The sequence below is a fragment of the Panthera leo genome, chromosome E3 (assembly GCF_018350215.1).
Source record: "Panthera leo isolate Ple1 chromosome E3, P.leo_Ple1_pat1.1, whole genome shotgun sequence".
Lineage (NCBI taxonomy): Eukaryota > Metazoa > Chordata > Mammalia > Carnivora > Felidae > Panthera > Panthera leo.
This window is the reverse complement of record NC_056694.1, coordinates 29,023,188-29,311,545: the sequence shown is the minus strand read 5'-3', so window position 1 is coordinate 29,311,545 and position 288,358 is coordinate 29,023,188. Positions and strand designations below refer to the sequence as shown.

The window sequence follows — 288,358 nt, the reverse complement described above, 5'->3', positions numbered from 1 at the left end:
GCCAGACGGGCTCACGAGGCCTCGGAGGCTGGCTTAGCGCATTTGGGCTGCTATAACCCAAACACCACAAACTTGGAGGCTTATCAACAATTTAATCTATTTCTCACAATTCTGGAGGCTGCGAAGTCCAAGATCAAGGTGCTGGCCATTTTGATGTCTGGTGAGGGCCAGCTTCCTGGTTCACAGACGGCCATCTTCTCGCTGTGTCCTCACATGGTAAAGGGACAAGGGAACTGTCCGGGGCCTCTTTTCTCAGGGCACAGTCCCTTCACGAGGGCTCTACCCTTGTACCTAGTCACCTCCTGAAGAGCCCACCTCCTAATAGTATGACATTGGGGGTTAGGATTCAACATACAAATTTTCAGGGGACACATTCAGGCTATAGGGGGAAAAAAAAGGAAATTTCTCCACATGTGCTGGGAGAAATAGCAAGTTTTGAGCAGAAGAGGAACATGATTTTATTTCGATTTTACTAAATACTTCTGTTGGACAGACAATACATCAAGGAGAGGTCATGGGAGAGGGTGATGTGAGACAAGAGAGGAAGCCAGCAGGGACATGTCACAAAGCAAGTTACTGCTGCTTGAGCAACCAGGGCTCAATCCCACCGAGGAACCTGGGGAGATGGTGTTGAACATACACCTGGGAGGTGAGGGAGCTGGGGTATTTATACACCAGATCTCTCCAATCACTGGTTGAGGGCCACGTGTCACTGCCCAGAGCAGTGACAAAATACCTCATCATCTCCCCATATGCTTTCTATCCACAGCTAGACATTTCCAACCATTCTTTATATCAGCCAAGTTCTAATTAAGCTCACCCAGCGGTGAGCACGTTGGCCTGGCTCATCTACGCGACCCAGCCCTCTTGGTGCCATAAACGTTCGACACCATTTGCCGAGGCTCTGGAGAGAAACGGAACCCGACCACCACCACCACCAGGGCTGAGCCCACCTCACTGCTTCACCTGGGGCTGTCACCTGTGGGCATGGCCCTCCGTGGCCAGACTGTGGACCCTGGGATCTCATGGTGGGGTGGGGGCAGGGAGAGAGGGACGTCCTGCCTCCCAGACCCACACCGGCATCTGAAAGCTCTTCTCTGGAGCAAGGGCAAGGGAAGGAGGGTGTTGTGCATTGTGGCTTCTCTCCTCCTGGCCGCATGAATGCTGACCGAGGCTAAGTGGAGCAGGGAGGCCTCAGTCAAACACCAACGGCCACCCCGTTCCTTCCGTGTGCAGGCCAGCCTCGCCACCCGACAGATAGTACAGATATATAGGTGCTCCCGCCCACCCCTCCTCGCAGACCCCAGCTCCAACCTTGACCTCTGCCCTTGGCTCTGCCTGCAGCTGTGTCCCGGGCTCTCCACGGGGCTGGTGCTTCTGTCCTTCCGGGCTGGGCTCAGGCGGGACCTGCTCAGAGAGGTCTGGGGGGACCGACCTCAGGCTGGCCCCTCACCCGTCACCCACTGTGCCATTTTCACAGCGTGTTGCTCTCTCTGAAACGACCGTGAAGTGCGTCCTCACGTGTTCCTCTAAGCCACGAGATGGACCTTGCAGAGCGTCCCCCGGGAGCACAGAGACTCCCTGGGCCTTCCCACTGTACCGTCCCTGAACTTGGCACAGTAGCTGGCATGCAGCCCGTGCTGGCAGTTACGGTCACCGAAAGAAAGGCCACCCCACAGCCCATTTGAAGAGGGGGCCAGGGGCTTAGGGCATGACCTCCAGGTCACTAGGTCGCAGTGTCCCTGCCACAACGACAACCCCTTTGCCGGGTGCTGGGATATCCCAGTGGCCTCACCACTCCCGCTATCACCCAGCAGCCTCCTCCCCAGAAAGCAGAGGAGGGGTGACCCTGGTGAAGAAAAGGTGAGGGGCGCTAGAAAAGAGCCACACGTGCCCCTTTCCCAGGCAGCCAAGGACAATCAAGGCCATCAGGGTCACCGGGCCATCGTGGAAAGGCTGAAGACCACCCCAGCTGGCCTGTGATAGGAAGTGGCCACCTTCTGCGGCTCTAGGCACCTCCGGCCAGCTTCTCGGTGGCTGCTGCCCGACCCACAGCCGAGTGACTGACCAGGCCGTCCCGGCTCAAGCCAGTCGCCTGCCCTCCCGGCCTGCACACGGCTGCTCCTGTCACCCACCCATGCGATCATCGGTTGTTCATTGACTGTCTGATGTCAGCCGTGTGCGACACCGCGGCAGGGGGATGCGGTGGTGAGCAGAGGAGGCCCGGGATCCCAGCCACCATGGTTGTGGGAGACCGAATAATGGCTTCCCCAGCATGGCCACACCCTAATCCCCAGAACGGGTGCCTGTAACCTCACCAGAAGTGGGGACGTGGCAGGTGTGGCGAAATTCGAGATCTTGAGATGGGGAGAGTCAGCTGGGTTATGTGGGTGGGCCCCGCCCACTCACAAGTTCTTGTAGGCGGGAGGCAGGAGGGCCGGAGGCCAAGAGATGTGAGGACAGAAGCAGAGGTCAGAGGGGAGAGAAGATGCTTACAGTGCTGGCCTCAGAGATGCAGGAAGGGGCCGCAAGCCAAGGGGTGCGGCCGCCTCTAGAGCCTGGAAAAGGCAGGCAAACGGACACAGGAAGAACACAGCCCCGAGGCCCCAGGTTAGACTTCAGACCTCCACAACGGCAAGGGTACTACAAATGGCATCGTTTGAACTCCCTCATCTGTGGTAATTTGTTACAAAGGCCAGAGGGAGCGAAGGCAGGGGTCTAGCAGAGGGAGGTGCTCAGCTCGTGGATCCTACTAGGACCAGCTACGCGATTTGCAGGGGGCTCGGTGCAGAAGACAACGCGGGCCCCGGTTTGAGACTCAGTAAGCATTTCAAAATGGCGCCAGCAGAGCATTCGGCCAAGGCTGGGGCCCTTCTGAGCGAGGCCCGGTGGGTGGCACAGACCACCCTGAATCCCACAAAGAACTAATGCATGACATGGTGGGCTCAGGCCAAGAGGCAAAAGGACAGGGGTCCCTGAGAGTGTGTGACAGTGGATGGGGCCCCGAGACCTCTGGCAAAGGCCAGGGGGTGGGGAAGGGTCTGGTTCCATGCTTCTTCACCCAGAGACAGCAGCTCCCTCCGTGAGGAACACCTTTTCTCCTCCAGGACTCGACATTTCCCCTCCACCCACCCCCGTTCAGGACACCTATCCTTGACTCCCTCGACTCAGCACCTCGCGTCCCTGATTAACTAGAGTATTTTGCCCCCCCCGTCAATGTTAATGCCTGTAAACACACTTTCTTACGGAAGAATTTTGGATCGACGGAGGAACTGCAAAGACACAACTGCCAGGCCTTCGCCCAGCCTCCCCGAACCTAACGTCTGGCAGAACCACGGTACTTTTGTCAAAACTAAGATATCGACATTAGTACGTGACTATTAACTACACCCCAGACTTTATCCAGACTTCCCGTTTTTCGCACCAATGTCTTTTTTCTCTTGCAGGACCCAATCCGGGGCGCCACATGGCATTTGGCTCCCCACCCCTACCCTAAAAATTAGTACCTCGGTGTTATGACGTGCCAGCCCCTGTCCCTAGCATTTCATATGCTCGGCCTCCGTGAATTGTCATAATTATCGCCGCCCCCGTCTTGCAGATGGGGGAACTGAGGTTGATGTTAAGGAAGGAGACGGCCTCGGGCACTCCCACCGAATCTGGTTGCTATCTCACCATCTCAAACCCCGACCGTGTTACCTACCATGCCCCTGCCCTAGTCCAGAGCTTCCCAAATTCGAGTCGCGTTTTTCCCTCCTATACTTTCTTTGCATTTTTTTTTTTTTAAAGCCAACTTACTTTTTAAACACCAAACGACAGGGACACCTGGGTGACTCCATGGGTTAAGTGTCTGGCTTTTTGTTTGGGCTCAGGTCTCAGGTCATGATCTCACAATCAGTGAGTTTGAGCCCCGTGTTGGGCTCTGTGCTGACAGCATGGAGCCTGCTTGGGATTCTCTCTCCCTCTCTCTCAGCCCCTTCCTCTCTCAAAAAAAAAAAAAAAAAGAAAGAAAGAAAGAAAAGAAAAGAAAAGAAAAGAAAAGAAAAGAAAAGAAAGGAAAGGAAAAAGAAAAAGAAAAAGATCTCTCAAAAAAAAAAAAGAAAGGAAAGGAAAAAGAAAAAGAAAAAGATCTCTCAAAAAAAAAAAAAGGAAGGAAAGGAAAAAGAAAAAGAAAAAGAAAAAAGAAACATTAAAAAAATAGAAAATAAAAACCAAATGACATTCTTTTTTTTTTTTAATGTTTGTTTTTTTGAGAGAGAGTGCGAGTGGGAGAGGGACAGAGAGGGAAGGGGACAGAGGATCTGAAGCGCCTGTGTGCTGACAGACTGACAGCAGTGAGCCCAACAAGGGGCTCAAACTCACAAACTGGGAGATCATGACCTGAGCCAAAGTCAGACGCTCAACTGACTGAGCCACCCAGGCGTCCCAGAAACCAAGTAACATTCTGAAAGTGTTTGCCACACATCTATCACTGCAGAAAGCAACTACTGGCCGTAAGTAGAAGATAACTGTGCAAGCAGAGACGATCAAGAGGAAGCGATGTGGGGCACCCGGGTGGCTCAGTCAGTTAAGCAACTGACTCTTGATTTTGGCTAAGGTCACGATCTCACAGTTCATGAGTTCGAGCCCTGCGTCGGGCTCTGTGCTGACACAGGAGACTCTGCTTGGGATTCTCTGTCTCCCTCTCTCTGCCCCTCCCCTGCTCATGCTGTGTCTCTCTCTCAAAATAAACAAATTAAGAAAAAAAAAAAAAAAAAAAAGAAGAATGGAAGCGATATTATATATCCCAGCAGATGGGATGACTGCTCTGGACGACTGAAACCTCAGCAAGGGACTTCCCCTGCTGAGTGACCCGGGGATAGAGGACCCTCCCTGCTCCCACCCCGATCAGACTCTGTGCTCAATGGAAACCTGGCCAGTAAACCTAGGCGAGTCCACAAAGCACATGGCACTGAGGACGGGACCCGGCAGAAGTAAACACTCAATAGCCGCACTTATTAAGCGCCTACTGCATACCAAACACTGTGTGCTGTCTCACCGAGTCGGTCCCGTTTATCAGCCCTGTTTTACAGGCGAGGAAAGTGAGGCTCAGAAAGGTTACAGAGCTACCTATGGACACACAGGAGTGAAGAGATTTGATTGATTCTACATGCCACGTCCTGCCCTTTCTACCTTCGAACCCTCTCTCTAATCAGGTGCCTCAAGTCTCCTGCCAGCATAAGTGGAGTGAGTTGCTGGGTTAAACACCCACCTCCTCCAGGCCCAGGGCCAGGTAGCTGACACTGTGGCATGTGAGCCTTGGGACAACCCTGAGCAGAGGTGCTTTCCCAGTTAACAGATTGGGCGACCGAAGGTCAGAGATGATGGGTATGCTGCCCAAGAGAAGAAAGAAAGTGGTGCGACCAGGACTCCACCCCAGACCAGCTGGACCCCCCTGGCCCCCGACCCCCGAGCAAGAGGCCTTAGCTGCCCATCTGGTGCTCTTGGGACGTACAAAAACCCAGGACATTCAAGAAAGAGATGCCAAGAGTCAGATGACCCCGGCAGCATGAAGCACAGGGAACTGTGGGCAAACCAGGGCCAGAAAATATATCTTCCTTCCCAAAGGTCAATTAGGGAGTGATATCTGACTTGACAAAGGTTTTCAAGCATGAGCTGGCGTTTGAGGGTGAATATCTGCGTGGCTTTTCAAAACACGAGCACTTTCTGGACCTGTGCGGCTTTGGGTTCCAAAGGCTTAGGCCAGGGTGGGGCCAATTACAGCACACTGTACTTTTCTTTCTTTCTTTCTTTCTTTCTTTCTTTCTTTCTTTCTTTTGTCTCTTTCTTTCTTTCTTTGTCTCTTTCTTTCTTTCCTTCCTTCCTTCTTTCTTTCCTTTCTCTCTTTGTCTCTTTCTCTTTCTTTCTTTCTTTCTTTCTTTCTTTCTTTCAGCGTGGTAACATTTCATATAACATGAAATCTACCCTCTCCGACAAATTTCTCAGTGCACAAGACACTACTGTTAACTCCAGGCACAGTGTCGTAGAGATCTCCAGAACGTTCTCAACTGGCATGACCGAAACTTTATATACCCATTGAAGAAGAACTCCCCATTCCCGCTGCCCCCAGGCCCTGGCAACCACCCTCTGACTCTCTGCATCTGGGAGCTGGACTACTTTTGATGCCTCAGGGAAGTACCATCACACGGTGTTTGTCTTTCTGTGACCGGCTTGTGCTGCTTTGCCTACTGCCTTCCAGGCGCATTCAGGCCACGTGTGGCCGAACTTCCTTCTTTTTGTAAGGCTGCATAGTATCCCATTTGCAGGTCTCGACCACATTGTCTTGATCTATCCCTCTGTCACTTAGGGCGTTTCCACATCCTGGCTGCTGTGCCTGGTGCCTGCTTTCCAGCCCAGAAGTGGCATTACTGGATCATCTGGTAGTTCTTTTTTTTTTTTTTTAAGGTTTATTTATTTTTGAGAGAGAGACAGAGCACGAGCAGGGGAGGAGCAGAGAGAGAGACACACAGAATCCTATGCAGGCTCCAGGCCCTGAGCCGTCAGCACAGAGCCCGACACGGGGCTCGAACTCACGGACCGCAAGATCACGACCTGAGCCGAAGTCGGTCGCTCAACCGACTGGGCCACCCAGGCGTAGTTCTATTTTTAATATTTTGAGGAGACTCCACAGCATTTCAAGAGCAGGCACACCATTTTACATTCCCACCAGCAGGTGTACAAGGGTCACAATTTCTCCGTTTCCTCCCCAACACTTGTTTTGGTTTGGTTTGCTTTCGTTGGGTTAGTTTGTTTGTTTGTTTGTTTGTTTTTTTATAATAGCCATCCTAATGGGTGCAAGGTGATACCTCACTGGTTTTGATTTGCACTTCCCTGACGATGAGGGATGTCGAACATGTTTTCATGCACCTGTTGGCCAGCTGTGACTTCTCTGGAGAAAGGTCTATTCGAGTCCACTGCCCATTTTCTGACTGGGTGGTTGGTTGCTTTGCTATTGAGCTACAGGAATTTTTCCTCATATATTTTGGATGTCAACCCTGATCAGTATGTGGCGTGCAGCTACTTTCTCCTGCTCCCTAGGCTGCCTGTCCAGTCTGTTGATTATTTTCAAGACTAGCGCAGCAAAAGAAACAAAGCTTTCAAATATTTTTAGATCAGAAACATTTTTTGAAATAGAAGGGATGGAACGTTGTGTAAGGTTAAGGTGTACCATACGTTAATACATTTAGATATTGCAACATGAGTACTACTGTGGCATCAGCTAACATCTTTCTCACGTCGCGTATTTATCATTTCTTTTTTGCAGCGATGCAAATAAAGTTGTATTGGAACACAGTCACGGCCATTTGCTTGACATCCTCTCTGTGGCTGCTTTTGACCTACAGCGGCAGAGTGGAGTCATTGCTACAGCGACCAGACAGCCTGCAAAGCTTGAAATATTTACTCTCTGGCACTTTATGGATGCTTTGCCAACTCCTGTCCTAGCCCTCAGGGGCTTCGGCGAATTGAGGCCAGGGTACCACCCTTGCGCCAAGAACATGCTGGAAGCCAATAGGGTAAAGATTACACTGAGGAGGGAAAGAAGGGAGGAAGGGAACACCATTCTGATTCTTGAGTGTTAGACTTCTAGAGGGGAAAAAAGAGGACCCTGAACACAGGGTCCTGTCCCGAGCAGTCCCAAATTCCGGAACCTCAAGGGGTTCCTGATATCCCCACACATCACCTGTTTCTGTCAGGGCCTTTGGACCACAGCGTCAACTCTGCAAGGCAGGTTAGTCCTGAAAAAGCCAAGTGGAACATCTCCACCAGCCTGACCAGATGGAGGCTTAAACAGAAATGAAACGAATTTACAGAAAATCTGAGTTCCAACATATCTGAGTCCGGAGCTGTGTCCTACACAGCCACCCAAGTTCACCTTATCGAAAGAGCAATTGTGGGCGCCTGGGTGGCTCAGTCGGTTAAGCATCTGACTTGGGCTCAGGTCATGATCTCACGGTTCATGAGTTCAAGTCCCACGCTGGGCTCTGTGCTGACAGCTCAGGGCCTGGAGCCTGCTTCGAATTGTGTGTCTCCCCCTCTCTCTGCCCCTCCCCTGCTTTTGTGCACGCCCTCTCTCTCTCTCAAAATAATAAACATTAAAAAAAGAAAAAAAAGCAATTGTGACAGAAGTCACGTTGACTCATATTTCAGGAATGTCTCCACTGAGTAAAGGCCGACCGACACACAACACACACACAAACGAGATCCCCTGGTCCCTCCGGAGCAACCGCCAGCCTCAGCTCACCAGGAGGAGGCGGGAAGGTTATCATCCCCATTTCACAGGTGAACAAAGGGATGCACAGGGGCTGTTTATTCAGTGAAACCACCCCCTAAAGCCATGGTTCTATTGAACCTTCTAGAAAAAAGCTCTCCCTGGGAAGTGGGAGAGCCCGCAAACTGCTCGAGTCTGGATGCTTCGTAGGCAACTGCTTGACTTGGGGGAGGTGGCGTCCCTCTCGGCTGGTGCTGTGGACTACACTTGGGGTTCCTCATTCTTAGGGTTTCCAGAAAGTGGAGCCAGAGGTTCAGGCAGCGCAGGAGGCCGGAGCTGGCCCCAAGGGGGACTCCCCATTCCGTGTCCTCATGCACAGCGCCAGCAATCTGAGGCTCACACATTTTACATCAACCCTCTTCCCCCCAGGTCCCCAGCGGATGCACGCTGAGGACTCAAGCCTACCAGAGCCCTCCCCCCCTTGCTGCCTGCGTGGGGATGGAAGGGGGAGGGCGGGGAGAGACCCCACTGTTGCTTAATGAGCAGCTCCCACGAGGCCAGGGCCCCCGCAATGGAGGACAGACAGCCACCAGACTGACAGAAGAAGGCTCACAGCGGCCCCGGGATTCACATCCTGCCACCTGGGTCCCAGTCCAGATGGCCACACTTTCAGGAAGACCACGGACGCTCACTCTTGCTGCTTGCCTACTTCGCGCCAGGCGCTGGACACAGTTGATCTCATTCAATTCTCTCAACGGCCCAAAGTTGGAGCTGTTATGACCCCTGTTTCACTGATGGAGGAACTGAAACAGAGAGGTTGAGTAACTTGCCCAAGGTCACACTGCTCTGAGGGCCTGAAATGACATTCAGAGTGACACTCACGCCAAAGCTGCTGCTTTAAGACAGCCTTTGTTTTACAGAGGCTACATTTTCCCTCAATTTGGAATTTTGAAAAGTAGGAAATTCACATGGGTCCAAAAAAGAAAGAAGGCCTCAAACAAATCTCTGTCCCCTCTCCTCCCCAAGTCCCCATGTTTCACCCCCCACCTCCGTAAGTAACACTTAGTCATTCAGTGGGTAGCTGCAGTTTCTTTATGTAAATAGAAGCTAATACAAATATAGACCCATCTTTCCCTTTTAATGCAAAGAGGCGTGTATATGCTGTATGCTGTTTGAACCTTGCTTTACTCGCCTAATAAAGCTTAGAGATGGTTCTTCACTGTTCTTTACAGCGGCCGAGTACAGTATCCCGTGATGTGGATTCTGCCAGTTTCTTTAATCAGCTCCTTACTGATGTGGGTTTAGGCTGTTTTCAACCTTTCACTTTTATAAACAATGTTGCAAAGGATAACCTTGTACATAAATCACGTCCCACGAGCCTAAGTTTATCTGCAGGATTGCTGCTGGGCTGCAGCCCAGCTGGGGCAGAGGGTTTCTGCATTTGCCACTAGGACAGACATTGCCAAAGGAGACCGAGCCCCAAACACAGTGGGCTCCCATCCCCAAAACCCCGGGGAGCCAAACCCTGGGTGGGGCACGAGACCTGGTGAAGTACCGCCTCTTGGGGGCGTGGTCTGGGTGGGGCCAGGGCAGGGGCGGGGCCTGGAGGGCGACACAAGCATCCCAGCATCTCAGCCCGCCTGCTTCCTCTAAAATTTCCCGTGATGGCTTCGCTGTCATGGCAGCACATGGCCTTAAAGGCACATGATGAAACATCACACAGCCACGGTGAGCGGGGGTGGGCGCCAAGGTGTGTTAAAAAGGAGCAAAATGGGAAAACTTGCCGGGGGGGGGGGGGAGGCTTCGCCACCCTGTGTGTCCCCCAGGGATGCCGTGCAACGGGGTGAGGTGTCATTTAGTGGACCCTCCCCGGCAAGCGGAACCGTTAAACAAAGACTGAGCTGCCTGCCGCGTACTCTGGGCATTTTCTCATCAGGACGGTATTCGTGGCAGCTCGTCCCTGTGCCAGGGCCCCAGGGTTTCACGTGCATTATCCCAGTGAAGCCTCCAGCCGCCCGTGAGGTCAGTTCTATTATTACCCCGGTTCTCCGTCCTCCCAAAGAGGACTCAGGTGAGGTAACTGCCAAGCCCCGCTCCACAGAAAGCCTGTGTGGATCATCAGGGCCACAGTCATGAGCAGGCCATTTGAAGGGGGTGGGTAATGGGGCTAAAAATGTTTATTCGGAGCAGATTCTCCAGGCAGGCCACATTCCCATCCAGTCACCCACCTCCTGTTCCAATCGCTTTGAGGACAGGGAAGGATGGGTGACTGACGACGGTTCCAACCCCAGCTCTTCTCTTAGGATATGCATGGATTTATTACTTGATGAAAGTAATGCATGCCTAGGGCAGCATATCTGGAACATACTGGGAGAAAATGAAATTGATCCATAAACCCACTACCCAGGGGAAGCCTCCATTAGCATCACGATACAGCAGCTGCCAGTCTGTTTCCAGCACGTGCCTATCAGCCAATACATTGATGGAAATGTAACACATGTATGGAAAAGAACACAGATCAGAAATGTACAGCTTTCTGGATTTTCACAGCGAAATCTCTCACGTAATGAGCAACCAGATGAAGAAACAGAACGTGACCACGAATGCATTTTTTTAAACAAAATCAGGGTCCTGTTGTGTTGTGGCTTGATTTATGTCCTCTCCCCCCCCCCACCAACCCCCCGCCCCTGCCCCCCGCTCCCCCCGCCCTGCAAGAGATACACTGAGGTCCTAACTCCAAGTTCCTGATTTGGAAATAGGGTCTTTACTGATATAGTCAAAGTCAAGGTAGGATCGGACTGAATTAGGGTAGGCCCTGATCCAGGAACTGGGATCCTTCTAAAGAAGTGAGGAAGCCATGTAATAACTGAGGCAGACAATGGAGTGATGTGCCTATGGAACCAGGAGCACCAAGGATTGTTACAGCCACGAGAAACCAGAGCCTTCAGACAGAGCACAGCCCTGCCGACTCCTTAATTTCAGAGTTAGAGCCTGCAGAACTCTGTGAGAACCCCCTTCTGTTGTTTTCAGCCAAGCTCTTGCTATCAACTTGCAATGACAGCCTGAGGACACTAATACGTAGGGTTTCATTTTTTTCAATTTTTTTTAACGTTTATTCATTTTTGAGAGACAGACAGAGCGTGAGCGGGGAGGGGCAGAGAGAGAGGAAGACGCAGAATCGGAAGCAGGCTCCAGGCTCTGAGCTGTCAGCACAGAGCCCGACGTGGGGCTCGAACCCACGAACCGTGAGATCATGACCTGAGCCGAAGTCAGACGCTTAAACGACTGGCTCCTGCACCTTCCAACCTCATCTTACACCTTGCTTCCTGTCCAGCCATGCGGGCCACCTTTGGCCCCTTCTCCTTTTTGTTTCTGCTGCCACAGGGCCTTAGTCCATGCTGTGCCATCTGCCACAGATGCCCCCATTCTCCCTTGACATGGATGTAGCTCATCGCCCTTCTTCAGATCTAAATTCTTTCCTGCCCCCACCCCCGCCCACATCACGTACCCTTGTAGCCCAGTGATCTGTGACTTCTCCTTATGGAGGGGGCTCGGCTTCCCCAGCTCCCGGAGAGGACACCTCCTCCCCAAGCCACCACTGGCCATGGGTCCCCGGCACCCCTTCGAAACATCTCCCACATCTCACCCCTCCTGACTATCCATGGCCTCCTCTTGGCATTGTATTGGTGTCTCTGCCCCATCTACTCTCCACCCTCAGCTGAGAGCTCCATGTAAAACACGTCCCACTCCTTTACTCAAGGGTCCATAGTGAGGTTAGGGCTTTGGTTTTCCCGAGTACCATCAGTGGGGACTTGCTTTAAATTATGTAATGAAAAAGGTCGCTGTCAGGCTCTGGGACCAGGTGGAACAGGCTATAAAAATGCTCCATGGGCAGCATGAACACTTGGAGTTTTGTCTAGAAGCTCAAAGGCCCGGGATGGGGAGACAAAGCTGGACACACCATCAGCAGTGACTAAGAGCACCCAGGGCTCACATCCCTAGAAAGGCAGCGAGGGGTGGCGTCGTTAGCAGAGGCGGGTGGGAAGCCCACGTCCTGAGGAGCACGCAGCCGTCTGTGGTCTGGGTTGATTTCCTCACCCTCTGTCTGCGGAGGTGACTCTCTCAAAAGCAGATTGTCAGGGATGGTTTCCCAGGCTGAGAGGCAAGGGCCGCCTCCCTCCTAACAAGATCAGGCAGCCCGAGATAGGGAGGGACTCTGGGGGCAAGTCTGTGCACATCTTGGGCAGGGTCCCAGTGGAGTAAAGCAAACCTCAGCCCACGTCTGCTCATCACCCGCTCTGTGCCTCTCCACGGAAGGCTGTGCCCAGCAGGGCCTGGCACGCCATCAGCTCTCAATAAATACCTGTTGTATGGCTGGCTGGCTGGACTGACAGATGGCTGGATGGAGGAGTGGCTGGACAGAGGGCAGATGGGTGGATGGATGAATAGATGGGTAACAGATAGATGATGCATGGACAGACAGATAGGCAGATGCATGGATGGAGGGATGAACTGATGGATAATGGATGGATGGATGGATGGATGATGGATGGATGATGAACAGACAGATAAATGGATGGGTAGATGGATGAATGATGGACAGATGGACAAACAGATGGAAGCAGAGATGACACTTTTAAATCTTTAAGGACGGGAGAGAAGACGCTGTAGTGTCATGTCCCTGGGCATGACAGAAACTGCCCAGTCTTAAGGTAAATCTCAGCACCCAGAAGGGAGGCCATTGTGGAGAGTGATTTGGGCAATTCACACCCTCTGGCACACATGGCGATGGGGAGGGGTGTGTGACTATACTTGTACACCTCCAGGCCTTGATTTGTGCCCTTCCTTCCTTCCTTCCTTCCTTCCTTCCTTCCTTCCTTCCTTCCTTCCCTCCTTCCTTCCTTCCTCTCTTTTAGAGAGAGAGCAAGCAGGGGAGGGTATAGAGAGACAGAGTCTCAAGCAGGTTCCATGCCATCAGCACAGATACCAACGCAGAGCTCGATCCCACGAATTCTGAGAGGAGATCATGACCTGAGCCAAGATCAAGAGTCGGACGCTTAACCGACTGAGCAACCCAGGTGCCCCCAGACCACGCTGTATGGTGATGGTCTGTTCACTCCTGACTCCCCAGTGTGCTGTGAGTCCCTCAAGGGTCAAGCACACACCAAGCGCCCCTTTCTGTCCCCAGTGCTAAGCGTGCCACTCAGTACTGCTGAGTACACCCAGGGGCGCCTGGGTGGCTCGGTCGGTTAAGTGTCCGGCTTCGGCTCAGGTCATGATGTTGCGGTTCACGAGTTCGAGCCCCGGGTCGGACTCTGTCCTGACGGCTCAGAGCCTGGAGCCTGCTTTGGATTCTGTGTCTCCCTCTCTCTCTCTGCCCTTCCCCTACTCGAGCTCTGTCTCTGTCTCTCTCTCAAAATTAAATAAACATTAAAAAATAACAATTAAAAAAAAAAAAGCAAGACAACTCATGGCTTTCAGGGGCATTACGCTGTGCGGGGGGGAGAAAAAGGCCAGTCTCCAGGGGAAAGTGAGATGTAATTCCATTTATATAACCTTCCCAAACGACAAAACTATACAGATGAGTCCAGATCAGTGGTTGCCCGCGGCTCGCGGATGGGGGGACAGGGCGGTGGGTGTAGGAGATCTTCACAGTGATTCAGGAGTTCTGTTCTCTACTGTGGTGGTGGCAAAGTGAATCCACACACGTGACAGAATGCCGTCGAACCACAGGCACATACACACCTTCCTAATCTCCTTCGGGGCTTAGGTATTGTAGCATAATTACGTGTGGTGTAACCATTGGGGGAAACCGGGTGAAGGGTGGAACACAGCACCATGTGGCTTTATCTTCTCAGTTCCCTGCGGCTCTAAAATTATTTCATAACTCAAATTAAAAAAAAATTTTTTTTTTGTAAATGACACGCATGCTCCGATGTCTGCCGTTTGCGTTCAAATACTCCAGCCAAATGGGGGAAAAGCAGGAGAGGGAGCCCATGAGGAGGTGATGAAGCAAGACTGCTAAACCTTGCCAGGGGTGACGCGGCGGGGTGGGGATGCCGGAATCACCGTCTGGTCTTCCCGACTTCCGTGCATGTTCGAAATTTTCCAAAGTAAAGACGTTAAATTAAAAACGCTGATATGCAGGGGCGGGTCCGCGTCCGCCCAGACAGCCACGCGCACGCGCGGGAGCCCAGCGCCCTGACTCCCTGTCCGCCCGCAGCCGGGCATCCTGCCAGGCGGCTGTGCGTGTATACGCGCGCATCAAAGGAAATAAATAACGCTTAACCGCCGCTGTGGAATCCGGCCACGCCGGGTCACACGTCTGTCGGGCCATCTGCAGGGCAGGGCCAGGCCAAAAGGGGTCCACAGGGCTGTTTTGAACTCCGGAAGAGAGAGAGAGAACTTTCTGGGAACTGGGGTTAGAGGGTGAGTGATGGGGGGTTGGAGATGGCTCCTAATGGCGGGGGTGGGGGGTGTTAGAAGAGAAGAGTCCCGAGAAGAGGTCAGATCCACAGCAGTGTCCCCAGGTGGCCGCAGAGTCTGGAGACCTGGGGGGAGTTGGCTCCTAGGTAAGGGAGGCTTCGGGTGGGGGAGGGGCTGGTCACTGCTGGGGAGGAGGATCTGGTCTCTCAGTGTGCCTGGGGGACGGGGGTGGCCGTGACTGTCCACCCCACCTCATCTCCTCAATGGCATTATTACTTCAAGAGATTTTACAATGATGTCTTGACCTTGGGGGGGGGGGGTCACTTCTTGCTCTGAACCTCAGTTTCCTCAACTATAAAATGGGTCCAGTGGAGGCATGAATGAATGCTGCAGAGGCTGAGTGAGGTGGCCACAGCCATGCCCTGAACGCACGTGGTGCCAGGCCCTGCACTAAGGACTCTGTGCGTACCAGATCCTTCAAGATTAGACCACCATCACCACCCCCATCTGCCAGATCAGAAAGCAAGGCACAGAGAGCTTAAGAAACTTGCCCAAGGTCACGGAGGCATTAGGTTGAAGAGCTGTGATTCAAATGTGCAGGTAAAGCACCAAGTTTAAGGCCCTCAGAAAACGTTATGTTGAAGGTGATTTTAAGTTTTCTCTTTTTTTTTTAAATTTTTGAATTTTTTTTATTTTTGAGGGAGAGAAAGAGTGCAGGCAAGTGGCGGCGGGGCAGAGAGAGAGAGGGAGACACAGAATCCGCAGCCGTCTCTAGGCCCCGAGCTGTCAGCACAGAGCCCGACGCGGGGCTCGAACTCACGAACCGCGAGATCATGACCTGAGCAGCAGTCGGACGCTTAACCAACTGAGCCCCCCAGGTGTGAGGGTGATTTTAAGTTTTAAAGCATGCGCACACAGCTGAAGCCCGTGTTGGGAAGGAGACGGAAAATGTCTCTCTGTTCCCATTTGAACACCTGCCCACGCTTAGCCATAGCTGGGAAGGTGGGGACTGGAGGGGCCTGGCTAGTCCAGGCCAAAGACCACAACTCCTGCCAGAAAGAGCCAGTCAGATTTGGCAAATGGGGTGAGGGGAGCTGGGAGGGAGCCCCCAGCCCGGCCACCCCAGTGGCTGGCCTTCTCGACATCACCCGTCACAGAGGAGCCAGAGGGCTGCAGCAGGGGCTTGAAGGCGAAGGGCAAGCCTCCCGGCTGCCAAGCTCAGAAACAATGCCCCCCTCCCTCATCACTGTGCCATCAAGCCTTTATTTCCCCCTCTGCGCAATGGGGCCAGTACTATCCAGGGACTTTGAGCTGTGGCCAGTGCTCCTAACACGTCCACAGCCATCCGTGACTTTCCTTCCCTCCTGAAGCGTTTCTTCCCCCCAGAGAGGAAAAGAAGGCCATACCACACAAAAATGAATGGCTGGTGTGCAGGGGAGAGACAAACGGCTAGAAGCAGCTAGAAGCGATGTCTCCAGCCCGAAGCCCGCGGGGACAAGACCGTCTGTGCTCGGTGAGACCCGCACACGCAGGGGAAGCCCCACGGCTCTGCCCCCTCCTGGGCCAGAAACGTCTATCTAGGGTCCCCTTCTGGAAAGCTCTGAGGAACTCTGGTTTCCACAGGCACTGTCAGCATGGGGTGCTGAGTCATCGAGAACCTTGGTCAGTGGTTCCTGACTAAGGGTGCACACAGGCACGGGGCAAATGCAAGCAGAGCCCTGGGGACCCTGCAGAGGCCCTCCCACCAGCCAGGCACCCCGAACCAAGGCTCCGCACCCAGGGAGCCCCGGGCTGGGGCCGAAAGCCTTCACTTATCGCCGATGACCACCTCCTGGCTAGCTTTATGGGGCAATTTCTGGAGGGTCTGATCCAGACTTGAAGAGGTTCCTTGCGGGATCAGAGGTCAGCTGGAAGGACGTGATGGGACAGGGACGGAGGGCAACGGGGAGAAGGTGACAAAGCCCTGGGCTGTCATCGTGAGAAATCCAGAAAGACCGGTCTGGGCCAGAGGATAGAGTGAGCCATCCTTCCATCCCACACCCACTGCCTGCCGTCAAGGCTTGTCAGCTCCCGCAGGTGGGGAGACCATGACACCTCGGGCTCCTGGCACACTTTGTCCCCTCCAAGCCATCCCCCAGTCCCATGGCGCTCCCTAACGAGGCCTCTCATTGCCCCCAGCTGGAACCACAGACTCACAGGCCCTCAGGGAGAGGCCAGGGACCCAGGAGTGCAGGAGGCAGGTGGGAGACGACAGGCGTGGTGGGGGCTGTGAACAAGGGGGCTCCCAGGCCCCCAATGCTGGGCAGCAGTCACTCGGCTCCAACCGGTGCTTGTCATGCAGGAATGTGGGCCCAGGGCTGCCAGAGTTTTCTGTTGTCCCAGCAAGTCAGACACCTGGATTATTTTTTAATCCTGATTTATAAACGCCACAATTCCAAAAATATATATAGAATCTAGGGGCTGGACAAGCCACGCGAAGCTGTGGACTGTAGCCGGCTCCGCCCCTCGGCCTCAGACAGAGGGAACCCTGGTGGACCAGCCTCTGGCCGCCTCCCCAGGCCCCTCTCCTCCTTCTCCTGCCCTCAGGGAATCCTAGAGGAGCTGCAGTTCAGACACAGACAGTGGTTCCCAGCTTCCTCCACTACCCCTCGCCCTTGGAGTTTCATCTCACAGAAAAGCATCCCTGAACTCCCTGGGGTGAGGGGACCCCATTCCCTGGGGCCCCCAGAGCCTTTTAAAGTCATGCAGCACACAGGATTCAATTAACTGCTTTCCTCCCTAACCCACTGCTGAGCTGGTAAAAGCATCTAAGGAGACCAAAAATGTACATATACTGGTTCAAATCCCAACTCGTCCCTAACATCCAACATGATGTGGCCCCTGGCAACCTCTCTGAATGTTACCCCCTCCCCCATTTCACTCTCTAACAGCCTCACTAATCTGTCAGCCCCTGAATGTGTCAAACTCCATCCTGCCTCAGGACCTTTGCACACACCACTCTCTGTGCCTGGAACGCTTTCCCAGCAGATCTAGAGATGGCTTGAGCCGGTGGGTGTGCATAGGTGGGAGAACACACATCTGCCGGCCGTCCCCAACCATACGCCCTTGTAAAGTGACCCCTTCACTGGCTTCAAGCTACCCAATCAGGCCAATATCACAGATTATTTCATACCTCAGGGCCTTGGCCCGGGCAGTTCCCCGTAGCCAAGGATGCCAGTTCCCACTTGGTCCCAAGACCAGTTCCTTCTCAGACATTTCCTCCCTCCCCTTTCCACCTCCCCTGCCACTCCATTCCTTCCGCTCTCGTAAGATTAACCCCTTTGAACCCTGTATCAATTCTCCCCTTTAGGCCTCAGTTCTGGGGTCATCCCCTTTGAGAAGCTTTACCTCCCAACGTCTCCAGGGCAGGTCTCCCCGAGACCCCTGGCTGGTTACTCCCCGTCCCTTTGCATTGCTTTATTTCCTTCTGGAACCCACGGCTCCCTGACATCACCCTGTTAATGTGTTCCTTTCCCTGGTCTCCCCGGGTGGATGTGAACGCCACAGAGCCAGGGCTTTCATCGATCTCCTTCCTGCTGCCTCCCCAGGGCCCCGCAAGCAACCAGCCGTCAGTGAGCAACAATAAACACGTTATGTCAAGGCCTCTTCAACAGGCTTGCTATTTGGAAGACATTCAGATCTTGGAAATTATTCACATCGGAGGGAAAACAACTACATCTCAGACGCAAGAAAGTATCGTGTCTAAAGTAGGTACCCCCTCGGCACCCTTGCCCTCTACAAGGACATGTCTGTGCTGTCTTCTCTTGGGCGCCCTGTGCCTGGCCCCAGGCGGCATCTCGGTGGCTCGAGGCTGTGACCCCACTTTCCAGGCCCTTCCTTCCGCAGAGGACGAATACGTAGTATGAAGCACGGACCAGCTCTGCGAGTGCCAGGCCAGCACAACCTCTTGTAAGAGGCTCAGGCAGCAGGTGGCATTATCCTTATTTTTCAGATGAGGGATCTGAGGCTGGCTCGGGAGGCTGAAGATGAGCCCCCCCACCCCCACTCCCCAGTCTGCTCCTTGGGCTGTCATGGGGAAGCTCAAGTAGGGACAGGAGGAATCAGCTGGAATGCCTGCCAAGAAAGCTCAGCTTCAGGCCCAGCCCCAGGCCGGGGAGCCGCTTCCTGTGGCCCTGCCGGGGTGGCCCCAGAGGAGAACCTGCTGGAATGTTTTCATCCACATGCACAGGCAGTGAATCAGCGGGGCCTGGCACATGGACAGATCTGCTCGCGGGCCCAGCCTCTAGGGGACATGGCCTTTGCCCCCAGGCCCGGGGAGGAGCTGCCCTTCTGGCCCAGCTCCCATCTCAGGTTCAGTCTTCTCCTCTTTAGACCTCACACAACAATGCTGCAGAGGCATTTTCTGTAGAAACCAGTGATCCTCTGACTTGGGCTGGGATCGGGGAGATACGTGGTGCCTCGTGCCCCAGAAGGGCAGCCGGCCCATCTCTCAGCTGACCCCAAACCTACCCCATCTGTAAGACAACAACAGTGTGAGGGGCTTCAGGCCATGCAACTGAGCTGATGGTGTGGCTCTTTCATACCCCAGGGCCTTTGCACTGGCTGCGCTCTCCTCCTGGAACACCTTCTCTGCCTTGTCCCAGCTGCTTTGTGGACATTTCCCTCCTGAAACTTTCCCCAGCTCCTCTTTACCCCCCTCCCCTGGTAGAACTAGCCCCTGTGTACCCAGGGTCACTCCTATCACAGCACCTCTAAAGGGGGATCCCATTCAGCAGTCCATACATCTGCACCCCTTGGCCATGCTCCTGATACTTGGAAGGGGTCAAGGGCATGTTCAATATCAAGAAGACACTCCCAAGACAGAAGGACAGGGGGTGGCACGCCAGGTCTTCATGAATCCCCAAGAGTTGCCTCTTGGCCGACACCAAACCCATGGGATGGGCCTCAGGGAGCCCCCCGCTTCTTCCTGGCCTTTATCTGGGGACCCATCCCCTGTAGTACACACCTCAACCCTCAGAGTGAAGGACAAAGAAGGCTGAGCCGTCACCAGGCCAGGGTTGACCCTCCTCTAAGACAGCCCTTGATCCAAAGGGCCTCTGTCCCATCCCTCCGTCTCCTAGACGCCTCGTTCCATCACCCACGTTCACCATGGGCCCCAGCAAAGGCAGAGCGGAGGGTGGCTGGAAACACCATCCTGTCCCCTGCCTGTCCCCCGAGGGTAGCACCTGGCTCTCTGCTCACACCCAAGGGCAAATGCCTGATGTCTAGAGACACTCCCAAACGGGTGTGAATGATGAATGAAGCAAGACCCGCAGGTTGAGGGTCCAGCAACCTCCAAACACGCACTTATCTGACACTTACTGTATGCCGAGCCCTGCCAGAAGTACCCTCCTATTTTGTGGTTTAAGCCGCAGGAGGCCTCGGAGAGACACGACGAGGAGCCACAGACCTGGGACCCCGGCGGTCCAAACTTTATCCTACTTTAGACACACCAGTTGGTCGGGGGTCAAATGCTTAACGGCTTGCGCCCCCTGGCCGTTGGGGTCCTGCCAAGGAGACACGAGGCCGAGGCCCGTGCAAGCGCTGGGGAGACCCCGAGGGGAGCTGATGCACACCCTGAGGGGCTCCCCAGATGTCGGCAGGGGGAGTCTGCTCTGCGGGGCCCAGGGACGGGGAGCCCCGGGCCCCGCACCCACACGAGGGCCACGGGAGCTACTGGCCAAGCTGGGTGGGTGTGGCTGCGTGGCGGGCGCGGGGCCCGGCTCACGGTCACCCTGACCTCTGAGGCAAGCCAGCTGGGAGTCACTCTTTCCAACCCAGGCAGCAGAACTTGGCTGTGGCCGCAGCAGGAAGCCCAAGGTAGAGGAGGCTATGGGCTTTTGTTTCCAGCTGCTTCCACCAAGATCGCATTTGCCAAACTTCATCACTGTCTCCCCAGCCCCTTCAGGTCGCTGCATTGGTGTGTGTTATCCCTACTGTCACTTACCTAATCCCCTTTACAAGAGGGGCCCTTAAAAAATACATCCGTTATGCACTTGAGATGGAAATGTTCTGTCACTACCTGGTGAACTCCCAGTCCAAGGGGCCACTTATACCCGCCCTCGTGGCTTTAAGGACAACATGTAACTGTAAGAATAAAGCATGGCTCGGGGCGCCTGGGTGGCTCAGTCGGTTAAGCGTCCGACTTCAGCTCGGGTCACGATCTCATGGTCCGTGAGTTCGAGCCCCGCGTCGGGCTCTGGGCTGATAGCTCAGAGCCTGGAGCCTGCTTCCGATTCTGTGTCTCCCTATCTCTGCCCCTCCCCCGTTCATGCTCTGTCTCTCTCTGTCTCAAAAATAAATAAACATTAAAAAAAAAAATTTAAAGCATGGTTCACCACTGTACCCTAAGACCATCATACATTCATCAGGAGTACAAGTGTTCCATTCTAACTTCTGGGAAAGGGTCTTAGTCACTCCTTTCTCAACCCCCAGACCCAAGAGGTCCCCTTTCTAGGCTTAAAAAAAAAAAAACATGAGGGGAGCACCAGGGTGGCTCAGTTGGTTAAGCAAGTGACTCTTGATTTCGGCTCACGTCATGATCTCATGGTCGTGGGATCAACCCCTGCATCAGGCTCTGTGCTGACAGTGAGGAGCCTGCTTAGGATTCTCTCTCCCTCTCTCTCTGTTCCTCCCCTGCGCTGGCACCCACGCTCTTGCTCTCTCTCACTCTCTCTCTCTCTCAAAATACGTAAGCTTAAAAACAGTGGAAGTTCTGGCACATTCTTTTGGCCCTCTGTGCAGCAGGCATGAGATGCGGGGTTATAATCCGGAGTGCCCCCATGTCTTCCCCGGGAAGAGACCTTGAAACCTGAGTCCAGCTGGCAGTGAGAATTCTTCTGCTGAGAAGAATTCCACCTGCATTAGAAGCCAGGGGCCGAGTATGAGCCCCAGGCTGTGGCTAAGTCTCCATGTGACTGTAGCCCATCCTTCCCCCTCGTCTGGGCCATGACTACAAGCAGGTATCGGCCTCCCAAGGGGATCTGACCTCCCTAAAGCTCCCAGGATGGCTGCCAGCCTATCCTGAGCCCTCAGTAAGGGACAATAATGACTAGTAATGCCCCTTCCATTCCGACATCAAAGGGGGAGGTGTTTGCCCCTCATAGCTGAGGGGCATGGACAGAACCATCCCAGCCCTGGAAAAATTCCTGATGCTAACAGGGTAAGAGAGGCCAGCAGGCACTGCTCAGTAATGTTCAGTGGTCTCTTGCTGTCAGGATACCACTATGGCCACTCCCTTCCAGGGGTCCCTGCCTCAGTCTCTCCATCTGTGAAACAGACAAGACTCCTGCTGAAGCAGAGACAAGAAGGGACTGAAATTCAAACACTGCCTGGGTTTGTGGATTTTTCATTCTAGACAAAGTCTCTCTGGGTGGGCAAGGGAAGGGACACACGGTAACCAGCACCATCCCAATTGTGCGGACCTGGGGTGATTTCCCCAGCATCCCCTTCAGCCTGGTGGAAGACGTGGACCCCACATCACCCACAAGCCCAAAGTGAACCCTGACTGGCTTAAACCAATCCTAGTCCTACACATAGTGGCCCAGACCTAAATCAGTCAGTCTGGGGCTGACACAAGGCTCAGGGGTGGAGGGTAGGGCCTGCAATCAGGACTACATTTAACAAATAACAATATAAGACACCCAATTAAATTTGAATCTCAGTTCAATAAATTTTTTTTCAGTATAAGTATATCCCAAAGTATAGCCCACTTTAGTGTAAGTATATCCCAAAGATTGCATGTGACATATTTATGCTAAAAACTTACTCATTTTTTTATCTGAATAACTGAGTGTCGTGTATCCTGCTTAGGACTCTGCTTAGCCAGGACACTGAACAGGAAGCAAGCCTTCTTGCTGTGGCTGCTACCTCCTATCCATAGAGGAAGGTGGCAGCCAGGGCACAAAGGAAGCCAGGAGGAAGGCTCAGAGGGCAGGGCTTTGCTGGGTCTCCTCCACCATTGCCCGGTGGGGTGCTCACTTTCCTTCACTGAGCATTGGACGACCAGGCATTACGCTAATGCTTTAATCATGTTACCTCTTTGTACGTTCGCAAGAAAGCAAGGACAGGAAAGGAAATGAGTTCAGAGTCACTTGGTAACTGTGATTCAAGCTGCACTCAAACCCAGGTAATTCTGCTCCTAGGGGGATAGCCTGAGCCACTGCACTACCCTTTGTAAATGTCCCTCACCTTGCAGGGGTGGGTATGGCGTCAGGAGGGCAGTGACTCCTAGTGATTAATGTGTATCTAACCTAAACTTTATGGGTCAGGAAACAGAGCGGGATGATGCTGTGACACCCAAAGAGTGTGGGACAGGAACAGGGAGGCGGGCCACCAGCCTGAGGTTGCCCGCGGCTCCCAGAGAGGGACATCAGACCTAGAAGGAGACCTGTCCTGGTCTCCTTCCCATGAGATTCTGTTCCTTTTAGGAATAGAAGAATCATGATGGCAAATCCCACAGTGGGGTGGTACAATTCCATTGGGATTCTAGTCCAGCAAGGAGAGGGTGTGGGCCCCCAGGGCTGGGCTGGGTGAGAAATCCTCATCGGCCCTTGGGGGACAGACCCAGTGCCTGAGTCTGTGCTGGGTGAACAAAACAGAGTCTGGTTGCCTCTGGGCTCACACTACTGTCTTCAAAGCCAGCAGCTCTAACGCTTGGGGGTAAGAGGTGGGGTAGGAGGAGAAAGGAGGAAAGAATGTTCTGGAAGCTGGTGGCCCCCAGCCTGGGGTTCTGTAGGGGGGCATGAACCCCAAAGGCCACTTTGAGGCCCTCTGGAAGGAGCTAGGGTCTAAGTCAGGGGTCTAATAAGTCAGGCTTGGAGGCCCTAAGGTAGGCAAGACCAGGGTTCAGGAGACTCCCTCACTGCAAGGGAGAAGGGTCAGGGGTCAAGGGCCAGAGTATCCCCACCCTCCCAGGCAGATGTCAGAAGAACAGGCCTCTCCACTCTGACTGCAATCCCAGGCCAGCTGGGGCCCAGAGGCACCCCAGGGCCCTGAGCTTCCCCCCAGGCCCTCCCCAGCCAAGCCAGCTCAGACCTCAGGCTCCACAGACAGCTGGCCCGGTGGTCCAGGCAGAGTCTTAACTGTGGGATCTCACCACCCTCCGGCCTGGGCCTGCACTGGAAACAGACCACAGATGCCTTCCTTTGACTTGTATCCAGAATATATAAAGCACCCTAACCCCTCAGAAACAGGATGGCAAATAACCCGATGAAAAATGAGCAAAATATCTGAAGAGCCGTTTCTCCAAAAAAAAAAAAAGTCCACTGAGCACATGGAAAGATGCTCAGCCACAGGAAGGACTGCAAACTGGCACCAGGACTTGGGGGCAGGGGGTGAAAGTGTCGCACAACTGCATCGTGGTGATGGTCGCACGGCTCTGTGAATTTACAAACACAGAGGGAGGCACGTTTTATGACGTATAAAGTAGATTTCACTCAAGCTTGTTAAAAAAGAAGGCCTCCCGGGAGCACCTGGGTGGCTCAGGGGGGTGGGCGTTCCGGTCACGATCTCGCGGTGTGTGAGTTCGAGCCCCGAGTCGGCTCTGTGCTGACAGCTCAGAGCCTGGAGCAGGTTCAGATTCTGTGTCTCCCTCTCTCTCTCTGCCCCTCCTCTGCTCACACTGTCTCTCTCTCTCTCAAAAATAAACATAAAAAAATTTAAAAAAACAAAAATAAGCAGGCGGCCTTCCAGAGGTATATGAAGACCGCGCCCTCCCCCAGGCCCCCCCCCCCCCGCCCCCAGCCAGACCCTGCATGAGGCCACCAGCAGCCTTCCCGTGCTTACCCATCTGTAAAGCAGGAGGAGGGGACCTCCCTGCTGTGGCAGCCACCCCACCTCCTCCAGGGCCGCCAGCGGATGAGGCCCCCAGGGCTGCCAAGGCAGGGAAGGAGCCCCACCGCTTGGGTAATCAGTGCATTGGGAACAGGACCCCTGGCATCAGGCCCCCCGCCCCCCTTAGCCCTTTCTCCCCCACGGCTGGCGTCAGCCACATTCAACCCCTACCCCCAGGCTCCCTGAGCAGACGAGAGCCCCTCACCCCTGAAATGCCACAGGGCAGAGCGTCATCCCAGCCCCCACTAGCTCAGGGTAGGAGGCATGGCCATTCAAAGGCCAGCGTGGCCACTATGAGCTGGTTTGACACCCGGCAAATTTTGTCACCTCTCAGAGCCTCGCTTTTTTAGCCGCCAAACGGCCATAATAAGGTGACAGTGCCCACCTGTTGGGCCACTGCAAGGAATAAGGTGATGGACTTTCTGGGATCCTCGTCTCTTCACTGGGTCTCCTCCTGATGTAGGAGCTGGTGCATGGCAGGGCCCAGGGGTGGGACGGGTAGAGGGGATGCTTTTTACTTTTTGCTTTTTGCTTCCCCCCCCCCACCCCCAACGGACAACTGGCCCCTCGTGTAAAATGGTGCAGCCGCCGTGTAAGGCAGTCTGGCGCTTCCTGGGACAGTTACACATCGAGGTGCCCTGTGACCTCCCAATCCCGCTTCCGGAATACACCTGAGAAGGCTTATGTGCACACAAAACCTTGTGCACAAAAGTCCACGGCAGCATTATTCCCAGGGGCTGCGTGTCCGTCAGCAGATGACCGGATCGACAAAACCACACAGCCACGCAGGGGCTGTCCTCCAGCCACAAAAAAGCAGGCAGTTTCAACTCGTGGGGAGGCACGTGTCCTGAAAACCTTACACGACGTCGCAGAAGCCGGACAGACAAGGTCACATGTTCCCCGGTTCCATGATTCACATGAAAGTCCAAATAGGGGAATCTGTGAGACAGCAAGTACGTGAGTGGTTGTCTCCAGCCAAGCTGTGCTGTGTGGGCGGGTGGGGAGTGGGCAGGAGGGTGATAGCTAAGCCGGTACCGAGTTAGTTGTTTGTTTTCACGGAGCTGTTGAAAATGTTCTGATTATAGTGATAGGTTGCACCTATCTGTGAACACACAAAGAACCAATGAATTTTACTTTAAGCGACGAAAATGGATGCTGTGTGACTTATATCCGAGTAAATTGTCTTAAAAAAAAAAAAAGTCCCGGGGTGCCTGGGTGGCTCAGTCAGTTGAGCATCTAACTCTTGATTTTCGCTCAGGTCATGATGTCACGATGGTACGTGAGATCGAGCCCCGCACTGGGCTCTGTGCTGTTCACGATTCTCTCTCTGTCCCTCTCTCTGGAGTTCAGATTCCAAAGGATGTTCAAGGCCACTGGGTCCAACTCTGTCCCTAAAGATGAGCAAACTGAGGCAGGGGGAGAAGGAGAGATCTGCCCACAGGCACTGGAGCCTGCTGGGGTGTGTGTGATTCCCCTGAGTGGGGTGGGGGGGGGGGGAGCACTGGGGACACAGGAAGGGTGGGTGTCTCTTGGTTGAAGGCAGGTACCCCGCCTCTACTCTAATCCTTCAAGCAGCCCAGGATCCTTCATTTCTGCCAAGCTGAAGGGGCAGGAGGGACGGGTGTAGACAGATCCCCTGACGGTGCAGAGAAGGTAGGTGATGGCTCAGGCCTGTCAAATAATCCCCTCATTTTACAGAGACTGAGAGAGGCTCCGAGGGGTGAGGGGGCTCATCCAGCCAAGGTCACAGAGCAGGCAGGACACAGGGCAGTGCAGCTGTGGGATCCCGGGTCCCGCAGATGGGAGGGGCCCCTGTCCCAGGCTGGGGGAGGGGAAAGGGCCACTCACCCCAGGCCGTGGGGGGTGGGAGGGGTGGGGATGTTCTCTACTGAGCCATCATAGCGAGTCCCAGGGGCCCCTGCCTCCAGGCAGAGCCCCAGCAGCTGTCTCCACCCCCTGGGGTCTCTCACCCTTCTCCACTCGCCTGTGGGCCTGGGAGCCCCCACCTCTCCTGTCCACTCCCCCTCAGGGGCCTGAGGCCAGTCCCCTCCTTGTGCTCACCCTCCCCCGAGTCCTGTCCCTGCCCAGTGCACCTGCGGGGCTCTCACAAGGAGGAGTAGCAGGGGCACCCAGGGGCTGGACTGTGCTCCCGTGTGCTCCCCCAGCGCCGGAAGCACCTGGAGATGGGGTGAACCCATCCCAGGAGCAGGAGGGGAGGGACAGACCTCTGGACCACCAGACCACCAGACTTGTCCTTGGCTCGGAGTCGAAGAGCCCGGAGGGATCCGGGGAAAACGGGGGCACCTGTCAGATAGGCCTTCGCTACCCCCTCTTAAGCAGCTACTTCCCCGCCCTGGATCGGTCTTACCAAACCAGACCCACCAGGCCACTCTGCTGTTGTCAAGCCTTCAGTGGCTTTCCAGCACCTGGCACGGGGGACACCGCCTCACGCTCACCCCATCCTCTGAGGCCTCCTTGCTTTGACACTTTTCCCAACTGCCCCTCCCCCCGTTTTGCCCAGATCATTTTATCCAGTTACTAAAACTCATCTCCAAGCCCACAGCAATCACCCTTGGTGGCCTGGGGGAACCTGCCTCACCTCTCCTCTCTTTTCATCCTAGAAAATCGTGTCACCTCAATACATCATCTGAATGGCTCGGGCCCATGATTTGATTTGAACTAGACCCTCGCGAGGTGGGTCCAGTGTCCGGATTCTGTAGGCCAGGGGGAATTTAGAGACTGTATGACAAAGAGTGGGCAGGACCCGTAATAACGTGAATCGACACTTCCACAGACGAGAACAGAGCCCAGAAAGAGACTCAGAATCTAGTCTTCAGGGAGGTGGCCTCTCCAAACAGCCGGCAAAGGGTTGATCATGCCATCAACCAGTTTGGAAACTGAACAAAGTGAGTTCCTACTTCACCTAGAAACAATGACCAATAGTCCATTAAAGAGACACATTGTAAAGGGGGGGCGGTGCCTGGGTGGCTCAGTCAATGTCCAACTCTCGATTTCAGCTCAGGTCATAGGTCGTGGGATCAAGCCCTGTGTCGGGCTCTAAACGGAGCATGGCGTCTGCTTAAGATTCTTTCTCTCTCTCCCTCTGTCCCTCTCCCCCACTCATGCTCTCGCTAAATAATTAAATAATTAAATAATTAAAAATTGAAAACAACAACAGAGTTTTACACATTGTCAAAGCTGAAGGAAAACAGACACACCAGGCAGGGACAATGAACACACCCGCTATTCTGGTCTTGGTTTCTGAATTCCACCTCTTCTTCACTGAGGACTAAGGCTCTTGGGAGAAATGGTGGATCCCAGCTGAGCTTAGGATATCTTAGGTCAAAAAGCGAGAAAGCTATCAAAGACAAGAAGAACCAAAATGGGGCTTTTGAACATCAGAAAGAATAGTAGCCATAACGAACTGTAAATATATTCAGTAAATAAAAAGCCCTGTGTCCACACTGAGCCTCCTCACTCACAGATTCGGTCTTTGCAAATTTAGCTGCTCACTGAAATTTACTTGTAACCCCCAAATCAATATGGTACTTTCAGTCATTCTTGGACACGCACAGAGTTGTACAAAAATGAGTCAATGGGATGCCTGGGTGGCTCAGTCGGTTAAGCGTCTGACGTCGACTGAGGTCATGATCTCACCGTCTGTGGGTTCGAGCCCCGGGTCGGGCTCTGTGCCGACAGCTCGGAGCCTGGAGCCTGCTTCGGATTCTCCGTCTGCCTCTCTCTCTGTCCCTCCCCCACTCATGCTCTGCCTCTCTCTCTCAAAATCAAAGAAACATTAAAAAAAAAATTTTTTTTTTGAGAAATCTTAACGAAAGCTGAGTCATCCATCAGACACACGTGTTCCTAGCTGAGGTTGAATGAGGCAGCACTCTGCCTTCCTGTTACAGCTCTCCGACTGTAAGCAAAAGTCCTTTCTGTGGTCTATGCAGTGCCACGCTTTTCACATTTCTGTGGTGTTTTGTTGGTGACTCTGCTGCTTCAAATGACCCTCAAGCATAGGAAAATGAAATTTTGTTCTTGAGGATAATAATGTATTCATCTCCCACAGTACGGTGCACCTGGCATCTAGAGAGGCCTCGGTCCAACCCCTGGTCAGAACATGGCGGCTGTTATGACCACCACTTGAAGTCAGCCCTGGGCGAGGGACAGTGTGTGCATGGGGTCTGGCTGCCCAAGTTTGCATCCTCTGGCTGTGTGACCACAGGGAATTTGCTCAACCTCTCTGCCCCGATCTGTAACATGCTGACAGCAATAGCACCCAACTCACAGGGCTGCTTGAGGATGAAAGGGGGTAAGGCCTGCGAAGGGCATAAAGCAAGTTCTCAACAACGTGAGAGGTTTGCAGATGTGGAAAGAACAGGTCGGCTTTCCACAGGCCGATTCTGACCAGTGACTGACCACGGTAGGGCTCCTAAGGCCTCTTTCTAAGAGGCATGGAGTAAACACACACACACACACACACACACACACACACACACACACACACACACACACGTGAGGAGTCTACCTCCAGACCTGTGGACATATACGGACACACATGCAATCAGTCCTCATTACTTAGTAGCAGACGTTGTGCGTGTAAAACCGCCTACTTGCGAGAATTTATTTACAACCCCAGCATCGATATTCGTGGGGCTCTTGTGGTCATTCACAGACATGCGCCGAATGGCAAGAAACGCGCACGTGGCCAGCTGACGCTGAACAAAACCACACCCTCTGCCTTCTTGTCTCAGCTCTCATCCTGTCAGCAAACGTCCTGTCGAGATCTGTTTAGTGCCCCATGGGGGGTTTTGGGCGGCATTTTTTTTGTGCTGTTTGGTTGGCAATTTCAATATTTTAAAACTTTTTTTTTTTTAATGTTTGTTTATTTTTGAGACAGAGGGAAAGAAAGAGAGTGTGAGCAGGGGAGGGGCAGAGAGAGGGAGACAGAGGACCCCAGGCAGGTTCTATGCCGACAGCAGACAGCCCAGGGCAGGGCTTGAACTCACGAACCGCGAGATCACGACCCAAGCTGAAGTCAGACGCTCAAACGACTGAGCCACCCTGGCGCCCCGGGATTTTCAATACTTTACATGGCCCCCGAGTGTAGTGCCGAAGTGCTGCTTAGTGTCCCCAGGTACCAGCAGGTTCGGATAAGCCTCACAGAGAAAACACACATTAGGTCAAGTTCATTCAGACACAAGTTACAGGGCTGCTGGCTGTGACTTCAATGTCCATCAATCAACAACGTGTATTAACTAAGGTGAATACGGGGTCTCCAACCACACACACACACAAAACCAGTTTACACACCGGTCAGTCGATAAAACCGTGAGCTAAGCCTGTACAACCCCTAAGAGCAATGGCTTGGGATTTGCTAATCCCGCGTTTGCAGTAAGTCTGTAGAATATAAATACTGTGAATAACGAGAACCCACTGTGTATGATTTACCATTCCGATTATGCAGAGGAGAAGGACGGGCTTGGGAGGATGCAACCCCTCTCCAAGGTCACAGGGCTAGCTGTCCTCAGACGTGGGATTCAAACCTGGCTCTGAAGACGCCCGTTCTGCAGCCCCTCTCCCAGAGCCCAGGCACCTGGAACCTTTAGGGCTGGGGTTCCCCACGGCTGCTCAACCGTGATGCTGCCTCCATCTTGGCACACCCACGAAGCGGTGCGGAGCCTTGTTTCCCAGCCTGTCCCTGAACAGGTGGCGATGAGGGTTAGGGGGCAGCTGCCTATTGGTGGAGAAGCAGGTGGCTGCAAAGGGAGCCTCATGGGTGGCCAGTCACATATGGCTGACTCATGGAGGGTGGCCAAGGGTTAAGGAAGGCCCAAGGAGACCGAGTCTGAACCCTGCTCTCCCCCGGCTGGCTCTGACCTCAGGCTAGCTCTTTAATGCCTTTAAAGTCTATAAAAGTGGAGCTAACTTCACCTCTCTCAAGGGTGGAGAGGCACACTCAGGACACTTCGCCTTGCATCTGAGAGGCTAAGTAACACAGTGATTCGTGTGCCCCTCTGAGCGAGCTCAGGGACAGGAGCAGGCCTTAACGCCATCCATTTCACAGATGGGGAGGCGGAGGCTCAGTGCGACGGACCCACAACACACAGCATTTTTGCTCTCATCACACTCATCACATCACTCCCAGTGCGAACACAGACAGGGTGGGGAAGGGACACCGGGGATGCCAAGGGCCCTTGGAGGACAGAGAGGAAGACTAGAGGGGACCTGAGTCTGTCACAGAGCTCCCCCGACCCCTTTTATCTTTGCCTGCTTCTAACTAAAGTGAAGACAACAGATGGGGCTGGGCACAGCCCACAAAGGCTTGTCCCTCCCCTACTATGTCCCAAGCACCGGGCTGGACAGAGTGATATGTGGATGCCGGAGCCTCGGGAGGCCACAGTCCAATATGGTCTATAAATCACTGTGTGCAGGGGGCTTGTGAGGCCGAACAAGAACAGCTTTTCACTGGAAGTAGAGGGTTAGACCACCTTTCGCCTGCAGGATTAGCAAGCCGCCTGGGAGGAGGCCGTTTGAGGAGTCACGGTGGGGGACGGGGACAGCCGAGGAAGAGGAGGGTGGGTGCACGTGGGCGGTGAGGGCCTCTTTGAGAACAGGGGTCAGCAAGCTGCAGCCGCCAGGACCAACCTGGCCCACCTCCTGTGTTTATAAGTAAAGTTTTATTGGAACACGGTTCATTTACATCATGCCCGTGGCTGCTTTTCTACGGCAACAGCCGAGCTGAGTCGCTCCTTTAGAGACCAGATGGCTCCAAGAGCCTGAAGTATTCACTACGTGGCCCTTTACGGACACAGCACGCCCGCCCCTGTTTCAGCATTTCAGAAGGCACAGGAGGTTAGGGCTTGGTTAGTGCTGTCGTCTGCTATCTTTCCAGCACCTGGTGTGGTGTCCAGCCCAGGGTGGATGCTTCGGACGTGACAGGAAGCTGCTAATAACATCACTTTCTAGCTCTGTTAACGTGAGCGATTTCCAAGCACCTATTCAAAATCACATCTTCCAGACGAGTCAGTATCCTGCAAGTATCTAACCCTTGATAGAACAATGGGAAATAAGGAGGGGGCCCCCACCCAGTGCGGCCCTCACCTCCTTCTCCGCCGGCCTGTCCCTTGGTGTGGCTCATCTCCTGCCCTGCCCTCGGTGGCCTGGGGCTGCCCTGCAAGCCCGGCCAAGCCTGTGAATCACCGTGGACTGACTCACTCTCTGTCTAAAAATACATATTGTCTCATGTTGGCGGGCACCGCTTTGATCACTGTTTGCACTCAATCTGGTCTTTTTCTGTTGACTTTTGAGCCGTTTGCAGGCAAGACCTGGGTTTTCGACACTCTGGGGCCCCAAGGTCAGGCTCTGTCTAGCATCTGGGAGGAATACCTTAGGTCCTGGGTTCACATTCTGTGCTACCACTCATTTGCTGTGTGACAAAGGCAAACCACCCAACCTCTCTGAGTTCACGTTTCATCCCGTGTTGCCGGGATGGGATGAGAAAAGCAGGCGCTGCCGATACCTGATTATGGGGAGGGAAGTGACCCGCCCGATGACCCCCAGCCAGACTTTTCTCTGCCAATGAAATCATTTGACATCATTTCAGCATCCAAGGAAATCAGGAACCTGAGCCGACACTGAGTCCCGGATCTCAGTGCCAAGCGCTGGGAAAGCTCCGGTTACAGAAAACAAGTGAAAACCGCAGGCCCTGGGCTGAACGTGGAACTAATTTGGGCAGCAGTGAGGAATAGCGGAACATAACCCGGAGCCTGGGAGGCAGAGCTATCCTGAGCCAGGCCACTGTCCAGGTGGGGAATCTGGGGCCTCTTGGAATTCTCCAGCCCGTACTTCTGCAGAGGGCAGGGTAGAGAGCAGGGCCCGGGACGGGGACCCACCTCAGGACGGCTGGGTGGAGATGTGGAGTGTGGGTCTCATGTGGGAGCAACTTCAGTCAGATCCTGGCTTCCCCGCTCAATGCCGTGTGACCTGGGACCTGTCACCTCACCTCCCTGAGCCTCGGCTGCCATAGGTGTGAGGTGTAAGAATCAGGGGTACTTCCCTCAGAGGGCTTTGCACAGTGCCCGGGACCAAAAACAAAAAGCCTTCAGCAAGTTAGAAATGTGGAAACGTGGCATGCGGGGAGGGGCAGTAGCATCCTCCTAATTTAGGTGCTCATTCAACAGATCCTTAGTGAGCATCGATTCTGTGTCACACATAAGGCTACAGTGGGAAACAAGACAGACCCAAGCCTGCCCCCAACAGAAAATGAATAAATAATGCTGCGAGATAATAGAAAGTATGTATTGGTCTCTACCCTGGTTCCTGCCCCGGAGCCCTGGAAACCCTTGTCATTTCCTAGGTGCTAAGAGAATCTAATCCTCTAATGAGGAGATTCAGGGCGGGCTCGTGGAGTCTGACAGTCCCAGAAGAAGAGGGAGGCGCTTGGCTGGGGACCCAGGGCAAGAGGTCTACCTCAGACGCGACTCAGGGAAGGGCCGTGAGAAGCCAATACCTGGGCAGAGGCCTGACTTGAACGGGGCACAGTCAGAGGATGAATGGGCAGGGGGGGTGGGCACCGGCCAGGCGAGCGGCACCGCGGAGAAACTGAGGCACGACATGACTGCAGGAAGTGCTGGAGGTTCCTCAGGGCTGGGACCGGGCCGCGGGCAGGATTTTGGATTATGCCAACCATCCTGGGGAGCAGGCGAAGGGTTTTCGAATGGGGCCTACACCATCCGCAAGCCCCTCTCCTCCCAGGAGAGGGTCTTTCTCTGGAGCACAGGGCTGACCCAGGTGGCCCTCCACAGGCACAAACTATTCCATGGGAGAGCATGGCCCAAGACCAGAAATGGGCCGGGCCTGGAGTGGTAGCCTTGAGGAGCCTTGGGGACTCCCCGGCCCATCCTACAGAGGAGGAAACGGAGACCAGAGAGGAGAAGCGACTTTCCCCAGGTCACATGATGAGTTAGTACCATTCATCTTCTTCTCTTTTATTAAAGTTTTTTTTTTTTTTACATTAAGAAAATCTTTTCAACGTTTATTCATTTTTCAGAGACGCAGATACACAGGGTGTGAGTGGGGGAGGGGCAGATAGACAGGGAGACAAAGAAACCAAAGGAGGCTCCAGGCTCTGAACTGTCAGCACAGATCCCGATGTGGGGCTTGAACCCACAAACCGGGAGATCATGACCCGAGCCGAAGTCAGATGCTTAACCGACTGAGCCACCCAGGGGCCCCTAGTCACCATGAATCTTTTTTTTAGTTTTTTTTTTTTTTAATGTTTATTTATTTTTGAGACAGAGAGAGACAGAACATGAGCAGGGGAGGGGCAGAGAGAGAGGGAGACACAGAATCTGAAGCAGGTTCCAGGCTCTGAGCTGGCAGCAGGGAGCCCGATGTGGGACTTGAACCCACAAACCAGGAGATCATGACCTGAGCCGAAGTCAGATGCTTAACTGGCTGAGTTAACCCAGGCACCCCTACAGTTTGTTTATTTTGAAAGAGACAGAGACAGTGTGAGTAGGGAAGGGGCAGAGAGAGAGAATCCCAAGCAGGCTCTGTGCGGTCAGTGCAGAGCCTAACACGGGGCTCGAACTCATGAAACTGTGAGGTCATGACCTGAGCCAAAACCAAGAGTGGGACGCCTAAGTGACTGAGCCCCCTAGGCACCCCACCATTCATTCTATCCCTCTGCCCAGAAATCATCTGCTGAGCACGTATAGCGTGACCAGCCCCAGACAAGCACGAGGGAGAGGGTGGGGAACAGTAGGACACAGCCCTTGTCACGACACTGCCCCGACTCCAAAGATGGGACATGCAACCTGACAGAGCAGCTGGCCCCCCAAATCCTCCTCCTCCCCTTCTCCCAAGCCTGATTTGGGGGTTTTGTGATGGGGGGCCAACAGGTGACACACACACCCCACACCCGCCTGACCCCCAGATGCAGAGACATCGCCCAGTCCTCCTACCTTATCTTCGGGAGCCTGTCTCAGAGCAGTGGAACCAGGGAAACGATGTGTCCTCGACAGGACAGATGGAAGGGACAGATCAAAGCAGTCAGCCTCTCCCATTCACCCCACCTCTACTTCTCCACTGGGATGTCACCAAGGGACCCTCCAGCAGGGGCCTGCCCATCCCCAATTCTCTAGATGGTCCAGCCTCTGACTCTATAACAGCTGCCCCATGAGTGATGCCAACTTTTCCCATGCAAGGAGGTCCTGAGGGAGGGGTATTTAAGGTGTAGGTGGAGAGGCAGGGGACATCCTAGAATGGACGCAGAATATAACAAGAAACCGTGTTGCCTGTCTCCCAAAAGCTCCGTGAGCTGGGTGATAGCAGGAAGGGGTGAGTGGGTGGGAGCCCCTGTTCCCAAGACACCGATCTCAGCTGCCAGGCCCCAACCAGGCAGGTCAGCACAGGGACAGGATGAGCTGGACCTGGGTGCAAAACATCTCCACTAGACGATTCCAGCATGGGCAGCACATGCCTGTGGCCAGCATCATTTCCACCTGTTGCAAAAAGGGAGCACCCTGGCTCCCACCCGGGGCTACTGTCCCTCTCTCAGCCCCAAGGTCCAAGTTCAGGGGCGGCAGGAACTTTCTGGGGCAAGTGACCACTCTTGTTTTGCTGGGACTAAGATTTCCCGGGACATAGGAATTCTAGTGCTAAAACCAGGGCGGTCCTGGGCAAAGCAGGGTGTTTGGTTCCCCCACTGGTGAGAACTGAGATTTGTGCAGAAGCTTCCTGACGGCTGCATTACCTCCCCTCCCCTGTTACTCTGCGGCCGCCGGCACCAAGTATCGGCCTCCGAGTCGGAAACGACCCTTTCAGTGTCAACTGATACATTCAGGAGGGCAGGAGAGGCAGGCACGTCTGTGCCCCAGCAACCCCTCTTCTGGGAGTTTCCCCGGAAGAACACGAAGAACAATTTGCCCAAGGAGATGTGCAAAGGGTTGCCCCCTGGGTATTGGATACTGACCTACACTACGACACGGATGAACCTGGAAATCATGATACAAAGCGAAAGAAGCCAGACACAAGTAAACCCATGTTGCATGATTCCATTTGCATGAAATACCCAAGAAAAATAAATCCAGAGAGACGGCAAGTAGGTTAGCAGTGGCAGGTGTTGGGGGCGGGGGGGGGGGGTACGCTGGAAAGAGGAGGGACCGCTTAGTGGGCACAGGGTTTTCTGGTGGGGAGAGGTGATGAAAGGTCTTGGAACTTGATAGAGGTTGTGGTTGCACATTATGAACTCACTAAATGCCATGGGATTGCTCACTTTCAAATGGTTAGTTTTTATGTGATTTACACACACACACACACACCTTACTAATAATACTGAGACCTAGAAGGCAACTGCCAGTCAGGAGGCCATCCCCCCATGCCCCTGGTACAGTGACTGAATGGGAGTCTTCTTGTTCCCCACCCCCACCCCCACATTTAACCTGCACCATGCCCTGTGTCCAGGGGTCAACGGCTGGGCTGACAGGACAGGTGCAGAAGGCGGTCCCTCAGGGTGGGGCAGTCACAGCCTGCCCTGCTCTGGCCTAGATATCCCCATTTTATTTGTTCTTCTTTTTTTTGTTTTTAAGATTTTATGTTCTTAAATATTTCTCTTTTTTTTATGTTTATTTTTGAGAGAGAGAGAGAGCGAGCGAGCATGTGACGAGCGGAGGTCAGAGAGAGAGGGAGATACAGAATCCAAAGCAGGCTCCAGGCTCCCAGCTGTCAGCACAGAGCCCGATGCGGGGCCTGAACTCACGAACCGTGAGATCATGACCCGAGCTGAAATCAGATGCTTAACTGACGGAGCCACCCAGGAGCCCCTAAGATTTTATGTTTTTAAACTAATCTGTCCACCCAACATGGGACTCAGACTCACAACCCCCACCATCAAGAGTCCCACACTCCACCGACTGAACCAGCCAGGTACCCCTCCATTTCTTCTTCCCTGCTGAGGCTCAGCCAACCTGCCCACTCTTGCCAGGCCCTGGGAGCCCAGTTACCTGGACATAACCAAAGAGGATTTGACCGTGAACCTTTATGTGAAAAATTTACAAGTGAAAGCATATAATGGCTGGGATTTGCTTACAAGCCTCCAGGGGGGTTGGAAATGGGGGCAGGGAAGAGGGAGGAAAGAGAAAGGGGAAGATGTTGATGATGGGGGTTGGGCAGGGGGGAGCTCACTGCAGCCTCCTCCCTGTTTGGGACTGGCTAAAATCTCCCAAACAAGAAGGAAAAACAATGCACCAAAATAGGATGGATAGATGCATGAGACAAGAATGGAAGGACAGGAGAGAAACCGAGTGTAGGAAAATGCTCATGAGTCCGTGTTGTGGTTTGAAAATTTTCCTAACAACATGTTGGGGGAGAAAGTAGCAAAACAAAAAATATGTTTAAAGAGCAAAGATGCGGGGGGTGCCTGGGTGGCCCAGTTCGCTAGGTGTCTGACTCTCGATTATGGCTCAGGTCATGATCTCGCTGTTCGTGAGTTTGAGCCCCGCATCAGGCTTTGCCATGAGTGTGGACCCTGCTTGGGATTCTCTCTCTCCCTCTCTCTTTCCGCCCCTCCCCCGCTCTCACGCGGGTACATGCACTCTCTCTCCCCCTCGAAATAAATAAACTTAAAAAAATACTATTTAAAAAAGAAAATAGAAAAATAAAGAGTAAAAGTGCAAAGCCTTCAATGGCCCTCATTTCCCAGGACCACCTCCCAGGGCCCAGCCAGGCAGCCACCCTCCACGTGGCCCAGGCCCCAGACCCGCCTGGTGTGCTCTCCCAGCGAAATGAGGGTGCCCTCCTGGGGTAGTCGAGGGGCCTGGACTATGCTGGCACGCAGTAGGCACTCGGGAAACGCCGCCTCCAACCCTTGGCTCTGGAAGTCCCCTCTGGTGACGCCCAGATTCCTGGGGATGCCTGGTCACCCAGCATTTCCTGGGAGCTGGAAGCATCCACTAATAGGAGTGCCCTTCTTGTCTGCACAAGGGTCTCTCAGTCCCACGGTGCAGAAATATTTCCCGCGTGCAGGCCCTGGGCTGGGTGCCAGGCTCAAGTGCTGAATCTAACCAGTCCTTGCCTGTAAGGAACCCCTTCGGAGACGCAACAGTTGCAACCCAGTCAAACGCTCTGAAGGAACCAAACCCAGGACCCCGAGCAGCAAAGCCTGCCCTCACCAGCCTGGTCAGTCGTGCACCATGGGCAGGCCTCAGACTGCCGACTCCCAGCGAGGCCCCGAGGAGGCCGGGGCCTCAGCACAGGCGAGACCGTGGATCCAGATTCGGGAGTCCTGGGCCCCTCCCTGGCTCCGCGGCCCCTTCCTCCACCTCAGTGAGCCCGGCTGAGCCCCCGGCCCTGAGAGGCAGAAGCCCCAGGGTCAGTCTACAGCAGCCACAGTGGAGAACGAAGGGCAGCTCAGGGCAACGGAGGGAACAGAAGCGTCTGCTCCAGCTAGAGGCCATGGCCGCCATTCAGGGCCTGAATCAGGACACCTCCGGGGGGGTGGGGGGCACCCAGGGCGCAGATCTGGGTCCGCGTTCCTCAGTTTGGCCACCAACACAGCTGCGTTCTCCTCAAGGGCGGCCCACAGCCCAGGGTTATGCTCAAGGAGCTCATTCTACCGCACAACCACCTCGGGAGGCAGGCGCCATAATGGCCCCCAACGTGGAGGTGGGGAAAGTCAGGTACAGAGAGGTTAGACAGCTGGCCCAAGGTCACCCAGAGCCAGGCCTTGGCCACTGCCTCTTCAGGGAAGGTCATCGACCACTTCACATACATCATCTCCCTTAAGCCCCAAACTGCCCGAGGAAGGAAAAAATCATTGTCTCCATTCTACAGAACAGGAGACTGGGGTTTGGTAACAGTGGAAGCAACTCAGCGGGGAGACAGCAGGGGGAGGAACGGCGATGATCACGGCATCATGGCGGCCATATTCGTGTCTTACTACTGTTGTAACAGTTACCACAAGCTCAACCACCTAAAATAAGACAAATGTATTCTCTTACAGTGTTGAAGGTTCAGGAGTCTCCAACCAAGGCGTGGGCAGGGCTGCGCTCCTCCAGGGGGCTCCAAGGGAGAAGCTACTTCCATGTCTTGCCAGCTTCTAGAAGCTCCGGCATGGCGTGGCTTGCAGCAAGGTCTTGCTCCATTTTCAAAACGCATTCTCCCAGCCCCTGGCTCTGTCTGCACATCTCCTTTCTCTCCTCTGATCCTCCTGCCTCCTCCTCGAAGGACCCCCATGATGGCATCACGCGCCCAGGGGATAATCCAGGAGCACATCCTTATCTCAAGTTCCTTAATCACATTGGCAACGCCCCTCTGACCAGGTACATTAACATATTCACAGGTGCCAGAAATTAGAGGGAGTCACAGGCACCTCAGCAGATAATATACTTCCCACTTGAAAGGGCACACAAGAGGGGCACCTGGGGGGCTCAGGTGGCTGAGCGTCCAACTCTTGATTTCAGCTCAGGTCATGATCTTAAGGCCCCTGAGTTGCAGTCCCTCATCGGGCTCTGTGCTGATAACGAGGAACCTGCTTGTGGTTCTCTCTCTGCCCCATCCCCTGCTCGCTCACTCTCTCTCTCTCTCTCTCTCTCTCTCGCTCTCAAAGTAGGTAGATAAACAAACAAACGAATTAAGGGCATATGAGATCCCTGGGGATCTTGTGAAATTGCAGGTTGTGGTCCAAGAAGTGTGGCCTCTGGGCCACAGGATCAGCTTCACCTGGATACTTGTCAACAAGCAGCTGAGCATCCGACTTCGGTTCAGGTCATGGTCTCAACTCTCGGTGAGTTTGAGCCCCACCCCGGGCTCTCTGCTGTCAGCCTGTCAGTGCAGAGCTCCCTTTGGATCCCTCTGTCCCCCTCTTTCTGGCCCTCCCCCACTGTGCTCTCCGCCAGATCAATAAATATTTAAAAATTAAAATAAATCAGTAAATAAAAATGCCGAAGCCATTCTTTGCTTCTGATCCACGCAAAGCCAGACGACTGGCCAGATCTGGCCTGCTGGCCGTCGTCGGCAGATCCCTGATCTGGGATGTCGGCTCCAGGAGAGCACAGATGTCTGTCTCGTGTTTGTTCGCCGAGCACCTAACAGCTGCTGAAAACGTCTCTGATGAATGAAAGTGCAACCCTCTCATCTGCACCCACAGCTACTTGACCGAGGCCATCATTCTTGTAGCCAGGCTTGCAGAGGAGACGCTGATGAGAGTATCTTGTCTGGATTTATTGACGGGAAAAAGGGTGCAGAGAGGGGGTGTCCCAGGACGTGCCGCTGGCCTCACTCTGGCCCCATCTGTGTCCTTCCCGGCAGCCCCGGGGGGCTCCCAACCCTGCAGCCAGCACCACAAGACTGCGTGCTGGCTCCCGCAACATTCAGCTCCCGGAAACAGCAGGTCTGGGGTCCTTCACGCAGCCACACCTGGAGCCAGGCCTCGAGCCAGGTGGAGGAAGCCGACAACCCTCTCCTTTGGTGGGTGGGAACAGCAAACACACAGGCACTTCCGGCCTGTGCAACCAGGAAGCAGGTCCCCCGGGTCAGAGGATGCTGGTAAACGCTGCAGCAGGTCAGGGCCTGGTAAACAGATTCCCTTCGGGGGTCAGTCCGGTACATAAACATGTGGAATGGGTGGGGTGGAAGCCTCAGGTGCCAAGTTGCTGTCATTGCCACAGCGGTGACAGCTTTCCCGTTTGGTGTCTTTCTAAAGCTCTCTGGGGCCAAGGGAACACATCAGCCTGAATGATGCCAGGTGTCTCCTCTCGATTTTACAGACTGTGAACTCCCACCCCAGGCCCTTTGCCCATGCCGTTCCCGCAGCCTGGAATGCTCTTCCTGCCCCCATTAATCAGCTCCTTCTCAGACTTCAAGTCCCAGAGAACCCTTCCCCAGCACAGGCACCTCACACGTCCCCTGTCACACTAGCAATTTCACATTTTCGCACGTGATGATTTTATCAATGTCTGTCTGTTCTCACGTCAGTTTTCTAGCATTGCCGTAGCAAACGACCACAATCTTGGGGGCCTCAAACAGTAGGAATTTCTCCCTCACAGTTCTGGAGGCCAAAAGTCCGGGATGAAGGAGTCGGCAGGGCTAGCGCCCCCTGGAGGCTGCAGGCGAGAATCCATCCCACGACTCTCCCAGCCGTTGGTTAGCAGCCATTCGTTAGCTTGTAGACACATCACCCCGGTCCCGACCTCTGTCTGTCTCCTTCCCTCTGTGTTTCTCCTCTGTGTCTGTGTCTGCCTCAGATCCGCTCTCTTCTGTGAGCAGCCGTCAGTGGACGTAGGGCCCATCCTAAATCCAGAATGACCTCATCTAGATTTCTGCAAAGATCCTATTTCCAAATAAGGCTGCGTTCACAGCTGCCTGGGTCTGGGATGTGAGTGTGCATAGTGGGCCACTGTTCAGCCCACTGCAGCCTTCCTCCACTGTCAACTCCGTGAGGACAGAGCCTACGTCCACCAGTATATCCCCGGGACCTGCCACACAGCTTCACACACCTTCAGTGGTCTGTAGATATCTGTCAAAGGCAGGATTGGCTATGAAATCTGTGGGGCCCAGTGCAAATGAAAATTCAGGCCATCTTGTTAAAAAAGCAACAGGAAGGGGCGCCTGGGTGGCTCGGTCGGTTGAGCGTCCAACTCTCGATTTTGGCTCAGGTCATGATCTCGCGGTTCGTGGGTTCGAGCCCCACCCCCCCACCCCCCGCATCAGGCTCTGCGCTCTCTTCCTCTCTCCTTGCCCCCCTTCCCCTCTGTCTCTCAAAATAAATAAATAAACATTAAAAAAAAAAAAAGTAACGGGAATTTCAAGATGGTGACCACAGAGGATTCAGCCTAGCTCGGGATCAGAAGGAAAACAACTCTAGGAGGTTTGCCCACAGTTGAAACGACTCACAGACTTGGCCTGAGCCCCTGTGTCAATCAGAGCAATGTTTGCTGGGTGCTTGGCCCGGAGCGCCAGGAAGACATGCTGCCTTATCCCCATTTTACAGGTGGGAGGCTCCAGTTCAGGGTAAACTGCCCTGGGGGTCACTGCCATTTGCTTCCCGCTCCATCTGACTCCAGAAACTGAGGCCAGCACCTTGCACCTTACAACCCCTCAACAATAATGCCAACACCGGAGCTGTAACCCACGCAGCCCCTTGCCCCCATCTCTTACACACAGAGCGGTGACGTGCCCAAGGTCACACGACCAGCATGGAATGCAAACCCAAGCGGTGAGCTTCCCGGGTCCTTGCCGCTCACTGCTTGGCGATGCCCCTCATGAGGCTCACGTGGGGTCACACACAGGGGCCAAGCAAGGAACGTGCTACCGTCATGGGCAGGAGACACCGATCCGGTAGGTGGGGAAAGCGTCTGGGAGTCAGCCCTCCCCACAAGCGCCCCCTCCAAGGCGAATCCAACGCAGGGGCGAGGGCACAGAGTGAGGAAGCCGCCTGGGCCCCGCCGACGTGGCCAGAGCGTACGCCCTGCTGTCTACACAGCTCACCTCCTGGAGCCTCGGCTTATAAAGTGGGGGCAATGTGGCACCTGCTTCATGGGTGTGTTATGAAGACTGGATAGTTCATAAGGCACCGGGTACAAATCGGCACATGATAAAGGCTCAAAAAATGCCTATGGGCATATGGGACACAAAGTATTCGAGCCTGTCAACCTGCTCCCAAGGAGCCATAACAAACCCCAGCCCTAATGAGGGGGGCTGTCCTTTCTGGCTTGCCCAGAACCAAGGGGTTCCGAGGATGCAGAGCTTTCAATGCTAAAAAGGGACAGTCCTGGGCACACGGGGATGAGTTGGTCACCCTAGGCCCTAGCTGCCCAAGGCATTCTCACAAAGAAGCAGAGACTTCTCTGTGAGCTTGAACAAGCCGGGGAGGGCTGGTGGGGGGGGTGGGGTGCAGTGAGGATGATGTCCCAAGGGAGATGCCATACGGCCTCTCCTTTGAAGTGGCCCCAGCTGCAAACATAATGTGGCCTTTTCTGCTAAAGCCTTTTGTCGGCTGAGAATTTCTTCTCCCGGAAAGGGGCCCAGGGTCCCACTCAAAGTCTCTAGGGGACGGGACAAGAAGTCCGTGGCTCAGGAAAGCCCCTACTTTGGACTCCCAGGGCTGCTGTAACAAAGTGTCACGGACGGACTGGTGGCTTATGCTCTCACGACCTTGGAGGCTACAAGTCCGAAGTCAAAGTGCTGGCAAGACTGTGCTCCCTCTATAGACTCTAGGGAAGAATTCTTCTGGCCTCGTCCAGCTCCTGGTGGATGCAAAAGCCCTTGGTCTTCCTTGGCTTATGGAGGCATCGGTCCCCTCTCTGTCGTCAGCTGCCATTTCTCCCTGTGCGTGTCTGTGTCCCAATTTTCCTCTTCTTATAAAGACACCGGTCATTGGATTTAGGGCCCATCCTAATCCAGCGTGACCTCATCTGAACCAGATTACATCTGCCAAGGCCTTCTTTCTGGGTCACATTCACAAGTGCCAGGTGGACATGAATTTGAGGGATGCTCTTCAGTCCTGTAGAGCCCTCTGCTCCGCCCCCACCCCGGACAGGGGATCCACCTGCACCAGGCCCGGATGGTGGGTCAGGGGCTGGGCCCCATCCACCGCCTTGGTCTGTGCCGTGGCAGTGGAGGAACCTGGGCAGGAGGAAGAGGGCGCTGTCGGTCAAGGCGTGCCAGTGGCCAGGGTGGGGGCTGATGGTGATGGATGATGCAGTGGCATCTCTTCTCCTCTTTGTGGCATCGAGGCCGAATTTTCTTTGGAGAACTTGCCCCTTCCCCGCTCTCGGTTCAAGAGGTTTGGGCAGAGAATAGCACGCCTAGTTCAGGTGTGGCCTGGCCAATCAAAGCAGTGCATCCCATGTGACACAGGAATTGTCTCAGGCCTGGAGAGATGACCCCATAAGCACCAGGGACACTCGACCTGGGCTTCTGTTGCGACTTACCCTAGGGAAGCTGACAAGTTGGCAGCCATCTTGCTGCTATGAGGCCAGAAGCTGCATTTGTGTGAAACCACCCCGGAGAGAACCAGAGTCAGTACAAAGGATTCCTGATACCCCGTTTGAGGGCCTGGATCCAGCTGCTCCTGAAGCTCCATCTACGCCTGCACTGTGGGAGAGAAGTGGGACACGGTGTGAAAGCACCTGGAACCAACGTATTCACATGGAAACTGAGGTCTGGGGGGGCTGGGCAACTTTCCCAAGGTTATTGTTCTGACACCTGTATTGTAGTAGGTGCTGGGCTAGACAAAGTTTGGTCCCTGCTTAGTGGAAGGCAAGGAACAATTACAGTGTCAAGGGACAAGGCCACTTTGAGCATTTCAGTCCCCAGGCCTACCCAGGAAGGTAAGAATCAAACAGAGGAGTTCAAGCATGGTCCCAGATCGCAGAGGGATGGAGTGGGGTAGGGGGATTCAAGTGGACATGCTAAAGAGGGGGCTGGGAACAGCTCCCCAAGACTGGGGAGGAGCCTGGGGCTTGGCAGAGGCCCCTGTGGGGAGACAGAGGGTAGAGTGAGGGCTCTCAAGACTACGAACGTTCTTTGTGGCTGCTGGGAAGGGGCCTGGTCCCCACCCTTGGCTCAGGAGTAGTGAAGCGACCACCTTGGAGGGCTCCAGGCACTGATAGTCAGAACACGGGGTGGCCTCAGTGTGGATTCGAGACGAGAAGGCCTTTCCATGCGTGTTCTGACTCCATACGGTCCTGAGACTCTCTCCCCAGTGTAAGGAGCGAGGGCGGGAGCCCCGGTACCAATAAACAGATAGTGACTCAAAACACATTCCCCTTGACTGAGAGGAGTTAAAGACGGACATCCTGTCCACCCAAAAGCCATCAACGCCACCCAAAGCCATCAACAGATTCTATTACACACCACTCACAAAAATGAACTCAAAATGGATTCAAGACTTAAAGATAAGAACTGAAACCATAAAGCTCCCAGAGGAAAACACAGAGAAAAATGCTCCTGGACAATGGTCTTGGCAATGAGTTTTGGGACATGCCACCAAAAGCACAAGCAAGAAAAGCAAAAATTACCGAGCGGGACTCCATCAGACTAGAAAGCTTCTGCAGAGCCAAAGAAACCATCCACAAAAAGATAAGGCAACCAGAGATGGGAGAGAATATTTGCAAATGATACATCTGATAAGAAGTTAATATCCAAAATATATAAAGAGCTCCTACAACTCAGTAGAAAACAATCCGTGTTTAAAAATGGGCAGAGGAGGGGCGCCTGGGTGGCTCAGTCGGTTAAGCGTCCGACTTCGGCTCAGGTCATGATCTCACGGTCCGTGGGTTCGAGCCCCACGTCGGGCTCTGTGCTGACAGCTCAGAGTCTGGAGCCTGTTTCGGATTCTGTGTCTCCTTCTCTCTGTGACCGTCCCCCGTTCATGCTCTGTCTCTCTCTGTCTCAAAAATAAATAAAACGTTAAAAAAAAATTTCTAAATAAAAAAAAAAAATGGGCAGAGGAGAGGTGCCTGGGTGGCTCAGTCAGTTGAGCATCCCGCTTCAGCTCAGGTCGTGATCTCACTGTTTGTGGGTTCGAGCCCGATGTCGGGCTCCGTGCTGACAGCTCAGAGCCTGAAGCCTGCTTCGGATTCTGTGTCTCTGTCTCTCTCTGCGCCTTCCCTGCTCACTCTCTGTCTCTGTCTCTGTCTCTCTCTCAAAAATAAATAAACATTAAAAAAAATTTTTTTAATGGGCAGAGGAACTGAATAGACATTTTCCCACAGAAAACATACAGATGCTCAACACGATGGATCATCAGAGAAATGCAAATCCAAACCACAATAAGGGGCACCCGAGTGGCTCAGTTGGTTAAGCGTCTGAATCTTGATTTTGGCTCAGGTCATGATCCCGGAGTCATGGGATCGAGCCCTGTGTCAAGATCTGCGCTAAGTATGGAGCCTGCTTGAGATTCTCTCTCTTCCTCTGACCCTCTCCCCACTCATGCTCTTCTGTTTAAAAATATGAAAAACTAAAAAAATCTTGATAAATAAGTTCTGGGGATCTAATGGATAGCATGATGACTATAGTTACTAACACTGTATCAAATGATTAAAAGTGTTTGTTTTCCAGGTGTTTTTGTTTTTGTTTTTATTTATTTTGGAGAGACAGAGAGTACGAGCTGGGGAAGGGCAGGGTGGGGTGGGGGAGAGGATCAGAAGCGGGATCTGTGCTGACAGCAGAGAGCCCAGCTTGGGGCTGGAACCCATGAACTGTGAGATCACGGCCTGAGCTGAAGTCCGTAGCTTAACCGACTCAGCCCCCCCCCTGCCCTTTGAAGTATTTAAGACAGTAGATCTTAAATGCTCTCACCACGAAAAAGAACAGATGATTAAGTGACACCACGGGATGCCATGCGGGGGATTAGCTAAGATATGGTGGTAATCATTTTGCAACATGTAAGTATATCAAATCAACACTTTGTATTCCTCAAACTGACACAATGTTATATGTCAATTCTATTGCAATAGAGCTGGAAAAATTTTCGAATAAACAAGTGTTTTTAAAAGGATTGTGATGTTAGGTTTCTTCCTAGGTATCTTACGGTTTGGGGTGCAATTGTAAATGGGATGGATCCCTTGATTTCTTGGTCTGCTGCTTCATTATTGGTGTATAGAAATGCGACCGGTTTCTGTACGTTGATTTATATCCTCTGACTTTGCTGAATTGATATATCAGCTCTAGCAGTTTTTCAGGGGAGTCTTTTGTGTTTTCCATGCAGAGTATCATGTCAGCTGCTAATAGCTGAGAGTTTGAGAGTCTGTACATTGAACACTGTAGAAAGCTTATGAAAGAAACTGAAGAAGACCCAAAAAAACCGGAAAAACATCCCATGCACATAGACTGGAATAACAAATATGCTTAAAATGTCTATACTACTCAAAGCAATATACACATTCAATGCGATCTCTACCAAAATAACACCAGTGTTTTTCACAGGGCTAGAACAAACAATCGTAAAATTTGTATGGAACCAGAAAAGACCCCAAATAGCCAAAGCAATGTTGAAAAAGAAAACCAAAGCTGGGAGGCATCACAATCCCAGATTTCAAGTTATTATTATAAAGCTGTAGTGATCAAGACAGTATGGCACTGGCACAAACACAGCCACAGAGATCGATGGAACAGAGTAGAAAACCCAGACACGGACCTACAACTGTGTGGCCAACTAATGTTCAACGAAGCAGGAGAGAATATCCCCTGGAAAAAAGACAGTCTCTTTAGCAAATTGTGCTGGGAAAATTTGGTAGTGACATAGAGGAAAATGAAAGTGGACCACTTTCTTACACCCTACACAAAAGTAAATTCAAAATGGATGAAAGGCCTAAATGTGAGACAGGAAGCCATCAAAATCCTAGAGGAGAAAACAGGCAACAACATTTAACTTCAGCTGCAGCAACATTTAACTAGACATGTCCCTGGAGGCAAGGGAAATAAAAGCAAAAATGAACGACTGGGACCTCATGAAGGTAAAAACTATTCCTTGCACGGCAAAGGAGACAGTCAACAAAACTAAAAGGCAACCGATGGAATGGGAGGAGATATTTGCAGATGACATATCTGATTAACGGTTAGTATCCAAAGTAAACCAAAGTCCAACTCTATAAAGAACTCACCAAACTCAACACCCAAAAACCAAATAATCCAGTGAAGAAATGGGCAGAAGACATGAACAGACACTTCTCCAAAGAAGACATCCAGATGGCCAACAGACACATGAAAGGATGCTCAACGTCACTCACCATCGGGGAAATGCAAATCAAAGCCACAATGAGATACCGCCTGGCAGAATGGCTCACATTAACAACTCAGGCAACAACAGATGTTGGCGAGGATGCGGAGAGAGAGGATCTCTTTTGCATTGTTGGTGGGAATGCAAACTGGGGCGGCCACTCTGGAAAACAGTATGGAGGTTCCTCAAAAAACTAAAAATAGAACCGCCCTACGACCCAGCAATTGCACTACTGGCTATTTATCCAAATGATACAAAAATGCTGTTTCAAAGGGACACACACACCCCAATGCTCATAGCAGTGCTATCAGCAATAGCCAAAGTATGGAAAGAGCCCAAATGTTCATCGACTGATGACTGGATAAAGACTATATAATGTATATATACAATGGAGTATTACTTGGTAATGAAAAAGGATGTAATCTTGCCATTTGCAAAAAACATGGATAATAAGTCACAGAAAGAGATATCACGATTTCACTCATATGTAGAATTTGAGAAACTCAACAGATGAATGTACAGGAAGGGAAGGAAAAATAAGAAAAACAGAGAGGGTGGCAAACCATAAGAGACTCTTAAATACAGAGGACAAATTGAGGGTTGGGGGAATGGGCTGAATGGGTGATGGGCATTGAGGAGAGCACTTGGGATAAGCGCTGGGTGTCACATGTAAGAGATGAATCACTGGGTTCTACCCCTGAAGTCAAGACTACACTGTATATTAACTGACTTGAATTTATATATATATATATATATATATATATATATATATATATATATATATATATACAAGTTAAAAAAAAAAAAAAGGACCATGACGTTTGTAGAGTGAAATTCATTCATCTAACTAATGATGGCAGATCCCAGCAAGAAGGCTACTGACTGCTAACCCCCACCAGCCTCTAGCCCCTCTATCCGCCTCTTCTGAGCCAGGGGTCAGCTGTTAAACACACACAAAGCACTTAGAGCAATCTCTGACTCACAGCACGGCCCATAAATGCCTGTCCTTATTATCACTGTTATGACCCTGTCTGGCACTTTCCAAGCCTCAGGTGAGAAGTCCTAAAACACCTGGACATCCTCCTGGGACAAAAGTCTCTTAGAGTGCTGAATATTAGACAGAGGGGGAAAAAAATCAAGTTTTCTTCCAAATCTTTAAGGAGGAAAAAGTAAAGATGCATCGGTGAGTCCCTGAAACATCCCCTCACCAGCCTCCCTCCTTGGGCCACTGACCTGACGGAGAGCCTAACCTGGTCATTACTCCCTTGCTGCGCCACTGTTTTTAGAAACCATGGCCAGTGGCTACCTGTTTCCTCCCAAGCTGGTGCTTCCCTTAGAAACCTCTTCAGGGCTCAGTTTTTGCACCAGCTTCACGCAGAAGATTCTGGGACCCACCCCACAAACAGGGTGAGGCCACCATGTTCTCTCCTCACTGGATTCCCTATCCAGCCCAAGACAGCCATGCACCCAGACCCCCGCTGCCTTCCAGTTGAGGCTGGCTCCCACGATGAAACATAAGAGAGAACAGTCCTGCTTCGCTGCAAACACACGACCACCCACAACAGTGGGAAGGGGTGCACACAGAGCATGGGGTGGGGGAAACCAGACTGAGAGAGGGAAACCATCCCAAATGAATCCTGGTGCGCACGGGGTCCCCACCCGGACACCCTTTGACCAGTGACTTTTGTACCCACAGCTTTAGCTCTGGGGTTACAAGGCCACCCCCCGGGGTCTGAAAAGGTGAGGGCTAGGAAGTTGCCGCTGGCTAAATACTGACGCCAGGGTCACAAAAACGCAAGGTAATGTTTCCTACGGATGACACAAGAGGCCCGTTGTTAGCCAACAGCCAACTCACTCTGTCTTTCCAGCGTATCAAATTCCTAATAGAGAATATAATGGCAGAGCTCGGTGTGGAGAAAAGCAATCACCTGGGTGCGGGTCTATAACTCTGTCGCTAAGCTGAAGACCATCAATTACTCATCGCCAGGACTCAAACTAGGCACATACCCACCTCCCTGTTGCTTTATAAACGCTCCTGTTCTTTATCGGAGCAGAAGTGTTAATTTCCTCCTCTCCCGCGCAAAGCCCCCCTGGGCACATGCGTGTGTGTGAGCTCACACCCACTCACTCACGCGGCTCAGTCTGCTCTCCCTTCCCAGAGGAGAGGGTGTTAAACCACTCCACGCATCATTTTGTTGTGACAACTTTCTAAAGTCAGAGTGCTTGTCCTCTCCATGCCTTACCTCCCCAGGGCACGCCGGACTTCTCAAATTAGGTGTTCACGGAGACATGGGTAGACAGTTCTCTGCTCATACAGCGTTCATACTGGTAGAGTTCCTCTGCAGGAACCCGGTAAGCGTTTGCGACGTCGTGCTAAAAACGTATTTAAGTCAATTTTTCAAATTTAAGAAAGCGTGTTAACACAGCATTCTTCTGTAAGTCCTTGTATATCCTAGTTCGCTAATGAAAATAACAAGCCAGAATATTGGCATATTTTATCTTTCATCAGTAAAGTCTTGGGACTTGTCCTTTTTTTGTTTGTTTGTTTGTCCCTGGAATATTTGTTTTCACTGAAAGGCCTTGGTCATTATCAACCCATTCTGAACAACTGAGATTTTCATTGTATGTGAAATGATTTGGGAGTCCACCTTCTTCCACAGTGAAAAAAAAAAATCCCTGCATCCTGGAGGTTATAATACAAAGGGAGACTCAATTCTTGCCTTAGTTAGGTGCACACATTACTGTGGAACCCAGGGGAGCATTCTCTAGATTTTTCTCCCAGTTATACACATGGAGAATAGGCTCTCAAGACACTGTACAGACCTTAGGTCTTTCTGGTCAGGTAAGAGGAAAAGTCCTCAAAAGCTCAAAGGGAAACCAGGAGAAAATACGATGCTTATTCACTCAAAAACCTCCTCATGTCCCATAAACCTGACTTCAACTCCTCTTGGGGAGAGAAAATTTGGGTTCAACTAATGCAATTTCTTTAAAAGAGAAAAAGAAAAAAGAAAAGAAAAAGAAAACAAAAAAGACAAAGACAGACAAAGACAGACACAGACAAAGACAAAACCAGGGAACTTTACAAGTGCTCCAAACCCTGGGCTCTGCCTCAGCAAGAGCAGTGCAGGAGAAAAGGTAGAGGAGAAGGCAAGGATATCACTCCAGAGGGGTTCAGAGCGTAAGAGGGGGGCTGGATTAAGCCCCCTTTCCTCTGAAGTCTCACCTTTTTGTGAGCCCAACAGCCGGCTTGCGGACCTTTGGTTTTGCAGGTGTAGTCACTCTCCGGGCTGGATTTGGTGGAGTCGGTGGGGGTGTGAGCTGTGGAAGGGAGAGGGAGGAAGGGAGAAGGGAATAAAAGTCATAGCACAACGGCATCTCCTGGGGGAGTTTGGCAAGAAGCCTGGGAAGTAGAGTCTGGACAGTGGCCCTTCACGAATCACCTCGGTCTGGGCCCTTTCTGGGTGCAGGTACACCGTAGGTGGGCACTCTATAGACTTCCCTCATTTCATCCTTACAACAGGTAGGGCAGGGGCGGGAGTGACTACTGGCTGCTTCCCAGGCCCATCTTCCCTTCCTCCTTACTCACAGAACCCTGGGAATGTGTTCACTTGGGAAAGTGTATCAGTTGGTTGTCGCGTGTAACAAAAGAGCCCAAAATTTAGCAGCTGAAAACAACATGTTTTGTTTCTGTGGGTCAGTGTTGTGAGCTTTCTGGATCAGGTGTCTCAAAAAATTGCAGGGGCGCCTGGGTGGCTCAGTCGGTTAAGCATCCAACTCTTGGTTTCGGCTCAGGTCACGATCTCACGGTTCATGAGTTTGAGCCTGTGCCGGGCTCGGTGCTGGCAATGTGGAGCCTGCTTGGAATTTTCTCTCTCCCTCTCTCTCTGCCCCCTCCCCGTTCGTGCTGTCTCCGTCTCTCTCAAAATATATCGATAAACTTAAAAAATTTAAAAATGAATGAAACTGCAGTCAAGATGGCCCACCAGGGCTGTGGAAGGACAGGCAGTATGTCCTTCCAGGCTCACTCGTGTTGCCAGAGACACCAGTCCCTTGCCACATGGATCTCTCCATAGGGCAGCTCACATGTCAGCTGGCTTTCCTCGGAGCAAGAGAGGGCACCCAATATAGAAGCCGCCATCTTTCTGTAACCTAATCTCAGAAGTGACCTCCCCACATTTTTGCCAGATTCTATTGATTAGAAGGAAGCTACTAGGTCTTGCCCACACTCAAGGGGAGGGAATTGCACAAGGGAGTGAACAGCAGGAAGCAGGGATTGTTGGGGCCAATTTAGAGGCTACCTCCCATAATTACCTTTCCCCCAGACTCTCTTGCAGCCAGACATGACCACGTGACTCACTAGTAGCCAATGGAACGTAAGTGGAAGTTTTATGGTGGACTTTGGGGACGGCTTCTAAAAAGGTGAGTCATGGGTGCCTGGATGGCTCAGTCGGGTGCATGTATGACTCTGGCTCAGGTCATGATCTGACAATTCATGAGTTCGAGCCATGCATCGGGCTCACTGCTGTCAACGCAGAGCCTACTTTGGATCCTCTGTTTCCCCTCTCTCTGTCCCTCCCCCTTTCACACACACACACACACACACACACACACACACTCTCTCTCTCTCTCTCTCTCTCTCTCTCTCAAAAATAAAAATTTAAGAATATATAAAAACTTCTTTAAAAGGTGAGTCAGAATGTACCTCCTCATTCTTACAGATTGGAATGTAATGGCTGGAGTTCTAGCAGCCACCTTGGACCATGAGTAGACCTTTAGAATGAAACTAGCACTGGAAGACTGAAGGAGCCCGGGTCCATGATTTCACAGATCTATCCTACAAGCCTTGACTGCCTGCCTTGGAAGTCTTTTCTTTGTTTTTTGCAAACATCCTTTTTGTTTTTTGTTTTTTCTTTTTTTAAGTAGGCTTCACGCCCAGTGTGGGGCTTGAACCCATGACCCTGAGATCAAGAGTCACATGCTCCACCAACTGAGCCAGCCGGGAGCCCTTATATCCTTTTTCTGAATTAAATTTTTTTAGTTGTGATTTTATATTTTGAGTTAAAATACACATAACATAATATGTCCCATCGTAGCCATATTTAAGCCTACAATGCAGGGGTACTAAGTACATTCACACAGCTATGCAACCACCCCTGCCATCCCCCCCCCCCCCCCCAGCACACTTCTCATCTCGTAAATCTGAACCTCTGTACCCACTGGACAGTAACTCCCCATTCACCCTCTCTCCACACCCTGGCAACAATCACCCTTGGATGTCTTTTACGAGTGTTTCAAGCCACCATAAGCAGATCCCTGTTGCTCACAGCTGAACCAGTCTCAAGCCCTATTGCATTCTTATCTCCATTGTACAGAGCAGAAAATTGAGGTTCACAAAACTTATCCAAGGTCCAAAGCAAGCAAGTAGTTGAACTTGGTCTTTTTTTTTTTTTAAGGAGGCTCCATGCCCAACATGGGGCTTGAAGTCACAATTCTGAGATGAAGAATCACAAGCTCCAACGACTAAACTGCCAGGTGCCCCCATAGCCTGGTCTTGACTTCTAATTTGTCTCATGACAAAATGTATCCTTCTCCCAATGCTTCTAGGGATCTGTGGGGGGAAATCATCTGAAGTTCCTGCCCCATCTTCTAGACGGTTTATACCACGTGAAGGCAAGCGGAAGACAGGAGTGGTCTATGATTGCAGCCTGGCAAAGCGGTCCCTTTGCTAGAGTGGGAAGAAAAGATGGCTGGCTTTATTCGTCGTGTCCCCCATCTCTCTTGTGGGGACACTCAGCAAGGAACACTGCGGACCGGACAGTTGTTGGTTTGGGAAATGTTCCCAGCTTCAGAAAAAGTGATAGAGAAGGCTGCAAAGAGCAAGAAGTCTGGACAACAGATGGTCTGTGTTTGAAGCCAGTGCTGGAGGCTGGGCCATATGCAATAACGCCCTCTCGGAGCAGAGACCGACTTACACGCTCCAAGGCACAAGGCCGTCCCCTCTGGAGAAGAGCCTCGTCAGGCCCCCCCAAGTAGGAGGGCAGGCTCTCGCTGAGACGGGGCATCCCCCAAGCAGCGAACTCCATTTCAAACCCCAGAACCTGCCAGAGACAGCAGCCTTCCATCAACCAGAGGTCTGCATGGCCTCTTTGTGGGTAAGGACTTTCTTCTCCTTCCATGCACTCACCCCATTAACGAAGCTTCCTGGATGAATGGGGAAGAAGGATTTGCCGTAGGTCAGTGACAGTTTCTCAAGGGCCTGAAAAGCCTGGACTTTCTCAAGCTAAGCTATACACACCTGTTTGACTCTGTGCATTAGTCTACAGCCGGTCTATATACTGGCGAGCTGTTTTCACAGACTGTAGGCCCCCTCTGTGCCGAAACATTCCCTCTCACGGTCGGGGCTTCTATGGTGGCAAGGGACAGAAATGTAACTCAAATTGAGATAAGCGGGAAGAGGGAGGTGACACACTGATGGGCGTCACTGGAAGGGACGGGGTGGAGGGATCCAGTAGTGGGAAAACCGGGATGCCGTCTATATTCCTTCCCAAAGCGGGTGGCCTCCTCGACTATGGCGGGTGGGTTCTCCACAAGACCAGAGAAATGGTTGCCCAGTAGCCTCGGGTCACCTTCTTCCAGCGCAGCGCCCCAAACTGCCCAGGGAGTGACTGGCCCCTCCCGGGGAGACGGGGGCACTCTGACCTGCTGGGCCCGGGGCGTGTGCCCACCTCCTGTGCCCTGCTTGGAGGGAGGGGGGGCTGTGAAAGGCAGGTCCTGCCAGAAACACATGAGAGTTCAAAGAAATGGGATGCTTCCAGAAAAAAAACAAAAAACAAAAAACAATCCATTTCTGCGTCAGTCCAACATTGCAAATACGTGGATGCAGCTTTGTGCAAACCCAAGTGCCCTACCGCCCCAGCTTGTTGCAGATGCTTGCTCTCAAGGCACTGCCACTCCTGAACCGGGCAGGGGGCTCCCTCCCCCTCGCCTCCCTCTCTCCCTCTTCCCTGCTTTCTGTCTTCCTGACAGTCTCCCCTCATCCTTCCCACCTGCTTGTGTTTGCAGGGGGATCTTAACCACCAGCTGGGGTGTTCCTGGGGGGCAGACCCCTCCATTCTCCCCGCAGGACGGTCCCCCCTGAGCACGCGCTTTCTCCATCGGCAGAGAGGGAACCCCCACTCCAGTCCCCACCTAAGCCTCCCAACAGCTGCCCTCATGCCCTCTGAAGACAGAAGAGCTGCCTGTGAGCCGGGCTGCTAATTCCAGATGACCCTGGACCTTTTCAACTCCCACCGCAACTCCTCAGAGAGCCACAGCGGCGTTGACAGTTCTTGGCCACAAGGAGCAAAGTTATAGACCCCATCCAGCTCCTGTAGGAAGGGGCAAGTGGGTCAGATTTGCTCGATGTGTCCCAGCTCTACGCAAGGTGACCTGGGGTCTGCAACTCATTTATGGGGTGTTTTTTTCCCCCCTCCAAACTACTTGGGCCATAAACTAAAATGTTCCTTTCCAAGGAACATGACTCTGTCGTGACCCTGCACGTAGCGTGGCCGGGAGTCCAGGGCAGAGGACCACCCAGATGGCTCTCGGGCTTGGCCCCACCGCGGTGGCAGGAGGTCGGCCGACCCCGACAGCGGTCACTGCCGCTCCCTCGCTGCTGCGGACAGGCCAGGGTCGCTCTCCTAAGACAGTGCCAGATGAGCACGGAACAGAGAGAGGGCGAGAGCAGCCTTCCGGAGCCACGATGGACCTCAGGGGTCTGTCCTGCCACCTTTCCTTCTTTCACAGCCACCTCTCAACCCCCGCTGGGCTGTCAGGCTGGTGTGTTAAAGGACACCTTGCTGAGGGGCACCGCCCTCGATCTCTAGAAGTCTGCGTTTTCTGTCTAGCCACACTTTCTCCTGCTGCGCGCCGTCCCCTGTTTTCTTAGCCGTGTCACCCGTGGGGGGGTGGGGGGCAGAGCCGAGAACGAACACAGCAAAGGGGAGCCGGGCCCGCAGACCTGCTGGGTTTCCAGGCGCTGACTTGAAACCTTCCTTTTTGCCCTGTGTTTCCATTGGCCCCACTGGTGACGGTGGAGCCCCGGTGACAGGCAAGACTGCTTTTAAATGTTTGGCTTTTCTCGCTCTCGCTCCTCAGTGCTGGGGTCCAGAGGGAGGCAGAGGAGCGGGGCCGAGCCTTCCAAAGGCCCCGCTCAAGCTCCGCGCAGAGGGACATTTGCTTCCAGAATGGAGCCATTTCTCGGCATCTCGGTCTATTTTTGCAGCAGGGCCGGCTGCCCCGTGCCAAAGTTTCTTCCCACAAATAGAACTTCTGGAAGGGCTTCCTGGTTTCCTCTCGGCTTTCAGACACCTCTTCACATTTCATTTGGCTTCCCTTCCGTGGCCCCAAAAGGGAATATTTGCAGTCTCTTCTGTTTTGATGGCAGGCCCTCTTGAGACCCTCCGCGGGGATGCCTCTGGGGTGGTGGCAAGCCTTCAGGCTCTTCGGTCTGGCCTCTGGTATCCCCACTGCCACTCCCTGGAAGCTGGGCCACCAAGCCCCAGGGGAAGCCAGAGGGCCAGCGTGGATCCCAAACTGTAGGCTCTCTGCCCGCCCCGCCCCCTCCCGCCCGGGGCAGGTGATAACAGACAAAACACAGGTGCCCACTCTCAGCGTCCCCTCAGACCCCTGCGCTCCCGAGCGACTCTGGCCCCCGCCTGTCCCTTGACACAGGACTTGAGAGCTCATTGCATAAAGTGTCACAGAACTCAAGTGATCTACAGCTGAGACGCTCACCTACCAAGGGATGTCGGCAGTCCGGAAACTCTAGAAGAAATCCTTAGGAGCCAAAACGAAACACGTGGAGGGAAACAAAAGATCGCCTCGCTAACCTGCTAGGCATGGTCAACCAGGCAAGAGTTAGGTGGGTCCAAGAGCAGCTTGGGTTTGTCCAAGTACGAGGCTACAGGAATCGGGGGGAAAGCTACTACACAGCTGTGGAAGATTTCAGAACAACAACAAACCCAATCATTTGAAAGGCGCCCGCGTCAAACTCCTGCTCTCAAGCGGTGTGGCCATGAAGGGCACAGTTTCTGGCAGACAGACGGGGTTCCAATTTGAGTTCTGCCACGTACAAGCTGTGTGATGTTAGGCTGTTGCTAAACTGCTGTAAGCCTTCCTTTTCCCTTCCAGAGGGAATAATAATAATAATAATAAAAAATAATAATAATGTGCCTGGCACATAATACACCTCTTAAGTACAAATAACAATTGCCTAGAAGAGCTAGATCCCTAACATGAACGAGTAACATTTTCCACATGGTTCTAATTATCCACCTAAAGATGCAAACCAGCTAAGGTGATGATGTTGACCGTGAGCTGGAGATGGAAGTGACCTTGCCCTTGGATTTGCTCCCGGCCCTCACGGAGTCGGTTTATAAAGCGTGTGCATTACCCTTGCAGCTTTCCCAAGACCGGTGGCTCCCAGACCTGAGCAAACACTGGAAATACCCAGAGGGCTTGTTTCCAGACAGCTGGGCCCCGCCCCTGGAGTTTGTGACTCAGTAGGACTGGGAGTGAGGTCCAAGAATTTGCATTTCTAGCAAGTTCTCAGGTGATGCTGACGCAGCTGCTGGGAACACACAAGCTTCAAAGACCAGGGTGTGCCTTCCAGCTCTGGATCCCCCCCAGGGCTTCGTAGGTGAAATGACTGGCTGGCTGGCTCACTGGGCAGGTGGGCCTTTCCCACACCTTCCTGCTCAGAGTGTGGAGGCTTCTGGTGGGATCCTAAAACGGAGATCGATTTGGCCATCCATATCCAGAGCCTTTATGATGCCTCTGCTTCCTGATGCTGTAAATCCTCCTCTGGGAAGCTGTCCCTTAAGGAATTGTCTAAGATGCAGACAAAGCCTTATCATCACCTGTAGCTTGGACGAGGAGGTGGCAGGTCTGGGGATGGACAGGGTGGGGAGGGGGGAGTGTGAAGAGAGGGGGAACTTGGCCACAGCCCAGTGCACGGACTCCAGCCGCACACGGGACGTGCTCCCATGAGCCGGCGGCCCCGATTCCCTCAGGACGTATACTGCTGTCACTTCTTTATTCCTGTTCCACGTGATGCCCCTCATGTGGACATAAGGCAGTGACAAGTCTTGATTAGGCACATGGGCATCACTGGGGTTTGAATTCCGGCTCTGCCACTGGCCGTGACCTCCAGGGCAAGTCACCTAACTGCCCGGGGCCTCGGTTTTATCTTCAGTGGGGCGTAAGATATCTACATGTCAAAAAATCACAAAGCATTTAGAATAGAGTATGCTTCTATATGCATTCCCCAGTATGATTACAGAAAAACACACAGTAGGGTAGACAAGAAATTTTACTTTCTTTTTTTAAATGTTTATTCATTTTTGAGAGAGAGAGAGAGAGAGAGAGAACTCACACACAAGCAGGGGAGGGGCAGAGAGGAGGAGACACAGAATCAGAAGCAGGCTCCAGGCTCTGAGCTGTCAACACAGAGCCCGACTCGGGGCTCGAACCCACGAACCGTGACGTTATGACCTGAGCCGAGACCAAGAGTCGGATGCTCAACTGACGGAGCCACCCAGGTGCCCCAAGAAATTTTACTTTCAAAAAGCAAGGACTGAAGACTGGAGGAGGAGTTTACTTTGAAATGGAAAGTTCCAGAGCACAGGGGTTATGTGTTTTCAAAGAGGAGACTCTTGGGTTTTTCCCAGTGTAAGTGAATGACAGCAGCCAAGTGGACAAAGACCTATTATCTGGGAGGGGGTGGCGGGGGTCCGGCTGGAGGGACAGGAGACTGAACTTGAGCTGGCGTCCTGGTCCTGGCCGTGAGCTCAGATCTGGGCAATCCCCGACTGCAGATGCTGGGCCTCACAGCATGCTGCCTCGACCATTCGGTTTCTCAAGCCGGGGTGTCCGTGGAAAGGCTTCCAAGTTTAAGAGGCAGTGGGCAGACGGAAAAGGGGAGACGATGAGGGCTCTGAGGCTCCATAAGGTGGGGCGCGCCCGATTCACACTCCACAGAAGAGGGATTCAGCTGCGCCATGGAGTAATGATGGGGGTTGTAAAATGAAAACACCCAAGGACTCTCCACCTCCCCGACTTAGATACAGCCTCCAAAAGCAGCACAAGGCTACACTCCCGGACCACGATCATTCATCAAGGCGGCTTGTAGGCACAGAGCCCCCTTCAACAAATGAAGGGCAAGCTTCCGGGTAAGATCAGCCCTTCCAGAGTCCAAGGAATGACGCCGGGTGCCCAGATTCTGGGTGTTGAGAATTAAGAGGCTAGGCCGACCGGGCCGCAGTGCACAGAGGGGAGGAGATATGAACACAGTTTACTTTCCTCGTCACTGTAGGAAGAGGGAGGGAACCCCCTTCAGTCAGTGTTTTTTGGAGGCCTGGCCATTTGCCAGTAATGAAGATTCCACCTGCTGGGGAGGCGGGACAGAGGGTTGCTGTCTCCACTGTCCTTGTGCTGCAGCAGGCAAGCGTCAAGAGGCAGGCGCCTGGTCCTCTGGCTGGTCTCAGAAATGTGCAATTACATCCCCACAGATGGATCCCACGAGACAGGTCTGGGTACACTGGCTTCCTCCACACGGGGTTCCCACGTGTACACGCATCACACACACAGGCGAGGTTCTCTGGCTCCAAGCTCTCTGTTCTAGTATTTCCCTATGTTCTCATTTAAAAGAAACAGGCCTAAGGGTTCTATCTCTTTTCTGAACACATTCCCTTCCTCAAAAAGAAAAAAAAAGAAAAAGAAAAAAAAAAACGGGGGTTGTCTATTTTATTATTCTTTTTTAAATGTTTTATTTATTTATTTTCAGAGAGACACATAGAGTGTGAATGGAGGAGGGGCAGAGAGAGAGACACACACAGGATCCAAAGCAGGCTCCAGGCTCTGAGCTGTCAGCACAGAGCCCGACTCGAGGCTCCAACCACGAACTGCGAGATCGTGACCTGAGCTCAAGCCATACGCTCAACTGACTGAGCCCCCCAGGTGCCCCTAGTGGGGGACTCTTTCTAATTGTCCTTTCTTTTATGACAGAGTTGTCTAACACATTTCAATTTTAAATTGTCTAACCCTCTCAGCTTTCGTGAATGTTTTCAGCAGGGACAGCCACACCAAGAGCTTTTACTCAAGTTCAGGGCCATGGCCTGGCTGAGACCGAGGGGGGCCCGAGACGGAGACGGGCAAGCGGCAGAAGACAGACTGAACTGCTCTCACCAGGGACCAGACAACTTGCAGGCCAGGGTGGCTCACAACCAGGGGAAACACGAACTGGCCTCCAGGTATTCCATTTCCTCTCCTCGACAAAATTGGACGCATCAATTTACCCCATGAATCATTTGGGGGGAAAAAAAGATTTCAGTCGAAGTCATGAAACTTAAGTCAGGAGATTCAAAACAAAACAAAACAAAAAAACATCCAAAAAGACTGGACTATTTTTAACACTCACTCGTTTCCCAGGTCAGGAGAGAGTGGCCTGGCCTCAGCAGGAACCAAGGATCACAGCATTTTCCTCTCCGCGTCAAGTGAACGGCCCTAAGATGTCAGAGTGGGAAATGTACACGCAGAAACACATGAGAGCCTCTCTGTGCTGCCGATTGGCCAGAGTGACAGCGCCTTTAAAAGCACACAGGATGGGGTACCCGGGTGGCTCAGTCAGTCGAGCGTCCGACTCTTGATTTCAGCTCAGGTCACCATCTCACTGCTTGAGGGTTTGGGCCCTGTGTGGGGCACTGCGCTGACAGTGCAGAGCCTGCTTGGGCTTCTCTCTCTGCCCTTCCGCCACTCACACTCTCTCTAAATAAATCAATAAATGTGAAATAAATTAATAAAAAAAACAGATAAAAGCATACATGCTAAGACCCACCTTTGTTAGTAGGTCACAAGATTTTTGTGCAAGGCACCAAAGCAATCCAATTGGAAGAGTGTTCTTTACAAATGGGGCTGGAATAACCAGATATCCGCATGCAAACAAAGGGACCTCAACTCCCGCCTCAGGCCGTACACACAGAAATGAACGCAACACGGATCGGACACGTAATAGTAAACCCTGGAACCCTAAAGCTTCCAGAAGAAACATGAAAGGATACCTTTACAACCTGGGGGTTTCTGAGAAAGGGCAGAGATATGGCATGATATCCCCACAGATGGGTCCCAGGAAGGAAGGAAGAAAAATGTACGAAATAGATTTCATTAAAATCAGAAGCTTCTGCCCCGTGAAAGATACTGTTAAGAAAATAAACAGGCTTCTGGGAGGTTGATCCTGAATGTTCTCACCACCAATTAAAAAAAAAAAAAAAAAGGTGATAATGTTGGCTAGCACTATGGTGGTTATTATTTGCAGTGTAGGAATGTATTGGGTCAGCACGCTGAACACATTAAACTTACACAATGTTGGGGCACCTGGGTGGCTCAGTCAATTAAGCCTCTGACTTTGGCTCAGGTCATGATCTTGCAGTTCGTGAGTTCAAGCCCCGTGTCGGGCTCTGTGCTGACAGCTTAGAGCCTGGAGCCTGCTTCGGATTCTGTGTCTCCCTCTCTCTCTGCCCCTCGCCCACTCACACTGTCTCTCTCACTCTCAAAAGTAAATAAACGTTAAAAGAAATTTAAACTTACACAGTGTTGTGTATCAATTGTATCTCAGTAAGGCTGGAAGAAAAAGAAGGAAAAGAAACAAGCTATAAATTGGAACTAAACATTTACACAATAATTATCAGACAAAGGACTGATGTCCATAATATATAATGAGCATCTACAACTTACTAACAGAGACACAACCCGATAAAATACAGGCAAGAGGACTGAACAGATACTTCACAGAGGAACACATACAAATGGCCAATAAACACATCATCAGCCATCATCATGGAAATGCAAAGGAAAACTGCAATGAGATGCGTGATATATCTGCCAGGATGGCTGAAGACTGACAACATCAAGTGTTGCCAAAGACGAAAGCTACTGGAACACTCATACATTGTGGATGAGAATGTAAATGCTACGACCACTTTGGAGAAAGACCTGGGAGTTTCTAGAATGTTCCCAGCAGCTTTATTCCTAGAAGCCCCAAACCGGGAACAGTCAAAGCGTCCATCAGTTAAAAACATGGGGCTTCTGGGGGGCTCAGTGGGTTAGGCGTCCGACTTCGACTCAGGTCATGATCTCGCGGTTCAGGAGTTCGAGCCCCACATTGGGCTGTGTGCTGACAGCTAAGAGCCTGGAGCTTGCTTCAGATTCTGTGTCCCCCTCTCTCTCTCTGCTCCTCCTCTGTTCTCTCTTTCTCAACAAGAAATATTGAAAAAATTCTCTAAAAAACAGACTTGGCCACAAAAAGGAACTCCTGACACAAGCAATGGCATGAATGAGACTCAAAAACATCATGCTGAAAGAGGCCTCACTGGAGAGCACACCCTTCATGATTCTATTCCCATGAAGTTCCAGAAAAGGTCAAACTAACCTGTAGTGGAAAAAAAAGCAGGCTGGTGGGTGCCTCTGGGGGGTGGCAGCGGTGTTGGGGTTGACTGGGAAGAGGCAGAAGAGAATATTCTGGGGGTGATGGGGATGTCTGTATCTTGGTAGTTATGGTTGCATTTGCTAGAACTTCTTAATTGGTACACTTAAGATGTGAGCATTTCAGGGGCGCCTGGGTGGCTCAGTCAGTTGGGCGACCGACTTCGGCTCAGGTCATGATCTCACGGTTTTTGAGTTTGAGCCCTGTGTGGGGCTCTGTGCGGATGGCATGGAGACTGCTTGGGATTCTCTCTCTCTGTCTCTATCTCTCTCCCTCCCTTCTTTGCCCCTCCCTTGCTCTCTCTCTCTCTCAAAATAAATAAACAACAACGACAAAAACTAGGATGAACCGATGGAAGAAGGGATAGCTGGTTATGTAATAATGCAAAGATAGCAAAATAGTAGCTGTACCATCTAGGAGGTACATGAGTAAATGGGTGTTCAGTGAATAATTCTTTCAACTTCTCTGCATGTTTGAAATTTTTGACAACAGAATGTGGCGGGGCGGGGGGGGGGGGGGGAGGTACTGAATGAATTCAAAACTATAGAAAAGGACAAGAGCGCAGCATTCGGTCTCCACCCCAGCTCTGAAATCAAAGGACCACAGAACTATCTGCAGGGAAAAACGGAGGTCCCCACTTCCACACCCACCTGCGGCTTTGGCTCCACACGTTAACCAAAGCCAGAAACACAGATCCATTATCATCATATGGCCCTGGGCCTCCGCATCGAAAGCCAGAGCACCACCCTAGGGTCTGATGCCCCAAGAGACATCGAGAAAGCCTGTATGTGTGTGTGGAGTGGGTTGAGGGCCAACCCAGGACAAGTGTTCCACGTGACGGGTCCAGTTGGGAAGAAAATAGGGGTTTGAGCACGGATGAGGGCTCCGCCATGTATTTAATCCTGAGCCAAATCCCCGGTGACTCAGCTCCAGTTGACAGACGACGACACAGGGTCTCAAATCAAAAGCGTCATCTTCAAATCTGCCACTTACCGCGCACTTGTGTATGCTGGGCCTTTTACGAGATTTCCTTTAGTCCTGGCAACCACCCTGCGAGGCAGGTTTATCGCCCTGATTTTATCACTGAGGAAACCGAGGCGGGGAGAGGGCAATGTGTCCGAGAACCCACGGCTGGAGCTGGGGTGCAAGTCCAGCTCTAGAAGGCTCCGGAGCACAGGCCCCTTCCAGCACGCCCCCTCCCCGAGCCCTCCTCTGGAGCCGGAGCAGCCGTGTGTGTGTGTGTGTGTGTGTGTGTGTGTAAAGCTTTCTGAGCAGGGAGAACCGGGCTCAGGGTGCCACGCAAGTGAGTTCCTCAGGCCACACGTACTTCTCCGACGTGCGTCAATCACAGTCTGTGGTTGGTTTTCCCTCTTGTTTACTACGTTAGCAAGTATCGGGCACTACCTGTTCCTACGTGTCAGTTTCTGAGACCCGGCACAGCCCTGGCAGTGCCCTGTAAGCCTCCTGTAGACATCAGCCTTTATCTGCACCTCCCTGTGCACCACCCCGCTGGGCTGTGAGCAGGGACGAAGCTCTAGAAGGGGTGGGAGCTCCTCCCAGACAAGTTTGGGTTTGTAACTCCGCACAAACTCTTGGCTAAGGCGGGGTGGGGGAGGGAGGGGACGCGCTAAGAGGCTCTCAACTGGGGAGAGTGTCTCACTGATCCGAATTCACACAGCACCACTGATGGCAGAGGGTTCCACCCGCCACGCAGGACACCCGGACCCTCCTACACAGCCATTCTCCACGGGGCTCGGCTCCAGCAACGGGCATCTGACTCGTTAACGCAAGTATAAGGAGTTGGAGGTTAAAAAAAAGAAAAAAAAAAAATCCACGAACACCAGGCTTCCTGACTTACCAGAGCTTTTTAGGGGTGATCTTTAGAGAGAAATACATCTATGTAAAGATCAAATACGTCATTCGCTTACCAAAAAGAAACAGGAGAAAACCAGAATCCTAGGAAAATTTCTTTAATTTTCATCTCTCGGAAATACATTTTTCATTTTTATTTTCCATGATACAAAAAAAATGTTAAATATCTAACAATGATCTACATGAAACAGACCTACGGAAGTAGATCCATGAAATCCTGTCGCTGCTGTGATCTGTTTCAACAGAGAGAGGGCTGGTACACGTTGTAATCTGTGATTTCACACACACACACGCACACACACACACACACGTGTACACACACATGCCACCTTACCCCCGGACACACTCCCGAACAGAGACGGCGAGCAGGCTAAGGTACGGAAAAGGGAACACAGCACTACGTGTAAAAACAGAAGTGAACTTTTTGTACTCGTCCAGTTCGCCTTGAGAAACTCACAAGTTAGGAAGAAGGACTCTAAATAAAAATGCCCCAAAGGCCAAGGCATATGGTAAGCGTCTTTATGGGTGGACGGCGTTAGACATTTTCCTACTGGAAAAACAAGCTGGAGTGCTTAGTATTTTCAGGCAGCTATGGCGGGAAGTGGGCAGACGCGAGAGGTCTCTCCACGGGGGAGACTGTAACCGCGTGCTGCGGAGGCCCCCAAATCTGCGCACGGGAACACGAAAAGAAACCTCTCGAAGCAGTAAAGACTTCAACCCCAAAACTCACGATCCCGGTGCCCAAGAATGTCGGCTCTTCGCTTATTTCACAGCCGACGATCCCCACCAGGTAGGTTCTTAAACGCGCTAAAATTCACGACACTGGAAAAGGGGTTTCACGTGAGCAACAAATCATCAACCGGTTAATAATGTGCACATTCAAGACGGCCTACAACCGTGCTGAGTGTCAGCAGACAGTTTACATTAAAAAGGAAGAAAAGAAACACAGCCACACAAATAAAAGAAACTGGGTTTCTGCCAGGACACAGACTTGGCTTCAAACCCCTCCCATACCACATTTCATGAAATTAAATACAGTATGGCTTCTGAATGTGCCAGCTGGGTCCTCCTCAGCCACGGCACCAGCGATTTGTTTTCCTTCAGGTCTCAGTTACCACGTGTCGGGAACCTCGAAGAGCTTGGCAGGGCTGCCCGGGAGGCCTCCTGGGGGGGAAGGACAAAACAAGGTGAACAAGAAGAGGGACAGCACCTGGGGGACCAAGCGACCGGCTGGGAGCACAGCGCTCACTGCCAGCCGCAAAGGCCGAGGCAGATGGGGCTGGGCTGGGCAGACCACGGACGGCAGTGCCCAGCAGACGGCGGTGACCCCACAGAAACTTCGCACGTAGGATTAGGGACGCGCCTCCCTGGACGGACGCCTCTGTTAACTTCACGGGGGTTAAAGCAAGGACGCTCACATATCTCTCGGGGAGCACGTACTGTATTCTTTGCCACCACACTGGCACTCGGTTCATTTAATCCTTTTTTTTTTTTAATGCTTATTTATTTTGAGAGAGAGAGAGAGGTTTGTAAGCAGGGGAGGGGCAGAAAAAGAGAGGGAGAGGAAGGATCTGAAGTGAGCTCTGTGCTGGCAGCGATACGCCCAATGTGGGGCTCGAACTCCTGAACTGTGAGATCATGACCTGAGCTGAAGTCAGCTGCCCAACAGACTAAGCCACCCAGGTGCCCCTCCTTTTTTTTTTTTTTTTAAGCAAGGTTTACACCCAACATAGGGCTGTATCTCACGGCCCCAAGTTCAAGAGTCACATGCTCTACTGAGCCAGCCAGGCACCCGTCCGTTCATTTAATCTTCATAAAAGCCCAGCATGGTGGTGCCAATATCCCCATTTTACAGATGTAAGAGCAGGCTCAGAGAGGCTAAGTAAGATGACCAGTCTCACTGCCAGAGAGCAGCTGAGATGGGACTGGCTCCTCCCATGGCATGCAGAGCCCTGTCGCGTCCCAGGACACCAGGCTCCTCTGTGCTGGGCCATACCGGCACCCAAATGAGAAACCCGAGGGGCTGGCAGCTTTGCAGAGGAGAGAAGCTGACCTATGGGGGTTCAGAGAGACCCCAAAAAGCAGCCTTTTCAGAGTCTGGCAACACTGGCTAAGCCCTGAAGGTCCTCTCCAGTTCCGAACAGTTTCACCAGGCAGCTGGAGGCTCTTCTCCACTCAGGACACTCCCTGGAACAGCAGCGGCACAGCTGGGCTGGGCCTGGACCAGGTGTGCCTGGGGCTGAGAAAAGGGGGAATCAAGTCAGGGAAGAGCGCGTCTGCGATGGAAAGTGGGACAGACCGGCGGGGTGGCCCCGGGGTTCAGGCAGGGCTGGCAGGGAAACTCACAGTAAAGACTGTGAGGCCCCTCCGGTGAGCAGTGATAAGGGACAGGAGATGTTCTGGGGATCCAGGTTGATCAGAGAAGGAAATGCAGAGAGGCTCCCCTCCCCAGAACAAGGAAACACTGCAGATGGGCTGTGATGAGACCTGGCCAGCCTGACCTTCTCAATCATGCATTTATACAACGCCTAACTGGAAGGAGGAAAAGAAACATCGATGAGGGCATTTGTATGATTCACATACCAAAAGAAGTATTACAGCAGCCAAAGAGCCATTTTAAAGATTTCTTTTTAATTTTTTTTAATGTTTAATTCTTTGAGAGACAGAGCATGAGTCAGGGAGGGGCAGAGAGACAGGGAGACACAGAATCCGAAGTGGGCTCCAGGATCTGAGCTGTGAGCACAGAGCCCGATGGGGGGCTCAAACTCACGAACCGTGAGATCATGACCTGAGCCAGAGTTGGACACCCAACCGACTGAGCCACCCAGGCACCCCGCCAATGAGCCATTTTAAAGGCAAGAGCCACACTGCCCAATGTGGGGGACTGAAGTAAATTAAAACTAGCTGTGAGGAAAACAAATAAAACAGCTAAATGGCTGAAAGTATAAGTCATCCTTACAAGAGCACCTGCTGCTGGCTGGATGGGACTGGGTGTGGGCGTGGCTGCAGGCCGGCAGACACACAGGAAGTGACTCGCCCAAGGGCTGGTGAGGAGGAATGGAATTAGCGGGAGCTCTGGATGAGGCCAGCCTGGCTTGGCCATGTGACTAGCTGTATGGCTCTGAACAACTCTCACAGCCTCACCTATCAGCGGGACTGAAGACTACTTTCATGCCACACTGGCCTGCTGTGATACGGCAGAGTTCCTGACACATGAACATGTTTAATGCATGTCAGGTCCCTTCTTCTTATCAGTAAGGTGGCCCAACACTGAACATGGTCGTTGCCCAGGAAGCCAACAGCCTCCAGTCAAGAAGGGCCTAGTTTCCACTGCCTAAAATGTACAGCTGCTGAGCAACAATGATGTGTCCAGAGGAACCAGAACTTTAAGAACCATCTGAAGGAGACCTAGACCAGAGGGGGCTGGAGGTCACTGATGGTGTTCTTTCCAGCACTTTCTGGAAAGGGAGCACTGTAGACTGAGGGATGAGTCTCAAAGCTAGTGGATAAGGAGCCGGGGTCAGTGTTCCGGGGAGCTCATTTTCACAGGCCTGTTTTACTAAAGCGCAGAGAATTACTCTGGAACGATTCGTTTTAAATGAGTATTTCAGGACATCTGCCTCCTGCTAGAATGGATCTCAATGCATACCCTGCATCATACACGAAAATTAACTCAAAATGGGTTGTACATCTAAATATAAAACCTAAAACCATAAAACCTCTAGAAGAAAACACAGGAGAAAATCCTTGTAATGTAGAGTCAGGCAAAGACTTCTTAGTTGTGACACCAAAAGCATAATGCAAGGAAACAGACATGATACAATGGACTTCAGTAAAACTGAAAACTACTATTTGGAAGATAACATTAAGAAGATGAAAAGAAAAGCAGAGTCTGGAAGAATCAGCAAAACCCAAGAGGACTTGGATCCAGAATATACAAAGAACTCTCAAAACTCAATGAGAAGAAAACAAACAACCCCATGAAAAAATGGGCAAAAGATCTGAAAAGACATTCCACCCAAGAAGAGATCTGGATGGTAAATAACCGCACAGAGACATGCGTAGCATCATTAGTCATTAGAGGAAATTCAGGTCAAAGCCAGAACGAGATACCACTACAGACCCACTAAAATGGGCTACAAAGGACAATCCCAATACTGGTGACCGTGCAGAGCCACTGGAGCCCTCACACGCTGACAGCGGGAATGCACGATGGTGCAGCCACTTTGGAAAAGGCCATGCCAGTGTCTTATAAAGTAAAACACTGCACTTACTACCTGACCCAGCAATTCCACTCTTAGGTATTTACCCAAAAGAAATGAAAACTTAGTTCAAACAAAAACCTGTTCGCAAATGGTTACAGCATTTTTTTTACTTGCTTAAAAGTGGTAACAACCTACACGCCAACTGGCAAAATGGATTGACAGGGATACGTCCATAAAAAGAACACTACTCAGCGGCAAGGAGTAAGGAACCACTGGTAGATGTAATAGCATGAATGTATCTCAAATGCATTTGGTTGAGAAAGAAGCAGATCAGGGCCAGGATCTAGGGGTGGGAGGAGGGATGGAGGCGTGAGGGAATCTTCCGGAATGATAAAACCATTCTCGCTCTTGATCACAATGATGGCTGTATACATGTGTTAAAATTCCTCAAATTGTGCACCTAGAAGTGAGGACTTACTGTACATAAATTGTATCTTTTTTTTTTAATATGAAATTTATTGTCAAATCGGTTTCCATACAACACCCAGTACTCATCCCAACAGGTGCCCTCCTCAATGCCCATCACCCACTTTCCCCTCCCTCCCACCCCCCATCAACCCTCAGTTTATTCATAAATTGTATCTTAATAAAGCTGACCCTTAGGAATGTTGCTTCAAGATCCAACAAAACTGGGGCACCCGAGTGGCCCAGTCAGTTGAGTGTCCGACTCTTGATTTTGGCTCAGGTCATGAACTCAAGGTTCATGAGATCAAACCCATGTCAGGCTCTGTGCTGACAGTGTGGGGTCTGACTGGGATGCTCTCTCTCTCCCTCCCTCTCTGCCCCTCCCCTGCTTGTGCGCTCAAACACACACACTCTCTCTCAAAATAAATAAATTAACATTTAAAAAGAAAGCTAAAAAAAAAACTGGGGCGCCCCGGTAGCTCAATCAGTTAAGCGTCCGACTCTTGATTTCAGCTCAGGTCATGATCTCACGGTTGTGAGATCAAGCCCCATGTCAAGCTCCACGCTGAAGACTGCTTAAGATTCCCCCTCTCCCTCTACCCCTCCCCTGTGTGTGCCTCTCTCTCTCAAAAAAAAAAAAAAGCCAAAAAATGTAAAAATAAAATATGCTAATAATTAAAATGATTTGACTGAGAGGTTTTTAAATGGGGAAAAACACTGGATACTAAATTGCCTAAGAAGCATGATGCCAACTACATATAAAAATCCCAGGCAGACTAAAAGCACTTATGAACAGAGTATCAGGCAACCACGGGGCTTCAGTTTCTTTCCGTTTTTCTTCATTTTACAGATTTTCGTAGTGAGCACACGATTTTTATTAACAAGACCACAACAGAAAATGAAAAGCGGTCAACACAGCAGGTGACTGTTGGTGCTTGTGTACCTTTCTCCTGACGGAGCTGACAGGGAGAAATTCTGAGAGGTAAGAGATTTCTTCCCTCAGGTGAATCCAGAACAGAATCTAAAAAACTACATGGTACCCTGGAAAAGTGCCATCATATCATTTTCTGCAGAGTGGAATTCTGTATACAGAAAGATCCTTTGGGGTGTTACACAAACATTTTTAACCGGGAAACGTTCCAAAGTGCCTGGTGAGGGGGCGGTTTCCCACCCCCGAGAAGGCAGGGTTCCCGGGTGGCTTACAGGGAGCCCTGGCGGGCTGCCATGAGGAACGGGGACTGAGCAGCACACACCTCATGGGTCACACGGAGGCCGTCAACCACATTTTCATTGAGGAATTAAAAAGCTCCTTGGCTGGACCTCCTGAGCCTGGACTGAGTGCTCAGCAAAGGCAGACTGAGTGACATCCAAGTAGATCCTCCATTTTCCATGCTGTAACCTTATGGGTCTAAGCATGAAAGGTTCAACAGATTAGTCAAGACCCCAGTGAAACTGCTGGTTCTTGGTAAACATTTAAAGGTCTAATGTGTTGTGTTTTAAATGTAAGGAGGAAATGGGGTGTCTGGGTGGCTCAGTCGGTTGAGCATCCGACTTCGGCTCAGGTCATGATCTCACAGCTCGTGAGTTCAAGACCCGAGTGGGGCTCTGTTCTGAGAGCCCAGAGCCTGGAGCTTGCTTCAGATTCTAGGTCTCCCTCTGTCTCTGCTCCTCCCACGTTCACACTCTGTCTCTTTCTCTCTCTCTCTCTCAAAAATAAATAAAACGTTAAAAATAATTTAAAAAAATAAACATAGACTTGTAGCGGCCTATCATATGATGAAAAGGATTACCAGGGAGAGTGTCTCTGGGCACTCCTCCGTGAGCTCACAGGACCCGAGAGAACCCCTGGGTACCGGTCCATCAGTATTTTGAGGACGGCCAGTCTTGTCAGCATCAGGACAGTGGGGGACACTATTCACTTATCCTCGAGAACAAGTGTGCTGTGGAAACGCATCCATTAAGCACTGCCCGGAGAACATTTCCCAGGGATACTTTATTCCAGCATAGACGACACGCGGAACTGGGTTCCTTTATGTGCCAATGGAGGATGTACCTGGAATTCTCCCAAGGAAAAGTAGATAACACTACCAATCTACGCTAATCATTAAAAATCCGAAAGGAGGGACCTACATTATGTGTAAGATTTTGGGGCGTCCGGGTGGCTAAGCCGGTAAAGCATCCAACTCTTGATTTTGGCTCAGGTCATGCTCTCACGGTTCGTGAGTTCAAGGCCTGTGTCAGGCCCTGCACTGACAGCGTGGAGCCTGCTTGGGATTCTCCTTCTCTGCCCTTCCCCCTGCTCATGCTCATTCTCTCTCTCTCTCTCTCCTTCTCTCTCTCTCTCTCAAAATAACTAAAAAGTTTGGGTAGATTTCACATACTGCAGAGTGGTCCAATGTGTGAGCCCTCCCCACGGCCCCCAATTCCAGCTATATTTTGCTTTGCAAGTTTGTAATTCTTTGAGCCTGTTTCCTCTCTAGAAATCGGAAATAATGACACCTATACTTTTTAAGCTTCTTATACGGAACAGACAGTAAAGGATGCTCCTGGCACAATGCTTGGTACGTGATAAATAAACAGTCATTCCTTTTGCAATTTAAGTCATTTTGTTAGCTGGAAAGGGGTCTAGTGAACTCCTGTGTATCTTAGATATTAAAATGTATAACTGAGACAGAAGACAATTTTGTGTGGGATTTACTGAACACCAATTGTCCCAGGACTGCTACTCTAGACAATATTCTATGGTCCTACTTTTTGCAACTTCCTCCTTGGAAACTAGCAAGCTCCCTAACAGATGAAACACTTTCTTTTACACTTTGTGTGCCTTTGCTGACAGTGCTGGGCACCCAACACACCTTCGTGAATCACCTGAGGTCCTGTCAAGACACTCTCGCCAGGAGGAGAGCTGGGAGCTGCCTGGACAAGACAGACCTCCCCAGGCTGCACCAAAGTGTCCGACCCGGTAGCCGCACACACCCCAACCTTCACAGCTCCTGGAATCCTCTGAACCCTTCAGAGCTTAACACAGACCCTTCGTGGGGTCAAGACTTTTGTATTCTCCCTCGATACAGGACCTCGTGAAAGTCACCGAAGTCGGTTGACTCCACAGGTTCAGAGCCTGATATCCCGACCCACATCCTGCTGACAACGTTAGCACTAAATGCTTAACCACAAAGCAGCTAAGAATGACCCGTTAAACTCCCAGCTTTGCGCTGCTGGAAGGGCTCACTCAGTGAATGCTGCTCCAGAAAGCCCAATTATCTCCAGGTCTCTGGTTCAATTAAAAGCTGTCAAGATGTTTTTCTCTTTTAGTGGGACTGGTGAAGAAGTACAAAATTTATCATTTTTTTTTCTTTTTTAGCCCCGATTTTGAGGCAGTGACAGATTTACTGTCAATGGGAGGAGAATAAAAACCTATTTTAATGACGGCATTACACATTCGAGACCCCAAATAGCTTGTAGAAAGTTTTCACTTCCCAAGATTAAAGTTATAAAAAGGAGCTAATCTATTCATGTGGTCTATTGTTAGGTATTCTAATGTTAATACCTTTAAGATTATGCTGAGACAGAAGGGGGGGAGACCACCTGTCATCCTGTCCCTGAGAAGTAACAGATAAGCTGAAAATTCAGAAGAGAATGAGGTCAGAAGGAAAAGAATACAAGAGGGGACCCTGCCCCACGGCATGCTGCTCGTGATCTCTGAAAGTCATGCCAACATTTAATATGAACATTCGCTGAGCAAGGACAATGTGCCAGTGGTAAGAAGGTATCACAGGCGAGGACGAAGTATGGTACAGATTAAAAACTTCTCCAAAACTCAATTTAGGGAAGGGAAGGGTGGCAAGTCAAGGAGAACCCGGGATTCAAGGAGGCAGCTAAAATAAACAATCTGATGGGGCACCTGGGTGGCTCAGTCGGTTGGGCACCTGACTCTGGCTCAGGTCATGAGTTCGAGCCCCGCGTCCAGCTCCATGCTGACAGCTCAGAGCCTGGAGCCTGCTTCGGAATCTGTGACTCCCTCTCTCTCTGCCCCTCCCCCGCTCACGCTCTGTCTCTCAAAAAATAAATGTTAAAAAACATTTTAAAAAATAAACAATCTGGGCTTCAAACAGGAGTTCAGTTTTTAGTTGAAGTTAAACCTCAGCATAATGTATAAAAACATATGCAACATTTCTGCTGCTTCTTTGATTTCATTATTATCAAGGAGATTCAGAAAACTCTCTGTGGTCAGATCAGGCCACATGTAAAAGAAGGAAGTGATTTGAAACATGATGAACTCTTTAGTTTGCGTATGAACCAAGTTCCAGGGCTTTACCACTTTCCTTTGGTTTGACTGTAGGTTCTGCTGCCCAGAGACCTCGGTGATCCGAGACAGAGGGGGAACCCCGGGGGCTCGGTCAGTGGCCCTCCCGCCCTCCCATCTGGAGCAGAAAATATGCAACTGTGCTTGTAAGCCCTGGGTTTCCTGCAGGGCAGACTTAAGGGCTCCGTGACCTTGGGCAAGTCATGTTAAACTTTAAGTCCTCTATTCTCTGAACTGTAAAATGGACCATGGTGACTACCTCAGAACACTAGAGCCAAGCACTTCTGCCGGGCATGAGATGCCAGGCTGGACCCTTAGCAAGCAAGGGTCAGCAGAGGTCATAACTGTCGCCCCTGTGACAGCTGGTGGACCTGGTAGGTGATGGCTGGATCTCCCGGGCAGGGAACTGGCCCCGCTGACAGCAAGCCCGTCCCTCACCTCACGGTCCAGGGCCGTAGAGGGTCTGTGCACGGAAGGCTAGGTTAGGTCACGAGCCCCCCCCCCCCCCCCCCCCCCCCCCCCCCCCGCCCAACACAGCATCCGGGTGGTGGAGAGAATGTGGCATTCGGCTTCGGGCAGGCCTGGTGCTCCTGCCACAGCACCTAGCACATACTAGGCTCTCAACATGGGTTGGCCTCCGGTTTCCTCTGCTCCTTATGTAATTCTGCTTATGAGAGAAATCCAGGCTGCCTGGCGTTTTGCTGGGAACGGTGAAAATTCTGCCGCTGAAAATAACATGTGTAGGAGTAGGCCTCTGTGCAAATTGAAATGCACATTTAAAATACTGAGGCTACTTACACACATCAGCAAAACCTCTAAACCGTGGAGGAGAGAGAGAGGATTACCAAAATGGACTAACCATCTTTAACTAAGAAGGCCCCTGCCAAGCCTTCCTCTATCAAGAGACAGGGCTTTTTAGGGATTCCTCAAATTAAATTAAATGGATCCTAAAAGCAGCTGGTCCCATGGAAAACTACAGCAGCCCCCCTCATCTGCGGGGGACACATTCCAAACCCCCCAGAGGAAGCCTGAAACCTCTCTAGGTACCACGTGATTTCCTGCACATACACATGCGGGATAAAGTTTAATTTATAAACGAGGCACGGGAAGAGATCGACAATGGCTAATAGCAAATGAGAACAGTTAGAACAATGTACTATGATGAAAGTTCTGTGAAGTGGTCTCTCTCTTAAAATAGCTTATTCAGGGGCGCCTGGGTGGCTAAGTTGGTTGAGCGGCCGACTTCCGCTCAGGTCACGATGTCACGGTCCGTGAGTTCGAGCCCCGCGTCGGGCTCTGTGCTGACAGCTCAGAGCGTGGAGCCTGTTTCAGATTCTGTGTCTCCCTCTCTCTGACTCTCCCCTGTTCATGCTCTGTCTCTCTCTGTCTCAAAAATAAACATTAAAAAAATTTTTTAAAAATAATAAAATAAAATAAAATAGCTTATTCACCCTTCTTGTGAGGACGTGAGACGATAAGATGCCCTCGTGACGAGATGGAAGTGAGCTGAGTGACGTAGGCACCGTGACCTAGCATTAGGCGACCGTGGACCTTCGGACGATACATCTGACCTTCTGACAAGGATCATGTGCTTCTGGACCTTGGTGGACCGCGGGTCACTGAAGCCACGGGAAGCGAATCGTGGACAAGGGGAGACTACTGCACACGGGCTTTGCCACCGACCGAAGCCCTGCTATCATTTCTCCCCCAAAATATGAGTTTCTAGAGCGTTAAAGAGTACACACCTCCAGAACTCGAGTAAGACCTTATACAAACCTGCTGGCGAAAGCTCCTTCTTCATCCTTTTTAATTTCTTGGCCTTTTTCCTTCCCTCGGAGAGGGATTCTGCACAGGACTCTGTCTGCTCCAGCTCAGTGTCAGAAATCTCCCCTGATATTCTGGTCTCCAAGGCAGCTTCTGCTGGGCTGGGGCTCAGATTTCTCTTTCCTACCGTGCTGGTCGAGGTAAGACTGAAAGGCACACAGAGGGACGACATGAAAGGTGTGGAGACTATCAGGAAGACGAGCCTGTAACGTGTCTTAATACTCTTAAGTCCATTACCACTTCACTAGCAGTCAACAACATGGGTGGCTGCCACCTACAAGTACGAGTTAAAGACCTTAATGCGAACTGAAATCCAAAGGTTTCCCCATGACAAGTCAAGGTTATCCAGGAGCACGTTCTACGTTACGCTTGTGTCCCTCTGTGTACGAATCTAAGCTGCTCTGAGTGCTTCAAAGGACAACATTTTTTAAAGAAAGTTCCTGGTCTCTGTTTGGCAGGAGAAGAGCAGGACAGGAGAGTAGAGCTGAGATAACAAGATAAGAGTCGTCGTGGCGCCACATTGGAAGACAGCCCTGTTCCCTTCATGACTGCCTCACGGACACGCGGGACAACAGGGGACTTCTTGAGTGTGTCAGCTGTCACGTTGCTCGTCATCTCTATACACTTACAGGGCATAGCCCACCTTCACAGAATTCTCTTCTATTCCAAAGCAGTGACTTGTCAAATTTATAATTAAACCTGGCTTCTCTTTTAAAGCTTTATAGGATGTGACATGTTGAATTAAATCAAATTACATGTCCTGATTTCTCCTTGAGAAAATATGTTCCCTGAAATATAACTTGATAAAAACAGAGACCGCATGGCCGATGTGAGTCCTGTCTCCTCTAAATGGGTCTTATAAATAGATCTTTTTTTTATTAGAGCCCCCAAGTTATGAGAAACATTTAAGAATCAACTCATTCCACTTGAGGGAGGCCATTTGGGAACAGGGAGGGGGCGGGAAGGCAGGGAGCAAATGCGTACATACCCCTATTCAAGCCTTTTCTAGGAAGTGAATACTTAAAACGCTGCATACAAAAACAACACTGGCCAGCCGATTATTCCAGTTCTTCCATGTTACTCCTGCACTCACAGCTGCTCTGTCCTTTATACTCGTTCACTCACGTGAAGGAGAGGAATAAACTGCTTCCCTGGTGGTTCTTAGAAGCCACACGAGGCAGAACAGAGCTCAGAGCACACGGCCTCGAAAGACTAGCTGGCCCCTTTTTCACATACGTTATATGCACTTTTCTGAAACACCTCTTTTATGGAAGGGATATTAAGGGGGTATACCAATGGTAATATTTTGGGAGGTTATTAAAAATTCATGCTAAAGTTTACGGTTTAAAAACCGATAATACCTTGGGGCGCCTGGGTGGCTCAGTCAGTTAAGTGACGGACTCCTGATTTCAGCTCAGGTCGTGATCTCATGGTCTGTGAGTTCACACCCCGTGTGGGGCTCTGTGCTGACAACATGGAGCCTACTTGAGATTCTCTCTCTTTCTCTCTGCCCCTCCCTTGCTCCTGCTCTCTCCCTCTCTCTCTCTCAAAATAAATGAACTTAAAAAAGTTTTTTTAAACATTTATTTATTTTTGGGAGACAGAGAGAGACAGAGCATGAGCAGGGGAGGCGGAGAGGCAGAGAGGGAGACACAGAATCCGAAGCGGTCTCCAGGCTCTGAGCTGTCAGCACAAAGCCTGACGTGGGGCTCGAACCCACGAACCGCAAGACCATGACCTGAGTCAAAGTTGGACGCTCAACTGACTGAGCCACCCAGGCACCCCAAAGTAAATGAACTTAAAAAAAAACCCTGATAATATCTTTTAAAAGTTTTCTTAAAGGGGCACATGGGTGACTCAGTCTTAGGTTAAGCATCCAACTTCAGCTCAGGTCATAATCTTGCAGTTCATGAGTTCAGGCCCTGCATCGGGCTCTGTGCTAACAGTCCAGAGCCTAGAGCCTGCTTTGGACTCTGTGTCTCCCTCTCTCTCTCTGCCCCTCCCCTGCTCACTCTCTTTCTCTTTCTCTCTCAAAAATAAATAAACAAAAAGTTTTCTTAAAGACAAAAATAATTTTGGCTGGTTTCTGAACATTCAGAAAATTCAAAAAGTGTTAAAAAACAATAAGGACCTGCTTTTCTACTACAAAAGGGGAAGGGGCCAAAAAATTCCTCTGTACTGTAAATCCTGGAACCTAGGAGCCTCTGAGACGTAAATGTTTAATGAAAACTCAGCTGGGACTTTGAGAAATACAAAGTCTAGAAATAGCCCCAACTGCATAATAGAAATCTAGAGTATGATAAAGGTGGTATCTCAAACTACTGGGCCAAAGATGAACATTTAAACACTTTTCCAGGGTTGGAACAGCTGAAAAAGGATGCATCAGACCCATTCTTCACTTGGTACAAAAGAATAAATACCAAATGGATCAGATATCTAAGTGTAAAAAATGAAATTATCTAGGGGCGCCTGGGTGGCTCAGCTGGTTGAGAGTCCGACTCTTTTTTTTTTTATGTTATTTTTTAGAGAAAGAGAGAGACAGAGTATGAACAGGGAAGGAGGAGAGAGAGAGGGAGACACAGAATCTGAAGCAGGCTCCAGGTTCTTGGCTGTCAGCACAGAGCCTGATACAGGGCTCGAACTTATAAACCGTGAGATCATGACCTGAGCTGAAGTCGGAAGCTTAAGTGACTGAGCCACCCAGGTGCTCTGAGTGTCCGACTCTTGATTTTGGCCCAGGTCACAATCCCAGGATCATGGGATCAAGCCCCGCATCAGGTTCTGCACTGAGCATGGGGCCTGCTTGATTCTCTCTCCCTCTCTCCCTCTCCCTCTCTCTCACCTGCTTGCTCTCTAAGTTAAAAAAAAAAAAAAAAGAAAAAGAAAAAGAAAAAGAAAAAGAAACTCTCTAGTACCACAACAAAACATGGGTGAATTCTGGGTGTACAAAAAGGCTTTCTCACTATGACTCACAATCCAGATGCAATAAAAAATGTGTAAGTTTGACCTCATAAAAACCTTTTGGATGGCAATAAATGAGATGAACAAAATCAAAAGGCAAATGAGGAACCAAGAAAAAATATCTGTGACACACATCACAGATGAAAGGTTAATGTCCCTGATACACAAATAACCCTCAAACTGAAGAGAAAAAAGGATAAAAAATCCTACAGAAAAATGGGCAAAGCTATGAATTCACTGTTATGGAGGGAAAGGTGGCAACATCTAACAAAACTATGTATTCATTTACTCTTTGAGCCCACAATCCCACTTCTAGGAATCTGGAAGGCACACCTCCAACATTGCAAAAATATGTAGGCACAGGGGATTCATTGCAGCTTACGGTTTGTTTGGGCTTTTTTAACTTTCTAAAAATGTTTACTTATTTTTGAGAGAAGAGACAGAATGTGAGCAGGGGAGGGGCAGAGAAAGAGGGAGACACAGAATCTGAAGCAGGCTCTAGGCTCTGAGCTGTCGGCCCAGAGCCCGACGTGGGGCTCAAACCCTTGAACCCTGAGATCATGACCAGAGCTGAAGTCAGGCGCTTAACCAACTGAGCCACCCAGGTGCCCCACTGCAGCTTTATTTGTAATTAGGAAATACGGCCAAAATAGATGTCTAAGCATGGGAAATTGGTAAACTGTATACACATAATCAATGAAGTTCAGAGCAGTTGTAAGAAACAATGAAGATCTCAGAGAACTGATAGGGAAGGATTTCTAGTAAGGAAGGTGAAAAAACGCAATTTATGTACCCAGTACTCCCCATCTGGAGTGGGGTGTGGGGAAGAACCCTTAAGCAGTTTTGCATCTTCTGCTGTTCAGTGAGTGAAACCATTCCGAAAATACTTAAATGCGTTACGGCACTGAGTGAATCTGAATGAGCTGATGTTGCTGGAAGCCAGACATACAAATACTAGAATGGGGAAGACAAGGAAGAGCCCCATGGGGATGGAGTGGAACGGTTTTTAAAACAAGTATGTGTACATGTGTGCATCCACACACGTGCGTGTGTGCGCACCACTATGTGGGTGTGCACGTGTGTATATCCGTGCGCTATCCACTGAAAGGGCCTAGGAGCAAAGAAACCCCAGGAGCAAGGAGCACATCTAGTGTCCATATCTTAACTTCTAATACCATAACCTGAAAAAAAAAAACCAGGGCTTCTCGAAGAACTGGCCCATTCCACAGGTGGCCTAAAGGAGGCACAGAATGAGCCTGGAACATCCCACAATATTACCACAAAGGAGGAAACTGCTCAACAGATGATGAGGCGTGTATGTCACGGGACCTAAGGACCAGGTGGAGAGGGTTTTCACTGGCCAGACATTTAAGCATCAAAATAATTAAAAGGCAATAACAAATTCTAAACTGTTGAAAACATAGAAATCCATGGGTTTAGAGAATATATAATACGGGGTAGGGGGGAGGGAGAAGGGAGAGCTCTTCTAGTTGAGTAGTAACAATGAAATGGTAACGGCGGAAGACAAATGGAGTTCCCAGGTGACCCTTCTGCAACCATCACACGAAGGATGGTTGAGGCAAATATCATCGGTAGCTGCTACATCTGAGATTTTTTTTAATTATTATTTTTTTAAGTTTATTTTGAGAGAGAGAGAGAGCGCAGTGGAGAGAGGGAGAGGATCCCAACCCAAGCAGGCTTCACACTGTCTGCACAGAGCGCAACGCGGGGCTCAAATTCACAAACCCCAATCGTGACCTGAGCTGAAAATAAGAGTGAGACGCTTAACCAACCGAGCCACCTAGGCGCCCCATCTGGGGAGATGTTTTGATGAAGAGGAGGATATCTTCACGGTCTGAAAGTGTCTCCCAACACAGTGATACCATCACAAAGGCACAGCATCACTTATGTACTATTCCGGTCAGGACTGTGTGACAGAAATGTAACCGTGATGAAACATCAGACAGACCCAAATGAAAACCATTTTACTGAAAAAGGGTTCTGAGGGGAGGTGCTGGTGTTCCTCAACAGTGTCACTGTCATAAAAGAGATCAGAGAGCCACCGAAAAGTAGATGTTAGACATTCTCACAGACTGGGTCTTCTAACAGACGGGGGAAAGTGATATAAATAATGCTAGATCAAATAATACAACTTGGATATGAACAGTATATTAAAATATTATATCAATGTTAAATTCCTGAGGTCGGTAACTGTGCTATTATTTACATGCAATGAAATTCACTCGTTTTAGGGGTACAGTTTGGTTAATTTTTGGAACTGTGTGTACAACTATGTAAGGACAAAGACAACAAAAAGAGAAGAGTTCCCTTTCTCTAAAAAGATTCCTTGGGCCACTCTGCCCCGAATTCTCTGATCTGCCTGCAATCCCTATAGTTTCGCCTTTTCTAGAAGTTGGTATATGTGAAATCACACAGTCTTTGGTCTTTTGTGTTTGACTCTTTCACTTAACACAATACCCTGAGAACCAGCCACGCGGCTGCAAGTACTGGCATTTTATTCCTTCTATTACCAAGCGTTATTTCACAGTATGGCCATACCACAATTCGCGTGCCAGCTGACAGACATTTGGGCTGCCTCCTACATTTTGCTGTTATAGATAATAATACCGTGAACACTTGTGGAAAGGCTTTTCTGGATTTTTTTTTTAAGTCATGGTAAAATACACATAACATTAAATTCACCATGTTAACCACTTTAAGTGTATAGTTCAGTGCTATTAAGTACATTTGTAATGTTGTGAAACCACCATCACCATCCATTTCCCGTATTCTCAGTTTGCAAAACTAAAACTCTGTACCCATGAAACAGTCACTCCCTGTTCTCCCTTCTTCCCAACCCCTGGCAACCACCATTCTTTCTGCCCCTTTGATTTTGACTACTCTAACAGGTATCTCATATAAGTGGAATTGCGTAGTATTTGTCCTTCTGTGACTGGCTTATTTCACTTAGCATGATGTCAGGCAATGTTCATCCACGTTGTAGCTGGTGTTAGAACATCTTTTCCTTTTAAGGATGAATACTATTCCATTGTGGGCTTATCCATTCATTTGTCAATGGACACCTGGGATGCTTCCATATTTTAGCTGTGAAAAATACTAATTTGAACCAGGGTGTACAAAGACCTTGCTTTCAATTCCTTTGGGCATATACCAAGACATGGAATTGTTGGATCATACAGTTAAGTTTGTTTTTAGTTTTGAAGGAACCATCATACTGTTTTCACAGCAACATTCCCACAAACAGTGCATAAGGCTCCAAATTCTCCACATCTTCTTTAACACTTGTTCTTTTCTGGTTTGTTGTTTTTGTTTGTTTGTTTGTTTGTTTTTTTACGGTAGTGATCCTAATGGGTATAAGGTAGTATCTCACTGTGGTTTCCATTTACATTTTCCTAATGATTAGTGATGTTGAGAATCTTTTCATGAGCTTATCGGCCATTTGTATATCTTCTTTAGAGATACATCTATGCAAGATCTTTGCCTGTTTTTGAATCAGGTTGGTTTCTGTTGAGTTTTAGTTCCCTGTAAATGCTAGATATTGATCCATTATCGGAGATAGGAGTTCATTCTGTGTATGGTGTAAGGTAAGGGTCCAACTTCATTCTTTGCATTTGGATATCCAGTTTACCCAACACCATTTACCGAAAAGTCTGTCCTTTCTGCACAAAATGGTCTTGGCATTATTACATCAAAAATGATTTGACTGTATATGGGAAGGTTTATTTCTGGGCTCTCTATTCTATTCCATTGGTCTCTGTGTCTGTCTTCAGGCCCATACCACACTGTTTTGGTTATTGTAGTTGTGCAGTAAGTCTTAAAATCAGAAAGTGTTAGTCCTCCAAATTTGTCCTTCTTTTTCAAGATTGTTTTGGCTACTTAGGATTCCTTGAGAATATATATAAATTTTAGGATGGACTTTTCTATGTCTGCAAAAAATGTCATTGGGATTTTGATAGGGATTGCACTGAATTCACAGATCAGTCTGGCTGGTACTGACATCTTGACAATATCAAGTTTTCAATCCATGAACATGGGGTATCTTTTCATTTATGAAGATCTTCTTTCTTTTGGCAGTGTTTTGTTGTTGGGAAGACAGAGCCAGCTCTCTCCATCTTCCTCTTCTTACAAGGGCACTAATTCCACCATGAGGATCCACCCTCATGACCCTATCTAACTTTAACCACCTTCCAAAGGCCCTATCTTCTAATACCATCACATTGGGAGTCAGGTGTTCATTCATGTTCATTCATGTGAACACATGTTCACATTCATGTGTTCATTCAACACATGAACTTGGGGGTGCAGGTGCCACAATTCAGACTAATAGCACAAGGTCACTAATACTTTTTTCCATCTTTTCTTCTAGAAGTGTTATAGTTTAAATTCTTAAATTTAGGTCTATGAGCATTTCAAGTTAACCATGTATATGGTGTGATTTAAGAGAAGTTCAATTTTTGCATACCACTACACAATTGTTTCACAACTATTTGTTGACAAACCTAACTCTGCCTCCTGGATTATCAGCACCTTTGTCAGGAATGTCAAATTTTTCCAACTTCCTGACAGTTATTAATCTTGAGAGTTTGAGAACAAGAAGTCAGAATTCCTGAATAATAAATTATTCTATATTTCTCATAGCACTTTACTACATGTTTTTAAATAATAGTTATAATCGTAAATAATGAATCACCTTTCTGTGACAGGGTTATATTTAAAGTTTCAGGGGTCAGTTCAGTAAAATAAGATATAATAATAAATGTATGGTTATTATGATTACAGACTATATAGTGTGACAAAATTATGTATTTCCATAACATGTAAAAATAATCTCTACCTGATATAGATATTTGGTAACAGAAAACATTAAAAGGATAAAACACTAGCACTGAATGGATGCCCAATAAACACCACTTAAAAACTAAAAAATGGAGTGCCTGGGTGGCTCAGTCGGTTAAGCATCTGACTTCAGCTCAGGTCATGATCTCATAGTCCACGGGTTTGAACCCCGCATCGGGCTCTGTGCTGACAGCTCTGAGCCTGGAGCCTGCTTCAGATTCTGTGTCTCCCTCTCTCTCTACCCATCCCCCATTCACGCTCTGTGTGTGTGTCTCTCTCTCCCTCTCTCAAAAGTAAATAAACATTAAAAAAAAATTTTTAACTAAAAAATGTCACAAATATTTAATATTTAAAAGTTATTCTTAAATAAGATTTTAAAATACATAACTACTAATTGCTAATATTTGTCTTATGACAAATAATCCAGATGCAGAAAAGTTTCTTTCATGTTGTGCTGAAGTTGGTCAAATTGTTCTGAGTGTGTCCAAAGCAAATACAAGTTGGGTGTTAAGATTACATATTGCTTCATGTAAGCTCATTTCCTCTTTGAGGGATGAAAACATTTTGTCTGCTTGCCTTGATTTTGGTTTTGATATTGCTTGGCCTAATTCAGATTTTGGATGAGCTGATTGCACATCAAAGTATTCCACGATGCTATTTACATCTTGCCTTTGCATTTCTTCCGTAAAGGTAATTACAAAGAACTGTAGCCTTACAGCAAATATTCAAACACTAGAACGCCACTGGATTCCATTAAGATGACATAACATTTGGGTATCCCGGCAAGGTCAATAGAGCTACTACAGAGAAACATGTTTCAGAACTGCCAATTTAAAGACTGCTTCCAAAACTTATTATTTCTTGGAACAAGATTTGCAGGATTTTTATAAAGTGTACTAATGTGAGTAAACTCATTAATATGTTTTTATTTATAAAAATGACTCACTGTTAGCAACAGCCAAGGCTACGACCATACACTTACAACATGGTGGCAGTGACCGTGGCCCCTTCTGCTCCGTACGCTCCTGTGCTGGTCTCTGAAATGTTGACCTTAACCTTTGACACTGATTCCACTCTTGCTTTCAACTTCATGTGAGTGGATTCCTTTGAACTAGTAATACCTATGTTGATCATTAAACTTTAAGGCCCACAGATTTTCTTCCTTTATCCTGATTAGTTGACTGATTTTTCTCACAACTTGGAGTAACATAAAATGTCCCTAGAGGGGTGCCTGGTTAGCTCAGTCGGTTGAGCATCCAACTCTTTATTTCAGCTTAGGTCATGATCCTCTAATCATGGTATTGAACCCCACATCGGGCTCTGTGCTAAGCATGGAGACTGCTTAAGATTCTCTCTCTCTCCCTCTCTCTCCCTCTCTCTCCCTCTATCCCCCTCTCTCCCACTGTCCCTCTCCCCCACTTGTGCACACTCTCTCTCTAAAATTAAATTTAAATTTAAGTTAAAAAAAAAAGTCCCTAGAAATGTCAGGAAGAGATTCCTGCATGGAAATGCTGCTGGAACTCAACAGACCATAAATGTGTGGTTGTGTTTCTGGACACTCTATTCTGTTTCATCATCTATTCGTCATTCCGTATGCCAGCACCACACTGTTATTATATCTGTAGCTTTATAGTAAGTCTTAAAGACGGAGGATAAGTCCTTCAGTTGGCTGGGAGGTTCATGCTGCTGGATAAAATAGCCATTTTTCGTTTTAAAGGGCTACCCAGTTTACAAAATTCTCTCGTTTGATACTTGGAGATGAACATTTTAAGCTGGATGTGTGTTTCCATTCCCCTATTACAGGCAAGAAACCTCACCTTCAGAGTAAGTGACTTCCCCCTGGTTGGGCAGCCGGTTAGGTAGATCTGAGATGGTCCTCCCAGTCCGAGAGGGCCTTCGAACTGCTTCACTACCCACCCGCCCTGCCCAGTCCCAAGTTCCCAGCGCTAGTGCTTCTTCTGTAGGTCCACGTGAAAAAAGAGGCCCTCCAAAAAGTTTCCCTGGACACCCTGCGGAGCCCGAGAGGCCCCTGCCCCTGTTTTGTTTGCCTCTGAAGACTCATCTCTGTCCGGGCTTCTCATTTATTTCTTTGCTTGTTTATTCTCTCTCTCTGCCACTACCATGTAAATTCCGTGAGAACAGGTTCTCACAATCCTTGATGGCCAGGGGCCTCTCAGTACCTGAGTCAGGGCCATCAGTCAGCCCTCTGCAGTCAAGGTTTGCTGAAGGGATGGAATAAATGAAGTGAATGCTTCCCCTCTAAGAGCAAGAAGGCAAGTGACAAACAACAAATGGCTCATTTCATCCTCAATTATGTATGATGTTAACATGGTTTACATTCCAGTATATAGTCAACTTTCCCTATCTGTCTGGATAAAAACACATTCCCTGTGAGATATACCTAACGGAAAGGAGGAATCTAATCTCCCTCTGAGCAAACTACCTCACAAAGCAAAATGAACTGGAAAAATCTGCAGAAGTGGGAGCTAGAAAATGCATTTTTATTGTTCTCACAAATTCTCATGCTGAATTCAAATTCCACGAGCATGAGTGTCTCTGTGTTTGTGGGCATGATCTGGGTGGCCAGGGGAGGATGTTTACTAGGCTACGCTCCATTCAGAAGGCAATCCCTTGGACACAGCTGATGAACTGTGACTCTCATTTCTAACAAAGAATTTGAGTCTGAAAAGCAAAATTAAAATCAAATAAGATATGTCTGTATGCTAGCTACCCAGGATTAAGGGATATCTCTTAAGGAATGAGAGAAGCATTATTCCCCCCTCACACGGGGGAAGCAGGGAAAAGAAAGAGAATATATGAATATATTGTGTGAGTATGTGGCTCAGTCCTAGGTATCAAGTTCATAGTTAAATAGGAGACTGGCCTAAATAAGTGAAAAATTGGTTCTGGTTGCAAAGAATCAATGGCATTCAACGTGGTTTGAACTTGGCTAAATAATTCCGTACTGCTAACTCACTTTAATTCAACACAGAAAAAATTAACTGATGATACACAGAGAAATTAATAATAATTCCTAGATAAGGAATTTATACTCAACACATAATTAGTTGAAGCCAAATTCAGAACAAACGTGAAATTTTCAGAGGCTGGGATGAAATTTATTTTTGCACTAAAGTTTACTTTTGTCTCTGATGAATGGATTTACTAATCAAATCAGTAATGTGAGCAAATCAAAACAACTCCCCCTATACCAAAAGTCCAACTATTGCAGAAAATAAACAGCTTTTTAAAAATTTCCAGGAAGTTAAACACGACCAGTTGGACACACATATTTATCTGTAGAGAGATATAAATAACTTGACCAAGGCACAGAGAACAGGAGAGGCAGCATCAGAGGACAGGATGTCAGCTCACTTTGGAGACACTCTTTGGAGACGACAAGGAGAAAGAAGAGTGCCAAAGAACTTTGCACAGAGGAGGAAACAGAAATCTAAGTGTTGTATAAAAAGCTGATTCACTCTCAACAGAGCCCTGCGAAGTCTCAGCAAATAAGAGGCACCAGATTCCTAAAACAAGGAGGTGACAAGATGGGAATGGGCGTCCTAGGATCCCCGCCCCTGTCCCAGGGAAGCCTGGGACCAGCATACCCCCAGGCCAAGAGGAGTGGGACAGGGGGTTTGCTTTCTCCCAGAGGCACAAAGCCCAGAAGTGCAGAGTGGGATTGAGTAGGACAATAAGGAGCAATAACAGGGGAAGGAGCATCCCCCACATCCTGAGAAGGGAGGCCCCCAGCTCCTTCCTGCCGATCAGTACTCAGGGCACCAACAGTCAGGCTCACTTCCCCCGAGGTACAAATCAGAAAATCAACATCTAAAAATACCTGAATCCTTACAGCTAATGCCACAATGTTGAATGCTTTTGTCCTAAGATCAGGGATAAGACGCCAAGGCTGGCTGTCACTATTTCTACTTAACAGTGTGCTAGAGGCCCTAGCCAGTGCAATAAGACAAGAGAAAGAGATAAAATTTATATATGGGGCGCCTGGGTGGCTCAGTCAGTTGAGTGTCTAACTCTGGCTCAAGTCATGATCTTGCAGTTGGTGAGTTTGAGCCCTGTGTCAGTCTCTGTGCTGACAGCGTTGAGCCTGGAGCCTGCTTCAGATTCTGTGTCTCCCCCTCTTTCTGCCCCTTCCCTGCTCACGCTCTGTTCTGTCTCTCCAAAAACTAAAACAAAACGTTAAAAAATTTTTTTAAAAAAAGAAAAATTTAGGGGCGCCTGGGTGGCTCAGTCGATTAAGTGTCTGACTTCAGCTGAGGTCATGATCTCACAGTTCGTGAGTTCGAGCCCCGCATCAGGCTCTATGCTGACAGCTTAGAGCCTGGAGCCTGCTTCAAATTCTATGTTTCCCTCTGTCTCTCTCTGCTCCTCCCCTGCTCACGCTCTGTCTCTCCTTCAAAAATAAATAAAAACATTAAAAAAAAATTTTTTTAAAGAAAAATGTATATGGCCCATTGGGCAGGGAAAAATACAGTTGCCTTTACTTACAGATATGGTTGTCTAAACAGAAAATATCAAATACTCTATAAAAAGTTATTAGAACTAAAAAAAAAAGTTATTAGAACTAATAAGTGAATTTAGTGAGGTTCAACAATACATGGTCAAGATATACAAATCAACTGTATTTCTTTATATTATAAATGAATGAATGGAATCAGAACTTGAAAATACATGACTTACAATAGCATCAAAAAGCAAAATACTTAGGGACAACTGTAATAAAGCATATGTAAAATCTGTATGGTGAAAACTATAATAAACTGATGAGAAAAATCAAAGAAAACCTCAACAGGTGAAAAGATATACCACGTTCATGAGTTGGAAGGCTCAATACAGTTAAGATGTGAATTCTCTCTAAAATGATCTATAGATGCAACATAACCCCAATCAGAGTTCTAGCAGGCTTTTTTTAAGTTTATTTTTTGAGAGAGGGATAGAGAGAGAGAGAGAGAGCGAGCACGCGTGCTCGCAAGTGGGGGAGAGGCAGAGAGGGAGGGAGAGAGAGCATCCCAAGCAGGCTCCACAGTGTCCAGTGCAGAGCCCGACGTGGGGCTCAAACTCACCAACTATGAGATCCTGACCCGAGCCGAAGTCAAGAGTTGGGATGCTCAACTAAACGAGCCACCCAGGCACCCCACCTAGCAGGCTTTTAGGAGAAGTCAACAAAATGACCCTAAACTTTATGTGGAAAAGTGAAGAACAAGGATGAAGGATTTACTATCTGATTTTAAGACTCCCTGTAAACCTGTCGTAATCAAGACAGTGTGGTGCTGGTAAAAGGATAGACATACAGATACCTTTTGACAAAGAAGTCAAAGTAATTCAACATAGGGCAGTGTTGCCAAGACAAATGGACACCTATGTGCAAAAAACGAACTTGTGCCGTGTCTTACACCACACAGAAAAATCAACTCGAAATAGATGGCGTACCTAAACATAAAACCAAAAACTGTAAAATTTACAGAAAAAAAATAAGAAAGTCTTCCTGACTCTGGTTTGGGCAAGGGTTGCTTAAGTAGATCACAAAAAGCACAAGCCATAAAGAAAATCGGAAGCCTCGGGGAAAATACATGTAATTGCAAAGCCAGCTTCTCACCTCATCGCTCCACAGAGAAAAGACACCAATGACATTAGCCTCCACACCCACAGCTTCTTATGTCTTTTCAGTTTATTCTTAAAGAAACCAAAGAAGTCAGATATTTGAAGAAAATCTTCAACACAAGAGTCAAAACCCAGAGCAGACCAGCATAAAGAGAGAATCAACTCTGAGGAAACAGACAATGCAGGGAGGCAGGAAAACTTTAACCACTACGGGCAGTCTTTCCACATACTATTAGGACCATAAAAATGACTGGACAAGCCTACTGTTTTTCTAAGTCAAGGGATAAACAGAAAAACTAAGACACAGCAATAATTGCATTACTTGAAAAAAGTAAGTATCAAAAGAAAAGAGTGGAGAGTGCTTGGCCCTCAGGGAAAGGAGGAGGGCATCAGGGACAGCTGCTTTTAATTATAAAATTTTTCTATTATTTGGCTTTAAAAAACAATGTTCGTGTATTTCGCTGAAAACATTTGGAAAGAAAAAAAAGCCAAGGACTTCCCAAAGATGCACTTGGCGTTGTGAAAAAACTTCATACCAGTAGTAGGTCCTTACTTGTCCATGTTAAACGGGCATGCTCAGCTCTCCTACACCCACTGCCTTTGAGACTTCGAGTAAGACACCGCTTTTCGGAGCCTCCAGTTCTGCTCTCTAACTCCAGGGAGAGCGGACGAGATCACCTTCAAGCATCTTCCGGCTCCACGAGCGTACAGCGTGATCAAGTAAAACTTTTGCTCACACAGTTACAGGTGCGACCGAGTCCTTCAAAGAATCTATCTCATTTCTTCGCAAATGTCCTACAATGTAGACTAGTCTTCAGTCTACACTTCCATCCGTCAGAATTAGTGTGGTAACACAGGATTGCATAGTTATGAGCATTTGCAAGTAGAAACGACTCTTAAGAAAAAAATTAAAACCAGTTACCCAAACAACAATGAAATTCAAAGCATCAGGATCTTAATCCTATATATTTTTTAAGACATCCCATCTCCTTGGAAACTGGTGTTTTTTCTCTTGACTTTTTTAAAGTTTATTTATCTTGAGAGAGAGAGCAGGGGAGGGGAAGAGAGAGAGGGAAAGAGAGAATCCCAAGCAGGCTCTGTGTGGACGTGGGGCTCGAGCTCACAAATCATGAAATCATACCTGAGCAGAAACCAAGAGTTGGACGCTTAACTGAAAGAGCCACCCCAGTGCCCCAGTTTTTCTTATAAACCCACCAAATCCAACCTGAGAAGGAAAAAAAAACCCATGTCAAGTGAGCATCAGGCTCAAATTTGGAAGAAAACTGTTCCACAAATGATGAAGAAGAAAGTAGGTAGGTGGGATAGCATATTCATGAAGGATCCAACTCTTCCTCCCTGGATGGGCACTCATGCTTACTGCAGCCAAAATGGTCTCAACTAATTGAGAGGGAGACACTGGCGACGAAAGATAGTAAAAAAAGAGAGAGAGAGAGAGCTACTGACCACATGGAAAATGCTACTCTAAAGTCTAGTAGTTTCACTACAGCCATCAATTCCGCCATTCTGAACGGACATTCACATCACATATTTAATCAAATTAATGCTGCGATGACTTCATTAGCACTACCGATCTGACGTGATGAATCAACAGGGTATAATGGCTTTACCAGGACAAGACAACACCATTTCTGCTCCTTCGGAACAGAGGACCTCCCAGAAGCTGTTCTGACATCAGGAAACCACACGCTTCTTGCATCCTGGTTCGGTTTTTGAAGACCCTTCTGGAGTAATTTGTGACTGCAGCACGCTAGAATCAAATCCCTTCCAAGAATTTACAACCATTCATCTAAGATGATGACCTCATGGTTGTTCCCAAGAATTCCATCATTCTTTTACCAAATCGAGGACAAATGATGTGATACTCAGAAAATGGTGGCCTGAACACTGATTTCTGTAGCATGAGATTAACTGCCTTTTATGTTCCCTTAAAACATCATAAGGCACACGTGAACAGCCTTCTGCAGAGCTGATATTCCAAGGAGCCAGTCAATCTACACCCACCTTAATACGGCTCTTTCAGTCTAAACAACAAGACGATAAAATAAAGTGGATTATGGTATAATTATAAAAGAATGTCATTCCTTTCAGCCTTGTTTTTAGCAAAGAAAGCATTCCTAGTATGATCTATATTTTTCAAAAAGGAAAAAGCAGGGGCGTCTGGGTGGCTCAGTCAGGTAAGCGGCCGATTCTTGATTTTGGCCCAGATCGTGATTCATGGTGGTGAGATCGAGCCCCTCATTGGGCTCCGTGCCGGGCAAGGAGTGTGCTTAAGACTCACTTTCCCTCTCCAACTGCCCCTCCCTCTCCCACCCCTGCACATACAGGCATGCATGTTCTCCCTCAAAAAAAGAAAAAAGGGAAAAAGTAGTCTTCAGGACCTTTCCCCAATACGATGCTAGGTAAGAAGGTATGTTCCCAGGGTGTTATGAATTCTCTTGTCCATTCAGTTACTTAAACCTTTCGTTGAGTGACCACCAGGCATACATTAGGTCATGGAACGCAGTATAAATAAACAGTAGCTTTTCCCCAAGGCGGAGAATTCCCGAGGATCCCAGGTGGCCTGGACGGCATCTCAGAAGGCATTTCTGGCAGCAGAGAAGGATCACAAAAGGGTGTATGAGGAGGGGGCAGACACTCTGGAAAGAGCACAAATGGGATCTGGGATGAGAGCGGTGAGGGCCCGGATCCGGGTTCCGTCATTTACTGGTTTTGGGACTCCGGACAAATTCCCGTACTTTGGTGAGTCTCAGTCTCTTCAGTGAAGGAATAGGCTATGACGAGGACGAAGGAAGAAAAAGAGATACAAGAGCCCAAGCTACAGTGCCTGGCACGTGGCAGACACCTGGACGACGGTGCCTTCGCTGTCCCCTCCCTGTCGTGTGGTGGGCATGGGTGGGCATGTTTTTGGAGATGATGCTGATGTGAGTCTTCAGAGCCGGGGGTCCAAACCCTCGCAACCCATCAGGAAAGGAGGACAGACAGAGACAGAGAGAAGGGGGAGCGGAAGGGAGTCGCAAGCAGCCTGCGCAGGTCGTACGGGCCGCAGGGGGGAGGAAGGAAGGTGTCCAGCAGCCTCCCCGGCGGCCGTGAAGCCATCGGCCAACTGCCACCTGTCGACTCATGGATGCGTGGAACCTGCAGATCGTCAAGAACCTCCCCAAACGCCCTACCCTGTTGGAAATGTACACGAGGCTTCCACAAGACACGGTTCCGTTTTTTTCCCCAGCAGTGTGAAAACTTCACACGCACAGAAAAGTTTCAAGAAACGCACAGTAAACATCCATTTAGCCATCACTCAGACTCTACAATCAGTTCTACTTTGGGACTGAAGATACGAAAATATACAGCAAATTTTAGTTCTTCTGCATTTGGGAAAAGGGGCACAAAAGGGAGGCTGCGAACGCTCCCATCTGGCAAGCATCCACGTGCCGTCTGCACTACCAGCAGCGCGACTGAGCGAAACGGAATCTGTGCTTCGGGGATCCTTGAACGGACAAAGCGGAGCCCCTCAAATCTGTGGACGGCATTTACACCTGGAAGCGCCTACGAGCACGAAGACCAACGTGGTGCTGGGCCACAGCAGCCATAGCTGGGCCTCACAGCTGACCTTCGCCAAGTGAACACAAACCTCCTGTTGCTTCTGCTGACTTAGGATGGACTAGCAGAATTGAAAAAAAAAATTTTTTTATTAGTTTTCTTTATTTTTGAGAGGCAGAGAGAGACAGAGTGCGAGCGGCAGCGAGAGAGAGGGAGACACAGAATCCGAAGCGGGCTCCGGGCTCCGAGCCGTCAGCACAGAGCCCGATGTGGGGTCCGAACTCACGAACTGTGAGATCAAGACCTGAGCTGAAGTCGGTCGCTCAACCGACTGAGCCACCCAGGCGCCCCCAGAATTTTTTAAAAGCATACAGTGTCAAAAAAAGAACTGCCAGAAAAACATGAAAAATGTCTACACTTCGAAATTCATCTACACAATTTACACATTTCATATTTTATTTCAGCTATAAGTACTACAAGAAATACAAGAAATACAAGCTATAAGTACTACAAGAAATAATCCTAACTGCACTGATCTGCGGAAATGAAACAGGAAATGTGTTTTTCTTTGGTTAACAGACATATAAAAACAAGTACTTCCCTGCCCTATCTAAGCATGCCGAGGGCAATTTCAATTGTTAGCACCATTAAAAAAAAATTATAATCGGGGCACCTGGATGGCTCAGTTGATGAAGCATCCGACTCTTGGTTTCGGTTCAGGTCATGATCTCAGGGTTGGGGAGTTAGAGCCTTGCATTGTGCTGACAGTGGGGAGCCTGCTTGGGATTCTCTCTCCCCCTCTCTCTCTGCCTCCCCCCCCACTCATGGTCTCTCTCTCTTTCTCTCAAAATAAACTTAAATGTAAAAAAAATTATACTCTTACATGAAGATAAGTATGAGGAATGTAACACATTATTAGAAACACAGGTAATTACTTTTAATTATGGTTGATCAAATAAATAACACCAAGCATATGGAAAGAAAACACCAATTCTCAAACACCACTGCCATTATGAGACATGAACATGTTTCCAGTCATCAGAAGTCGTGTGAGCGCAAGATGCTGTTCAACTGAGCTTCCGTGTTCTTTAACATAAAATCTTGACAGGACATTCTGCTTTCAACTGTGAAGGAAAAGAAGCCTTTTCCATTTTTCGCTTTTGTCAGTTTTTGCAGCGTTGACGCTTCATACTCTAGATCTGTTACGGGAGACCTTCATCTACAAATCAACCCATCTGGGTGCCAGCCACACGACAGCCCATACAACAGACGAGAAAAGAAAGGCCAGATCTCAGCAGCGTATTCCAACCAAATTCAACAACTTCTCGTCTTGTCTTGACAATTTTTCATCTACAAACACATTTAAATAAAGTATAAAACAGATGAGCAGTAACTGAAAAAGATGACTTCATCCCCTCTTTTTCTATCAAATTCATAGTTTTCTATTCAAATTTTTAAAGTATTCTAGGTCTGTCATCAGCGTCCTCCCTTCCCCAAGTACCGCGAGAAAGAAAGGCTCTAAAATACACATAACATGGGGCACCTGGGTGGCTCAGTCGGTTAAGCATCCGACTTCGGCTCAAGTCACAACCTCACAGTCCGTGAGTTCAAGCCCCGCGTCCGGCTCTGTGCTGACAGCTCAGAGCCTGGAGCCTGCTTCGGATTCTGTGTCTCCCTCTCTCTCTGCCCCTCCCCTGCTCATGCTCTGTCTCTCTGTCTCAAAAATAAATAAAACATTAAAAAATAATAAAATAAAATAAAATACACATAACAAAATTTACCACCTCAACCGTTTGAAACGTGCAGGCCGGTACCGTTAGGTATGCCTGCAATGCCACGCAACTGACCTCTTAACACTCTTTCCATCTCACATAACAGAAATTCTACACCCGCTAACACCCAGCTCCTCACTCCTTCTGCCCCCCCCCCCGCGCCCCCACCATGGTGGCCACTATTCCACCTCACGCCCATGAACGCAACAACTCCAGGTATCTCGTCGGAGGGGAATCGTACAGTATGTGTCTTTGCGAGACGGACTTCCTGCACTGAACACTAGGTCTTCAAGGTTCACCCATGCTGCGGCACATGTCAGACTCCCCCTCCTCTGTGAAGCTGACTAATATTCCACTGTATGCATCAACCATTCTGTTTATCCAATCTCCTTGCGCCTCTTTTTATATGATTCTCAGGAATCCTACGGACGTATCTCCTCCGAGAGAAAGCAGTGGTGTCCTGATCTACTGGCCCAAGAGAAGTTGAAGGGGAGAGACGAGCTAAATCAGTTCCTTTCTCCCTAATGCTGGCCAGTGGATGGGACAAGGGATATTTCTTAAGAGTTGCTCCTACGTCCTGTTTTAAAATCTCTCAGGTTTTATGGCTTTTTAAGTTTATTTATTTATTTTGAGTGGGGGAGGGGCAGAGAGGGAGAGAAAATCCCAAGCAGGCTCTGTACTTTCAGCAGACAGCCCGACACAGGGCTCAAACTCATGAATGGTGAGATCATGACCTGAGCCGAAACTGAGTTGGACCCTTAACTGAATGAGCCACCCAGTCGCCCCTCCTAGGTTTTATGTCTTAGGGACATTCTGTGGTAAACCCAATTTGCATGGTTAATCATTCCATTTTATTAGTAAGTACGTACTTTAAAACTCTGTATTTTATATTAACCAGACTCTAGTTTTATGCTCCGTGTTTAATTCCAATATCTTAAAATACCCCCTTGAGACCAGACTGATCCTTTCTTCCAACTGCTCAGATGTGGAAAGGAAGAAGCGGGAAGGCTGAGTGGAGGGCCGTGGTCATTTTTCCTCAGTTATTACAAAAAAATCATTCAGAACAGATGTTAAAGGTCTCCACCAGCTTTGCAGTCTGAAAGTAGCACAGCCCGCAGAAGACAATTAGGCCTGGCCAAAATCAGCAGAGAGGAGGGGAAGGCAGCAGAAAGAGCTCCGTCTATGGCAGCACCAGCTCCAGGATCTGGAACAAGGCATGTCCCCTCTCTGAGTTTTCTTAGGAGGCAAGCAGGACACATACTAATAATGCCACCTGAGTCTCCCCCAGGTTCTTCCTCAGCCCCGGGTGAGGACAGAGAAATCACTGCTCTTCTCATAGGCACCTCAGGATCTCAACCATGGTTCCTCCTGCCCTTCCCTCCAGTGGCTGTCCCAGGCTGAACACACCATGCGTGTCTGTCCTTTCTGACCGCCAAGTCATGTTCCTCCGGCCTCGCTGTAGTTCCTCTACTTAAAATCAACCCGTCAACCCATCGAAGCCCAAGACTGGATTCTACTAAGTGTTGAACATACCAGGGGATGACACTTCAGGATTTTTGATATTTATTGGCTTGTACAGGGTCATTCCTATTTCTTTTAAAATTTTTTAAAAACTGGGGCATGTGGGTGGTTCAGTCCGTTAAGCGTCTGACTCTTCTTTCTTGAGAGAGAAAGACAGAGTGTGTACTTGTGCGCATGTGCGCAAGTTGGGCAGGGGCAGAGACATACACATACACACACACACACACACACACACACACACACACACACACACAGAATCCAAAGCAGGCTCCAGGCTCCAAGCTGTCAGCACAGAGCCTGACGAGGGGTTCAAACCCATGAACCGTGAGATCATGATCTGAGCTGAAGTTGGAGGTTTAACCAACTGAGCCACCCGGGCGACCCAAGCGACTGGCTCTTGATTTTAGCTCAGGTCATGATTTCACAGTTCGTGAGTTTGAGCCACACATAGTATGGAGCTGCTGGGATTCTCTCTCTCCCTCTCCCCTGCCTATGATCGCATGCTCTCTCTCTCTCTCTCTCAAAATAAAAAAAAAAAAAAAAAATTAAGAAAAATTATTATTTTTTTTTAAATTTTTTTTTTTTTTAACGTTTATGTATTTTTGGGACAGAGAAAGACAGAGCATGAACTGGGGAGGGGCAGAGGGAGAGAGGGAGACACAGAATCGGAAGCAGGCTCCAGGCTCTGAGCCATCAGCCCAGAGCCTGACACAGGGCTCGAACTCACGGACCATGAGATCGTGACCTGAGCTGAAGTCGGACGCTTAACTGAATGAGCCACCCAGGCGCCTCAAGAAAAATTATTTTTAAGCTAACAATTTTACACTGATGATGCGTAGGACTAGACATCTAAATCCACTCCCCAAAGAAGTAAGGTTGAAATTCGGAGGTTTTGGACTTAGGGTTTAACACAGGTTTTTTTGTTTTGTTTTATTTTCTGAAGAAAACATAATTTATTAAAATGAGACCATATCTCTCTCAAACATGTAGGCTCACAGGTGTAGATGTGCTATGTTCCTAAGAGGCAACGTAATGCACTGTAAGTAAGAATTGTGTGTCACTTCAGCTAAATTATTCAGCTTCTCTGAGGCTCAACTTTCTCACACATAAATTAAAAATATCACCAAGGGTTTCACTGAGTTGTTAAACAGATTTTTTTAAAAGATGTAAAGCATCTAGCACAGTGCCTGGAATGAAGAATCTGCTTAAAAAACAAATATATATGAACATTTTCTTGCTTTTCACTTAGGTCCAAAGATATTCCAAAAGCAGGCAGGGTGTCGGTGAGTTTTACACCTTCACACTGACGGGACAGAGGAAGAGATGGGAAGGTGAGAAAAGGGAAATGAAGAATGATGCCTCTCAAAAGGAGCACAGGTCATGGATTCATTTTTCACTAACCATCTGACACACAATCTTCGTGAATTTCACCATGAGGTTGATCCCATGAACTAGGAACACACACCAGACTTAGCTGTGTGGGATGTTCTGTTATGGAGGCTCAAGAACACTAAAGCCATCTGCAGTGCAAAGAATCTCATTTCACCTAAAGCAGAGTAACACGGACCTCCAAGACACATGGCTAAATAAAGAACGGAAGGTAGAGAAAAGTCCATACGGTCCATTCCCGTCTACCTAGCAGAAGGTGAGGGTTTATATATGAAGTTGCTTAATACATTTGTAAAATAGAAGAATATAGTAAAAACTAACAAAACTGGTCGCCACGAGGGAGGGAGAAAACCAGCCGGGGAAGGCAGGGAGAAGAGCTGAGGAGATCTGACTCTGGAACCACATAAATGTTCTGCATGCTTATAAGGCAAAACTGATTTGAAAAAAGGCAATCCCTAAAGTTAGAAATGAAACAGGCATAAATGTTTATTGAGTTGGCAGATTAACCACACAAAGGAATTATCTCAAGTGACTTTAAAATAAGGTGGTTTGTTCATTTCTAGTCAGATACACTCTAGGGGGAAAAAATTACTGCAAAAAAATTATGTTCAGTAATTATATTACTTGTAATGGTACTGTTATAGTTATTCTGAAATTATTATATATAGTAGCATAAAGCAAATAAAAAAAACTACTTTAATAGCACTGAGAACCATAACTGTCAACATAAAAAAAAAAACAAGAAACTCCTGAAACCATTATTACATTCTATGTTAACTAACTTGGATTTAAATAAAATTTAAAAAAGAAAAAAGAAACAAAATCTTAAAAAGTTAAAGAAGTCCTGGAGTCTAACTGGAATTGGAAATAACAGTATAAAATAATTTTAAAAAGAAAAAGGAAAGAAAGAAGGAAGACTTCCTTGTTAGCCCTTTTAATTCAAAACGGCTATAAACAACAATGAATCCAATATCAATAAACACCCTGAGAACCCAGATTACGGTTTCTAAATACCATTTTCCATCAAAAGGAACAGGCCCCTTGGAGAAATGGCTGATTCTAAACATAAGGTAGGAAATACACAGAAGAGCCTGGGATAAAAAATACTAGCAGTGAAAGAGGCTATTAAAGGCTACTGGGATTGTACCAGAAGACTCAAGAGACGACTCAAAATTGTTTCCAGTGCTCAGAAACAAGATAATTAGAGCACCGAAAAGAACAGCAACAGTGCGGCACCTGGGTGGCTCAGTCGGTTAAGCCTCTGACTTTTGATTTCAGCTCAGGTCATATCACAGTTCCTGAGTTCGAGCCCCGCATCAGGCTCGTGCTGACAGCGAGAAGCCTGCTTGGGATTCTCTGTCTTCCTCTCTTTCTGCCTCTCCCTGCTTACATGCTCACTCTCTCTTTCTCTCTCTCAAAATTAAATAAACATAAAAAAAAAAAAAAGCGACTGTAATGCACTAAAATACATAAAACATATGTATTTTAGAAACCTCATGATTCAAACAAACAAAACAAAAACTCATTGCCCACTGTTAGAAGGTGATAGGAAACCAAATAATTATCCTGAAAACTGGTTTTTACAAGGTGTTTTGGGGGGGGGGGGGAGATTAAACAATTTATTCTGCTTTTCCTATATGAACTATATGTCCAGGTAACCAAAGAGATGATGAGAAGAAATTTTTTATTTTATTTTGAGAGAGAGAGAGAGAGAGAGAGAGAGAGAGAGTGAGCAGGGGAGGGGCAGAGGGAGAGAGAATCTTAAGCAGGCTCCATGAGCAGCACGGAGCCCAATGCAGGGGCTTGATCCCACAACCCTGAGATCATGACCTGAGCCGAAATCAAGAGTCAGATGCTTAATGGACTAAGCCACCTAGGCACCCCAGAAATTTTTTACTTTAGTAAGAGCATTTGGGATAAGAAATGAAGTAAACTAGAATATTACCATTTGCATCCTTAATGAAATAATGAATGTAGCCTTTGATCATTAATGGTCAGTAAAACCATCAGGTAAAAAGCTGATAGGGAACTTTACACTGGATGGACCAGGGTGGCAACATCTGAAGCCACCTGATCAATCTTATCACAAAAAGACAGACAAGTAGACAGTTGGTGCCACCCAATGTGATGTTATAGGAAATATACATCACCACCTGTGAAATATTCTTGCCATGAGTTCAGTCCTGACTCTGATCAAGTTTGTAAATCTCACTACCAGTTCATTTCAAATACAGTAGTCAGGGGATGTGTTAAACTTAAAAGAATATACCAGAATGTGGGAAATTCTACAGAGCTAACAACCTACCTTCTTAAGCACACTGGGGGTTGGGGGAGAATCCACAGAGGGGATTTTAAATTAAGAGAAGATGAGACATATCATCCAAATGTAATACACAAATTATTTGGAAACTAGAGCTCAAACAAAACAATTATTAAAAAAAAAATCTGTAGGGCACTTGGGTGGCTCAGTTGGTTAAGTGTCTGACTTCGGCTCAGGTCATGATCTCACAACTCATGAGTTTGAGCCCCACTTCCGGCTCTGTGCTGACAGCTCAGAGCCTAGAGCCTGCTTCGATGTCTGTGTCTCCCTCTCTCTAAGCCCCTTCCCTGCTCATGCTCAGTATCTCTCTGTCTCTCAAAAATAAATATCAAACTTTTTTTTAATTTAAAAATTAAAAAATTAAAAGTTAAAAAAATAAAAATAAAATAATCAGTGAGCAGGAAATTTGAACACCGGCTCTCTGATATTTGGGAGTCATTGTTAATTTTTTTGTTGTTACTAGCAATGTAGTTTTGTTTTTTAAATTTTTTTTTTTTTTAACATTTTTTATTTATTTTTGGGACAGAGAGAGACAGAGCATGAACGGGGGAGGGGCAGAGAGAGAGGGAGACAGAGAATCGGAAACAGGCTCCAGGCTCGGAGCCATCAACCCAGAGCCCGACGCGGGGCTCGAACCCACGGACCGCGAGATCGTGACCTGGCTGAAGTCGGACGCTCAACCGACTGCGCCACCCAGGCGCCCCTAGTTTTGTTTTTAAGTGACTGCCTATCTTTTAGATACATGCTTACATAGACCTATGGCTGAAACAACAGTCTGTGATTTGTTTCCAAATGACCAGAAGGGAGAAGGAGAGAAAGAGTATTAATTAAAATAGGACCGTCCACACACTAACTGTTGACACTCTGTGATAGCACGCTAAGACTTTCTTATATTATTTTTACTACTTTTGTTTATGTTTGAAATTTTTCTGTAACGAAAGCTTCGGGATTCTTCTAAGCAGAAATCCAAAAGGGCCTCTCTTGTGCTTCCCAGGATATTGCTTTTAAATGAAAAGATACAAGCTCTTAAGATGTTTTCTTTGCTGGTGTGGGGACTACAGTCAAGACAATTGTCCCCTATGTGGCACGTACCTAGAGGCAATCATTTGAGTCCTTTCTTCCCTTGAGGACAGGCCTGGATCTACCAGATCTGGGAAGATGTAGGGGGGTGGGGAGGGACATGGTGGAAAGAACAGGGCTCTGTAGATAATCCTGGTATCAAACCCACATCTTTGCCAAGAGCTGTTTAATTTCCCTGAGCCTCTGGGAGAGGGGGACAGACCTCACCTCCCTCATGATGCTTCTTGTGAGCATCACAAGAGCGAAAACATGACCTAGCCCAGAGCCCACACTGAGGAAACGGACACTCCAGTACTTATTCATCCATTAATTCACAAAACGTCTACGAATGTAACTCTGGGTCAGACTCTAGGGTAGGTGCGAGAGATATAAAGACACAGAAAACGTGGCACCTGCCTTGAAGGAAAACAGGAAAGCAGATTATTGATTACAGTCGGAAGAGCAATGTATTTATAGTTCTGAGAGGATAAAATTTTATGATCTAGAATTCTCTATCCAGCAACATTATCAATTATGAAGGTGAAACAGACACATTTTCATAGGGTTTACTAACCATACACTATATACGCAAAAAAAAAAAAAAATCAAAATCACTCAAGCAAAAGGAAATTGCTTCTCTCAAAAAGATCTACACAAAAAAGCCTGGGATATTTAGAAGATTCTTGGTTGGGCAGCAAAGTTTTATGACACAGCAATACACTTTCTTCCCCGTGGGCCCTGCTGCAACATTTTTCCTTCAGAGAATTGCATTTACATAATCATAATATAAACAGGACGTATGCCTGTTGCCATCTCTTAAAATCCACTTCTCAAAAGAGCACAAAAGTAGAGACACAAAAAAGTAGTGAACAGTATAAATAATATAACGAACCCTGGGGACAAGAGAAGCAGAGAGATGGAAGGTAATATGCACGCACTAAATTTGTCTTTTATAGAACTGACCAAGGTATATTGGTCAAAGTTGGTAAGAGAGGTGGAGCGGAAACCACCGAAAGAAAAGGGAAAAGGGGCACCTGGATGGCTCCATCAGTGAAGCGTCCAACTCTTGATCTCAGCTCAGGTCACGATCTTGCAGTTCGTGAATGGGAGCCCTGCGTCAGGCTCAGTGGTGACAGTACAAAGCCTGCTTGGGATTCTCTTTGTCTCCCTCTCTATGCCCCTCCCCCACGCTGGCTCTCTCTTTCTCTCTCTCAAAATAAAGAAATAAACTAAAGGGGAGCCTGGGTGGCTCAGTCGGTTGGGCGGCCGACTTCGGCTCAGGTCATGATCTCGCGGTCCGTGAGGGCTGTGACTTCGAGCCCTGCGTTGGGCTCTGTGCTGACAGCTCAGAGCCTGGAGCCTGTTTCGGATTCTGTGTCTCCCTCTCTCTGACCCTCCCCCGTTCATGCTCTGTCTCTCTCTCAAAAATAAATAAATGTTATAAAAAAAATTAAAAAAAAAAGAAATAAACTAAAAAAAGAGAAAGAAAGAAAATGAAGAGTAGCAGGCACTGGGAAGAAGAGGCGGGGAGGGAGGAGCAAAGATTCTCCCTTCTTGCATTTTACATACTCCTGTCCTAGGCAAATCTTTAAAGATTATGTGCGTTTATCATTTCAATGGTTTAAAAAGTGTCACGGGAAACATCTCTGCTCAAACGTACCCAACCCACAGGCTCGACACTGAATCTGCCGACACCCGCCCTTCCCAAATACAGGAAGGGTTGCGAGGGGGCTACCCGAGAAAACTTCAGGAGCCCTTTCAGGAAGTGTAAGGTCTATCCAAGGGAACATGCAAACTGGGGAAACGTCATTTGGACGTCACGTCTGTTCCTAAAGTACAGAACCCAGAAGCAGACAAGAAGGAAAACAACGGCATCTCCTCCAGGAGAAGCAGCAGCAGTTAAAGCTGAACAGAAGGAACTAGTGGTTGCCAGAGGGGTGTGGGGGCGGGGGGAGGGGGGAATGGGCGAAATAGGGGAAAGGGATTAAGGGGTGCGATCTTCTAGTTACAAACCAGTCACGGGGGTGTAAGGCACAGCGAAGGGAATACAGATAACAGCACTGTAATAACGCTGTATGGTGACTACACTTATCATGATGAGCACTGAGTCATGTATACAGTCATGTAATGAATCACTGTATTGTACACTGGAGACTAATATAATATCATATGGCAACTACACTTCCATTTTTTTTTAATGTTTATTTTTTTGAGAGAGAGACGGAGCATGAGTGGGGGAGGAGCAGAGAGAGAGAGAGAGAGAGAGGGAGGGAGACACAGAATCCGAAGCAGGCTCCAAGCTCCGAGCTGCCAGCACAGAGCTTGGCGTGGGGTTTGAACCCACGAACCACGAGATCATGACCTGAGCCGAAGTTGGATGCTTAACCTACTAAGCCACACAGGTGCCCCTAATTCCATTTTTTTTTTTTTTAATTTAAAAAAAAAGAAGAAGAAGAAGAAGAAGAAGAAGCTGCTGAACGAAGATCTCTGCCGGGGACCAATGGAGCCAGGGCAAGAAAAAAGAAGCAAGAGATGGTCAACAAGGAGCTTGCAAATGCACTCCCCAGTCTCTGAGAGTGAGCTGCCACCAGGGTAAAATGGGTGGCGCTCGGCTACAGAGACATTCTGAGACAGTGGGAGGGGTGCGGGGGGCCTGAAGGCGAGAGGCCACCCCTCTAAGTCACAGAAGCGGGAAAGCAATGAACGTGTAAGCAAAGGACCAAGACACAGAGGACAAAAAGGGCTGAGTCCCAGTCGGATGCACCACGGGCTAGTGGTTTCTGATCATCCTGAATCACAGGGAGAAGAGCTTCTGAGAAACTCTAGAGTAGGTACAGGCGGCAGGGAGGAGGTTAAAAGGCAGTGCCCACTGAAATGGTCAAGGATCTTTTCTGCATTTGCTGCACCGTTGTTTACGATTTCGTTGTAGTAAAAGGCATTCGTAGGTCTGCTTGTGACACTGGTTCACCCAATCTGGTCTTTATTATATGCTCCTTATCTAAAACTTCTCCAACCAGGGGCATTTTCAGCACTCTCATTCACAGGTTGAGAAGAAACTACTTGGTCCCTGAGGAGAAAGTCAAAGGGTCTCTAAAGCGTGCATCCATTTCTTCCTCGCGTTGTACATAGTAAATACATCTGGAATTTAAGAGCCAAACGGACTTTAACAAAATGCCTCTTTTAAGATGAGAAGACAGAGGCAGATACTGGGCTCTGGATGGGTATTTACTGAAGGGAAGAGCGAACGATGTCATTTCCAAGGTACCGGCAGAGCCTGAACTAGAACCCGTCTGCTAGCTGCCTGGGGAGTCAGCCGCCTCGCCCCTCCATGGCCTCGCCCCTCCATGGCCTCGCTTCTCCATGGCTTCTGCTGTCTCCAGGGCATTTTTCAGTAGGAAGAGAGAAAACACCTGCCCCACATTTATAAGTAAATGTGCAAGCAGTCTGACAAAGCAATGGGTCCTGGAATACAGTCAGGTTAATCAGCATTCTTGGTCTCTAAAGGGCAGCCCCTCCTTTTCCCTACTGTAATAAGCTCATTTGGTCACTTGGAGAAAGCCCTAACTTTTGACGACAATCATGTGGAATCTGAAAACCGTAACTCTGATGTATGCTTTAGCGTTTCTTACATAAGCAGGAATTCCCAGGAGCTACTACATTGTCCAGGAAGGCCGCAGTGGAGTCTCACAGACAGAAAAGACTAGAAAGAAGAGACGAGCCAAAGGGTTTTTCCCAACAGGTGAAAAATGCCAAATTGCAAATAATCTGTAGATAAGACCGACCCAAATCTCGAAAGGGCAAGGTGGCTTTGAGGACAAAGTGGCTTTGAGGACAAAGTGGCTTTGGAAAACCTTTTTCTCTAATTACAGAACATTCGTGATAAAGTGAGAATGGTAACAGCACCTGCCTTTCAGGAATCTTTCGAGCATCAGTGTTTATTTATGGGGACTAAATACCTATTAGGGAGATTTTAAGTGTCTAAGTATCTACTGTAAAGAAGGATTCTTCAAACACCGTGCTAACCTGTATTTATTTATTCAGATTTCATGCCGCCCAACCAAATCGCTCCCTCAAGCAAATTTATGTCCGGTCCAGTTCCCCAGAATCTCAGCCCTAGTTTTGTCCAGTTATCAACCTAAACTTCTTGAATATTCTGGACACTGAATCTCTCACCGGAAAGAAAAGAAGCATGTGCCTTACCAATGCAAGCAGCCGGAGAAACTAATGTCCATTTCTATCAGCACTGCTAAAAGCCCCTGGGAGAAACTCGGCGGCGGAGACAGCGCTCCCAGGGTCTCAGAGTCCACTCGCTAAGGCTGAGAGAAGTGAGGCACGCAGCTGCGGGGGTCCTTCCTCTCGACCATAAGGGGCCCCACAATCTTAACTGTACCTCTAACTAGGAAGGCCTGAATTTTTGTGAGTATACGTATGCCATTTTTGTCATGTTTTAGACCCTTATTTTCTTTAAAAGTATTAACTGTTTAAAAAAAAGAGAAAAAAAAAGGAAGGGGGCACCTGGGTGGCTTAGTCGGTTAAGCATTCGACTCTCGGTTTTGGCTCAGGTCATGATCTCACGGTTCATGGGACCGGGCCCCGGGTCACACTCTGTGCTGACAGTATGGAGCCATTTTGGGATGTTCCTTCTCTCCCTCTCTCTGTCCCACCCTTGCTTGTGCTCTTTCTGTCTCTCTCAAAAAGAAATAAACTGAAAAAAAAAAAAAATCTTTTCCTTAAAAAAAAAAAAAACCAACTCTGAAATAAACATCTAGACCTGTGCATTTTATTATATGTTAATTATATCTCAATTTTTAAAATCTCTAAACAACCACTTAAAATGCATGAAGGATCAGGGGGCCTGGGTAGCTCAGTTGGTTGAGCATCTGGCTCTCAATTTCAGGTCGGGTCATGATCCCAAGGTTGTGGGATCGAGCCCAGCTTTGGGCTCCGCACTGGGCATGGAGGCTGCTTAAGATTCTCTCCCTCTCTCCCTCTGCCCCTCAGCCCCACTTGCATGCTTTCTCTCTCTCTCTCTCTCTCTCTCTCTCTCTCTGCCCCTCCCCCTTGCTCGCACACGCTCTTAAAAAATAAAAAAGAAAGAAACAAAAAGAAAAAAGACATGGAGGGCAATCCAAAATATTAACAGTGATTGTTTCTGGGTGGTGGGATTATGGCTCATACTTTCTTCTTTAAGTTCACACTTTTCTAATCTTCATCGTTTTCTGTAATGAACTTTCCCTCCTGGTTTTCTACACCTGTATTTTGTCCTTCTACTAAGAGACAGCATGTGACCAGCCTATATCTTCTGAAGGAAGGGTTATGGGTCATGAGGGGTAGTAAGTCAAGTTCTCTTTCTACAGCAGGGATGTGGTTCAGTGTCTCCATGGGATCTGCAAGGAGGCCGGACACTCAGGCAGGGGCACGATGGTGGACCGGGGGGAGGAAGGGGGCATAGACTGGACACGGAAGGGTTCAGCTCTGATCCTGGTTCTCTCACTGGACTGGCGGGCAGGTCAGAGAGCCCCCAGCTGCCGCACCCTCAATTGGGAAGAACACGTATCCGGTCTGCCTCAGTGGGGCCGTGTGAGTGTTAAGCACAGGAGCTGGGTCTACACGGCACAGAAGGAATGAAGGTAGCAATAACTTCTGCTATGACGTGGAGAGTTAGAAAACACTCTTTCTCACAAGTCAGAATTATGACTTCTAGTCCCGTGAGAACAAGAAAAGCCGTTGCTAGAACAACTCTGCCCGTTTAAATCAAGCACCGAGAACTCTTACCTATTGGCGTGGTGATAGTGATTCTGCAGAGCATAGGATATGCACTGAGTGTTTAACCGCTTTCTCTCAACCTCCTTCCAACTATCTTCTGTCCACTTTCTCTTGATCTGCTTCTCCTCATGTTTTTTTCCCACATAGTCAGCATAGGTCTGGATCCGATAGCTTTCCGCGTATTTGCTGGTATTGACGGCTACGAGGAAAATTAAAAAAAATCCATGTAAAAATGTCTGGCCTTGCCCTGGAGATGCCACTTTCAAAAGGTGGCCAGAGGTAGTAAAAGAAACCAGGGATTCAGGTCTGAGTTCTGACCCCAGCTGTGCCATTTAGAAGCCAGGTGGCCTCGGGAAAGTCCCACAGGCTCTTCAAATCTGTTTTCTCATTGGGAGAAAAGAGAGCCGTCGTACCCCAATCTTTGTGATGCTGTGCAAGTGCTCTGTAAACTATAAAGAACCATTATGAGATAAGTAAAGCACATTTGCAGGTAACATTACTGGCTTGAAAATTACTCATTTTCAGAGTAAGAAAATGGGAGAAAAAAAAAAAAAACCCACTAAGGGAAAACTGTAAACTCCTCCTTGTTAGAAAATGAAAATGAAAATGAAAGCAATATTGACAGCAGAGCCGAGGCCACCGTGTCCGATATGGAAGGTCTACCCCATGTCTGTGCCCAGTGCCTTCCATACGAGATGTCTAACCTCACAACACATTTGCAAGCGAGGCACAGACGTTGGGTGGCTGCCACAGGCCACACGGCGGGCTGGTGGCAGCGCTGGGAAGCAACACCAGGCTGCCTGGACCCGAAGGCCAGGGCCCTTCTTGTCACTCTGCACGTCGCTTTCAACTGTGCAAATTCAAGATATCCCCACAAGCACGCCTCTCCTCCTTCCACACCGAAAGACTGCTAATTCTCTGCAATGTGGCTCTGGCTGGCGGGAGAGCTTGGAAGCTGGAGCTCATTCCCTCCTTAGTGCTGACATTTCACTAAGGCCAGGTCAGTTTTCTTACAGTCTTCGCTGCCTGCTCTTCAGAAGCTGGTGGACAGAACGCTCTGGGAGCGTGGGACCGACGACCCGGGGAAGACCTGTTGGTGGCCGGGCGGCCATTTTGCTGGTTCTGGCTTCTGCATCTTGCGCATAGACTCTCCGAGCCCACGGTCACCACCAACAGTGACTGCCCACAGTGGCGGCGAGACGGCGAGAGCCTGGCCATGCCGGCAGGGGCCGTTAAGGGCAGACCTTCTACCTGGACAGCTGCAAAAGCACCATGATGTCTACAAGAGGGTCCGTGTCCCCACTCCTGGCAACGTCCTGGGTGCGCAGTTCTCACTAAATACCACACAAACAAATGCACGGCAGTGACAAGCACGCACGGCCCGTGAGCACATCAGAACCAGACAGGGGACTCCAGGACATCGGGGACCTTAAATCAGAGGGAAAGACAACTGTATGAGAGGCAGAGGCTCCACATATCTGACACCTAACGCTTCTCACCTTCGCTCTAAGTGGGCCAGATTTGCCTAAAACTTCTAAGCACAGCAGTGGTTTACAGAATGTCACGCCCTAAATGTTTAGCCACCTGGGGAGCAAAACATAACAACAAAACAAGAAAGAAAGAAAAAAAAAAACCAACTCCGCTCTTGAAGAAAAACACGTATTTTTACTAAGAAGTTTGCTGTAACTTTTCAAATAATCACTCTAGAGTTAAAGAGGAAAAAAGGTGGGAGGGGGGACCCTCAGAGTATTACAGAACTTCCCTATTACAGCGAGTCTCCCAGAGAAGGAGAGTGAGTTGCTGAGATGTGTGCTCAAGGCGGCGTGCCCTGACTCACTCGCAAGAAGATAAACAGAAGAAGCATCCAGTTCTGGAGACGCACTACCGGCCAAAGTCACTCCGAGCACAGAACCACAGAAAACGGGATCCTTTCTTGAAAATCTTACTCCTTGGGACAGCTACTTCTGCTGCTTTCAGCGGACCACATTTCTGACTTTCTCCGCTCACTTAACCACCCGACCATTTATACATCCAATACACATCAACCACCCATGCTTCCCACCTGGCCACTGCTCGCTGTCCCGGGGACCGGGTCAGATGTTCGGGAGAACGAGACACAATTTACACTCCCTGAAGCTTATCCTGTCACACGCAAACATCACGTGGAGGGGATTTCACTGGAAGCGTAAGACCACCTTACTGACACGGGTTAAACTTTCAGTGTGATCTATGATGAGAACCCAAAGATTCTACCATCACTGTTCGGTCCTGATAGTCAGCCAATGAGCAGCTCCCGAATTACCTTGTCTTAAGTTCCATTCCTTCTTCCAGCAGGTTTATTTTGCGAGCATGCCCCAAAGGGATGACATCTGCAATGATTCCTCTCTCGAGTTTCATTTGGACTCCCAAGTAAAAGAGTAGGCTTGAGTCAATATTCCCCATGAAAGCAAAGGTGATGATAGGGTCATAAAGGAGCCAAGATGATCTATTTAACAGTATCTGGTCGTTTCCAATAATCCAGCGCGCAGCCCCACGGACAAATGTTACAAACCAGCCCCTGACCACGGTGGGGAATTTACCCGAGAACATGTGGAATGGGGATCACTTAAAAGGGGAAACAAATAACAAGCCACTTTTCACCGCTGGCCTTCACATGGCAGTCATTTACCAGCATTCCTTCACGTCCCAGCAGCTCCAGAGCTCGCGGCCTTTCATCTGGAAGCCAAGCTCTGGCTCACAGCCACCCCTCCTCGAACGGATGAATCAGCAAAATGAATTGGCTGTCAGCTGTGTCCTCCAGTGGTTCCAGCTCGCCTGTCAGCAGCAGCATGTAGCGAGCCGCGCGGTAATACTAACCTTTTCCAAATTTGTCAGGGAAATGATTCAAGGCCACCTTTTGGTGGTGCCACTTGGTTAGAGCCTCTGGGGAAGCGCGCATGCCGACGGCCCTCCCCGCCTCCTTGGAGGGGAGCCAGGGCAGCCCCCCTCACACACACACACCCCCCGCCCACCACAGCTTCCCCGAGCCAGGGCCACTCATCTCCTGACACCCGGCCCGCATTACAGCATTTCATCTTCACGGGGGCCCCGCAGGGAAGGGATGCTCTAGTCACCACCCAGGGACAGAGACTGACATCAGGGAAGCCAGGCTGCTGGCCTAAGGTCTTGTAGGCAAGTGACAAAGCTGGTGTGGAACCAAAACATGACTTTTTTAGGTGATACCACCATGTGTCTGCCATATATTTGTATGTACTTATGTGGTTATTTAAATTGATGGTTGTCTTCTAAAATGCTTCCTTTACTAGGGGTTTTAAAGAATGTTTAGATTTTTCCCTAAAAATTTAAGAACTTTCTATTACTGTCACGCAAAGCCTCTCCAACTAAGTTGGTGGATACGTTAAGATTATGGATCAGGTGACTTAAGATATAGATTCCTTCCTAACTTGATCTATAGACTTAATTCCACATTTTAATAAAAGATCAAAAAAATTAAAAATGAAATTAAAAACAAATATCAATAGAAAACAGAACAGGGTTAGTTAGGGACTGGGGGAGAAGGTGAAGTACAAAGGAGAGGAGGGAATTTTGGGGGGCGATGGAACAGTCTTATATCTTGATTGCGGTGGTGGTTACAGGGCTATATGCATTTGCTGAAACACAGAGCTGCGCAACAAAGAGGGTATTTTTACTCTACAAAAATTATACCCCAATTATTCTGTGGAATTGGAAAGGTTGATTCCAAAAGTTAAACAGAAGAACAAATGGGCCAACAATGGCCCAGACATTTCTGAAGAAGAGTAAGGAAGGGGGACTTGCCTTGCTAGCTATAAAAGCTTCCTTTAAGCCAAAGTAATTAAGATGGTGTATAAATGGTACAGAGATCAACAAACTGACCAAGGGTACAGAAGAGCCTAGAAACAGACTGATGCATCCTTGAAACTTTGATTTTTGACAGAGACAGCATGACAGAAAATGTGGGAAAGGAAAAGTTGGAAAAATTGTTTATCCATAGGAAAAAAAAATGAAATTGGATTCTTAGTCACATCACGCTGAAAAATCAACTCCAGATGGATGAAGAAATGAAATGTCAAAAGCAAACTTTGAAAACTTGAAAAGAAAATATAAGTGCATATCTTTTCTGAGCTTGAAGTAGGAAAGAATTTATGAAGACACAAATAACGTTAAGCATTAAAATAGGTCAGTTAGTAGGACTACATTAAATAAAAACCTGTCCATCAGCAGACACTTTAGAGAGCAAAGCCAATCCACAAACCGGAAGAAGGTGTTGGTAATGCGTGGAACTGGTGAAGGTTTAGCACCAGAATACATAAAAACACCTACAAATCAGAAAGAAAACACCCAACACAAAAATGGGCAAAAGACATGAAAAGCATGCACAGTCATTTCACAGAAAAGGAAGCACAGAAAGCCAATAATCATATAAAGAGATGCTCAAGCTCAGGCAAAGTCAATTATGAGCACAGTAAGATCTCACTTTGTGCCTGTTTTGTTGGCAAAAACAGAAAAGACTAAGAGCAATGATGAGGAAGATGTGGATCAATAGGATCTCCACTGGTAACACAGCTACGGAAGACAATTTAACATTCTCATTTGAAGTGGACCATGATGCACATACCCTATGACCCAACAATTCCACTCCTAAATATAAAATACTACGTATTACAAGGTAAATACAAGAATTCTCTTTTTTAAAGAACACACTGGTTATTAACAGCTGGGGGGCAGCGAGGGAAAGAGGAAGGAAGGAAGGAAGGAAGGAAGGAAGGAAGGAAGGAAGGAAGGCGCAATCCAAATGTCCACCAGCAGGTGAATGGACAAATTGTGGTATATTCCCCCAATGCAATACTATGTATCAGTAAACACAAATGAACTACAACAACATACAATAAAATGGATGGATCTTAGGGATGTAATAGTGAATGAAAAATTCAAGTCCTAGAAGTTCATTTGCAGAATGACACCCTTTTTATTGTGTTCTAAAACAAAAATCAAACAAACAAAAAATATATCCCAGGAGGTATACGGGTGTGTGTGTGTGTGTGTGAGTGAGAGAGAGACAGAAACAAAGACAGAGACAGTCAGAGAGACAGAGAACAAAAAAGCAAGAAAATGATCAACACAGCTTTCAGGAGAGCGGTCGCCCCCGGCAGGGAACCAGAAGGATGGGACCGGGAGGAACAACAGAAAGATGTAATTTATTAGCAGTAGTTTAGGTCCCTGGTTGAGTGGCAGTTTCACAGATGTTCCTTACATCTGCAACAAACAAATTCTTCAGGTTTTCTGTAGTTTACCCTGTCCAAGTACTAAGGGCCGTTTCTAGGACAGATGCTCCAAGTTGGAAGGTGTCTCAAAGACAAGGTGAGAGTCTCTCCAGGTTCAATGTCCTCGGTGACACGGCGGTGCCGCATCTCCAAACTTCCTCAGGAAGCCAGGCACATCAGTGCCACCTGGCCACCTGACGGCTGAGGTCGGTGAGGTGTACCATCAGCCCTGCGTGTGGCGTCTGCAACGGCCATCCGCAGAGAACATTAAGTTCTCAATGTCTCACGCTTCATTCTTTTTTTTTTTTTTTTTTTTTTTTTTTCAACATTTTTTATTTATTTTAGGACAGAGAGAGACAGAGCATGAACGGGGGAGGGGCAGAAAGAGAGGGAGACACAGAATCGGAAACAGGCTCCAGGCTCCGAGCCATCAGCCCAGAGCCTGACGCGGGGCTCGAACTCACGGACCGCGAGATCGTGACCTGGCTGAAGTCGGACGCTTAACCGACTGCGCCACCCAGGCGCCCCTCACGCTTCATTCTTACTAGTCTAATCGTTCCGGGAAGGAGAAATTTACTGGATGCTCCCTCCGCCAGGCATGGGGAATCCTGTGAGCGTTATCTTGACTACACGGGTGAAGAAAGTGAGGCTCAGACCAAGGGACTAGCCCAAGGACCTGAAGTGCTTGGGTTAGGATCCAAACCAAAGCCTACATTCTTTTCATGACACCATGTGCATTGCAAGGGTCCCAGATGGGGTCATTCGGGGTTAATGCAGGCATCTACCTCTGTCTTTGAAGAGAATCAAGAGTCTGTCTCTCCACAACAGTTCTGTGTACCTGACAGAGAAGCCTGATAAGCCGGTACGTTCACCCACCAGCCGAAGACGCTCTGCAGACGCAGCCCGACTTGCTGGGCGTCAGCGTGTGCTTTAACCGTCATGTCTGCCTACGTCAGACACTGGAAGATGTCCTCTCCTTCCTCCTCCCACGACCGCAGCTCAGGGCCCTGCACCACGGTGCTGTCATTTTGGGTTGTCACCCCACACCAGGGTGATGCCAAATGTTGTTTTGTGTTTGCTCGTTTATCTAAATATGAACATGGTAAACACGAGTTTTCTCACGTTCCACTTGATTTTGACCAGGTTGGGTTTACAACAGCTTGACCATCTCTCCCCGTTTACCAGACAGAGCATGGCAGCTGTTCTCTTGGATTCTACTGGAACCCAAACTTTAAAGTCTTTAGAGAAAGGAGTTCAAAACAAAACACCAACACTCGACCCTAACGGTCACTCTGAACATCTTCCTGTGTTTGTGAGTGGACATCCCCTCCATCGATCAGAGAGAGCAGGCCCAGCCCGAGGCCAGGGCAGGAATGGGGGACCGAACACAGGTACGCTGCTGTCTGAACAGGTGACGGCGGTGAGCCGGCCAGCCTGGACAGCGGCGGCCTCTGGTTTACCCTTTGCTGTCCCTCCTTCCCCTGCAGAGCCAGGCCCTTCTCGAGTGTTGCTGAGAAAGTGCCAGCGTGCTAGGGTGCCGTCCAGGCCGTCAGCAGCAGCCTCGCGTGGCCGGCTGCCGGCCTCGATGCCCGCTCTTTCCTCACTCTTACCCGACGGGCCCGGGTGCTCTCTGAGGACAGGGCCTGTGCCCTAGCCATGTTTTTGGCAACTGGGTTCCACCACGGTTCTTTGACAGGAGGTGAATCTAAGACTGTGGCAGGAGAGGGGCGGGGAAGAAGCACAGCTTTTATACTTGTTGGCAGCCTGTGTCCACCCGAGAGGGAAAATGCAGAACCTCTTCAGTTAAGAAGTCCATGCTGAAGCCCGAGCTGGTGTACAAGAGCCCTGGATTGCAAGCGAGGCGCTGGCTCCGGCTCTCAAGATGGGCTTCCCGGGGCAGTGACAATCGGTGCACGTTGCCCCGCCTGAACCTCACAGCGACACTGGGAAAGCAAGGCATGAGCACTGCTGACAGCTGAGACTGGGGAAGCCTTAGTCACCGGGTGAGGACTCAAGACCCCCAATTCCTGGTTCCTTGTTCTTCCTTCCATGCAGTGGGCACTTCTCCAACAGACGGTATTATCTTTTAAGGATTTTATTTTTTAAAGGAATCTCTACACTCAAAGTGGGGCTCAAACTCACGACCCGAGATCAAGAGTTGCATGCTCTGGCGACTGGGCCAAATTATTTTTTCAAAGCGCTGAGGCTAAAAGAGTGAGACCTTGAATAGCCAAAGTAACACTGAAAAAGAAAACCAAAGCAGGAGGCATCACAAACCTGGACTTCAAGCTGTAGTACAAAGCTGTAATTATCACGACAGTATGGTATTGGCATAAAAACGGACACTCGGATCAATGGAACAGAATAGAGAACCCAGAAATGGACCCACAAACGTATGGCCAACTAATCTTTGACAAAGCAGGAAAGCATATCCAATGGAAAAAAGACAGTCTCTTTAGCAAATGGTGCTGGGAAAACTGGACAGAGACATGCAGAAGAATGAACCTGGACCACGTTCTTACACCATACACAAAAATAAACTCAAAATGGATCAAAGACCTAAATGTGAGACAGGAAACCACCAAAACCCTAGAGGAGAAAACAGACAATAACACCTTTGACCTCAGTGGCAGCAATTTCTTGCTTGACACGTCTCTGAAGGCAAGGGAATTAAAAGTAAAAATGAACCATTGGAACCTCATCAAGATAAAAAGCTTCTGCACTGCAAAGGAAACAATCTAAACAAAACTGAAAGGCAACTGATGGAATGGATAAAAATATTTGCAAATGACATATAAGATAAAGGGTTAGTATCCAAAATCTATAAAGAGCTCACCAAACTCAACACCCGAAAAACAAATAATCCAGTGAAGAAATGGGCAGGAGACATGAATAGACACTTTTCCGAAGAAGACATCCAGATGGCCAACAGGCACATGAAAAGATGCTCAATGTCACTCCTCGTCAGGGAAATAGAAATCAAAACCACACTGAGATACCACCTCACACCAGTCACAGTGGCTAAAATCAACAACTCAAGAAACTACAGATGCCAGTGGTGTAGAGAAAGGGGAACCCTCTAGCACTGTTGGTGGGAATGCAAACTGGTGCGGCCGCTCTGGAAAACAGCATGGAGGTTCCGCAAAAAAACTAAAAATAGAACTACCCGACGACCCAGCAAATGTACTACTAGAAATTTACCCAAGGGATACAGGAGTGCTGATGCATAGGGGCACTTGTACCCCAATGTTTATAGCAGCACTCTCAACAACAGCCAAATTATGGAAAGAGCTAAATGCCCATCAACTGATGAATGGATAAAGAAGATGTGGTTTATATACACAATGGAATGCCACTTGGCAATGAGAAAGAATGAAATCCTGCCATTTGCAGCAACGTGGATGGAACTGGAGGGTATTATGCTAAGTGGAATAAGTCAGGCAGAGAAAGTCAGATACCATATGTTTTCACTACTCATTTGTGGAACTGGAGAAACTTACCAGAAGACCATGGGAGAGGGGAAGGGGGAAAAATAGTTACACACAGAGAGTGGGGGAGGCAAACATAAGAGACTCTTCAATACAGAGAACAAACTGAGGGTTCAGGGGAGAGGGGGAAATGGGTGATGGGCACTGAGGAGGGCACTTGTTGGGATGAGCACTGGATGTTGTATTAAGGGATGAATCCTGGGAATCTACCCCCGAAACCAAGAACACACTGTACACACTGTTTGTTAGGTGACTTCACAAAAAATTACGTTAAAAAATAATAATAATTAATTAATAAAAGGGTGGAAACGAAAGCCCTCAAGGCCTGTGGAAGAGGACGCACAGAAATAACGAGGGAAGAGGCAGAGGGGACGTGATGCTGTCATCTCCGCTTCCCCAAGGTCCCCCACGGAGCGGCTGACACACAGGAGGTGCCCGGTAAGAGAAGGCGGCCGGGGACCAGGCTACAGAAATGTGAAGGCGGAGAGAGAGCTGAGCGCTACCGAGCCCGCTCAGGGCTCCTCACCGCCAGGGCAGGCAGCGCCCCTGCGTGCTGACAAGGCTGAGAGAAGGAAGTGCGTGTGACCCTGGCTCTGCCACCTGCAGGCCATGCCCGTGACCGTGTTCCCTCCACATCACCCCCGCCATTAAAGACAGACGGGCACTCACTCTGCCCACTGCTCCCACGCCTCATGTCACCTCCCAGCTCTCTAATTAAGGCCGAAGAAGTGGCAAGGAAAACCCACTCTGCAAAGTGCGGAAGGGCTGGCATGTAGATGGGATGACATTGACTTAAAACCTTAAAACCCCTCTGACTTAATTTTTTTTTTTAACGTTTATTTATTTTTGAGACAGAGAGAGACAGAGCATGAACGGGGGAGGGTCAGAGAGAGGGAGACACAGAATCTGAAACAGGCTCCAGGCTCTGAGCTGTCAGCACAGAGCCCAACGTGGGGCTCGAACTCACGGACCGTGAGATCATGACCTGAGCTGAAGTCGGCTGCTTAACCGACTGAGCCACCCAGGCGCCCCCCCCGCCCCCGACTTATTTAAAAGAAGGCAACGAAGTGGCAAAACCATAGGTTCTGAGGCCACAGAGGCCTGGGTTCAAATCCTGCCTGAATCTTAACGTGCTCCCTGGCTTCTTTTCTTTACCCATAAAATGGGCTTTCCTACTTACTTTATGAAGCGGCTAGAAGAGTGGACAGTGTGCATGCAAAGCTTTTAGCACAGGGCCTGGCACACAGTAGGTGCCTCGTTAGGGAGGCTACTGCTGTTAAATCACAAAACATGTAGTTCGGACAAAGAGAATGGCTCTGCGGCCCATATGGACGTTCTACAGCTGACACGGAATCAGCGAGCTGTAACTCACCACACCTTGGCGTGCCCGAGGCGAGCGTGGCCTGACATCCCTGAGTCCACACTAGCTCACGGGACACGCCGTCGTTTAGAACACGGATGCCATCTAGCAAAAGCTTTCCCATGCAAAAGCGTGGAAACCAAACGGAAAACGGGGGGACCAGTATACCAACCGTACTCGACAAGTGTAAAATCCAGAAGTCTGTAAGTATCATTTTTCAAAACCGTACTGAGGCCAAAACAAATCCAATCGTTTTCACTAACTCTACTGACAACACCACAGTCAGCTTTACGTTCACCTCAATCATTCATTCACAAACACGGGCGCCGCGTGATGCGCTGGGCACCGGGGTGTGGCAGGAGAAATGGGACATTCTCCGCCCTGAAGAGGCCCACAATCTAGAGGAGAACAGGAAGGGAACAGATTGGTAGCAAACGCCAGGTAGGCAAGAATCCAGGCATGAGGATGTTCACATGAGGGGCAGGAGGGAAGGAGAGGGGAGGACCAACACCAACTGGCTAAAGGTAGACTTTGAGGGCGAGGGTGCTAGTTGGGCTCTAAGCCCCCCAGGCCTAGGCCTCCACCAAACGCCTTAGCATCCAATGAACGAGGTCACTAAGGAACACTGCTTCCATTAACCGGCCGGTGTTGCGTTTGTTCTTTTTCTTTTCGTAGTTCCTAGCTGAAAAGTCAACGAGAAATAAATAAAGCTCCCATTTACTGAGTATTTACTGTCTGTAAGAACTATGTTAACGCTTTACAAACAAATGTACTTAGTTCTCACTTGGTCACTTCTTTGTGCATCCATTAGTTTATGAATACAGACACTGATGTATTAAATTCTCATTTGTTCATTCATCCATCTATCCATTCATTCAGGAACAAACGTGCTATCCTCTAAGCCTCAGCAACCGGGGCTATGAGGGTGGGTCAGAGACACAGGCCCTGTGTTCGCCGGGAGACAGACTGTGAACAGAGCGCCACACGTGTGCGGAGGGATGGAAACGGAGAGGCGCTCTGGGGGCCCCACAGGGAGCTGGTCAGGCCCAGGATGCGGGGACGGTTCCCTAAGGAAAAGACATCGGGCTCTTTCCTGAGACTGGAATGTTGGGAGGCTACTTGGGGGTGGGAACTGTGTTCCGGGCAGAAGGAACATGAAGTGACCAATCTCTGAATGAGGAAGCACAGCCTTGGCCGAGGAAGTAGAAGACCATCATGGCGGACACGGAGGAGGGGGCGGAGAGGAGCCCACGCTAAAGCTAGAGCGAGGGGCACAGTGCAACGGCCTGAGGCCACGCTGCATGCAGGGGGAGTCACCACTGGGTGTTTAGTCAGGGGGAGGGATGTGATCTGACGTGTGTTTCTACAAGACCGCTGCCCCTGAAGGGGCAAGAACAAGAGGAATGGAGACAGCCCGAAGTAAGAAAAGAAGTCATGACAGAACTCCAAGGAACGCCAACACTTCCTCATCATACACGTGGGAAAGTGCAGGCACGGGTGCCCGGGGAAGCCACAGGCCAAGGAGGAGGGGGACTAACCTAGAGAGCACGGCTCTGTGGAATCCAAGAAGGAACAGGACAGGGGACTGAGTGACCAAGGCCAGAGGAGGGGAGAGCCTGGTGGCTTTATGGCACGGAGGTCACAGGGACATTTGCAAGAGTGACTGAGTGGTGCGTGGGGTTCACCGACAGCCGAGTGAGGGGGGACACGAGGCGACACATGCAGAGCACTTGACTTTGCAGAAGGAAAGCAATCATCAGGAGCAAAGGCGAACTGGGATCTTGCGAGTCTTTTGAAAAGACAGAAGGGATTCAGCAGGTTTCCACGCTGTTGGGAAGAAGTCAACGGGTGGACACAGGGACAAGGCGCAGCACAAGGTCGCGGAGAGGACACGGAGCCCCGGGCACACGGTGGGATCTGCTTCTGAGAGAAGGGAGGTGTGGCGCAGAGCTTTAGGAATCCAGGGGTAGGAGGCAGCACCCGGAAGTTGGCTGTTTCCTGGGTGAGGGACTGGGTCTTCCTGAGAGCACCGGGGTGCAGATCGAGAGAACGGGAGAACAGCCGTGGGGCCAGCTGCTGACGAGACGAGGATCCGGCCTGAGACAGTGGCCATCTGTGCAGACTTACCGACGCGCCCCTGCACCTCCTCTTCAAAACAACCCCACGAGCTGGGCAGTAAACTCTACTTTGACAGACGCCCCTGACTTTGATGCCATGCTTCTACGACTGTTTTAACCTACCCCTCACGGCCGTCCACAAAGCAGTGGCTCTAAACCTTAGCCAAACAAACGAACAAAAGCAGGTCTCAAGTGCCGACACAGCTCCTTACAAGTGGTGTTGAGGCGTGGAGACCGGACAGGAAGAAGGGATTTCACGATGGAGTCACACAGGAGCGGACCAACTTCCAACAAAGTTTAAAAGTGAGAGTTACTTTGAGGGGGAGTGGGGGGGGGGGGGGAAGAGAGAGAGAGAGAGAGAGAGAGAGAGAGAGAATGCCCCCCACCCTTTTATTTAAGACACACAACTTAAAATAGGACTTGGGAAGAATCCCATACTTACTAGTCTCGGTCAACCTGACAGCTGAAAGACCTAAGTAATTTATACTATTCTTCATCCTCCCCGGGAGAAGATCAAGATTGATGTCTCAACTACACAGGAATAATTTAAGGTAAAATCAAAGATCTCCGAGATTCTGCAGCACAGCAGATTTGAAACATCAGACCCTAAACGTCAAGACCACTGAATAAATTCTACTCCGGGGAAGACTAAATATAAATAGTACATGCCTCAGTTACACTATTTTCTAACAGTGTCTTTAAGGTCTGGCCATATACATCACAAAGGAGCACAAGTAAAAAATCATCATGGCTTACAGAACGGTTACCGTGCACAAAGTGTGATATTAGCTCCCACCCCCGGTATGTTACCCTATATTCTGTAGGATCTTAGTATATTAATCTTAACACACGCTCCGTCTGTAACCCTACCTCCACAGAAGTGCCCTATTGTGAACATGACAAGACGGAGCCCCAGACGAGTCACTTGCCTGATGTCACAGTGTTAGACAGTGGAAATGGCCAGACTTAAGTCACCGCGGGCACAACGCCCCTGCATCAGAGTCCTTGGGGCTCCGAAGGCAGCAGTGCGCAGTAAGTTTTAAGCTGTGACAGCATCGCCAAACAATACCCACCTTGACGACACGCAACCCACTCTGATGTCTTCTGCTCTGTTTCTTTCTACCTTCTTTTTTCATACTGCTGTCGACCAGCATTGATTTCCTGGCCCACAAATGGGCCCTGATCCGAAGTCTGAGACACCCCACAGCTCACTGACGCCCACCATTCAAAACGGCATTTCTGTGCGACAATGAGCTTTGTGTTCTCAAAGGTTAGTCAACAAAGGAACTTTTGGGACACAACCTATTCACCGACCAGAGCTGCCCGTAACTGAACTGCGTGCCGGCTGGAGGCAGCGGCTGGGCCCGCAGTCCGACTTAAGTGGGTTCTCTAATCCGGACTAGCTCTCGCTAACACTTTGGACTCCGGATCCAGATATGCACCCAGTATCAACGCACACCACACACGCCAGGACAATACTTCTGGCAGCTTCTTGCGCTGTTTATGAAGCATTAAATCTGCCACAATGTCAGTGCCATTGTGATAAAGCATAAGCGTCCCATCTTCCCTCTACTTCCCAAAGCGCTGTCTGCAAAAAGCCTGACAGGGCAGCTCCATTTTCAGATTTAAAGGTTTCAGGAGCGAAAAGCTTAAAGTCTGTTTGTTTATAAGCCAACCAGATACGGGATGCTGGGCTGTAATATTTACACCTTCATTAAATGTCTCTGCTGGATGTTTTGATGTGGTTTTCATTGGATAAAGGCATTTATTTACTTACACCTCATGACTCAGCTTATTCATTAACCAAGTGAACCGGGGAGGGAAGGAGAGCCCTGGAGAGACAAGAATGACAGGCCCTTATCAGCCAGGCAGGGCTGAGCCATCTCACCTGCAAGGTGAGTCATCACCCCTGGGAGGGAGGGTGTCGGCCACCAGAAGCCTTTCCCAATAAGGAAAGGATTCCACATAAACCCTGACAGCTCTGCGTGTGGGTCCCGTTAACTGTTTCTTGTCATGCCGCCAGTCTGGCCCCACTCGGCGCTCTCATGATGGCACCACGAGGCCACCATGTGAACGCGAACGCTCTCTTGAGCTCTACCTTTCATCTCCTCTACTCTATGCCTGCAATGTGCCTACAGAACATTCTGAAATGCACCCGCCTCCTCAGCGTCTCCGGGACACCCCACGTAGGATCTGTCACCACCAGAAAGGTTCGGAAAAATGCCAAAACAACCTCACCTAACACTGCGGCCAGCCACCCAGCCACCTCCGCGCCTTCACGGAGCCCTCCTGGCTGGCCCGGGGCCCACCCTTTGTGGGGAGGTAATCAGTTCATAACAAAAGGAATGAAATCTGCTCTTCAGATACAGGTTGCCTTGACACGATGAAATGCATTTGTTGTAACTGGCAATGCTTGGCCTCAGAAGAGAAGTATCCAAAAAGAAATCACACACTTCTCCAAAGGGCAAACAAAGAATTACAAAGTGAAGTCTCATTTTCCACATCAAGTTTACTCTGCTTTGCTGAGATGTGCCCAAAGACTAATGTATTTCACGGGTGGGTCCCATGTGTAGGGGACATATTAAAACGCTAAGGATGCCCAAACATGCCAAAGGGGCAGCAGGAAACTGGATGAGAACTATTTCGATTTCCAAGCCCCTCCCCACGGGCACTTAACACGTTCATTCTGCGCCTGCATCATTTTTCTCCTTTCATGTTACCAAATCACTTCTCTAGGGACTTCACAATCTGAGGGAGACTGGTCACCTCTTTATTTGCTAAGTAAGTCTGTGTCCCTAGGATGGCAGGCTCCCAGTGCCAGCAATCTGTGGTCAGCCCGACAGGCAGTGTTGGGCTCTGACGAGGGCATGTTAGGCTGTCAAAAGCTGCTGAGGCCGACTCAGTGACATTTCTCTCCAGACAAACATATGTATACACAGGAGAGCGAGCGGGAGAAGGAAAGAGAGAGGGGAAGAGGGGAAGAGAGGGACAGAGGGACAGAGGGACAAGGAGGGGAAGTGGGCGGGGAGAGCCAGGAGAACAGCTTTTCCCATATGGTAAGTGCTTTCAGAAGGCGGCGCCTCCCAGAAAATCAGAGAACGAGTGCTTCTCTGCTCCTGAACATTTGACGAACCTACGAGCCTCTCTGCCAGCAGGAGAAAAAGGAAGGTTTGGGGTTTTTTTTGAAGTTTTATTTATTTATTTTGAGAGAGACAGAGACAGCGCAAGTGGGGGAGGAACAGAACGAGAGGGAGAGAGAGAGGGAGAGAGAGGATCCCAAGAGAGTTCCACACTGCACTGTCAGCACAGAGCCTAATGCGGGACTTGAACCCATGAGCCATGAGATCATGAACTGAGCTGAAACCAAGAGTCAGACACTGAAGCGACTGAGCCATCCAGGCACCCCGAGGTAGACTTAAAAACTTTTTTTTAATGTTTTCAACTATTTTTGAGAGAGAGAGAGAGAGACAGAATGCGAGGAGGGGAGGCACAGAGAGAGAGGGAGACACAGAACCCGAAGCAGACTCCAGGCTCTGAGTTGTTAGCACAGAGCCGGATGCGGGGCTCAAATATGTGAACCACGAGATCAGGACCTGAGCTGAAGTCGGACGTTCAACCAACTGAGCCATCCAGGCGCTCTGATTTTTTTTTTAAGTTAAGCTTTCCTGCCTCGAGTTGTTAATATCTCTTAAGTTGTTCTAAATACTCATTTTGTCTTCTACATCCTAAGGGGAAAGTAATGTAGATATTTTTGTCTATTTGGACATTCAATGCCAAATCCAACTGGTTAGATAATGCAACCAAGCGTCACACTTAAAAACATTTAGGGGTGCCGGGGTGGCTGAGACAGTTGAGCGTCCTACTCTCAATTTTGGCTCAGGTCATGATCTCATGGTCCTGAGATCCACCTGTGTGCTGGGCATGGAATCTGCTTAAGATTCATTCTCTCTCTCTCTCTCTCTCCTCTCTCCCTCTCTCCCTCTCTCCCTCTCTCTCCCTCTCCTTCTCCCTCTCTTATCCCTGCTCGTGTTCTTTCTCTCTCTAATGAAAATTAATTAATTAGTTAATTAATTAATTAAAAACATTTATGTGCAGAAAAGAAAAAAGCAATTAAAATAACTACCTATGTACATAAATAATAAAGCCGTTTACATGAAAAACATAATAGAGTGGCAAGCGTCATGACATCACTACACTTTGACATATTTTGGCATGTTCTGTAACATTTTTCTCTTAAAATTCCCAACGACCCAAGGGTTTCCCCGCAACGTCAAAACAGCCGACACAAACCGGGAAGCTGGACAATAGCTTCTGAAAATCTCGGATCGATCCAGAACGCAGAGTGCTTGATCATGCGGCATCCGTGGATTTTATTTTATTTTATTTTTTATTTTTTATTTTTTTAACGTTTATTTATTTTTGAGACAGAGAGAGACAGAGCATGAACGGGGGAGGGGCAGAGAGAGGGAGACACAGAATCGAAGCAGGCTCCAGGCTCTGAGCCATCAGCCCAGAGCCCGACGCGGGGCTCGAGCTCGCGGACCGCGAGATCGTGACCTGAGCCGAAGTCGGACGCTCAACCGACTGAGCCACCCAGGCGCCCCTTCATCCGTGGATTTTAAAAAGTACTCTACGTTTACTTCTCCCTGCAAAAACGGTACCGTCCTTTAAATCGTACCTCTGAGGCCCCGCACGTAGGGCCTCTGACACCAGCCGTCTCGATTTAAGGCCTGACAGCTCCAGCATGTTTGTGTAGTGACCGGACGTGCTCACGCTGCCTTTGCAACGGCACCGTGCTATGACCGGAACGGAGGAAGACGGGAGTGTGCGACAGCGACGTCCCTGGGAGCCAGAGGCAGAGCTCCACAGAGCCCGTTCTCTCAGCAAGCTCACAGGCAGCGCCCTGTGCCAGGATGGGGCAGCCGTCAGAGGCCTTCAGCCGCAGGACCAGGACGAGCCAGGCTGGCTCCGAAGGCCACAGCGGCGTCGTCAAAAGCAAATCCGCAGCAAGGATGCGCCTGGCCACAGACTGCTGCTACGCGGCAGACGCTCAGGGAGACCGGCCGCGGGCCTGAATCACAAATGAAGTAACGCTGGATGTAAATTAAAGGATAATTAAATTAAAAAAAGAAAAAGCAATGCTGACTCCTCCACACGGAAGGGCGTGTTTTCGGGAGCTGACTCCCCTCAGGACTCGATGTGGGAGTCAAACCGTCCGGCTGCTACTTCTACGTGACGCGCAAACGAGAACGGAAAAGACAGCAAATGTCAAAGCGCAGGCGGAGGCGTGAACACTCAAGAGGCCGGCCCGCAGAGCCAAGTCTATCCGCTACGCCTCCCGGGGCGGTCGGCAGGCGCTGACGCCGGGCTTCTGGGTACGGGAGGGAGGAAAGAAATCCCCAGCGCCCCACGTCCACCTTTTCTCACAGCGGCGGGCGGCGGGGTCCCGAGGGCGGGCTGCGTCCCGGGCGCCCCGCAGCTCCCCCTGCGCCTTCTCTCCCCACAAACGTGGGGGGCGGGGGCGGGGGTGAACCACGAGGAGCAGCTACCTGAAGGCGGCCTTGCCGATCAGGGGGCATGTTCTTTCTCCAACTCCAGGCAGAGCGCGGCCGGCAGGCACCGCAGTTGCCAAAGAGAGAGCTCGGGCAGAGCCTGTCCCCGGTTCCCTGGAAGCCTGGACTCAATGCTGTGTGGGTTATTTAAGGGAGGAAAACGGTGGGATCGCCTCACGGTTTCAAAGACTTTCGTAAGACCGCGTGCGCACAGGCCCAGTGGGAGGATGTGCCTTCTGGGCTTGGCCAGTTACCGCTGGACTGAGTGGCTACTGAGCCGAGGTGTTTCCGCATTCAGTTCGGGGCGGGCGACCAGCGCTGCGGAGTTGCAAGAGTGTGCCCGTGTGCAGGGAGGCGAAAGAGGAAGACTGCGTCAAAGTTACCCTTGAAAACGTTTGCCCTTCGGGGGCACCTGGGTGGCTCAGTCAGTTAAGCGTCCCACTCTCGGTTCTGGCTCAGGTGACGACCTCACGGTTTCATGAGTTCGAGCCCTGCGTCGGGCTCCGACCTGACAGTGTGGCGCTTGCTTGAGATATTCTCATTCTTTCTTTCTTTCACTCCCTCTCTCTCTCTCTCTCCTCCCCTCCCCTACTCACGCCATCTCTGTCCCTCTCAACATAAATAAATAAAACTTAAAAAAGAAGAGAAAATGTCCTTGGGAGGTGCCACACTGGCACCCCACGTGGCTGTTCCTCCCCGCAGGGTCAGAACGCACACCGCGTTTCCTCTTCCCTCCCGCCAGAGGCGGAAGACAGGGCGCACGTGAGGACCACGCGGCTGACCACACTCTAGACAGCTCACCACGGGCAGAAGGGGAGAACTGATATTCACATGGCAGAAGCAGATCTGTATTTCCCATTTCATCTCCGACTCACTTGGATGCATCCTTTCACTGAGTGGAGTGACCAGCAAAACCAGTATTGCTGAAAAAAAAACAAAAAAAACAACAAAAAAACAAAAAACACCTCCCCCAAATGAGTAAGTTTGAATGGCTGAATTTACTCAAGCTTAAAAATGTTATGAAGCAACTGTGGTTGGAAAACTAGTGACTACACAATCCACGCCTTGTGCCTGTCCTCTAACCACACACGCCCAGGCCAGTTCTCGGAAGACAAGGAACGTGTTTCAGTCATCCTGTATCACCAGTGACGTTTCTCTGGGAGAGAGTATCTCATACGGTTACCTCTCTGCTTCCGAACAGCCCCGTGCCTGCAGTCTTACTACAAGCCACTGAATACCCACATCTGAACTTTCCCGGAGCATGGATTTTACTGGAGATCAGGAAGGAAAAGCTGAATAATTAATCTGGTAATTTAAAACATTTTAATATTAAAATAAAAGATGTATTATAGAGTGGAATTTTTTAAATTTGTGAGAAGGGTTTAAATAAAACACGAGACTGCACAGAAATGCCAACTCCTTCCTCTATCTCTCCTTCCACTCCCCCCCCCTCCTCGCCCCCAATGCCCTTGAGCGTTCCTACCGGCTCTCCTTTGGTGTTAGGGGTATTTAGTGGAAGTTCAGGACTTTAAGAATGACGTTCCCCCACAGAGGCCCTTGGGAATAAATAATGGCTGAATGAATGACCAATTCTCTTTTCTGCTAGAGAATATAAGAAGGAAGAAGGAACCCCCACTTTCTCTTGGCAGCCAGGAGGTGGATGTAATATACATAGAGAGTAGCTCACACAAGATAATTTGTACTCTAGATTCACAAACGACATTCATGGAGCTGTTAGAGGAGTTCTCTATAGTTAGAAGCAGTCCTGGAAAGAGCTGACTGGTATGAGAAAAGGGTAATGGGTAATGCAATATCTACTTTTCCAGCAAAGGTGCCAGAAATGGATGTATTGTGGACCAGCTAGGAAAGGCAGGGGCAGCCCATGCTATGAGGGTGCGCTCTCAAAGTTCAAATAAATCTGTCCAAAAGGGGTTCTGACCCACGGAGGTGTGGGCACAATGGAAGGTGGGAATCCTGTCCTGCAAACTCACACCCCATCCCTCACTGACCGGACAACTATTTCTTGGCCTGGGTGAAGGGGTCCCCTTGCATCAGTCAGCTAGCTCGTCTGAATGGTACGGACCAGGGCCTGGGGGAACTTTGAGCAGCGGGGGCCACGTGCACCGAAGGAGCCGCTGACACTTGCTGAGACCACATCCGGCATGGTCCACACCGCTGACCCTACCCTCTGCTCCCCGCACTGCGTAAGAGGAGAAAACTGAAATATGCCAACTGACTGGACCAAAGTCTTGCAGCCTATGTAATGCAAGAAAGTGGCATTCCCAGACAAGGCATTCGGTCACTCTAGCGACCAAAGCAAGGAAGCTGCCACTCACTGGCCACCTACCCTAACTGTTCTCGGACGCAGGGGACACAGGCCCATCCCGTCAGTCCTCTCTGTGTGCCTTCTGCAGCAGACAGTCCACAGACTGTCAGTGAATGTTCTATCTACGTGAGAAGGGGCTTAAAGAAGCTCATATCCTTTGACCTCCTGATTCTTCTTTTAGGAAACCAGTCCATGAAAACAACCTAAGATGAGAACTGATTTTTTTATGCACATGGACGTTTGGAGGTGAAAATGTATATACATACATTTTAAAAAAACATAAATAGGGGCGCCTGGTGGCTTGTCAGTTAAGGGTCTAACTCTTGGTTTCAGCTCAGGTCATGATTTCACAGTTTGTGAGTCTGAGCCCCACAATGGGCTCTGTGCTGATAGTGCGGAGCCTACTTGGGATTCTCGTTCTCTGTTCTTGCCCTACTCGTGCTCTCTCTTGCTCTCAAAATAAATAAATAAAACTTAAAAAGAAACCTCCTAAATGTTCAATAGTAGGGTAAAAGCTAAGTAATGTGCTAGTCATAATCACTAAAAGTTATGCCTTTCAAAGGATAATAACCAAACAATAAATAATTGTTATCTGGCTAGTTCTGTGGACTAGTCAGACCACACCTCCGTGGGTCTGGCTAGTTATTTGGACAAAAGTAACTTGGATGCCTAGCCCACAGGTTACAATACTGATGCACTCAAGCAAATACGTGCTGATCACCCACTATACGTGAGGCACTATTTTCGGCACTGAAAATACATTTAGAATAAAAATCTCTGCCCTTCTGGATGGTGGTTAGATGAGTATGTTCACTTTGAGATAATTCTTTGAGACGTACATTTATGATACAGGCACTTAAAAAAATTTAAGTTTATTTTGAGAGAGCATGAGTGGGGGAGGGCAGAGAGAGAGACAGAGACAGAGACAGAGAGAGAGGGAGAGAATCCTAAGCTGGCTCCGTGCTGCTAAGTGCAGATCCCGACATGGAGCTTGAACTCACAAAACCGTAAGATCATGACCTGAGCCCAAACCAAGAGTCAGATGCTTAACTGACTGAGCACCCAGGTGCCCCAATACATGCACTTCTATGTATGTTAAACCTCAATTAAAAAAAAAAAAAAAAAAAAGTCCTGCCTTCATGGATTTTGCATTCCAATAGAAGAATACAGACACTAGGAGCCCCTGGGTGGCTCAGTTACTTAACCGTCTGACTCCTGATCTTAGTTAGCTAAGGACTTGATCTCAGAGTCATGAGTTCAAGCCCCGCATTGAACTGTGTGCTGGATATGAAGCCTACTTAAAAAAAAAAAAAAAAAAAAAAAAGAAGGGTGCATGGGTGGCTCAGTCAGTTAAGCATCCAACTTGGGCTCAGGTCATGATCTCATGGTTCCTGGGCTCGAGCCCTGTGTCAGGCTCTATGCTGACAGGTCACAGCCAGGGGCCTGCTTTAGATTCTGTGTGCCCTTCTCTCTCTGCCCCTCCCCTGCTCACACTCTGTCTCTCTCTGTCTCTCAAAGGTGAATAAATGTAAAAAAAAAAAAAAAAAAAAAAAAAATAGACACTAAACAAAAACTTGAAAATACACCATAGATGAGTCGTGCTTTGGAAAAAAGGAAAAGCAGGGAGTGCTGAGATGGCTTTACAGTTTTAAATGACATAGAGAAAGGCTTCCTGATGAGGAGGCAAATAAAAATACTGAATGCCCAGTTACAGCTGAATTTCAAATAAACAACAGATCATTTTTTTAGTATTAGTGCATTCTATACAATATCTGGGACACACTTATTTTAAGCAAAATCTGGCAACCCTAAATATTTACCAACGAGTGTCATTTGAGCAAAACTCACTCCTATTGGATTAAATATTTCATGCTTCTAAAGAAGATGCCAAAGGTAGAAACTATGAAAAAATAAATTAATAGCTGTTAACTATGGAAAAATGCAAAGCTGTGGTGTAGTCAAATAGACCTATGTGAAGAAGTACATGACAAACAGGGGTAAATATTTGCAAACACAAAACCCAGAATTAATCTCCTTAAGCATCCGTTTCTTCTATGAAATGAAGGGGTGAAATCATACCTGTGTTCCACAGAGTTGTTAGGAAAATTTGATAACTGCATCTAATATCTAATAACCTATGGTTCGCTGAGTATTAAAAATAAATCACAATCATAACATAAGTATACTTACAAATCAGTAAGAAAAGCACACAATTCTCTAAATAAGAAGAACCAATTAAACTGTCAAAGTAACTCCAGGGCCGCTGGGACAACAAGTACACTGAACAGATGACATCCTTGCACGAGTCTTATCTGTGGAGTGCTTATTAATCACAAAGGGGGAAAGCTACAGGGGAAAGAGAAGTCACCACGTAACGAGCTCATCTACTGCAACATCAGTAATAATGGAACACACTGTCGCTGAGAACACATCGCCTAGGTAAGACTCGCGCCACAAGCTCTTACTTGGAATCTTATCGTGGGACGGACAAAGCACACAGAGCAAAATGACCACTGGTCTGAACTCCTCAAGAATGTCAACGCTGTGAAAAACAAAAATGTGCTGGGGAACTGTTCTAGAATAAGGAACACTGAAGAGCCATGAGGACTAAATACGTGATGACTGGTTCTTGTTTCAAAATAATAAAAAACTCTAAGAGGCATTAACTGGGACCTAAGCATTAGATCATACCAAGATCATGCATTTCCTACAAAGAAAAATACACACACACACACACACATTGATATACGCTATTTTGTTATGAATGTACGTGTATATGTGTGTGTGCACATGTATGGGCATGGAGACTAAGGGGGGAGATAAAGCAGATACGACAAAGTTGCTATCTTATCTACAGGTTTGAAACTTTTCAAAGTATAAAGTTGGGGAAAATAACAAAAACTAAACAAAATAAAACCCATCAAGTCCAACTGCAAGGAAAACAAAGAAAGAAAATACATCCTTCCTCAGCAATCAAAGAAGTGCTGATAATGTTTTGAAAAAAAAAAAAAAAATACCTAACACTGGATGGATTATAAACCGACATAACACCTTTGCACGGGGCAAACTGGCAATGTGAGAAATTCTGATTTGTAAGCCTTTTTTAAAACCAAAAATCGTGCCACAGACAGAGACCAAGTGACACTCCAGAGACTTGGAATTTTGCACATGGAATTTCTTCTTTCATATAACATTCTTGTGCCCAAAGAGGTCTGACAGTGTTATTGATAACACTACAAATGAAACACAGCTTAAAAACTCCATAATAATATTGTTGGGTAAATCATGGTATATCGGCCCAGACTGATTTAACGAATGCAGCCAGTTTTCACAGAGTTAAAATAACTTGAGAAAACTTCTCACAACTGTTATTGAAAAAAAACAAAACCTCAAGCTCTGTGTATGGTATGATTCTACCCACATAAGATAAAGAGGCAAAATACAGCAAGAAAATATGCCTGAATGTCATCACGATTATTTCTAGGTGATTTTGTTTTTTTTTTTTTTTTTTTTTTTTTTTTTTTTTTTTAAATTTTTTTTTTCAACGTTTTTTATTTATTTTTGGGACAGAGAGAGACAGAGCATGAACGGGGGAGGGGCAGAGAGAGAGGGAGACACAGAATCGGAAACAGGCTCCAGGCTCCGAGCCATCAGCCCAGAGCCTGACGCGGGGCTCGAACTCACAGACCGCGAGATCGTGACCTGGCTGAAGTCGGACGCTTAACCGACTGCGCCACCCAGGCGCCCCTAGGTGATTTTGTTTTTTAATTCTGTTGGTGTGTTGTGTGTCTCTACTTGATTTTCTACAATAAGCACATATTCAGGGCACCTGGGTGGGTCAGTAGGTTAAGCTTCCGACTTCTGCTCAGGTCATGATCTCACAGTTCATGGGTTCAGGGCGCACGTCGGGCTTTGTGCTGACAGCTCAGAGCCTGGAGCCTGCTTCGGATTCTGTGTCTCCCTCTCTCTCTCTGTCCCTCCACTGCTCATTCTGTCTCTCTCTCTCTTTTTCAAAAGTAAAACATTAAAGAAATTTTATAATGAGCATGTATTCCGATTTTTTTTTAAAGTATTTTTAGGGGCATCTGAGTGACTCAGTCGGTTAAGCGTCCGACTCTTAGTTTCAGCTCAGGTCATGATCTCACGGTTCCTGGGTTCGAGCCCCACATCAGTACGGAGGCTGCTTGAGATTCTCTCTCTCCCTCTCTCTCTGCCCCACCCCTGCTCGCAGTGTCTCTGTCTCTCTCAAAATGAATAAATCAACTTTAAAGATAAGTAAGTAAATAGGGTTGCCTAGATGGCTCAGTCCATTAAGCATCTGACTTCCGCTCAGGTCATGATCTTGCAGTTTGTGAGTTCCAGCCCCACCTCGGGCTCTGTGCTGACAGCTCAGAGCCTGGAGCCTGCCTCAGATTCTGTCTCCCTCTCCCTCTGCCCCTCCTCTGCTCGTTCTCCGCCCACCTCCCCCCACCCCCCCCTTTCTCTGTCAAAAGTAAACATTAAAGAAACATTTTTAAAATTTTTTTTTCAACGTTTTTTATTTTATTTTTGGGACAGAGAGAGACAGAGCATGAACGGGGGAGGGGCAGAGAGAGAGGGAGACACAGAATTGGAAACAGGCTCCAGGCTCCGAGCCATCAGCCCAGAGCCTGACGCGGGGCTCGAACTCATGGACCGCGAGATCGTGACCTGGCTGAAGTCGGACGCTTAACCGACGGCGCCACCCAGGCTCCCCTAAAGAAACATTTTTTAAATAAAGTATCTTTTAAAAATAAAATACCAAAAAAATTGGCATTCTTAGACTTGAAACATAGTGAAATTTTTGTTACTGTAGTTACCTTGTCTGATGACCTGAAAGCTGGGTGCAGGGAACACAGGCTCATGTTCCTACAGTGCTGTCCTCTGTAATAACTAGGAGAGAGCTCTATTTAAAAAGAAAACTTTTTATCTGGCCGCGGTATAGCAAAGTTTCTAAAAATTATAGAGGAAGGCTATGAGTTATGAATAAGTTTACACAAATTATTATTAATATGCTGAAATGCTAGATACTCAAAAGGATTGATTTAATGCCAGCCAACACCGAAATAAATGCAGTCTCAATATTTTATTTAATTAATTCGGTGTTTGGCTATAGCTCAACCTCAAAAATCCTAATCGAGACACAACCAAAATTCCACAATTCATTTCATTTATGACTACTCACTGGCTTAAGAGATCACAAAGTAAACGGAAATCCCTCTATCATTTCTTTTTTAAAATTTATCTTTTTATTTGAGAGAGAGAGAGAGTGTGCATGTGGGTGAGGGAAAGGGGCAGAGGGGGAGGGAGAGAGAGAGAGAAAGAGACTGCAAGCAGACTCCATCCCAGCACGGAGCCTGAGGCGGCGCTCGATCCCATGACCACGAGATCATGACCTGAGCCGAAATCAAGAACTGGACGCTCAACTGACTGAGCCACCCAGGCGCCTCTCTATCATTTGGGAACGTACGCAAATCAACATCTTAACTTGACAATTTCTACCATTTGATAGAATTTAAAAATTACTCTTAGAAGGATAGTATTCTGAGAATAAGAAAATCATTATAAGGATCCCGAAGGTAAAATTTCCAAATAAGCTCAATGACTAAAAAATAAAAACTATTCTGAAATAATATGTAAAGTTTGCCATAAAATAAACCACGTAGTGGACTGTGCGTACTGAGACGAATCTCCCAAGAAAGCCCCCTCTACTGAGAAGGGAACCTTTCCCAGGAGGCTACAAGCTGCCAGAGTAAACAACACTGTGTCAACCTGCTTGTCTGACTTCACCGGTCGGCCCCCTTGTCCATGCAGACAAGGACACCACCGCACAGACGGGTACTCTGACTCCAGCCTCCGTCCTGAGAATGTCGTCATTACATTGGCCATGCTGCTTCCCCACAGAAAGAACAAACAGTGTGCACTTAACAGTTACTGAACTGGGGGTGCCCAGAAGGGGAAGAGAAGACTCTATCCAAAAAATATGATGTATTGCATGATTGGTTACTAAGTTTCTCTGCAGCTAGAAGAGATTATTTTGAAATGTCACAGATGGTAAAGCAGTGTAACTACCAATCCACTTTCATGGGAAGGAATACTTGGGGGACGAAATGTTTAAACCCTTAACCCTGCCCATCACGTAAGAGCTATCAAATGAATATCAAATTGTAAACTCTGATCATTCTTGTTATGATTTAAAACTCACAAATATTAAGCTCTAGTACTTGATCAAAGATCACAATATCTAAGAGCACCCGAAAAGCATTTTTATTTGTAATATTAACTGAAACACTGTGTTAGGGTAAAAATGTATTAAAGCAAATTAGAGACTTGCATAGCTGAAGTAAAAAACAAACAAACAGAAGCCTACAGAATCTAGTGTTCCAGGCAGAAATTCCTTTCACAAGAAAAAGTGCATTTCTGGGGCCCCTGGGTGGCTCAGTCGGTTAAGCGTCCCACTTTGGCTCAGATCATGGTCTTGCAGTTTGTGGATTTGAGCCCCGCATCAGGCTCTGTGCTGACAGCTCGGAACCTGGAGCCTGCTTCGGATTCTGCGTCTGCCTCTCTCTCTCTGCCCCTCCCCCGTGGGCGCATGCATGTGTGCACTGTCTCTCTCTCAAAAATAAAACATTAAACATTTTTTGAAAAAAAAAAAAAAAGAAAAAGTGCATTTTCTAACCCTTGCGGGAGGTGGGGCGGATTATATATATTTTTCTAGTCTTGAAGGAATAAACACTTGGGTAGCAACTTTCATTAGTAGGGAAGAATATGGTTAAGTGCCCTTGTTCTTCCTGGTCCCTAAGAAATGGGCTTCACAACTCTCCAGAGTGGAGGGAGACAACCCATCGTGCTACCATGGTCCTAAATTTTCTTTCAGTAGAAAGTTCTAACTCCTTATCCAGAGCCAATAAACAAACAAAAACATCCCAACAAAACAGTGACAGAAACAGCTGGCAGAAACACTTGTATTCAGAGAAGATTCCCAGAAATCCAACGGTTACTAATTTAACCTACTCAGTATTGCCACGGGGCACTTTCAAGCTTGTCTGCTGCCTAAGACTCTTCCCTGGAGGGGAAATACAACAGCAGAGGGCTGGGGATTTGTTCTTTTGTGAGGAAAAGAAAAGGTCAGGGCCATTTCCAAATAATGAGTTTCAGCAAACAAATTTCAACAAGAATTGCAGAAAAAGATATTCTCCTAAAACTATAACCTGCCATCCAGGGCAACTCCTAATACATATTAGAATAGCTAATTTAACCAGTACTGTGTTTTTCTATCATTCTTACAAATTCTAGAAAAAAATGAAGGCTGGGAAAACTATCTACTTGGGGATAATTAAGTCCCTGTGTAGAACCACAAATGATACAGGGATTTATAAAAATTCACTTTTTTAAAAAGTTTATTTAATAATTTTGAGACAGAGCGAACAAGCAAGCATATAATTGGCAGTGGGGGGGCGGGGGGGGGTGGTGGTGGTGGTCCACGACATCAGCACAGAACCTGATGCAGGGCTCGAACTCAGGAACTGTGAGATCATGACCTGAGCCGAGATCAAGAGTCAGACGCTTAACTGAGCCACCCAGGAGGCCCTAAACACTCATTTTTTTAAAGCACAAGAAGAGAGATGATCTAGGCAAGGAAATAACTGCTTAGTGACAATGACAAAGAAGGAAGCCCAAACCGACAGCCGGACTTGGTTCCTTAATCTACCGTTCTGCTTTTCCAAAGACCACGGGAGGTCCCTGCATTTGGAGCCCTGGGTCTGCACACAGTGGAAGCACAGGGCATCAGACCATGTACCTACCACCCCCTTCGTGACATGGTGTTTTGACTTAGTTATGCAGACAATGCTTATCATCCAGCCAAGCTTGCTCTTCTGTTAGGATAAACCAGGAAGGAGGAAAGACAAGAGAAGAAAATAAACCCACACAAAGAGCAGAAAAGGTAGAAAAGACCCGAATCACAAAGCAAAAAAAAATACGTTCACCAATTTCCAAAGTTCTGAATGCCACCCAATCATGAGGTTGTACAATAAAGGTACTTTCTGGATCATTTTCCATTTCAAAGTCCCAAGAACACACAAAAATCAGATCACAAATTGTTACTCTTATGTTATCTACAATCTATACAAATATTTCTTTAAGTTGTACAATGGTCTTCCCTTATACATAAAAAAAATTTTTTTTAATTCACTGCCAGCTCAGACTATAAAGCACAGACCTCGCTTATCTCCATGAGCTAACACAGGGCAGGGCGGAAAGTCCAAGGTCCTGTTATCTTTTAAAGGTCAAGGATGAGATAGCTTGGCTCGTTCTAGGGACACAGTCTATATCCCTAACACCCTGCTTGGAAATGAATTCTGCTGATCACAAAGAAGGGGGAAAGAGAGTCTAGACATATTAACACATGTATATTCCCATTGCTGAGAAAACCCCAAGCCACATCCTATTTGATGGTTAAAAAAAAAAAAAAATTTCTTGGGATGCATTCAAGCAAGAGATGATTACAACATTAGTCAGAGAGGGTAGCTGATAAACACATCACACATAACATAAGCTTGAATCAACGCACTGAAATCAAGACAAAGTTAAGATTGAGATCTCCTGGCTCTCGTATGCCTCTGCAGTTACTACATTTAACAGATCCAAGTTGAGACCCATGGACCCAAAGGGTTAAATGCATCCAAAAGTGATTCTAAAAAAACCTCCAGGGTCTAAAAATAAGTGATTTTATTTTCTCCTTTTGGAAGGCATAAATTTAAAAGCCATTAATTGTGTGCAAAACCCAGTAAGACACATAAGTTTGTCTTCCGTTCCCTATGTAAGAGCTACTAGCACTTAGCTGGGCGCTGCCGAAGGCCTGGCCCGGGCTGAGTGTGGCGCTAGTCAGCCTCTCACTCATCGTCACCTAGCCTCCGGGGCCTGTGACAAAGCAGCTACTGGGAATGGGGCTCCATTCCCAGGAGGGGAAGCTCCTGATTCCGTGGAGGGGAGGCTCCCTGACTTGCTATAGGTGGGTGGGCAAAGTAGGATTTCAGCTCTGTCTTAAACAGGAGGAAGCCTCGGCTCAGAAAGACTGCACAAGTAACTGGCCAACGTCACACAGCCGGTAAGAGCCAGGACCCAGAAGTCACACAGGCCTGTCCATTCTGCCCTAGTGCCTTGGATACTTTTTTCATCCATACGGATCTATAAAACTTGACCTTTCCAAGGGAGACTAGCACTGAAAGCAACCATCTAGTACATTTTAAAGGTTTCCTCCCCGCCTTCTTTTTTTAATCTTACAACTAAAATAAATGCTTCTCTTCCAGGAGCACTTAAAATAATACTTGCCAAAATTCAGCAAATAAATGTACTAGTAAGAACAAAAACATCACAGTACCGTAACCTTGCTAACACATAATGCAAACATGAACCATTTACTGTACATAAGTTCATTTTATCCGAGGGCTCTCAAAATCGCTATGAGGGAACCATTTGTGGGCCATGGAGAATGGATTCCATTGTTAATCATTCTAATGCCATGCTGGATGTCCTGTAAAATCCTGTGTTTACTATACATCTTGTGATAGACCGTACTGTCTAGGTTCTGACCCAAGCGATTGTGACTGGTATAGCTTTCTGGAAGTTCACCGAGAGCTAGTCGAGGGCTGGGCCTAAAGGGTCTGCTGGGCGGGCGGCTGCACCCAGCTGCCTGCTCACCTCTCGCCCGCTCACCTCTCTCCAGCTCCCCGCCGGGGCTCCAGCTGCACTGGCCTTCTTCCAATTCCTTGAACTGAACAGGTCAGCCTTGCTCCCGCTGGCCGCTGAGTCTTTGAGAAAGGTGCTCCGTCTTTCTGGAACACTCCCCACCACGGTCACAAAGCTCATACGCCAACGTTCCTTCACTTTTTAGCTCAAAATTCTCCCTTGGAGAAGCCCACCCGACTGCTCCGGACTAGCTCTGCATCCCTGCTCTGTCCTCTCATACAGCACTTTCCCCACTTGGACTAATTTAAGTCCCCTCTCCCACTAGCCCCCAAAATTCCACGAGGGTGGGGGCAACTGTTGCTGTCAGCACTGTATCCTCAGCACCGAGGTGAGGGCCCAGCATGCATGCACTCATTCAATAAACCTCTGCGTCCCGAGGGTCGATCCGGTACTGTTCTAGGATCCAGGGATTTTCCTGGACCTTAGGTTCTGATAAGGGGAAACAGACATGGGGCGGGCGGGGCGGTGCGGGCAAAATGGAACACCAAACAGTCACATTGCTCTGGAGAACAATAAGGCAAGGAAGCGGACGGGGATGGAAGAGTGACTTTTCAGTGGAGTGAGGCAAGGCAAAGCACCACGAAGAATTTTTGAGCACTGATTCACAGGAGCTGAGGTGAGAGTGTGAGTCACCAAATTTCCGGGGGAAAGATCATTCCGAGTGGAGGAAGGAGCCAGTGGAAAGGCCCACAGCAGGAGTAAGCCTGGAACAAGCCGCCATACAGTGGGCACTTGATAATGACGTTCTGTACAAAGGAGACGGCACAGAGGAGCCATGTGAAGTGAAACTTCGTGATCACAGTGAAGCAAAGTTTTCGTCACAGAACCCCTCTGTTGGTAATAACACGTCACGTGGTCCAGGGAACACACGTCTTTACAGGAGGACCAAAGCAACACTTGCCCGTTCCTTACTCTCCCCTTGAACCAAATTTGCCCATGTCATTGTGTTGGTCAAATTCTAAAATACGTACTTGCTGTTGACTCTCACTGTTCAGACATAAGCAGTTCACGCATAACTTGGACCCGTGGACTCGGGAGATGCTCACGTCCTGTTTTCGTATTTTGTGGTTTTTAATTTTTTAATGTTTATTTATCTCTGAGGGGGAGAGACAGACAGAGCACGAGTGGGAGAAGGGCAAAGAGAGAGAGAGAGAGAGAGAGAGAGAGAGAGAGACACAGAATCCGAAGCAGGCTCCAGGCTCCGAGCTGTCAGCACAGAGCCCGACGCGGGGCTCGAACCCACAGACGGTGAGATCATGACCCGAGCTGAAGGAGAATGCTTAACCGACTGAGCCACCCAGGGACCCCTCACTTCCTTTTTAAACAATGTCCCCAACATAAACATGAAATGGCTGTAACTCACCTCAGGAAGTGAATTCTCAGGTACGCATCACTGCCGTTAGATCACTGGACTGACAAGTGAGCTCAAGTATGTGTACAAGAACATATTTTATTGCCAATTTAATGTTTCTTCAGGGGTTTTAGTAGTAAAAAGAAAAAGAGCACAGCCAAAATGAGTAACAGAAGAGGACTGTGCTCACATCCCATGGGAAGTTATTATAAAGAACCAGTGGAAAAATTATCCCTATAGCGGGTGAGAGCAGGCCAGTCAGACATGCCTGCAAAAGAGATGAAAACTGAACCTAATATTTTGAAAGGAACTGAAAGAATTTAAGACCATGATCTAATGCACGAGGACAAAATCACAAGGAGAAAAACTCAGAAAGGAGGTGACGGCGCTTAAGGGAACAGAACTCAAGAGAGAATGAGATACAAAAGAAATACTTTTATAGATGACGAAATCGGAATACAAAGGTGAGTACATGCAACGTGTCTTAGGAGGGAAAAGACGAGAAGGAAGACACGTTTTAAACCAAAAGGAATGAAGAGATTCAAAATGACATACAAGAAAGTGACACAGAAGACAGGTAAAAAAAGGCCCAAATGGGTTTGTGTTTGCACAGACGAAAACAAAAGCTACGGAACAGGACAATGCTGACAATGCTAACTCAAGACAACTTGGCTGAAGTAACCAACAACAAAAAAAGACACGGTTATTTCCTGCACAACGAAAAGACACACTGCGGGGCGTCTGGGTGGCTCAGTCAGGTAAGCGTCTGACTTCAGGTCAGGTCATGATCTCGAGATTCGTGAGTTCGAGTCCCACATCAGGCTCTGTGCTGACAGCTCAGAGCCTGGAACCTGCTTTGGATTCTGTGTCTCCCTCTCTCTCTGCCCCTCCCTTGCTTGTGTGCTCTCTCTCTCTCGCTCAGAAATAACAAACGAATAAACTTAAAAAAAAAAGAAGTCATTTAGAAGAGAAAAAAAAAAAATCAAATTGCCCTAACACTCCGAGAGAAGCGCTATAAGTCAGAAGGAAATGGAATGCCATCTTCAAAATACTCAAGGAAAGAATATTTGAACTCTTCTAAATAAAAATATATATCTAACTAAACTGGCTTTCAAACCAACATGCCAGAATTCTGGGAGCATTTTTCCCACAACTTCCTAAAAACCTTACTAGAGAAGAAGTTTCAGATAGCCAAACTGAAGAAGTGTCATCGGAGGAACTAAAAGTGAGCATTACATATTCACCTGTCCAACTAAGACCAAATGATGGCTGTGAGGGAGAGAGTGTGGTGTGTAAGGGCCGTTTGCTCCGACAATGCAGGTACGGTATAGTTATTTAAAAAGAAAACAAGAGGGGCGCCTGGGTGGCTCAGTCGGTTAAGCATCCGACTTCGGCTCAGGTCACGATCTCACGGTCCGTGAGTTCGAGCCCCGCGTCGGGCTCTGGGCTGATGGCTCAGAGCCTGGAGCCCGTTTCAGATTCTGTGTCTCCCTCTCTCTCTGCCCCTCCCCCGTTCATGCTCTGTCTCTGTCTCAAAAATAAATAAACGTTAAAAAAATAAAAAAGAAAAAGAAAACAAGGGAGGGTATACAAGAAAAGCAGAAAGAGAGGGGTGCCCTCCCTACAGTTAACAATGGTGAGTAAAAGGGTATTTCTTTGAATCAGATACCCGGGAGAGGGAAGGCAGGGAAAATGAAAGATTACGGGCTAAATTTCAATACTGCTCACCGTGGGAAACCAACAGACAATGGCAAAAAGTAGACCAGATAAAAATATTACATAGTGTTAGTTGTGGCAGATTATAAAATGGCCAAAAATTCTGCCTTATTTTTATGGTACACCCTTTGCAATGTGGCTTTCCTACTCTTTTCATCAAGAGTAAACTTACTTCTCCCTTGAATCTAAAACTGTCATGTGATCTCCTTCAGCTGAAGGCATATTAACTAACAATCATCATGCACACAAAGGGTACTAACAGATGATAAAACAAGGGAGTGGCTAAGGAATTATTTAGTGGCATTAGAATATGCAGCCCTGGGGCGCCTGGGTGGCGCAGTCGGTTAAGCGTCCGACTTCAGCCAGGTCACGATCTCGCGGTCCGTGAGTTCGAGCCCCGCGTCAGGCTCTGGGCTGATGGCTCGGAGCCTGGAGCCTGTTTCCGATTCTGTGTCTCCCTCTCTCTCTGCCCCTCCCCCGTTCATGCTCTGTCTCTCTCTGTCCCAAAAATAAATTAAAAAAAAAAAAAAAAAAAAAAAAAAAAAAAAAAAAAAACGTTGAAAAAAAAAAAAAGAATATGCAGCCCTCAGAATAAAAATGTGAGGTTCCTCTAAAAACAAAAAAAGGAAAATAACCAAAAAACATACTAATTAAAGGAGAAGAGAATAAATAAAACAGACCATATAGAGAAAGACTATCTGTATAAAAGACTTGTGCACATACGTATGTAATATAAAATAATGACAGAACTGAGGAGGCTTTAAAACAGCTATCAGATTGGGCTTCCATCAAGGGAGATACTCTAAGCTAAAAAGGAATGCAAAAAAATATTAAACTATTCTCAATTGCCATACTGTTGGTGAATGCATTGGTTTTGTTATTCTGAGACTGCTGGGTACGTATTTTCAGATAATGCAAATGAATAATTATATGCTATTCTATTTCTACCATTCTGGTATCATTAAGAACCTGGATTCTTTGTATAAGATAAAGAAGATATATATATGTAGGACACAGAGAGGTTAAATAAAAAAAACTGTAGTCTTGATGCTAAATAAGGAATACTAGTTTGAACTCAAGATGTATTTTTACCTGAAAGAGAGAGAAACAAAGAGAAAATAAATTTTCTTAGCTCTGTCTATTAAAGGCTCAGAAACTACGACCAACTGAGTACTGGTTAGCTAACTCTAACACTCAGATTGTGCTCTTGAAACAGTATTTTAATGAAAAGTAACCAGAGCTTCTTGGAGAAGTGCTGATTGCAGGCAGGGGGCAGAAAATGTACAAAATGAGCCTAGGAACATCTTGTCATATCACAGGGCAAGTCAAAAGGACTCAGCCAACCTAGAGAGGCTCTCATTTGCACTAGATCACTAGCAAGTGTCAAACTGTAAATGAATGCATCACACTGAAGATATTTAGATGTCATATGTCCATGAGTTCATAAGGACAGTAAAACAAAGTAACTAAGTGACGGTCACCAATGGAGAATTCTAGTAAAGCAACTCACTTTTTCAACAAGCAGTAAACAAAAGGAAAGAATCAAATATATATTCTGCTTTTCCTATCCCAACTGCAAGCCCCACAGGAGGGAAGTGAGAGTTTCTCTATATAGATGTAGCCCAACGAATACAGGAAAAGCAATGTGAGAATTACAATAGCTGCCATATAGCAACTGCTAATGAAATAATGGATCTAGGTTAAAGAGGAGGACAGAAGAATACGTAGAACAACACAAGGGGATATGATCAGTCAAATCAGGACTGCGGGAAACTGCAGACAAGTGACCCTGTCTCCTCAATAAATGAGAGGAAGAGACTCTGAGAGGGACCTACAGGTTAAGAAACCTAAGAGACATTTCAACAATGGCAATGTGTGGCCCTTACATGGATCTTGACTCAAACAGAAAAAGAAAAAGTCATATTTGTGAGATAATTGGAAACTTTAACAGCAAATGAATATTTGATGGTATTAAGAACTTAACAGTAAATGAGTATTTGATGGTATTAAGAACTTATGTGTTGGGGCGCCTGGGTGGCTCAGTCGGTTAAGCGTCTGACTTCAGCTCAGGTCACGATCTCACGGTCCGTGAGTTCGAGCCCCGCATCGGGCTCTGGGCTGATGGCTCAGAGCCTGGAGCCTGCTTCCGATTCTGTGTCTCCCTCTCTCTCTGCCCCTCCCCTGTTCATGCTCTGTCTCTCTCTGTCTCAAAAATAAATAAACGTTAAAAAAAAAAAAAAAAAAGAACTTATGTGTTAAGAGCAATAATAATATTGTGGCTATGTTGCAAAAAAAAATTGTCTTTAAGACATACACAGTGGAGTATTATTTTTTTACCAGGGAATATGATGTGATATCTAGAACATGCTCCAAAGTAAGACAAAAAGGGAGAGAGTGAGGGTTGGTGGAGATCAAACAGGATTGGCCACGGTAGGGAGGAAGGGGGAAGGGGTGAGTCCTAGAAGGGTTCATTATGACACTGTTCTGTCTTTTCTGGCTATCTTAATTTAAAAGTTATCTACAATAAAAAGTTCACCCAGGGCGCCTGGGTGGCTCAGTTGGTTACGTGTCTGACTTCAGCTCAGGTCATGATCAAACTCAGGTTTGTGAGTTTGAGTCCCACGTCGGGGTCCGTGCTGACAGCTCAGAACCTGGAGCCTGCTTCGGATTCTGTGTCTCCCTCTCTCTCTGGCCCTCCCCCACTCACGCTCTGTCTCTGTCTCTCAAAAATAAACATTAAAATAACAACAACAATAACAACAACAAAAAACAGTTCACCCAAGTAGACAACCAGACCACGGGAGCCTCTGCCCTCCCCTCCTCATAACCCTCAAAGAGCCTACAAGAATTTTCTGTGGCCCAAGACTCTCCATCGTACTGGCCTCTATGGTAATTATGCTGCAATGCGTTACCCTTCGGTTTTCCAGTCTACTTCCCCAAAGAGCTTAATTAACTAAGGTAAAAGATTTGTCAGAACGGCATTTTCGCTTCCGCTGCTTTTCAGCTCTCCCAAGAGCTGTTATAACAACACACTCTGGCAAACCAAAGCATTCTCTTTTCTTTTTCACATGTTAAAGGAAAATAGAGCACTTGACATGCAACGGACCAAGTTCCTCTAATCTTTTTTTTCCAGAATAATCCAGACGAGGCCTAGGCATCAGCTAAGACATCTTTGGCTTAAGCCACAATCTGGCTCCCCTGGAACATTCACTCTCGTGGGCATTAGGAGTTCAAGCAATAAATGGAGCCAACACATCCCCAAACTCAAGCTTTTATAGCGGTTTTCTGAAAGCAAACCAGGGTTGCCAAAAAATTCGACGGCCGCAGGTCGCAGCCACCCTTGATCCTCCAGCAGGGCAAACATCCGACGCGTGGTAAAATCTGGACAGAGTCACGCATCAGTAAATGAACACGTGGAACCACTGAACATCCGTGCACGCCAACAGACAAATACGGCTATTTTCCACTCGGAATCTCTGTTAAATATCACCAGGGGGTGAAGTCAAAGGTAAAAGCAGTTCAGCAGGTAAAAGCAAAAAAGCCCGACCCACACCACAGGAAGACCCACAGCCACCGGAAACACACAGGAATGGCAGGGAAAGCAAACTAGCACCACGTTCCCCCCTCCAAACGTCCAGCGGAGCTAAAAAGAAAGAAAAGGAAACCCTTAGGAGTCACCAAGAAGAGAACATAAAGCCAGGAGTTCAGAAGAGAAGCAGCAGAGGCTGTCCTGAGAGGACCAGAACTGGGTAGAGGCCCCAACACCAGCAGCCACACACAGATCCAGACCCGGGTGCAGGCATGTGTGGGCGGGAAGCTGACCCGAGGGCCCCGCATCAAGCCGGGCACACAGAAGAGCTGCCCTCTCACAGAGACCAGCCAACTGGCCCGGAGAAGGGCCAACCAAATCGGTCCCTGACGAAGGCTGCAGCTGGGAAGAGAGAAGAAATCACACCTCAAGCCTCCTCCACAAGTGGGTGTGACGAAAAAAGAAACAAGCATGGTAAACAGTAAAGATAAATTGACTAAGTTCACCATTTATAATTTTTTTAAGTTTACTTATTTATTGCTGAGAGAGAGAGAAAGAGAGAGAGCGCGCGTGCGCGCACAAGCTGGGGAGGGGCCAGAGAGAGAGAAAGAGAGGGAGACCCAGAATCTGAAGCAGGCTCCAGGCTGTCAGTGCCGAGCCCAACGCGGGGCTCGAACTCACCAACTGTGAGATGATGACCTGAGCTCAAGTCAGATATTTAACTGACCAAGCCACCCAGGCATCCCGACCAGATTCACCATTTAAAAGACAAACATTCTTGGGGCGCCTGGGCAGCTCCGTCGGTTGAGCATCTGACTCTTGGCTTCAACTTAGGTCATGAGCTCACGGTTCGTGGGTTCAAGCCCAATGTCTCCTAATGAAGAGCTGACACGACAGTGGGAGCCTGCTTGGGATCCTCCCTCTCCCTCCCTCCCTCCCTCCATCTCTCTCTCTCTCTCTCTCTCTCTTTCTCTCTGCCCCTTCCACACACACGCGCACTCTCTCTCTCAAAAATAATAAACATTAAAAAAAATGAAGTTGGGGGCGCCTGGGTGGCTCAGGTGGTTAGGTGTCCGGCTTTGGCTCAGGTCATGATCTCACAGTTCGTAGGTTTGAGCCCCACATCAGAATCTGTGTGGACAGCTCAGAGCCTGGAGCCTGCTTCGGATTCTGTGTGTCCCTCTTTCTACCCCTCACCTGCTCATACTCTACCTGTCTCTCTCTCTCTCTGTCAAAATTAAACATTAAAAAAAAAAAATGAAAAAACAAAAAAGTTAAAAATTAAAATAAATAAAACACAAACATTCTCAGACTGAAGAGACGCAAATCTGCATCTAGATGCAACTCACCAAAGACATATACGCACGCCTGGAGCCACGCAGAAAGGCTGGAAGAAGACGTACAAAGACATCTGTGGCAAATACTAGCTTAAGAAAGCAACAACTTACTAGCAACAAGTTATATCAGACAAAATTGGGTTCAGGTCCAAACCATGAGACAACAAATCACTAATTAGAAGGACAACATTCAACTATCCAAAGCAAAAATGGACAGAATTACGAGGGAAAACCAACCATGTCAAAAGCACTGTAGGAGTTAAAAAAAAAATCCCAATTATAGATTTATAGGTCAAACAAACAAAAGTTAATTCGCAAATAAATAAGACGTTAAAACTACATATTTAACAAGCTGGATCTGCCGGACATAGGGAACCCTACACTTCACAGTTAGAAAACTATACTTTCTTTCCAAACACACTTGGAATTTGTATAAAAATGAACCTGGTCATAAAGCAAGATTCAAACAATACCATAGACTATCTTTTTCTTTTTATTTATTTATTCTTGAGAGAGACAGTGTGCACAGAAGAGGGGCAGAGAGGGAGAGAGAGAATCCCAAGCAGGCTCCACACTGTCAGCACAGAGCCTAACTCAGGGCTCGATCCCACGAACCATGAGATCATGACGTGAGCTAAGATCAAGAGTCGGATGTGTAACCCACTGAGCCACCCAGATGTCCCTAGACTATCTTTTTTTTAGAGGCACTAGTGGAGGAGAAGGGCAGAGGGAGAGGGAGAGAGGGAGAGAGGGAGAGAGGGAGAGAGAGAGAGAGAGAGAGAGAGAGAGAGAGAGAGAGAATCTTAAGCAGGCTCCCCGCTCAGTGCGGAGCCCGACTCGGGGCTCAATTCCACAACCCTGGGATCATGACCTGAGCGGAAATCAAGAGCAAGACGTTCAATCAACTGAGCCACCCAGGAGCCCCTACCCAAGACCGTCTCAACCACAGTCTGTAACATGATGTGAATAGAACCAGGAACTCTGCGGTGAGGACTGGGGTACAAACTGGAACAATCCTCACTTTCTGCCCCATTTCTCTGAGCACAGAACAGTCTGTCCTGCAGCTAACTTAACACAAATATTGTATATACGTAGACTTCCTGTACGACCACAGGAAAGGCTATACGTTCATATAGTACAAGGAATGATTATGACACAATATCAAGAGCAGCTAACCACATGAGGAAAACAAAACCTGCCTGACCCCAGTGTCTCCTGGGAGCCATGAAGGATCAAGGAGACAACAAAGGACTAAGTCGTTCAGGGGAGCCCAGAGACGAATCAAGTAGCTGGTTCTAACCTGTGAGCTTTATTTAAATTCTCTTTCTTCCTCAGTCTAAAACGCCTAAAACATTTCAGGAGCTGTTGTTTCCCCAGGACAACTACCTATGGATTCTTTTGTTTTGTTTTGTTTTTCCTTATCAGTAAGCTCTCAAAGAAAAGCCGAGGCCTGAAGGCAAACCAGTATATTATCATACCCCGGTCAGTCACTGGCAGTTGAGATAATCAAGATTCATTACCAGGTACACCTTCCTGTCCAAACATGAATTATGAAAAAAGATCTTTACTCCTAGGGGCAGCTGCTCACCGAGGCTGCTAGATGGCAGCGTTAAGAGGATTCGATTTATCAAGATAAGAAGCCGAAGATCAAGCTCTGACATAATCACTTTTCCAAATGCTAGCAAGCATGGCAGGGGAAAAGTTCCCCGTATTCAAATGAGAAATCCAATGAAAATTTAGAGGAAAGTCTTTAAAGTTACTTAAAATGCTTTCCTGAAAACACTTTCTCTCCACTTTTATGTAATTTCGCACACATTTTTCCCTTAAAATGTCTCTGAAGCAATATTAAAACTGATTATCGACTGGTTGTAAAAATTTCTCCAAGGAGTGAACATCAACAAAATATAGTCATCGGTGGTGCCATTCAGACGCTGGCCTATGGTTATGGTGTGTATCTTTCCTCATTCAGATCCACCAAATCTTTCTATTACTAGATACTGCAGTTGCACATGCTTTCAAAAACAGCCCAACCCAGTATATGTAATAGCAAGGAAGAAAGGTCTAACTTCATGAGGAAGGACAAAAAGGAGGGTTTAAACAATGACAGATTTTAAAACAGTCTAAGCTAGATATTTTCCAGAACAAATACTACTACTCCTAAGTTTTTTAAAAACCAACACACGGGGGTCTTGAAGTATTTCCTTGTTTCTGCCCGTCTGACGTGATCCAGAATACTTACAGATAATCTTGTCACAGAATTTCAGTTTGGAGACCTCTGGGGAAAACAACCAGATTAGGTTCCTATGCCACTCTTAACTACAGATGAGGAAGGAAACGCACCAATGGATACAGGCCACTCTCTGCCAAGAATGAAACAGATGACGGCCTCCCATCTGAAAGATAGGGATGTGTCTGGAAAATGCAGGAAGCCTGGCTTGAAGTTGGCCAAGGCTTGTCAGTGTCAGTAGTTAATACTGATAATGGTCCCGTCGATGCAGCGGTCACCAAAGGGGCAACCCGTCCAAGACAGCAAGGCAGGGCACCCCGTCGTTCCCAGACGGAGGCAGGGGGCGCAGACACCCCACTCCCATGAAAGTCAGTGAGGCCGTGTCTGCGGAACAGGCTCCCGGGTGGATGAGTGAAGGTGGCGGCGGGCCAGCCGGGCGGTCACGGGGGCACAGGACGGTCCAGCTGGGCACGTCCACCACATTCCCTGCTGCCTCTCTTCATTATCGCCCACCTGGAAAGGGTCCTGCAGGCCAAAGGACAGGTCAGAGCTGCGCAGTGAATCCAAGGATTTGATTCGCTTGACGGAGTGAACACGGCACTTTCCTTCGCTGTGGGCTCCACAGGGGGAGGTCCGTGCGGCACGTGTGCAGAGGTGGGAAGGCAGAACACAGAGCGCGACGTTGGGTGTTCTTACTGTGAATTCAACCGAATTTGCTACTCGTTCCTTTCCCAGCTACCTGCTGAAAGAACTAACGGAGTCCTCCACGAGGTTATACTCTTCTCCCATCTCAGCCCTTTCTTCCCTCAAGGGTTAAAATTTTCTCACCAGTTAAAATGAGCCTGAAATGAAAGGGCCGGCAAGGCAACCCACATAGCCGTGCTTTTGCCAAACCTCACCCCACGGCGGAAACAGTTAAGGTAGAAGTCCATCGGAGGACTGATCTGGAGACAGAAGGTATCGAGAGAAAAAGACAACATCATCTTTGACTACAGTCAAATTCAAGGCAGAGAATAAAAAGCACAGAACAGATATCTGGGGCTCCGGGGTGGCTCAGTTGGTTAAGCCTCCAACTCTTGATTTCAGCTCAGGTCATGATCTCACAGGTTCATGAGCTTGAACCCCACGTCGGGCTCTGCGCTGAGAGCGTGGAGCCTGCTTGGGATTCTCTCTCCTCTCTCTGCCCTTCTTTCACTCTCCCTCTCTCACTCTCCCAAAATAAATAAATAAAACCAAAATAAATAAATAAAAGCACAGATGTTCAATGCACAAATAAATTTAATCTCGATCCTTTAGCTATAGGGACTACAATTTCTAAAAAGTGACCAAAGTTGTAATAAACTGAGAATATGGCTCGACATTCTAGTCTCACCAAAGAAAGACCCTATGTCTCCATCCACCTAATCCTCTATGACGCTGCCAGTGAGTATGCGACTCAACTTGTGACACTGCGTCTGGGAGACAACCCAGTGCTCCGGTCAAGTAAGAGCCAGGATGCTCTTGTGAATAGGTACCTGCCCTTGTAAAACAAATAAACAGCAGGTGGCCCAGAAATCCTTTTCCCTAAGGGCTCTGGGCCGAACCCCCTGGAGGAGAAAGGGAGGCAGAAGGGAACAAACGGTGGTCTGTGACCCACTGCTCCCAGGGAAAACCAGGGTTAGGTTCCTTCGAGGCTTTAGTCCCATCTCCGTATACCAATCAACGCGCACTCCTGATTTATGCGTGCTTCTGTTCCAAGACACCTTACTTGATATACATTGTTGGTTCATTAATACCGAACTTGCTAACAACAGCACGACGACTCGTGCCTGGACGAAGCGCGTGTGACACCCATATGTGCTCCAGAAGGCACATCCCAGGCTTCTCGGGCCCAAGAACACTTGACAGCATTTGCACACTGTGCCGGGGGGAGGGGGCATTTCAGAGAGCAAGATCAACCGGCAAAAAGCACAAAGATGTAGAAAACGTGGCGCTAAACAGACTGTGCGAGGACACTCGTTTACAGTCTGAGGGCTGCAACGGGAAGGCAGAGCGTCTCCTTGTTCGACCTCCAATGGGGAGCGCGTGCGTCGGGCGACTAGAATTTTCAGCACTCTGCGCAAGTCAGTGAGTGACCGCAGAAACTCCAAGAGTGCTGATTTTGAGGTTGCAAAAAAATTTTAACGAGTAGGTGAACTCGCAAACACAGAATCTGTGCAGAATGAGGACTGACTGTACTTTGGAGACCGTCCCCAGACCAGCTACCCAAACCAAGTCTGAGGATAAATCCATAGGCCAACCTCAGAGCAATCTTACAGAATTCTCTGTGTCTGCAGAACCCTCCTGTTATGGAGGAATCTGCTGGAGAGCTACCCTCCATCACGGACAGCTGAGCCGGGAACTGTCAGGTGGACCCACCGAGAAGGTTCGGGGGGAGAGCCCTCATTACAAGGATAAGGGATTCATTAGAATGGCAGTCCGGCTCTCGGAAGCCACGGAAGAGAAAAGGAAAGACAACTAAAAACCACTGTGGCAACAGTTCGGGCCTTCTGTTCAAAAGGTACAGGCAGGAGAAGCTTCTAACTGGAAGTCCCTTACAGCAACAAACGTGGCCTCACCTGAAGGCCACATCACCCTGCAAGCTGAGCAAACGCCAAGAGCTTATTTTAATGTCTGAATTTCTGATTTTTCGTGTTTGAATATTATTTAATGTCTGAATTAATCCAATGTCCCTTCTGAAAGGGGTGACATGGGGGGGAAGAAGTGGACACTGACCAAGCAGCCAGTGCCAGGCATTGTGTTGAGAACATTACCTTTATGACCTCCGTCAATGTTTCCCAGCCCTGAGCGGTGGATCTTCCCAACGTCAGGTCACAGCTGCAGGCTCAGAGAGGTGCAATCGGGCACCCGAGATCACACAACTTTACTCCCAAGTCCATCATCCCATCTGGGTTTCTTTCAAGAGGTTAAAATAAATCGAGAGATGGCTCAGGTATTTCAAGCTGAACGCTAGTTCAGGGTTTAATTAAGCCCTGAACCGCGCACAGTATCTCTTACAAGTTAATTCATGAGTCTTCCTCTAAGCACTCAGATCTTTTCCAAAAAGAGAACAGGAAAAAATGTTTTCCGTCTATGGAAACTGTTCTGGTCTCTATTCAGAAATCTTCAAACCAAATCATGGAAGACTGCACGCAGATCAAATGCATGCTACGGGAGATGACGGTGAGGGCGTGATCCCCAGCTGACCCACAGGCTGGCTCCGGGCCCTTGGAGGATCCTCACCCCCTCCCCTGTCCTTGCCCGCCTACCGTTCCCACAGTGGGAGCTGTTCCAAGGACACAGCCTTGAGACCACAAGGTGGTGTTGCAACCATCTGGGCAGTATACGTGACTGAACCCCATTAAGGCCTCTACATAAACTTGGAAGATTCTGGCCGGCAGGAGCAGAGATCTATTTGTCTTGCGGCGCCTGTGACAAGCCTTGTAAGTTCCCTTATTAAACCTGCTGCCTACCCATTTGGGGCGGTCTGCCTCTTTCTGCCGTCTCCCCGTGTCCTCTGGGAGTACGGGGGTCAGTTTACAAACGCACACAGCACCTAAAGGATGTTTTCACTCTGACTCTAACAGTGTCACTTTACCCCAAGTGCAAAGGTGGCCCTGAGCGAGCACCTTAAAACCAGGGCCCCTGTGTCAGCTTTCTATAGCCCCAGGTCCTGAAGGTTTGATCCCTTGAATGTTCCTTGTTGCCTATCCGGCGACACACTGCGTGAGGGGTACACGGCGCACACAGCCTGCTAAATCTGTCTGCATTACTTAGCATGAATAAGCATTCGGCTGACAAGTTTCCCTTCAAGCGGGAAGGGAGGACTGGCTTGCCAGCACGCCAGCACCATCTTCTGGTTGGTGAAACGTAACTAAGACACAAAGTCGGCTGTGGAGTTAAACAGCCCTTCAACAGTTTGGTAATTGACCCAGAAGGGAGGCAAACTAGAAAATGAAGCTTTCACAAAATCTGAACCATGTCAGTGGTAAGTAAACACCCTAAGAGGCCAATCATGGACACAAAAAAAAAATTATTTTTTTTGTTTGGGGGGAGGGGTAGGGAGAGAGGGAGAGGGAGAGAGAGAGAGAGAGAGAGAGAGAGAGAGAGAGAGAGAGAGAGAACCCTTAAGCAGGCTCCACACCCAGCTCGGGCCGATGCAGGGCTTGATCTCACTACTGTGAGATCATGACCTGAGCTGAAATAAAGAGTCAGACGTTCAACTGAGCCACCCAGGTGCCCCTGAACAGACACAATTTGAACCAGGGGTCCCTACTGGTTGTCATTCCACTTCTGGAAACTTTAGAGCCCCACCCAGCCTCTTAGCCCTCCCACACTGCAGAACCTGTCATGCCCCGTGAAAGAGATTCCTCACCATGTCCCCAGGGTCACACCCATACCCTGCTGGGTATGCAGAAAGCCTTTCCTGTGGCTCACATGCCACACCGAAATGTGACGGGGGCCAGCTACCGCCACCCAGGCCGTCAGAATCTGGCCCTTTCCGACCACACCTCCCACTGGTGCTGGATGGCAGGTGGGGAGCATCACTCTGTCTCAGGGGTCCTCACAAGTCGAGAGAAAGATGGAAGATGTGACTCAGCCTCGCTTCTGTGTCCCCCAAAGTCGAGGACTCCTCAGGAGGTGGCGTCGGAGATGGATCTTGGGCCTGAGGTAAACGGGGCCTCCTACTACACAGCTGCTACCACCGCCAAAAAGAACCAGCCCAGGAGACCCCATCCATGAAGAGACCGGACGGCTGCAAGGAGCCTCTACACTCCCCACTGCTTCCTAGTCTGTGCTGCCACAAGAGACCCCAACAGCTGGCTTCCAGGCCTGCCTTCTTCAATGCAACACCCCTACCTCCCGGCCAAAAAGGCCCTTGGCTGTGAGATAATCAGATAATGACATCCGTCCTCCTTCCACAGGGAGGCCCAAACAAGGGGGACGGACAACAGGGTCAGATGTTTAACCGTAATCTCCCTTTCCTGGTGACAAGCATTAAGGTCTCCTCCTGGCCCTTGGAGATGCGACGGAAAGGAATGAACGTGCCTCCTAGGTGCTGTCCACACGAACCTCTGGCGCCAGACTGGTCTAGAGACAGGAAGCACCCGAGGATCAAGATCTTTGTCCGTTACCCTCACTTCCTCCCCCAATACTAACACCAGCTATCGTGCTCTGCATGCATGGCGGTCTCCTAAAGCATGCGAGCTCAAACCTTGGGGACCAAACCTGCAATGATATTGTTTTATTACAACCTGGTACACATACACATATATCTGCATGTACAGATTTATACCTAAAAAGGTTACATGAAAAAAAGTGAGCCTTGGGAATGCAAGCTGGTGCAGCCACTCTGGAAAACAGTATGGAGCTTCCTCAAAAAACTAAACATAGAACTACCCTACAACCCAGCAATTGCACTAGGCATTTATCCACGGGATACAGGTGTGCTGTTTCGAAGGGACACATGCACACTATGTTTACAGCAGCACTATCCACAATAGCCAAAGTATGGAAAGAGCCAAAATGTCCATCGATGGATGAATGGATAAAGAAGATGTGGTATATATACACAACGGAGTATTACTTGGCAATCAAAAAGAATGAAATCTTGCCATTTGCAACTACGTGGATGGACCTGGAGGGTATTATGCTAAGTGAAATTAGTCAGTTAGAGAAAGACAAAAACCATATGACTTCACTCATAGGGGACTTTAAGAGACAAAACAGATGAACATAAGGGAAGGGAAGCAAAAATAATATAAAAACAGGGAGGGGGACAAAACAGAAGAGACTCATAACAATGGAGAACAAACTGAGGGTTATGGGAGGGGTTGTGAGAGAGGGGATGGGCTAAATGGGTAGGGGGCATTAGGGAAATCTACTCCTGAAATCACTGTTGCACTGTAGGCTAACTAATTTGGATGTAAATTTTAAAAAACTAATAATTAAAAAAAAAAGCAAGCCTACCTTTATTATATGGGACTCACTCTGAAATTTCCTAAATCCTTCCTTTTATAAAAATGCTGCTCACGGGTGCCAGGGTGGCTCAGTCGGTTGAGCAACCAACTCTTGATTTCGGCTCAGGTTGTGATCTCACGGTTCAGGAGATTGAGCCCTGAGTCCAGGCTCTGTGATGAAAGCATGGAGCCTGTCGGTATTCTCTCTCTCTTCTCTCTCTGCCCCTCCCTGACTTGCGCGCACACACATGCACACGTTCGATCTCTCTAAACAAATAAACTTTTAAAAAAAAAAATTTTTTTAACCTTTATTGATTTTTGAGACAGAGAGAGAGAGCATGAATGGGGAAGGTTCAGAGAGACAAGGAGACACAGAATCTGAAACAGGCTCCAGGCTCCGAGCTGTCAGCACAGAGCCCGACACGGGGCTCGAACTCACGTACTGCGAGATCATGACCTGAGCCGAAGTCGGACGCTCAACTGACTGAGCCACCCAGGCGCCCCTAAACATTTTTTTTTTAAAAAGCTGGTCATGCTCACTAAAATGATTTCACAACCCACAGAGAGAGTGTGAAGCAGCGTCTGATAAACGTTGTCGCCAACATCCACTTTCATTCGGCCCTCTTGTGCTTGCACACGCCTCCCTCTTCTCCGCTAACCCAGAGGCAGCCCTCTCAAGGACCACACCCAGGCCTCTCCTCAAAGCCTCCCCAGCTCAGCGCCCAGCACCTTCCCAGATTCCAAGGATGTAAATGAACAACCACAGCTGGTTCCCACCCTAGTCTACTGAGACAAAGCGAGAGCGACAAGATTTGGCTCAGACACCTCCCCTGCCCTGAACACAAAACACCTGCCACCGGCATTCCTTCATTTGGTCATTTCCTCCCCACCCTGACTCGCCCCAGAAATGCTTCTGTAAACAACATTTAACAGTTTATCAAAAGATGGATCCATCAAGTGGAATTTCTTTTTTTTATACTCTTGTTTGTCAAGGGATAATTTTCATGAACTCTAAATTGGGAACTGAAGTACACTGTCACCAATTCTTGGAAGCCAATGGCCCATTTATTACTCTGTGCAGCATTTATAGAGGTGGCAGCTTCCCAGATAAATTCAATTTGGCCTCAGTCTCTCAGAGAGGGCTATGAACTAGAGTAAATGCAAAAACCACGCTTCTAGACTTTTAAAAATAAATAGAACTTGCTCGAATATGTCCGTCTATTTCTGACTCGGTACCACAACGCCACCATACACATATGGAGGAGTGCCGTGGGGACGGGGGAGCCAACTCCGACAACAATGAGGCTTTCCAAAGGCGGCTCCCTGTTTGGTCGACAAACTTGGCACTCAACACCTGGAAATTCTCTCAAAAGCCCCGGCTTCTAAAAGAAAACTAGTCAGACGTAGTATTTTATTTTTAAAACGTGATTGAATTAAAACAAAACAAAGCAAAACACCGAACCAACCTTACAGCAAGATTCATACAAAGGGTAAAATTCAAACACACAAACTTCTGTGTTTCTACCTTCCAACTTCCCCTCCAGCCAATCCACCACATGGACCCTCTGCTCCAGTCCCGCCAAAGGATGTGCCGGTCGTGCTCTCCAGCAAAGCTTTCTGAGCCTTCCTGTACCAGCTTACCTGCCGGGGTGAGCAAAGGCGTCACCTGCTCCAGGAAGCCTTCCCTGTTTTCCCCCACCCCGTCTGCAACTCCACGCCAGGCGGGGCGGGTTCTCCCTCATCACGGCACTGAGCGCGTGTGGACGCGCTAGCTGCCTAGATACTCATCTGCATCATTAGGCCATGAATTCCTTGAGTGCAGAGACTATTATTTCATATCTATTCCCATCTAAATTTAGTCCCTCCGTTCTTCAAGAGTAGACCGGCAAATATTTATGCAAAGATGAACACTGCAGATTTCAGAAGAAAACCATGTTATTAAAAACTGTGCAACATACCTTCATAACACTACGTTGTTACTATAAATAACACTAAACAATTATTAAAAATTATTAAATTTTTAATGATTTTAAATTATTAATTATTTTAAATCATTAAAAATAAACAATTACCAAAATCAGCAGATGTCCTGTAAGTGGCTCATATTTTCTTTTTGCTACATAATATGCTGTCATAACTTATTTCCCTTCTCTTGTTAACTACATGGTAATAAAGGATGCATGTGGGGGAAAAAACTCAAGTTTTAAAGTTTTATTTTAATGTGTTGCCTTTTCTAGGCTCCATTTTCCTAATACTACAGCAGGTTGCTCCCTGCCTTTGATGCAATTAGAAAACAAACCAAGGGGCACCTGGCTAGCTCAGTGGGTTAAGCATCCCAACTCTTGATTTCAGCTCAGGTCATGATCTTGTGGTTCCTGGGATTGAGCCCCTAGTTGGCTCACGGCTGACAGCACAGAAGCTGCTTGGAATTCTCTCCCTGTCTCTCTGCCCCTCCCCCACTCACACTGTCCCTCTCTCTCCCCCTCCCTCTCTCTCAAAAATAAATACATAAACTTAAAAAAAAAAACAGTACCCCACATTTCTCCAATTAACATGTAGAAAGGACAAAGGCCATTCCTTCTAACTGGACAGTGTTAACATAAAGCCTTGTTACTAAACAGTTATTTTAAGCAATGTTTGCTTCTTATAATCATACAACTTGAAAAACACTAATACCTAGATATATTGAAGTGGGGTGTGGAAGTTAAGGCAAAGCCATGGTCTGAAGTGTTAGGCGCCATCACCACCATCAATTATAAGTTACTTAACACTTCAGTTGTCTAGCATTTTCTGGCATTTTTGCGAAACATAATGAAGTGACGTTTAGCCTGCTACTAAAGTGATATTTGGGCTTCTTTCCAGGACAAACAAGAAAAGACAGGTTGTAAAAATACTCAACAGTGAAAATATTATCAACAAATATCATGTATCAAAATATTTCATATTCATCCTTTCAGAATAGCAGATTTAAGCCAAGAAATTGAAGGAGGAAAATTCAGAGAAACTAATTCCATAAATTTCAGGATTAGAAAACAGACACATAAAATAACTACAGTCAAACCGTAGGAAGGAACTATTCTGCCAGCCGTCTGTTTCAAAAGCAAAATGTTTCCCTTTGCTGTGCTCCTGCACGTATATAAAGGCAAGTAATGTTTCAGTCTTAAATTTAAATATTTTAACACATAGGTAAAACCTGTTCACTCTAGAAAAGTCAGAAAATGAAAAAAAAAAGAAAAACCACAACACACAATAAAGTAAAACTACCTGTAATTCCATCACCCCAAGTGACTCGCTGGTGACATTTTTAGTAACAAAACAGTATTTTGAATTAGCCATTGATGTGCCCCCAAATTATTTCACGTATACCATTTCAGATTTGCTAAAACCAGATTTATTTCATTTTTAAAAATAATCAGGTTGTAAAATGTGGAATCACGGATGAGAGAACAACGTAAACGCATAAAGACGGACACAGCTAACCTACTTCATCAGCAGTTTGCTATTTCTGATGACAAAAACACAACACCTACTGGCACTGGAAGCCTCAGGAACAACACTCAGACGCAACGTTCACACTGAGTCCTCAAAGTCTGTCTATCAGGGGCCTGAAAGCAATCAGACAGATCGGCCTCACAGCTTTAAACGTCCTACTACCACCAACATTCCAAAAATGTACTAAGAGCAACACGGCACTAAATCAGGCACGATTTAGTATTCTGCATAACCTTAAATAGTATGTACGATAAAAATAACAATGAAACATACAACTCCATTCAAGGATACACAGAATTATCTGAGTGTATAAAGGGACACATCATATCCCTAGTCATACAGATTCAGTATGTCCAAATAAAGATGTCAATATAATTAATTGGTTAAGATGTCAGCGAAAAATACCAATGGGCTGTCTGACTGACCCTAACAAAACGATTCTAAAGCTCAATCAGAAGAATAAATAAAAGCTTATTTTGGAATAGGAGTCAAGAGGCCTAGAATTGCTTAAATTAAATGTCCAACAAAGAAAACTGTTAAAAGAACAAACTGTGAAACAATACACAAAGCATACATTACTTTAGATGAAATATACACTTAAATACCATATACACAAGTGAAAGGTAAATCCCAAATATTACTGCAATTATCTTTGTTAATAAAGAGAGGGACACTGGACAATTTTTTGAGTTCTCTGGTAGTTTAAAATGTTACTATTAATAACAATAAATCATCACTGTTTACTAAGAAAAAAATGAGCTGTTTTTAGATTTTTTTTTCGTTTTCATTTGAATCTAATGATTTTTGCTTCTCCAGAACTTATTTTAAAAATAAAATTGTGAGTCTGAGCCCCATCAGGCCCTGTGCTGATGGCACGGAGCCTGCTTGGGGATCTGTCCCTCCTTCTCTCTGCCTACCCCCAGCTTGTTCTCTCTCTCTCTTTCAAAATAAATAAACTTGAAAAAAATGTTTTGAAATGAAAGACAGACTAAGGCATTAATAAAGACACTCTTTAAATTAAAGAATTTAAAATAGTAAACACCTGTCATCCAAAAGGGACATAGTTAAATAAGTTACGTGAAATGCAATGCATCCGATAAAGAAAACACTCCCAGAAAACCGTGTGACAGCACGAGAAACGCTCATGACCTAATATTAACTAAAAAAGCAGACTCAAAAATGCATCTGAAGTCCGATCCCAATTGATTTTTAAAAGTCATGAAAATACTCATCTCTACAAAATACAATAACTAAAAAGAAATACTAATCAAAATAATACTGGTATTTATGACTAGGTTGTGAGACCATGGTCGAATTTTCTTCTTCATATTTTCAAGTATTTTTCACATTTCCAACAATGAATTTGATTTACTTCTAAAACTGGGGGCAAGAGAGCACAACAAAATCAGTTTGTTACAAGTGATACTACAATTAAATATGACAGATCCACTAAATACTCTGATAGTGTAACAGAAAGCCAACATTCTTAGATCCAGACAACATGGGCTCGAGAACACAAAAATCAAATCCCATGCTTTGCTATGGACCAGAAACAATTTAACAGCACATGAAGATTCAGCCTCTAGAGCTCTAACACTGCATTTCTTTCTCCTGGTTACATTCTCACTGCCACAGAACTCATTTTCTTATTGCTGCTTTAAAGCGGGTAATTATGTTAAGAACTTGGGAAGCCTTATCTGGCAGTCAGGAAGCTTTCTGCCCTATTCTCATACCAGCTAATGCCCTAAAGAATACTAATTAGGGAGATTTCAAGTTATCGCTACTCTCTTAAATAAATCTGCCTGATACAGATCTCATAGGACAGATGTGCAACACTACTAATTCTCAAGATTAAACACATGGGAGAATTAGGAAAACAAGGCTCTTAATAAATATTATTAAAAATTTCCACAGTACTTTCTGCAGATTAAGTGATTTAGAGGAGTTAAAAAAAAAAAAAAAACATCAATTGCTTTAAGAAGTTTTCAACAGAAGATATATATACACAAAACAAGACATTCACACTATCTCACTAATAATGATTTTCCTTTACCAATACGCCACTACTACAAAAACTTCGCCTGTATAAAAACAAATGCATTGTTTCTCGGATGCGGTACTTATGGCATGAAACTCATGTATCATTTAAACACACAAGTAATTTATTAGGGCCTCCCTCTAAAACGAGCTTATTTAATAGAACCATTAGAAAGTCATGTCACAGCTGAACTCATTTATCTATTGCTATATTTATAATTCAAGATAACTGTTGTAAAGTAACACTACACAGAGTTTAAGATTAGGAAAATTAACATGAAAGGAAAAACATTCTCTTTTTTTTGGTTCTTTCTTGAATGTTCTGCACATTTCCTCTTTGACAAGAGTAAATACACAATAACGCACTAGCCAACTATGAAAAAGGCAAAAATAGAAAGAAGCAAAGATATCAAATCCTTTAATTTTGTCTATTGGCATACATGCCTACCCCAAAGGAACTGAATTTAAGTCACTTTTAATTGGTTAAAGGAGCTAAGTCCCAGGTTGTTTGTTGTTTTTTGTTTTTTGTTTTTAAATACATTAACATGAGATTTTAAAATGTTATTTAACATGGAGCGCCTGGGTGTTTCAGTTGAGTATCCAGCTTCGGCTCATGTCATGATCTCACAGTTCGTGAGTTCGAGCCCCGTGTCGGGCTCTGTGTTGACAGCTCAGAGCCTGGAGCGTGCTTCAGATTCTGTGTCTCCCTCTTTCTCTGCCCCATCCCCACTCAAGCTCTGTGTCTCTCTCTCTTAAAAATAAATAAAACATTAAAAAAAATTTTTTTAATAAATGTTATTTAACAAACAGAAAGAGGTAGTTAAGCACGACATAATAATACGGCAGGAAGTGTTCCATCGAAATCATATACTACACAATTTAAAAGCACAAATAAAGGTATTCTGCCTCCAGTACTGGAGAAATACACTTCTGACAAATCAACTTTTCTGCTGATCTGAGAAAAAGTGAAAAAACAAAAACAACCCCAAGTATCTGAGGGCTCTGGAATATAAACAGAAACAGGTAGATTTTGCAAAGGAGTCAAAAATTGGAGGAAGCCAGCTGGCACAAAGTGAATTTCCTGGGGGTTTGTGTGTGTGTGTGTGTGTGTGTGTGTGTGTGTGTGTGTGTATGTGTGAGAGAGAGACAGAGACAAAGAGAGAGACAGAGAGAGAGACAGAGAGAGAGAGACAGAGAAAGACTATGCCCTCAAGGGAAATTGCAGCTAAAGGGGTATAGGGCAACTAAAACTCTGAAAGAAGAATCCTATGTCTTCCTGGTAAGAGGAACCAGAAGCATGAGGCAACCAGTGACAAAGGAATCCCAGAACAGAAGAAACCAGAAAGTGGGAACTCCAAATTTGGTGTATAGCCTCAGCCCATGTGTCTGCATGATGCTTACTTAACCTTTTTAAGATTTTATTTTTAAGTAATCCCTACACCCAACATGGGGTTAGAACTTATGCCCCTGAGAACAAGAGCTGTATGCTCTACCAACTGAGCCAGGTGCTCCAACCCTTACTTAACCTTGCATGTGGCAGACTGAAAACAGTCTGAGCTGAGATCTGAGCCACAGACCTGCCATAGACATGAGTTTGTAGTCAGAGTTTAATTAAACTAAATGCTTGCTAGAACTAAAACAAAATATCAACACTCTTCTGAGGGATCTAAGTGAATGCAGGGTCTCCAGAAAAGAATATTCACAATGTCCAGGAAAACAATCCCAAATTACTTAGCATGTGAAGAGCCAAGAATACATGACCCATCTCAAGGGAACCGTGATCAACAGGTACCAACACATAAGTGATGCAGATGCTAGAATTATTAGACAAAGACTTTAAATAAGCTATTCTAATTATGTTCAGTGAGGTAAAGGAACAGAGGCTCAAAATAAATGAAGACAGGAAACCTCAACAGAGAAAAAGGAAAGATAAAAATAAACTGAATGGAAATAACAGAACAGAAAAATATAATACACGAAGTAAAATTCACTGGATGGGCTTAACAGTAGAAAAATGAGAACTGAAGGAAAAGCCAGTGAGCTTGTAGATCAACAGAAATACCCAACAAGAAGAGAAAAGAAAGGTAGGAAAAAAAATGAACTACTGGAACAACATCAAAAAGCCTCTAACATATAGGTAATTGGAGCCCCCAGGAGGAGATACAAGAGAATACAGAACAGGAAAAAAATATGTGAATAATGTCTAAAAACTTCTTAAATCTGGTGAAAGACATACATTTATAGATTCAAGCAGCTCAGTCAACACCCAATGGGATAATTACAAACAAAGCCATTCCTAAATACATCATAGTCAAACTGCTGAAACCAAGGATAAAGAGATAATCTTGAATATCTATTTCTATATGGCAACAGTGATGCAATTATTGTACACTTCTCCTCAGAAACCATTGGAGACCAGGAGACAGTGGAACAATATCTTTAAAATGCTAAAAGAGGGGCGCCTGGGTGGCTCAGTCGGTTGAGCGTCCGACTTCGGCTCAGGTCACGATCTCGCAGTCCGTGAGTTCGAGCCCCGCATCAGGCTCTGGGCTGATGGCTCAGAGCCTGGAGCCTGCTTCCGATTCTGTGTCTCCCTCTCTCTCTGCCCCTTCCCCGTTCATGCTCTGTCTCTCTCTGTCTCAAAAATAAATAAATGTTAAAAAAATAAATAAATAATTAAAAAAAATAAAATAAAATGCTAAAAGAGAAACCCAGAATTCCATACCCAGCTAAATAACCTACATGGATGAAGACAAAATACAGATATTTTCATATAAAGGAAAACTAAGAGGATCAGCTGCCACAACAGCAGCATTTTAAGAAATACTGATGGAAGTTCCTTACACTAAAGCGACATGATACTCTAAAGAAACTTGGATCTTCAGGAATGAATGAAGACATCTGAATTGGTAAATATCTGGGTAAAGAGAAAAGAATCCACACTTTTAATATCTTAAAATACATATGACTGTTTAAAGCAAAATTATAACACGACTTTGTAGAATTTATAATGCATGCAAATATTATACATACACCAAATATGGCTTGAAAACCAATGGGGACTGCAATAAATGAACCTGTATGGAATGTAAGCTTTCTACATCATGTGTGAAGTGGTATAATATGAACTCTAATTACACTGAAAAGTTATGAACAGATGTTAAAATATCTAAAGCAACCACTAAAAAATAATGTAAAGAAGTGGGCATTAGAAAGGCAAGAGAGAAATTAAAATGGTATTCTTTAAAAACTTCAAATAACCCAAAAGAGGACAGAAGAGGGAGAAACAAAGGAACAAAAGTAGAGGGAACAAAGAACAAATTTTAAAATGACAAAAGCACTGAGGCGCCTGGGGGGCGCCTTTGGGCTCTGTGCTGACAGCTCAGAGCCTGGAGCCTGCTTCAGATTCTGTGCCCCCCACTCCCTCTCCGCCCCTCCCTCACTTGCTCTCTCTCTCTCTCTCTCTCTCTCTCAAAAATAAATAACACTTAAAAAAATGTGTATGCACCTAATAACACAGTCTTAAAGCTAACACGATTAAAAGGAAATAGACAATTCCATAATCACAGGAGATTTTATTAACACCCTCTCTCAAAAATTAATACATTAAATAAAACACTGGTAAAGACACTGAATATCTAAGCACCAGTAACCTTTATACACCAAACCATATACCGCAGAACTCACATTCTTTTCCGGGGCACACAGTATGTTCAGCAAGGTAGACCTTACGTTAGGCCATAAAGCAAGTTTCGGTAAACTTTAGAAGACTGAAATCATAGCGAAACCTCTAATCACAACAGAATTAAATTAGGAATTAGTGTCAAGAGTTCAAGGAAAATTTCTAAACACTTGGAAATGAAGCAATATGCTTCTAAATAATCCAGGGTCAAAGGAGAAATTAGAAAACGCATCTAATTTAATAATAATGGGATTACAACACGTAATTTGTGGGAGGCACCTAAAGCAGTGCTTAGAGAATCATTTGTGGCTTGCAATGTTTATATTGGAAACAAAAAAGGTCAAAGTCAATGGCTAGGAAAGAGTTTCGGCTACATCCACAGCGCTAGCTGGCCGTGAGGGCTTGCACACCCACACAGAAAGTAAGAAGGTACAGCTGAGAGTAAGAAACGGGGCAGACGTGCAAACTGCTTACACGTCGCATGTCTTCCCCAACCCAGCTGGCAAAAGGTAGAAGCCTCACCGGCTCAAGGTGTTTAAACACACACATGACCACTCCCTGGCTGACCACTGAGCTATATGGACCCAGGGGCGACCTTCAGGAAGCCACACTTCTACAAGTGTAGAAGAACGTTTAAAAATCAATCACAGAAGGCAGCTCTTTCTGCCCATGGGTCCTGTCCCTGTGCTTTAATAAAATCACCTTTTTGTACCCCCCCCCCAAAAATAAAATATAGCATAACATAAATAAAATAAAATAAAATAAAATGAATAAAATAAAATAAAATAAAAATCAATTACATAGGGCTCTACTTCAGGAAGTGGGAAAAAGAAGGGCAAAGTAAACCCTAAGCAAATAAAAGGAAGGAAAAAGGGAAGAAAAAAAAGGGCAGAAACCCAGTAAATAGGCAATAATAAACAATACAGAAAATGAATTAAAACAAAAGCTGGTTCTTTGAAAAGACTGTCGAAATTAGTAACCCCCACCAAGCATGATCAAGGAAAAGTAAGAACACACATCACTAATATCACGTATGAAGCAAGGCATTATCACTACAGACTCTGCAGGCATTAAAAGGAAAACAAAAAGCACAGGTAAATTTTAAAGTTATAAGCACTGTTTAGCAAAACAATGCTGACTAATCGCCTCGGGTCATATCCACAACTCAAAGATTTGCCTGTTCTTCGCAAATAAAAGCTGTGCATTTAAAAGTACAATTTAATATAAACATGCTCATACTCTAGAGCGAAGTGAAGCAAGTTTCTCCCTCCATCCCAACAAACTGTCCTGAACGAGCTCCTAAGGCAGCATATCAGAAATTTATACAACTACCTGCTGGCTTTACAAAATAATTGTCAGATTTCTACCTCTTCTAAAGTGCCTTTATCAATTTCTGCTTTTTAAATATTTCTGGCAGTATGCTACAATTTCCAGCTTTCAACATAAGTGAAAAGGTTTTTTTTTCTCAAGCTATTACTATGAAAATGTATGATGAATTTAGGACACTCAAGACAAAAATACTCAATGTCTAAACATTGAGGGTATGACTAGAAGGTTCTCTGAACTTTTGAAATATTGCTGGGCCCCTCCCTAACAAAACTACATTAGGTATATAAAAATCTTGGGTTTTTTTGCAAGTTTATTTTTATTTATTTATTTTGAGCGAGAGAACACAGGAGAGGGACAGAGAGAGAGAGGGAGAGAGAATCCCAAGCAGGCTCCAAGCTATCAGCACGGAGCCTGAGGCGGGGCTCAATCCCATGAACCATGAGATCATAACCTGAGCTGAAACCCAGAGCTGGATGTTTAACCAACTGAGCCACCCAGGTGCCCCAGGAATATAAGAATCTTAAATATGAATGAGCAATTCAGAAGTTACAATGAAAGGTGATTTCTCACTCCAGTTCTTTGAGGAAAATTCCCCAACAGTGACATTAAGTGACATTCTCCATGGTCACGAACTACCTTACCTCAAGAGCTACCGGGGAACAATGCTCAATGTATGGCTTGAATGGGCTATCACCACCTGAACACCCCAAAGCCACAAAGACCCTCACCTTGATGTTTTGCAAACAAACAAAACAATCAGGAATCAAACAAAATGGCACTCAGTAGAAAGATTTTAATTATTAGTATAACAACGTTCCCTAGAAAAAGAGAACTTTCATATTCAAGATATTGAAAATGTTTTGTTTTTTTTTTTTTAATCTTGGTTAGACTTAGTATTATCAAAAGAAAAAGACAGGTGTCAGTTTAGAAGCCATTTCTTAAATGTAAATCAAAAATTAGTTTGTAACAGAGCCAAAGAAGCCATTACAAGCTGCTATATAAATAGGCATTTAATGATTTTTCCAATGTTACATTATTGATCTAACAGGCCCTCTGTTTCCGCTGAAATGAATAAGTAATTTGTTTAAGTTAACACTAATAGGATTTGCAGCACATTAGCTATCCTAGGTCTCTCTCATCATCAGAATTACTACTACAAAAAACAGATTTTTACACTTTCAATGAAACTGCATAATTTTAGACATCACGGCAAAAGACTAGAGACATTACAAATATCCATCCCATGCAAAAAGGCATTTTTAAAAATTTTTTTAAATGTTTTTTTATTTATTTTTGAGAGAGAGAGACAGAATACAAGCAGGGGAGGGGCAGAGAGAGAGGGAGACAAAGAATCCGAAGCAGGCTCCAGGCTCTGAGCTGTCAGCACAGAGCCCCACACGGGGCTCAAACTCACGAGCTGTGAGATCATGACCTGAGCTGAAGTCAGATGCTTAACCGACTGAGCCACCCAGGTGCCCCAGCAAAAAGGCATTTCCAAGTCATGATACTTTGACTATCATTTACCCAGCTCAATAAACATTTACTCTCAGCACTAAAAACACCACGGTGAGCAAGTGGTCTGGTTCCTGCTCTCAAAGAGTTTACAGTTCACCAGGGAAGATAATCAAACAAGGTATATCCATGAAGGACGCCAGGCTGCACAGAAATGGGGCCCAGAGAAGGAGACATCCAGAGAAATGGATGTTTAAGCCGACATGAGGCAGGAAATGGGACACAGCCAAGCTCTGGAGGAAAAGGATGGTAAAGAGGTGGCTTGTGGCAAAGAAACTTAGGGTCATAGGCACAGCATGTGCAAATGGCCAGGTATTTCTGTTGAGTGTTGTCCTCTGTGTAAGAGCCTACAATGGAAACTGAGACTTTACTAGTAAAGCTGCATCTCTTGAGACACAATAGTCACCTACTTCAGGTAGGAGGAAAAAGGTAAAAAGGTCACAATTTCATCTTGGCCTCTTCCCCATGTTACCCACTCAAACACACGTTTCTACTCATGCCACGGTGCGTTCCGGGCACTGGAGAAGGAGTCAGTGGGGAATGAGGCGGACTCAATACTGCCCTCAGGGAAGCAACACACAAAACCAATCAAATGACGTGCCTCCGGAGCAACGTGATTCTGAAATGCAGTTCCCAGATTTCAGGTATCGCTGAATGAAATACTGAGCTCGAAAGCTACCGTTGGAGGCATACTGCGATCGTAAGTAAGGGAGCAAGCATGACTAGACGTCAAACATGGTACCACAGGAACGTCACAAGAAGCTGTGACACCGCACACACATAAACGAGGAGTCTGCTCGTGTGTGCAAGCAAATACCACCAGCTGGTGCTTTACACATCTCACGGCACGCTCGCACACTCTCATTTTTACTGTTCGCAGCAAGGGAGGCCAAGCAGATGTGTGAATGATCACCTAGCATTTGTCAAACACCGCTGGTGGAGTGCCAGGCCCCCCACTAATGTCCGTGACCTCGCTTCACAAAGTACCCGTCACCGAATCCACCTCTCAAATGAGGAGCCCATGGCTCGGAGAGTTCACATAACCTGCCCAAAGACACACGGCTGACGAGCGGTGGGGCGAGCGTAGGCCCCGGGGCGGTCTGCATCTCCTCTACCCCACCGTGTGGCTTCAGTGTCACACAAGTATGCGCTGTGAGGGAGGTGAAGGGTGATGCTGGGCCAAGGAGGTGTGGCTAGACTTCCAGCCAAAAGTTCTAGTTCTGTGTCCTTGCAGCCGCAAGAAAGTCTTGTTACACTCTCGATCTCAGAGTCCCTTTCCCCTCCCTGAAGTTATCTTTGCCTCTCTAATAATCAGTCCCTCTGGGGGCCATCTCAACGGCCTTTCTAAGGATCGCAGGAGAATGAATCACAGAAATAAGCAAATACCAAAACATTTAACAAGCAACATCATTCACACCCTGTATCCAACACTATTCTCGGTGTCACATGCTCCTGAAGGACATTTCACGCTGAAATCCACTACCAAGGAATCGTCATACATGTTCAAAGCTGTGCCAAGCTTCACGTACATCATCTCCTGTAATCTTCACAATAACCCCAATAAATTCATACTGTCATCCTCACTTTACAGAGATAAGCAGAAGCTTATCAAGGTTAAAGAACTTGCCCAAGGTCATACAACTACAGGTAGGGCAGCAGTGTGATTCCAGAGCCTAAGGTCTTCACTGCAATGTAACCTATATTCCTGCAGTGGTCATATAATTAAGAAGAAACACGAAAATACTCTGATCTGAATGGGCGTACTTGTGGAAGTTTTCATATATAGTTACTCATTTAGTTACATTACCAGAATTATATAGTTTCAGTATGTGGTACCTTGCTAAATAAACAAAAGTTTAATTAGACGTATCACTTTAGGGGAGCTTGGGTGGCTCAGGCGGTTGAGAGTCAGACTCGATTTCAGCTCAGGTCATGATCTCACGGTCGTGGGATCGAGCCCCGTGTCAGGCTCTGTGCTGCTGAGCATGGAACCTGCCTAAGATTCTCTCTCTCTCTCCCTCTGCCCCTCTGCCATTCACACAAGCACTCTCTCTCTCAAAGTAAATAAATAAACATAAAAAAAAAAAGACATAACACTTTAAAATTCCACACCGCTTACATTATTAAGCACCAGGGAAACTTGAAATCTATGTGAGGAAGCAGCTGTTTAACAACACATATTTTATCAATAACTTTCAATCCTAGGAAAATACATTTTCAGATGGTTAATAGCAAAATTATTTAGGATCCAGTAAGAGATGTGGTGTTCCACCTTATACCGTTCTATTTTGAAAGCAAGTAAAACATCTTCCAGTGTGTTTGTAAAACAAGTATTCGAGACAAGTTTAATGAAATGAATAGATGACAAAAACATAAATAAATGGAAAAAGTACAGAGACGAACAATGGATACAGGTAACACTTTTTGATGCTCCCCATTCTGCTCAATTTGCCACTTTTAATTCTCAAAGCCAATCTGCAATTCGTTTTAAAAAAGTGCAACGCGAGGGGAACAGAAAGGAGGCAATCTACACGTGATACTGACTGATCACCCCCTTTATTGTAGACACAGCTCTAAACAAACCAGGCAGCAGTGCTTGTGAATCAGAGGACTGGAGCCACCGCATAAAGAGGGCCAGCTTGCATTTTCATTCATATACAAAACCTCTACCCCAAGCACTCACCGATCTGCACTTGTTCGGGCTGGCTGAGAGAGACAAACGCTGATGTGTCATCAATCCAGGATATCTGAATGTTACCTGTAATAGCGAAATAAAAGTAAAGGGAACATGTGACCCTTCAGATCACTACCAGACTTCATTTGCACGTCTGATATATTTCAGAATGTGTTAATTTTTTAAAATTTTTCCCCTAGTTTTCCTTTTTAATATTTATTTATTTTAGAGAGAGAGAGAGAGAGAATGAGCAGGGGAGGGGCAGAGAGAGACAGGGAGACACAGAATCGGAAGCAGGCTCCAGGCTCTGAGCCGTCAGCACAGAGCCCAATGTGGGAGTCGAACCCACAGACCGTGAGATCATGACCTGAGCTGAAGTCGGACGTTTAACCGCCTGAGCCACCCAGGCGCCCCTGTTTTCATTTTAATTAAAAAAAACAAATGACTTGTGTGATACTGGACAGATAATCTCTCTGCATCTCTGTCCTCATCAGATGATGACGATGGCACTTACTGCATTAAGCATTTCAGGAGATACATAAGCTTTGAAAATTACAACTGGAAAACACAAAAGGAATCCAAGTAGCAAGAAGTGAGAAAAACTCAACGTTGATCTCAAGGCCAGGTAAAGCAAACAGGTAGCAGGCAGACGAGGACCAAAGAAAAGAAGGTGTCAGAGAGAGGAAACCAAGACAGACTAACGGAGGCAAGAAAAAACCGAGAGGGGCAGAAAGCAGTCAAGCGAAACCAAGTGATGTTCACATGAAGAGAGACAGACCTTCCAGAAAGGCTAACCACCTGCAGACAGACAGAAGGCACGAGGGCGCTGGGGAGAAGGAAGGACAGGCGTGGTGGGCAGAAGCTCGGGAAAACTGAAGGGGAAGCAGAGGCCTAATTATTCTGCTACTGCTCTCCTCCAAAAGACACGCAAGACTGGAATTATTAAAACTGGGTAAACATCACCAGAATTTAGTAGTGAAAAAAAATGTTTTTAATTCCTGCTGAAATTTTCAAAGGCTACAAATGCTTGCGAACTCATTGTCATAGGACAAAAACTCACTTCCTGTTGCACAGCAAGGTACCATAATGACTTCCTCAATGACTAAAGTCCCTTCTCTACTGTGTGTGTTTTAGATAAATAATAATAGTCAACATTTATTTAGTCGCTGTAGGCCACAAACTATGCTAAATGCCTTCCACGAATTAGCTCATTTAGTCCTCGTGAAATGCTGAATACAGTAAGTGGCATCATCAGCATCTCCGGTTAGGACACAGACACACAGAGAGATTATCTGCCCAGTATCACACAACTCATTTGTTTTTTAAGTAAAACGAAAACAGGGGCGCTTGGATGGCTCAGTCAAGTTAAGCGTCTGACTTAGGCTCAGGTCATGATGTCACAGTTCATGGGTTCCAGCCCCACATCAGGCTCCAAGATGGCAGTGCAAAACCTGCTTGGGATTCTCTCTCACCTTCTCTCTGCCCCTCTCCCACCCAGGCTTTTTTGCTCTCTCAAAATAAATAAACTTAAAAAGAAAAAATTGAGGGGCACCTAGGTGGCTCGGTTGGTTGAGTGTCCAACTCTTGATTTTGGCTCAGGTCATGATCTCAGGGTTGACGGGTTCAAGCCCCGCATTGGGCTCTGCACTGACAGCGTGGAGCCTGCTTGGGATTCTCTCTCTCCCTTTCTCTCTGTCCTTCCCCTGCTTGTGCTCTCTCTCTCTCTCTCTAATACATAAATACACTTTAAAAAAAATGTTAAAAAAAAAAAAGAAAACAAAATTCTCCCCTGAGCCTTCTACTTAATTTACCCAATTAAAGGTTGACTAAATAGGGTAAGCACTTCGCAATTCGAGAAAGAACGGCAACAACATCAAAAGCTCTCAAAACAAATTAGCCACTGATTCAACTGCATTTCCAGATCTGTATTTAAATTAACAAGGAAGACCAGAATTTCAGACATCATTGAGACTGGCTGCAAAGACTGGGAAACATACCTTGTTTCGCTTACGTTTCTAAAAGTTAAGTCTGTAAAGTGTTTTGCTTATAAAATCTAATACATATATGCTTATTTTAGGAAATACAGAAAAGCATAAAGAAGCCTATCTCACAGTCAGCGATGGGGCGCCTGGGTCGCTCAGTCAGGTGAGCGTCTGACTCTCGACTTCAACCCAGGTCATGATCCCAGGGTCGTGGGATCGAGCCCTGTGTTGGACCCCCCACTCTGAGCGTGGAGCCTCCTTAAGATCCTCTCTCTCTCCATGAGCCCCGTTTCGGGCAAGCTCGATCCCTGCTTGGGACAAGAAACATGAGCCCTTTCTCTCTCTCTCTGTCTCTCTGTCCCTCATGGCATTCTCTCTCTCTCTCTCTGCCCCTTGCTCACTTGTGCCCTCTCAAAAAAAAAAAAAAAAAAAAAGATTCTTTCTCTCCCTCTGCCCCTCCCTGCTCCTGCTCACACTTTCTCTGTCTAAAAAAATGAAAAATAAAAAAACTCAAAACAGTCAGTGGTAATAGCATGAAGCTTCCTTTCAGTCTGATTTCTATACAAAGTGTTAACAAAAAAAGTTATATGGGAATCCTACTTTGTACCTGCTTTTTACACGAAATGTTAAAATATAAACACTTTACCATCTTTTAATAAACTCTTCAGATATTCTTTAAATGGCTACATTTTAGAGGATATTAGCCCGGTGAAAAGGTACATAAACATTAACAGACAGTCTTAGTATTGGCCATTTAGATTTCGTGCTGCCTTTACCTAAAATTTCAAAACAGAACAGCTTAAATATTTCACTGGTTAAAGACGAACTGCTGAAGACTTCAGAAGGGTCATTATAAACCCTCCTCAGAAGACTGTTCGATTCCACCTGTCACCTGACCTGATAAAACGGTGCCCTACCGCCCTCATAACTCCTATCTCGGTCCTCTTAAACATCTGTGTTCATGTGCTTGGACTATTCAGTGTCAAGCCGTGACTTGCCCTTATGAAACAGACGTTCTCTCTGAATTTAATCTTAAACATGATTTATCCTCTGCCTAGATTTATTTTCCATGGTCAGCACTAAGGGCAGTCACAGTAATAGTATCCTGCTTTCCGTGGATTAATAATAGCACTCTATTGTGGGGCGCTATTAAAAGTTCCTCAGGTCACATTAGCACAAAAATAGCAATATATCAAACCCTGAAATACTCCATGAGTGCGACTAAACTCTTGCAGAGCAATACTCTTTCACGTCCGAGCTGAAGCTGTCATATACCTGTGGCCACCTGCACAGACCAAAAACATAGCAAAATCCTAAAAGTACATATGTACTTGTGATTTACTTACCAAAGGCACTAAAAAGCTGGTAAAGGTCGCTGGTTTTCCATTCTTTGGGGAATGTCACATGGAGAACATGATCGCGTTTTGGTTGCACTAGGAGACAAGTTTTGGATAAAAGGTTGATAGCTGAAAAGTGAATGATATACCAGTGGTTCTTTAAAGGAACTGCCTCCAAGCTAACTTGAGGAATTGCTGTGAAGGACTCATGATTACCAAACAACTCCTAAAAGTATTCTTTGGAACGGCAGCACTCTGCCATCTCACCCTCGACTCGGGCTCTGATACTTTATTGAACCCACAACAATTTGAATCCTGACAATTCTATGCAGACCACAGGAACTCATGAAGTTCCCATGAAAATTATTTAAAGGGGAAAAATAAAAGGTTACTCTGTTCAAGATATTTCACTGAGTGTTTAACTTTCTCCTTTTAATCTAGTTGTCTGCATGTGTAGGTAACGCACCGTCCACATTCAATGGGCTGAGTTTAAGCAGAGGTAGTCCTAGGACTGAACCGCTCTGGCTACTCGTGGCTACAAACCAGGAATGAGGGCACTGAGGTGGCAGAATTCTTGTGACAAGAGTACACCGAAACAGAATTCTGATATGGAATGCAACACCTATGTCCTCTGATCATCACCGCAAGGACTGTTACCATCAGTTACAGTTCTCCCACATCTATATCCAATGGCAGGGATTGAGGCCCATAAACCAAGGTCAGAAAGAGAGCAATGGAGGGGTGCCTGGGGGGCTCAGTTGGTTAAGTGGCCGGCTTCAGCTCAGGTCATGATCTTGCAGTTCGTGAGTTCGAGCCCCACATCGGGCTCTGTGCTGACACCTCGGAGCCTGGAACCTGCTTCAGATTCTGTGTCTCCCTCTGTCTCTGCCCCTCCCCTGCTAGCGCTTTGTCTCTCTGTCTCTCAAAAATAAATAAATGTTAAAAAATAAAAATAAATAAAAAAAATAAAGAAAGCAATGGAAAAGAAAAGTGGGAAGGTGAGGAGGATGAAGTAGAAAACTAATCTGAAGCAGCAGTAACCATCTCCCTAAAGGACTGGACTTCCAAGGTTTTCAATGAAAAAGGAAAATGAAAAAAAAAACCCTACCCAACCAAAAAATATACATACTCAAGTAACTGGAAAATAGAGAACTTATGGTTAGTAACACAGCTAACACATCTCAAAATTTATCATGGGAAATGATGAATTTAGAGTTCTGAGTGAAAACGAAATAATGAAGAGAAGATATACATTTTTCAACATTCAACTCATGCATAAACTGGAAAATGTAACTCAAGAGATGAGTTAATCAAGACCCAAGGGTACCATTACGTTAAGTATAGTATTCATATCCACCACAAAATCACTGCCTATTTTTAAGTAAATAAAGCTCTTTCTTCAGTCGTACTTTTCCTGTTATCCCTTCCAGACCACACACTTACATGTGCAGATGCAAAGAGAAAATACAAATTCACTTACAGTCTGGTCCTTCCAAGTTGAGATAGGGGATATCCATGACTCTCATAAGAAATAACCTACAAAAAGAAAAGAAAAACAGGTAATGGGCTAATTTCTACTGAAAACCCGACAGAGGCATCTATTAAATTCTTAAGTAGACACTTCTTAAATATATTACTCCATTTCTAAAATCATTTTAAAAAGCTCTTACAATTCACCTCAAAGATTTTTCTCTAGGACTAAATATTTATCATAAATAGAAAAAAAAAAAAACAAACAAACAAACAACCAACCACCAACCTGTGGCATCCCTCCACCTACAACAGTTCCTGGCATTCAGCAGCTGTTCAATAAATATTAGCTACATGGACGAAATTAGTGACCAGAGAGTCAAAAGAAAGTCCTCTGCAGGTCTGCTTGTTAGTTGAGAGAAACTGAGAGAAAACAAGTATCAGAGAATGCTAACGATCTTACCGACTTCTGAACAACTGTCCCTACAAATTATAAAGGGAACTCCTATGACTGGTGTTTGGAGAACTGAGAATGACAGCAAATATGTCTTGTCTTTTTTTTTACTGAAACGGAAAGTCACTGGATGAATACCAATACCAATCTTATTGGGTGAATTGCACAGTCTGAAATAAGTGACCATCTTAGAAGCTCATGCCATTACTGTCATTTAAAACATATTAAAAGCACAAAGCGAAACAATCCGTGGTAAAGAAAGCAATCACACTGATATAAAACGTAGAACAGGCATTTTATGTATACTTTCCGAAACAGATACAAAGGCACTCAAAAAAGCATATTTGTAACTTACAACTCTCTGTAATGCATTTAATTTTTTTATTTGCAAGATTATGGACAAAATATCAGGCATTCCGTTGTTTGTAAGATTTTAATAAGCTTTGCTTAGATGACAATACATGGTATGTTTCTGGTGGAGACTGCATTATACAGCAAATTAAAAAGGCAATCCAAGAGCCCAACAAGCAATTAGTTTGGCTTCACTGACCCACAATTAAGGCATATTATTCAGGCATTCAAACGCCAAGCAGGGCATGATCTAGTTTACAAATGGAACCATCAGTATAAATAACACTGTTTGGTTAATGCCAGAAAAAACAAAGCCATGGTACTCTGTGGTTTAAGAACTTGTTGCCTGGCCTACAATTTAATAAACCAAATCCTATGGCTAAGAAACCAATTTTATTTTTAGTTCACTAATTTAGGCTCAAGCATATACTATTCTGGTTCTGGGGGCCGTTTTTGGTTTTGTTTTTTTTAGTTTTTATTTATTTATTTTGAGAGAGAAAGAGAGAGAACGTGAGCAGGGGAGGGGCAGAGAGAGAGAGAGAGAGAGAGACAGAGACAGAGACAGAGAGAGAGAGGGAATCCCAAGCAGTCTCTGCACTGTCAGCATGGAGCCTGATGCGGGGCTTGAACTCACAAACCATGAGATCATGACCTCAGCCAAAGACAGACACTTAACCGACTGAGCCCCCCAGGCGCCCTTGGGAGCCGTTTTACCCAATTCAATCAACACTACCTGGGACCCCAGAAGACACTATCGCACAGAGCACCCGTCACAAAGGAGTCTGTCACTGATGGCAGCTATTACTACTACTGCCGACCAGAACCTATGAAGTTACTCCTGGGTGAGAAGGCTCAATATTTTTATGCTTCATAAAGTTTTCAATTTTCCATTTAGTAAATTTAGAGATAGTCCCCGATTCTAAAAACCAAATTAAAAAAAAAAAAACAAACCTTAATTTAAAAGTTAATGCAACATAGCAAGCACCATAAAAATAATTTAAAATTTTTACTCTAATTTCAACAGAAGAATAAAAGCTTGAATCAACATGTTCATTGCTACACAAACACCCCAAAAATCAAATGTGACCTTTAGGTTCAATAATACACTGGGCTGTCAGTAAATAATAGCTCATCTTCTCTAACAGCATTAAATGATCCAAATTAACAATGAAAATTTTTTGCTTAATGTTTATTTATTTTTGAGAGAGCGAGGGCATGAGTAGGGGAAGGGCAGAGACAGGGGGAGACACAGAATCCGAAGCAGGCTCCAGGCTCTGACCTGTCAGTACAGAGCCCGACGCGGGGCTCAAACCCACCAATGGTGAGACCACGACCTGAGCCGAGGTCAGACGCTTAACTGACTGAGCCACCCAGGTGCCCCCACTATTACTTTTCGAACTTAAAAAATAAACTAAAGGCTAGCAGAACTGGGAGGCCCAGGGGAAATAACTAGAGACTGCCAGAGACACCTGACTGAAAATGCCACTTAAATCAATCTTGTGCCCCATCTTACCCGTCGTGGAGAGAGGAATATAAAGTAAAATCACATGTCTGAGCAATGAAATTGCTTGATTTCTTTTTTAAAGTATCATTTTGTTTCTAAAATCATGCGACCTCACTAACACACTGAGAAAATCAACGGTGCTATGAATTGCAACAAGAATTATACTTAAAAAGGAGACTTCCCCAATCCCTCTCACCACCTAAGTGTTTCAAACCCTTTTTTGAAAGGTATCTTTCGTCACCCAAAATACAGGCTATTTGTTCTCTCATATTTCCTCTGACTGAAATAAATAAAAATCTGTCCTTGGCAAAAAGACTCCACAAAGATTTTTTTTTTAAGTTAGTTAATTCCACACTATCTTGTTTGCTTGCTCAACACTTTCACTAAATAGAAACCCCTTTCAAATAAATTATTAATAGCGCTTCTCAGTCTTCCCCGATGCCTCCGTGTCTGGGCTTTAGAGAGAAATGAATAGCCCTAAACCCTGGAAGAACACGCAAACCAAGTGCGCGTGTGACTTGGCCAAGTGCAACTCTGGAGAAAGCTGTGTCATTGGGAAACCGACCCTAAAACCGTAGCTGAGCGTCGGTGGAACTGAACCAAAGTCAACTCCCCGGTGGCCCCCCCACCTCTGTGTGCCAGGCTGTCTGCAAGCCACCGCTCTGGTCACATCCCTGCCCTTTTGAAGTAAAACATTACAACATCTGATTGTACGCTTGCCTCATACAAACTGGCTGTCAAAAGGCCTGAAATGATGTGATCAAAGACTTCACACGGGGGTCATCTGCTTGACAGTGTTCATTCTAACACACGAGACAACGCACTGGGCAGGCAGAAACGCCGGTAAATACGCTCAGGAGTGTTCCTTGGCCATGAACTGTGCTAAACAATGCTCTTGCCGAAGGCCTTCAGAATCTGCGGGTGTCAAAGACATTTGGACCAACACTTGCACAACATGGTATTTCTACTGTCGAGAAGATTCAAGATGGCTGTAATTGAGTACAGACACGACAGGGCAGAAGTCCTGCCACATCCCTGCAAGCTTTCTGATGAAATATTATTTTAGCACCTACCGTCTAAAAGGGCTGACGCTACTAACTCCATCAAAGGTTAAAATTAAAACTCCTATTTGGTACAATCGCCAATTTTATACCAAGATTCTATTCTAAACTCAAGTTCACATTCTAGATGCTGCGAAACAAAGTTTACCCTTGTGGGCGTCTGTCAGATTTTTAGTGTTCTCCAGTGATTCGTGATGCTGTTTATCTCGGCTTTCAAACACGTCTGGAAAGATCCAACAGTAAAGCACAGCAAATTCCAAGGTCTTTTGCTCATCAGACGAGGTAACTTCAGCTCAGCCTCTTTAATGGGCTACTGTGCACAATGTTTTTATCTGTAAAGTCTCCCATATGCTGCATAGCACTCACGAAAAGCCATCTGCCCATATCCTTTCCAGCCCAGGGCAGTATGACATTGGGACCTAGACTATGTGAGGAGGCTTGCTAGTCACTGAAGAAGCTCATTCCAGGTATAAAACTTCTTAGCAGCCCAGAACCTTGAGTTCTTATCAAAATGAGGTTCCCCAGACCAGCCGTATCAGTACCACCTGGGGACCTGTTAGAAAGGCAAATCCCCGGGCCCTACCGAAGACCTACCGACTCAGAAACTCTACAGACTGAGAACCACCAAGTTGAGAGAACAGGAAAAGAGCATGTTCAATCTCGTGCTAATTGCCATTAATGATGATTCAGTAATCAACCAGCATAAGAAGGACCAAGAAGCTGTGCCAACGGCTCCAAAAAAGCATCAGTCTTAATGATGTGTGTACATTAAATGAGTCTGGCTTAGAAAAACACAAAACTACCAAAACAAAAACCAAGGAAGCAATGACATAAGTCTTCCACCACTCCCTGAGACCAGGAGGTCAACTGTGACCAGCAACTAGCTTCTCTGCAAGAGCTAAACTGCGGGGACATTGTTGCTGACAACTGTGGTTCTCATTTTTTAGAAAGGCGCAAAAAGATCACTAATATGACTCTCTTGCCACCTTAAGGCAAAAGTCCCCCCGGTTCTGTGAACTGGCTACAGATGAACACCTCTAGCATCACGCGTTAAACTTCAGCACTAACGCGGCACCGAAGATTGGCCAACACTTGGCGTGAGTAACATGCCCGACACACGGAATCAGACACCTCTAACCTTATCGAAATTCTCTGACCTCACCAGCAAGTGTCAGACTCTGACTCTGGCAACCACAAAGCACACTGGGCTGCTCAAAGGAGGACACTTAGATTAAAGGTTATTCTTTGATGACACGACAGCTTGCCTTGGACTATGGCTTCTCTGAACTATCATTCCCTAGTTGTCTGGTGAATAAAAACGGATTGCCAAGCTGATGCCAGTGTTAACCCATTCTGTGCAGCTAAGCTCAAGAAAACAAAGACGGCAGGGGCGCCTGCATGGCTCAGTCAGTTAAGTATCTGACTTCGGCTCAGGTCATGATCTCAGGGTTCGTGGGTTCAAGCCCCACATCAGGCCCTGTGCTAACAACAGCTCAGAGCCTGGAACTTGTTTCTGTGCTAACAGCTCAGAGCCTGGAACTTGCTTCAGATTCTGTATCTCCCTCTCTCTCTGTCCCTCCCCTGCTCATTGTCTATCTCTCAAAAATCAATGTTAAATTTTTTTTTTTTTTTTAAATTCTTGCTAAAGAAAACAAAGACCTGGGCAGGGGCACCTGGGTGGCCCAGTCGGTTGTGTGTCCAACTTCAGCTCAGGTCATGATCTCATGGGTTTATGAGTTCAAGCCCAGCATCAGGCTCTGTGCTGACAGCTCAGAGCCTGGAGCCTGCTTTGGATTCTGTGTCTCCCCTTATCTCCCTGCCCACCCCCCCCCCCACCTCAGAAATAAAATAAATAAATATTAGAAAGAAAGAAAGAAAGAAAGAAAGAAAGAAAGAAAGAAAGAAAGAAAGAAAGAGAGAGAGAGAGAGAGAGAGAGAGAAAGAAAGAAAGAAAGAAAGAAAGAAAGAAAGAAAGAAAGAAAAAGAAAGAAAGATAGAAACAACGAACAAAGAGGGCAAAAGTGATATTCAAAAATGCACGTAAGAAGTCCCAAAGGTGATTCAGGAACACTATTCACAAGAGGCTCAAATCTTGGGGAACTGAAAAGATCATTACAGTTCTTTGAAATTCTGCATAACCACAACTATGTATAAGATCAGTGATTCTATTTGGAAATGAAAGAAAATATTTAATTCTGCTCCCACAGTAACATGCTTTCCAGGGCTAAATCCAAAGGTAGAGAAAGAAAGCAAATCAGAGCAGTGTGTCGATGGCCACTTTAAGAAGCAACTTGGCAGGGGGCTGCCTGGGTGGCTCAGTGGGTTAAGCGTCTGACTTCAGCTCAGGTCATGATGTCATGGTTTATGGGTCTGAGCCCCACGTCGGGCTCTGTGCTGACAGCTCGGAGCTTGGAGCCTTCTTCGGATTCTGTGTCACCTTCTCTTTCTGCCCTTCCCCCACTCACACTCCATCTCTCTCAAAAAAAAAAAAAAAAAAAAAAGCAACTGGCAAAAAACGGTCATGCCCATCACAGTGCAGAGGACGTGGTGACTGACAAGAGGCCCAAACACGAAGGTTAGGTTGTAAGAGGACCATGATACATCCACCTGACGAACCACTGAAAGCCATCTACGTGATGCTGGCCACTGGTTTGAATGTCTTGTGGAAATTCATCACTGTATTTTTTTAAGCTACAAAATTATAAAACGAGTACCGTCTCAATCAGTAAAGAATCATACTGATCTCAATTAGTAAATGAAACAGACACAGAAAACACACTGCTGAGACATGCTCTAGAGTGAGGGGATTTTTTTTTTTTTTTTTGGCTGGTGGAATTATGAGTGGGTATTTTGTGTTTCAATGAGACAAAAAAACATGAAGCACAAAGTGCCTGGCCAGAAAGACAAAATGTATTGTTGTACGTTTACCCTATCTCATCTGGTGTCTGCGGGACAGGCAGATAAGTACCAGTCTCATCAGACCAGGAAGGAGGAAGGTTCTTCTAAGTTCACTGGCTTCCCTTTGGCCGCCACGGGAGCAGAGACAGGACTCAGGCCCAAAGCTTCTCACTACCAGCTCTACAGTAATGCCCACCCACCTCTGCTGGGTACCCCTCTCACGTGTGGCTTGTAACCTGAGCTGTTTCCAAAGCCTAGATGTGAAATGCTGAGGCTGGAGCCCCAGCAGGAACAAACAGGGACGAGTCACGTTTTTAGTCCTCAGTCGCTACCCAAGCCCCAGGGGAAGCAAGAGCTTCAGACACAAGGTCCCAGAAACATTTTTTTGGTAATGCTCTCATGGCCGATTAAATTATAACCAAGCCCAGACACATAATGAGGCTGCCGTTTGAGCAAGAGCTGCGGGGAGGCTGAAATGTCAAGGCAATGGGAAGGAGAAGCCGCAAGGAAAGCCAGGCTGTCAACAGACGAAAAGGACAACCTTCCGGGGCGCCTGGGTGGCGCAGCTGGTTAAGCGTCTGACTCTCGGTTTCGGCTCAGGTCATGATCTCATGGTTTGTGGGTTCGGAGCCCAGCGTCGGGCTCTGTGCTGACAGTGCAGAGCATGCTCGGGATTCTCTCTCTCTCTCTCTGCCCCTCTCCCACTCGCACACACTCTCTCTCTCTCAAAATAAATAATATAATCTTCAAAGAAAAGAAAAGGACAATCTTCCCCTGTTTGCAATGCAGGAAGAACTGCTACCGTGGGCTGCCTGGGCCTCGGGCTTCCCAGGCACAGCTGCCCCCACGCGCGGTGATCGCCCTCAGGAAAACTCCCGAACCGGCACATCCCAGCCTGGGAGACCTATAGGCGCCTGAATACGAGAGTCTGCCTCCTGTAACATCAGAGTCGTACACATAACACCCAGGTCTGAATGATCTGGAAGGATCTCTAATGTTATGGCACGTCTGAATAAAGTACAACAGTACTCATCTGATCCCTGCCCCCACCTCCTGCCACCCCAACAAAAAGAAAAACCTTTAGCCCCCGAACGCCTTGCTCTTCTTCCTAGAAACGCAGGATTTCATTCGATGAGTTAAACATTTGCGTTCGCTCAAGTGCTTTCTTCCAGACTGCACTTCTGTTCCTAAGAAGCTTTGTCTCAGAAAAGAGCTTTCCAAGTAAAACTGCATTCCCCTCACACTACTGAAGACTGGGATACAGAGATGGGGAGTAAAATCTAATCTCTCCACAATGTGAGCAGTGAATTAACTTGAGGCTCGCCCCACGTCCTGAGCCTTCCAAAGGAAAACTGCAACCTTTAACGGCGGCCAGCTCTCTTGTACTTGCAAACGGTCTCGGTATTTCCTTCAGGGCACAGCGGGAAAAGCACTTCATGAGAACCCTGTATGCAAGGGCTCATCATTATACATATTTATGTGCCATAAAAAACTAATCTCATCATCCAGGGTAGGAAGCATGCAGACATCTCTCACAAAACAAGCTCATTTATTTTGCTCGCTAAAGCTCTCGTGTAAAATACGAAGACATCCGCTGGCTGGAAGGGACTGGCTGTGGCATCAGTTATTTTAATTTCACTCAGGCGGGAGGCACCCAATTCTCCATCTATAGTCACTTGATGTTTTGACAAATAGAGCGTTACCCGACATCTGTCCTGAAGCCAACTCATGGCCTTTCTTAAACAGATACAACACTAGAAACAAGGAAGGGGGGGTGAGAGCAGCAGCTCATGTGAACAGTCCCCATCAAATGAACCGTATCAAATGGCATCACATAAAAACGTTAAACTAAGCATTATACAAAGACGTCACGCGTGTGGCCTGTGGAAGGGTGGACTGTAAAATGTCACAGGAAACTAGTCCCGCAGAACCCAGGGGTCAAAGTCAACATCTCTTATGATCACTGCTCAGGCCAAACCCCAAGAGAAAAGGAAACCCTTCAAAGATACTGGCACCGTCTCTTACAAAAATGAGCAAACCACCACAGAACTGACTCTTTAGAAACCGCGTGCTGTGGAGGAAGAAACCATTCTTGGGTGAGAACAGACCTGGGTCATCCCTGACTCTGCCATTTCTGAGACCCTTGGCAGACAGTCTTAGCCTTAAAATGCAGACATGACTGGGGGGCCTGGGGGGCCGTCAGTTGAACATCCGACTCGTGATTTTGGCTCAGGTCATGATCTTAGGGTTGTAAGCACTGGGCTCCATGTTGGGTGTGGGGCCTGCTTAAGATTCTCTCTCTTTCTCTCTCTCTGTCTCCACCCTTCCCCCACTTGTGAGCTCTCTCTAAATAAATTAATTAAAAAAATAAAATGGGGACATGATTGGAGCACCTGGCTGGTTCAGTCAGTACAGCCTGTGACTCTTAATCTTGGTGTTGTTGTGAGTTTGAGTCCCACTTTGGGTGGAAAGATTACTTAAAAGTAAGAACTCAAGGGGCGCCTGGGGGTTCAGCCAGTGAAGCGTCCGACTTCAGCTTGGGTCCTGATCTCGTGGTCCATGAGTTCGAGCCCCACATCAGGCTCTGTGCTGACAGCTCGGAGCCTGGAGCCTGCCTCGGATTCTGTGTCTCCGTCTCTCTCTGCCCCTCCCCTACTCACACTCTGTCTCTCAAAAATGAATAAATGGTAAAAAAATTTTTTAAAAATTAAGAACTTAAAGTGGGGACATTATTATTTACCTCTGAGCATTGCTGGAAGCAATTAGAGCGAATGTGAATAAATGATGTAGGGAACTCACCGAAGAGTGGAAGGTGTTCAACGGAGATGATTTTGGGGTAGCCACTATCAGATATTAGGTACACTGGTGACCCTCGAATTGTATGAATGAAATGTTACATAGTTTTAAAAATAACTACCTCCTGGTTTTTCCTCGCCAAAGCAAGGCGAGGAATACCTAAGAATGCTGACTTTACTACTAACAGCCTACAGTGGGCTGAATGGTGGTCGCCAAAAAGACACACACTCTAATCCCGGTACCCGTCAATGTTGCCTTATATGGAAAAGGGGTCCCAACAGATGTAATTAATCACTGTTAAGCCTCTTGAGAACATTATCCTGGACTATTACCCAAGTGGGCCCTAAATGCCAGCCCAAGTGTCCTTCTGCAAGAGAGGCAAAGGGAGAACACACACACACACAGAGGAAGCCACAATGTAACCATGGAGGCAGAGAGTGGAGAGACTTGCCCAGAAGCCAAGGACTGCCAGCAGCCACCGAAAGCTAAAACAGGCAAGGGACGTATCCTTTCCCAGAGCCTCTGGAGGAAATGCAGCCCTGCCGACAGCTCGATTTCAAACTTCTGGCCTCCAGACCAGAAGGGAATAGGGAATAAATTCCTCTTGTCTAAAGCCACAAAGCTTGCTGTGATTTGTTACAGCAGCAACAGGAAAACTAATACAATACCTTTCTGTGGAAGAGGGAGCTGCTTACATACCTACCTGGGGGTTGGTTGATTTTTTTACCTCTACAAGTGATATGTTTATCGTAAGGATAAACAAGTTATTAAGCCAGGGGGAAATGTAGTTTAAAGTAAGGAGAGCCAACACAAGGTTGGCACGGCCCAGCAGGTGCACAGCCGCCGTAGGGCCCGCGGGGCTGACAACACAAGAAGAGGTGTGTGCGGTGTGCCCCTTACGTTTTCTTCAAAAGCAGCCTTTTGATAAAGCCGCAGACACATCTCAGCTGATCTCTGGCAATCAAGACAGCAAGGTCAAAATTAGACAAGGAGATACTAACTTGAGGCGAGCCCTCTCTTCCCTGAAGAAGTCATGGAAACAACCACAGGGTCCCCGTCTTAAGCCAGACTAAAGGCCTGAGAAGAATTTAATGTGCCCAAGACTCAGCGGTTTTCTACCTTCCTGAAAACCAACGTACTTAAGAATTTCTGGGGTGATCAAACCAAGTCAATTCTTGGAGATTCTTTCTATCCTAATAACTCAGGGAACCAAAAGTGAAGCAAACATGACTCGGGTTTAAATAAAGGGCTTTGGGGGCATCTGGGGGGCTCAGTCGGTTAAATGTCCAACTCCCGATTTCAGCTTAGGTTATAATTTCCCGGTTCATGGGATCGAGCCCCAAGTTGGGCTCTGCACTGACAACACATAGTCTCCTTGGGATTCTCTCTCCTCCCCCCCTCTGCCCCTTCTCTCGCTTGTGCGTGTGCTCTCGCTCTCTCTGAAAATAAATAAACATTTTTTATAAATTAAAAAATTAATAAACAAAGGGCTTTGGTTAAGGTATGTGAGGATAAAATACATCCTGTGTACTAGGGTAAAACATATTCTGGAAGCTAGGGAGAAACCGGCTCTAATCCTTCTGGAATCTGGGAGGCTGCTCTAAGCATTTGCAGTGCTGCGATTTTACTCCTCATGGTGCCAGACTCCAAGATTTGCACAAATTGGAGAAGTTGAAAATGGGCTCTTTTTTTAAGTTTTTTTCTTTTATTTATTTAAGTAATCTCTATACCCAACATGGGCCTCAAACTCATGACCCTAAGAGCAAGCATCACATGCTCTTCCGACTGAACCAGCCAGGCGCCCCCCAGACTCCATTTTTTTTTAAGTTTATTTATGTATTTTGAGAGAGAGAGAGAGAAAGCACGAGCAGGGGAGGGGCAGAGAGAGAGCAGAGAGCAAGAATGAAGCAGGCTCTGCATTGTCAGCGTGAAGCCCGACGTGGGGCTCGAACTCATGAACCGCGAGATCATGACCCGAGCCAGAGTCGGACGCTTAACCCACTGAGCCACCCGGGCGCCCCCTGGACTCCTATTGCTTGGCTCTTTAGGACGAAAAGGTCACCTCCACGATAGCACCACAGTCCCCTTCTACTCAGTTCAGAATGAGTGGTGGACTCTGCTCCCTGTCCCTGGTGCAAAATCCAGTTATGGAAGAAGGTGAGGGGCAGAGAACATGACCCCTTCATGCCAGCACCGCGAATCCAGAATTAAAGGACAACCGCTACATGTTTTTGGGGAAGCCAGCCCACTGGACACGAAGGGTCCCACGATCACCACTGCCACGGCCTTCCTCCGTCCAGCCTCCCTGACCTCCTCGGCTCCGGCATCACCGGAGGCTGCTGGGGCAAGAGACGTGCACACGGCACAGCTGCTCCGGTGGCGGACGAACGGAGGACACCGTGTGCCTCACCTGGCTGCCTCGCCGGCCTCGTAAGTCTCCACACACGCGAGTGTGACCGGCACACGGGCAGAGTCTCCGGTTCTCATTCACAACCCAACCTCGCGCCAAGACCTTTTTCACTCCGACGCGAAGACAGTTAGGCGGCGATCTCTGAGCAGATCCCAGGCTGCTGTCGTCTACAGAAAGGTTTTCATGGGCATCGTGCACCTCGGCCCCAAGACAACTCAGCGACGCACACACAGCCTGCTTGCTTTATCTACCACTGCCCCTGCTACCAGGAAAAACGAGAATCATGTTCCCTTCTTGGAGGTTCACTTCGGTCAAAGTCACAGCACCAACCGCACTCTCTGCGCCCACGACAGGCCGCACGCCGCGCTGAGCGGCCTCGCCGATGCCGCGGTGCAGCCACAGGTCGACCCGACCAGGAGGAAGTTTATTAACCCCGTTTCCCAGACGCAGAAGCCCAGCGGCGCAAAGGATGACTGTCCCAGCAGCGTGGCGGGATGGCCCAGCCTGAGGCCTCTGCTCCGCTCATCAGGCTTCCGCAGACCTGCCAACAAGCAACCCTCGGCCGAGGTACTCGCACAACGTCACATCCACCTATCTCGAGGTGCGTGTGTCTAAGAAGTGACGGAAACAGAAGACAGCAAACAAATGGGAAAGAAAGATGCCCCAGGTGTTTGCAAAGTGTAATCTGTTCTAACAGATTAAAATCTCACTGAAGCAATGAGGTGCTCAAAAAGGAACAGCTCACGAAAAGAACAAAATTTATAAAGACAAAAAAGTAGATGAGAAGAAGGTCCCAGGAGCTGAGGGGAGGCAGGGGTGAGGAGTTATTGCTTAGGTTACAGAGTTGCTATTTGGGGTGAGGAAAAAGCTCTTAAAATACAGGATGATGGTTGCACCAAACTGTGAATGCCCTTAATGCCACTGAATTGTACACTTAAAAATGTGTGTTTAAAACAGCAAATTGGATGTTACACGTATTTTACCATAATTTAAAAGAAGTAATAATGTCATATACCAAAAACCGGTAGATTGTATGATTTATTTACTTTTTTTAACGTTTATTTATTTTTGAGAGAGGAAGAGAGAGAGCATGAGCAGGGGAGGGGCAGAGAGAGGGGGAGACACAGAATCCAAAGCAAGCTCCAGGGTCTGAGCTGTGAGCAAAGAGCCTGACGCAGGGCTTGAACCTATGAACTGCAAGATCATGACCTGAGCCGAAGTCAGACGTTCAACCGACTGAGCTACCCAGGCGCCCTGGATCGGACACTTTAAATGGGTGGATTATATGGTGTGTGAATTTACATCCCAATAAAGCTGTTAAAAAAAAAAATAAAAAGAAACAGCTTCCCACAGGGCACTAAGTAAATGCTATCTCTTTGCTCTCTTCTCCCAGTAAAAATCCACACCTGGAAATGCTACACAGCACAAAGGCTGAGAAACAACCACAGGCCTCAAAGGACAAAAGCAATAAGGAAAAGAAGAAAACACATTCAGGTCCTCTCCCTGGACACCACTCAGTTACAGGCGGCCTTTCCTCCCCGCCTTCCCTTTGCTGATCAAGGCTCATAAGTGAATAGAGAACCGCACTTTCAGGGTGTGGGCAGCACAGGAGGGATGATCGTAGGGTGTCTTCTATGAAAGTCAAAGAGCCCTGTGTGTGCTCCTGGCAGCTGGTCAGAGAAGCACATCCTCCAGGTATAAATGTCCCCACGGCAGCGTAGCAGCCCCAGGCTGACCGAGCACCACGATTTGCCAGCCACTGTCCATTTTACACACATTCTCTCATTCTACGCTCACTACAGGCCTATCAAATGAGCAGGAACGTTCTCCGTTGACAGACGAGGAAGCTGAGGCACAGAGAGAGTAAGTAACTTGCCCAAGGTGGCACAGGTTTAAGAAATGGGACTGGGATTCAAATTCAAACCCAGGTACCTGACCACACAGACCACAAGTGCACTGTGCTACCACCTGATATCCCAAAATGAAACAATTCTACTGGAGGAGTTAAACAAGTCTTTTAAAATTTGAGAAGCAAATGGAACCAATTATGCGGACTGTTGTGACAGCCCCAGCCATGCCTTACCAATGGCACAAACTGTGTTGTAACTCTCACTTATGTTGGGATGTCGGAAGTCTCATGGTGGGGGAAATCACTGTAACGCTTCTAACGACAGACTTAATTTATACTCGACCTGAACAGTCAGTAAAGACACATTTGACCCATCAGCCAGGATGCTAAAAACTGAGAGCCAATACAGGGAATCAGAACAGAGCAGGCTCATCCTCCTGTTATTCCAGCACCTTCTGTATGAGGGAGGGACCACCAGGAAGAGGATAAGCCATCACCTGGCAGGTGATTGGGTAGCACTCTCGAGAGACAAGCAGGGTCTGCACTTCCAAACACTTGTGCCCACGGACAACTCACGAGTGATCCAGCACTCCACGCTGCTCTGTACGAATGGTAGTTGCTAGCAAATGGGGCAAATGAGTGTAGCTCTCCCCACTGTCAGTGAAAGGGCTGGACAGAAAGGACATATTTTGTTTTCCTATAGTCCTTCAGTTCTGAATCTCTCTGATGTTAAGTGTGATGCACACGCATATATTACAAGGGAAAAAACGATGGCACAAAACAGACACTCAGATCAATGGAACAGAATAGAGAACCCAGAAAGGGGCCCACAAACGTATGGCCAACTCATCTTTGAAAAAGCAGGAAAGAATATCCCATGGAATAAAGACTGTCTCTTCAGCAAGTGGTGCTGGGAAAACTGGACAGCGACATGCAGAAGAATGAACCTGGACCACTTTCTTACACCAGACACAAAAACTCAAAATGGATAAAAGACCTAAACGAAAGACAGGAAGCCATCAATATCCTCAAGAAGAAAGCAGGCAAAAATCTCTTTGACCTCAGCCACAGAAACTTCTTACTCAACACGTCTCTGGAGGCAAGGGAAACAAAAGCCAAAATGAACTATTGGGACCTCATCAAAATAAAAAGCTTCTGCACAGTGAAGGAAACAATCAGCAAAACTAAAAGGCAACCGACGGAGTGGGAGAAGATATTTGCAAACGACATATCAGATAAAGGGTTACTATCCAAAATCTGTGGAGAACTTCTCAAACTCAACACCCAAAAAACAAAGAATCCAGTGAAGAAATGGGCAAGAGACATGAATAGACTCTTCTCCAAAAAAGACATCCAGATGGCCAACTGACACATGAAAAGATGCTTAACATCACTCATCACCAGTGAAATACAAATCAAAACCACAATGAGATACCACCTCACACCCATCAGAAGGGCTCACATCAACAACTCAGGCAACAACAGATGTTGGTGAGGATGTGGGAGAAAGAGGATCTCTTTTGCATTGTTGGTGGGAATGCAAGCTGGTGCAGCCGCTCTGGAAAAGAGTACGAAGCCTCCTCAAAAAATTAAAAATAGAACTATCCTACAACCCAGCAATTGCACTACTAGCTATTTATCCAACGGATACAGGGATGCTGTTTCGAAGGGGGACGTGCACCCCAATATTTATAGCAGCACTGTCAACAATAGCCAAAGTATGGAAAGAGCCCAAATGTCCATCGATGGATGAATGGATAAAGAAGATGTGGGGGCGCCTGGGTGGCTCAGTCGGTTAAGCGTCCGACTTCGGCTCAGGTAGTGATCTCGCGGTCCATGAGTTCGAGCCCCGCGTCGGGCTCTGTGCTGACCGCTCAGAGCCTGGAGCCTGTTTCAGATTCTGTGCCTCCCTCTCTCTGACCCTCCTCCCCTGTTCATGCTCTGTCTCTCTCTGTCTCAAAAATAAATAAACGTTAAAAAAAAAAAAATTAACAAAAAAAAAAAGAAGAAGATGTGGGGTGCCTGGGTGGCTCAGTCAGCTAAGCGTCCGACTTTAGCTCAGGTCATGATCTCATAGCTCCTGAGTTTGAGCCCCACATCGGGCTCTGTGCTGACAGCTTGGAGCCTGGAACCTGCTTCGGATTCTGTGTCTCCCTCTCTCCCTGCCCCTAACCCACTCACCTTCTATCTCTGTCTCTCTCAAAAATAAACAAACATTAAAAAAAAATTTTTAAGTTATATAGATATAGATATAGATATATAGATATATATACATACATACACACACAATGGAGTATTACTTGGAAATCAGAAAGAATGGAATCTTGTCATTTGCAACTATGTGGATGAACTAGAGGATATTAGGCTAAGCGAAATTAGAGAAAGACAAATATCATATGACTTCACTCATGTGAGGACTTTAAGACACAGAACAGATGAACACAAGGGAAGGGAAGGGAAGCAAAAATAATATAAAAACAGGAAGGGGGAAAAACATAAGAGACTCAAATATGGAAAATAAACAGAGGGTTACTAGAGGGGCTGTGGGAGGGGGGATGGGCTAAATGAGTAAGGGGCATTAAGGAGGAATCTTAAGGAATCGTAAAGGAATGATTAAGGAATCCTAAACTCCTGAAATCGTGATTGCACTATACGCTAACTAATTTGGATGTAAATTAAAGAAATAATATTAAATAAGTAGAATAAAATAAAATAATGAATAGAGGTTTTAAACAAAAGGAAAAAAAACAACTTGCGGCGAGCATGTGATTGCTTTCCACAGAGGAAATGGGAAAAAACACGGTGTGTTTTATTTCAGGCATCATAATGACCCCTCCCCTTCTACACTAATCACGTTTACTGGTACCTACACAACCTTTTGCAAAAACTGCCGTATTCATCTGACTAAAAGAACTTTAATATAAATGCTCCAAACCAAAGCAAACTTGCTTCCGCCATGGACCAATCTGAAACACTTCCTCACCACCTGATTTCTCACAGGCAAACACTAAAAGGTGGGTACAAGCAAGAGTGAACACTTTGCTGGGGCACCCGGGTGGCTCGGTCGGTTAAGTGTCCGACTTTCTCAGGTCATGACCTCACAGTTTATGAGTTCGAGCCCCGCATCGGGCTCTGTGCCGCCAGCTCAGAGCCCAGAGCCTGCTTCAGATTCTCTGTCTCCCTCTCTCTCCGCCCCTTCCCCACTCCCACTGTCTCTCTCTCAAAAGTGAACATTCAAAAAAAAAAAGAGTGAACACTTTCCATGTGCTCTAATTTTATATCCACGTGATAACCAACTTTCTTCTTTATCATGAAACCATTAACACAAAACACATCCACCACCGCATCTCCTTTTCAGATCCCCAGCGTGCTAAATTCTCTTATGCTTCAAGAAAGGAAAATAATAAATATTGGGCAATGAACTTTAACACCTCATGCAATCTTGGTAACTTCTATGGGAGATGAATAGTTTTATCCCCAATTTACAGGGGAGGAAACAATTTGCCCAAGAGCCTATCATTCCTTCTTCTGGCTTGTCCTCACCTCCAGTGTAGGGACAAAATCCAGCAATGTCATCCCAGGAAGGCCTAGATTTCTAGAGGAATCCTGTTCCTACTCAGGACACTTGTGTCAAGAACAAGACGGCCATCCTCTACAGCAAACTGCAGGCAAGTCTTCCTTTTTAATTCCCTTACTTGCAGAGATTAGCCAAAATAAAAGATTTGCTCATTTCCTTCCTCCTTCTAAGAAATGAGGTCAATAGAAAACAACCTTCCCAAAAACCTTCAGAAAAGGTTATCGAGCGAGAGTTCAACGTGCCTTGCAGACACAGATGACTATTAACAAAACCTGAGGCAAAAGCCTGATTTTTGTGCCTTCTGTGGTATGAAAAGAAGTGAAAGCAGAGAGTATTTTTAGCTCTTTCCAGCCTAAAAGGATTTGACCAAAGGATCTTCTCGAAGTTTGGTTTTCCACGCATTGATCAAAACTGACCAAGGTTCTAAAAGGAGGTGAATCACTTCCTGCCCAGAGAGCCTACAACATAAACGAAGGGCACACTCCACACAGCCAATCATCAGCAGTGGTCTGATCCGGACTGCCACTGCTCTACTCCTTTAGGACTTTCCTTCGGTTTCCAACAAAGGAAGGAGAAACGTAGGAGGTGCCCGGGACCATGAAAGAGACAAAATGGCAGCATGCAAAATCCTCACAGGACGATCTTCTAGACAAATATGGCTCAGAAAGCACCTCACGCTTCGTTCCGTCTCTGCAGACCTCTCCAACGCCAGCTGTCTCAGGGAGCTCCCGATAGCTCTCAATAAAAACTTCCCAAGAAGGCATAACTAATGTAGCCAAATGCTAATTCCGAATAATGCAGAAATAGGTGCAGTTTATTTCCCCCTCAAGGTTTACTTTTTAAACATAAATCTGGCGAGAGAGGAACAAAACGTTCTCTGCATATGTAGGCAGTTAGATTTCCATCCAAATTTATGTTAGGACTGTGCAATATTTAGTTAAGCTCACGCTGAGAAAAGCCTGGTGCCAAACAAATAAACTCTCAGAAAAATTTACAGATTTTTCTAAAATCAACCACTTGAGGAAATGTTGATGGCCATTTCTGGATGTTTCTCTACAAGGGTATCTTGAAAAAAATGGCAAAATCAAGGTTAATGTCATAAATCAAACATGCATGGAAGTTAAGAATGAGGTCATTATTAACACAGAAAGAGATGTTCAAAGAAGCAAGTGCTTTTCCCACTTTCTAAATGGGTTGAGAAGGGATGACCGCATTTCATAATGTATGTAAATATAACGTCACTACTTTGTACACCTGAAACTAACACAACGTTGCATACCAATTATTTTTCAAAGAAAAATGGATGACTGTACTTGACCATGCTATTCCAATATACAATAAAAATGGTTCCTATTTTGCATTTCAAATCCTGCTGGACTTTTTTTCCTTCAAAGATGAAGAAAATATTCTTCCTTTACAGATGGGGGGGAAATGGAGCAAAAAATCAAGAATTTTCAGTGCAATATCACAGGAGGATTCCTGAATCCTCAACCATTTTTGCTATCCAGCGAGGCTTCAGGAAAAAAATATAAATGAACATTCCAAATTTAAACTGAAACTGTCCTTAGGGCATCTAGGTGGCTCAGTCAGTTAAGTGACCAACTTCGGCTCAGGTCATGATCTCGTGGTTCGTGAGTTCAAGCCCCACGTCTGGCTCTGTGCTGACAGCTCAAGGCCTGGAGCCTGCTTCGGGTTCTGTGTCTCCCTCTCTCTCTGCTCCTCCCCCACTCAGGCTCGTGCGTACACGCACACTCTCGCTCTCTCTCTCTCTCAAAATAAATACAAACACGTAAAAAAAATTTTAATGAAATTGTCCAGTTCTTTTGAGTAATAGCCTTGCATATTATCAGCAATAACAAATTCATCTAGAAATATATCAAGTCTTTGTTAAATTTCTTAAAGCTAATTTTGATTGCTCTTCATGTCGGTCACACAGATTACTGATAAACTAGATGCAGCCTATTATCAAACCCAATTTGTATCCATCACCTGATTTTATAAGGACTTGACGTTAGTGGAGAAGCAGGATCATTGTTTTAAATATTTAAAAATGAGTAAATATGGGGGTGCCTTAATTTTGGCTCAGGTCATGACCTCACGGTTCGTGAGATCAAGCCCTGCATGGGGTTCTGTGCTGACACCTGACAGTGCGGAGCTGCTTATAATTCTCTCTCCCCCTCTCTCTCTCTGCTCTTCCCCCACCCTCAAGCAGGCTCACTCTCTCTCAAAACAAACATTTAAAAATTAAAAATACCCACGTCGGGCTCTGTGCTGACAGCTCAGAGCCCGGGACCTGCTTCGGATTCTGTGTCTCCCTCTCTCTCTGACCCTCCCCCATTCATGCTCTGTCTCTCTCTGTCTCAAAAATAAATAAACGTTAAAAAAAAAATTTTTTTTAATAAAAAATAAAAACTAAACTGGTTTTTTAAATTATATTTAAAAAATGAGTAAACATGTCCCAGTTGAAAAATATCATTGAACAATGAACTTAACATCCTGCGCATAAAAATGCAAGGAATGGCCATGACCCAAACAATATTTAAGGTCACCTGCACACTCTATGGTCTATGACTTAAGCTGCCCTTTCAAAGATTTACAAAGATAAACACAACCCCCAAAATAAAAGTTAAGAGCTAAGAATATTCTGTTTTTCCCATAAGGAATTGGATAGACAGCAAAGGCTCAACTGTTAGCAGAATTAATTTTCCATAAAAAAAGAAATTAAACTCTGTACATTAGCATGATGCACACTGAATAATGTATAGAATTGCTGAATCACTATAGTATACACCTGAAACGAACATGACACTGTATGTTAACTATACTGGAATTAAAATTAAAAACTTAATTAAAAATTTCACCTGGAGCCTGCTTCCGATTCTGTGTCTCCCTCTCTCTCTGGCCCTCCCCCGTTCATGCTCTGTCTCTCTCTGTCTCAAAAATAAATAAACGTTAAAAAAAAAAAAATTTAAAAAAAAAAAAAAATTTCAACTTGATTTTCTTTTTTTTTTTAATTTTTTTTTTTTTTAACGTTTATTTATTTTTGAGACAGAGAGAGACAGAGCATGAACGGGGGAGGGTCAGAGAGAGGGAGACACAGAATCTGAAACAGGCTCCAAGCTCTGAGCTGTCAGCACAGAGCCCGACGAGGGGCTCTCGAACTCACGGACCGCGAGATCATGACCTGAGCCGAAGTCGGCCGCTTAACCGACTGAGCCACCCAGGTGCCCCTCAACTTGATTTTCAATATATACTACATTGCTTCCCATTCCTCTCTGAAAGACGTTTTGACAGTCAAACACAGTAGAAGGCCACCTGGGTGGCTCAGTCGGTTGAGCATCTGACTCGTGATTTCGGCTCAGGTCATGATCTCACAGTCACGGCAGTGAACCCTGTGCTGGGCTCCACACTGAGTGTGGCGCCTGCTTAAGATTCTCTTTCCCCCTCGTCCCTCCCCCCACCATCCTCGTTCTCAAAATAAAAAAAAAAAAAAAAAAAAAAAAAAATCAAACACATTTACCTCTGAACTTCCAGATAAAAGAAGATTTAAAAATAAGAAGCCACAGTGTGATAAAATTTACTAACTCAGACTACACAAATTCCAAACCTGTAGGAATCCAGATGTTTGCAATTAACATCTGTCTCTGCAGCATGTCACTTAAGTACAAACATTGCGATACTAGCATTTATATAGACATCCAAAGGAGATGGTGTTCTCACTGAAAGAATTGTAAAGTGCTGTGTATAATGTAAGGAAATGATGTAACCAACCCAAAGCTCAAACAGTTCTTTCTCCCAGTGGGAATGACCGATGTGGGCTGCCTCATTCTTTCTGGCTCACCCAGAATCTCCTAGAACAAATTCTATTAAGAAAGCAGGGGTAAAGAAGGCTTAAGGCTCTGGCACAGAGCCCAACTGTGGCCGGCCTGAGGGTCACATCCATAACTTTAGTCTCAACGATGCCAAGAAAGCACAAGCCACACTTTGAAGTCATCATCTCGAGAGTCTTTGAAAATGCTCTGAACTTTGACGTCTCCCTAAATCACACAGACTTCTTCCAACTGTAAGTACACGAGCAAGCTTTTTACTTCATTGAATCCACGCAGATGAAAGCTCAGGATGAAATGACAATCAAGACTTCTCCATAGATTATCTTAAAAGCCATTTGTGTAACCAACATCTTCTTAGAAAGAATTTTAATGAGATAATAATGCAAGTATAAATAATAACCTCATGTGTAAAGTATGTTAGCAGTGTTAGGTCCAACTGTGTATACATACACACACACACACACACACACACACACACACACACACTCACTCTCTCTCTCTCTCTCTCTCTCTCTCTCTCTCTCTCTCAGAGTCTCCCTTAAAGGCAATTCAAATGCCAAAACCACCAGTTCTTCGTCTTGGAAGAGACACACTACTTTTGGCAGTGTTTTCTTTCTTTCTTTTTAAGCCAATGTATTTAATAAATTATTTCCCAGAAGGTCAATTTCTGTTTTCAAAAAAACACGTGAGTCACTGGGGATGAGAAATCCTTTATGTAAAAATGCACAAGAGCTCCCAAACACCGTGACATCAGTGAGAGAACGTGGCCACTGGGGCTCTGCTTACTTACTTGTTAAAAAAAGGTTCAATGAGTTTTGATCTGGCAGACACGTGAATTTTTGGAGGGCTAAGAAAAGAACCTAATGAAGAAAAAAAGCAGAGTGTTACACACGGTCAAGGAGACAGAGCCTGAAAGTTCAGACGACAGCCTATGTCAATCAACTCTCCCGTTCAGAAGGGTCAGAGGCACTTGTAAGGGCCAAGCGCCAGGCGCCACACCAGCTAAGTGTCAACGGGTCTTCCTTGTGCACTCTCCACGCCCTACCGCAAAGCCCTCCCACTCTGACCTCCAACCCCCCCCCCCACTTCTACCTGGGAAAGTGGGCCCCACGTAAAGGGCAGACAGGCAAGATCCGCCCCCGACCGTGGTGTGTTTGGAGGAAACAGGTCTAGTGAGTACCTAGGTAGTTCGCCATGGAGAGGAAGCACAGCCCTGTGATATAAGCGTCATAGCCTGCCTCGTGGAGTTGTTCAGTAGCTGTGTCGTAACTTGGAAAACCTTCTGCACTTTCTAAAGAGAAAAAAGAACAAAGGGTTTTCCCAAGGACATCACACATCATGAAGACTAGTAGGCACGCTACCCTACCAAATCCAAATTACACTGGTATGTGCTGTAGAAATATCCCAGACAAGCAGGAAAAGGCTATCTACTTCTTCATTCTCTCCACACAAGACCTTGCAATATGAGAAAAAAGGGTCACTGAACATGAGAGCTTGGGTCTAGACTAGAGAAATGCCTCAGTTACATCATCAGAGACCCAGCCACAGGCCTCCCGACTGCACACGGGCGGGTGCTATTTACGATCATGTATAACTTGCTCTATGACAATGACCTGTCTTCTGCCCGCTTTCTGAGGTCACGAGGAACTTCTTCCCTGATGATAGAGAGACGTAATCGGTATTTCAGTCATGACTAAGAGCATGGATTTGTGGGTCCCGCCGTCTGAGTTTAAATCCTGGCTCCACCATTTATTTGCTATGTGATCTTAGGCAAGTCGCTTCACCTCCGGGCCTCCACTTTGGCAGGATGGAGATGAAAACCTCCCTCGTTAGGCTTTTGTGAGGATCAAACGACCTAATGTCAGTAAAGCTCTCACATCGTGCCTGGCACGTGGTAAATGCTTGGTAACTGTCATCCATCAATACCCCAGGTAACTCTCCCAGAAGGCAAAAGACGCCACTCGACATGGGCAACTCTGCCAATGATCAGCACTGCCCCCTGCCACATTTCCAAACGTATGGATCTAAAGATGAAGGTACAACTAACTCCCAAACTAGATCAGAACGTGCGATCATGCTGCCCATGGAGGGGCGCTTGGGTGGCTCAGTCAGTTAAGCGTCCGACTTTGGCTCAGGTCATGATCTCACGGTTCGTGAGTTCGAGCCCCGCATCGGGCTCTGTGTGGACAGTTCGGAGCCTGGAGCCTGCTTCGGATTCTGTGTCTCCCTCTCTCTCTGACCCTCCCCTGCTCACGCTCTGTATCTCTCACTCTCTCTCAAAAATAAATAAAACATTAAACAACATTAAAGAAAAATGCTGCCCATCGAACATGGGGCCACTTCTTAGGAGAGACCGCTTTACGTGATTCTTACGTCACACTGATCAACGCACAGATGCTGAGTGCAGTGTCTGGGAAGAGTAACCTGCTTTAGAGTAAATTCTTTGCCACATCCCAGAATATCACACAGAAAGAATAGGGTAAAACTCTAACTCTTTACAAAAACAAAAACCAAAAACAAAAACAAACAAACAAAAAAACAATTATCACTCATAAATATTTCCTAGCACTGTTCTGGAAATGAGTATCAAAATGTTGCAACAAAACAAAAAGCATGAATGGAAATTAACAACAAAAAGACTGTGACTGTTCTTTTTTTTTTTCTTTCTTAAGAGAGAGATCGTGACCTGAGCCAAAGTCCGAGGCTTAACAGACTGAGCCACCCAGGCGCCCTTAGACTGTGAATGTTCTTAAGTCAACATAAGGGTCTTTAAGCAAGAATTTTTTAACCTCTGTATTAAATATTAGACGTTAAGCTTTAAAAAAATCTGTTAACATGACGCCAAGTAGGTAAGATGCTCTACTCTACCATCAACTGAAACACACATTTATTTCCAAAATCAATGATTTCCATCATAGTGTTAGACAAAAAGGTCTAGGCTTTCCTCCCTCACCCTCCCTCCTTTTCTTAATTCCTTTTTTGGACTATTACCCAGAAAGGGAAACAAATGGCTGTAATCTTGGCTGCTTTAGTACCTTCCATTGTCAATTTCTGAACCATTAGTCCAATTATCAATGTCTTCAGAAGTTTGCAGACTACAGCTAATGGAATGCCAATTATGGTATCAGCAGCAAAATGAGGCGAACGGGAACCAAGGAAGGAACACGTGGCTTGGGTAGGGCCCTACCTGGGTAGGGGCCATGACCAGACATGGTAAAACATCTCTGCCCTGAGAAACATTCCTCCCTACTTCTGGTGTTCCTCGCTGCTGCCCTTCCATAGCTTGGCCACCAATGATGGGAGGCAAAGGTGGAGACACTCCTTCCTCCACCGTCAACCCAATTCTTGGGCTTTCCTGAGACAAAAAGTGTTTCCATTCGACCCCTGGCAATTAAGCACCAACTCTTTGTCTCTGCTTAAACAATGCCCCATAGAAAAGATAGATACATCAAGTTTTGGGAGAATTCCAAGCATTAAGAAATAAAAGCCCTGAAGCTTTAATTGCTAAACTTCTCAATGCATGGCTACCTGACTGATTCACCTAAAATAGATGTAGGATTATGAGACCAGCTTTGTTCAGAAAGCATAAGTCAACAAAGGGCAGGAGCAAGGCAACTCAGCCAAGATCCACAAATGTGCACGGCTGGTTTCCAAAGCAACTTCTCTTTCCTTGTGTGATATACGTCAGTAATGATCACAAGGGCCTTGGGCACTATCAGGATCACTTTATATTCTTACCAACTTTAGGAGGGTTGAAAGGTGTCTCTTTTAACCGCTTTTCCAGTTCTGCAAGAGATGTGTTGTTAATGATATCCTACAAACCAGAAAAGCAGAGAATTATGTATGAGCTTAAATCATCTCACTACAACTTACAGCAGAGATTCACTGAATGTCAGAACCCCCCCCCAAAAAAAAAACAAACAAACAAAAAACAAAAAACAAAAACAAACCAAAAAAAACCCAGTATCTAGTACTGCCCCCTTGTGTTCTCTGAAGAAACACAAGAGTCATCATTCATTCAATGTGAAAGACAGCCAAGTGTCATTTTCACCATGCTTGGTAAGTATCACCACAAGAAAGGTTTTTAAGTCATGTTAAATACCTACAGAACTTGGGCCAGAAACCTATACAGTTCTGGCATTCATTTTGCTCAGTTATATAAAGTCACTTCACAAAACAGCAGACAACTATACTTTTACCTGAATTTTCCTGATTAGAAAATAGAACCAAAATATACAAAATCAGGAAAATAATGAAGCGTGTGCATGTGTAACCTATTAAAAAATGCATTATACACACACACACACACGCACACACACACACACGCATTTTTAGTAGGCTCTATGCCCAACATGAGGCTTGAACTCACAACCCCAAGAACAAGAATCACATGCTCTACTGACTGAGCCAGCCAAGCGCACTCCCTCAAAAAAACACACTATATATTTTAACATTAAAAACGTTTATATTCAAAAAGAATATAGGAGAAAAAAATAATTCCACCACCCAAAGACAACCATTATTCACATTTTGATATATTTATTTCTAGTTCTTTTCCAATTTTTTTTTCTTTTTTGGGTATATTTGAAAACGATATTTAGGGGCACCTGGGTAGCTCATTCGGTGTCCAACGTCAGCTCAAGTCATGATCTCAGGGCTCCTGGGTTCAAGCCCCACATCAGGTTCTGTGCTGACAGCTCAGAGCCTGGAGCCTGCTCAAATTCTGTGTCTCTCTCTCCCTCTCCCTCTCTCTCTCTCTCTCTCTCTCTCTCTCTGTCCCTCCCCTGCTTGTGCTTTGTCTCTCTGTGTCTCAAAAATAAATAAATGTTAAAATATATATATATATATAAAAAAAAGAAAGAAAATGATATTTAAATAGACCAGAATTTCAAGCGCCTAGTGGCAATTCGAAACACATCAAAACATAGCTTATCAGTGATAGCTCAAATTTTAAAAATACCTTAAAAGGTTGTGTGCTGGCCATCAATTTTGTATCCAAGAGTCTAAAAACAAAAGAATTTTCAATAAGGCAAACGGTCCAAAATGTATATTACTCAAATGAAAAGCCTACTGTCCTAAAAGCCGACAGGAGAATTAAACATGTGAGCCGTTTTGACATAGGGCCGGCATCTCCACATCAGACTGGGACTCCGTCCTCTCAACCCCTCTTCATCACGAGACTACGGGACTCCACCATACTCAGAGCACAGCTCTAGATCTGCTTGGACCCCGAGAGGGTATGGGCTATGTCAGTCTCAAGGAGAAGGCAAAGATCTTCCCAAGTTTTTACATGGTTCAAATATGGTTGCAGGTCTAACACCCACCCCCCACCCCCCAACGCCATTACCAACTGCTGTCCTACCCAGATTTGTACAAAATAAACTCGTGGAGGGAAAAATCTGCATTTGTTAGTTTCATGTATTCTTGTTATTTGTTAGAATTCGGTTTCAGAGATTAGAATAAGGAAAAAAGAGAAAAAAAAGGAGAGAGACACTAATATGAAAACGCTGTTTCTTTTGACATAAATGTGAACAGTGTAGGTAACAGGACAGAATTAGCCCAGAGAGAAGAATGACGGCTCTGCTACCATGCCCGTCCCTCTTCAGACTCGTCCTCACACACAGACCCTCGCTTTGGAGGCTCCACGTGGCTGACATGGGACCTGTGACACTAACAGGTAAACTCAGAGTTGAGGGAAAAAATCTCTAGCCAGAAAATTCTTGACAAACTACAGAATACTCTCAACTGGACACCTGACAAGGACAAGGCAGGTTCAACGTATCAGAGAGACAAGAGCCAATCCAAGAAGTCTCCACCGGTTTTTCAGACCGCAGGGTGTGGCACAAGAAGAAATAAATTGCCATCTATTTTCACTCTGAGTTCGAACTTTGATTTTTAATGGAATAAAACAAACCATCGATTATAAAATCAAACCATCACAGCTGGACCTGTTAAAACATTTCCCAGCTTGTATCAACTGGATCGTAACCATGATCGGGTAATTACTATTATTACTATTTATTACCTGTTTGTATCACAGATAGTAGGAGCACTATTTTGAATGAAAGACAAAAAGAATCCTTGAAGAAAGCTTACCTGGGGAAAACACATGTTGTCATCTCCTTAAACTCATTTAAGTCCTAAAAAACAACAAAACACGGACGATGACTTGCTGCGATTTTTACTAAATACACTCACAATACTGCAAACATACATGAACATTTCAAGCTTCACAGCTCTCTCTTCAAACTGTGATACTCATGCGGGCCCTTTAAACTCAACGGCCAGATTCATTTCCAGTTAATAATTACTTTCTGAAAATCTTCACAATCTCCTCACTGACTGGGATCCTATGATCTGAAATAAAACCTTTGCATAACCAAAATAGACAAACTCCAGTATCTTATGGCTGAAACAGGAGGGGGAAAGGTTTCTATTACACAAAGAAAGCTTTTAGTAATAGCTCTATTCAGCAAATCCATCCTAACAGCGAGACTAGCACGGTTATTTAAATAGAATGGTTTATATAGGAAATGGGCATTGTGTAAACTAGGTTATACTGTTACTGAGAACGCCTCTGAAATGCTAGTTAAAAAGGCCATTAAAGCACAGACCTTCCAATATGCAAGATGCATGCTTTAACTACTCAGAAAATTGCTAAAGAAGCACCAGTAGCAAGTGCCTAAATTAGACAATTTATTTCCCGGTTTGTTTTGATCAGGAAGTCTAAAGCTGAAAGGAGACGACTCCAATTTTGAATGAACTCATTTACATACATAATTGCCACGCTAGACTGAATCGTCATACTCCTGACCCTTTGTAACTACACTTCTCTTCAGCGTTATTCATGCTTCATAGCAAACTGCCACTTCCAATTAGCTTTCCAAGCCTATAAATACACACTGTATTTAGCTAGTTGGGAATATTTACCAGCTTTTCAGTGGCTGTCGTTAAATTAACAGACAATACGTGAACAAGTGGTTTCAGTGCTGAAGCCAAACAAATATACAATGACTGCTGTCACCCCTCAATGCCATCACAGAGCCTCAAAAGCAAGAAAAAATTAGAATTCTGGCTCCTTCCAGGGCTAGCGTATATAACAGAGCTCTGGACCAAGGCCTTCTAAAAGGTCATGCCTAAGTACCAAGAAGATTCTTCAGAAGAGACTCTCCCCTAAAAGGCAGCTCCAAAACATGGATTCTTCAGAACGCTTTTAAATGCAAAATGTGGTACTAGTGCATGCAAAAGTTCTCCCATTTTAAATATGTTTTCGCATTTATTCTCAATGCTTCTTCCAAAACTAGCTGGAAGAAAACCATTTTCTCCTTCTGACGGACAGAACACAAAGTTCAATTACTTACTAAGGTCGCCTTAGTAATAAAGCAAGGGATGAAGCCAAGTCTCCTAACTCATGTCCGACTCTGCGGCAAATCACATGCCCTTTCTACTAGAACTGGATTCAGAACTACAATAGTTTTTCATTCAAGGTGACATTTATTAAGCGCGTGGACAATGTGCTATACTAGGCGTTTGGACCCGTAAACCCCTTCTCCAGGGGAGCCGATCACCTAGAAGAAAGGGGGGGAGCTGTCAACAAAAACTGTAGGCACAAGAGGTACACGGTTCTGTGAGAGTTCAGAGAAAGGAAAGATCACCTCTCGGGCAAGGCAAGCGGGCATGGAAAACTTCATGGAAGAGGCGTCTGCTGGACCTTGGTAAGACAGGGAAAGCTGCATACAGCAAACGTGGAGAAAATCCAAAGTAGAGGAAATGGGAGACCAAACCACGGACAGGCTGAAACACAAAGCAGTTCCCAGGAACAAATGAGCCAGGCCTGCTGGCCGAAAGGAGACCAACAAGTGACGAGAAGGCACAGGACAGCTGGGCCAGATCACAGAGAAGCTGGATACGCCAGGCTACAAAGAATCAGCTGTATAGAAAAGCAAAGAATATGGGATTAGGTTCAGACTTTTGAGCAGGGTCAGTGATGTGAGCAGAGCCATATATCAGAAGATTATAAAACTAGCACAGTCAGAAGATAACTCAATTGTTAACATTCAATGCCTCCTCTGTGCCAAGCTCTATTTGGTGTTCAGACGCAGGATGTTAACACACTTTCCTCTTTCCTTACCAATCACTTCACTGGTTTAAAGGTCAAAAAAATCACGAGAGGAGCTGCTGTACTTGGCCAACAGAAGTGGCTGATCTGCAGTAAACATTAGCTGTTTAGATTATACACTGCAAATTCACACCGGTCCTATTTGTTTTGAGACTCACCACTACGAAAACTTTGAGTCCCAGAGGGTGATACAGTTGTCCTAAAAGCCCTGACAGTCCTGAGGGTACAGAAATAGGAAAAGGGGAGCAGCAGATCCACTGTATTCTCAGCTGGGCTTTGCTAGACTTTTCCAAAGAAAGCAATCAAGACGGCGATGGAATAACGTCTCATAAGAAACATGAAATAACTCAGGCTTTGCCTATGTATAAGCGACACTGAGCTCTGAAGGAGGTATCTTCCAGTCCAGAAGTCATGAAAGATTAATGTGGTGGCAGCTGAAAGCAGGGATTGGCAAATCATGGCCTACAGGCCAAATCTGGCCCGTTACCTATTTTTTAAACAAAGTTTTACTCGAACAAAGCCACACCCATTTGTTTATCCATTCTATGGCCATTTTCGGGCTATAATGGCAGTGCTCAGAGCTGTGACATAGACTGTACACCCTGCAAAGCCTAAAATATCTTACTATCTGGCCGTTTATAGAAAAAGTTTGCCAATCTTTGTTTTAAAGGACGAGCTGAAAGACAAGGAAGCCTGCCTGGGGTCTGCTAGGCTCCAGATGAGAAGGCTACTTGCAGTTAAAACGAAGAGGTCCAAATGTGAGAGACGGCACGGAGACAAGTGGTCAGGATTCTGTAAGTGATCAGGAAGAGGCCCAACTAACGTCAAAAAACAGTACTGGTGAGAGGGTATCGTTTATAATTTATAGTAAAGGAATAAGGAGAGATAACTGGTTGGGAGAGAGTGAGAAGGGAAGAAAGGCAGTGTAAGCTACACATCTCGTCTGAGACCTAGAAATTACAAACACCTCCTGGTCTGAAGGCTATCCGGATGGAGTCGTGTGGAGTTGGCGGGAACTGTGCACCTGCATCCGGGGAATGATCACGGCTGGAGATAAAGATGGCACTGTCTTCGGCTGACGGTATGAGTGTGGGTGAGATCCCCGAAGGCGGAAAGCAGGGAGAGCCAATAAAGGAGTGGGGAGGACGAGCAATGGGAGGTAAGCAAGATGAGGCCACGTGCACAGTTGGGAGCAGATGAGGAAGAGACAGAAGAGAACCTCCTTTCCTGCAGGGCCCAAGAAGCCCGTGCCCTGGTGCACTGAGACAACTTGGCTCCAGGAGCAAAAACGGTAAGGTTGACAGAGAATCTAAGGGAGGCAGCCCCACAAGAGGTAATCGTGAATTTTGTAGGACCTGATCCAGCTCGGCTGACCCGCAGCACAACTGGCCTTCAAAGGCCCCATTATAGCTAAAGGTAGCAGCAGCGAACTGGGAGACCACAGCCGTGGCCGAAGAAGCCTCGGCCAGAGCTAACCGAGCAAACCGCTGGCGTTAAGACGGAACAAAGGTCCAACTTTGCTCTGGCAATGGCGGACGACTGAAGATTCCCGATAACGGCTTGTAAGTACATCTCTTCAAAAATGTACGACTAAGCACATGAGACTCTCTCCCTGGGAACATGGTGCCTACAAGGAAACAGCTCTCGTGTAGAGAACACTGTCACAGTAGTAAGGAACTGGGAATTTCTTTCTCTTCTTTTTTCAAGTTTTTATTTAAATTCCAGTTAGTTAACACACGGTGTAATATCAGTTTCAGGCGGACGACACAGTAATTGCCCACTCCCACACGTCACCCAGTGCTCATCCCAGCGAGTGCACTCCTTCCTCCCCCTCCCGACCTAGCCCATCCCCCACCCGCCTCCCCTCTCGCGACCATCAGCGTGTTCTCTACAGTCAAGAGCCTGTTTCTTGGTTTGCCTCTCTCTCTCTTTTTTTCCCCTTTGCTCGTTCGTTTTGTTTCTTATATTCCACATGAGTGAAATCATACAGTGTTTGTCTTTCTCTGACTTATTCCACTTAGCATGATACTCTCTAGCTCCGCCAACATCGTTGCCATGGCAAGGAATCATGAAGTTTTAACACAGCTTGGGACACCTGGGGGACTCACTCCATTGAGTGTCCGACTTCGGCTCATGTCACGATCCTGTAGATAGTGAGTTCGAGCCCTGCATCGGGCTCTGTGCTGACAGCTCGGAGCCTGGAGCCTGCTTGGGATTCTGTGTCTCCCTCTCTCTCTCTGCCCCTCCCCTGTGCTCACTCGCTCTCTCTCTCTCTCTCTCCCCCTCAAAAATAAACATTAAAAAAAAATTTGGACCCAGGCTGAGTCACTTACCGCAGGCAGAGGGCAGTAGAATTGATGAACCGTGTGCATGACATCCAAGAGCATATTGTGTCCAATGACGAGTTTTCCCTACAGAAAGTCAAGGTCAGGAAAAAGACTTCTTGGCACAAAATTATATTGGCGCTTGAGACGGAAATGTGCGGTTCATATTCTATGAGGACTTTGTCCTAAACTTACTTTTTGACATGAAAAAAAAACCCCAAAAAACCTTATATGTGGATAAATAAGTTGGGCCCGGCTTTCTTCCTCTTTAATCTCAGCGTATTAGATCCAGAATGCAAAGTAAAAGCACCAATGACTTTGATTTCATTGATGTTTTTCTCCGCTTTTTATTCATCTTGCCACCTTCAAGAATCAGAAGTAGTAAAATTTTTATTGAAGAGCTCAAAAAAGTAACTGAAAATGCTAACTACCTTGACCTGTCAATAATTTGTCAACAGATTCCAAACATCTATTCTAGGAGTGTGTTCTTTAAAACAACTCATTTATTTTCAAAAGATACATTCACAAGAACGCTGAAAGGTAAAAAAAATAAATAAACTTGAGTTCTATTAAACACGATGAATTTCCATTTCCTTCACATCTCTGTCAAAATTCATGTGCATTTCCAGTGCAATTTGCCGCTTTGCTTTTCAACCAACTGAACTACAGTATGTGTTCAATCAATTACTCCATCATGATAAAAATTTAACTATCAAAATGGAACACTGACCTAAATTCAGCTAGCCAGGTGACACCATTTTTAACATAAAGCATCTGGTCATTACAATGGAGCTTCTGACCGGGTCCCAGTGCACCTCCAGAGTGATACTCCTTGACTCATAGGGCTAACCACAATTCTCTGAAATAAATAACTCCATACAAAATCTTCCAAATCCAACAGACAAGCTCTCCTTTCGGCCACAGCAGTAACTACCACAGTAGGAACCTACTGCCAGATCTGGTTTCTAAACACCATTATCCAATAAAAGGAACCAGGCCTCCGTGGAGACCTTACGGTTCTAGAACTAAGGCAGGGAAAACACAATAGGAGTCTGAACATTCTGTGATGCCAGAAAGTAAGGAGGTGCTCCAAGAAGGATGGGGGCCTGTTCAAAGGACACAGGAGCCAAGCTGAAGAAGCGCCAATGGCCAAAAGTGATACATTTTGAGCAACAAAATAAACAATAAAAATATCAGATTACAATCTGTAGAATAACACAAATTCCTCGAAGTGTGTGCTTCTTTAAACATTTTTTAAATGAATACATAAACATGAAATAAGGGACATTGCTTCCTTACAGAAGAATTCCAAGAACAAGGGTAGAAAGAAAGAAGAAAATATAAACTCACCATTAAAACACCAAAGCAATAATGGCTGCAGACAAAATCCACTGACATGCTGTTTTAGTGGGCAAGAGGTTGAGAAAAAGCAGCATTTTCATAGTCTCAAAGTATCCCCCCGAATTTATTAGCCACAGAGGGACAAATGATAATGTCACAGTACACAATTCCAGCAGATACCAGCTCAACCAGGTGATCAAGGTCAACATCACAAACTATCATTTCCGTGGGATTCTTGCCAAAACTGTACATCCTCAATCCAATCGTGAGAAAAGATCAGGCAAACCCAAACTGAGGGATATCTGACAAAATTACGATCAGCATTCTTTAAGCACATCGAATTACAAAAGACAAAAAGAGACTGCTCAGAGGGCTGAAGACTAAAGGGAAAGGACAAGTCAATGCGACATAGGATCCTGGAAAGAATTGTGAATGGAAAACGGAGTCAGTGGGGAGAGTGATGAAGTTCAAATCAGCTCGAGAGTCCGGTTCATAATACTGTACCAGCGTTAATTTCCTGGTTCTGATACCCCCGTGGTTATATGAGGCATCAGTGTAAGGGTAGCTGGGCAAGGGATCTACGGAAACTCAACTATTTTTGCAACTTGTCTATAGTTTCTTAAACTATAGAAAATACATATTTACTACGAACAGTGCCAGGGAGAGAATGTGGTGTCATATAAATATTTAAGAGTGTTCAGTGTTCACTGGCTTTACATAGCCCGACTCTGTTTTTAAGGGATGTGGTTTAGAAATATTAAATGTCTGGATTGCTAAGAAATAGGACTTTTCTTCAGTAGTAGGCTTTGTGACGTTAACTACCAACGGTCATCAACATGCTACGAATTATTCTGTAGGAGACAAGACAACAGGGAGGGAAAACCAACAAACACACAGCCAGCGAAGGCATCTGAATATGAACCAGGAAAACAAACAGTCTCAGGATGGCTACCAGAGCTCAAAGCCAACTGACGCCCCACATGTCTGTACAGGCCAGCCTCAGTAAAATTAACCACTTGACTGAAGTCCGCAGGCTGAGTGTGTATAATGGAAGCAAATGTGACCAGAAGACCCTCTTTGCTCCTCTGGATACCTGTTATCCTAGCCACTTCTGAACAGACTCTCACCTTGTTTCTCTCCAGACTCATCTGGCTTTCTATTCCACTCTGACTACCTCACTCACTTCAGACCAACAGCTCCCAGTGAGCTCAGGGCTCTGTCACTGCTGTCTGTCCCCAGTCGAGGACAGTGGCAGGCCTGCCCTCAAGACCTGATCTGACAAGCCCACACCTGGTGGTGGGACAGCCACGGAACTCTGGGGGGATCTCTACAGCCTTAAAGTGTCCTTAATACAAAGCTGGGCATCTAAGGGACAAGATGATTCCGTCTCTAGGGGGGACAATTCCTTCTCCATGGCCGACACTCAAGGAACAGAAAGTCTTAGACTCCAGGCTATTTAGCAACCCAGCAAGCTGCCTGACTCGGATATACAATCCGCAAAACCACCAGCAGCCTGACCCAGTTTATCTGTGCAAGATGTGGAGGCCTCTTTGCCAAAGGAACTTAGGAAACAAGCAAAAATGTCTACCGTACCTATCATGGAACTCTCTAGCATATATACACAAATAGTCAACACATTTTGAAAACTCATCAAATATCATCAAAGCTATCAAGATAGAAGATTCAGTTACAGTTATACAGAACTCCGTTATTTTTGTCCTCTAGATTCTTCTAATTAAGGAAAAACGCCCTCAGTCAGAAACCTGATTATTTCTCCCCACACTCTGTCCTTTCTTATTCCACTTCTTACTAGTTTTGAGAATAATAAATGTTAGTTTCACGCAGCCATATAAAGACATTGTAGTATAATCCTATGCATTTTACAAGAAAACCTTTTCTTTTCAATTTTTTAAAGTAATCTCTACACCCAACATGGGCCTCGAACTCCCAACCCCGAGATCAAGAGCTGAACGCTCTACTCACTGAGGAACCAGGCGCCCCTATGAGAAAACCTTCCGAAAAATGGTGTGTATCCAATCAACAATTACAACGTCCCACCCGGTGCATTATAACCAGTCTCCCTCCGTACCAGGTAAACATTCTACATGTGATCAAATGGCTAATCCACAATCATAACTAAGCATCTCACCTTAGATGTTATATTCAGAAATCTAGTTAAAAAGAAAAAGCCTGGGGGTGCCTGGGTGGCTGAGTCAGTGGAGCGTCGGACTTCAGCTCAGGTCATGATTCGTGAGTTTAAGCCCAACATCAGGCTCCGTGCTGACAGCACAGAGCCTGCCTGTGATAATCTCTCTGCCCGCCCCCACCCCTCCCCACCCACCGCTCTCGCTCCCTCTCTCTCAAAATAAACAAATAAAAAAAAAAAAAGAAGAAGAAGAAGAAGAAGAAGAAGAAGAAGAAGAAGAAGAAGAAGGAGGAGAAGAAAAGGGCTCCTGGGTGGCTGAGTCAAAGGTACAACTCTTGGTTTCAGTTCATGTTGTGATCTCACATTTCATGAGTTCGAGCCCCAAAATGGGCTCCATGCTGACAGTATAGAGCCCGCTTGGGATTCTCTCTCCCTCCCTCTTTCTGACGCACGGTCTCTCTGTCTCAAAATAAACTGAAAGAAAGAAAGAAAGAAAGAAAGAAAGAAAGAAAGAAAGAAAGAAAGAAAGAAAGAAAGAAAGAGAGAGAAAGAGAGAGAGGAAGGAAGGGAGGAAGGAAGGAAAATAGATAGACCCTGGTTCACTTACCGAATTGGCAATGGCATGAATAACTCTAGAAAATCCCACAGCGTCATTCAGTTCTTCCTAATTTAGAGAAACAAACCAAGGAAACTATTGATGTACATATATTCCTTAGTTGCACAGGTTAAAACCTAGCCCCCAAAAAGCACTGAAATGTTACATCGAGTTAGACAGCTTTAGTTTCCCATAGTCTGTCTCCATCATCCTAAACAACTGCATCTGAAATGATCAATGTATAGACCACTCTTCTGTTTCAGAACATGGAACTAGCAAGGAGCAAATTATTTATTAGTTACTGTACTAACAGTGCCTAGGGTTTACCCATCACCGCACATCGTTTGCTGAAATTTCTATGGCTAGCAAGCAGTCTTAAAGACACAAACTTTTCAGTGTGCCTGGGTGGCTCAGTTAAGCATCTGACTCAGGTCATGATCTCATAGCTTGTGGGTTGTAGCCCCACATCGGGCTCTGTGCTGACAGCTCAGAGCCTGGAGCCTGCTTCGGATTCTCTGTGTGTGTGTGTGTGTGTGTGTGTGTGTGTGTGTGTGTGTATCTCCCTCTGCCCCTCCCCACTCACACTTTGTCTCTCTCTCTCAAAAAATAAACAAACATAAAATAAAAAAAAAAAAAAAAAACCCACAATCTTTTCTCAGCTGCCACCTGCTGACCAAATTCAACACTGCATTAAATTCTGAGGAAACCTATCCAGCAGTTGACGGATCCCATCAAGCATTCTCCAAATTCTCCCGGCTTTTTCGTCAAATGCATTTTTTATACAACGTTTATAGTACAACATTCTGAGACCCATCCCCATTCGGTTTCGTCCCTCCGTTCTTCCCGGTGGTGGGTAAATGGGCTCAATTTCCCTATCTTGCGAGCAGCCGCAGCCCCGTCTGCTCTCATCACGGCTACATAACTCAAGTCTTCCCTCTGCTCACTAGCTCCAGCTTCAATGCCAGCTACCTGCAGCCCTCTGCTCTCTGGCCTCTCCCTCACTGAAGCTGCTCCTCTCTTTCAACAACTCCCAAAGCTAACGAGTGTTGGCCGGGATGTGGAGAAAACTGTAACACTCGTGCCCTGTTGGTGGAAACACAAAGTGGCACAGTCACTACGGAAAACAGTATGGTGGTTCCTCAAAAAATTAAATATATAGGGGCGCCTGGGTGGCTCAGTCGGCTAAGCGTCCGACTTCAGCTCAGGCCGTCATCTCGAGATCCGTGAGTTCAAGCCCCGCGTCGGGCTCTGTGCTGCCGGCTTGGAGCCTAGAGCCTGCTTCGAATTCTGTGTGTCCCCGTCTTGCATGCACGGTCTCTCTCCCTCTCAAAAATAAAGAAATGTTTTTAAAAAAATTTTTTAATTAAATAAAGAATTTCCATATGATCCAGCAATTTCATTTCTGGGTATATACCCAAAGGAACTGAAAGCAGGAACTCCAGGAGATATTTGCACACCCTTGATCACAGCAGAGTTATTTCACAAAGATCAAAAAGGTGGAAGCAACCCAGTATCCATGATGCGTGAGTGAAGAAAATGTGGCATATACAGACAATGGACTATTATTCAGCTTAAAAAGGAAGGGAATTCTGATCCCTGCTACAACATGGATGAACCCGGGGACATCACGCTAAGTGAAATAAGCCAGTCACAAAGAGACAAAACACTGTAGGACTCCACTCAGAGAAGGTACCAGGAGTAGTCAAACTCCTAGAGACAGAAAGTAGAATGGTGGGTGGCAGGGGCTGGGGCAGGGGGTAGACAGGGAGCCAGTGTTTAATGGGGACAGAGTTTCAGTTTTGCAGGACGAAAACAGTTACGAGGACAGATGGCAGTGATGGCTAGACAATAAGGTGAACATACTTACTACCACAGAACTGTATGCACACTTAGAGATAGGATACGGGCGACTGGGGGGCTCAGTCAGGTAAATGTCTGACTTCCACTCTGGTCATGATCTCACAGTTTGAGACTGTGAGTTCGAGCCCCGCCTTAGGCTCTCTGCTGCCAGCAAAGAGCCCGCTTTTTAATCCTCTGTCCCCCTCTCTCTGCCCCTCCCCTGCTCGATCTCTCTCTCTCTCTCTCTCTCTCTCTCTCTCTCTCTGTCTCAAAAATAAATAAATGTTTACGGGCACCTGGGTGGCTCAGTAGGTTAAGCCTCCAACTTCGGCTCAGGTCATGATCTCATGGTCCGTGAGTCTGAGCCCCGCATCAGGTTGTGCTGACAGCTCAGAGCCTGGAGCCTGGTTCAGATTCTGTGTCTCCCTCTCTCTCTGCCCCTCCCCTGCTCGCACTCCATCTCTCTCTCTTTCTCTCTCAAATATAAAAAATAAAACATAAAAGAAAATTCTTAATGTAAAATAAGAAATAGGGTAGTAAATTTTATGTGTATTTTGCCACAATTAAAACTTTTTTTTAACTTTTAAGACCGTTTTTTAGAAACTTCACATCGCTATGCAAATTTTTAATGACATTTTGATGGCTTCCTCCCAGACAGACTGTTAGCTCTTAGACAGGAAAGCCAGGAATCATTTATTCTTATACCCTCTGTACCTACCATAATGCTTGAACATATGGGGAATATGTTTAAATGGTGAATAATCTGACCCTAATTCCTATACCAAAGTTTTGATTCTTCCTTGTGACCAGAGGTCCTTCTCGTCAAGTGCATGAATTCCTGTGGTGGGGAGTGCTGGGTTGGGGTCCCAGCTAAATATCCCGGTTCCCTTGGGTCTCAAGATTTCTGTCTCTTTCTCCTCTGTCCTCTGGCAAACTGTAACAGATATTTGGAATTCTATCTCTCAAAACCGTTACTAAACTTTTACTGCAACACTTTAAAAAAAAAAAAGAACAACTCCTCCCAAGGCTAAGCCAACGGCCACATCTCAGTCCTTATCCTTACTCCTCCACGCCGACGTCCCCTTCTTTGAACATCCTCTTTCCTGGGCTGCTGGCCACAATACTCTCTGGGCACATGTTTCTACTTCTGCCTAACATTTAAATGCTAGATCTTTCAGGAACCCACCCCAGACCATCTTACTCTCATTCTTCAGCACATGGGAGGTGCTCCAACCCAGGCCCAGTCTCTCCACCCACGACGGCCACACCTAGCCCTCACCTCACCTTCTCTCCTGCGCTCCAGAATGACAAGCCTGCCTACAGGACACTCACCCTTGCACATATCCACTGAAGACACACAGGCCAAGGCCTGAGTCAGGACCAATCTCCTGTTGGAACACCCCAGGGGGAGCCGGTGGGTGGGACGCAGGGGCTTGTGAGGAGCTGCTACCCGGCCATCTCCCGCCCGCCTCCCTCTCTCTCCCAGGAGGCTGTCATACGGCTTCTCAGGTTCTGATGAGGCAAGCGGGTTTTCTGCCCCACCCTCCTTTGCAGAATGGAGCTACGGCACAGAAAAGCACTTAGCTGTGGTCTAGAATTGACTGTTCGGTAACGGGTAGCCACAACTCACGCCGCAGTCCCCTGGCCCCTTTGGTTTCAGTGTCGTCTTTCTGGTGTGTGAGACAGGGACCAGATGTAGTTGGCACCACTGGCTGATCCTCCTTCTTTATATAATAAGCTGCCTAAATCCAACAGTGGCTTTTTGCATCTTTACTGGTTCAATCGGTCAGGTGTGGCCCCTACTCACCCCTGGGTCACCTCCTGGCCTCCTCCACCCACGTATCACTCCAGGCCACCCCACCTGCCATCCGTCTCAACAGCTCCAATCTCTGGCCTAACTATCGTTCTTCTCTCCCCTTCCACTCTCGCCACCCACACCCCATCCCAAATGCCACCAATTCTACCTTCTAAATGCTTCCAGGTTCCACTTCAACTGCTACTCACTCACTGTTCTGTTCTCGCTCACCGACACCTCTTGGCCAGGTGACTTACTCCGCAGCACATAACAGCAACCAGGAGGAGGCTGCTAACGACGCAGATCCAACCAAGCCATCCTAACCTGTCAAATCACACGTACTACCCTTCGTTTTACGAAAACAGCAACCGCGCCCGAGGCTGAACACAGCAGTATCAGTTAACGGGCACGAGGTTCCGTGCCACACAATCTGAATGCAGACCAAGAACACTTCCCTCAAGACAGATTCACAAAGGTGAACGGTGGTCAACCACCATGTCAGACTCCTGTTGGTGGCTATGTCTACACTTTTCACCGTTAAGTTGCTCTCATTCCGTTCTAGGTTTTTCTGCCAGTTCAATTCTGCTGTGATAGGAAACTATTCGTTACACTGGAATGTGACACGTGATCTGCAAACACAACGAAAGGACTAAATCAGTACTTAGATGCTGTTTCTCACCCAAACGACGTGACCATGACTCCATTACCTGTTCTTTAGCGTGTTTCTGCTGCTCCCTCCTTTTACGTTCCTCTTCATCTACTTTGCTGATGACGATGTATCGCTCCTTCTGAAAGACATAAGCCAGACGTACAACTTTCTGCAAGCAACCAGATGGCAAGCAATTCAGATACTGCTACCATTTGAAGTTATATGTTTTATCACCACACAGCCTTTCATGGGCTAAATACCCTGAAACCATTTTGAAACGCCGCCGAAAACTGAGTTGATGCATTACAAACCAAGATTCTGCCTCTGTGCTGAAATGACATCCTCCTGCAGTTTATTAACTCACCCCCACCGACATCAGAAGTATCAGTAGACTATGAGGGGTGCCTGGGTGGCATAGTCAGTTGAGCTGATCTCCGACTCCTGATCTCGGCCCAGGTCATGATCTCGCAGTTCATGGGTTCAGGCCCCGCATCGGGCTCTGTGCTGATGGTGTGGAGCCTGCTTGGGATTCTGTCTCTCCTTCTCTCTGCCCCTCCCCTGCTTGTGCGCTCTCTCTCTCTCTCTCAAAATAAATAAATAAACTTAATAAAAAAAGTTTTTTTTTAAAGAAGTGCCAATAGACCATGAGAATAAGACACTTTCCACGACTAACACTAAGAAGTTACACTGCATGTGAACGTGAATTTCTAAACAGTCAGTTTTAAAATAAAATTTCTAACACAGGCAACAACCTCTTTGACCTTGGCTGAAGCAACTTTTTTTTTTTTTAGTTTTTTTAATGTTTATTTATTTTTCGAGACAGAGACTGACAGAGTGTGAGCAGGGGAATGGCAGAGAGAGAGAGAGAGAGAGGAAGACACAGAATCAGAAGCAGGCTCCAGGCTCCGAGCTGTCAGCACAGAGCCCGACGCGGGACTCAATCCCATGAACCGTGAGATCATGACCTGAGCCAAAGTCAAACGCCCAACCAACTGAGCCACCCAGGCTCCCTGAAGCAGCTTCTTAATAGACACATCATCAGAGGCCAGGGAAACAAAGGCAAAAACGAACTATTGGGACTTGATCAAGATAAAAAACTTCTGCATGGTGAAAGACACAATCTATAAAACTAAAAGGCAACCAATGGAATGGGAGAAGACATCTGCAAATGACATATGTGATAAAGCGTTAGTATCCAAAATCTATAAAGAATTTATCAAACTCAATACCCAAAAAACAATTAACTCAGTGACGAAATGGGCAGAAGACATGAATAGACACTTCTCCAAAGACATCCAGATGGCTAATAGACACATGAAAAAATGCTCAACCTCACTCATCACCAGGGATACAAATCAAAACCACGCTGAGATACCACCTCACACCTGTCAGAATAGCTAAAATTAACAACACAAAACCCAGGTGTTGGCGCAGAAGTGGAGAAAGGGGAACCCTCTTGCACTGTTAGTGGGAATGCAAACTGGTGCAGCCACTCTGGAGAAGGGTATGGAGTTACTTCTAAAAATAGAACTACCCAACAAGCCAGCAATTGCACTATTAGATACCCAAAGGATACAAAAATGCTGATTCGAAGGGGCACAGGCACCCCACTGTTTATAGCAGTGTTATCAACAATAGCCAAACTATGGAGAGAACCCAAACCCAAATATCCATACCGATGAATGGAGAAAGATGTAGCGTGTATAGGCGTGTGTGCACGCGCGTGTGTGTGTGTGTGTGAATACACACCAATGGACTATTACTCGGCCATCAAAAGGAATGAAATCTTGCCATTTACAATGACGTGGATGGAGCTAGAGCATATTATGCTAAGCTGAATAAGTGCATCAGATAAAGATAAATACCATATGATTTCATTCAGATGTGGAATTTAAGAAACAAAACAGATGAACATAGGGGAAGGGGGGAAAAGTTGGGGGGAGAGAGGGAAGCAAATCACAAGAGACTGAACGAAAGAGAACAAACAGGGTTGATTCTGGGAGGTGGGTGGGGGTTGGGCTAAATGAGGGATGGGGACTGAGGGCACCTGTCATGATGAGCCCTGGGTGTTGTATGTAAGTAATAAATCACTGAATCCTACTCCTGAAACCAATATTGCACTGTATGTTAACTACAATTTAAATTTTTTTTCAATGAAAAATAAAACGTCTGTATCGCATTTCATTGACATTAGAAACATATCCTGGATTTCCAGGTAACTTGTCAGAAAACTAGTCCCTTCTTTCTCATATGTTCCGTTTTGAATCAAGTAAGCACACCACATTCTATGTCAAAGTTTGAGATGTATCTTCAAGCAAGATTTTTTTTTTAATTTACTTCATCTCTCATTTGACATCTGACTCAAGAGCAACAACAGAGAGTGAAAAAAAAAAAAAAAGACCAACAACAAAATTCTAAAATTCTAAAATTTTGCTAAAGGAACCCGCCCTCAGCCTCCCATTACCCATCACGGTTCCATCAGCGCACCTTGGGAACACATGCCTCAATGTATTCCCAATGCGCACGCTTATGCCCCAGATTCTAGAATTTCATTTCCCGTGCTCACGTAACAGGAAGCCAGTTTTTCATGCAGACCACTACAGCTTTCTGCCGTAACAAGAACACGTACTAACATACTAACAAAGTAACATGTGCATACTTTCAAGTTTACAAATCATGTTCATATCCTTCGACCTGCTTGATCACCACAAAACAGCTGTGATCAAAACAGGCACAGATCACCATCCCCATGCTCATCTCCAGGGTACAAAGGAGGAAGACGAGGCTTAGAGAAGTGAAGTGACTTGCCCAAGGTCACCCAGCTCACAGGAAGCAGAGCCAGGAGTCAATTCTGACTCTCAGCACGTCATTGTATCATTGTATGTGTTTGGCCCTGGACAGTTCTTGGGGTTACCTTTTCAGTTTCTAAAGTCTCAACGTGAATGCCTTTGGGATACCTAAAGAAGAGAGAGACAAGAGGACATCACTAGATGAGCCAATGACAGCTAAAACCCTAGGTGTTTTAAAAAGCAACTTGACAGCTATGTTAAGAAGTTTTATTAAATATAAAATAAATACTACTACAACAAAGACTTTATAGTAAACCTATTCCATAATATTTCAGCTACTGAATGTTTCCCTATGTCTGCTTTAAGAATCCAGGAGTGTAGGGGCGCCTGGGTGGCTCAGCCAGTTGGGTGTCCGACTTGATTTCGATGCAGATCATCATCTCATGGTTGACGTGAGTTCAAGACCCGCGTCAGGCTCTCTGCTGTCGGCACAGAGCCTGCTTTGGATCCTCTGTCTCCCTCTCTCTCTGTCCCTTCCCCACTCGTGCTCTTTCTTTCTCTCTCAAAAATAAACATTAAAAAAAATAAAAACTAAAAAAAAAAAAAAAAAAATGCAGAGTGTATCTGATTTCAAATTAATGTTTTAGGACACAGGCATCTTGCTCCCAAATGCAATTAACGTTTACTTCCTAAGTGAAATTGTGAAGGTTGTTTTAAATGGTATGGGGCATACACAGAGGAGGTTTGAGAAGAGTAACTCTACTATAGTCTGGCACCAGCGTGTGCATTAGCCAAGGAGAGGGATCTGGAACCCCCATGGAGTCCACTGAAAGGACAACATGACAGGCCAGGAGCCTAGTCAGAGGACAGTGGCCCTTCTCCAGTTTTGTTCAAAGTAAACTCCAGGTACATACATCACTGGTAGATTCTAATGGAAGAACAAGAGGCCCAAATAAAGTCGAATGCAAACTTCCCCCTGCTCGACAACGATATTCAATTTGGGGTTAGAGGTCTGCTCGAAAATACAGTGAAACAAACGGATACAGCGCCGGAGAAATACAGGCACACAATTTTGGATATTATTTCAGGGGGTTCACAGACCGCCTAAAACGTACCCATGGTCTAACCCCTGCCTGAGAAAGAGCATTCATCTGAGTTATTTCCTAGATCTTAAAACCCAATCTTTATCATTTAACCTTCCAAGAACAAAACACTATACATCCGGAACTTAATGAACCTATCGCCAAAGTGACAACTGAAAGGAAATTTAAAAGGTTTAAAAGCATCCGCTACGAAATAACAACAAAGAAAATCAGTGGGTATTCAAGGAACTTAAGAAGTAAGGGGAAGTTCAATACAGCACTGCCCAAGAACATGGTATGGTCAGATCACCAAGAATCTCAGAAGTGAAAGGAGAGCTAAGACATAATATTTAGTTTTCAATCCTGGGTCCCTCACAGAGCTCTCACATAGAATATAAACACTTACTTCCAGCTCAAAGTCTGATAAATTAGTTTTCTTTGGAACCTATAAAAACAAAAGAGAAGGTACTGATTGGGGCTCATTAAAAGAAAATCCTAACTGATCAAGCACTGGTTAGGAAAGACATTTAATTTTTCACAGTGACTCCACGAGAAGCGACAGGTCTCACACAAACAAAACCCAGCAGGATGTTTGAGTGGCAGGATCTCCTACCATCTGTCCTCATCAGAATGTTCTTTAATATTATTGTATCGCATGGGTCGAAGAGGGAGAAGTTCTTCTCCAACCCCAGTGTTACTGCCTGCGGCTGTACGAGGAGTTTAAAGTAGACACACACACTGAAACACTTTTGTGAAGCTAGGCACAAATTATCTGAGCCACTGACTCTTTGAAACACTGATGTTTTCTACTGCAGAGAGAAATTAAAAGGATAGACGTAGCCCGACGGCGAATTCTTTTCTTTGAAGCCTTTATGTATTAAGCACCCCTCGAGGCTCAAGTAGCTACGCCACGCTAGAGCATAGCTGGAGCATAACATAAAGTCAAAGATGCAACAAGGGGTTTCTCCCCTCCAGGACAGGACAAACTGTTCACTCAGTGTCGCAATATACCAGTGTCCCCAATGTGTTAATGCTAAAGTTAGGGCTTACATCTTGGGAACATACCTATAATAAAAAGACCGTTTATGAATGTGGGTTTAAAAACCCAAAATAGAGCACATGCCAGAAATCATCCACTCTCCAAAAAAAGAACATGTGAAAATATTTAGGGCAACTTACCCAGTACATGGCTCTAAATCCAAGTTCTTGTTTTCTTCACTTTGTAATAAATCTTCAATTTTCTCTCTGAGGAGTTAAAATGAAAACATCGCCATCAGTACCTTTCAGGAATGAAGCGACCAACCAACAGATTAATCATACTCCGAAGCAATTTAAACATCAGAACCCAGGACAATGTAACTCTACCCAATCAGGTTATAAGTTGTAAGTTATACTTAGAGTTATACCTGGTTACCCTTAAAGAAAAATACTTTATCTGGACGTATTCTTCTCGTTGTCGTTATTCATGAGTTAGTGACAACTTCTCAAGGATTCATTGATACAAGGAACTTAAATTTTTACTTTTCTAGGGGAAGAGGGTGGAGGGTTGAGCAAATCGGGTCAAGGGGAGAGGGAGATACAGACCTCCACTTATGGAATGAGTAAGTCGCAGCAATAAAAACAGAACAAAAAGGGGCGCCTGGGTGGCTCAGTCGGTTAAGCGTCCGACTTCGGCTCAGGTCACAATCTCACAGTTTGTGAGTTCGAGCCCCGCGTCGGGCTGTGGGCTGATGGCTCAGAGCCTGGAGCCTGCTTCCGATTCTGTGTCTCCCTCTCTCTCTGCCCCTCCCCCGTTCATGCTCTGTCTCTCTGTGTCCCAAAAATAAATAAACGTTAAAAAAAAAAAAAAAAAAAAAAGAGAGAACAAAAAGAATACCATCAATGATGGTATAACAGTGATGTAATGGGACAGATCGTAGCTACACTCGGGGCGAACACAGCATAATATACAAACCCGTCAAATCACTACCTTGTACACCTGAAACTAATGTAACAACATGTCAACTATACTCCAATAAAATCAAGTGATTAATTTTTACTTTGCTCGTAAGGCAGTTATACTGAAAACCCAGTGAAACCAGACACTCCTCCAATGGCACGCGTACTTGTCAGAAACTTCATTCAAAGAAACAAAACAAGGGGCTCTGGATGGCTCAGTCAGTTAAGGATCCGACTCTTGACTTTGGCTCAGGTCACGATCTCACGGTTTGCTATTGGCCCACAGGCTGTCTGGGATTCTTTCTCCCTCTCTCTCTGCCCCTTCCCTAACCAGGTTCTCGGTCTCAAAATAAATAAATAAACTCATTTTTTAATTTTAAAAAATGTGGATATGTTGTAAATATCTGGATAGGCCTGTTTCATTCCTCTGCCTTCAGGGAAACTGGACAGTGCCTATCAGGCCCTTGATCCATGCCTACTCCGTCCAACTGGGAGGTCTACCCACTTACTGAGATAGTCTCTTGCCGGGTGACACGCTACAAGTCTAAGTACAGCACACAGAATTCTATTTTACAATGTGCTGTGATTGCACAAATTCAGATATGACCCAGTGGAATCCTGCCATTCACGATATCACACCCGTGTGTGCAGTGTTCGTGCAGCACGAGCCTGAGATACAGATGTCAGTCCTGCCCCAACATATCTGCGCGACGCGTTCTTCTAGTCTGGGAACTTACACCACTTGGTCAATAAACTTCTTCTGATCCTCAGGAATCGTCACAGGACATTTTGACGCGTTGGGAGATACGTAAGACAGAGTTCCTGCACCATTGGACTGTAGGCGTTTTTCATCATACTGCTCCCTTAACTGTCTTTCTTCTTCCTGATTTAAATAGGGAATTCCTAAGTGTAATTTGAAAAAGAATGCATTAGCAGAGGTAACTAAACATAAAAATTTCAACATAAAAAGTTGGTTTTTTTTTTAGCAAACCAGTGAATCTAAAATGCTCAGGCAAGACTTACCATATTTAACTATATCCCAAAAAAATCAACAGAAAAGACAAATGATTTTGAAATACACTGGTCTTTGCTTCTGCACCATGCATTCTTCTTTCAACAAATGTTTCTTTGGCACTTACACCGGGCCAGGTACTGCAGTGGGCCCAAGGGATCTAACAGGGAACAAAGCAGACACCTTCTGCTCCATAGTGAAGGGAAGGACTTTCGACAGGAGGATCAGAGAAGGCCACTGAGAGCAAAGACCGAAAGGGTGAGAAGGAGTCAGGCCAGCAAGGAGCCAGAAGAAGAGTATTTCAGGCTGGGGAAAAACGATCAACACCCAAAGGATGGAATGGTGTGGACAGCTCCAGAAACAGCAAGGAAGCTGGCGTGACCGGAACACAGGGAACAGGAGAATGGCACAATGTCAGCATGGAGACGGTGGTGTGAAACTGCGCAGGCCTTTACAGGTCGTGATATGAATTTGTTTTATTCAGGGGCACTGGGAGCGCCTGGGTGGCTCAGTCAGTTAAGCGTCGGACTTTGGCTCAGGTTATGATCTCACGGTTTTGTGAATTCGAGCCCCGCACAGGGCTCTGTGCTGACAGCTCAGAGCCTGGAGCCTGCTTTGGACTCTGTCTCAGTCTCTCTTTCTCCTCCCCTGTTCACTCTCTTTCTCTCTCAAAAATAAATAAACATTAAAAAAAATTAAAGGGGCGCCTGGGTGGCTCAGTCTGTTGAGCGTCCGACTTCGGCTCAAGTCGTGACCTCACGGTTGGTGAGTCTGAGCCCCGCATCAGGCTCTGTGCTATCAGCTCAGAACCTGGAGCCTGCTTTGGATTCTGTGTCTCCCTCTCTCTCTCTGCCCCTCTCCCGCTCACGCTTAGTCTCTCTCTGTCTCTCAAAAATAAATTAAAATGATAAAAAAAAAAATTTTTAATTTTTTTTTAATTGAAAAAAAAGAACCTGTTTTATTCGAAGAGCAACAGAATGCCATTAGAAGGTTTTAAGCAAGACAATTACATTATCTGTTTGTTTTTAAAAGAGATCATTTCGACTCCCATGAAGATTGAAGTAGGGAAGCCAGTTAAAAGCAATTATCCAGGCAAGAGATAACTGCTTACGTCAGAGGTCAGTAACCTTTCCCTTAAAGCATACAGTATATGTTTTAGGCTTGTGGGCCACATGGGGAATCTCTGTTGGAACCAATCAACTCTGCTCTTGTAACATGAAAATGGCCACGCATGACGGGTAAATGAACGGGCATGGCTTTATTTACAATAGGACTTTATTTGCAAAATGGGCTGTGGGTCTTGGTTTGTGACCCAGCTTAGACTAGAGACAGAGAAGATGAATACAGAGATAGGAGAGATATAACCTGCTGATATACTGGAAGGGAGGGATAAAGGGAAGAGGAGAATCGAAAACGCTACCTAGGTGTTAGGTGTAAGCAGCTGGGAAGACGGCAGGTGTACTTACAGAGGTAGGGAACCCTGGGCAAAGAATAGCTTTGGGGCCCAAGACATGAAAATCAAAACCTACCACCTGAATACATAAATCAGCTAAGGGTATATATGAATTAAGGGCTGTGGATATAAGCCTAATGCTCAGGAAAAAGGTAATGAGATATAAATTTAAGTATCATCAGAATACGGGTGGCATTAAAAGCCACGGGACAGTAATAAACTTTTTTGATGATAGAATTAGAAAAATCACCGTTTATCAGTAATACTAATCATTCCATGCAAGAATCATCGGTGAATGCTACAACTAATTGGCAGAAAAGGCGATCAACATTAATAACACCATCAGTTGCACGACATTAATGTACTTACTAGCACTGAACTGAATACTTAAAAATGGTTAAGATGGTAAATCCTATGCGCATTTTTCCACAATTAAAAAAAAAAAAAGGTAACACCACCAGTGATGAGACTGAGTACTTGAGAAGGACAAGAGGTAGTGCTGTCACAGAAAGAAAGGCTGGAGGTGCGTTCAGTTACTGGTGATGAGACCCACGGTGCTCCCAAGGGCAGAGATGGCTAAGGGGAGCTGGAAGCAAAGACCGCTGAGCAACTGGTCGAGAAACAGACAGGACAGGCCATTTGCTGGTCATCCCTGTGGGTGGTGATGTCACCCATAATGAGGAGAGAGTCAGGAGTGGAGAGAAGACAGAAAGCCGAAGCCAAGGCTGTCGTGAATGCCACACCCATGAAATCAGCAAAAAGAGGGGCCGTAGAGCCCGTGACATATCCCGTGGCTCCTGGGAAGAGGGAATCCACATAGCTGTCACATGGCATGGTAAAACAAGGACACCCACCGATGCCTGCCTGGAGAGAGAGAGAGAGAGAGAGAGAGAGAGAGAGGTAAAACCACCTATGCTCCAGAGGGTGCAGGGGAAGTGAAGCAAGAGTCACCTGATTCCCTTTCATGCAAGGAAGTCAAAGGCACTTCTGAGAAGACGGCCAGAAGAAAAGGGTCTGGATTTGCAGAGCCCGAGCGCAAAAAACTGGTAAGGAAGAGAAGGGACGATCGAGAACAGATTGAGAGTATCAGCCACAGTGTGGGGCTAAGAGTCTGGCAATGACAGATGTCCTGGGAGTCCCGATTCAGTTGTGACGAAAATACTCCGAGGTCTGACTATAAAACAAGGAGAATGAGGCACACACTCCAACTTGGCTGTTTCTCTCCTTTTATGAAAATAAAACCATCAGGCTGGAAATTATACATCCACAGGAGACTGGTTAAAGCAGTTCCTTCAACAGATTTTTGCACTTATTCCAATAGAGCGCTCTAACTACATTTGGAACCTGTATTTGATAACAGCTTTCAGAGTCAAGTTTGAGCCAAAGGGAAAAAAATTTTTAGAATACCCAAACTGTGCTGCCCAGCTGGTTCACTCACTGCATTAAGCGTTTTGGGCTCCAAAATCTTTTTTTTTTTTTTTTTTTTTTTTTTTTCAAAAAGTCAAAAACATTGGGGTGTCTGGATGGTTCAGTCATTAAGCATCCAACATTGGCTCAGGTCATGATCTGTGGTTTATGAGTTCGAGCCCCAAGTTGGGCTCTGTGCTGACAAGTCAGAGCCCGAAGCCTGCTTCAAGTATGTGTCTCTCTTTCTGCTCCTCTCCCGCTCATGCTCTCTCTCTGTCTCAAAATTAAACAAACAAAAAAAAAAAAAGTGAAGGTGCAGCACCACTGAATCAACTAAAAAACACTATGGTGTGGGTTCTGAAGGGCTCACAAGGAGATCCTGGTGAGGGGAAGATAATTTTTTGAATATTGTTCCAACACTTGTATTACAAAAAATCTCCCTCAACTCACTCAATAATTGGGCGTTCACTATGGAAAAAAAATACAATTTATGAGATTAGGTAAAAGTAGTTACTGACCTTACAGCAGCAGGTGCTGAAAACTGCTGGCAAAACCAGAGGCTTTCCGAAACACTTTTCAGGAACAAAAGGAAGGGAAAAACTCCGGTAGGGACTTTCACGGCCAATATTCGCTCATCGAATATTAGGGTCACCTCCCTGACACAGAAGACGACTTGGGCTATGCCCTGGGGACATGAAATGTATAAGACGCAGTCCCTTTCCTAAGCACGTTCGCCCATCTGTCACACGACCCGGTGAGCTGTCATGACTGTGCCATGTGTGAGGAACTAAGCAACTCTCTCCGAATAATAAACAAGCATCACTTGGAACAGGGAGTTTTTCATTACGGCATTTACTAGAATGCAGGTCCTTTCTTAAGTCCTCTAACACCTGTCTCACTAGAAGAAAATGGGGGAAACTGTGCTCTCCACAGCAGGTCTGTTAGGCCACTTGAGTCACAACACCAGCAGGAAAATAAATTCCACTCAATCAAATCGGGAATCGGGCGCTGGTGTGTCTCGGTTGCTTGGGCGTCTGACTTGGGCTCAGGTAATGATCTCGTGGTTCGTGGGTTCAAGCCCTGCATCGGGCTCCAGGCTGCCAGGGCAGAGCCTGCTTGGGATTCTCTCCCTGTCTGTCTCTCCCCTGCTCACTCTCTCTGTCTCTCAAAAAAATAAACAGGGGCGCCTGGGTGGCTCAGTCAGTTAAGAATCCGACTTTGGCTCAGGTCATGATCTCACGGTTCGTGAGTTGGAGCCCCGCGTCGGGCTCTGTGCTGACGGCTCGGAGCCTGGAGCCTGCTTCCGATTCTGTGCTTCCCTCTGTCTCTGCCTCCGCCCCACACTTGCACTCAGTCTCTCTCTCTCTCTCAAAAATAAACTTTAAAAATAAAAAAGTAAACTAAAAAAAAAATTTTTTTTTAATAAAATAAAATGAGGAGTTGGCATGGCCTCGTTAGGGCAAAATGAAGTACTGTCTACTCTCCCCGTTCGTGGCTGACGAGGCTAAAGGTTTTCAAAGGCATGATAAAAGAGTTGTCTACAACTCTAAGGCTGCACATGGTGTGGCAGGACCCTGAGGTTCTGTCTCAGACAGCGGGCAGAGAAAGATCATTCTCAATCAAACCCAAATTTACAAGCGCTAAGGAGCGGTCAGATGTAATCTTACCATTGCGAAAAACTTTATTAAAATCAAATCCTTGGCTTGCCAGAAAGTCAATGCTTGAGCTCTGAAACAAGAGTGAACAGAACATACATTTTGGTGATGTTGGTGGCAGATACGTGAACAGACACAGAGAGATAACTCAGACAAGTAAACAAAGGCAGCCAGGCAATGAAGGAGCAGGTCAAAGGTCAGAAAATTAAGATTTCTACTCCAAGGCTGCCATATAATCCATTCACTTAAACTAGGTGGGCTGTTCTCCTTTATGGCTTACAAACAATATCCTTTGTTTCACAATATTTAAGAAAAATATACTGGGTAAACATCACAGCCTTCCAAGAAGCGGGAAACTCCTGATCGCTGTACTGAGTAGGAAACTATAAAAAGAAAAAAAAAAAAAAAATGTGGGGCGCCTGGGTGGCTCAGTCAGTTAAGCGGCCGACTTCAGCCCAGGTCTGTGCTCTCCCCGCGTCGGGCTCTCCCTCTCTCTCTGCTCCTCCCCCGTTCATGCTCTGTCTCTCTCTGTCTCAAAAATAAATAAACGTTAAAAAAAAAAATTTTTAAAAAAAAAAAGAAAAAAAATGTATTGATATTATCTGACCCACCCCCCACCCCCAGTTCAAGTTTAAAGTAGTTCACATGTACAAATCCTAACACATCAATATCCACCTCAAGGTAGATTCTAATAACTTATTCTTCACACTTGAGATTAAAATAGAGAAAAGTTAGGGGCGCCTGGGTGGCTCAGTCGGTTGAGCGTCCGACTTCAGCTCAGGTCACGATCTTGCGGTCCGTGAGTTCGAGCCCCGCGTCGGGCTCTGTGCTGACAGCTCGGAGCCTGGAGCCTGCTTCCGATTCTGTGTCTCCCCCTCTCTCTGACCCTCCCCGTTCATGCTCTGTCTCTCTCTGTCCCAAAAATAAATAAACGTTAAAAAAAAAAAAATTAAAAAAAAAAATAGAGAAAAGTTCTTGGTAACAAGACTTATTAAACCAACATATCTCATATATGCAGTGAGCAACAATACAGAAGTAAATTTCAGTGAGAATATTAAATAGATACTACCACACATGGTACACAAGAATGGCAAACACCACAAAGCTCTGGACTCGATCTAACGGAAGAGCCACAGAAAGGACCGCAGCTACTCGAGTACCTCATCAGAACATGAGAGGGCGACACGCCTGGGCCATTTTAATCTGGTTCCTCACGGAACTACCTTTCCTGACCTGTACTGTGACAGGACACCATCAGCCCAGATGAGGGACGCTGTGTCCGCCCCATTACACTCGTGACCGTGTTCACGCTAAGCTACAGCTGAAGACAAGGGTTTCTACATGCGTGATTTCCATACGATAATGAAAGGCGCACGTCCTGAGGTCTCTAGCCTGAGCAAAGTTCTACTTCCGAGCCCTGGTTTGTGCTGATCCTGTGGACCACAGAAGCGACTGTGTGTTTCCCCTATCTTAGCTGCTAGGAAGCGCAGAGACTTTCTTTAGCACAAATTTCTGTGTTCTATTCATATTGTAGGAATCCTGTCTTCATTTTTTATTTCTTCCAATTTTTCCTTGACTCATTTTGTAAGGCTTATGCTAAGAAGTAAACACTATATTTATCTTTATCAACAACAGATTCTTCTTAAAAAGTGATGAGATGTAAATGGCAGTCTTAACCCCCCACCATATGCACACACAAACATACGCAAACACACACACACACACACACACACACACGCACGCACACACACTTGGGTACATGCACGTTATTTTCACCATCTCCAGGTTCTCTGTGGTTTAGAACAAGCAACTTTTCCCTCCACATCTTCCCTTTTTATCTTGTTCTGAACCAAGATCCAATGTCTTCTGGCTTGGGCCACAAGCCTCCTTTCTGTCTACCATGCCTCAATATTTGCAGTTCTGCCCACAAAACATTCCCCCACTGACAGAGGCGCTGAAAGATGGATTACGGAAAGGCATTTCTGTCCTCCTTTCACTAGACTCCAAAACACCCTACCTAACCTCCTTTCCTTTAAATATCCAGTCAGGGGCGCCTGGGTGGCTCAGTCATTGAACATCCGACTCTTGATCTCAGGCCACGATCCCCTTGTTGTTGGGATCTCTCCTGCATGGGGCTCTGTGATGTGAGCACAGCCTACTTGGGATTCTTTCTCTCTCCCTCTCTCTCTCTGCCCCTCCCCCGTTCCCCCATGGTATGAATGCTCACTCCCTCTCTCACAATAAGTAAGTAAACTTTATGGGGCGCCTGGGTGGCTCAGTCGGTTAAGCGTCCGACTTCAGCTCAGGTCACGATCTTGCGGTCCGTGAGTTCGAGCCCCGCGTCGGGCTCTGGGCTGATGGCTCAGAGCCTGGAGCCTGCTTCCGATTCTGTGTCTCCCTCTCTCTCTGCCCCTCCCCCATTCATGCTCTGTCTCTCTCTGTCTCAAAAATAAATAAACGTTAAAAAAAAAAAATTTTAACAATAAGTAAGTAAACTTTAAAAAAAATAAAATAAAATAAATATCCAGTTAAAACTGCATCTCTTTTCCGGGGCACCTAGGTGGCTCAGTTGGTTAAGCACCCAACTTCTGCTCGGTCATGATCTCACAGTTTATGACTTCGAGCCCTGCGTTGGGCTCTGCGCTGACAGCTTGGAGTCTGGAGCCTGCTTCAGATTCTGTGTCTCCCTCTCTCTCTGCCCCTCCCCTACTTGCGCTCTGTCTCTCAAAAATAAATAAATGTAAAACAAAAAAGTTCATCTATCCCTTTTTGAAGCTCTGTATTTTCCACTCAAATACCACCTTTCAGGTTACACAAGAGAAATGTACTTAATGCCTTTGAACTTAGAATTACTTAAAATGGTGAATTTTATGTTACGTATTTCTTACCATAATTAAAAAAAAAAAAAAAATCCATTGAACCTACACAATATATTTGTGCTTAGTATCCACTAACTTTGATTTGTCCTAAATGTATCATTTTCAGGATTCAAAAAAGAAGCACAGTTATTTGGGATGACAATCTCAAGCCTCTATCAAAATTTTCAGTGCATATGCCTTATGATTCAGCAATTTCCCTTCTAAGAAATCTATCCTATAAAAATATTCCTACATACAGGAGGCACCTGGCTGGCTCAGTCAGTGGAGCACGCGTGTGACTCCTGAACTCGGGGTCATGAGTTTGAGCCCCTCATTAGATGTAGAGCTTACTTGGGGCGCTTGGGTGGCGCAGTCGGTTAAGCGTCCGACTTCAGCCAGGTCACGATCTCGCGGTCCGTGAGTTCGAGCCCCGCGTCAGGCTCTGGGCTGATGGCTCGGAGCCTGGAGCCTGTTTCCGATTCTGTGTCTCCCTCTCTCTCTGCCCCTCCCCCGTTCATGCTCTGTCTCTCTCTGTCCCAAAAATAAATAAAAAATGTTGAAAAAAAAAAAAAAAAAAAAAAAAAAAAAAAAAAAAAAAAAAAAAAAAGATGTAGAGCTTACTTAACAAAGGTGGGGGGGGGGGGTGGACCTGAGTGGCTCAGTCTGTTAAGCGTCCGACTTCGGCTAAGGTCATGATCTTGCAGTTCGTGGGTTCGAGCCCCACGTCTGGCTCTGTGCTGACAGCTCAGAGCCTGGAGCCTCCTTCAGATTCTGTGTCTCCCTCTCTCTCTGCCTCTCCCCTGCTCGTGCTCTCTGTTTCAAAAATAAATAAACATTAAAAAAAATTTTTTTTTAATTCCTACATATACACAAAGATACAATGCACATGAATGTTGACTCTAACATTATTTAAAATAGAGAACCTTTGGAAACTTTTAAATTCAAATTAAATAAATTACCCACATCCACGCTGTGAAATATGTACAAACTGTGTTCAGTGGAAAATGCAAGTTATTTAAAGTATGAGTATCAGAATTCTGTGTATATTAAAGAAAAGAACTAAAGTTACATACATGTGTGTAGACACACATACAGATGGTCCCTGACTTAACAACGGTTCAACTCAGGATTTTTCCACCTCATGGTGGTGCATTCAGTAGAAACTACACTTCGAGTTTTGAATTTGGACCTTTTCCAGACTAGTGACACACAGCACAGGACTCTCTCACGATGCTGGACAGCGGCACCAGCCGCAGCTCTCGGTCAGCCATGCAAACACCAGCACTTACAAACATTCTGTGTTTCACTTTCTTTTTTTAATGTTTATTTATTTTTATTTTGAGAGAAGAGACAGAGTACAAGCAGGGAGGGGGCAGTGGGAGAGGGAGAGAGAATCTGCACTGTTAGTGCAGAACCCGATACGGGGCTCAATCTCACAAAACCATGAGATCACGGGGGTCAGTAAAGCGTCTGACGTCGGCTCAGGTCATGATCTCACAGTTTGTGGGTTCGAGCCCTGCGTCGGGCTCTGTGCAGACAGCTGAGAGCCTGGAGCCTGCTTCGGATTCTGTGTCTCCCTCTCTCTCTGCCCCTCCCCTGCTTGCTCTCTGTCTCTTTCTCTCTCAAAAATAAATAAATATAAAATTTTTTTTTTTTAAAAATCACTCTTGGAAAGCTCTTATCACTGTTAAAGCAGATAGAGTTTGGAAACAAAGCAACTGAAGGTGCTTCTTGCAAAATAAGCGTCTGCACACACAGTGAGATGCTCACACACTGGGCAGGATATGGAAGAACGGGCAGACTGAGAACCACACACACTCCCAGGGAAGGTACCCATCCTGTGGGATGGCAGGTATTTACGTTATTTCAAAAATTTTTTGAGTACAGCTGAGATATAATATCACGCTAGTTTCAGGTGTACAACACAGTGATTCACTATCTCTGTATGTATGTCATGCTGTGCTCACAAGGGTAGCTACCACGTGTCACCCTCCAAAAGTATTACAACATCACTGACTGCGTTCCCTATGCTGTACCTTTTGTTGCCATGACTTGCTCATTCCATGACCAGAAGCCTGTACCTTCCACTCCCCTTCACCCACTTTGCCCATCCACCTACCTCCTTCCCCTCTGGCAACCATCTATATTTAGCCATTCACATTGTTTTCATCTCTTTCTCTCCATTTTTCTAGCTGAACATCAAATGTTGAATTCACTGACAATAATACGTAAACGACTGTGACATATGAAAACACTCCTGACTCTAGAGTAAGAAACGAGTTTCTTTTTTTAATACCCTCTTCCACGTGCCACCTCCTTCCCCATCTCACTCCTTTTTTCTAGCTTTTACATACATGTATACATACACAGAACTTCTTCCACTTACGATGGTGCATGCCCCAATAAACCCACTCTAAGTCGAAAATAGTGTTAAGTTGAAACTGCTTTTAGTATACCTGACCCACTGAACATCGCAGCTTAGCCTAGCCTATCTTACGCGTGCTCAGAACACTTACATTAGCTTGCTATTGGGCAAAATCATCTAACACAAAGCATTTTATAATATGGCATTAAGTATGTCATGTAATTTATTGAATACCATATTGAAAGCGAAACATGGGGGCACCTGGGTGTCTCAGTGGATCGAACGTCTGACTCTTGATTTTGGCTCTCAGGTCATGATCTCATATTTTGTTTTGTTTTTAATTTTTAAATTTTTTTAGTGTTTTATTTATTTTTGAGAGAGAGAGAGAGAGAGAGAGAGAGCGAGCAGGGAAGGGGCAGAGAGAGAGGGAGACCCAGAATCCAAAGCAGGCTCCAGGCTCTGAGCTGTCAATGCAGAGCCTGACACTGGGCTCGAACTCGTGAACCCAGGTGCCCTCCAAGAGTGGTTTTTGACCAGACACAATTTTCACCCTGCTCTGTGAGTCAAGAAGCTAACTTCCTTGTAAGATGCAAGTGCTGCAGTCTTAGAATTTTAAACAAAACAGGGGCTCCTGTGTGGCTCGGTCGGTTAAGCATCCAACTTTAGCTCAGGTCATGATCTTGCAGTTCGTGAGTTCAAGTCCTGTGTCGGGCTCTGTGCTCACAGCTCAGAGCCTGGAGCCTGCTTCCCATTCTGTGTGTGTGTCTCTCTCTCTGCCCCTCCCCTGCTCAATCTCTCTCTCTCTCAAAAATAAACATTAAAAAAAAAATTCTTTTAAAGAATTTTAAACAAAACAGAAACCACCCTAGATTGAGAACCAAAAAAAAGAAAATTCAAAAATATTATTGTTCACTTAAAAATTTTTTTAATGTTTGTTTATTTTTGAGAGAGAGAGAAAGAGAGAGAGAGAGAGAGAGAATGAGCAGGGGAGGGGCAGAGAGAGAGAGGGAGACACAGAATCTGAAACAGGCTCCAGGCTCTGAGCTGTGAGCACAAAGCCCCACACAGGGCTCGAACCCACGAACCATGAGATCATGACTTGAGCCGAAGTCGGACACTTAACTGGCTGAGCCACCCAGATGTCCCAAAAATACTATCATTCACTCCAGCCAAACAATTCACAAGTTCATACTGAGTGTAAATCTTTTCTCTGCCTTCGCTTTTTCAGACTAAAACACTGTTAACACGCTTATCCCATTGTCCATTTTAGACAGGGGTCTCTAGCCTGTTCAAATCTATCGTATTTTTTTTAGGGAGTGGCTAGCAACTAGATTGCATTAAATATTCCAGGTGTAGCCACAGAATAGCGTTGTACAACAGGTAGATAGATTCTTCTGATTCACTTCTACTGGATCTCCTAGAATAACTGTACTTGTGGTGGCATTTTAGAAAAAGCATCATCCAAAGGTGTCTCATAACCAATGTCCACTTTTGCCTGACTGACTCCCGGCTAAAGCCATAGAACCCACTTACATTTCTGTCTTCTCCTGGTACCGCTGGAAAACTTTAGAATCTATAAATACTGTCTCATTAGTATCCCCTACTAAGGGAATTGTTAAGTAGTTATCAACCAATTGCTGAATAAAGGCCTACTTGGTAACTTGAGAAGCCAGGTTACAAGACCAAAACTGCCTTCACCTTTTCTCTTCAGCCCCAGACATATGAATAACTCATTATTTCACTTGTTTCTCTCTTGCCATATTACACAAAGAATCTGGTACGGCTCAGTCACTCAGAAGCCTACCCCCCAGGCTTTCCCAGCTGTGTTCCTACTTACGTGGAGGAGAAGGGAAGGATGGCAAGACTCACATGAACTAATGATGCCACCCGGAGAGAAGCGAGCACATAAGATTGGAAGGGAAAACAAGATCGACCCTCAGCCCTAATCACATTTCCATATACTACACAGCTTTTTCACACCCTCCTTATCACTATCACAGATTATTAAGAGTACAGGAAGAGGAAACTGATATTTAGTGTCAAACAGATGGGTTCCAATTCTAAAGGTGATGTTCTAAAGGGGAACCTCCCTGTATCCTTACCTTGGCTCAGAAAGTATGCCCTCTCCTCCTCAGGGGCAAACCGTGGACTCTTTTTCCTAACTGGGAAACTTGGGAAAAAGAAATAAGCATATGTATGCAATGTAGCCCCTTCTGGGTTCTCTCTTTTTATTTATTATTTTTTTAATACAATTTATTATCAAACTGGCTTATATACAACATCCAGTGCTCATCCCAACTGGGTTTTCTCTTTTTAAACGAGATACACACAAACTTATTCCTCTGGAAAATAAAGCTCCACCCTTAGAGATGGGAACAAAGATAAAGGGGTGGGAAGAAGCCTGAAGGACCTGATCTATGGGTTCAAATCAGGGGCCAGACGTTAAAAGTCCCCAACAAACCATGTTCCCAAAGTCAGCTTTGCTCACAATACACCTCGTGTTCTGGTTTCCATCTGCCTGTTTCTTGCTCTTATCCCTTGATTCTGAAGCAAAGAAGAAGACAGCAGTGTTGTTCATTCACAACCCTAAAACTGCAAGTCAGAGAGGTGGAACGGCTTGCCGAAAGCCCAAAGGTAGTAGTAGAACCGAATTTTAAAAAAGAATTCTGATTCCACGTTTCCATACTGCCTCATCAACAATTCATAACAGAAGAAAATCAATTCTGCTACCAACCTGACAAACAAACTTGACATCTGGCGAGGATCTATTGAAGGGTTTCGGGAAAACATAGAAGTTAAATGACTTCGTTATATACCTGGGGGAAATAAGATAAAAGGGGACTTAGTGGGTTACATTATAGCACGAGAAAAGAAATCCACTGCTTGTTAAAACAACCTACTTTGAATCTGTGTAGTCATACTTAAAAGTGCAAAGGCCAAACTGAAACAGCAAAAAGTCCATGGAATGCTGGAAAAGGGAAACAAAACACCTGTCAAATCAGTGCTGTATATTCAATGTGACAAGAGTACACTCAGTCAGGTGGGGTTTCTAATTACTCAATTGGACTTTTAGCAGAATACTTCCGATTACAACAGACTACACCTTTTATGTCAGAAGCGTTAACTTATAAATGCTTCTTAATATTTTTCCTGATTAACCACCTATCCACCAACCAGAGCATCACAGTAGGCCGATCTGCAAACGATTACTATCACCCCATCATATTTCCTATCAATCAAATTAACAATGAAAATAGTAAACCTTCCCCAAATGTTTTCCAGCAAACAATTATTTTTGCTGTTGTTTTTTAACATCACTAAAATATCATTTCACAGCTGGGGTAGAGAAATTAACGTGCAAGTTTATGACAACGTTTCTTTACGATTCAACATAAGGAAGACCAATGTGGGGGAAAAAAAGATTTTCACTTACTTTTTTAAGCTTCTGATACCTTTCTTCTGGAGTGTCAAAACCATTTGTTAATGCAGTGACTGAAGGTCCATCACTGATTCCTAATTTTAATAAATAAAACATTTTAACACTAATATAAAAAGGTCAACTATTCAAAGGCTGTGTAATTTCATTTTCTTATGACTTAAGATTACTTGAAAGCACTCCTTACTTCACTTTTTCAAAATTAGTATTAATTTCACTGGCCATCAAGCTGAACTCTGTAATAACGAATTCAGAGATGTAAACGCTTCAATTTAGACCCAGTTCCAGGGTCTAAAATAGGTTTCAAAACACAGTAATGACTTAAGAAACCAATCTCTATAATTAATTAAGTTTTCTGCTTTCAAAAGGATTAATGCATAATCAGACATCAAGGAATCATGACGTATATTATTGCTAGAGTACAAGTCTTGATTAACAGTTTGGAGAAAGATCTATACACAACAAAGGAATTTTGAAGGTCAAAGAGAAAACTTATTTCTGGTGAAAACACAGCTTCTCAGTGAACTGACTCCAGCTAAACACTTCATGCTTAAAGGTAAGGAACATATTTCCTTTAGAAAGGTCTGAAGTGTTTTTAACATATAAAATCTGCTAGCAAAAGTGGCTATCTATAGCAATTGTTCACGCTGACTTCAAAAACTCAGAAATTAGTCTTTCATCCAAAGGGGGAGAAAAAAACTTTGCACCTGTAAGTGTTGGTAAAGCATTACACACACATATACACCCATGCGGAGGTAGGCAATGAACACTTCCACTAATGCATAAAGACAAACCTTCATTACCTCCAGGAGCCTGACGCTAAAGTCAGTCATAAAGGAAAAATATTGGATGATTCCACCTACAGGAAGTGCCTAGAATAGTCAAATTCATAGAAGACAGAAATAATGGCTGCCAGAGGCAGTGGGGAGGGAAAAATGGAGTTACTGTCCAATTAGTAGAATACCAGTTTGATAAAATGGAAAAGTTTTGGAGATGGATGCAAGACAATGTGGATGTGCTTAATGCCACTGAACTGTAAAACCACTTAAAGATGGTTAAAATAGTAAGATTTTAGGGGAACCTGGCTGGCTCACTTGGTGGAGCAGGTGACTATCTCCAGGGTTGTAAGTTCGAGTCTCACCCTGGGTACAGAGATTACTTAAAAAATAATAAAACCTTTAGAAAAAATAAAACAGTAAATTTTAGTGATGTATATTTTATCATACGTACAAAAAAGCCTGACCTTTACCCTACCACGTGCATGTCAGTTTTAAGCTGCACCAAAACTATAATCTCTATCTGTAACCCTCACAAACCCAGTGCACGTCTTCCATGCCTCTGAAACGCTTAAGAGAAATCATTGAGACTCCTTTAACCAACGCCCAAGGCCACAAACAGGAGGGGCCAGCAGGCAGAAGTGGGGGGGAGGGGGGTCGGGGAATCAGAGGGTCACGAGGAGCCTTGGCTATGCATCGCTAGCCCCCAGCTTGCAAGCGAGGGATACCTGAAAACTCCCCATCGATGGCGAAGAAGTCGGCCTCCTCTATGGCCTGGTACACTTTTTGAAGATTACTCTTAAAATCTGCGGAGAAACCGAGAAGAGGCTCAGAACCGGTGGCCGGGCTTCCTGCCCAAGAGCTCCTAATGGGAAAGGGAAGGGCTGGGAAGATCCTGAGGCCTCAGGCGGGAGGAGGACAAGTCCTAGAGGGATAAACAAGACAGAGTATCAAGTCCCCGAGGGGTGCATGGTGGGAGGGGATCAAGTCCCCAGTGGGTGCGTGGGCCGGAGGAAGACCAGCCCCGAGGGTGCACGGGCCACAGAGGCACACAGCCCTGGGGGACGCCCGGGCAGGACAAGGCAGGACAAGGCAGGGACAAGACCCCCTAAAGCTCACAGACTTCAGGGGAGGCAAACCCCTGAGGGGATGCTTCAGCCCCAGGCCCCACCAAGCACACCGGCGCTGGTCTGGGCCTAGCAGGCCGGGTGAGGGGGCCTTGAGTCTCGGGGTGATGCACGGCGCGACACGCACTGCTCCTGATTATCTCCATTCTGCAGAGTGGCCGGAACCCCGGCCCCGCCTGGGCCCGCCTCGGCCGTTCTACACGAAAAGTTCCGCTGGGACCGCAGCAGCAGCGAAGGCAGAAGCGGCGGAGACCGCGGCGGCGACTTCCGGAAACAGCGCGCGCCGGCGCGCGTCACGTGTGTCTGCGTCAGCGGCGGGGGCGGGGCCAGCCTGGGCTCCTTTCACTACTTCAGGGCTAGAGAAGGGGCGTGACTATGGAAATCGCCAAGACGTGGGCTAACTTGCGAGGCCAGACGTGGGACGGCGAGTTCAGATTAAGAAATAATCATGTCTTCACGCTCAATTGGTGAACAAATATTTACTGGCGATATTATGCGCCAGGCGCTCTCAAACGGGTGGGGATACAGTGTTGAACAGAGGAGACAAAATCTTTGCCCCTTTGGAGCTTAACTTGGGGGAAAAGGGGGAAAGTCAGGCAGGTATCGAACTTGCCACTTGGAAACACAATCAGCGCTATGAAGAGCGAGAGCCCGGTGCTGCAATAAAAATAATGGCGGGGAGCGGGGGCCGGATAACTGGAGGGAGGGTTACCTAAGAGAGGTGAAGAGAATACAAAGCTGAGACCTACTGCACTAGCCACTGGGACTGGCGAACAAAACAGACGAAGTCTTGGTTTGGTTGGTTTGGAGTATACTGTGGATCCCCAGAGCCTACAACGGTGTCGATACATAGTAGATGCTCGATAAACATAGCTGAGTGAATTAATTCACTTTCATCTTTCACAAAAGCCGACTATGTAGTTGGTTAAAAGACCAGCTTTCAAAGGCTACCTTTGCCATTAATTAGGTTTGGAACGTATTCATCATTCCTAAACCTCGATCTTCTCATCCACTAAATAGGCTTGAGGATAGGTGATGATGTCTGTGAAGTGTAGAGTGCTGCGTCAATGTAAGACAGGATTAGAGTTGTGCCTTGCCACAATTCCCTTGCGTTCACACCTTACTTTGACACTTATTGAGTACAAAATCCGTTCTGTTTTTTGAAAAAAAAAAAAAAAAAAGATGACCATTTCCCCACCAAAATGCAGTATTAAATATTCTAAAGAACACATAAGAGTCTGGCCATATTTTCCCCACCAATTCCCTCAACAAATTCATTTCCCTTGCCTCATTCAGTGGAAATTTACATATAGGTAATTATGTCAACTATCTTAACGTGAACAGCGGAGAGTAAATGTGAATTCTAGAGTTCAGGGGAAATGGGAAGGAGAAAAATATGATAAGTAGTCGAACCTCAGGCTTGAAATATTTCTCTGCCTTTTTTTTGTTTCGGCTTAAAAAGTGCAATACAGGGTGCCTGGGTGGTTCAGTCAGCTAAGCGTCCGACTCTTGATCTCAGCCCAGGTCTTCATCTCAGGGTCATGAGCCCAAGCCCTGCTTTAGGCTCCACACTGGGTGTGAAGTCTACTTAAAAAAAAAAAAAAAAAGTCAAATACAGAAAGTACTGAACATATATGGCACTTAAATTTACATTTTAAGTAATTTAAATAATTTTAAATAAGTAATTTTAAGTAATTTAAATAAAATTTAAGTAATTTAAATAAATATCAAAACTTGCTACAAAGCTACAGTAGTCAGAACAGTGTGGTATTGGCATAAAGAAAAACCTAGAAACCAATGAAATAGAGACCCTCCCCCAAATAAACCCTTGCATTTAAGGACATATGATTTACAAGTGTGCTGAAATCACTCGGTGGGAAAAGAACAGTCTTGCCAGTGATAGTGTTGGGAACACTGGATGTCCACATGGGAGAGAATGAAGTTGGATCCTTACTTTATACCAAATAAAAATTATATATAAAATAAAAATTAACTCAAAATATGGGCACCTGGGTGGCTCAGTTGGTTAAGTGTCTGACTTGATTTCAGCTCAGGTCATGATCTCAAGGTTTGTGGGATTGAGCCCCACACTCTGCACTGAGAGAGAGGAGCCTGCTTGGGTCTCTCTCCCTCTCTCTCTGCCGCTCCCCTGCTCACACATGCGCTCTCTCTCTCTAAAGAAATAAATAAACATTTTAAAAAATTAACTCAAAATAGATGAAACATCTAAATGTAAGAGGTGAAACTATAAGACTCTTAGAAGAAAACATAAAGCAAAAGCCTCCTCACATTGTATTCGGCAATGATTTTATTGTCTAAATATGATACCCAAAGCACAGGCAGCAAAAGAAAAAATAGATGAATCAGACATCAAAATTTATGACACTTGTGCATAAGGGAAAGGATACTATCATCGAAGTGAAAACGCAACCCATGTAACGGGAGAAAATATTTGCAAACTGTATATCTGATAAGGGACTAATATCCGCAATACATAAAGGACTCCTACAATTCAATGACAAAAAGCAACCTGATTAAAAAATAGTCAAAGGTCTTCAATAAACATTTCCCCAAAGATGTACAAATCACCAGTAAGCACATGAAAAGATGTTCAGCATCACTAACACAAATCAAAACAGTAATGAGATATCCTTTCCCATCCCCTCCCCTTTTTTTGACGCAAAAAAAGGGTGGTTTTATTAAAGCACTGGGACAGGACCTGTGGGCAGAAAGAGCTGCCTTTCTTTTTTTCCAATCCTTTCACATCCCTTCGCTGAGAAATTGAAACCCTTGTGTGCTGTTGGTGGCAAGCTAAAATGGTGTGGCCGCTGTGGAAAACAGTATGGAGATTCTGAAAAAATTTTTAAATAGAATTATCATGTAATGCAGCAATTCCACTTTTGGGCATGCACCTAAAAATATTGAAAGCAGAGGCTTGAATAGGTATTTGCACACACATGTTCTTAGTGGCACTATTCACAATAGCCAAAGGGTGGAAACAACCCAGTGTCCATTAACAGATAAATAAACAAAAAGTTGTATATACTTAGAATGGAATGTTATCGAGCCTTACAACGGAAGGACATTCTGACACGTTACAAGGTGGATAAACCTTAAGGATATTATGCTAAGTGAAATAAGCCAGTCACAAAAAGACAAATACAGTATGATGCCACTCACGTGAAGTACCTAGCGAAGTCACATTCACGAAGGCACAAGGTGGAAAGGTGGTTCCCAGAGGCTGGAGAGAAAGTGCGGGTTGGAAATGTTTAATGAGTATGGATTTTCAGTTTGCTAACGTGAAAAAGTCCTGGAGATGGATGTTGATGATAGATGTACAACTACGTGAAAGTACTGAATGCCACTAAACTGTACACTTAAAAAATGGTTAAAATGGTAAATTTTATGTCGTATCACACACACATACACACTGACACTAATTACCCTCCAGAAAACGAGTTCACACACTCCCTGCCCTAGCATAGGACCAGTCTTTTAATTCCTTGCCAATCTGTTATGTTAGAAAGAAAAATGTCACTCCAAATGATCAGTTTAACAAACTCCAGGCCAGTGGTTTAAAAGTACCCAGCATTAATTCTCAACGCCCCGAGACAATGGGAGAAAAAAAGGTTCATAAAGTCACTTTAATTCCCGTTCTTAACACTACAAAGAGAACTTCCGCCAAAGTCCTGGGATTTTCTGCAAAAAAAATCTTTGTGGAGAGTACAGTTGGGTCTAATTTAAGTTCTGGGTAAAGTTGTTTCCTCCAGACACAGAAACAACCTCCCAAGAGGACCTGAACCAGACACCCGCCTCACCCTCTGGGTGTAACGCCACCGTGGCCCCGAGTTTATTTCTAGAGAGGAACGGGCGGGGCTGACGGTGGCACGCATGCGCCGAAATCCTCGGCCGGGGAGTGGCCGCTCTAGGCAGCGGGGAGGTCGCGGGGTTGAGAGGGTTGGGAGAAGAGTGCGGCTTCTCCTCTATGGTCGTGGGCCGGGGCACTCTTCTCCCCAGTAAGTCTTCGGTTACTTCCGGAAGTGAAGTGGCCACCTCTTCCTCCGCTTCCGTGGGGGTCCGGGAGGCGGGCGGCGGCCGGGTGGGCCCGGAAGGAACAGAGTGGTAAGCTCCAGCGTGGCGGGAAAGGGCAAAGGGAGGCCCGGGCTGCATTTCGGGGCGGCGTATTGAGGACGGCTGTGGGGGAACGGGTTAGAGAAGCTGGTCCGCAGGGCTTTCCTCGCCCAGGCCCGAGTCCTAAGCATCCGCGGTCTCGGCCACCGGGCCCGGACCCCGCGTGGCCAACTTCTCCGTCCTTTCCCGAGAGCCCTACGTCGGCAGGGCGGATCGCCGGGACTTGCCTGCGTCCCCTCAGGGGTCAGGGTCAGAGCCTACCGCTCCAAGATCTCCCCAGGGCGGGAGGGAGGAGGCATCGCTTCCACACATTTTGGAGTGGAACGAAGGGACGCCTGCCCCTCAGGAGCTCTTGCCGCAGCCGTTGGTTGCGCGTCCAAAATTGATCAGGTTCGTGCTAGACTGAGCTACGGGTCTGATTGGAGAGGCAGTTCCTGCCCTAACGCGGAACGATTGCTCCCGTTATAAAATAGGGTAACGGACGCGCACAAAAGGGAAAGTGAAACCCCAGAGTCGCACTAGGGTTAGGCTAGAACACAGCTGTTATGATTCCATGCTCACGGCTTCTAATGGGAACTTGTACAAAAAGTTCTCGTTAAAAGAAAATATAAAGAGGGGTAAATGAAGATCAGGCTGTGTCTAGCCGAGGCTCTTTGGCGGGGCAGGAGACGGCCCCCCAACTTTGGTGGAGAGGTGATAAAGTCCAGACACTGTCATGCCCTCAGCTGTCGCCGTTGGGTCCTCCCCGCTAAAGCCCATTGGTCGGTCCTTTGGGGGTGGTCTTGATGTCACCCTCTGAAAGGCCAATAGAAAAGAGGTTTGCTCTGTCCTCCGGACACGCCCCAGAGCCGGCGCAGAGCGCACGTGCGAGTTAGGTAGTTTGGTTTGTTTTTGTCCCGGCTGTTTTGTAAACAGCCTGTCCGGGTGTATGGTGTGTTCTGCGTTTCCCTGCCTGTTTCCATAAACGAAATGGAAAAACTGTCTCCTCCAGTGCTTGGCACTGACGCCAGTAACGTAGCTGATATCAGTAAGGGCAACTATTAATCATTCTATCACTATTCAGAACTCTTCTTTGACTACCTATGGATAGAGTTTGTTATTTTAAACCTCCTTCAGAGTGGATATTATTATCCTGAACTTATGAATGAGAAATATGAGGCTTAGGGAGAATAAATGTGACCTGTTTGGCACCCAGGTCTCCATTCCTGGGAACATAACGTTTTAAGTATACAAGCCTCTCAGGGGAAATAGCCATCTAGGAGATGAGTAAACACACAAAAGTTACAGTAATGCACAGAGGCAGGAAGGATTAATTTGGGTGTGAGTGGAATTAGCCATTAAAGACTTTCCAGTGGCAGGTGATTTGGGTCTTGTCAATTGAACACTTTTGACCCAGAGATGGTGCATAGCTGGGTTACAGATGAAGGAAACAATGTGACGGAAAAATGCCCAAGGAGCAGGAATTAATAGATGGGACCAAAGTGTAGTGTGTGAGTAGATGAGTAGTAGGGGATAATTGTAATAATAGTAATAACTAACGTTTACTTTGCACTAATGTGCTGGCCACTATTCTGAGTGCGGTGCGTGTATTATTAACTCATTTAATCCTATCAACAACCCCATCAGTAAGGTAGTATTAATATCCCAGTTTTACAGATGAGGAAACTGAGGCACACAGATTAAGTGACTTGCCTGATATCACACTAGTGATTGGTGAGCTGGGATTTGAAATCGATCATTCTGGCTCCAGACTTTGTGCTCTTGTTTTTTGGTTTATTTTTTTTTATTTTTTATTTTTTTTTTATGATGTGCTCTTGTTTAAAAAGTTGTGTTGGGGTACCTGGCTGGCTCAGTCTGTAGTGCATATGACTCTTAATCTCAGGGCCATGAGTTAAAGCCCCACATTGGGCATGTAACCTACTTAAAACAAAAACAAAAGACCTCATTAAAAAGTTCTGTTGATTTGTGGACCATAAAGATTCTTAAATGACAAGCTTACAACTATGGGTTTTAGTTTTTCACGGTCAAGACGGTTTTGAGCAAAGGAAATGTTTGATCAGAATTTTGCTACAGCAGGATGATTCAGGCACTGGAGAGAGGAGAGATTGGAGAGTAGAGGAAATGAGCTTGAAAATGTTATTTAAACTTTATATTGTTCACACGTTACCTATACCTTGTCTGAAACATATATTTAGGCACACACGTGTTTATTTATTTGTATGTAGCAACTCTCTAGTTCCCAAACTTCTGTGTGCATTAAGAATCTCCTAAGGGGCTTATTTAAAATGTACACTTCTGGGGGACCTGGGTGGCTCCATCGGTTAAGCATCCAACTCTTGTTTTTTTGTTTTTTTTGTTTTTTTTTAGTTTATTTATTTATTTTTGAGAGAGAGCCCAAGCAAGGGAGGGGCAGAGAGAGAGGGAGACACAGAATCCAAAGCAGGCTCCAGGCTCTGAGCTGTCCGCACAGAGCCTGACACGGGGCTTGAACGCATGAAACTTTGAGATCATGACCTGAGCTGGAATCAAACACTTAACTACCTAAGCCACCCAGGCACCCCAAGCATCTGACTCTTGATCTTGGCTCAGGTCTTGACCTCAGGGTCATGAATTCAAGCCCTGCTTTGGGCTCCATGCTGGGCATGGAACTTACTTAGAAATAATAAAATGAAATAAAATAAAATAAAATGTACATTCCTGAGTCTCTCTGTCAGATATCCTTTTTCATTTCAGGTTCACAAAACTCAGATGATTATGTCAGAGGTTCTAAGAAATTACTGTGATAGGGAGTCAGATACATGCTGATTTGATTTTCATCTACAAGTATCCAGAACCCATCCTTGTGCCAGCTACTTCAAATACGATGATAGAATTCTGTGGCTTGGGTTCCTCATCTCAAGAAGCTCAGAATTTGATTGGAGAAGGAGAGACTACTCAAACCAATAATTAAAGTATGGTTTCTAATCAGTTTTTTTTTTTATCCCAAGTTATTGGACATCTACAGCATTTAAAACAGGATAGGTCGCTGAATATACGCCACATAACATAAACAAAAGAAGAGTCTCTAGGGAGAGCCAGGACACTCTTCTCAGTGTTCTCTTGTCTTGCCCAACATCCCTCATGAGCAGTGAATCACGGGGTCTCAAAAGTTCAGGCAGCACGTCAGCCAGTGCGCTAGCTAGCTATCTTTGCCCTAGTAACGTCTGACTCCGTCCAGAAAGAAAATATTTTTGGACAAGATTTTTTATGGGAAGAGCCTGGAAGTGCTTCTGTTGTGTTCATGAAAGCCACTTTCTGCCACCTACAAGAGGTGTACACAATATTCTCTTATTTTTGCCATGTATGGCCTTTGCCTTGCTTACATTTCGGCACATTTCATTTCACAGTCACTAGAAATGTGTGGTCACTCTTTGGACATTTAAAATGTCTGTAGTATTCTACTCGTGTTTATAGTGGTGTCCCCAGAAGTAGACCTGGGGTGCCAGAAATAAGGGAGTTCCCAACTACTCTCACCACTATTTGTTTGTTTGTTTCTTTCTTTCTTTCTTTCTTTCTTTCCTTCTTTCTGTTAACTTTTAGAAACAGGGGCGCCTGGGTGGCGCAGTCGGTTAAGCGTCCGACTTCAGCCAGGTCACGATCTCACGGTCCGTGAGTTCGAGCCCCGCGTCAGGCTCTGGGCTGATGGCTCGGAGCCTGGAGCCTGTTTCCGATTCTGTGTCTCCCTCTCTCTCTGTCCCTCCCCCGTTCATGCTCTGTCTCTCTCTGTCCCAAAAATAAATAAACGTTGAAAAAAAAAAAAAATTTAGAAAGAGTGCTAGTGGGGGAGAGGGAGAATGGCGGGGTGGGGTGGGGAGAGAGAATTTTAAGCAGACTCCACGCTCAGCACAGAGTCAGACGCAGGGCTCGATCCCACCACCCTGGGATCATGACCTGAGCTGAAATCAAGAAATCAAGAGTTTTTAATGCTCAACCGGCTGAGCCACCCAGCACCCTTCACCCCAGTTTCTCTTGTGACTGCGTCTGCTTGTCTCACGCAACACCATGCTCATCGAGTCAGAGTTCATGTTCCGAAATGCAGTGGTGTTGTCCCTTCCTGGTTTATTTTCTGCAGTTTGGATTTCTCAGCTTTTGTAGTAGTAGGATAGAGGGGCCTATTAATCCTTTGAACCAATAACGTATTGGTTACCTTATTGGAATAATGTAGTGCTATGAGGTCAGGCTTTAAGTCAGACCATGGTTTAAATTTTTTTTTAATTTTTTTTTAATGTTTATTTTTGACAGAGAGAGAGAGAGACAGAGCATGAGCAGGGGAGGGGCAGAGAGAGAGGGAGACATAGAATCCGAAGCAGGCTCCAGGCTCTGAGCTGTCAGCACAGAACCCGACGCGGGGCTCGAACTCACGAACTGTGAGATCATGACCTGACCTGAAGTCGGACGCTCAACCGACTGAGCCACCCAGGTGCCCCAGAAGTCAGACCATGGTTTAAAACCTGGCTCTGTCCTCTATTAACTAGGCCTCCATTTTCTCGTCTGTAAAGTGGAGATGAGAGCAATAATCATCTCATAGGATCATCTTTCACATGATAAGCTCTCAGTAAATGCTAGTGGTTGTCATTCTTCGTTGCTGTCAGGTAATATGTAATGAAGAGAAGTAAATGACCTAGTTAAAAGACGATATAAAGGCAAAATCTTTTTATTCTTGCAGGGAAACATCTTGGCTAAGTAGTGATTGAGATCCTCTTTTCAGGTTAGAATCCCAATAAATTAGTCCTCCAAAAGATTACTCCTAAAACATTAGGTATGTCCTATCGTCACAATAAACGTCTTGTTGAACAAAAAGATAGAACCATAATTATATGTCACTGAACAAAGTAGTTTGAAGATTATGACTTCTAAAGAGTTAACGATCACTATGTGACATCTTTATTTCATTTATTTAAATTCAAGTCTGTTAATATATAGCGTAGCATTGGTTTCAGGAGTATTTAGTGATTCATTGCATGCAGTCTTTATAAGCTGAGATATAAAAATCCTCCGTTTAAACTCATTATGAATGCATTCTTCTTTGAACTCAATGACAATTACTGTATTAATTGACCTCGGGGTGAGTAAAGAATCAAACAGTTAATGGCAGTAACACCACCTCCTTCCACCACTTCCTCTAGATGATTCTACAGATCGGTACTTGACCAAGTCAGTTTTCCTTCCGAGGGAGCAATAGCCACGTTTATTGCCAGTTCTTTAATCACACAGAATGGCTGATATGGTATTCCAGGCCTTTTGTTTCCTTCCGAGATTTTTCAGATAACTGTACCATGTCAGTTAGGTATTTCTTGTGGAAACACGGAAAAGGTTCCAGTGCTAGAGCTCTTGCAGTTGCCCAAGTCGTGACACTGTGATAATTGTTTCCTGTCAATTGTGCCAACAACTGACCCGTGAACATTTTAGAAAAGCTCAATGACCCAGTTCGTTCATGTCGTGCTTTCTAAGACTTTATGCCATTTCTTGACCCTGAAATTTTAGAGATGGCGTTTCCCTCAGGAAATAATATCTCTCCAGGTGTTTCTAAAAGTTACATTGGTGAGGGGCACCTAGGTGGCTCGGTCGGTTAAGCATCTGACTCTTGGTTTCGGCTCACATAATGATCTCACGGTTCGTGGGTTCGAGCCCCGCAAAGGGCTCTGCGCTGACTGTGGGAAGCCTGCTTGGGATTCTTTGTCTCCCTGTCTCTCTGCCCCTCCCCCACTCCCGATCTCTCCCTCTCTCCCTCTCTCTCTCTCTCTCTCTCTCTCTCTCTCTCTCTCTGTCTGTCTCCAAAAAAATAAACATTTAAAAGTTACACTGATGAGATGTCAGAATAAGTTGTTGATTATATGGCCTGAGCATGCGAACAGCTTTTGGGATTCCTCACTTGGACGGTTTGGGAAGTGTCCCGCCAGAACCATGATGTGGAAGAAGAGACCACAGTTACTGAATACTCCTTTTGTGCTGGTGCCTACACGCGTCTCCTTAATGCTCACGACAGCCCCGTGAGGTCGGAGTGGGAACCCCGTGCCTTCTATATGCTCATGTGAGACTCAGAGAGAGGGAGTAATTCGCCCACAGTCTCATGGCTCATAAGTAGTCAAGGGGGGCACTCAGAACGTGTCATCTGACTTTAAAACTGAGAAGTATACATCATTGTTATATGATACAAGTAAACAGAAGGAAAAAAAATGGGGTGTAATTACAGTGTCTCAGAACCCGGAAGTAAATACCTCCAAAATATTAAAACAGGCGTTTTAAACGCCTGTACTAAATATGTGGTTCACAGAAGAGCCCACAAACTCTTCATTCATTTTGACCTAGGTCTCTGGGGAAATGATGAGGAAAAAAAGCCAGCCTAGAATCTTTAGACTTGCCCTCCGATTCACCCACAGCCTTTCACACACGGAGTCTGCCGAGTAGGGGTGTCCGACCTCAGGGTCCGTAACAGAATAGAAGCAATAGCTCAGAAAACTTGGTGAAAGACCTCAGAGGCAATCATTTTCCCAGCAATGATGATAAACAACCTGCCAGCAAATCCAGAGACAGGGAGACTCTCAGCTGATAGAACTCCCAAAGCTTACCAGCCTAAGACCAGTTAACCCAGAAACATCATAAGCTCATCAGTAGACTCTGCCGGCCTCTACGGAGGGGTCATGAAAATGCAAATAGCCCCCGAGGTCGGGGGAGGAACACAAGTGGATGAGGACTTGCAAACCAGGGCAGATAGGCCCTCCCTGAAGAGTGCAGCTGCTGAGTTACGCAGCTTGTGACAATTCTTGTCACTCCATATGCAATCCCAGTCTTGCTTGATAGGATTTTTTTCAGGAGAAGCCAAGAGTCTGCATTTTTATGTGAAATCAGATTTTTTTTGAATTTTTAAAAATTTTTTTATAAAGGTGCATGTATCCTTTCCTTTTTAAAAAAAGTTTTTAATGTTGTTTTTTTTTTTTTTAATTTTTTAGGGGCGCCTGGGTGGATCAATCAGTTGAGCGACTGACTTCGGCTCAGGTCATGATCTCACAGCTTGTGAGTTCGAGCCCCACGTCAGACTCTGTGCTGACAGCTGGGAGCCTGGAGCCTGCTTCAGATTCTGTGTCTCCCTCTCTCTCTGCCCCTTCCCCACTCATGCTCTGTCTCTCTCTGTTTCAGAAATAAACATTAAAAAAAAAAATTTTTTTTTTTTTAACATTTATTTATTATTGAGATACAGAGAGAGATAGAGCATGAGCAGGGGAGGGGCCGAGAGACGGGAGACACAGAATCCGAAGCAGGCTCCAGGCTCCGAGGTGTCAGCACAGAGCCCGACGTGGGGCTCGAACTCACAAACCACGAGATCATGACCTGAGCCGAAGTCGGGTGCTCAACTGACAGAGCCACCCCTGTTTGTTTATTTTTGAGAGAGAGTGGGAGGGAGAACCAGGGAGAGGCAGAGAGAGAGAGAGAGAGAGAGGGATCATGAGGATCCAAGCAGGCCCGTGCTGTCAGCACAGAGCCTGATGCGGGGCTCGAACTCATGAACCGTGAGATCATGACCTGAGCCAAAGTCAGACGCTTAACCAACTGAGCCAGCCAGGTGCCCCTGAAATCAGATTTTTTTTAAAGGCCAGCACCTAATTCAAGAGAAAGGGAGAGAGGGACACCATGTGAAAGCCTGCCTGAAGGCCAGATGTCACCACAGTGGAGTGGTGGCTACTGGTGTTGAGACTGTTCCAGGACCCAGAGGGTGGGAGTGCATGACAGTGATACTATGTCACTGTGGAAAGGCTCACCTGGGTTCATCGTGACCGCTCCAGGACCAGTGGGATGGTGAACATTTTAAAAGTCTTTATCCTAGTGGATAAACAGTTTTTAACCTTATTTCGGTCTTGGTCCTCCTTGAGAGCCTAATAAAAACTATAGATTTCCCGGGGTGCCAGGCTGGCTTAGAGGAGTATGCGACTCTTGATCTTAGGGTTGTAAGTTCAAGCCCCACGTTGGGTGTAGAGATTACTTAAATAGGACTTAAAAAAATTAAGTAAAACCTATCGACTTCCTTTAGGCAAGAGTTCATATTACATCCTCATAAGGACAACCACAAGCTTGGCTTATAATTTCTTTGCATGCACAGACCTCTTGACGTGCCTTATAGACATCAGTTAAAGACCCAAGTTTTTATCCAGAAACCACAGCTCTTCAGAGTGGCTCAGTCCCCAGAGGTTTACTGTACTCTTCAATGCTGCGGTGTTCAACCTGTCATTTTAATCCTGTCTCTGTTTACAGTCTTGCAGACTTTTCCGAACTCAGGCATTCTTCCCCTTTAGCTTTGAACTAGATAATTAACACTTGTCATTTCACGTGATGCTTAAACACAAACCAAAGTGTATCCGTGTGGACCGGGCACAGGGGTTGGAAAAGGGAATGAATCTCCTCCCCCAGTCCTACCGATGTTCCCCCACCCCACCCCCCCCCAGCGTCCTCTCTGAGGCCTTCTAGACCCGGGGGTGGGGGGGGGGGTACAGCAGGCTACAGGGACGTTCTCATGTGTGCTTACTTGTGCAGGAAGTCAGAGCCAGCAGAGCCTCTCACCACTCCTGCCATGGGCCGAGTTTATACCGAACATCTGTAAACATCCTTGGGAACACTGTGCTCCCAAGAGGCCTTCAGTCATTGCCAGTGCGGGAGGGTGTGTTGGCCCACACCTTGGAAGTTCAGGGTTTGAACTGCGTTTTATCCCTGAAGAGCACTTTCTTCCCCGGAAAGTGCTGTTTTCCCTCAGGGAAGTGACCCAAATGCAGACAGAAATAGCAGAAAAGATCAACTGAATTTGGTTAAGATGTGGACTCTTTTCTCTGTTCGCTTTCACATTTTGGATTTAGGGGAAGCTAGAACTAGCAAAATTCCCAAGATGTAATCCAAGTCCATGCCGTTTCTAGTTTGTTAAAGACAGTCATAAGACAAAGGTAGTGACCACCTCAGCTTCTCAAAATACGACTTAAAAATATGCTTTAGGGTCACCTGGGTGGCTCAGTTGGTTGAGCTCCCGACTGCGGCTCAGGTCATGATCTCACTGCTTGTGAGTTCGAGCCTCGCGTCGGGCACTGTGCTGACCGCTCGGAGCCTGGATCCTGCTTCGGATTCCGTCTCCGTCTCTCTGCCCCTCCCCTGCTTGTGCTCTATCTCAAAAATAAACATTAAAAAAATTTTTTTTAATTTTAAAAAACATGTTTTATTGATTTATTTTTTTCAGTTTATTTTTTAATTTATTGTGTGAGAGAGAGAGAGAGAGAGAGCAAGCAGGGGAGGGGCAGAGAGAGACAGACAGACAGAATCCTAAGCAGGCTCTGCTCAAACTCATGAACCACAAGATCAGGACTTGAGCCGAAGTCAAGAGTCGGACGCTCCAACTGAGCCACCCACGCGCCCCAAAGGTACGTTTTAGATGTCAGCATGTGGTTTGTTTTCTCTCAGGAGAAATAAACTTTCAGATCGGGTAAGCTGGGAACGACTGGTACCTTCTAGTTTTCAAAGGCTGATTGGTGAGAAACTAATTTCAGTACAAAGTTGTCATTTCTGTGCAGATTACTCGCAGGTGCGTACAGTGGCCTCATTCTTAACTCCCAGCTGCAGTTTTGTCCCTCCAGCTGCTTAGTAGACCATCCTACTTGGGAGTCGTGTCATCACCTCGAACTCACCTTTTCTAAAATTCAACTTAACCTTCTCTCTGAGGCTTACTGAAGGGTACCTCTCTTCCTCCCCAGCTCTGACACCTGGCCAGCATCTTTGGTCTTTCTTCTCTCTCATCCCCAGAGCCTGTAAGTTATTTCTTTAACAGCCCTCAGATAGCCTCGATCCCTTTCTTTATCACTTGTCATTCTTGTGCTGTTTTCCCTCTTTATCCCCTCAGTCCCAGAAGTGATGAAACATTTTACTTCTAGGATGTCCTAGCCCGTCCCTCCTTCCTGAGGAGATTTATCATCCTCTGGCACCGCTTTGCTGATCCCATTGCCTCTGAAACCTTTCTCTGCTCCCATTGGCCCACCTCTCATTACCTAGGCACACACGACCCCATATCAGACCGGTAGCTCTGGGTCACTCACTGCTCCCCACGAAGGCACTGAGTCCGGCCCATCTTTCCTGACCCCTCCCCTGCCCCTCCTTCACTTGGGATCTTTCCTCTGACACTGAATCCTGATGAGATCCTGAATGTACCTAGAAGGCAAGCCCAGTGCCCAGCTCGTAGGAGGTGCTCAGTTAATAGCAGTGGTTCAGTTATTTCTTTCCTGGGATAATGGCCCCCTCGTGGCAGTTGTTTAATCAATATTAGCCAGATAAAGGAACTACCTTATGTAAATGATCCCTTTTTCTAAAAATCTGTATAAGATCTCCCACTTAGCAATGTGAAGGGACTGCCTATAGGAAAGCACTAAGGAATTTTTTTAGTGTTACTAAACATACAACTGATAAGTAAATATGATCAGAAATGATTTAGAGTTTGTCATTAAGAATATTTATTTGAACTCTTTCTTCCAAAAAGAACAGCTTTTTTTTAAGATTAAAATTTTTTTTTTTTTTTTAGTTTATTTTGAGAGAGAAAAAGGGTACACTCTCCACACTGACAGTTGGAGCCTGATGTGGGGCTCGAACTCACAAACCATGAGGTCATGACCTGAACTAAAATCGAGTCAGACACTTAACTGACTGAGCCACCCAGGCACCTCAAGATTTTATTTTTATTTATTTTTTATTTTTATTATTTAAGTTTATTTATTTTGAGAGAGAGAGCCCAAGCAGGGGAGGGGCAGAGAGAGAGGGAGAATCCCAGGCAGGCTCTGCACTGTCAGCACAGAGCCTGACACGGGGCTTGAGCTCACGAACCGTGAGATCATGACCTCAGCTGAAACCCACTGAGCCACCCAGGCATCCCGTCCCCCAGATTTTATTTTTAAGTAATCTCTGCACCCATCGTGGGGCTCAAGCTCACAACCCTGAGATGACGAGTAGCATGCTCCAGGGTGCCTGGGGGCTCAGTCCGTTGTGCATCTGACTTCGGCTCAGGTCACGATCTCATGATTCATGGGTTCGAGCCCCACATCGGGCTGTGTGCTGACAGCTCAGAGCCTGGAGCCTGCTTGGGATTCTGTGTCTCCCTCTCTCTCTGCCCCTCTCTCACTTATGCTGTGTCTTCTCTCAAGAATAAATAAACATTAAAAAAAAATTTTTTTTTTTAAATAGTAGCATGCTCCACCAACTGAGCCAGCCAAGTGCCCCAAAAACAACAGTTTAGGCTTATACAGAAGGTGGTCCCCCTCTTTACTATAATTTATTATTGTGAATAACAGTATGAATGTAATTATTATATTTTAAAATTTTATATTTTATATTTAATCCTTTAATTTTATATTTATCTTTACCCAATTGTCTTTTTAGTACTGATGAGGACCTTTATTCCACTTTAACACTGAGTTTAAAATTTAGCTGTGTTTATTGTTGGAGTTTAAAATCCCCCACTAGTGTTGTGTCAAAGGGAATACAATATATTTTTTACAGTTTTAACGTTTATTTATTTTTGAGATCGAAAGAGACAGAGCATGAACGGGGGAGGGGCAGAGAGAGAGGGAGACACAGAATCAGAAGCAGGCTCCAGGCTCTGAGCCATCAGCCCAGAGCCCAACGCGGGGCTCGAACTCACAGACTCACAGACTGTGAGATCGTGACCTGAGCCGAAGTCGGACGCTTAACCAACTGAGCCACCCAGGCGCCCCTATTTTTTACAATTTTATATGTGTTTTTGTAATTATTTTAATATACATTTTTATTAAAAACAACTTGGTATATACAGAAAACCAAAATAATCACGACCCTCCCCCACCCAGCATACCCAGACCCACTACAAATACTTCATTGTATTTTCTTCTTTGTTTATAGATGTGCTTGTTTATTTTAATACTTATTTATTTTTGAGAGGAAGAGCAAGTGAGGGAGGAGCAGAGACAGAGAGACAGAATCCCAAGCAGGCTCCATGCTGTCAGTCCAGAGCAACACCCAAGACTTGAACCCACAAAGCCTGAGATCGTGACCTAGCCAAAACCAAGAGTTGGAGGCTTAACCGACCGAGCCACCCAGGTGCCCCTATAGATTTGCTTATTTAGACTATAGTAGTCTAAGGGTGCCTGGGTGGCTCAGTCGGTTGAGTGTCTGACTCTTGACTTCAGCTCTGGTCATGATCTCACAGTTCGTGAGATAGAGCCCCAGGCTCCACACCGTCAGGGATTCTCTCCCTCTCCCTCTCTCTGCCCCTCTCCGCCCCTCTCCTGCTTGCACGTTCGCATGCTCTCTTTCAAAATAAATAAACATTCATAAATAAGTAAAATATGGTATTCTACAAGCATAATATGTCACTCAATAAAAGATAAGATTCTCATGACTGTATTTGAAAATCAGGCAAATTGCTACCCTATATGGTTTACTTACCACATGTCAGGCTTTGTAGGATCAGATACTTCACTTGCATTCTCCTGTTCAATTCTTAAACCTCCCAGTGGGGGTAAATGCTATTCTTACATGTGCACACACACACACGCACACTTAAACACGAGGAAGCTGAGACTCCCAAGAAGTCCAGACCCTACAGCTAGCGAATGGCAGAGATTTAGTAAGAACGCAGGCAGCCCTACTGCAAAAACAAGAGCCCTTCTCTACATGATCGCTGTGGGTGATGGAGAGTGATTTACTACTTCCTTTCTCTTCGCAGTAGCGAGATGGAGAAACCCTTACTCACCAGGGCCTCCGCTGTCTTAATACCAGGAGTAGTGTGAATAGTCATTGCGTTAACCCCTGTTGACACCATACACCGTCCCTGCCACTTTACTTTCAACCTCTCTGATCCTCACAAGAAACCTTGGCGGTTTTTATACTGTTAACTACCATTTCACAGTTGAGAACACAGGGCTCCGAGAGCTCAAGTAACTTGTGCACAGTCACAGAGCAAGCGACTCTAACTCCATGGTGTCCTGCACCGTCCTGCCTCTCAGTAAAACGGTCTCCTAAGACCCGGATGAGAACGAGAAGATGGTCCTCTGCCATTTGCTTATTAGCGACATTGGCATGTTTCTGTGGCACCCGACTGGCCAGATCCAGAGGGCATGATGTGTGTTCGGGTTGAGTTGGGAGGAAAGGGTATATTGAGCCTCTAGGGAGTTGACCTGGCACAGGGCACCTCACAAAATAAGGCTTCACTCACTTCTTGGTACTGTACCTGTGGGAGCCTCTGAAATCACATGTTTATGAAATAAACATAAATAATTACCTACTGGGAAAACATTTGGATAAAAAAAATGCATTATTTACATGAAGTACATCTGTTATTGCCAACTTCAGACATTTAACTGGCCCAAGAAGCTGTGTTTTTTTTTTAATGTTTATTTCTTTATTTATTTTGAGAGCGAGTACACAATTGGGGGAGGGGGACAGAGAAAGAGAGAGGAGAGAGAGAATCCCAAGCAGGCTCCATGCTGTCATTGCAGACCCCAATGTGGGGCTGCAGCTCATAAACCGTGAGATCATGACCTGAGCTGCAATCAAGACTTGGACACCCAACTGGCTGAGCCACCCAGGGACCCGCCCCCCTCCACCAAGAAGTTGGTTTATGTAAAATCATACACAAGAAAGGACTTTAGAAATGTAATTAAGAACACTGAGGCCAGAGGAATTACATTTTCCAAGTAAGTTAGTGAAAGAGAAGGATCTAGAATTCCCCACTGTCACCAAGTCCCCTGAACTTTCCACTGCATGATTTTGCTTCACCTAATTTTCAGAAGTATGACAGGGCAGAAAGAAATTCAGTAAGTTTATTTGGTTTCTGGAACGTGAATTTTTAGAAGTCAAATTGATCACATTTAAAAATGAGCTTTAATGGGGCCACCTGGGTGGCTCAGTCAGTTAAGCATCTGACTCTTGGTTTCAGCTCAGGTCATGATCTCATGGACATGGGATCAAGCCCCATGACTGTGCTCTGCGAGGTGCCTGGTTGGGACGCTCTCTCCCTCTTGCTCTCTGCCCCTCCCCCACTCATGCTCTCACTCCCTCTCAAAGTAAACAAAATTTAAAGAAAAACATTTATAAAAACCAGCTTTAACAGGACGGCAGTAATCTCAAACCCTTGTCCTAATTCTGTTGCCTTTTCTTTTTTTTTTTCTCTAGATTTAATGATGCTTTGGAGCAGTTTTCTAAGTCTGAAATTTTCTGTGCTTGTGAACCCCAGGATTTTCTAAGAGATGGAAGGGCCTGCACAGAACGATCTGAACAAGATGACCCATGAGGAAGGTGACCCTCTCAAGAGCACCACCCCTCAGATTTCTGTTAGTGAATTTTCATGCCACTGCTGTTACGACATCCTGGTTAACCCCACCACCTTGAACTGCGGGCATAGCTTCTGCCGGCACTGCCTAGCTTTATGGTGGGCCTCTTCGAAGAAAACAGAGTGTCCAGAATGCAGAGAAAAATGGGAAGGTTTCCCCAAAGTCAATATTCTCCTCAGGTAACGCTCGGTCCATATCGGTAGCCCATACAGCTTGCGCACTATGCTTTGTCTTCATGGGAGCAGCCATGTTTGAGAAGGCCAGAGGCGCAGGGCCGACCCCCACGGTCATTCTAGATCTGCTGGCCTGGGAGTCGGGGGGCTCAAGGACCTGCAAAGCCAGACTTCCTTCCTCACAGGTGACCGTGATTTGTTTGTGTTTATTTATCATAAAGGAAAAAACAAATTGTGGTTATCAGACCATTGCTTGTAATGCTTTGTCCTATAACACTTTTTATCGATTTGTATCCGCTGAGAACACCCTAGGTCTCATAGAGAAAATGGCATCACCGCACGATTCTGTACAAATCGGTTTGCTGCTGATTTTCATAATCTTTGATAAACTGTTCCAGTTTTCACATCAGTAGAGATGGTCTCCCGTGTATAGCTTCACACAACAAATGGCAAGACCTTTCAGAGAGAGGGTTCCTTTCTGCTTGCATGCATATTGCACCTGTCACGTCTTCGAGCCTAAAGTCCTTGCTTTTCTTCTGTTGCCTTCCTGATACCAACAGAGTACCAGAAAGTTCCCTGAAAACGTTAACCTAACATTCTCTTTTTCATGGGAGATACATTGACAAGCGCTTTGCTCTCACCTCTCAGCCTGGGGTACCTGCAGATTGATCTTAAATTGAAGGAAGGTTCTCTGATTATGTGTAATTGAAAACGAAGACAGCTCCACTTGTTTTCTGGAATTAATGTTGAATAACATCAGCAATACATAGATAACCTTCATTTGTTTATATTCTTTTTAAAAAATGAGAGTGCTTACTGATAAAGATCCCTTTGCCCTCTCCCTCCCCATCTTACAACACGTCCTTCCTTTTCCCCAGAGTCATTTCAGTCATGCCTCTGTTGTGATTTCCTTCAGAATTTTAACGATACTTTTGTACCTATGTGTGTCAGCAGGAAATGCAAGTATTTCCTCACATCAGTGGTGTACTATCTATAAGGCTCCACAGTTTTGTTTTTTTAATTTTTTAATGTTTATTTATTTTTGAGAGACAGAGTACATGCGGGGGAGAGGCAGAGAGAGAGACAGAGAACCCGAAGCAGGCTTCAGGCTCCAGGCTCCTAGCTGTCAGCACAGAGCCTGACGTGGGGCTCGAACCCACGAACCATGAGATCATGGCCTGAGCCGAAATCCGAGCCCTCAAGCGACTGAGCCGCCCTGGCGACCCCATCGTTTATTATTTCCGCTCAACAATATGTATGTCTTAAATTTATCCATCTCGATACAAATGATATCCAGTAAATTCATTTTTAAAACTTTGTAACATTCCATTGTGTGAATAGACCATAATTCGACTGTTTCTCTAACAGTGGACACATCGGTTGTTTACAGTCCTTTTTGGTGTTACCAACCGGGCCATAGTCAGTCTTGACCATTGTTCTAAAGTGCCTGTATGTTATTAAATATTGACTGTTAGTTTTATTTTAGCCTCTCAACATCCTAAGTGTATTTAGTCAAACAACTATCATGTGATTTTTTTTCCTATTCTTCATAGGGATGCCATTGAAAAATTATTTCCTGATGCCATTAGAATGCGATTTGAGGACATTCAGCAGAATAATGACATAATCCAGAGTCTTGCAGCCTTTCACAAATACGGGAGTGATCAGGCTCCTTTAGCTACCAACACAGGCCGAGTGAACGCACAGAGAGGTGGGGGATTCTTTTCTGGAGTGCTCACCGCTTTAACTGGTGTGGCAGTAAGTGTACCGCTGTGTTTCTCTGCCCCCTGACCCACTCCCAGTTTTCACTGACATCACTTCTGTGGAAATTGATAGCTTACCCGTATGTGGTCATTCACTGCACGCATTTGACATCCGCTGGGTTGGATGATTCTTCAGGGAAGCTGTGTACTCAAGTAGGCAGTGTAATATTCAGGGCCCAGTTCTTCTTAGCTTCGTTCCATTCATCCTCTTTCTCACCCCTGCAATAGTCACCGTGCTTATTCCCATCCCATTTGTCCATTTCTATTATTTTGGTTTTAATGTAAGCTCTATCCCCAGCATGGGGCTTGAACTCACAACCCCGAGATCAAGAGTCGCATGTTCTACCGACTGAGCCAGCCAGGTGCCCCAGTTATTCCCATTTTAGAGGTGAGGGAACAGATGCAGGAAGGTGTGAGAACTGGAATCCGAGACCGTGTCTACCTGGGTGGTTGAGTCTTGAGCATAGCCCTTTACTAACATCTCACACGGAGACTGTTTTATTCTCGGTTCCCTGGTACGAAAATTTATTATTATTATTATCTTAATGTTTATTTATTTTTGAGAGAGAAAGACACACACACACACACACACACACACACACACACACAGACTGAAGCAGGCTCCAGACGGAGCTGTCAGCACAGAGCCTGATGTGGGGCTCGAACCCATGGGCCACGAGATCATGGCCTGAGCTGAAGTCAGACACTTAACACCCGGGCGCCCCATGCTACACAAATTTAAAGGTTACAAATTTTCCAGTAGAAAAGGCACATGAGGCAGTTATGCTGGCCAGGATGTTGGGGCCCAGGGTGCTGCGCTCCCAGATGCTCTACGCCGAGTCCTGTTCCCATCTCTGTTCCCTCACGGCCCCACAACCAGCAGAGACAGGGGCCCACCTGGAGTTCTCCTCCGCAACTCTCGGTGCCAGTGGTTCCTTGTACCGACTCGGCATCATTCCCGCCAAGCTCAGCCTTCCCTTCCCTGCCCCACACTCGTGAGAAGCTGGCTTCTCTGACCTTTCTGTGTCTTAAGGCCTCTGTCCCTTGTCCCCAGGTGGTCCTCCTCGTGTATCACTGGAGCAGCAGGGAATCTGAGCACGACCTCCTGGTCCACAAGGCTGTGGCCAAATGGACAGCAGAAGAAGTGGTCCTCTGGCTGGAGCAGCTGGGCCCTTGGGCCTCTCTCTACAGAGACCGGTTTTTATCTGAAAGAGTGAATGGAAGGTGAGACGCTGGCTCTTCCGACGTGTCATTGACCTTTTTGTAAGCTGCTTTACTGAGTCATAACCCACATACTATGAAATTCACCCATTGAAAGTGTCCAATCCATGTTGTTTAATGTATCCACAGACATGTGCAGCCATCACCACAGTCTAGTGTTAGGACATTTTCATCACCCCAAAAAGAAAGCTCTTACCCTCCCTGCTTTGGTCCTCATGCCCCCTCCCTCATCCCCAGGCGACCACCATTCTCCTTTCTGGCTCCGTGGATTTGCCTGTTAGAGTAATCCCTGTAAACGGAATCCTTTAGCGTCTGGCTTTTTCACCTTGCAGAGCATTTTCAAGGTTTATCCAAGTTGTCACGTGGGTCAGTGCTTCCTTCGTCCTTTTTTTTTAGTGTTTATTTATTTTTGAGACACAGAGAGAGAGACCAAGCGAGAGAGGGGCAGAGAGAGAAGGAGACACAGAATCCGAAGCAGGCTCCAGGCTCTGAGCTATCAGCACAGAACCTTACGTGGGGCTCAAACCCACGAACTTCGGGATCATGACCTGAGCCAAAGTCAGACACTTAACTGACTGAGCCACCCAGGCACCCCTAATGCTTCCTTCATCTTTATGGCTGAGCAGTATTCCCACTTGTGGCTACGCTGCCCTTGAGTACCCATCCTTCAGTCGTTCAGGTTGCTCCGTTTGGGGGCTCTCACGAACAGAGCTGTTCTGATCCTTTGCATGTGGGTTTTTGTGTAACCCTGTGCTTCCGAGGGCCCATGCATGTCTGCCCGAGTGCCGTTGCTGGGCCTGAAGTCACCTTCTGTGTTTCCCTTCTTGAGGAGCTGTCACACCGCTCCCCAGAGCAGCTGAACCATTTTATGTGACTGGCATTTTGTGTGTTGCTTCTGAATTAGAAAAGAACCATGTATTTTTTAGTTATTTTAAAATAACGTAGAACTGTAGGGTATGGAAGTGAAATACCCTCATAATACTACTCTTCAGAGAAAACCACTGTTAGCATGTTTCTGGACATCTTTCTGGATTTTCTTCCACGTTTATACAGAGATACACATAAGTGTATATTATTTGTTTAAACTGGAAATACAACTGTATTAAACATCTGTGATTATAGGTACATATACGTATACATATGTACGTACGTATGTGTGTGTACTAGAGTCTCTTTAGTTGATCTCACCAAGGCACGTCTGGGCTGTTTCCTTTTTCCTGTCCCAGGCAATTCCAAGCAATGTTGTAGCAAAATTCCAGGATGGAATTGCCAGGCTGTGGGCAGGCCTGCCTCTGCCCATCAGCATGTCCCCATGCCCCCTTCCAGAACACTGTCCGTCTTTCTTGGGCTCTTTCCTTCCTTGGAGGGACTGTGTAGGGAGAGTATAGTGTGCCACGCAGTGCTGAGAACGGCCACTCCTGCTAATCTGCTTGTTCCAGATGCGCCATCCAGGCCGCCTGCCTGCCCACCTCACACCCCAGTCACACTTTCCCCCTGAACTGAACTTTCAACTCTTAACTCTCCTTTGGGAAAGCCACACGCTCCCAGTTGAGTTGTCTGCTTTTCGTAAGAATTGGCGCCTCCCCCGAATTGTGGTTGAAAACATTTTTGTTGGGGCGCCTGGATGGCTCAGTCGGTTAAGCGTCCCGACTTCGGCTCAGGTCATGATCTCTCGGTCTGTGAGTTCGAGCCCCGCGTCGGGCTCTGTGCTGACAGCTCAGAGCCTGGAGCCTGTTTCAGATTCTGTGTCTCCCTCTCTCTGATCCTCCCCTGTTCATGTTCTGTCTCTCCCTGTCTCAAAAATAAATAAAACATCAAAAAAAAAAAAAAAAATTTTTGTTGTCTACCTGGCTAATACATCTTTGCCTCATTGCCTTCCTTCCTGAAGATGGATTCCTAGAACTGGAATTTCCACGTCAAAGGAAATAAGCCTTTATAACTTTGATCAATGTTCCAAATCACCCACGAGAAGACATCAGTTTACATCCCTCCCCCAGTGGTTGTGCGCCTGCTGGGTCTCCGCTTGCTAGTGCACAGGGGTGGTTTTAACAATTGGTTCTTGTGGAGGCGGAGTCATATTTTCCAATGGAAGGGACCAGATAAGGGATCTACAAATATTTTTATTACATTACGACCCCAAAACAGCTACTTTTTTTTTTTTTCTATTTATTTACTTATTTATTTAGAGACAGCGTGATCGGGAGACAGAGAGAGGGGGAGAGAGGGAGAATCCCAGGCAGTCTCTGCACCATCAGCACAGAGCCCGACACCGGGCCTGAACTCATGAAATGTGAGATTGTGCCCTGAGCCAAAACCAAGAGTCGGACATTTGGCCGACTGAGCCACTCAGGCGCACCCCCACCCCCACCCCAGAACAGCTCCTGTTCGAGTCATCACATTTTATTGGATTTCTTTCCAATTTTTTTCTATATGTTACAGAAATATATTATAATTTTATATAGAATATTATATTCTGTGTAAAATATATACTACATTTTTCTTTGCAAAACAGAGTACCCTGGGAGAACTCCGCTGCTTAGCTGAAAGATCAGAAGTTAGGAGCAAAACAGACCGGGGTGCACCTCGGCCGAGCCACTCTATTCCTCCAAACCATTTTGTCATGCATGTAATGCTCATAATTCCACCTACTCTGCAGAATTGTTAAACGGATTGGTGACGGTTTGTGGAAGTACTTTCAGAGAGTCACTAACAATTAACAAGCATTCAGTAGTTTGCTGTTATTACTGTTACTTCATATCCCAAGTATCTTGCCTTACCGGAAGCCCGAAGTGTTTGTGTTGATAGGATGGAACCCTGGGTGTGAACAGTTGGCTTCGGTGTATAATCTCACAAGAAATCTACTGCCCCCCCCCTCCCCCCCACAGGTTGCTTTTAACTCTGACAGAGGAAGAATTTTCAAGGGCGCCATATAACATAGAAAACAGCAGCCACAGAAGAGCCATCCTCCTGGAACTGGAGCGTGTCAAAGCACTGGGGGTGAAGCCCCCCCAGAATCTCTGGGAATATAAGGTGAGCTCTTGGTTTATTTACTTTTAGTTGAAAAAAGTAGAGAGAACGGCCCGTCCGTCATCTCCATGCCCGCTGCTTAGGAAAACATCGCAGACACAACCGAAGCCCCCGGCTCCCCACCCTCTCTAGCGGAACCATGCTCCCGCAGCTGAGCCAGGCGCCATTACTGGGCGCATTTCCCTCCTTGGACTACGGGTCTGTGCACGCAGGCGCTAGGAGCCCTCAGCCTGAACGTGAGCGGCATGAACCGAGCATGTCCTTCTGCAAGCAGCTTTGACCTCTCTGGCTCCAGTTCACGCATTTTCTCTTTTGAGCGTATCTTAGTTCGTGCATTTTCCTGTCCGTGCACACGGAGGTTGTTGCCCTTAGAAACAGTGCCGCTGTGGAAATTCTTGGGGAGTTCTTATGCTTTATGGTTATATACTGAAGCAGGGGATTAGCAGTTCACAGGTAATAGGCATCTTCAGCTTTATGAGGTATTGGTAAATTATTCTTCACTCTGACTGCACCAGCTGATTTCTCCTTCACGAAGATTTAGCAAATGCTGTGCTATAAAATGAATATTTTTTTAATTATAAGATACCTGGAATGTGCCAACATGGCAAATTTCTGCATTTGCATGGAGAAAAGTAATTACACATAACCAATAAGTTTACGGGAGAAAACACTCACTCATAATTAAAGACGTGTAAACTGAAACAACCAGATGGCATCGTTTTCACCCATGTTACTGTCAAGGATGAGAGAGCATCACGATATGAAGAAAAAGACACTCGTGGGTGTGGTGGGTGCTAAATTGGCGCAGTCTCCTTGGAGAGCAGTTGGTCAATAAGTGTTCAAATTCAAACCGCACCTGCCCTGTGATCTGCCGTTTCACTTCTTTGCACCTGGAACACAGGCAGCATGGTGGGGGGTGGGGGGGCGGTCAAGGTGAAGAGCAGGGCTAGGCGCCTGCCTGGGCTGCTCGCTGGGCTTCTCCAGGACACGCTGGCTGTGGGACACCAGCAGGCACCCGGGCCTTGTGTGCCCATCTCCTCCTCGGTAAATGACTTCACAGAGTGACAGTCGCAGTGAGAGCTGAACTTTGAGCCCCAAAACGTCATTAAACAAGACGCTCACTGCAGCGTCGTTGGTAATAGCAGCACAAAGAAACCAAGCGAAGTGGCTGTCATCAGGACAGGTTCCGTAAACTTGGCCCACCCAACTGTGGATCCACTGCAGAAGGTGGTGATGCTGGTGTGCTACTAAGGAACGATGCCCACGTTGTATTGTTAACTGAAAGTAGGGAAAAGCACATTGGAAAATCCACACGTGGACGTATCTGTTTGTTGTCATATGCACAGAATGTGTCGGAAGGATACGCAGACTGTCACAGTATTTTCCTCTACGGATTGAGACTTGGATGGAAGAGAGAATTTTATGTGTCACTTAACACATTTCTGTGCCATTTGGAAAACATTGTGTTTACTATGTACACGTATTATCTTAAAACCAAAAAAACCATTAGTTTCAGAAATTTTGACGAATGGGCTTGGAGGTCCTTAGGTAGAAGGTTTGTTGTTTTTTGTGTTATCGCTGTTATTTGTTTAATTTTGGAAAATCCCTGCTTTTATCATAAATTACCCATTTTGTTTATGCCGTAAACTCTGGGCTTTTTGTAGCCAATATTAGCCCTCTGGTAGGTTTTTAGTGTCTGGCAGAACATTCGTGGGTCACACATCCAGCGATGACCTCTATTTAAAAAACATAAAAGTGGGGCACCTGGGTGGCGCAGTCGGTTGGGCGTCCGACTTCAGCCAGGTCACGATCTCGCGGTCCGTGAGTTCGAGCCCTGCGTCGGGCTCTGGGCTGATGGCTCAGAGCCTGTGTCTCCCTCTCTCTCTGCCCCTCCCCCGTTCATGCTCTGTCTCTCTCTGTCCCAAAAATAAATAAAAAAAAAAAAAAACAAAATAAAAAACATAAAAGTAATCTTAGCATTAAGCAGAGCGAATGGGCACGTGATTCCGCACCCAGTGTGAAAGCAGGCAGAATCTTATCAGTGGGCTCCTTTGGCTCTTCTGTGCCACCAGCCCCTCCCTGAGGGTGGCTGTTTGACAATTAGGCAACTAGCCAAAAGGCCTCAAGGTGTGTGATAAGATTCCTCCAACCCTAGTGCCTGGTGCAATTCCTGTTCTCATTAGACGGGAAAGAGACCGCTCCCCATTGAAGTGCCTCCCGGTAACCACCTTACTGGGTGGTTGGTTTTCCTCCTTATCTGATAGGAAATAGCCAAGCACTCACCGCCTCAGCACCCACGCTGACGCCAGACCTACAAATCCATAACCTGGTCTTCTCCCTTTCTCTTGTACTAACCATGATGTGGTTGGACACACGCAGACTTTATATCTGGGACCGGTGCTCCGTGAGAGCTTGCATATTCAGCAAGAGCAGGATTGCCCCCAGGGTGATGATAGGCGTGGAATCCACAAGTCTTCCGTAATACAGGAGTTGCGGCCCCCTCTAAAAGACCACAGTACATAAACAGATTTATAGTATATCTGTGGTATTAACATTTCATGGGGGCAGGATTATGGGGGGAAGAAAAAAGTTTTTAACAGATTTCTTAAGGGCTGATTTAAAAAAAAAAAAAACAGGTTGGGAAACACTTTTGATAAAGAACTACCCCCATTTCTATTTCTCATCTAAGTTAGGAGGCAAAGTTATCTTTAGAAGTTAGGTTTTTGAGGGGGACACCTGGGTGGCTCAGTCAGTGAAGCGCCTGACTTCACCTCAGGTCGTAATCTCACTGTTCTTGAGTTCGAGCCCCACGGGCTCTGTGTTGACAGCTCATGGCCTGGAGTCTTTTTCAGATTCTGTGTCTGTCTCTCTCTGCCCCTCCCCCACTTATGTGCGCATGCGTGCTCTCTCTGTCTCTGTCGCAAAAATAAACATTAAAAATTTTCTTAAGTTACATATATTTTTTTTTTTAATTTCAAACACACACAAAAACAGGATAAGAGTACAAAACTACCATGTACCCTTACCAGCTATAACAACTTATGGCCATGTTCATTTCAGTGATAACCTCCACCTCCCGCCCCTGACTATTTTGAAAATCTAAGATATCTTATTTTCCCATAGGTAAATATTTCATTGGGAATCTCTAAAAAGTAAAGACTCTTTTAAAAACAAAAGTGAATTATCTGATATCAGGTAACTTGTCGGTATTCAAATAGACCACATCTTTTCTTCTTCCAGTTGACGTGTTCCAAACAAGGTCTGCATTTGGTTATTATGTGTCTTAAGTCTCTTTTACTGTCTGGATTCCCCCTCCCTTTTTTTGTCACCCTGCATTTATTTGTTGAAGAAACCAGGTCATTTTGTCCCGTAGTTTGCCCACATCTTAAATTTTGCTCATTGTCCCTCTGCGGTGTCCCCTGACAGGCTCCTCTGTCACCAGACACGTAATGTGTCCTGTACATCCCATAATTCAGTAGGGAAATCTAGAGGCTTGCATTGGTTTAGGTTTTTGACAAGACTGTTTTATAGCTGGTGGCATCTTCTCCCATTAGGAGGCTCAGCATGGCTAATTGTCTCTCTCTCTGATGGTAGCAGCCACTGTGATCGTTCATCATTTGCCTGCAAAATGGTGATTCTGTAATTCTCTCACTTCTTCATGTGTTAGCTAAGTACGTCTAAAAAAATTAAATTAAATTAAATTTTTAAAAAAAGGAAAATTTCACTCAGCAACCATTTTGATTACCCTAAGCACAGTTTATACAGAAAGGTCAGTTAAATGCTCGATTCTTTCCCTTTATTTACCAGTTTCATAATAATGATTTGGTTCTCTGTTACCTAGATAGGTAACCAGTTTCTTTCTTTAGGATCATTATGAACTAAGGATTTTAACATTCTTGATATGTTTGAATACCTTTCAGTAATTACTCTAATTGATGCTCAGATTGTCCCATCTTTTTGGAGTATAAGTCTCCTCAAATTATTTTCAGTTCTTTTTTTTTAAGATTTATTGTTTTAGCGTTTGTTTGTTTTTTGAGAGAGAGAGAGCAAGCGAGCGCACAACAAGGGAGCGGCAGAGAGAAAGGGACAGAGGATCTGAAACAGGCTCTGTGCTGAGAGCAGAGAGCCCAGTGCAGGGCTCCAACTCATGCCCCACGAGATGGTGACCTAAGCCGAAGACAGATGCTTAACCGACTGAGCCACCCAGATGCCCCTGAGCTTTATTTTGAGAGAGAGAGAGAGAGTAGGGGGATGGGGTGGGGAGTGGGGGTGGGGAGAGAGAGAGAGAAAGAATTCCAGACAGGCTCCACACTCAGTGTGGAGCCCTACGCAGGCTCGATCCCACGTGGGGATCAATCCCACGACCCTGAGATTGTGACCTGAGCTGAAATCAGGGGTTGACGCTCAACTGACTGAGCCACCCAGGCACCCCTTGAGTCTATTTTTAAAATTTAACATTTGAATTGAGGTATAATGTACTTGCCCATGAGTCCTTTTGACATGACCTCAAAAGTCTGATACTTTTTATTTTTAAGTTTTTATTTAAATTCCAGTTAACATACAGTGTAATATTAGTTTCAGGAGTACAATACTTGTGATTCAACATCTCCATACAATACTTGATACTCATGATAAGTACGCTCCTTAGTCCCCGTCACCTATTTCACGCACACACACAGACGTGCACACACACAGACGTGCACACACACACACACACACACACACACACACCCGTAACCATCAGTTTGTTCTCTACAGTTAAGAGTCTGTTTCGTAGTTTGCATCTCTCTCCCTACCCCCATTTGCTCGGTTGGTTTTTTCCCTTCAGTATGAGTGAAATCATACGGCATTTTGTCTTTCTCTGACTGACTTGTTCGTTCAGCATAACACTCTCTAGTTCCATTTACGTCATTGCAAATGGCAAGATTTCATTCTTTTTTACAGCTAAGTGTTATTCCATTGTATCTACGCATCACATCTTCTTTATCCATTCATCAATCAGTGGACACTTAGGTTGTTTCCATAATTTGGCTATTGTAGGTCATGCTGCTATAAGCATTGGGGTGCAGGTATCCCTTCAAATTAGTATTTTTGTGTTCTTTGGGTAAATACCTAGTAGTGCAATTGCTGGATTGTAGGTTGGGTAGTTCTGTTTTTAAGGAACTTTTCTTTTTGAGGAACCTCCATACTATTTTCCAGAGTGGCTGCACCAGTTTGCATTCCCACCAGCAGTGCGAGAGGGTTGCTTTTTCTCCACATCCTTGTCAACACCTGTTGTTCCCTGTGTTGTTGGGTTAGCCATTCTGACAGGTGTGAGGTGGTATCTCATTGTCGTTTTGATTTACGTGTTCCTGATGATGAATGATGTTGAGCATCTGTTCATGGGTCTGTTGGCCATCTGTATTTCTTCTTTGGAAAATGTCTGTTCAAGACTTCTGCCCAATTTTTAATTGGATTGTTCATTTTTTGCATCTTGAGGGTTTTTTTGTTTTTGTTTTTGTCTTCTGTGTTTTGTTTGTTTTCAGAGTGAGCTAGCACATCAGCAGGGGAGCGGCAGAGGGGGTGAGAGAGTCTTAACCAGGCTCCACACCCAGCACAGGGCCCACTGACTGAGAGGTCATGACCTGAGCCGAAATCAAGAGTCAGACACTTAACCACCTGAGCCACCCATGTGCCCCTGGGTGTTGAGTTTTATAAGTTTTTATACACTTTGGATACTAATCCTTTATCAGATATGTCACTTGCAAATATCTTCCCCCATTCTATAGGCTGCCTTTTAGTTTTGTTGATGGTTTCCTTCACTATGCAGAAGCTTTTTATTTTGATGTACTCCCAATAGTTCATTTTTTATTTTGTTTCCCATGCCTCAGGAGACATGTCTAGAAAAAGTTGCTATGGCTGATGTCAGAGAAGTTACTGTCGGTGTTCTCTTCTAGGATTTTTATGGCTTCGGGTCTCACATTTAGGTCTTGAGTCCATTTTGAATTTATTTTTGTGTATGGTGTAAGAAAGTGGTCCATTTTCATTCTTTTGCGTGTTGCTATCCAGATACTTTCTTTCCTTATGTAACAGGATGTTCAAGTTATTCTTGTACCTTTTCTATCCCAGACCTGAAATCAGCCATTTGATAGGTTGGGCCTTTTTAAAAAACCTTTTTGCTATAGAATTTCAGGTGCATGCAGAAATAGAAGAGTATACACCTGTCCAGCTTCAGTGAGTATTGACTAGTGGCCATTCGTATTTTTACACACCCCTCCACCCACTCTTACACACCCCACACACCTGCAATGCATGGGATTATATTAAAGCATAGCCAAGCATCATATTATTTCACCCTGAAATACTTGAGTGTGAATCTCTGAAGAGAAGGACTCTTTTCTTAACATTTAACAGTAAGCCATTAATAGCATCAAATAAGTTGAATGTGTTCTAACAGTTTCATTGAGCTGCAGTTAACATACACATATTTCAAATGTATAATTTGATAAGTTTCTTTAAATTCCAGTATAATTAAAGTACATTGTTATGTTAGCTTCAGTGATCGTGATTCAACGATTCTGTGCATTACTCGGGACTCATCAAGATAAGTGTACTCTTTAATCCCCATCCTGCTTCACACACCCCCCCACCCACCCCCCGCCTCTGGTCACCATTAGTTTGTTCTCTGCAGTTAGGAATCTGGGTTTTTTGTCTCTTTTTTTCTTCGTTTGTTTGTTTGTTTTGTTTCTTAAATTCCGCATATGAGTGAGATCATTGGTATTTGTCTTTCTCTGTGTGACTTAATTTCACTTAACATAATACCCTGGAGGTCCATCATATTGTTGCAAATGGAAAAATCTAATTCTTTTTTATGGCTGAGTAATATTCCATGGTGTGTATATACACCACATCATCTTTCCACATTCAGCAATTTGGTAAGTTTGGACATATTGCACACATCTGTGAAATCATCACCACAATCAAGCTAACGAACATACTCATCTGTCCCCAAAGCCACCTCCTGCCCCTCTGTGAGCCCTGCTCCCCACCCCTCCCCATCAAATCAAGTACGCGGTGCTAATGTGGAAAACTGGTTCCATTTTCTCTTTCTCTTGAGCATCTTGTTATGTGCTTATTTTATTGTATCTTCCTTGGTGAAGTGGCCATTCATATCTTTTGGCCATTTTATTTGATGCTTAGTAGCACCAAGTAAACAGAATCGTCTGAAGTTACTTTTACTATCAGGAAAAACATAAATACACGTTCTTTGTAGCAAAATTGACCAAAGTGATGAAAATGAAAATAAGTGGCCCATTATCCCACCTGAGAGCCAGACACGGTTAACGTTGCATTTTGCTCTGTCTTCTTCTTAGCCAATTTTTTTGTGCGTAGTTTAATTGTGCTTTTGTTTATGTATTCATTCCACAAATCTTTATATCTGGTATGAGCCAGGTGCTGCTCTAGGAAGGGTCACGAAAGAGGCCTGGTTTGTATGGGGCTGACACCGCAGAGATCGGATTGCCACGTCTTGGAATCCTTTTTTCACCTAACACTGTAACAAGAGCATCATCCAAAAATGCCCATATTCACTTTTCAATGGGCTGCATGAACTCTGTGCTGAACATCCACTGTAATTTCATTACTTAGGTCTCAGATTTCACTTTTTCTCTCTTACAGTGTAGCACGAAACATTTTGTGCATAAAGCCTTCTGTATTTCTGATTTCCTTTTAAGTGGTGCCCACTAATACATTAGTTAAATTGAACATTTTGAAGATTCTTTGATACATTTTACAAAATTGTTTTCCAAAAAAGTTGGATTTTACTAGCAGCGCCTAGGAGTGTATGTCTCCGCACCCCCCTACCTCCCCCCCACACACACACCAAAGCCATGGAGAAGGATTGGGTCTTTATTAAATAGAGCCCGACAGATTGATTCCTTGGCCTCTTCTTGCCACCCATTCATTCATCCATTCATTCACTGTGCAAACCACACACAGAAAAGCTGAAGGCAAAGGGCGTGAGACTGTGGAGGGAGCATGGGTGGGGAGCTGGCTGCCGTGGTTGTGATGTGACCCCATGCTCGCCTTGTCCTCTGCAGGCGGTGAACCCAGGCAGGTCCCTGTTCCTGCTGTATGCCCTCAAGAGCTCCCCGAGGCTTGGTCTGCTATACCTCTACCTATTTGACTACACAGACACCTTCCTGCCCTTCATCCACACCATCTGCCCCCTGCAGGAAGACAATTCTGGGGAGGACATCATCACCAAGCTTCTGGTAGGTCTGCACAGTGCCTTGAATGGCACTCCTCAGTGCAGTATGGAATTGGAGACGGGGCTGTAGCTGTCACAGAAGAGCCAACGACGCCCAGCCTTCATTTGTTTTTTGCAAGGAGAACCCCTCCAAAAGAAAATCAAGCAGAACTTCCCCACTCCCAGAAGCCTGTTTTATTTCCTGCATTGCATAACAAGAAGGCTACCCTCTGGACTTGAAATATTTACGGGGGGGGGGGGGGGGGGGGGGAGAAACCGGCATCGCTTTTGTTACAAAAGAAGATAGAATAGGTTCAGATTGCCTGAGGGTTAAATTTATGAACCTTCCAGCTTGGTGGTCTGTCTCGAAGAGGATCCCCGAAGGATGATCATTTGTCCCACTGCAAGGGAGGGTTAGCATCCATCCTGGGGGCCTCAGAAAAGTAAGCCATTGTCCAGTTCACTGATGGGAGTGGTCACCTCAGCTGACCATAGACCCCTGGCAGAGATAGGTACCCACGTTGGCTTTTGTGTCTTCAGAATTGTTGGTGGATCCCACTTACACAGGGCTGTCTCTGTGTCTGCTTGGTCATTGCAGGGTACTGTCCTTTGCATTGCTGCTCTTGGGGCAGTCCCTCTGATCTATTTAAATTAAAAGTCACACGGATGTAGGAATCATCGTGTATGATCCACACCCATAAATGTTAAAATAATTTCTAGGGGTGCCTGGGTGGCTCCCTCGGTTAAGCATCCGACTCTTCATTTCGGCTCAGGTCACCATCTTGGCGGTTCATGAGACCAAGCCCCGTGTCGGGCTCTGCACTGACCACATGGAGCCTGCTTGGAATTCTCTCTCTCCCCCTCTTTCTGCCCCTCCCCAGCTCACACGTGCACACACCACGTTTTCTCTCAAATAAATTAAAAAAAAAACCTACGAATTTCTAAATCTCCAAAAACCCTTTTTAAAATACTAAAGTCAGGTATCTGCCTGACTTGAGCCTTGGATGTAGTTGAAAGCCTGCTAATTAGCCCTTAGGCACAGTGTTTGTCTAATTACCCAGTTTCCTGCTATTACCAGCCCTCTCTGGACTGGGAGAACAGAGACCCCGCCTCTTACCTTTCCGTTTTCACAAGCCTCAACAACCCCTGTGCTCATGAGGCTCACTTTCTTCTTGGGATACTTAGTATCTGCTCCATAGTGCACAGTCCTGCTACACTTCCGTAAGCCTTCTGGATGCCTCGATGAGCTATTTAAATGCTCTGGTTTATTATCTGCTAATAACTGTAGTGAGTTTTTTATTTTCCCCAAAATTACTTTCTCAAAGTGTATGTTTAATTTTCCCATGATCTGTTATCCTACCACAGCAAAGATGTTGAATTTAGGAAATCGTTTGAGCTACCCATGCAGTGATGAAGAAATTTTAAAACTGGTTAATTTCCATTCATTGCAACGTGATTATTTATTTTTTTTATTTTATTTTTTAATGTTTATTTACTTTTGAGAGAGAGAGAGACAGAGACAGAGGTGCGAGTGGGGGAGGGGCAGAGAGGGAGACACAGAATCAGAAGCAGGCTTCAGGCTCCGAGCTGTCAGCACAGAGCCCGACGCAGGATTCGAACTCAAGAACCATGAGATCGTGACCTGAGCTGAAGTCGGATGCTCCACTGACTGAGCTACCCTGGCGCCCCTGCACCCTCATTATTTATAACTCAGGCTTCAGAGTTTACTTGTACTTCTGAGCTTCCACAATTCCATAACCAGCATCTCTGTTCAGCTTCCTCAGTAACATTTATCCAGTATAAGATTCTTAAAAGGTGAGTTGGGTGGAAAATTTTGTGTTATGTTGTTGGCTATCTGTGTGTTTTAGTAAATGTAAAGTTCACCGTGATGACTACAGTATAATCCATAAGAGTCAATCCTAATGATTTTTTGTGTCCACCTTTTGCTTACTTTTATGTTATTCTAAAGGATCTAAGAGAGCCCACCTGGAAGCAATGGAGAGAATTCCTTGTCAAATACTCCTTCCTTCCATACCAGCTGATTGCTGAATTTGCTTGGGACTGGCTGGAGGTCCATTACTGGACATCACGTTTTCTCATCGTCAATGCCATGTTACTCTCGGTTCTGGAATTATTCTCCTTTTGGAGGATCTGGTCACGAAGTGAACTGAAGTAAGTGTGTGTTTACACTGGAGGTGGCAGGAGCAGCAGGCACTTCTGAGAAAGCGGTCCCAGGTAGTAGAAGAGTCCTCTTGATTACGCAGACGTGAAAACACTCCTTGCTCTGGTTTGGAGACGTGGCTTAAGCAGCAGATGGGAAAATTTCCTCGTGTCTGGAGGTGGCAGGGGGGGGGTGGGTTTGGACAAGTGTGTCTCCATTTATCTTCTCCCCATGTAAGAACATACTATGTCATTCCCGGGGGTGGGGGTGTGCGTGAAGGGTTTGATGAAGGAATATGTAAGTGAGGAGAAGAGGGTGCTTTATGGAAAGGGGCAGTAGGGTAGAGCAGAAGGAGATCTGGTGAGGAATTCTGTAGGCATGAGTTCTAATCCTGCTGTGCCGTCAGCTGGGACACTAATAACTTCTCTAGATTAATGCATAAAATGAGAGAGTTGGGCCGGGACTCTTGGTTGCAAGTGCCTCTTGGTTGGCTTTCCTTCCTTTTTTTTTTTTTTTAAGTTTATTTCTTTATTTTTGAGAAACAGAAAGAACAAGCAGGGGAGGGGCAGAGAGGGAGAGAGAATCCCAAGCAGGCTCCACACTGTCAGCCTGGACCCTGATGCAGGGCTTGAACTCACGAACTGTGAGGTCAGGACCTGAGCCGAAACCAAGAGTCAGACGCTTAACGGACTGAGCCACCCAGGTGCCCCTAAATTGGCTTTCTTAAAAAGAGAAATGCCCAGTCAAGGCTTCCCGCATGGCTGGACCCAGAGACCCAAATGCTGTCATCAGGACTCACCCTCTCCCTCTCTTTGCTGTGTTGTTGTTCAGCCTCAGCTGACTTCATGCGGGGCCCTTGGTCACTCCAGGCATACATCTGAGCAGCTCGGCAACCCTGGTGGAGAGAGGGCACTTCTTTCCCCATAGCACTGACAGTCGGGGGGGGGGGGGGGGTGCACACGCTCCTTTGCTCTGATTGGCCCAGCCTGGGTCACATGCCCACCCAGACCTACCACATGATGCAGAGTCATGCCAGGCTCTCCTTATCCAGGCTCAGGACCTGTTCTCACCCCCCAACCAAGGGCTGGCTTCATCAGCCCCACCGAGACCACATGGCAAAGAATGAGGAAGGAGGCCCCCAGAAGGAAAACTCAGAAGGCATTTCCAGAAGAAAGGGGGTGGCTCCTAGACTGGTAGAAGTAACACAGCCCCACACCAGCATCGCACCGGCCTTAAACATCCCATGACTCAAAGAGTTCTTGGCCTCGTCAGTCAGTAACAGCCTATAAACAGTTCCAAAAACCTGACAAGAATCTCCTATTGGTTCATTCATGCACAGTTAGTTGAGCCCCTGCTCTGTCCCGGGCTCTCTGCTGGGCACTGCAGATGTTTTGGTAAAGAAGACAGTCTGGGGACACCTAGGTGGCTCAGACAGTTAAGCGTCTGACTTCGGCTCGGGTCATGGTCTCACGGCTCATGGTTTTGAGCCCCGTGTCAGGCTCTGTGCGGACAGCTTCGGATCCTGTGTCTCCCTCTCTCTCTGCTCCTCCCCCACTTGTGCTCTTTCTCTCTCTCAAACATAAATAAACATTAAAACAAAAAACAAAAAGAGAAGACAGTCTGGACCCTGATGGCCTACAGCCTCGCAGAGAAACCGTGTCTGTCAGATACATACAAGTGCGACACAGCGATGAAGCAGGTGGGGCTGTGCTGGGGGGTCCTCACCTGGTGTGGGGCTGCCTCCTGGGGGTGGAAGATGGGTCGGTCAGGCAGAGGTGCGTCTCAGGCCCCCGGGGACAGGAAGCAAGGTCTGCACAGCACAGGCAGCCAGGCTGTGCACGAGGATAAAGGCCCGGCGTCCGAGCACTGGGGCATCGTCACAAGGGACCCCATCACGAGTCCACCTCTCAGACGCTTCTCTTCTTTTTACAGGACTGTGCCTCAGAGGATGTGGAGCCATTTTTGGAAAGTATCGACGCAGGGGCTTTTTGTGGCCATGTTCTGGCCCCTCATTCCTCAGTTTGTCTGCAACTGTCTATTTTACTGGGCCCTGTACTTCAACCCAATTATTAATATCGATCTTGTGGTCAAGGAAGTCCGACGGCTGGAAACCCAGGTGTTGTGACTGGCAGTGCCCAGGCTCTGAAGGATTCTTCCAGCCTCCTCGACATGTGCACACCGATGCTCGAGTAGGGGGCGGGGGGAGTGGACTTCCTGTTTCTCCACCCCGCGAACAAGGTGCTGCTTTGTCAGAGGCTACAACCAGGTCCTCTGTCCCTCTGCCTGCGGCATCGTGGTAGCGGGGACTGACATCCCAGAGCTTGGCCAACACAGCAACAGCACCTCCCCCCCCAGCCGCCCTCCTCACAGGGACTTGGGAGGCCCCGTCCACTGGGGCTGTCAGGGACTCGGGGTCCCCAGAGGATGCAGTCTGGCGACTTCAGAAGGCTGCTGGGTCAGCAGTCCCACTTGCCCTGACCTCAGTGACGGACAGAGGCTCCCAGGGCGAGTTGGCAGCACAAGGCTGAGCCTGAGACCAGGCTTGCTGGGGCCAGGCCTGTCCTCTGAATCAAACTTAGGAAAACGGGAAAAGATTTTGTCATAGGCACAGACAATTGCGCATAAAAAAATACGGAGGAAAAGCCCAAATCCAATGGACGATTCTGTATTATTAAAGAGGTGGTAGGTTTTTCAGATGGAAGCCTCTAAAAGAGTTCGAGACGGAGTGGTGGTCAGACTGTCGTCAGTGTTCTCTGCATTTAATCACTGCAACTTTGGATCCCTAACTTCCAGGGGGGTGTCAAGGACGAAGTCAGGCAGTAATGGAGGGTCATTCTCATCAGGCCGCGCTGCCTCAGTGCCACTTAAAATTACTGTGTGGGGGTTTGGTTGGTTGGTTTTCAGGAATTTAATGTGTAAAATCCAGGAGAGCCCTTATGTTCAAGGAAACATTTTGTGCTTTGACCTCACATTGTATTCTCTTATTGTCCTGTTCTGATGTATAAAACAGCAAGGCATAATTACACCAAGTGCTGTAGTTGTAAATATGAATGAGATGAGGCAGGACCCTTATTTCCTTCCGGGATGAAGACGGCAAGTGTGAATTTGAGCCATCTGAAGATTGGCCCCAGAGGTAAGTTTTGTGAGTCTGTGAACCACTCGTTACTCCTTTTATCTTTGAAGATTTCACTTAAACTTTGCATCTGAAAGTTTGAAGAAATCACTTGAAAGTAAAATAAAGACTTTTATATAGATAAAAGTTCTATGGGGGCGCCTGGGTGGCTCAAGTTGGTTGAGCGTCCGACTCTCGATTTTGGCTCAGGTCGTGATCTCGTAGGTTGTGAATTCAAGCCCCGCATGGGGCTCTGCACTGATAGCAGGGAGCCCCCCGAATAAACATTAAAAAACATTTTAGGGGCGCCTGGGTGCCTCAGTCGGCTAAGCGTCCAACTTCAGCTCAGGTCATGATCCCACGGTTCGAGTTTGAGCCCCACGTGGGCTGACAGAGTGGAGCCTACTTGGGATTCCCTCTCACTCTCTCTCTGTCTCTTTCTCCCTCGCCCCCTCTCAAAATAAGTAAACTTAAAAAAAATCTTTTCAATTCTATATAGAGAAAAAAATTGCTTAGAAACTGTGCAGAAAATCTTCATTGCCTGACACAACCTACTAGTCACGCTTAAATCCCCCAGCCTGCTGTGAACATGGAACCAGGGAGCCACCCCAAGGTGTCTTAAGTGAAAGGAGGGACAGTGTTTTTTTATCTCCTGCGTTTGCTCGTCAGGCCCCAGGGCTGCCTGACTTTGCGTGTTTCACGGACAGCGGCAGGTCTGGAGACACCGCACAGTATTTGACATCGCTGGTCTGGTGCCTGGCTGAGTCACCGTTCTCCTGTCCAGCTGAGCACGTGGAGGCTGGCTGGCATCGGTGGAGCTGGGCCCTGGCCACGCTGCCGGTCCAGTGCCCCCACCTGCACCCTGTGGCCCCACGCTGTCCCCACCTGCTCCCCACATCCTGCTCCAAAGATGAGTGTGTAATAGCCACATATGCCCTGCGAAGGAGGAGGGGCAAAGACTGGCCTAGAGCAAGCAGGCTGGGACGGACTCTGGCTTCTTATCGCCAGAGCAGAGACGGGTACAGTCAGGGCAAGGGCCACTGGCCGCCTCCTCCCTCAGACCCGCTCGATCATAGCGGGTTGGGTACATCAGAAGGAGGCGTTGGTCAAGAATATTCAGACCCTTTGATGCAAACACTCCACTTCTGCAAATCTGCTGTCAGGGAGCAAGAATTCCTGATCCCATTCGGGGTCCTTCCAGGTGGAGTAAGAATCAGATTCATAGGAGACAGAGAATCAAATTTAACTTGGTACATACGGGGGAGCCACACGGGCATGGATATTCCAAAGACGGGCAAAACGAGGCCTTTATGTCCATCCTGAACTAAGGAGAAGGGGGTAGGGGTGTGGGACTTCAAAGGGAAGGCATGCCTTTCACAGGGCGATAAGAGTTGATGTCTGGTAATGAGATGTTTGCCCTGCCATACAGATGGGCCATTCAGATAAAATTTATCTCTGGTAATAACCCTTATTCTAGGACAGACCCCAATTTAGATGCTTCGAGGTAGTTAAGGGAGGGGCAGGGGTTTCTTGTTGAGCCTGCAGGGTCTCTGTTGCTTCAGCTCAAAATAATCTTCAGGCCAGAGTTTCCCGTGCTGGGGCCGCCTGCCCTCCGCCCCTACTCTGGGTTAAGGAACAATCAAAACATGGGAGGTGGGGTGTGGCAAAGATTCACAAGTATCCTCATCACGTCAACAATCGATCAAAACTGGAAATATCACCAGTACCCCAAAGTCAGCAACCTATAAAACAGTAGGTAACCGTTATTTAAAATGAAATTCTGGGGGTGCCTGGGTGGCTCACGTCGATTGAGCGTCCGACTTTGGCTCAGGTCATGATCTCACAGTTTGTGGGTCCGAGCTCTGCGTCGGGCTCTGTGCTGACAGCTTGGAGCCTGGAGCCTGCTTCGGATTCTCTCTCTCTCTCATAAATAAAACGTTTTAAAAAATGAAGTTATCAAAGGTTTTTTAATGACCTGGGGAAAAACGTAGAAAAATCCCATGTGATGGTCTCAACTGCATTTTTGAACATTACAGAAAACAATGACAGTAGCACGCAGAAATGCCACAAGTGGTTATTCTGGATCATGGAAATTCAAGTGATTTTTCTCCCCTCCTTCATATTTGTCTTTGTTTTCCCTTATCTTTGTAAACACTGACTATATACCACTTCTGTAATCAGGAAGTTTAACCATTAGGCAGAGAGGGATGGGAAAGAATATTCTTTCTTAAGCTTCTAACTCCTAGACTAGATCTTCCCAAGAGGGAGCACCTTGTTTACGGCCTCGTCCAGAAACCCAGAGCCAGGCCAGGCACACGGTGGGTGTTCCTTCACGTTTGACCACCCGCCATCAGAAGCAGGTTAGAAGACCGAGTTCAGCCCGTTTCATATAAAGGGCGAGTCTCAAAAATGGCACCAAACCCAATACAGCCACAAGCACGGTTGTGGTTTGTAGAAAATAATCATAGGACTTTTGACCTTCAACTGGAAACCACACAGGCTCCGGCCCAAGTTCCGGGAGAGAAAGCAAACAAGGGTTGCAGCTTTCACACTCGGCCTCCGTTCCCTCCTGCCAAGAACTGAAGGCAGCTGCTGATGAGTGAAAAAGAGTTTTATTTCCTCGTGCAAAAGAACATTCCACGTCAGGCTGGTCAGTCACACCTGGGCGAGTCTGTGTCACACAAGAAACGCGGGTACAATAAGTACTTAAGGTTGTACTCAGTCTGGGCTAAGCAGTTAGCGATCTCCTGGTCGCACCTGCACAAGATTTCTTGGCATTCGTTCTCCGCGGGTCCTGGAAGAAGTGGGGAGACTGAGTTAGAGCAGGCGGTGGCAGAGACTCGAGAACAGGCACTAGGGAAGCCAACGACGCTGGAGGCGGGAAGCGTCATACGTCGCATCTATGCGACACGGGACAAGTCACCGCGTGATCTCCGTCATGGCAGCTTCCAGAGGGAGGTAGCGTCCAACCCATTTTACAGAAAAGGAAATCGAAGTGGCCAGGGAAGCGTTTTCAGATGCAAAGTTCAAAGTCCGTGCGACCTTTTGGCTTCTCTTCCGCATCAATATTACACCGCTTCGGGGAGCCTTGGGCGGCTCAGTCGGTGAAGCGTCCGACTCTTGATCTCGGCTCAGGTCATGATCTCACAGTTGGTGAGATCGACCTCACGTTGGGGTCCACACTGGGGTGTGCAGCCTGCTTGAGGCTCTCTCTGCCTCTCTGTGTCTCTCCCCCAAAACATTTTATATGAATATATATACTATATATATATATATATATATATATTCGCATACCCCTTCATCTGAGGATCCATTCTCATAAGCAGTAGGTAGGTGCCTGGGAACCATCTAGAGCTTTTTCTGGGGTACCTGCTCTGCTACTTCTTGGTTGTGTGATCTTGCCTAAGCTTTCGGAGCCAAATCCTCCTGGAAAACCGGGGGCACTACCCACTTGGCAGGGCTCCCGGGAAGCCTGAGTGACAACTCCCACAGAAAGCACCCAGAAGGGCTTGGCACAGGACGTACACTCGGTCAACGTTGGCTCCACCCGCATATCTCTGCCTTCTTTCTCCACATCGCTTCCACATGCTCCTTCTGGAGTGTCCATCTGTCTCCACCAGCCCAGGACCTGCCTGGCACAGAGGCAGCCACCCAAAGTCTCTTTCTACCTTGGTGATCCTCCCACTAGAGATTCCCGACCTGGGACTAGAATGATTTGGTGATCTTCAAGTGGTATCTTACTAATCTAGAAGGTATAATGCCTGAAACAGCTTTGGAAATCCCCCCCCCCCAACCATGCCACCCGTGGCCTTTTAGTGCTAGCTTTTAGTTATTCACATAGATGTAAATATAAAACCCACCCGTCATTAAATCCTTCCAAATTTCCTTCCAGAGGCACCGTGAAGCACCAGCTTTGGAGTTAACCGGCTCAGCCACGGATGTAGCAGCTCTGTGCCTTCAGACACATCATTTCACCCCTTCCAGATGTTTCCTCAGGCCAACGTGAGCATACTAATAATACCTACTTCTAAGGGCTTCTGGGAGAGTGAGAAAACACCCAACAGGTCATTTTACCCAACGTGTAAAATGCAGAGCATACAGCAGGCACTCAGTAAGCTGCAGCTGACCTCCTTAAGGATCCGTTCTTAAAGTGTTCCTTGGAGGGGCGCCTGGGGGGCTCAGTCGTTTGAGCATCCAACCTAGGGCTCAGTCGCCATCTCTCAGTTCATGAGTTCAAGCCCCACATGAGCTCCCTGCTGTCAGCGCAGAGCCTGCTTTGTTTGTATCCTCTGTCCTCCTCTCTCTGCCCCACCCTAACTTGTGCTCTCTCTGAAACAAATAAATAAAAAAACATTAGGAGCGCCTGGGTGGCTCAGTCGGTTAAGCGTTCAACTTCAGCTCAGATCATGATCTCGCAGTTCATGAGTGTGAGCCCTCATCGGGTTCTGTGCTGACAGCTCAGAGCCTGGAGCCTGCTTCGGATTCTGTGTCTCCCTCTCTCTCTGCCCCTTCCCTGTTCATGCTGTCTCTCTCTCAATCAAAAATAAAATATACGGTTTTTTTTAAAAACATTAAAAAAAAAAACTTCCTTCCTGTAAGAAAAAAATTAAAGTAAAATGTTCCTCGGAGACCATCGCAAGGTGAAGCATGAGAGCCAGAAGGCTTGGCTGCACCAGGAGGGAGGGACAGGATGACAGGAGGCAGAAGACAGGCACTCTCTGGAAATCATCTTCCCAGGCCCTGCTGTGAGCAGACTTGATTAAAGGTATTTATCTGCACAACTGCACCCAGGGTATAAAAGAGTATCCCTGGGGCGCTTGGGTGGCTCAGTCGGTTGAATGTCCAACTCTTGGTTTTGGCTAGGGTCATGATGCCAGGGTCACAGGATTGAGCCCTGCATCTGGCTTCACACTGAGGGTGGAACCTGCTAGGGATTCTCTCTCTCTCTCCCTCCCTGTCTGTCTGTCTCTCTCTCTGCCTCTGCCCGTCTCTCCCCTGCTTGCACTCTCTCATAAACAAACAAACAAACAAACAAACAATAAAATTTAAAAAGAAAAGAGTGTCCCCCACCTGCTCTGCTGCATTTTTTATTGAGGCAAAATTCCCATAACAATATTTACCATTTTCCAGTGCACAAGTCAGTGGAATTTAGTTCATTCACAACATCGCGCAGTCATCACTTCTATCTAGATCCGAAACATTTCTATCACTTCCAGAAGAAACCCCACTTAGAAGTCACTCCCATTTAGAAGTCACTCCCCATGATCCCTTACCTGAGTCCCAGCAGTCTGTCCTGCCAACCACGAATCTGCTTTCTGTCTCTATCCCTATCCTGGACCTTTCACATAAGTGGAATCACACATTAGGTGACCTTTTGTGTCTGGCTCCTTTTTCGTAGCATGACTTTTTCAAGGTTCATCCACCTCGTAGCAGGTATGATACTTCTCCTGCCTTGACTTTCCAACACAGCACTTACAATAGCAATTAGCACAGACACGATTTCCCTCTCCTCCTCTTAGACTATAGCTTCCTGCTTCTCCTTCCCGCTCAAAGCCTAGCATGAAGCCGGGCACAGAGCAGATTCTTACCATCTGTTGGGAGAACAATAGCAAAGCCATACGCCATTTCCAATCCTCATCCAAGCCCAGCACCTAAATTTTATTATCCTCATTTTACAGCTGAGGAAAGAGGAGCTCAAAGGGATTCAGTAACTTGTCCAAGGTCACAGCACTAAGCAGAGGGGGGACCCAGATTCCAGCCCAGGATCGGCTGACCCCATGCCTGTACCTGCCTAATGCTATCACCCTTTTCCCTGAGCAAGAAATTTCCTCTCAAAAGCAAGACTTGGCCTCACTGCTCCATGGCCTTAGGAAAGCAACAGCATCAGGTTATCCAAGAATAATAAAAACTTGGGAGTGCCCATGTGGCTCAGCCAGTTAAGCATCCGACTCTTGACTTCAGCTCAAGTCATAATTTCACGGTTCAGGGGACCAAGCCCCGCACCAGGCTCTGCACTGACAGCACAAAGCCAAGCCTGCTTGGGATTCTGTCTCTCCATCTCTCTCTCTGCCCCCAACCCCCTCCACCCCCCACCCCCCGGCCCATGCTGTCTCTCTCTCTCCCTCAAAATAAATAAACATGTTTTAAAAACAGGAATAACAAAAACTTAAAAGGAAAAGCAGCCCCCAAGGATTAAGTTTAAAATAAAGGCCTGCCAGTAAATATTATTACAGGCTTAAAAAAATGTTAATATACTGAAGCCAGGCCCATAAATGGAAAATGGGCAACACCTGTAATTAGGTAAACAGCTATGTTCGGAATATCTCCAAACAGAATAAGAGAATATTTTTAGCCCCCCAAAAATGCAGAATAGATATTTTGGTTCTTTTCGTTTGGTTCAGGGAGGACAGGTCTGTAAACAGCCATGGGCTCCACCAGCAGACACACCAATAAATATTTTATAGACACCACTTTCATATGATTGGGGCAAGGGAAACATGCAGGTCGGAGGGAGAAGGCAGAGATCTTTAACAGCTTTCCCAGGCAAGCCCTATTTCACCTCCTCTCTCTGCTCACAATGGGAGGGGGACAGGGGATGTGCCTGGGAGTAGACACGTGACCACCACATTAGGTGAGACACTTCTTTCCCTGACCTTCATTCAGCTTCCCCAACTCTAAGTAAGAGGATTGAAGGAGAGGATGTCTGAGGCACTCTCGGCTCCTAAAAACTGATACCATGTCTCCATACTAATTCAGCTTTGCTCTGTGCCAAATGCTGATTCATGCTAGGGAGATACAGCTGAGAGTCCATGAATATCTAAGACCAGCCTTCGGGTAACCGCTCTGACGGTTTCCTCCCTGCAGCACAGAAGTTGCGGGCTTAATGGAGAGTCATGCCAGAGCCTCTGTTTTCTCTGGTGGAGGTGGCAGGGGTCAGAGAGAGGTTCAGATCAGGAGGACAGCTGGAGAAGGGAGGAGAGAGAATAACAACCCCCATCGGATCTGTTTCTCATGTTATAAGCCCCTTTTTCATCTGTACAACACCCATCTTCCAGATAAGGGAATGGAAGTTCAGGGAGGTATCCATCTAGGGCCACGTGATTTTCAACAAGGGTCCCAAGACTCTTTAATGGAGAAAGATGAATCTCTTCAACAAATGGTGCCAGAACAACTGGATGCCCACAGGCAAAAGGATGACGTTGGACCCCTACCTCACACCATATACAAACATGAACTCAAAGTGGATCGATGACCTAAATGTAAGAGTTCAAATTATAAAACTATCAGAAGAAAAGAGGGGTAAGTCTTCATGATGTAGGATCTGGCAGTGGATTCTTAAGACACCAAAAACCTGATCAACCAAAGACAAAACAGATAAACTGGACTTGATCAAAATGAAAACTTTTGTGCATTCAAGATGTTATTGATAAAATGCAAAGACAACCTACAACCTGGGAGAAAACATTTGCAAATCACGTATCTGATAAGAATCCAGGACCAACAATATATAAAAAACTCCTATAACTCAACAATAAAAACAACACAATTAAAAATGAGCAAAGGGGATGGGGCACCTGGGTGGCTCAGTCCATTAAGTGTCCGACTCTTAGTTTTGGCTCAGCTCATGATCTCATGGTTCGTGAGTTCGACCCGCACCCACATTAGGCTCCGTGCTGACAGTGTGGAGCCTGCTTAGGATTCTCTCTCTCTCCCACTCTCTCTGCCCCTCCCCTGCCTTCTCTCTCTCTCTCTCTCTCTCTCTCTCTGAAAATAAATAAACTTAAAAAAAATTTTTTTTAAGGCACCTAACTCTTGATTTCAACTCAGGTCGTGATCTCAAAGTTTGTGAGTTTGAGCCCCGAGTTGGGCTCTGTGCTGTCAAGCATGGAGCCTCCTTGGGATTCTCTCTCTCTCTGTCTCTCTCTGCATCCCTCTCCCTCTCTAAAAGTAAATCAACAAACTTTAAAAAAAAATCTTTTAAATAAAGCACACATTAAAAAAAAAAAAATGAGCTAAGGGGAGCCTGGTGGCTCAGTTGGTACAGCACGCAATTCTCCATCTTGGGGTTGCGAGTTCAAGCCACATGTTGGATGTAGAGATTACTTAAAAGGAGAAACTTTAAGAATGAATGAATGAATGAATGAATGAATGAATAAAATGAGCAAAAGATTTGAATAGACATTTCTCCAAAGAAAATATAAAAACGGCCAAACAAGCACATGAAAAGACGCTCAACAGCATTAGCCATTAGGGAAATGCACACCAGAATCACTGAGGCACACACATCACCCCCACTACAAACAAACAAAACACCATGGAAAATAACAAGCGTTGATAAGGCCGTGGAAAAACCGGATCCCTCAGACACGGCTGAATGAGAATGTGATGTGGTGTGGCTGCTGTAGAAAAGTTGAGTGGCTCCTCGAAAAGTAAAACAGAGAATTACCAGATGACCCAGTTCATCCCACTGGCAGTGATGTACCCCAAAGAAATAAAAGCAAGCACTCAAACAAATACCTGTTCACGAATGTTCAGAGTAGCACTATTCCCAGTACTCAGAAGGTGTGAAGAACTCAATGTCCACCAACAGATGAATGGATAAACAGAATGTGGTTGATCCCTACAAACAGAGTGTTAGCCGTAAAAAGGAAGGAGTTTTAGCTACCTGCTACAACATGGGTGAACCTAGGGGCGTCTGGGTGGCTCAGTCGGTTAAGCATCCAACTTTGGCTCAGGTCATGATCTCACGGTTTGAGGGTTTGAGCCCTTCGTCGGGCTCTGTGCTGACAGCTCTGAGCCTGGAGCCTGCTTGGGATTCTGGGTCTCCCACTCTCTCTGCCTCTCCCCTGCTCATGCTGTCTCTTTCTCTGTCTCTCTCAAAAATAAATAGACATTCAAAAAAATTTTTTAATAAAATAAAATGGATTCCGCTTTTTAATTGAAAGGAAGCTGTAAATTGAAAATACCATCCATCCATCAGAAGGTAATCTTAAAAATAAATGCCCCAGTTCTTTTCTTACTGCTTTGTTTAAAAAACAAACAAACAAACAAAAAAAACAGTAAGATTGCCCTGAGGGACACTTAACATTTTTAACTGCTGTTTTATTATTCTTTTAATTTCAGAAGTTGCTGGGCCTATAAAATGTACAGTAAGGTTAGGATAGATTCTGTTACAATTATCCTCATTAAATGCATGCCGCTTGGAGGTAAAGATAAGTAAGTAGATAAATGGATGGGTAGATAGGAAGAATTTTTTTCAAGCCAGAATTAAATTGATGAACTGAAGTGTTCTCGGATATAAGCCAGAAGCCTGTTCTATTAAAAAAAAAAAAAAAAAAAGTAGGGCACCTGGGTGGCTCAGTGATTAAGCATCCGACTCTTGATTTCAGCTCAGGTCATGATCTCATGGTCCGTGGGTTCGCGTCCCACGTTAGGCTTTGCACTGGCAGCACAGAGCCTGCTTGGGATTTCTCTCTTTCTCTCTCTCTCTCAAAATAAATAAATAAACATTCAAAAAAAAAAGTCACCAAATGTTCCAGGGATGTGAAAGCTAAAGTAGCAATGAACTGAGAACTTCTCCTCCACAAAGTTAGAAAAATCAAGAGAATTGAAAGAGGGGGCACTTGGGTGGCTCAGTCAGTGAAGCATCCAACTCTTGATTTTAGCCTAGGTCCTGATCTCAGGATAATGAGTTCAAGCCCCACTTTGGGCTCCATGCCGGGTGTGAAGCCTACTTTATTAATAAAAAAAATAATTTTTTTTAATGTGTATTTATTTTTTTTGAGACAGAGAGACAAAAAGTACAGGCAGGGGAGGGGCAGAGAGAGAGAGGGAGACACAAAATCCGAAGCAGGCTGTCAGCACAGAGCCTGAGGCGGGGCTCGAACCCACAAACCGTGAGAAGATGACCTGAGCCGAAGTCGGACGCTCAACCAGCTGAGCCACCCAGCCGCCCCTGATTTTTTAAATACTGGCTCAAACTGTTCTAAACATTGTGCAGGTGAGGCAAGATGTTTGCAGGATAAACGTAGCCCACGGGACACCAAACTGCAATACTGTTATCCCTATTTTGAGAGAGGAGCCCACAGTGTTCCAGAGAGAGGAAAGGGTTTTCCCGGGGTCCCCATATGGTGAGTGGTAGATGTCTGTAGAACACAGACTCGTTTCGCGGGTTCAGCCTTAGGGAGGAAGGGCCAGTGACATGAGCACTCACACTACAAAGTCAGTCCAAGTTCTACTCCCCTCCCCACCCCCCACCCCCGTTTCACAAGGAAAGAACCCATGGCCTCTGGTCCTCCTAGCACAGGACATTTGAGGCCAGAGTCTCAGAGCTATGGCATAGGGGGGTCATCAAACCACACCAAGGTGGGGCTGGCCTGCATCTTGAGACTCACCCACTGGGGCTGGGAGGTGAGGAAAGGGAGGCGTGGGCCCCTCTCACTAAGCTCTTTGCTTTCATTTGCTTTTGCTTCCTAACATTTTGTTGTAGAAAATCTCAAACCCAGAAAAAAGCTGAAAGAACATCTGCATACCTACCTCGTAGAGTCTACCATTGACATTTTGTTTCACCCGTTACCCCTCCGTCTGTCCACCCACCCATCTGTCTGTCCACCTTTTTACTGTATTTTGTTTCAATGCCTGTCAGAGTAATTTGCAGAGATCAGGCACTTTACCTTTCAACAGTTCAGGCTGTGTATGCCTTTCCTTTTCTTTTCTCTTTCAAAGAGCATTTTTTTTTAATGTTTATTTGTGAGAGAGAGAGAGAGAGTACACGCAGGGGAGGGGCAGAGAGAGAGGGAGGCAGAGGATCCGAAGCAGGCTCCGTGCTGTCAGTGCAAAGCCCCACGCGGGTCTTGAACCCACAAACTGTGCGATCATGACCTGAGCCGAAGACCGACGCTCAACCGACTGAGCCACCCAGGTACCCCTATTCCTTTTCTTTTTAAGCTGTGATTCACAAGTAATTCATGAAGACATTCTCTTTGGGGGTGAGGGGGGAAGGAAACATTACAGGAACGTGAAATTGCCTTCTGCCACCACCACCCCCAGCCTGATCCCTTCATGCAGTGTATCTTTACATACCTTTTTCTGAGCTCTGCAAGTGTCTACACGTAGCCACGGAAAGCAAGTAGGCTACTAGTTTGCAAGCTGCTGCTTTTTTTTTTTTTTTTTTTTTTTTTTTTTTTAAACAGAAATGGTGCTTTCCTGGACATATCATTCTGTGGTTTGTTCCTCCGCTCGCTACAGTCTCCCGCAGTAAGAATACCTCATGGGTTTCTTTACCCAGGCCCCATTGGATGGGCATGGAGGCTGGAGGTACCTGGTGATATCTCTTTTAGCTTTGGTCCAGACAACAAAGAAATAGGTTTCTTTGTTTGCATTTTTTTTTTTTTTGGTACGTTTATTTATTTTTGATAGAGAGAGACAGAACCCGAGTAAGGGAGGGGCAGAGAGAGAAGGAGACCCAGAATCCGAAGCAGGCCCCGGGCTCCGAGCAGTCAGCGCAGAGCCCCACGCGGGGCTCGAACTCACCAACCTCGAGATCATGCGCTGGGCGGAAGCTGTACATTTAACCGACTGAGCCACCCGCATGCCCCTCTTTGTTTTTGTCAGTGCTCCGTGTTGAAGATCGCTTGTAGTAAATCCCCCCAGGGGGTGGTGTCGACCGTTGGAAGCTGGGGTGAGCTATTGCAGCCGGGACGCCCGGGGCCACTCACGGAAGCGGGTGCGGGTGGCGCTGGGGACTCACCACACACGATGCTCTGATTGACGCACTGCCACGAGTACCGCTCCATCTTAGGGCTGCATCCGGCCTGCTCGGCACGCGTGTAGCAGCAGTCGTGCCGATGACAGCACCTGTGGGTGGCAGACGGGCAGGCTAGCAGGTGGGTGGAGGCGGGGATGCCCTCTCGGCCATCCTCCCGGGTAAGCGAAGTCTCGCAGGGGGTCGGCATCTTCTGGGCCGAGCTTTGTCCCCGAGAATCCCCACCCTGGGAAATGATTCTGCTGACCCCAGTGTGGGGCGCCCTGGCACGGTCCCCTGGCCCCTGCCTGTCTCACTCTGTGTCTCTGAGCTCCAGCCACACCCGCCGCCTCTCTGTGCTGGGAGTGAGCCAAGCCCCGCGTGCCTCCTGACTTTGCACGTGACCTGCCCTCTCTCTGCCTGGGGCAGCTTCCCGCCCATCCTTCCTCCCTCAGGTCTCAGCCCAAGAACTGCTCCCATCCCAGGATGTCATCCAGCCCCTGGCCTCCCCAGTCTATAACAGCGTCCTGGTTACACCCTCTCATAAAACTAGGTCCTTCCCTTCAGGGCAGGTTTACAATGAGACCCTCACTTTCCGGAGAAGACTGATCAGCTTCTGTCCTCCTCAATGGCCAGAGCCCCAGAGCTCTATGGGGACAAGACCACTTCTGCTCCATTCTGCACAGTGTCCCCCGTGTCCAGCCATGGCCTACTGCATAAGAGGATCTCAATGATAATAATAATAACTGGCTGTTGCGAAATGCTGAGAAACATCCACAAATGTCCTTAACCCTGTCCTTCCTTCCTTCATTCACTGGTATTGTCTCCCTCCAGCCGCCAGTGGAGTCGCTCTGTGGAGCCCTCGGTGGGGTCCCGCAGGGAGAGGTCGGCCAGATTCCGCTTCGCCCTCAAGGAGCCCCCAGGCTGGTGGGGGAGAGACAAGCCACCAGACCCCACGTGCTTGGTGAGAAGTGCTGGAAAGTGGGGGAAAAGGGATGGGGATTCTGGGAGCCAGAGGCCAGAATGGGTATGCGAGGCCCAGCCAGCCTTCGGGGAAGCCTTCCCAAAGGGGGCAATGCCTGGGCTGCACTTGGAGGGCTTGGAGAAAGCAGACAACCACCCATGGGAGGGCAGGGCCGGCAGCAGGAGCCGGGGAAGGGCAGGGAGGAGCCAAAAGCTGTCCTTGACAATCAAATCCTCTAAGCCAGGGAAGAGACTGTCAAATTCTGCCCTCTGCCACCTACTAGCTGTGTGGAAATGGACGGGTGGCTGTGCCTCCCTGAGCCTCCGGGGACGGCCCGCCTGCCCGCCTCCAAGGATGACCAGGATAAATGAAAGCCAGTCTGGAAAGATCTAAACCCACAGCCTTGCACAGAACAGGCACTTCTCACATGGTAGCGGAGCGCAGTGATTAGGGGCACAAATCCAGCCACACTGCCTGGGTTCAGATCCCAGCCCCCACCCCTTACCCTCTATGTGGCCCCAGACAAGTTACTTCATCTCTCCTGCCTCAGTGTCCTCATCTCTGAAATGGGTTGTTGTGAGGATGAGAGGGGTTCTCAGGACAGATCCTGGTGCGTAATAAGTCGGATCAACTTTATGGTTTTTTTTTTTCAACCAAAGTAATCAGCCCACAGCCAGGCTGGGGGGCAGCCGACACCAAGGTGTGTCCTCACTGGCCATGTTACCCAGGAGGCCCTGAGCCTCCTGCAAGGCTGTACCATGTGCTGGAATAGTCCAAACAGCAACCTCAGTTGTGGGTATTTCCTTATAGGCCTTAACTACCCCAGGGAGTGGGGGACCTTCTAAGCCCAGGCTGGAGCGTGCACTCACCAGTCGATGGCATCCCGGGGCTGGCCATGGCCACCCAGGCCACAGTAGCAGCCGTAGCTTATGTAGGACAGGGGGTTGCGGGTGCCAACACAATTCATGGTCCCTGCCAATTCTAGAAGCCCACGCCGGTGCACATGTGACCTCCAGGAAGCTAGGGGGAAACAAAGGTCAGAGGTTGCAAGGCAGGGCTTGAGTAAGGGCACTAGTCCAAGAAGGGCTTGGATGACTGGGTTCGAATCCTGCCTCTCCTCCTTCCTAGCTGTGTGACCTTGGACAATGTACTCAACCTCTCTGTGCCTTGGTTTTCTCATTTATAAAACAGGGAGACAAGGAGACCTCGCTTCATAGAATGAGATGACATCACACATGTAAAACACGTGGCACATGACAAGCTCTGTTATTAATATCTTCAAGGCAGCCATGAAAGAGAAAATAAGTTCCAGAGCCACCGTATCTGAAAGAGCACACCACTGGGCCTTTGCACGGGCTGGCCCCTCTTCCTGGAACGTCCTGATTTCCAATCTCCCGCCCTAGTCAACTCCAGATGAAGTCAGATCGCAAGTCCCACATCAAATATCTGTCCAGTTGTCTGTGCTGGGCACTGGGCATCAGAGATGAGCTCAACAGGGTCCCTGCCACTAAGGAGGGCTCCTCTGCTTTGCTGTCCCTGGGTCTCCCCTGCCCTCCCTCCCCCACCAGTCCCCTCCAGAGTCTGGCTCTGGGCCCTCCACATCTCCTTATTTCCACTGCCCAGGCGTGGCTTGCTCCCACATTGGAAGGCCCTGCAGCCTGTGCCCAGCCATTCTCTGGGTCCCCGTGCAGCTGTGACACGCAGCCCTGCATTTCACGGATGAGGAACAGGAGAGCCGCGTAGGTAGGACGACCCCCACAGTCAACAGGAACCTGATCTGACCCGGGGGCTCCAGCCCAGGCTTATGACCTCCACACCTTCCTCTTCACTAATAACAGCAAGGGAAGGAGGCCAGGCAGGGTGACAGAATCGAGGGGCATCAATGGGGCCACGGCTTGGGGCCAGGGGCCCCCAAACCCGCTGTGACCTGGGCATCCGTGAATCGCAAAGCACCTCCTCGTTCTGGTGAAGCAACGAGTCTGCTCTCTGGCTTTTGGTCAAAACCAATCCCTTAAACCTCACCTCCCATCGAGCACTGTGCTCCCCAATTTACAGGCATCTCCTGCTGTCAACAGCATAGCGGCCTTGTCTTGTGGGCAGCCATTACCCCATTTACAGATTGGGAGACTGAGGGTAGGAGATTCCCAGGGCTGGGAAGGCCCAGAGCAGTAACCCCCGCCGGGTTGTGCCTGACTCCTGGGCGTCTGCTCTCCACCGCTCAGGGACTGAGGGTCCAGAGAGGGCTTGTGCATTCCACCTGCCCATAACATCTCAACTCTTCATCTGAAACAAGTTTTCATCACCCTGACTTTTTTTTAATGTTTATTTATTTAGAGAGAGATAGAGACAGCACTAGCAGGCGAGAGGCAGAGAAAGAGGGAGAGAGAGGATCCCAAGCAGGCTCTGCACTGTTGGCACAAAGCCCGATGCAGGGCTCGAACTCACAAACCGTGAGATCATGACCTGAGCTGAAACCAAGAGTCGGAGGCCTAACCCACTGAGCCACCCAGGCGCCCCACCCTGACTTTTTGTGAAGAGTCCCGGCCAAAATTAAACCCACTGTTGTTTTTTCTCAGTGGAAAAAAAAAAATTACCACGCTTATTGGGGCAGGAGGAGAGTGATGAGTTAAATAGAAAGAAAAGGTAGAAACGAGTTTAGTTCAAAGTCTCGCCTTCCTCTCTGGGTGATCAGTCCTTGCTCTTGTCGAACTGGCCAGGTGCTGCTCCCAGCTGCCCACACCTCTGCCTGTGGCTCCCCCCACCCTCCAGATAAAGCTCTGGGGCCACACCACAACCCAGAGGTCCTGTAGAGGTCCTGTCTCACCGCCCCCACATGGAACACGCTCACCAGTACCCTCTCCTCCAGTCAAACTTCCTATCACATACACCCCCTCGCTGCAAATGCCCTCACCCCGTGCTCACCTGGCTCACCTGTCACCTCCTTCTATAATCTGCCTGGTCCCCAGGTGACCGCAGGGGTCCTTATCACGCTGGGCTGCTGTCTGCCTATGGGAGTGGCCCTTCTGGACTGGGAGCTCTTTGAGGGCGGATCTCTGCTGTAGACAGGTCCAGATGATCTCGCTGGCACGAAGTGGGCTTCCAGAAAAAGTCCCTTGATCCCCTGGCTTCCAGCAAGCCCCTTGGAACACTCCCAGTCCCAGCATATCTAACAGGGCCCCAGTCCTAACCCCACACCCAAAAGCGCTCCCTAGAGGTCCTCCGCCCTGACCTGACCACACTCTGGCATCTCAGGGTCCTGGGCACAGCCCTACACAGAACCAAGACATGGGGAAGACGCCCAGCACTGGGTTTGGAACCAAGGAAAACACTCCCTCCGTGCCAACTTAGGTGAGGCAGGTCATTCTGGGGTCTGTTTGCTCTGTCTGCCCACGACAGCACCAAGGTTATCCAGGCGTCCCATGGGCCTGAGAGAGAGAGACAGAGAGAGAGAGAGAGAGAGAGAGAGAGAGAGAGTCTATGTGGGGCTGTCTGGTATGTCTGAGGTGTGTGTGTGTGTTCCCTCCGAGGTATCTTTGCCTGTGTCTGCATGTGTGAGGCTGAAGGTGTCCTGTGCCCGCCTGTCTCCCTGCTTGTGGCGCGTCTGTGTATTTTCCTGTGAGTGGCTGTGTCTGTGCACCCCAGAAATAGGGGCAGGCGAGAAAGCCACCTTGTGTACTTCCCCTGCTCCTCCCAGGCGTTCCCCAGGGAGTCCTACCTCAGGGACAGGTGGAGTGAAGGATGGTTCCCAGACCCCAGGCCGGGTGACTGGGGGGCGCCCCTGGGGCAGGGCTTGGGGGGAGTGGGGGGACAGAGTTCCTGGAAACTTGCTAAGGAAAGCAGCAGTGGGGCCAGGAAGGAGCGCTGGGGGCTGTAGGGGCCCCGGGGACGCTGGAGAGGCTGATGGGTCGGAGGGTTTGCAGAGGGACGGGGCGGCGGGGCTCCCGGGTCCTCCGGGGGGCCCCCCCCCTCACTCACTCACCCGCGCCGAGCCCGAGTCCGGGTCCCAGCACCAGCAGCAGCAGCAGCGGCAGCATTACGCGCGGGCTCAGAGGCGGCGGACTGAGGGACGGCTGCAGGTGCGGGCCGCTCCGGCGGCGGGACTAGCCTCGGGGCCGGGCGCACCCGCTCCCGGACGCCCCGCCTGGCCCCGCCCCCGGCCTCAGCCGGCCCCCCCGGGGCCCCCGGCACGCGGGCGGGCGGGGCTGGCGCTCCAGGACCTCCGCAGCTGGGCCCCCAGGTGGGCAGTGGGCGCGCCGGGCCGGCGGGAGAATCCGGCCCTGGGGTGTCGGACGGGGAACTGGGGACAATTACGGAGAGAGGGCACGGGTCGGGTCCAGGAGCAAATGTGTAACCGAGGTGCTCTGCTCACGGTGGTCACCTGCAGCCCCCCCACCCCCCCGGCGCTCACCTGGGCGCCCCAAAGGAGCACAAGTCTTGGGCGGGGTGGGGTGGGGGAGGAACCGAACTGATGATCTTAAACAGTTTAAATGCGGGAAACGTGACTCGGAATCAACCCTCCGCGACCCCCCCCCCCGCCCCCACCCTAGATTCCTAGACGGAGCTGGAGTCGTGGGGGAGGGGGACGAGGCTGCAGGCGGGTCTGAGCAAAACCCACACCTAGGTCCCTTCTCGCCTCGGGCTTCCCATCCGCTCAGGGGCAAAGAAGGGCCGCGAGGGGCGACGACTTGAGGCCTGGGAAGGTCGACCACAACAGCAGGTGCTCGGTCCTGGAGACAGATGACAATCGCGACGCTCACACTCGTTGGTTCTCCTCCGTCTCTGGTGCTAGCCCTACCCAAATTAGTCAGCAATTTCTGTTGATTTTGAGTCATAACTACTTCTGCCAGCGGAACCCCCCACCTTCCCCACCTGCAGCAGCCGAGCTCTGGTGAAGGTAACAGTAACAAAGGTGAAGGTGATGGCTCATCAGCTGTCGTGTGCTAAGGGCAGCCGGCACCAGATCTTATCACAACCTCAGACCCCCAGTGTCCCCATTTCACAGACAGACACTGAGGATCAGAGAAGCGAAGAACCAAGAATTAGGAGGGTCCAGATTCAAATTCCTTTTGGCCTGGTGCTCAGTCACCGTCTGCTTCCTTCTATGAAAGCCTGAGACACCAGGCCGTGCAGCTGCCCCACTCTGCGTTCGCTGTCCCCCCACTGCAGTGAGCCCCACTCTGCGTTCGCTGTCCCCCCACTGCAGTGAGCCCCA

At 46.8% G+C, this 288,358-nt stretch overlaps 4 protein-coding genes and 1 long non-coding RNA gene across 15 annotated transcripts; 3 read left to right on the top strand and 2 right to left on the bottom strand.

Moving 5' to 3' along the window:
* The first annotated feature begins 14,492 nt into the window (after positions 1–14,492).
* LOC122210187 lies at positions 14,493–19,230 on the top strand. Of its 6 annotated transcripts, none has more exons than XM_042922715.1 (5): positions 14,505–14,674; positions 16,058–16,184; positions 17,258–17,368; positions 18,259–18,417; positions 18,663–19,230. In XM_042922715.1, exons 2-5 carry the CDS (start codon positions 16,140–16,142, stop codon positions 19,077–19,079), a joined length of 732 nt encoding a protein of 243 aa, XP_042778649.1. In that variant the 5' UTR covers positions 14,505–14,674; positions 16,058–16,139; the 3' UTR covers positions 19,080–19,230. The 6 variants fall into 6 exon arrangements, 3 of the variants coding, with proteins under 3 accessions (XP_042778649.1, XP_042778650.1, XP_042778651.1); XM_042922716.1 differs by having other exon boundaries at positions 16,042–16,184; XM_042922717.1 differs by lacking the exon at positions 14,505–14,674 and adding an exon at positions 15,529–15,549 and having other exon boundaries at positions 16,042–16,184.
* A 44,726-nt stretch (positions 19,231–63,956) lies between these two features.
* On the bottom strand, positions 63,957–232,520 carry PARN (poly(A)-specific ribonuclease). Of its 2 annotated transcripts, XM_042921059.1 has the most exons (24): positions 232,389–232,520; positions 231,863–231,940; positions 230,356–230,435; positions 229,823–229,890; positions 229,657–229,738; positions 221,712–221,772; positions 216,910–217,075; positions 215,414–215,479; positions 214,641–214,679; positions 213,278–213,320; positions 210,422–210,502; positions 206,093–206,149; positions 202,008–202,085; positions 197,652–197,695; positions 196,516–196,558; positions 195,294–195,369; positions 192,736–192,846; positions 192,346–192,415; positions 170,836–170,891; positions 169,365–169,451; positions 166,046–166,120; positions 105,289–105,478; positions 74,410–74,603; positions 63,957–64,824 (listed from the first exon to the last, which is right to left on the bottom strand). In XM_042921059.1, exons 1-24 carry the CDS (start codon positions 232,405–232,407, stop codon positions 64,772–64,774), a joined length of 1,917 nt encoding a protein of 638 aa, XP_042776993.1. In that variant the 5' UTR covers positions 232,408–232,520; the 3' UTR covers positions 63,957–64,771. The 2 variants fall into 2 exon arrangements, with proteins under 2 accessions (XP_042776993.1, XP_042776994.1); XM_042921060.1 differs by lacking the exons at positions 63,957–64,824; positions 74,410–74,603 and adding an exon at positions 92,410–92,802.
* Positions 83,089–96,358, top strand: LOC122209322. The gene is made up of 2 exons (XR_006197554.1): positions 83,089–83,176; positions 95,995–96,358. It is a non-coding gene; the product is annotated as an uncharacterized LOC122209322 (long non-coding RNA).
* Positions 232,521–236,201: 3,681 nt separating the features above from the next.
* BFAR (bifunctional apoptosis regulator) lies at positions 236,202–270,352 on the top strand. 5 transcript variants are annotated; one of them, XM_042921502.1, is made up of 8 exons: positions 236,202–236,277; positions 250,598–250,934; positions 252,482–252,686; positions 253,746–253,915; positions 256,798–256,942; positions 265,018–265,191; positions 267,136–267,338; positions 269,260–270,352. In XM_042921502.1, the coding sequence occupies exons 2-8, from the start codon at positions 250,672–250,674 to the stop codon at positions 269,450–269,452; spliced, it is 1,353 nt and encodes a 450-aa protein (XP_042777436.1). In that variant the 5' UTR covers positions 236,202–236,277; positions 250,598–250,671; the 3' UTR covers positions 269,453–270,352. The 5 variants fall into 5 exon arrangements, with proteins under 5 accessions (XP_042777436.1, XP_042777435.1, XP_042777438.1 ...); XM_042921501.1 differs by lacking the exon at positions 236,202–236,277 and adding an exon at positions 236,297–236,383; XM_042921504.1 differs by lacking the exon at positions 236,202–236,277 and adding an exon at positions 236,341–236,383 and having other exon boundaries at positions 250,659–250,934.
* Positions 270,353–273,044: 2,692 nt separating this feature from the next.
* Positions 273,045–287,256, bottom strand: LOC122209554 (group 10 secretory phospholipase A2-like). The gene is made up of 4 exons (XM_042921506.1): positions 287,126–287,256; positions 284,016–284,166; positions 282,189–282,295; positions 273,045–273,233 (listed from the first exon to the last, which is right to left on the bottom strand). The coding sequence occupies exons 1-4, from the start codon at positions 287,178–287,180 to the stop codon at positions 273,091–273,093; spliced, it is 456 nt and encodes a 151-aa protein (XP_042777440.1). The 5' UTR covers positions 287,181–287,256; the 3' UTR covers positions 273,045–273,090.
* Positions 287,257–288,358: the final 1,102 nt, after the last annotated feature.

Coding starts and splice junctions, on each gene's coding strand:
- PARN (XM_042921059.1), bottom strand. Junction 202,086..206,092: donor TTCATGCCATTGCCAATTCG/GTAAGTGAACCA, acceptor GACTTTCTGTAG/GGAAAACTCGTCATTGGACA. Junction 64,825..74,409: donor GAAGGAGCTTTCGCCAGCAG/GTTTGTATAAGG, acceptor CTTCCCCCCCAG/GAGGCCTCCCGGGCAGCCCT.
- BFAR (XM_042921502.1), top strand. CDS start 250,672: ATGGAAGGGCCTGCACAGAACGATCTGAACAAGATGACCCATGAGGAA. Junction 250,935..252,481: donor AAAGTCAATATTCTCCTCAG/GTAACGCTCGGT, acceptor TATTCTTCATAG/GGATGCCATTGAAAAATTAT. Junction 265,192..267,135: donor ACATCATCACCAAGCTTCTG/GTAGGTCTGCAC, acceptor GTTATTCTAAAG/GATCTAAGAGAGCCCACCTG.
- LOC122210187 (XM_042922715.1), top strand. CDS start 16,140: ATGTCTCCAGCCCGAAGCCCGCGGGGACAAGACCGTCTGTGCTCG. Junction 16,185..17,257: donor GACAAGACCGTCTGTGCTCG/GTGAGACCCGCA, acceptor TCCTGCCCTCAG/GGAATCCTAGAGGAGCTGCA. Junction 17,369..18,258: donor GCATCCCTGAACTCCCTGGG/GTGAGGGGACCC, acceptor CTGCCTCCCCAG/GGCCCCGCAAGCAACCAGCC.
- LOC122209554 (XM_042921506.1), bottom strand. CDS start 287,180: ATGCTGCCGCTGCTGCTGCTGCTGGTGCTGGGACCCGGACTCGGGCTC. Junction 284,167..287,125: donor CGGACTCGGGCTCGGCGCGG/GTGAGTGAGTGA, acceptor GTTTCCCCCTAG/CTTCCTGGAGGTCACATGTG. Junction 282,296..284,015: donor CCCCGGGATGCCATCGACTG/GTGAGTGCACGC, acceptor TGCCACCCACAG/GTGCTGTCATCGGCACGACT.